This window comes from Megalopta genalis, chromosome 11 (assembly GCF_051020955.1).
Source record: "Megalopta genalis isolate 19385.01 chromosome 11, iyMegGena1_principal, whole genome shotgun sequence".
Classification (NCBI taxonomy): Eukaryota; Metazoa; Arthropoda; class Insecta; order Hymenoptera; family Halictidae; genus Megalopta; species Megalopta genalis.
This window is the reverse complement of record NC_135023.1, coordinates 14,733,647-14,977,439: the sequence shown is the minus strand read 5'-3', so window position 1 is coordinate 14,977,439 and position 243,793 is coordinate 14,733,647. Positions and strand designations below refer to the sequence as shown.

Sequence of the window (243,793 nt, the reverse complement as noted above, 5' to 3'; positions counted from 1 at the left end):
TGCCTGTTGCGTGCCGCCGTCGCTCCTGCGCTCGGACGGGCTTGCGCGCCTCATCCTGCACGGAAGAGAGGCCTCCTCGGCGAAGGAGAGCCGTCAGGATCCCGATCAGTTTACCGGCATCCCTCAGTCCGTGCGTGCGCGTCCGCCGTCACCCCGTCGTCGGCCCGTTCCCGTGGATCACGTGCGCGAGACACCGCAGAGAGGCCTAGCCAACCCCGGACACCGGAAGTTCATCCCTTGCCGGGATGTCCACGGAGTTTCCGGTACCACGGAGCACCGCTTCGGCCCGCGTCGCCAGCCCTTGAGATATGATCAACTTCTTCGGGGACAACGTCGCAGGTTTGCCATAAATCCTTTGTCGAAACATGCCGCGGCCAGCCGACCTCTCCTCGCCGCCTTCGCCTTCGCCGTCTTCGCCGTCTTCGCCGCCGCCGTCGACGACGCTTCCGGCTGGCTTTCTGGATTTTTGAATCTTCTCGCGCGACCGCGGCCGGCTTCTCATTGTCCACGGTGAAACGGTGCCGCTTTGTCCGAGCGTCCGGCCGAAACGCTCCGCCTCGCAAGTTTCTGTGAATCGACGCGCTCTGACGAAACCCGATGCGGCCGGGTATCTATCCAAGTTCCGGCGAGCTTCGCCCGGGAACTCCTCCGCGCCGCCGATAACTCGATTGTGGCCGTGTTAATGGAAGACTCGCCGAAAGTGTGAAAACCTCGAGAGCTTCCCCGTGAGTAAATTAACACCTATCGATAGAGAGAGGGTTGCCCTGCTCCGAAATTACTCGATGCTCTACGTGCTGAATATTCGAGACCGTTCGCCTGGAGACCGTTTCCCGATTTACTTTGCACCGGGGCCCTGCGCCGCTGTCTTCGCTCGGTGTGCATCCAGTGAGGTTCGTCCTTTGAATCGGTTCGGTCGCTCGGTGTGCCCGCCCGGACAGTTTTTTCTCTGTTCGGATCGTTCACGGTCGTCGCGACGCGTTGTCATTGATAAGACACCGTTCGGAGTATTTTCGGGAAATTGATCTTTTTCTTTTTTTTAGCTGTTCGCTGTTGAGAGATTCATGCTCGCTGATGTTTTATGTATCGCTTGTTGGGGGGGGGGCTTGTTTTTGTATAGGGACTCACTTGTTATTGATTTGTGGAACATCTTTGGCTACGCTTGAGAAAAATTCTGTGGCTACGCCGCAAGCCAGATATTTTCACTTCCGAGACATCGTTATTTGACACTAGATTTACGGAGCGTTGAAACTGCTGTTTTATACTACTGGGTTGTTGGAAAAGTAATTTCGGTATTTTTCTATGCTATGTGTTTGGAAAACCGACATTACTTTTGCGACAATACAATAGTTTATTGAAGTAACAATAAGATATTTATTCTGACTTTTGATACATGTCGAATAAATAATAATACGATATTTATTCTGACTTTTGACGTGTATTGAATAAATAACAATACGATATTTATTCTGATTTTTTACACATATTGAATTAATAATAATACAACATTTATTCTGAATTTTGACGTATATTGAATAAATAACTCATAAATATATCTTTACAATCTGAATGCAGTAAATTCTCCCCAATTTTGCTGGAAGTTTTAAGCAAAAATGGACAATTTGGGAAGCGGGGATATGACTATTCGAGCCTTGATTGTCAACAATTATAAAAACAGCGTGCAAAGTTCGAATAATCGTATCTCCTCTTTTCAAATTGCTTCCCAATTTTTGTTTACAGCCGAAGGCAAATTGGGAAGAATTTACTGTAATCGTAAGTTAAAAAATTAGTGACTCGTCGTTTCGACGGGTTTCGTAAATCATTAATGCTTCGTATCAGTAGTGTTCCAAGTTGCATAATTTTGTCGAGCCTATAGAATTTGTTTTCACGATGTTTTTCTGAAAAATACGCAGATCCAACATGCTACAGATCAATTAATTTTTTGAAATTATGACACGCGTCGTTCTTTCCTTGTAACCACAGGGTTGAGCGAAGAAATTTGCGGTTGGAAGCAAGAACGCTGCATGTCACATGCTTGGTCACGCATGAAATGCATACAGTTATGTAAAAATTATTTTAATTCTCGGACAGCGGACCATTTTCACAATGACGATGTTTATAATATATTCTAAACTTTATTCAGCAATTTTTCAAAACATATTTTTGTAGATATTTCTTGCAGCCTTTTTGTTGTTCCTAATATAACAGCAATTTATTTTATGTAATTACCGAAAATTGAGTAATTAAGGGAACGATTCAAATAGGCCAAAATTGACCTAGCCACCACTTTGCGAGGGTTAAATTAGAGTATGATAAATTTGTTTGGTTCCTAAAATTTGCTATTGGAGCGCGTAACGTTGATTATTCTATTACTCGTCAAATTTCTATTTATTTATTATTTTTATGGAAAAAGTAACAAAATCTTGGGTCAAGCTAACATCGAGTTCTGAGATTTTCGACTCTAGTCAGAAAAAGTATGCGATCAGTTCGGTTTCTCACACATAAAATCTGACCAGCAACGTACAGTGGTGTGAGTAATTATAGGCTCAAAGTAGCATTTACATTTTTTTGTTGATATTTAAACAAAGATTTAACAGAACATCGTATTTGTATATTTCAATATTACAATTAATGCAGAACGGAAATATACAGCTTTTCGTTTCGGTTTTTGTTTGAATGTCAGCAAAAATGTACAAGTTACTTTCAGTCTATAATATTGTATATGTGTCTCGATTAATAAAATATATTATTTTCGGAGCAGAGAACACGATTTTGCTTCGAACGATTACACGGGATGAACCTCGACAAATCCAACGAAAACAGTATCCCCTGGCAAAACGAATCCGGACAAACCGCGCGTTTGTTAACAGAATTGTTTTTACACTGGATGCAACGTTTTCATTCGCTGAAAAGTAAACGAAATGAACTCGCCGTCTTTACTTAAATCAACCGTTGTAATAGAAATGAATGGTTTTGTTCGCTTGCAAAATAGAGTATGAAAATATGCACAGATTTGAGGAGGCCTTTAACAACCCCTGGCCGTTATAGAAATTTCCTGTCAACGAATAATATTTTGTCGTGCTGCAAACATAGTTTCCTGGTTATTCGGCGAATAGAGGCATCGGGAAGGGAGAGAGAGATAGAGAGAGAGAGAGAGACAGAACGCATTAAACGCGACGAAATAAAATATTTTCGTTCGGTATAATAGCCTGGAATGTGGCTCGCACTTTCGATCTTGGAAAACCGTTTCGCAGCATCGCTCGAGTGGAATGGAGCATACAAAAATCCGCGAAAAGTTGTTCCACGGTGGAGATTCATATTTAATCAATAATTTCGAATGCATTATTCATTTTAAATTTAAATTACAATTCCGGCTTAATGAACTACCCGTTCTAGACTCCAAATGAACCGTCATAAGCGTGCAAGCTCATCGACGGATTCTTACCGACTCATTCTATTAATATCATTAGTAAAGGGTGGGCCATCTGTTGGTTTCTTTTTTCCAAATTCTCACCAAAAAATCGTTTAATGTTATTAAAAATTCTTCTGCTTTATTACACAGAGTAAACCTGCCGATTAATTATGAAAAATAATTTCATTTCAAATGGCTGCGCCACGACTGGCTTAACCTTCCGACCCAATTTTTCAATACACCTTCGATTATCTATGGCTTCATGGTGGCGAATATTTTATACGATTTTTATACGATTTTACACGATTACGTAAATTTTTTCTTACTTTTTCATATTTTTGTTTGCGTTGTTCTTTCACGTTTTTCTTTTCTTTCGACTTTTGCTCCTATTTTTCATTATTTCTTCTGCTTTCTTCTGTTTTATCCTTTTTGCTATTAATCTTATTTGCATTGCATTCGCTTTTATCGCTAACTCCGTTCTTTCCCTCGAGGTTATGTTTAGGTTACGCATCGTAATTCTGCATATTTTGCACGTTTAGCTAGTAAATGTAGCTATTCTAGTTACCGTGCGACTTTTACGTTTATTGTAAGACCAACATGCAATTCCACAGGTATTTCGCTGAAAGAATATTTTGCGGTGTAGAAAAAAATGGTCTTATTATTAATTCTATTTATCCACTAAAAACAATATGGTTACTAGTATAAGTTCTGTTGATCGTTACGAACTGCAGACAATTTCGAATAATATAATAATATTATCATATATCGTATATCATACAACAAAGTAAAATAAAATAGACAAAATAAAACAGGAGAATAATATAATATCAAAGAAAATAGAATAGAAACAATAAATTAAACTCAAATAAAATACGATAATTTATGCAACGAATTTAAAATTATACTATTATTAAACTATCGATACTAATCATAACAACTAATCGAATAAGAAAATATGATTAATAAAGATTTGACGCATTTATGATAATAATGACCAGAAAAAATACGAAAATAAATAAATAAATAAATCGGGACAATTTAAGAACATTGCTATTTTCTCTCCAATTTATTAAAATTATCAAAAGAAGAAATACATTTTTATTTAACATCCGTTCCTTGCAATCGAATCAAATAATTTTTATTTTGCATAATGTTCTGCAATCTAACGATTAATAATACAGATGCCAGAGATGGTGCAGTGGTCACAATCGATGCCCGACTCGACTCGACTCGACTCGACTCCCGAAGCAACAGACATCGAAGTTACGAGGGACGAGCGTTGACTAAAAATCGTAAAAAGACGGTAGAAATGATGTCGAGGGTTGAAGAGGTTGGTGTAACACACTGATAATTTCATGAACGAGGAAACTAATTTCCCATAGGAGGACATTCCACGCAGTTTCGCCAGCAGAGCCGCTACGGTTATCTGGTTCTACCTTCTTGGAACAACCGCGTCCCATCCGATCGGTGAAAGGCGACGGTTCTCGATCCGAAGATCTCGCTATTAATCCGTAAAGATAAACCGCGTTCGGCCATCGTGGCGTCACAAGTCTCGTTGACGCGAAATTAATTTAATTAAACGGGAACGCTTCGAGGCAACGGGTTCCGGCGCGGCGCCACGTAACGAAGTGGAAGCCGCGGCACGGCGCGTTGCGAAAACGGAAGTTTCCGGCATTCTTCAAATTTTTCCGTCGGACTCGAGTGGTTTCCACGTTGGTGGCGGACAACGGCCTGGCTCGATGCTCTCTCTCTCTCTCTCTCTCTCTTTCTCTCTATTTCGCTCTCTCTCTCTTTCTCTCTATTTCGCTCTCTCTCTCTTTCTCTCTATTTCGCTCTCTCTCTCTCTTTCTCTCTATTTCGCGCTCTCTCTCTCTCTCTCTCTCTCTCTTTCTCTCTATTTCGCGCTCTCTCTCTCTCTCTCCATCATTGCCATTGAAAGAGAGAGAGAGAGAGAGAGAGAGAGAGAGAGAGAGAGGGAGAGAGAGAAAAAGAAACGTACGGGAAAAATTGTTGACCGGTTTTTTCGAAGTGTGCATCGAGACGCGAGGAAAACAGCGCGCGCGTGCCGTCCTTAGGCACCGAAATAAATGGCGGAATGCTGGCGGGAATAATTGGATTGGTACTTCTGCCGTGGTGTCTTCGTTATCTTTTTTAATTGAGACACATTGTACACACCGAGGCACGCGCGCGCCAAGCCGTCCCTCTATAACACGCTCGTTCGAGCAAAATGTATCCGGCTGAACAATAACTTCGTTCGGAGTTCTTCTGGTTTCCTTTTTTTCCCCTTCCCTTTTTTATTAGGTTTTCTACTTCCGTCCTCCTTTTTAAGTAGAACGCCAAACCCCTCCGTTCTGTTTGCGCAAAATAGGTTCGGTCAATGGGCCGTGTACACGGTTTCTGTTTGACGACTTTTCTACTTCTACCGGAGCAAAGGGAACGCTTTCCTTCTTGACTCGTGTGTGTCATTTTAACGAAGACCAATATCCTCGGTATTTTATGCTGTCGGCTTCAATGTTGTCACGGTAGTCGCCGCGGCTCCTGTTATTTCGTGATGCGTTTAGTATTTTTGTGATAATTTCGGCCGGTACGTTTTTTTCTTTTATTTAGAGGCGGCTTTGTAGAAAACAAGGCAAGTGTCAAAAATCTCATTTTCTAGGAGGAAGAGAAAACACTAGTATCTTCAAACCATTGACTGCCGCGTCACCCGTGTGTGGGTTAATTTTAATAATAACTTTAATGTGGTTAATTTTATTAAGACTCGCAAGTGATAAGAATGGTAAAAAAGTAATTGATGTCGTATACAACTTTGCTTCGCAATTTTTATTTAATCGAATAAAGTACTTCGATTTCATGAAATAATTAAGATTCTTGATCGCGGTCTTATTTTTATCTTCATACGTAACCAAGATATTATATCTAAATGGTATACTACTGCATCTCCATTGGCACATAGAATATTTTAAGAAGAAGAAACAAAATTTTTTAATTTTGACACTTATTACTTTAACATTTGTCCATTGGACATAATCAAATTCTAATATTTTTGCTAAATTAAATATCGCGTAGACGATTTCCCCATTGAAAAAGTGTTGATATTTTTAGGCTCTAAGGGTCTATAAGAGCAGCTGGGTTCTTATTTGTAGTGTTTGTTAGTGGACTGTTGATACGTGGCTGGAAAATATTTTGCAGTTGTTTAATTGCAGGCGATTTAATTGCTATATCAACGATCTACGCAATCTACAAATAATCAAGACTAAAATTCAATTCTCTTTAAAACGCAATCGTACGAAGTGAACAGGAAATACAATAGACTCTTTTATCCGAAGGTTTATTTTTGCAATATTCTGATATGAAAACATTCTGTTGTCGAAAAATTTCATTGGAATTCTCTACCAGGTGATAATATATGTAAATAATATAATGATAATTATATAATATAATAATAAATAATATAATAATATAATAGAACGTTTGAATATCTCAGAATATTATAAAAATAAATATTCGTATAAGGGAGCCTACAGAAAAGCCACGATACAGAAATATAGAAATATAAAAATAAAACGATACGTATAGTAGTGCATGATGTACAAAAAAATCGCATGGTATCGTTAAATTGGTCTAATATAACGTAAAATAACAGAAAATAATTGTTAAGAAATTTGATATTTCATTGTTCATCGCGTTTATTCGTACACTGTTTTATTGCTTTAATAAAAACATGTCAGATTTTAGGTTATTTAAAAAATTCTGACAATGTAGTGGCCAGTGAATAGGGCAGTGGAACCGATGTTACTGTGGGATGATCAATTACTGTGACTTTGGTTGGGCATAATAAGCAACTTTATCGAATAAAACGTCAAATCAAAAAATCAACGTCGCAAAGCAAATTATCGCAACAAAATGCGATAATTAATAATAGAAATCATGCGAAGACGCATAAAATCGGTTACAATTGCACGTTCATTAGATTAATTAAATATTGACATGGTCCAATACTTTTTGACAGATTTTCCATCGACTAAACACTTGCTTCCAAGCATCGTTTTGTCCGACCATTATTTTTTCGCGTATAATAATGAACAAACGTCATAATTATTTTTCGTGTTTCGACTTTACATTAAACAAGTTTCACGATACGCTATTACGTACGATAAGGTGTTTCCAGTTAACTTTGTATAATTGCGTGTGGTCGAAAACTAATTGCCAGGGTGTAGATGAAATAAGTTCGGGCACGGTCGACTTTACACTAAAATACCAGCCGGTTGGTGTAACAGCTAATAATTGTTTTGATATCTCAGATGTTGTACAAATATTTGAAAACAGATTTGCATTTTACCGCGGAAACGAAGAATGCAACGTTCTGCTTTTAAACATCACAAAATCTTTAAGTCGAAACTCGCGCTGCAAACTGTATTCCATTAAACTGTTAAAATAACAGATAAAATACAACTTGCTGGTTTCAGGTGAGGCGAGCCGTTACGATAGAATCTGCCGTACGACTATGTTTCTGCGGAGACGCGAGTGAAACAGCCGAGCGTGCTTCAATTGTCTCGGTTAATATGACGGATCGGCGTTGATCGTAAATCGTTCGCTAATTTTTCCAGCGTTCCAATGGCAAATTAGATTTTCTAGGAGATCGATAACACGCCGGCGAAGAAGCAGAGAGACGTGAAATTTAAATTGCGCGGAGCCATCGTTGCACATGAAACGGTGGTTTCCCAAATTGATAGGTCTCGTTTAATTTTGACGAAATGACACTGTTCGATGCCGAATGTGATGCGATATGTTATTGTCTACACTCTGATGTTCCCGCAGCATGCAATATTAGTTGACAACTTTGCGTCAAATTGAAGTCGTAATGCCGACGATTTCAGGATTTATCACTGTAGCTCCAATTTGCATTGTTAATTCTAAATGAACGTTGACAGGAATGGTGCTTGTTAAATAAATTGTCCCTCGATCTAGATATGTATTATACTGTTAGATTTAATAACAAGAAAAATAATCTGGTTTATAACGATACTCCAACTGGTATTTAATTAATCACATTTAATCATGTTAAAGATCTCTGTATTACTTTCTCTTTTAACACTAGAACTACCAAACCGATTAAAATGACTGGTTTCTGACTTTTCCTTTTACGCTTCCCGACGTTTTAAAAATATTCCTATGATAAATTGTTAGATAATTTTCTCCATTCAAGCATATACTACAATAGAAATTATACGAAGTTTAAGTAAATTTAATCTTGTCATTATAAAAGAGAAGAATACATTAATCGTGTTTATGGCTCGGTACTTCCAGTGTTAACGTGTCTTTCAAAGTGGATCACGAAAAGATCGTCTGTGAAAAAATAGTCTCAACTCTCTGGGACTTGCTCATAGAGCTTCTAAATCCTCCAACAACACCGATAAACTTAGAATTCCCTAATTGACTCGCGCGACTGTGAAGACTCACTTGAAAATAGAAATCCTCAAACATTGCACGATAGAAGAAAAATGATCGATATTTTGTTTGCGAGTAATATAATCAGAGATCATATTTCATCTTCGGTTACTATTCAGTTGTTCTGTGCACCATTGAAATATTTAAGGAAACGCACATTATTTTATCCTATAAAGCATCGCGCGACATACGGATCTCAAAATTGTTTTAATAGAATGATTAATCATGCTAACTTCGTACAGATAGAAACAGATATAATTGTATATATAATATACAATACAATATATATAATACAATAATAATAATACAATACAATACAATATATATAATATAATATATATAATATAAAAACAGTCCCTAGGAAATATAAAACTATTTTCTTTTGTATTTTGGTTTTCTTTTTTTCCATATATTTTCTCTTGCATTAAAGGGCTTTTTCCGCGAATAAACGACTGAACGAAATGAACGAAATAACGATAAAAAGCGAAAGGTTATTTCTAAAGAAATAACGAAAGAAATTCGATTTATTTATTCGTACGAATTTCAATTGGGGCACAATGCCACGGAAGCAGTGCGAAATATTAATAAAGCGTTCGTTACAGGTACGGTTAACGAACGCATCGCGCAATGATTGCTTCAAAAATTTCGAGTAGGATATTTTAACTTCCAAAACGAACCGCGTGGTTGCCCGAAACAGATCGTCGATAATTATGAATGATACAAACTTATTCGAAATGGGAATAAAATCACTTGTGACTCGTTGACGCCTGTGTATAGAATGCGACGGAGGTTTTTAGTTTTATCAATAGAACTTCTCTACGACAGAGTTACGTTTGAATATTTATTAAGTTCATGCGCATGAAATGTCGGATTTTTAAATGAATGGTAAAAACATCGTATCGTTTTTTCAAACATGTTTATGTTATCAGCGCATGACCCGTTTACTTCGACATATTTTTCCAGACGAGCTTTCAACGTATAAATGCCGTTTTTAAAGAAAATCTGGCCTTTCGAATGAATAAACACGGCTTGTAAAAAAATTACGCGAAAATCAGCAGAATTCATGTTCACACAAAACTTCAAATAAATGACAAAAATACAGAATTTTGAAAGAATTCCTTTCAACAGAATATGACTCTGGCGCGATACACGATAAGACCACAAAAGAGTCTGTGCCATAAACAAGAACATAACGTAAACGGGAGGATGAACATTTTTACACGTAGCAAAAATCCGATATTTCGTATGCGCAAATCTAATGCTTATAAATCCGCCATTTCACGTGCAACAAGCTGATATTTTAACCGTAGGATGATTAAAGGTTTAGTAGTCGGACGAAAGCTGGAAGCCGGGTCATATTTCATCCAAAAGAAAATTTCTTTATTTGTGTATCAAAAGATCAAATTTACCGCCAGATTTATATCTAAATTTATTAGGTCGCGGTGTTTTCAGTAACTTTTTTTCTGGAGAAACGATATTATATTATAGTAAATGGGTAAAAAGAAAGCAGATACGCTATAATCTTGTTACAAAAATTTATTTATAAATAGAAAGTATATATTTTTCAACACAACTACTTCTTCTCTTTATGCGAAGCTTTCTAAAATGACTTTTCTCTTTGCTAATTCAGTAAACATTTACAATTTATGGCAACATAAAGCCAGCTTATTTGTACAGTAAATTCTCCCTAATTCACGCTCAGATTGCGCCCAAAAATGGACAATTTGCGAAGAGGAGATACGATTATTCGAGCCTTGCGGCTCGTTTTTATAATTACCGATTGCCAACAACTATGAAAGCGAGACGCAAGGCTCGAATAATCGTATCTCCTCTTCCGAAATTGTCCATTTTTGTGGCCATGTTTGCAATCTGAGCGTCAATTAGAGAGAATTTACTGCATTCACTGGAAAGTTCCCGGCGACTCGCACTTCCGCGGCCGAATGTAAAGAAATTAAAACGATATCTCTCCTCTCTGGACCGTTAACGCTTTAGATAAATTCGGAGTAAAATAAAACTCCATTAGAATCCGGCCGATCTTGCGTTTTCTAATTTCGAGCGAGTCTCTACGAACTTCCCCCGAAGACCACGAAGTTCCCGGGGTGTGCTAACAACCGATACAAGCCGGGAAGTTCCTTGAATCCACACGCAGCATTTAAGCAAATAGCCGGGGAAGTATCGTGACCAAGGACGACGACGACGGGGCGCCTTCGCGAAATTAAAATTCTGTCCGGTGAGCTACGTCTTTCTAACAGGCTCTCCCCGATCGGCCTTGTAATTTACGATAATAGAGCAATTAGTGCGGGCCCTCTAATCGCGAAGGACCGCCGGGCAAAATAACGCGGGAATTGATTTACACGGGCGTTACGCGTGGCTTGTTTCGACGCGTTTTATATTTCCTTGGAAAATGTTCTTCGTTTCCCCGGCGAGGCTCGCGCGGCGCGCGTTCCCTCTAGCCGCCGCTGCCAAGGAAATATACGCCAGACATAACAAAACGGTAAAATTTCCCAGTCCTCCGCCGCGTATTTATGCTTCGACGGCTTTGAAATATAATTCACGGGACGATGCATGTGTTTGCCGGCTCTAAATAATGATGGCATTCGGATCTTCCGTAATTTATGGTGAAGTTCGAATGCGCGGCATTCGAAACCGCTTTCTTCCACGGCTCACCTGACGGCACGGTAATGGGGTGAAATGATAATGTTCTGTTATAGTCAAAGAACTTTCGATAGAAATGAGATAAAGCTGTACCCCATTTTTTGTTACGTTAACATTAGAACCACTGAGGGGCGTCAAAGTTGACTTGTTTCGCATTTCTTGTAATCATTCATCATTTTCAGTATATTTTTGTTTGTTTAAATTTTGCGTGACTTCTTCCAAGGTACGTGAACAATTAATTACGTAAAGCAGTTTGTTTAAGCATTATCATTAAGCAATATTAATTATGCAAATTATGTGAAGCAATATGTAATTGTGTAAAGCATGTAATTTCTTCTTTCTTGTCGCTTTGTTGTATAATTTTATGTATAATAGTATATCTACATATGAGTGGATTTGAGTGATCGTGGCGTAAAGACAGAATTTCCTCACTGCGAGAAACAATGAGTAAGTAACACGTGTACACTGTTCATAAAATTGGAAAATATATAAAAGCGCATAAAACGTTGTCTTCTTTTAAATGACTTATAAATTAAAAAAGAATGTCATTTCGATCCTTCGGTAGATATAACGTAAATGATGTAGAACGAGAGAAAGATAAAAAGAACGTAGTACGAACATTTTTTAACCTTGAAAATTCACGTAAAAGTAGAAATATTCCAACAAAATTTTGATGTATCCAATATAACCACGCGCAGCTGGACTTTTATATATTTAATGACATGTTATACATCATTATCCGTGGACTTTGACACGCTGACTTCAAAACCGATCGCAGAATTTATCTACCGCTTCGGGATTTTCGAAAAAATATCCGCGGGTTGTCAAATCGTTTCAATGAAAAATAATCACGGTTTCATTTTTGTTTTTTACAAAATGCTGAAACAGTAGACGATGTTAATAAATCGCGCAGCCTTGGCTTCCAGCTTGGTCATTACTAATATTTCGATAATGCATTAACAATGGGGTCGCCGGTAAATGCGTTAATAATGGATAATGTACTATTTAACACATAATTCTAAGGTATAGAGTGTGATGTATAATATAATAGTATCAGCGTATAACAGAATGGATTATTCTGCTTGGTTTACGATTTCATTTACGGAATAAAGGACAAATACATCGCACGGTGAAATTTCATTTAACGTTTACGAAAATCATTAATATCGCCGTGAAATCCCGCGCAGCCGCTGGAATTTGCCTAAATGGGATCTCGAATAGAAAAATCGTGTTTCGCCGGAGTTCGTCGATCGATATTCCATCGCGCGCGAAGGCAATCGTCGAATTATTCAAATTATCTGTGCGTATAATGAGTGGGAATTAAATTGATACGAATTTTTGGAGAAGTTAATGTAACGCTCTGACATCTCGAAGCTTGTGTTTCTAGTGATATTTTTTTACAATTGACGACAACTATACGTTCCTAAGTTGCACCGGCAACATGGACCTATCGATTTTCTTTCTGTGAAATTTTGGTTTATCGACAGCATGACACATAGTCGTTAATAATAATTTCCATGTCCTGAATAGATTTGTAATTCAAATTCGAATGGTTCACATAAATTGGGACGTCTAATGTTTCATGTGTGTCAACATTCGCTAAATTTGAGGTGCCTATGTTGGTGATATGGGCGTCTAATTAATCGTATCAGGCGCATAGCGATGCAGCAATACAGCGATATTTTTATGAAACATTGATAGCAGAGATCACACACATTATTAAAATATGACAAGCAATTGTTCGTGCATGTCATTATCGCTTGCACATCCAATCGCATATGTCGCTACAATTCTATGAGATCCGCAGTTTATTCTGTTCAACTTTAATGAACGTTCAAAGTTTCATTGCAAAGATAGTATGCACTTTTCGAACTTTTTTGGAGTAATCTTAAATAATAAATTATTTTATTTCGTACCGTAATTGATCTGATTTTTATTATGGATTACTTTGCCAAGCAAACAGTGGAGAGAACGAATGACAAGAATTAAAAATCGTGTTGTTTGAAATATTGTTTGAAATATATTATCTGAAATTTAATAACATTGAACAAGTGCTAATACTTTATCATATGTTGTATTTTATATAAATGTCATTCTGAATTAATTCCATAGAATATTAAAAAGCATTTTGCGTAGTTGACTTCCAAACAATTGGAATCCATTTGATATTTTTTCTATTCGTTAAATCCTTAAATTTACCATATTTTCTTAAATTATTATCTTGCTGCTGTTTCTACACCAAATAAAAAGGATGCGCTTGCTTTCCTTTGTTTCTTTCTTCTACGTGTAACCGTGCTATATTTTGCAATAAAAAATGTGCAATACATGTTATAATTAATTTTCGCGTAAGAGATTAATATCGTATTCATCTTATAAACAATATATTTTGGCAAGAATCCGACAGACTCCGTGTCTGTATCGTTGTTAAAAGTTCGAGTGTCCGTACTTTTTAAATATAAAAAAAGTAAGAATCGAACAAGCGCTTCTTATAAAACTAAACAAAATCTTTCTTATTAACGCAATAACCCTTAATAATTTTCATTAACATAAAAAGAACTCAAAACATGAAAACAACTGATTTAGTTTATATAGTACAGCTGATACGTGAAAAGCATTCGCAGAAACGTTCGGAAAGAGAACGCCCCGTTTTCCGCAAATGGTTAATACCTGCAACAATTATTCAATTACCGACAGTTACCAAGCACTTTCCGAGTGCAGTGTCTGGATCCCGTCAGCGGGCTTTCCCGGCCGAGAAAAAAATCCGTAAGCCGAGGAGGATAAATCAGCCGCTTAACTGGCTTCCGTCTAACCGTTAATTCCATTAATTGTTAAAACTGTCGCGGCGCTTCGTATCTCCGCTTCCCAACCTCTTCGCTGTTCCTCGGCGGGAGTAGTTGTTGAACTAGCATCCGAAATGCGCGAAACACACGCAGGAAGGAATTAGCGTGGGGCGCGTTCCTGCGTCTTTCGCGAGTCGTTAGACCCGTTGTTCGCCGGTGTACAAAATCGACCTTATAAATCTCGATGCTGTTTCGTTCCGTTCCGTTCCGTTCCAGACCGAGCACCGGCGCCTCGCGAATTTCCAATGCAGTCCGCACGTTTTTTCGACATGTCGGAACATACATCAAGCGTGATCCACTTCTTCTGAGGCTCGGCTTTTTCCGCGGCCCGGCGAGAACTGCTGAAAGCGCGTTAAGGCGCCCCGGTCTGTTATCAAATTTTTCGTCTCGACGGACTTCCCGAGCTCTCCACCGTCCTCTCGATTGCATTTTACATGACGGTATAAATATATACCCTTCGATAGCCTGTGTTGATTTCCACGTCACGATACTGCTGGTCCAAGTCGTTTTCGCGTCCGCGAAACAGACTATTTCAAGTGGAAATTATTAGTTATAATTAGACTGTGGATTTCTGTGCAAAATAAAAATCGTCTTGTATTAATTACGAGACGCAGGAGCTGCGTAGATTATGATCTTGTTTCTTGAGAATTTTATTCAGTTGAAAATACTGCAACTGTATATTTAAATACTTTAAACGTTTTTACTGTTTCGTATCTGATTAACCCATTTTTGTCAGAAATGCATACAATCTGCAGTCCAGTTACAAGATGCATCGTAAATGTATCAACATTTAAATAATTTGTTGCAATTTTTAATGAAATAATTTAAACATTTGTGAATGTTAAACTGAATAGTTGTCGATTTATTAAAATTATTGAAACAGAAGATTCACTTTTATTGAATTCCCGTTTCTCACGATCGACTTCGAATATTTCTATATTGTATAATATAAAGTTTATTATATTGCATAAAATCTGCAGTATATGTCCGTAATTGTATTCTTAACAAAAATCGTTTTATTGTCATTGTAATGTATAGAAGCGAAAACATTTCTGTCGCCGTGAATCAGGTAACAAGTATGGGCTTACAACGAGGTGTTTTATCATATTTTAGTTCTTGTACATTTGTGTACGAACGTATTAATATTTCGCATTATTTGCATTCGATATCAGGTGAGCGGCCATTTCAAAGGCGGGATATGAAACCGAGGTATTGTCCCGCAGACACAATCAATTTTCATCGTCCTGATCTGCCGAATATAATTTCAAATGATCCATTAAAGTATCTTTAAACCGAATACCGTTTACTTTGCACGGAATAAATACCATGGGAATTTTTCGGCGTTCCTGAAATTTACCTCTTCCCAATTTCTATTAATGTTTGCTTTGGCAAATGAGATTCTGCCTCGGCCGGGTGTTTTGATCTCGGTGCTGGTTTTTCCTGTCTCTATGCGCGATTATCTTAAAATACGTCTGTTAATTCTACTTTTCGTAGCATTGGATTAACATACCTTTCGCATTTCGATCCATAATTTAATGGAATTGCAAACCTGATATTTTTATTACACTTTCTCGCGTAGAAATTAATGCACATGTGTACAAAAAATACGTAAGAGAGAAAAATGCATTCGGAGTATTGCACTATCGACGATTTTTGCGATCATACAAAAATGTTAAATTACTTGTAGCAATCACTGCGTTGGGGAAAAAATGTTGAAGAAAAACGATATAATTAAAAATAAAGAAATGGAAAAAAATGAATGAAACTGTACACATACAAATTTTCCACTTTCGAAACGATTTTTGTTTTCATTTCTGTTCCATTTTCGGAGAAGATCCGACCACCGTGCGGCGTGCCGCGGAAACCTAACTAGCTCTAAACCGTATCGCGAACTCAAAAAGGTTTGAATACCTTTGATTCGTGCACCCGTTTAAGCTAATACTGCGTCGCGCGCACTGCACGGAAAATCTTGACAAGATTAGCCGTTTAGTTTCCCGTCAGCTTTCACGTTAATTGCGAGCCGGGGGCAAAATTTTCGCACAGCCGGACACATTTTTCGAAAATTCCGCGCGGCGTGTCGTAGAGCAACGCACATTTCCACCGGAAGGATTACCATCGGGTCCGGTAAGAGATTACTCGAATGGACGCGGTGCACCGCGGCGTAAATGAAAAGGAGCAACAGTTCTCTGAATAGCGAGATTTTGGAAATCGTTGTAAGCTCTCGAAAGGAACGCGCGGCCGCAATACAGTCCGTAAAAACTTTCCCCGTGCTTATTTTCGGTTCACCGATAATGAGCAGTTAATTTCTTTTTCTCCGCGGGCGCATACACGTGTGCAGCGGTGCTGTTTCGGACCAAGTTAGATTGCGTTGCGGTTTACGGTTTTTCCGCTCGAGGGGCAAACATCGATAATCCGTATGTCTACGTGTTGCTTTGTGTTACTGCAAGCTCTCTCTCTCTCTCGCTCTCTCGCTCTTTCCCTCCACCCCTGCCGGACTCGCCCTCGGTTTCCTTCTTTTTCTTTCGCTATCCCGAAGGTCATTTGCATAAATGTTTCGGACCGGGTCAGGAAGTAGCAGGCGCCCGGCAGCAGCTTGAATATCGTTGTCAAGTTTTAATGATATGGAAATAATATTTTATTGTATAAAGGGAGCCCGGCCCGGGCAAAGTATTTCTCTTCCGTGCGTTAATCGTTTCAACGGTAATTGACCGACGATTAAAACGCGCAGCGAGGGAATTTATTTAATATCACAAATCGATACGCCGAACAATATTCCGAGCGTGAAATTCTATTCGTTGTTTCCTTCCCATTGTTTGCGTTTTATCGGCACCAGGGGCTAATTAATCATTGCGCTGAAAAGTGTTCTAAATATCGACTTGAGTGGATAACCTGAGGTTCGGGGTAGTTTCGGGGAAGATGTCTGACAAGGGAAGTTTCTCGGATGTCCAATTCGTTTTGGCAAACTGAAAATAACATAACTAATACATAACTAAGAAGTTATAGTATCCTATCGCCGATTAAATAACGTAGAAAAAGGAGGCCTGGGTTTCGATCAGACAGCGGATTTCATCGGGAAATACACGATATTAAAAATATTGAATTTAAGAATACTGTTATATTATTTTCAATCGATTGAAACTATTCGAAGAAGTACATTTTTATTTAGCTCTGGTCTCTTGCAATTGCTGAACAATTACTGAATTACTGAATAACGATGAATGTCTACTAGTGACAGACATTTTTTATCCGCTATCATTTTTTATCCCGAAGTTCGTTTTGCGTTTGGATATGGTATACTTACGAAGGTGTATGAATATATAATGTACGGACGAAAATATATTTATTTTCTTGTTTATTATACATTTTCGTTACACATTTTTATATTATACGCCTATCTGATGCAGGAAAACTAAATTAATAGGATAACTTTCATTTTTCAAATTTGATTTCAAATTTCTTCAATAACTTTCCTAACAAAACAACAATTTTATTAAGTCATCGTAAACGAGAAAAATATCTACAAACCACAGGTTATTTTAGCGATTATTCTGTGTCCATATTATTGTATATATATATATAAGAGAGATTTCTCTTATAATCGAGGTTTATTACTTAAATGAGATTTCTCAGGTGTACGTCACCAATGAATCGAATTATTGCCAGTTGTCCTTCGTTACTGTGAGCTTTCTTCAAGTCTGCTAGAATATGGAACTTTCTTCTTGCGTTTCTTAATGTTGAACAGTCTCGATGAATATGCTGAACAGTTATGTCGACGTTACAGTGATGACACTTGTTCGGAGTATCGCATCAGATGGCCATGGTTCATTCTCGTGTGACCTATTCTCAGACGGGTTGCAATTGTTTTGTCACGTCTATTGAATTTAGATAATAGAGTATTTTCATACATGTCGTTTCTTTGAAGATGCATGGGTTTTCGAGTAATCGTATCATCGTTCAATTATTTCTCTCGTTAGAAAACTTTCGAAGCCTTGCATAAAGTTGCACTATTATTATCATTGGACGAAGATATGTTTGAAGCGAATTAGGCCGTATTGTCTGCAATTTCGTTGCACATAAGATGGGATCCATGCTAATACTACTTCCTTATTATTTTTTTTACCGCAGTAATTTTTCTTATTGCACTCTTTTTTACTTGGTCTGTTCAATATTTCCTATATAATTGGTTCATTGGTCGTTTGAATTTGTAGATCTTCGATTGCACTTCCGAAGTTTGCGAGCATGACGTGTTCGGTTGAGTCGTCTGTCTCGATAATTCGGCGAGCGTTTAAATGGAAATTACGTAGGGATCACGTAGAAATGATCAGAGAATTCGGCAACGGAACGTTCGTACGAACGGCACGGTTGGTGGTTCGATTGAAAAGATATTCGAAATAAGAAATAATTGTTGGGACGGATTGTCGTATCGAAAACCTTGGGAATCAGCTGATTGTCCATGGAAATCACGGATCATATCCCCGCGAACGCATCGGCCACGCACCAATGCGACCGAGACAATGGGCCCGGGAAGAGTCTGGATATTCGAAAGTTCCCTTTCAATCCTGCAAATGCTTTGGAGCAAGACGCAATCCGATGCGAAATAGTTAATTGTACTCCTCTGAAAATTAGCCGGCAGCAGCCGGTTCGCCGAGGACGGGGGCGCAGATGACGGGGTAGAGGAGAAAAACGTCCCTTTCAAGTCCGACGAAAAAAGGCACCGTCCCACGCGTTTCAAAGAGGAATTTCTGGAACAGACTCACCACCCCGTATCACCGAATGGCCGCCGAACCAGGCGCGTCGGTATTCATCGCGGCGGAACCCGATTTCTTTGAACTCGTTATTCCTGGCGACCGCTATTTTACCAATTGCAGCCCCGCGATTTAACGCCGCGCGAATTAAATCGCCATTCGTGGGGAACGTGTGGCGCGGAAGTGCGCCGGCCGGAGAGGGTGCGAAACTGCGAAGTGACCGAACGGAAGAGGGATCTGGGAAGAGGGCTGAAGAAGGACACGATCGAGCATTTCCGTTTGTAATTTTCGAAAATGTCACCCCTCGCGCGATAATTTACCGGCCTTGTGAAAGCATTGTTTCGCTTTGGTTGCTCTGACGCGTCTGTGTTGGCACCCACGCTTCCCTGTACACACGCGCGCACCTACATCTCGACAGAAAGATGGCACGCATTAATATAATTTTGATTCACTTTCGCGGCGCCGTTGAAATCTAGTTCCACACGTACAATTATTTTAGAACGCGCTTCGTCCAACTGTTTAATTTTATTTAAGGAAGTGATGTTTTTGCTAATATTTAACTGAGCTTGGAACATTAATCAGCACTTGCATGATATTTTGCCACGAGAATCGAAGCGACGACGAGTCAAACACGGAGTAAGTGTCGCTGTAAAAATATTGAATCGAAAAGACGGTTTTATTTGATAAAACTAACAATTTTATTACCGATGTTTACTTATTCACTTCATATTAACGTATACTGCATACATAGTAAACGAAAAACGCAGGAAAAATCAAATACTTATAAAAGAGTTAAAAATTCAAATGTTCGAGCCTCGCGTCTCGTTTTTACTGTTCTTGACAATCGGTGACTATAAAAACGAGCCGCAACGAGACTAATCGCATCTTCTCTTCTCAAATTGTTCTTTTTTATGTACAATAAGTATTTTTATATACTACAAAACTATAAAAACGAGACGCAAAGCTCGAATAATCGTATCCCCTCTTCCCAAATTGTCCACTTTTGTGCGCAATCTGAGCGCAAATTAGGGAGAAATTACCGCATTCCGATTTTTAACGAGTGTTATTATAATATTGTATTGTCCACGCGAATATATCTTTACAATCCGGATAATCGTCAATTAAAAAATTCCGTTCCGTCATTTCGTAATCCGGCTTTGAAACAATCCCGACTGTAAAACTGCAGAAATTGAGAAACACGAGGTCCTCCGGTCGCCGCGGGCAGCGTTAACAAAATTTGAGAAATCTGGAAACTACCTCGGCGAGTCTAACGACAGCAAACGTTTGCCACCTTTTCCCGCGAGCGGTGTACATACGTTCGCGCCGAGTAGAAACCAGCGCGGCGCGGCCGTGAGCAGCAGAACTTCAGGATTTATTCATTACACCTGCGTTGTCGCCATCATACTCGCGTCACATACATTTCCGTGAGATACGGAGCCAGGGGCGGTTCTAGTTGCACGGGCGGGCGGGGGTGGACGCGGGCGCGGGCGGTGGCTGCAACTACTTCGGTGTCTGGGAAACATTTTTCTACTGCATTAAAGGCCAGGAATGCGGCTAGTATCAAGGAATCCTGACTCGTTTCTGGCTCGGTGTTTATCGGCGGAGAGAGAGAGAGTCGAAACGAGCCGGAGGGGCGGGAGAGAAAGGCTTCGGGCCGGCGGTGGCGGGGCGCTGAACATCCCGGTAGGGAATTGTAATTTCTGTTTATCATGAAAATAAAAACGTTAATGCGGCCTCGGAGCTCGTTTCACGAGGAAATGAATGACGATTGCAGATAGCGAATCGGTATCTCTCGATGTTCATTTACCGGGAAAGAGATCGTGCTTTCCGGAGCTGCAGCGCGGCGGCGGGGTGCCTGGTTTGCCTCTGGTCGAAGCTCCCGTTGCCCTCCTCCTCCCGCCCTCCCCCGCTCTGTTTCGCTCTCCCTTTTCCGCGGCTCTCCCTTGTCCCTCCGCTGTCTTCCTCTGTTCGAGGAAAAAAGAATGTTTGATAAACGAGAATCGTTTAATCGGATGCGTCCCGATCTCGCCGGTGATTTATTCCCGCGGTGGCCGCAGCTATTTCGCAGGCTCGCGAGCGAGCCGGAACCGTGAGCGTGATCGCGACAGCGTTCAGCGAGCCTGCGCGAGCACGGCCCAGCGACTCGATTAGCTGAACGTTGAATTATAATTGTGCTGCTTAGAGAGTTCATTGGAACGCAATTAAAGCCTTGACACAGAAAACGATGTAAACGGAGGTAAATGAAATTTCCCCGGCTGGTAATCGGAAAATGAGAAAACGCGCGCCGACGCCGGGCTATGAAAGCGTACCGAGCGAAAATATGGATTACTTTTCTTTGTCGGGCTTGAAATATCGTTAGTGTTTCGCCGGGAGAGGACTGCCATTGTTCCCGGATTTCTTAAGGCTCGAACCTTTATGCGAATTCATTAGACGCGTTTGTTACCGTCTCGATTCTATAAATTATTTATAAATTCGTGTTAGGCGGAGACCGTGTTTGCCGCGTCTTTGCCGTGGCTTTTCTTTGCGAATTAATTTCACTGTTACGTGCGCGAGCTTCTTTCATATCGTTGCGAACACGGTGAAGTCATTTTTCGCGTCCTACGTGTGCATACGGTTTTGCCCGTATGTTATTTCATGCGGTGGTTCACTGATTCGTCGCGGGTACGTCGTTCCCGTGTTGGAAATTCACGTGGTATGTAATTACCGAAGTTTGGATGTGTTTATGCGAAATAAACATCTTCGTCGACTGCAAGAACAGACAGGTAATTCTTTCTTTAAATAGTTTTAGTCGGTTGCAACTGATTTGTACGTATTTTATATTGGTACAATTTTATTGTTATTATTATTATTGTTGTTATTACTATTGTTGTAGGGGCTGCATCACAGCCCATTTACACAAGAAAAAATACAAGATGTATGGACAATGTAGTGAAGAGTGAAGTTAACATTAAAACTAAGACTAAAACTAAAATTAGAACTAGTATCTAGAACTGAATCTGTGGGATGAGTATGTGCACAAGCAAATTATATGGGGAATGACTAAAAGACATCATTAAACTGCGAATCTTTGTATAAAATAAAACTCAACTTCATCAGTTGCAGCAAAGATGAGACAAGTAATATTTTCTTTCTTCATTTAATAGTTTCAACGAATTGAAGATAACACATAGATGTCTTCAAATTGCTTTAATATTTTCATTGCTTTAAAAGAATGATCATCATTATGAAGGTTCAATTCATTTTAATAGTCGAATGTGAAGTTTTCTAAAATTTAAGATCCAAGTGACGAAGAGAATGAAGAACAAATTTTTACATTTCCATTGTCCACTGTCGTTCTTTTTATAAAAGTTTGCAAAATGTGAATGGACATCATATCTATCTTAGTCTCGGTGCACGATTACACAGAATAATGTTTCACGAAAAGAGCTCAATTTTTGTGGAGCAAAAGACCATCTACCAAAGCCAACTTAATACTTCGTCCGTTCTCTACGAAAAAATGCCGAATCTCTGCGAATTTTTTCGGAGCACATAAGAGTTACATTAATCTTCTGGGAATGATTTCAATGTAAGAAAAACACAGCACGATGCCAACCGACTTATTCAGATTAAGAAATAGTCCTGCCGGAAGTGAGAAATACTTCTTCCAAAATTAATTTAAGTTAACGTTGGAAGGAAGCAAAATTGGGTTGCGAAGATTAAAGTGGCACAGCGAAGACACGAATATATTCGACGATCAGGGGCGATTTTGTTTGTAATAAAAGTAAGGAATGTTTATAAATATAATCTTGGTGCACACGATTAGTGGAAAACGATAGGCAAAAAGAAGTTGTGACTTTTGACTTTTGTTCTATCGTATCTAGAAAATTATCGCGGAAAATCCTTTGCTGGAAACAACGAAGGGAGTTGTAATTTTCTCGCGCGGAAATACAGCTGAGAAAATACAGAAGTATTTCTTAATTTTCTATGTATCGACAGAAACCGAGCAACTTTTATCTCGGCTCCCTTTCGAATAAAAACCGCTACGCGAAATGAAAGAGATTCTGCAAATTGCTTTCCGCTTCATAAAAGCGATTCAATCCTTTACTGTTCTACAAAAAGCCTTATAAAATCTCACATGCTCGTATAAATTACCTAAATTCACCTTTCGACTGTAATATATACAGTGGTGTGCATAATTACGATTGCATAATAATGATGTCCGAAAGTAACCTTTACGTAAATCACTTTTTCCTTCAAGAAATCGGAAAACCAATTTGGCCAACTTTGACCTAACACCATTGCACCAATTATTTTTGTGAAAAATCGTGGCACCAGTTTCTGGTTGACTAGTTAACAAATGAATCGTGTGGATGCGGATTGTCTCAGTCTCTATAAGGAGGACAGGGAAATACATCGTCATGGAGTACACTCGTTTCGCTGGAATTGATAACATAAATATTGCGCCGGACTGTGGCCGAGATTTATGGACATTGTAATGACCCTTAATGTTCATGAGTAGTTTGGCTACAAAGCCCTCATAACTCTTACGCGAAGCAAACGTTGCTAATTTTCTTGCTCGTCCGGCGCTGCTTAGACTGTCTTGCGCCACCAACTTAACCCTCGCCCGGTAAAAACGTAAATTACCACCTCTCACAAAGGGGGCGGAGGGAGATCATTGTTCTCATTCTTATCCGGTGTTGCGATCCACCCCGACTACCGGCCGGGATTCATGCATGTCACCGACGTGCTCGTGTTTGACCGACGACTCGGTTGTTCGATGCTAATTCGAACAGTATCCATAGCATCACGAGCACGATGACGATCGCGATTAACGGCGGAACGCTAAATTTTAATTAGGGCACAATGCTTCTTTCTTATTTCGCGAAGCTGCCGTCAAAGGGACGCCAAGAGAACTTTTCTCGCCGGAACTTTTCCAAGTCGAAGCTACGCCGTCTTTTACGGCTGTTTTGCTGATCACTTCTGTTTGGAACTTTCAAATACATGCTTCAAGTGGAAACAACATTTTCTGCTCGATGGATCCCCCTATGTTTTAACGTAATTATCAAATCGAGAAATTAATTGGATGCGTTCTTGATTTTGCGATTTATTTGCGGGAAAGTTGAGCATCCTTTAATCAGTTAAGTGTTTTCGACGAGCATACTCGTTATGGCATGAAATATTGTTATTTCTTCGTGACGAGTATACTCGTCGAAGACACTTAACTGGTTAAAGGATGCTCAACTTTTCTGCAAATAGACACCGTAAGATCATGAACGTATCCAATTAATTTCTCGCTTTGATAATTCTTGGACGATGCTTAAGCCTTGTTTATAATTATTCTCATCTTGCCATAATTCGGGATCTTTTTTTAAACGTTCAGCGGTAATTAAAAATCCTTCGAGGTATTTTTTTCGAATTGTTCGTCAATGAAATATTTAATGTGCCTGTGAATAGAAATTTTTACATCCTGCCCGAGTAACTCGAAATCTTTTATGACGTTCGTCCGTTTCCATATTAATCGCCTCCGCTATTCGCGCAGTTCCCTGCTTTTTCTACACTTTTATATAAAAGAAAAACAACAAAAAATGCAAGTGCAGTCGCCTCAGAAGATAAATACGATGGATGGTTACAAAATTCTTTTATTGCTTTGCGGCTTAGTTTTTCGTCGCTATCGCGATGTGAGAGCTTTTTTAAAAAATCACGGTTTCGACTGGGTGTTTTCATTACATAAGTAATTACACGGAAAAAATATATATATATATTTCATTGCATAAATAATTACACGGAAAAAAATATATATATATTTCATTGCATAAATAATTATATTTATAATATTTAATAATAATAATAATATTTATAATGCATAATAATTATATTATATATATATTTTTTCCGTGTAATTATTTATGCAATGAAAACACCCAGTGGAAACTGTGATTTTTTGGAACATTTTTTGGAGCAGCTTCGAAATATATATATTCAAAGACCATATCGCGTTAAGTAACGAAAAAGAAAATGAAATCCGTGATATAGCTGTGGAAAGCATTCGCCATCCATCGAGCGTGGAAAATGATTACTAGCTCCAACAATTTTTTATAATTCCCTGCTAGTTGTTGCAAATTGTGAATTATTTTCATCATGTCATGTATGCGATGTCTGCACGGCAAATGTATATCTTTTTATTTAATCTTTGTTCAAGAAGAATGCGAACTGCCAGTATTACGAATGTCGTGTCCAAGCAAAGTGCTTGTAGTTAGTCGGATAATTCCCATTCTTCTAATATGTCGTAAACGGCAAAGGCTCGGACACATCCACTACTGGATGAAATCACAGGAATTCCCGGTAATTTTTCATCTCCTCCCGATGTAATTACTATTGGTAATCTTTCCACTTTTTCTGATCCGTTTCATGATAGTAATTGCTTTCCGTTCCAATGCCCTGTCATTGCATCAATCTATCTATTATGAAATATCTCGCGTAATATTTCAGCAAGTTCTGCACGAAATTTGCTCGGATGACAGCGAATATTAGGTACGGTTTATTTTTAAAGCACCTGAATCATGACAAAAAGCTTGAGCGGTTGTTGCAACGATACGAAAATGTTTAGATACTTTTGCTAAAGTATATGAACAAATGTCTGAAACGATATTCTATTGTTCGATGAGACAGACATAGTGTCAAAGAAACAATTATTTTTCGACGGTCAATTTCTAAGATTTCAAAAATAGCTCTAATATAACTCTAATATAAAAAAAACAACTAAAGTTACATGAAGAAATCAATAAATATACTTGTAGAAACAAATTGCGTATTTCAAGATATTTGTGAATGCGATTTAAATATGTAACATAAGGGGTTCTTAGCTTAAATAATGACCCTAGCTAACAATAATCCTGTTAGGGATTCCCAGCTTAAATAAAAAAAGAACTAAAGTTACATGGAGAAATAAATAAATATACTTGTAGAAACAAATTGCGTATTTCAAGATATTTGTGAATGCGATTTAAATATGTAACATAAGGGGTTATTAGCTTAAATAATGACCCTAGCTAACAATAACTCTGTTAGGGATTCCTAACTTAAATAAAAAAAGAACTAAAGTTACATGGAGAAATAAATAAATATACTTGTAGAAACAAATTGCGTATTTCAAGATATTTGTGAATGCGATTTAAAGATGTAACATAAGGAGTCTTAGCTTAAATAATAACTCTAGCTAACAATAACTCTGTTAGGGATTCCTAGCTTAAATAAAAAAAAACTAAAGTTACATGGAGAAATAAATAAATATACTTGTAGAAACAAATTGTGTATTTCAAGATATTTGTGAATGCGATTTAAATATGTAACATAAGGGGTTATTAGCTTAAATAATGACCCTAGCTAACAATAACCCTGTTAGGGATTCCCAGCTTAAATAAAAAAAGAACTAAAGTTACATGGAGAAATAAATAAATATACTTGTAGAAACAAATTGCGTATTTCAAGATATTTGTGAATGCGATTTAAATATGTAACATAAGGAGTCTTAGCTTAAATAATAACTCTAGCTAACAATAACTCTATTAGGGATTCCTAGCTTAAATAAAAAAAAGAACTAAAGTTACATGGAGAAATAAATAAATATACTTGTAGAAACAAATTGCGTATTTCAAGATATTTGTGAATGCGATTTAAATATGTAACATAAGGGGTTCTTAGCTTAAATAATAACTCTAGCTAACAATAACTCTGTTAGGGATTCCTAGCTTAAATAAAAAAAGAACTAAAGTTACATGGAGAAATAAATAAATATACTTGTAGAAACAAATTGCGTATTTCAAGATATTTGTGAATGCGATTTAAATATGTAACATAAGGAGTCTTAGCTTAAATAATAACTCTAGCTAACAATAACTCTATTAGGGATTCCTAGCTTAAATAAAAAAAAGAACTAAAGTTACATGGAGAAATAAATAAATAAAAAAAAACTAAAGTTACATGGAGAAATAAATAAATATACTTGTAGAAACAAATTGTGTATTTCAAGATATTTGTGAATGCGATTTAAAGATGTAGGGATAAGGGATTCTTAGCTTAAATTAAAGAAAAGAATGAAGTAAGTGAATTGGAGTACGAGACAAGACATTTCAGCTAAAACATAACAATCGAAATCGCGAGGTCGACGAAATCGCGAGTTATTCGACGTAGTTCAGGGAAGATGGTCGTTCGATTAGTTTCAGATGATGTGTACTTAATAATAAGATGCGCCTCCGGTTATCAGGACACACTGGCAACCATAACGCAACTGCTTTGCGTCGCGCACACGTTGTTTGCGCAAGCTGGATTAGAGTTTCCATGATACTATGTGTTCGGGATATGAATTTCTTGGAATGTAACTCTACCGAGATATGATTAGAAACGATTGTTGGAAACGTGGAAGTCTTGCCTATTATCGATTTAACCTTCGCTTTTGCGACAGGAAATACAATCTGCACTTAAATAGCTCGCGAAAACGATTCAACTTGATCTTTCACGCTGCGCCGTCACGCTTGCTATGCGATTGTCTCCTCTTATCATAGTAATTAGAGAAGTTAATGTTTTAATATTGTTATTAAGTTTAAACGTGTTTTGCTTGTGTCATTAATTTTTCAGATATCTTTATTCACAAATTTTTGTTAGTTCTTCTCAGTTTCTTTTCATTGAAAGGATTATTGTTTGTCGTAACTAGACTGCGGATCTTCATGCGAAATAAAAATTGTCTGCGCTAATTTCATGACGCAGGATGTACACAGACATTTATTTCGTTTCTTAATCATTTTAATTTAAGATAATAGCACAGTGTTTTCTAATTTTTCAAATGTCTCCAATGTTTTGAATTTTTGTCACAAGTGTATAAAATCCGCAGTCTAGACATGACGTACTAAAATGTTCATTATCTTGTCCTGTATGTATAAAAGTGTCTCGCTCATAACAGTGCTGCCCTAATTGTTCCTTCGTCTGTGACAACTTGAACGAAATGAATTTCAGTTTCGTCGTACAATTAATACGAAATCTGTTCATCTTTATCACGATGAAAGGTAAAGATTCGGCAACGCCTTCAACGTGGGAACATTATTGCAACAAGCAGCCTTGATTCTACAATAATTTCTCTCTAATTCGCGCTGAGATTGCGCACAAAAATGGACAATTGCGAAGAGGAGACACGATTATTCGAGCCTTTTGCCTCGTTTTTGTAGTTGTTGTAAAAACAAGGTTATTTCTTAGTTACATATATATCGTTTACCGACCAAATTTATTGTTGAGATAATTCAGATTTAAGTTAATTCATAGCAACTTTATATTTCACTTGTCTTTTTAATGCTAGATTTGCGGAACCCGTCAAAATGATGGGCCACTAATTTTTTAATTTAAGATTAAAGTAAATTCTCCCTAATTGACGCTCAGATTGTACACAAAACTGAACAAGTTGAGAAAAGAAGATGAGAATTAGAGAGAAATTACTGTACTTTCTCGTTTCAGTATCGCCTTAAGTATAATCGAAGGATCGACGTTCGTTTCCTCTTATTTTTTCTCGCGGTAATTTAATCGTATTTTCATCCGGATCGTAGTCGCAACGATAATGCTGTAATCACGGGATCGCAATTAACGGGGGCCCGTGAAACAGGCCTGTAAATGAAACTTATCGAAAGCGATAAATTGTCCTTGGTATCCTAAAAACGGAATAATATAGTTGTGGTTTTGCGAGGGCCTCGATATCACTTGTTAATTTCGACTATGAAACGGCGCCAAGAGCCGCTCACCCATTCATGATAGCGTTCGCTATCGATATATCGCCGCGATTCCTGACATTCGTAATATAATTTGCGGTATTTCTGTTATTCGCGCGTAACGGGGCGCCCGGTAAATTAGAACGCACGGATACGCGAAATTATTTCCGCGAATTTCCGTTCGCCGGTGTACAGTTTTTTCAGGTTTTACAGACTTTTCCGTATCGCGGTACAAGTATTGGGCATCGATCGATTAAAATTTTCATGTTGATTGAATTGATCGATGCAAACGATTAAAGCCATATTAGTCGCCGAATAGTCGACGATTTGAATTAATCGATTGACGAACGTAATCGTTAGCCGTTGGTTGGCCTTTTGTGCGAAACATTTCAGTTCGAATAATTCCGAATTATTTTGTTTATACGTTTATGAGCAGACCGTGAATTTTATGCAAAAAAAAATGAAATAGCTGAAATATAAAATTGTGAAGACATAGAAACAATTTAATAATATTGTTACACTATTTGCAAGTTATTCAAATTATTAGAAGAAACAATTTATTTGTATTTAACTTCTGTTTCGCGTAATCGTTATCGAAAATTTTTATTTTGCATAGAGATCCGCGGCGAAATTACGAGACATTATGGAGTGAGATTCATCTGAAAGATCGATATGCCATATTCGCCTCTCCATAAATCAGGAACTATGGGCAGCTAGTGTATTTTATGCCGTAGGAATCGCGTAGGCAGAGTAAATAATTTCGTTAGGGAATCATCTACTTCGTGATGAATTTCGGAAATTCATGGTGTGATCATATGTATAGCATATTCGTGTACAATGGAGGACTGTGTTAACGTGCATTGGAGCACCATGTCACTCCGTTGGTGGTTATCTCCACTTACGGTCAACGCTTATTAATATTGTTCACGGTATGATATCATTTGTTTCTCATACTAATGTGATGTTAATTGATTGTTACAAGATACAGAGATCAGTGGTTCACAGGCAATGGTGTCCTATTATCAATGTAGATTCAGGGAATAACGATCGAGCACAGGAACACATTAATTCGAGAGTTTCACGGTATATGATAGATTTTCAGTTTTCATTATTTTTGGTGTATAGAATTATAAATATATTCGATATATTTAAAAAATTCTAATTCTAAGTTCAGTTTCGTTTAGGAAAAATATTGATGACAAAAACGTTTCCACTTGTTTGATCACTAAACTATGGATTCTGCGCATTTATGTAAGAGAAACATTATTTTAATATACTATTATTTAAATATATTATTTAAATATATTATTTAACAAATTTCCATTTAACTTCCATTTTACAAAATTGAAGCGAAAAGTTTTTATTTTGCATAAAGAATTCACAGTGTATTAATTACAAACGTAAATGTTGTTGAATTACAATATATATTATTATATTACATATTATAATATATATTATTATATTGTGTATTATAATATATATTATTATATTGTGTATTACAATATATATTATTATATTATATATTATAATATATATTTAAGAATGAACAATATAAATTAGAGTTTAAAATACAATGTAAACGTAGAACCTGTTAGTTCAATATTCTTTCGAAACTCGATTACGTTGAAAATCTTCATAGAAATATCAAATTTTTCTTTTATTTATTTATTCATTTATTAACGCCATAAACCAGATGGTTTATTTAGGAAATACAGGATTCTTATATACGCTCTTAATGCTCTTCCTGTTTTGTATTTCTTCGACTTATTTTTACCATAAATGTATAAAATCTGAGGTCTAGAAATAAAACATTCGAGGAGCAAACCAGTCGATTTAAACATATTGCCTGTTCCGATAAGTAATTACATGGTTCCGATGAAACTTTGACACCGGACAGGTACACCATTTTCCAAGGGTCGTAAATTCTCGCGAATCAAGGGAAAAGATGTGAGAAAATGGCTTCCGTGCCAATGGTACGAGGAGTAATGTCCCGGCAGTGGATTCGCAAAGCAGTGGTAACGAGGACTGAGCGAAGGTTGAACCACTTATGTTCACATTTATGGTCGTTTCGTGAGACACATTGGCAAGCTATCACTGATCTTTTTTACGACGTCTTCTGTCGGCAATTCTTGCCCCATCGGATCAACGACGACGATTCCGGAACATGTGGCAGTGACGTTCCGAAGCCGCGCTAAACATCAAATTTTACTAAACAATCGATTTCACCAAATGAGGATTCAATGTGCAGTATAATCTCGATTATCCGGTTACTTGGTAGCAAAATTCACTATTGTTCAAGTATGTTTCACATGCAATCAGATGAATCGTACAAATCGATAAAGAAATAATATAGAACTATAGAAATACTATTTCTATATTTTTCCGCACATTTGAGAGACTCGAGTTTTATTATTTAAAATGTTAATATTTTTAATTGAATATTGTTGAAAGCAAGCTTTAATTTTTGAAAATACAATATTTCTTGTCGTTTATTTTACGGTAATAAAATATTTATGTAATTCATGCTTGGCTCTGCTTACAATACATATTATTAAACAATTTACAAACATTTCCAGTATTTTTATAATAAAATATAGAAAGTTAAAAAAAATATCGTATAAGTTTAAATAATTGAGATCGTTTATTATAAGTCTATTTTTTGTTCACTCTGAAACAAAGTCGTTTTTTAATCATTCGTTAACCTCACAAAACAACTTCATGAAATATTTTAAAGAACGAGAAAAAAAATTTACGATCATTCATTATGAATCAATTGTGGTTCCACGTTTATTTTTGAAAACGTTATCGAAAAGCGTTATTTAAAATTTTGTATGATTGGTTAATAACCCAGCGTGCAGACAGTAGAATTTCCCTTTAAATGTTGATTAAAAATTAATCCGTTATGAAAACAAAAATATCTGCAGCTTCATGATTTTACAGAATCAATATTTTAGCTTGCGGATTACATGATAAATGTAGTGGGTAAAATCAGAAATTTAAAGTTCAAATACATTTTAGAGAAAGTGTAAATATTTAATCCTACCAATTTATTTATTAATACAGTACTGTTGCATCTACATATATTTACTTATTTAAACATAGTTACTTACCGACAAAATTTAAGAAACATGTTATATTCATATTCTTAGGCGTAGTAAGCTTTCTTAACATAGGATAAAAATGTATATTGGGTCAACAAAAATATTAATTTTATTTTATCATAATTTTCTAATTTTGTAATTTTATTATCTTCGTAATTTTATTATTTCGTTGTAAAACAATCTAGCAATATAAACAATATGCTACATGTTTTACTGTAATATGTATCTTCAATTTAAAAAGACGTATATTTATTAAAATAACTTATTATTAATAATTATTAAAGTAACAAATTTCTAAATAGCAATACTTGGGAAAAAATTATAATTATAATCCAATCGAGTTATTTCCGATTCACGCGAAAATTTATATTTCACTGTGTTCTGAACGCACAAAATGAGCCAGAATTTATTGACGAGTCCCGGAAATAACGATTTGTCTTGTTTCGGGAACAATCAATATGGCGGCAAGTAGCGAACGTTAGAAAGTAGCCAAAGTGATTTATCAGGACAGGTCACTCTCGAAAATTTCTTTGCGACCACACTGTTTCTGAACATTCGCTTTACACCGAAGTCTAGAGACATAACTTTCAGGTTTTATATACCCCTTCTCATAAATCGTGGAGGAATTCTTTATCGTTCGCCGCACGGTGTACCGTCTATATATAAACGTAAACTTTTACATGTTTCAAACGCTAATGGAGACTCTCGCGTCGGAACAATTGGCGTTATTCCGAAATACGGAAACGGGAAATAAGTACATCCGTAAATAACTCAGCAACTGGGAACGTAGTTACGCTTTCTTGTAACGTGCGGCGCGGAATACTTGAAAAACACCGCTAAAAAATAATGCCAGTTTTTGGAACGAAACGACAGCTTAGCAAACTCGTGTTGAGAAAACGTAAAACATTCGTTAACAAGTCGTCGTACGGAGGGACTTTATTATCTTATTTTATTTTCTAACAATTGTTATAAGAAAGATTAACGAATACACTGCAATTGTTATGCATTTGTTACAAAATTGTCTACGTAAAATATTAAACATAGAAGAGATAAAAGAAACTTATGAATATCAATACGTCATTTTCAAGAAATCAATGGGAGGCTATTTTCTAGCAATACTTAAAACCTGTCATTCAATTGCAAAGGGCTAAGCAGTAATATCGATTCGTAACTTAAGTGCACCTCATTTCCGCAGGATGCAACGCGATACTGTTTATCCAACTCGTCGGTGTAAAGCGACGAGTTATTGTAAGTCGCAAACACCTCGACAAAAATAAATATCGCTATCACTTGCCGGCTCGTTAACATGTGGCATACGATATACAGAAGGGTGTCTCAAAATTATGGTATTTCCGAGAAATGATGGATTCCTGAGATCATTTGAAATAACTTTTTCCTTAGCGAAAACGCAATCCGCGGCTTTGTTTACGAGTTATTAACGAAAAACACTGACCAATGAGAGGCGAGCTTGGTTGGCGCGAGGCGGCCGTGCCAACGAGTGGACGACGCCCAGTTCCGCCTCGCACCAGCCGAGCTCGCTTCTCATTGGTCACCGTTTTCCGTGAATAACTCTTAAACAAAGCCGCGGATTGCATTTTCGCAAAGGAAAAAGTTACTTCAAATGATCTCAGGAATCACACATTTCCCAGAAATACCATAATTTTAGTACAATCTGTATACGATTGCTATCAGCTGTCTGTCAATATAGCCGTCTGTCAGAAGCTAGACGAACTTGTGCAACCGGAATAAATTCTTACCTGTACCCAAAACAGTTAAAGTAAATGCGAAACGAGCCCCGAGGGATCGACCTGCGCGAAAATAACAAACATCGGCGACGGCAAAGGTCGGAGGCAGAGTTCAATCTGCCGTCAGATTTTAAACTAAACGTCGAATCGGAATAAAACCATTTTTTTCCCGAAGCAGTTTATTCTGCGAGATCCAGCATAGCTTGGCGACTGCTGGAAAAAAGGACGACACTCGCCGACAGGATCCTCTTTTCCATTTTTACGAGCGGCGAAAGCGGCGCGCAACGTTGACGCGACTGTCAGCAGAAAGTTTTGGGGTGTGCGTGTTACAAAGAGCCTTCGGCCGAAGAAAAGGTGCCGGCGAAAAAGCCCTCGCCGCGTCGCGCCGCGCTGGCTAAGGATCCCGGTGACTGTCAAATTCCCTTTCTCGTCGAACTTCGTTCTGTGGAAACGCTCTCGAAATAATTTAACGGGATATTCCCGTGTGTGTAGACACACGGGAGCGGCCGGCCGACCCGACGGAACACGGTTTAACCTTCGCACCTACCATACCGCGTTGCTGTCAAGAGCGGAAACGGGGGCGGCCGGGCAACCAGAATGCTGGAGAGGAATTCTTCTTCAAATATTTACAGGGTAATGTGGACGTACCCCGACTTGGACCAACTTCGACATTAAGGGGAATATACAGGCGAGCCCCGGAAAAAGAGAAATCGCGGGAGAGCTTAAGAAGGATTGCGAGCGTGATTCGCCGAGCCAGCCGTTCCCGCTGATCAAATTTCGAACCGGAAAAATTGGCCGAATTAACAGGGATTAAATATCGCCCGGCAAATTGGAGCACTTCCCCCATATGTGCTCCGCCGAATTCACGGACATTCCGCGGCCGTGTTTGCCGTTGCACCGCGATCCGCGCGATTTAATCGCCTTTGTCGGTTTTCTTCCGTTTACACCGGCCCGATTTCCCTTGAACTTTCCTCTGTCATTCGTGATATCGTTGCAGCTATCTTTGGCACGTAGTGTTTACAATTGAGGTAACAGGTGCAAACGTACAGACGCCTCGGAAAATACGTTAGCGCGTTTTCCAGCGGAATCACTTTCTTCGAATTGGTTCAAAGGACTTGAATAGTTTTGAGATGTTATTTTCTATGATTTAAGATCGCATTCTATTATTTAGATTGCAATTGATTGGAGTGTTTAAACAAAAATTTAAGGAATAGTTTTTCAACTTTTCTATCTGGGTCCATAATGAAGATTTAAAAAATGCATTTTGCAGATTACGGTAACTTGTATGCATGTTGAAAATTTCATCGAAATCGATCGACGCATAGTTAAGCTACAGCCACTGAAAGTTGTAAAAATTACCTGTTTTTGCTTGAAATTCGTGAAATACTGCCATTTTCGCGATCTTTAATTGATCACAGCTCATGTCAAGATCAACCGATTTCGATGAAATTTTCAGCATGGATATAAGGCCAGTGATGCTAGTTACTGTGGAGTGACCAATTTCTTTGGTTTATTTTCTGGCATACGAAATTAATTTTATCGAAAATAAGACATATTACATTATATTATTTTTTAATCCTGTTTGTTTTTGAATCAAGAAACATGGTCGTTCGGATAATAAAATGGTTGTTTGGTTACAGTGATAGATGAAATTCTTGCTCACTTGTCAACCAGTTTATAATAATTTATAAATTTACCTAAATATTGCTTCTCTTATGAAATTTATTAAAAAATCATCGCAATAATATTTGTACAGTAAATTCTCCGCAATTTTCCTTCAGCTTGTAAACAGAAATGGATAATTTGGGAAGAGAAAATACGATTATTCGAGCTTTGCACCTCGTTAACCAACCGGCAACTATAAAAACGAGTCGCGAGGCTCGAATAATCGTGTCTCCTCTTCTAAATTGTTCATTTTTGTTTACAAGCTGAAAGAAAATTAGGGAGAATTTACTGTCGAAAATCTACAGCGTAGCGAGTAATTATAGACTCAAATTAACTTCTACATTTTTAGTGGTATTTAAACAAAAACTTAATGAAACGCCAAATTTGTATACCTGTATATTAGAAATAATAGAAAATAGGAATATACGAATATAATTTCTTTTGTTTTTATTTTTATTTGGACATGAGTAAAAATGTAAAAGTTACTTTGAGTTTGTAATTATTCACAGCATGGATGACCTCTTCTTTTTTAAACATAAAGGGTGTTTCAGCTAAACTTATCAAGATATCGTATTTGTATAATCCTATTTTCTATTATTGCTAATATAGAAATAGACAAATATGATATTTTGTTGTGTTTTCGTTTAGATATCATTAACAATGTAAAAGCTTCTTTGAGTCTATAGTTATGCACACCACTGTACGAATATCGAAACACGTGGAACGATTACTTTTGAACGTAGTAATAAAATAAGGTAACGCGATAATCAAATTCAATGGAACGAACCGTCACAGAAACCTTCCAATAAAACGGTCTCCGAAGAATCGAACGCGCACTAGTCAAAAATTGTATTTCGTTGTCGACCGATTTGGGATAAAAAAAATCGCTTCGCGCAGTACAGAACAATACACTTTACACCTATTTCAAAGTTTTCCTCTACGGTATAAATTGCTATGTGAACTAGAATTTTGGCGTATCGATTGTTTCGGCCGAAGAATTTTTGAGGATTTTAAAACAGTGCTGGACGCACGAATGCGTTCCGCCTATGAATCTCTGTAAACGAATCTCACGTATCATCGACACTTCTAAATTACTCGGGGCTTGCTGTGCGCACGTACGAGTTCTTGGCAAATTCAATTATTTTCTCGTCAATATTCGAATTGATTGTGTAAGTGTGCTGGGAACACTGAGGGTCGCGATAGTTAGATTAAAATCTCGATGCAGTACTCGGCGACTAATAATGCTCTCACGGTTGAAATATATTCGGTCGACACGTAACGGTACTTGTTACACGAACATTGCGGCTGCGTTCGTCAACTTTGTTCGTTGCGATTTGCTTTGTTAATAACTTTCTGTTTATTTATTTGCGCGGAGAGCGCAGTTGGTTCGCGGTGCTCCCTTTTTCTAACAGTACGAAACACGTTCCGCGCGCACGAAACTATTAATGTTTAGAATTTCTAGAAATTTGGTAGGTGTTGCCATTCAGCGTCGCAGTGGACGCGCGCGGAATACAGCAGATGTAGCTAAATATTCAAGCGCAGCAGACCACTTCTGGAGGGGCTGTTGCTTCTGCGAAAAAATGTTCCCCGCTATTGACACTGGCTCCATAAACCTTTTAATGCTGACGAGAGACGCTACTCCTAGTTAACTTTTGCAACACCCGCTGGAACATCTGTTCCCAAACACAAATTAGTCGCAGTTTTGCCATTCTAAGTTTTGAAATAAATTTGAGACTCGATCGAACAAACGACCGCATTGTACATTACTAATGTCCATTACGTTAACAGCTTTTTTCATTTCTCATTTTCAATTAGAAATTTCATTTTTAAATTTACCGTGATAAATAAAAAGTTTGTGCACCGAGAAAGCTGCGAATTGAATTCAGAATGAAATAAACTGTGCGCTATGGAAATATTTGTATTACCTTCCTCGCGTTGATCTTATCGTGTTTCTTCGTTAAAACGCGCACTGCGTGTATATTATATCGAATTCGTTTTATTATACAATTTATTATGCGGATCAAATTTTGACGATCGAATTATCACTAAAATTGGAATAACTCAAACGATAACAAAGTTTTTGGGCTGAAATTTTTATTGCAGTTTCTGTACATGATATTGAAGAGAACTGGATATCGACTCTTCACTACGATAATTTTTTCACAAAAAATCTTTTTATTATGCATCATTCAAAATTTTACGTGGAAAATTACTGATAGTTGATTTTCGTCTGAATGCGCCCCTCCCTTCCTCCTAGATCAGTACGCATTCTCACGATTTATATAAATTACGATTTATAAATGAGGATTTATAAATGAGGATTTATAAATAATGATTTATAACGGAGGATTTATAAATGAGGATTTATAAATAATGATTTATAACGGAGGATTTATAAATGAGGATTTATAAATAATGATTTATAACGGAGGATTTATAAATAATGATTTATAACGAAGGATTTATAAATAATGATTTATAACGGAGGATTTATAAATAACAATTTATAAATAACGATGCAGGAATGTACTTTTAAGCTAAAACCAGTAGCGTTTAAGCAAATAATTTAATTTCTCTAAACACAATTTTTACCGATATTTTTTATCGTACAATTTACCGAATTAATTTTGTGATAACTGTAGCAAAAATCTAGAAGCGATTACATAGAAATCATAGGACATGGCTAACGATTCTTAAAAATAATAAACAAAAATGATCAAAAACGAAATAATTATGAAAAATTATTAAAAGGTATCCTTCAGCCTCTTTTCCGAAAGTAGTGTTAAATAAAAATGATCAAAATGTGTCCCCGGACAGCTTCGGTAGAAGGAGTGTCGATCGCTTTCGCATTCGCGTGCAACGGACGAAAACGTGGAAAAATGAACTGTTTATCGGGCCGCCAAAGAAAAGCAGAGTCGTACAGTATTATTCTTCGTTACAGAGCGTATCATAAATTCGTCTTTGCCTCGTGGAAAGAGATTCCGCTGGAAATGATGGGAGAGGAGGGTCGATGAAGCGGAGCTCCGTCGCGAAATCAATTAGGATCGGCCGCGCGTTCCCCGCTTATTGTATCAAAAACACGGCCGCGTCAGATTGGACGCGCGCATCGGTGCTCTAGGAAAGGAATCCCGGGAAGATTTATGAACAGGAGGCGAGAGCCTGTGCTCTGACTTCGACGTGAGCCAAATCTATAGACGGCCAACGCGCTCGGCGCTCGGCGTCGGCGTCGGGGTCTGCGTCGGCGTCGGCGTCGTACGAACGAAGGCCAACGTGAACTTAAGGAGGGGAATATACCTGACGTGCCGGGATATATATCGCCCGGTACATCTCTCGCCCTGTACTCTGATTTATTTTACGCCGACGAGTAGGTACCGTCTACAATTTCGAAAAGTCAGCAGACTCAACGGCGCGCGCGGCGTGCTCGCGTACCTCGTGTACACAGGATTTTCGGAATTTTCGGGATCCTGCTGGCCCGGAGATAAACACCTCTTGTCGCGCCAACTTCCCCATTACGATGACAGCCCGGAAGAGTCTGTGCGCGCGCGAGCTTGTTCCGCGCGGAATCTTAAATTTCTCTCTGCGTGCACAGTTTCGCCCGACAGCCGGTTAAAAAATTTTCTTCGGGCCGCGCCATGTGTCCGAAGAAAAAAGAAGCGTTCCCGTACTTTCGCGTATTTGCGACCCCGAGAAATATTGGCAGACCGTTTCGCTGGCCTCTGGAACCCCGCCCCGTGGGTTCGCGTCGGTGCTACACGTGGACCAAATAGGTCCAGAAGTCTTTCGACCCTTCGTAGCACGAGGCTCGGGGTGATGATTAATAAGGATTGTTTGTTTCTCCGTCCTCGTCAACATCTACATCGTTATCTTTATCTTCGGTGTATTTGCCGCGTTCTTTGCGGTACAGGTGTTTGCAAAAGACACGCGAATTCAGAGCAATTTGTTTAACAATTGACAGAAATCGATGCGGGCAGTGCGCAGCACGTGCACGAGACGTGACTTAATTAAAGGAACTGATGCAAAATGACACGATTTATGTAATTAGAAAACGCAAGTGTGGGCGCATTGAACGCACGCAAAACCAAGACGCAACTAACGTTACAGATGTAGAATAAATTTTCTCTAATTCGCGCTTAAATTGCGCACAAAAATGGACAATTTGGGAAGAGATTTGATACGATTATTTGAGCCTTGCGGCTCGTTTTCATAGTCGTTGACAATCGGTAACTATAAAAACGCAAGGCTTGAATAATCCTCTTCCTAATTTGTCCATTTTTGTGCACAATCTGAGCGTTAGTTAGGGAGAATTTATTGTATACTACAGTGCATTATATTTATTTGTCATAGTTATAATCGTTGATTTTTTGTTAGGTAGCTTGTGATAATTTGTGCTGATTGAAGATGTACATTATTCTGTTTGTTATAAAAGTGATTTCTTTCGTAAAATAATTTCATAAATTAAACTACTTTCCGAGACAATTTTCTGAGCAATTTGGTGAATTATTTTCGTTTTACCGATAAACAAGTATGTTATTTATCAAATAAACTTTCAAGCATATTTTATGTAACTGCATTCTACGTTCGGAAATGCAATTGCAGATTGGCGAACTATTCAATTATTCTATTTCTCTGTAACTCAACTGTATCGAATTTCGTGGAAGCAGTGCAAGTGTTCTAATTAGATGAACGCAATTCAGTTGATAACGTTTGGTTCTTTTTGGTTGCAATGCGTATAACTTCTGCGTTTTACGAGTGATTCGATCTGAAGAAGAGAACTGCTTAAAAATGAAAGTGATAAATGATTACTAAAAATGCTCGGAATTTGATACTTGCTTAAAAAAATCAAAATTAGAAACTTTAATCCGTTTGTCAGTCCTTCATATTTCGAAGTTAACCCTTTGCACTCGCGACTCTGAGGCGCCACTAAAAGTTGCTATACTATTTTTCAAAATAATTGTGACAGTATCAGACTCGTTTATATCTAAAAGACTTCTAAAATTGCAAGTTTTCTACTTGCCAATAGGCTTTCATACGCATAAATCGCAATAAATCGTATAAAATAGAAACACTGTAGATCAGAAAATATGTTTAACATATAATTAAAATAGCTTCGAGTGCAAAGGGTTAATTTATCCCATGATGTCGATTATAATCAGAAAAAGCAATATAATATATAACAAGTATGAATAACTACATTTATACAGTCTTCCTTTGAAAATGAAGCAGATTGAGATAAGATTGTTAAAAAATAATGAACAGATATGTATGAGAAGCTTGTTTCAGAAGCTTTGTAAAATGTGTCGAATTGATACAAAGTGAAATAAATTGTGGACTCGTAACAATCTCCTGTTCGCTTTGATTAATATTAACTCTCAATTGTCTCTCATTTTTCCAACTGAATTTTTCCCTGATTATCAAACTGATACAATGATACAAAATGAATATGCTTGTTAGACGAATAATAAATGTTAACCAAAAGTTTTAGCTGCAATAAGTTTAGAACAAAGTTAATTTGCACCTTTTGGAATTAAAGAAACCTACAGTTCATCAATAAAGTATTCTGACAGTTTTTGAATTACGAATTAAAACAATAGTAATAATATAATAATAGAATATAATAAAATAATAATAGAGACAAAAAGTGAGTATTTGAAAGAAAACCATAAAAATGTATTTCACTTCTTCAATGTTCTGAACTGTAATTTAAAGAATTTTATTTCAATTACATTGCATTTCAATTACATTGCATTTCAAATACATTGCATTTCAATTACATTGCATTTCAATTATATTGCATTTCACACAATTGCATTGTATTTGCATTACACTCGCGATTCAAATAATTAGCAATTGAATTAACTGAAAGGTTCGAATTATGTAATTGAATCGTAGTTGAACTGATATATAATTGAAACCCAATGTAATTAAATTGCGAAATTGAATTCCAGTACAATTCCAATGTAATTAGATTAGCACAACTCTGATCCTAACCGGCTCATACGATGCATAAAGAGACATTTGTAGGTTTAAAATGAGCCCAGATCAACTGTTGCACGATTCTTTATTAAAAGGTTATATCAACGATTTTCCGAAACTACGTATTTATCCAGAATTTGGGAAAAATGTGTGAAATTGAAACGAGGATTACGAGACTACGTAGCTCCATGGTTTCGACGAAAACTACCCGGCCAGAACATGATTTTACTAATGCAGGGTAGAAAGCGTTGGAAAAACCGCGTTTCGAAGATAAACACGGATTACTCGGTGGTCCGTTGCGGTTTGCAGAACAATGTTTTCGCAATCTTTCTCTGAGTTCGTGTCGCTGATGATCAAACGTGGCCATCGCGGCGCGCAGCTTTTATACACGTACGTCCGAGTTTGTCGCGTGTGTTTCCCGTGGACTTACACCATGGGGAGCGGCGGCGGAATTGCCGGAGTTGCACGGGATACGTTCTCGAGGGCCTGAAATTTTAAATAAACTGCGGGGACGGGGATTTCACGTGTGCAATCTGTACCGGCACTTTCGCCAAGTAATTGTTGCGAGCAGGACGAGCACCGAGAAATGTTCTTCCGTACACGTGCCGTCCGATAACTTTGCGCGGCGCGCGATATAAATTGCTATCGCGAGATTACGTTATTCCGACAACGGAAATAAATTAAATTTAACGAAACGCGAACCTCTTTTCGCGAACCTCTTTTCGCGAAACGCCGACGACCGCGCCTGCGAATTTCGTTTCAGTTCATTAAACGGACCCCGCACCTTACCGGAAGAAACTGTGCTTTTGTTTGCACGCTGGTTCCGTTTTATCTGGCGAAGAAGAATTTAATTCAACGAATGATGATTTGCATTTATTTGTCATTTAATTTAATTTACTGTAATTCTATTTCATTTAACTTTATTTTAGTATCTTTGTCGAAAAAATTCCTTGCTCTTTGTTGAGAAAGATGCTACATTAAGTAATTAACAATAAAAGTAGCATATATGAAACAATATCATTTGTTACAATAAAGCCACGGAGCCGCATGACGGACAATAGACATAAAAAGAGAGTTTTGTCCAGTTAGTATCTCGAATCGCAACATTCTGTGCTACTGTTTCGTGTGCAACGCTCGTATAGTAAATCCACCCGCAGTTTACGTTGTAAAACCGCCTCATTTATTGAACTTGTTCCGTTCCCATTTTCTCTAGATTTGAGTCTCGGACGGTCTCCGTTTTATTAGGACAGTTTCGAAGCGAATATCTTTTCGCGCGATCGAGATCGTCCGATCGAAATGTTTATTCCACTGGAATTTATAAACCCGCGAGCATCGAAACTGCTAAGTAGCGCCGAAAGCTCTTATCGCCACAGCGATATCGAGCCACATGTAACTGACAAAACGATCGATGAGATTTATGCAAATGTGGTTCGACATTTTCGGTGAATCGAAGCTACGCTTTGTAGATAGCGTGCTCTTTGATTATTATGTAGCTCGTGAAATCCGACGCGAACGCACATATTTCACAATAATCTCGCGTTAATTACAGGGAATAATTGCGCATAGGAGATCATTCGAAGAGACGAAGCTGAGTATACGAAGAATGATGGAAGATTAAAAGATATTCGGACGCTAAGTAATAATAACGTTATAACGAGAGTATCTTGATAAATCATAAGAGGATTTAATTACAATCGTTCTGCATCGAAACGTTGTCTACTGTACTTCGTAAATATTTGTCGTTCGTTCGATGTTTGTGTGCCATACTTTAATACTCGACAGTGCAATATGAATTAATTGTATGTCCAGTAATTATTTCCGGAAAATACGTCTGGCTAACAAAAATTAATGCAATTATGAATTAAATGTCGTGTTAATATTTTTCAGGATAATAATTTCGTTTAGCCACGTATTTTAGGCGTTTCGATATATTTTCGATAACTTTCAGAAGACGCGAAGTCCTGATATGATGCCGTTATCTTTTTGTTGGTTTTCGGTTATTGTTAATTAGAGTTCTGTGAATTTGATCACAGAAAGTTCATCTCATAGCGAATTAACGAGAGTGAGACCGCGTGTGCAGGGTATTAGCGAAACTTTTAGACAATTCTGCTGCAGCAAATAATCTTGATCAATTCATGGTTTGTATTCGAAATAGAAATTTCTGTCTGTTTTAATAGTCAAAATTTCTTTCATATTTTTATATAATATATTTTATATAAATTATTTCATTCTATTACATGGAAGACAAAAATATTTATAGTTTATTTACCATTTTAAAAATCTATTCTTCCCCAGTCCCGAGTAGAATAAACACACAGTAAATTTACCCTAATTGACGCTCATATTGTGCACAAAAATGAACAATTTGGGAAGAGGGGATACGATTATTCGAGCCTTGTGGTTCGTTTTTATAGTTACCGATTGCCAAAAATGATAAAAACGAGCCGCAAATTGTACATTTTTGTGCACAGTCTGAGCGTCAATTAAAGAGAATTTACTGTATGTGCTGATTAATACGCCAATAAATAACGTTCCGTTAAACAGAGCACCGTTTGCCAGAAAATTTCAGTTTCAATCTCCAAATGTTGATCTCAATTCCGGTGCCATTCCCCCTTTTTTCTCAGTAACGAACCGTGTCATTGTTCAGACTCAAGCTCATTATCTCGGTGCCTGCTTGTCAGGAGCGGCATGTTATTTAGCAACGTAAATCAAATCCTTTCGCAAAATCCTAGTTCCGCATGAGCACCGCCCTAAGCGCGTCGCGAGTTTCCCAAATTATCTCCAGTCTTGGGACAACGACCGTGAGAAGCGAGAGAGGAAGAGACACGCGCAGAGAGATAGATAGATAGATAGAGACAGGGAGAGAGAGAGAGAGAGAGAGAGAGAGAGAGAGAGAGAGAGAGAGAGAGGGACTGGGAGAGACAGAAGAGAGAAAGATAGATAGGGAGAAAGAGAGAGACCGAGGTAGATAGGGAGAAAAAAGAGATAGGCAACAAAAAAAAAAGATAAAGAACTACTTTCCTCATTATTCTTACCGCTCGGGGAATGAACATCGAACGGCGGGGCCGCTGGCCCCCGGAAGAGACGGCATCTAAATTCTAAATTCCGGTTTGTCGGTGGCGCGAGACGCACCAACACGCGGCCACAAGTTTTCCGAAAACTCTGGGAAAATCGTAAAAATACACAGGGCGCAAGGTGTCGGGACCGGCTCGCCGCCGACTTTTTGGCCATACGGGGGAGACAAAGGGGAAAATCCGGGGAGCATGAGGGACGGGAAAAGTTCCGGAAAGTTTCACGGATCGAACATGACTTCCTCCTGAAGCGGCAGCCTCCGCTCTATTATGAGAATGCGATCCCTCCCGTGTTTGTTTTCTCGATCCCCCACTGTCCCTTTTATTTCCCGGCGGGAGACGGCCACCCATTTCCACCGTCCTGTGCCCGCTCGCTCTCGCGCGCGTTCGCTCGTGAAATTTAGGGTACCGTTATACTAGTGGACGCGTATTCGGACGACCATGGTCGGCATACGGACGTACAAATCGGAGACACCTTAGCTCTTCGATCGACGATCCGGCAAACCCGAAAGTTTCGTTAACACTTTATCGACCGCTAGCCTATTTATCGGCTTTTCGATTGCAAATGTTTATCGATCGCTAGCCTATTAATCGGCTTTTCGATTGCCAATGCTTATCGACCGATAGCTTATTAATCGACTTTTAGCTATCGACGGTTTTCGCTTTTTTACTGTTTTGTTAGTAGCTGACCTCCTGTATGCTGACCTCCCCATATCCTTATGAATTATAATTATAATAATTATTATTATTTATTATTATTTTTAAAGGAATAAGCACAACACAATGAATAGCGAAAATTTAGCCGGTACTGGGAGCAAATGCGCGCGCGACTAAGCCAGTCCTTACTGAGTGGCAGCCTCAACCACGACCGGACGATAAAGTGTTAACCATCCAACCGCGGCCGAGTTTTCGACTTTTCGGTATGAAATCGCGGGCTAGTTTTATATTTGCAGAGCTTGGGTTTAACTGTGATTTCATTCATTGTCGCGAATGCAAATTGTTTGGTACACTTTCTGTTACGGCCGAATCGCGGCCCGCGAGTCGACGTACGGTCGACTTTCGGCATTAGCGATTTCGCCGTTTTTGCAAAAACGGCGAAAGTCGGGACAAAACAGCGGTTGGCATCATCGACGTACGTTGACTCGACCGTCAAACGCTCGCCTCGGCTGACAAGGTAGACGCGGCGTTTTTTAATGCCAAGGCAACGGACGGCCTTCGACACCTGACGATGTTTCCCTTTGAACATCGGCCAGGTGTCTATATATTCTGCCGCACATTTCGATAACGCATGATTGTTAACGCTCCTCTGCGAGATTACAATTACAAGTCTTGTTTTGCGCCCTTGCATACATCCGAAGCCGTGCTTCAATTTTATACACTGGTCTACGTGGATTGCGGGAGTCTAAATAAATTATTATCAAGTAACAAACTCATTCCGCCTCAATCCAACTACCGGCTATTTGTTGTGCCGTGCGCAACACTTTTGATTTTTGAATTATTTATTTTTCCGTTTTTACTCTTGAACGACAATCCGGGGTTGCTGGCGGCACCATAAAATTGTTAATTTGTCTGCGAACGTGTTAATAAACACTGAAATATTGAGGTTATATATTATATATATAATTTATGATAATGATAATAAAAGTTAAGTGAGATAAGTGACTGTCCAGAACCAATTGAAAATTTTAACGGTTTCATTCGAGCCCTGATTTTCATCTTTTCATTTGTTTCAGAGTTGGGCAAAATGTTACTCGAATAGATATTCAATCGAATTAAAATTTATTTAGATGAAAATTTTTTTTTATTCGAACGAGAATTCATTAGAATCAGATTTTATTCGAAGAATTTATTCCTACAGGAATTCATATGGAAAATAATTGATTTGAAAAACACTTGTAAAATGTTTTTTTCATAGTTTATCGATTTATTTCTTCCATTATTACTTTTCCGAATGATTCAAATCAAGAATCATTCGAATAAAGAATTATTCGAATAAAGAATCATTCGAATAAAGAATCATTCGAATAAAGAATCATTCGAATAAATAATTATTTAAATAAAGAATCATATTCGAATAAAGAATTTTATTCAAATAAAGAATCATTCGAATAAAGAATTATTTAGATAACGAATCATTCGAATAAAGAATTGTTCGAATAAATAGATAGAATAATTAATGACGAATAATTAATTATTCGAATAAAATATTCGACTAACAATTATCTTAGATTTGCAATTAATACATTATTAACGTGATACCCCACGAAGCGAATCACGAACGTCTCCCTGAACGCGTTCAGATGGACAAATAATTATTCGCGAATTTTTTGCAGAGACGTAGCAGCTTTTATTTGTTCGGTCGCGGGTTCGACGAAACTTTAGGTCGGGATCCGAGGTAAAAAAAGCCCGACAAAAACTAAACGCCCAGTCACGTAATTGAAGCTGCATCAGTAAACAACTCCATTCCGCCATTAAATCTTGGCAACGGCCAAAAAAAGGATCGCGGGCGGGGCGATCGCGCGCGTCCAGTTTTTCGGAACGGTTTTGCGGTCGTACGAGAGTTTCCTCGTAAAAATAAGTCGCCGTGGAGAAGGAGGAAGTCGTCGCGAGGTCCGCAGGCCTCGTTGTCTTTGACGTTTTTGACTAATGACTCGCGGCCGGCACGTCGACCGCCAGGGAACGGCTATTCCGTGGCCGGCTAATGATCGATTGATTAATGTAGCCGGAAATTAGAGAAACTCGAGCTGGTCGTCCGTATACGGACGAAGCGGTCGTCCGAAATCAGCGCTTAACAGTGGCTGCGTATGCCGGTGAACAATTCGGGCTTCGTTCTATTTGCCGAGAGCAATTAATCGAGACGATTACGATAACATTATCTTACAACGAAACATCAAGAAAGTCTGCAACTTTGCAGGAATGTAGTTGAAGACATCGTAAAAATGAGACGATTTTCAAAGTCTGCGGAAAAACGGTTATTGAGATGAAAACTGGTGGAAAAAAGCAAAAAAGCAATACCGCGTATCCAGTTAAATAATGATATTATATTTTATCCAGAGTATGTACACGTGCTATTTAGTGTCCTTTAACCCTAGAAAGATAACCATATGACAACGTACGTAAAAGATAACCATACGCTTCAGAGGAGCATGCTTTTCTAAGGCGTCAATTTTATACTAACAATGGATATTTATTTAAGTTAATCTAGTCATTTTAAAGGTTTGGCATTATTGTAAAAATAAAATGCATTTATATTATATTTTTTTATATTTTAAGTAATTTTAAACTTAAATCACTAGACCTCTATGAAAAATTAACAAAAATCAACAATCTTCGCAGGCGACTCTGCGACGTAGGTTATCTTTCTCGGGTTAAATCCGTTTATATAATTGCGACAGACTGCCTAGAACGTGCTGTTTGACCCAAACAACTGAAACAAAAAACTCAACGTACACAAAATAACTGCCGAGGTGTGACGATGTCTCTGGGCGCCAAGGAGAACTATGATCGTTGAATGCCAACAAAAACAATACCTCGAAGATATTACGAATTTCATTATTATTCTCAATATTTCCGAAACGGTATAAGATATTAAAACATGATTAATATCGAAGTTTTCGGGTATTGGCTTTCCGAAATTTTATTATAAAAGTAGGTAAACTTGGTTTAACAGTCTGCCAACAGCTTTTTATAATATATATATTATTATACTAACAGTTCATATCGTGAAAAATGTTAAAATCGGCACCTGGTTTGAGAAAGCTTACTCCGGTAAAAATTTAAATCTCGCTAAAAAAACCTTCGTGCAAATGTGTTTTTTATTGTACAAACGGCCAATTAATAATCCTCGCAGAGAAGTTATCTGCAACAACTAACACTTCGACGTGTATTGTTATTTGAAATTTGCATTTGCAATTAACTAGCATGCGGAGTCTATTATTTAACCTAGAGTGCAATTGTTAGTTAACGATTATCAATAATGGCCAGAAATAACAAATCGTGTTTGTAATGAGCACCGATAAGTTATTCTATGTAATTCTAGCAATAATGATATTCTTTAAAGAAATGTTTAAGGCAAATATATTTTACATTACCTTCATTTTATTAAATTCATAGCGTAATTTTGTCTCACACTATATAGCAATTGTTAAAATTCGCAATTGCTGAAAGTCGCACAGCGATCGTTAAGCCAATCTATAAATTCATGGATCGCTATTATTTATTTATTATCTCATTATATGTGTCATTAACATAAATTATTTACTTATTATAATCACAGAATAATAATTGACTCGTTATATTACAACGCTGGGCAAATTAAAATTCATCATAGGCAATTTCATTCGCTTAATTTAATATAAACATCAATAGAATTCAACAAATAAAATGTTAATGCAGCTAAAACGACCGGAAACGAGCAAAATTTTTATTAATTTTTATAAATTCTAAGTAGATTGCGGATTTTGTATATTTATGAGACAGATAAGTGGTCACTAAATGGGACACAATATTATAAAAACGTTTGTGGAATTAAAAAATACTATTCTAAATAACTAGGATAAATATAATTCTAAATTCATTAAAACTTATAAGGAGAAAAGATACTGTCCTCGTGTCTCTTGTTTCTTGAGATTAATGCAGACACATTTTATTTTACCTAAAAATCTAAAATAAAAGTCATGTAATGAAATTTTTATATACTTGTGACATTGTCACTGTTTCCGCGATCTAATCATTAGCATTAAAAAGTAGGGTAGTGTAGCCGATCACTATGGCATGATCAATTGCTGTGTCTTCGGTTCTTTTCACTGCTTTTATTTTTTTATTATTTCTTAATACAAAAATTAATATGCCTTATTCGATTAATATAAAGTTAATTACGCTCTAAAACAAACTAAAGGCACAGCAATTGGTCATCCCATTGCCCTAAACGTCGCTAAATAACTTTTACCAAATCCATCGGTTCATTTACCTTGTGCAATTTATCTTTGCAACATTCCTAAGCGGACGGCAACTTTCCAGCGAAACAACGAAAATTACTCCATTTCGTACCATCATTTTTGTACATCACTTTTAATCGGGCGATACTGTGCGGCCGACTTTGACCGTGAGTCACTCTACATCGAAAATTGCATTTTGGCCAGGTTTTTCGGGAAAGCGATCAGCGCGCGCGTTGTTGGCCCGGAATATCGTTTCGCCAAACACTTTCGTTTTGAAAGGGAAGGGAAAAGCGTCGGGGCCGCATTCGCACACCGGCGCGGGCTTGTCTCGCGAATGAGAAAACACAGATGGGTCGCGGGGATCTGCTTTTATCAGCGTTATGAACATCCTCGACTAAGGCACTATCCGTTCGTAATATCGTGGATGATAGCCGTTATTCTTTTTATCGTGGACTTAACGTGGCGGGATCGAAACGGACCGGCAACGAGGAGACCCGCTGACAATAGCAAAGAGAACCGGAGCCGGCCTCGAGCATCTCGTGTCCGCCATTGAATTTCCATCCGTTCTTTTCGGCCCTCGGCTCGAAACCTTGACCACGTGCCGTCTGAAAATACACAACGGTGAAGTTAGTTAAATGAAACTCCGCTGTTATAACTCTCCTATCATACTCTTTTACGTTTGACGGCCTCGGTCTACTGTTTCAGACATTAATTGCCGGCATTACTATGAAGCGACGCGTTAATGAAACTGGCACGATTTTAGTGCTTTGTTATGTCGAACTTGTGAAAGGATCGTCGCTGACTATTAAACGCGGCTTGATACGTCCATTCGCGCGGTCAATTAGAAAACCACGCATACGCTTGCTTTTTAGAGTAATCGAAACGTTTCAAACATTTCAGGCTCGAACAAACGATGATTTCATGTTCTTCTGTTGAAAAGATGTAAACGCATTGGGAACCAGGAACGTACAAAAGTTTATAGAAAGTTGTCGTGGATATAATTGCGTAAATAATGTTCTTTGTTAGAATTTTCAGGCTATTTACAATAATTAGACTGCGGACCTTTACACACGACTAAAATTTTCTGCGTCGATTGTACAAGACGAAAATTAAATAAAAATGTGCTTCTTCTTTCAATAGTAAAATAAATATATTGGAATGACACTTAAATTCACATTTGTGACATAAACGCATTGTCGACGAGATATCGCCATTATTAATATTAATATTAATAATAATTTTAATAATAATATTAATAATAATGTTAATAATAATAATTTTAATAATAATATTAATATTAATAATAATAATAATAATAATATTAATAATAATATTAATAATAATAATAATAATAATATTAATATAAGTCTGTACAGTAATATTGTATATAACACGAGCAATCTTATTTTTATCGCGTTTATTTTTAGCAACGCGGTACAATTTCTCCGACTCCGATATGAAAACGAAATAAGTGATTGATTATTAATTAATGCGTCGGGGGTGTTTTATGATCTGAAATGAGATTGCAGCATCGTAACTCGAGAATTTTTTTAAGTTAATTGCTTCGTATTTCCTTAAATCTTTGCCTAGAGGAACAATGGATTTAATTGTCGTTACCTTTGTATTCGTTACGCAAATCTAAAAATAATTTCCGCAGAGCTGAACGTATTTGCAATTAAAATATAATATATAAACTGGAGAATGAAACGGAATTTCAAGGAAATAATGCATGATTGATTCCCACTGAGATATTAATTTACTGTTTCGGTATGTGAATTATTAATCGTTGGCGAATATAAATGAATAAATTAGCTACAAACCGTAAATAAAATGAGGAGCATGTTGTTGCTTGGTACGATATGCATCAAAGATGCACAATGCTCGCGAAAACATCGGAACGGTGGCAATTCGTTCCTCCGTGGAGCGTACTGCACCCAATGCGTTTCTCTATTTATAAATGGAACATTGTACGCAGAAGCAGAACTACATTTAAGCTGCTTGATTTACGGAATCTGGTCGTTTTGGGATTCTACCGCTATCTCTCTGCGAAAGCTAATTGAAATATTCCACGAGGAATGACCAATTATTTGTGCGGTGTTTTGATTTTATTTCGAGAATGAAAATTAGAAGTAATTGTAGTATATCATACCAATGAAGTATACTATAGATCAATGATCGATCCGAAATTTTACAAGGAATTTCTGGGAACGTTGCATTAATTTGCTATGTACCGTTATTAAAATCCTTTGGTTATGAATTATTCTTGGAATTCGATTAAAACGCGATCCGTGATATTAATAAGGAACGCGTGCATCTAGCGAGATTGTCTAAATTTACCAATTAATATTACAGTCCGTTCTCTTGCCAATTAAGGCTGCTCGACGAGGAGTGTATTAATTCCCAGCCAATATTCGCAGTCTCGTAGGACGACGTATCATTTGAACGCAGAAGTCAACGCACATATCAAAGACACGATTCTGTCAGTACGAAAGAGGACATTCATATTACTGAAATATAATGTAATGCGGGAACAAAATAATTCACCGATGCGTTTCATCGATAATTCATAACTTAATGGAAACTGCTATGAATATTGCCGTATACCGTTTGCATAATGTTTAGACATTCGTCATTTACGTATGATATTATCCGGCTCCTATTGTCTCAGGAATAAATATCAGATCTTTTCATTGCATCCAATATCACTGACAAGTCCACTCTGCTTCGCCGATTATTTTTCCTTTGAATATTTTCCATTGAATGTTTCGCTGTTTACGGATTTTAAAGAAATAGGTCAGTTTTTGCGGCGGTTTTCATAGTGAACCTACTACGAGAAAGAGACAAAACAGATTATTTCTTCTGTTGTCTGCATTATTTATTTCTTCGCGGAATAAAATGATGGGAAAAAAAACACGATGAACGTTTGTCTCTAGAAGTATACATACATAAAAATCTGGGCGAATATAATCATACTTAGCTTTATTTTTATTTGAGAGAGGTATTACAAGAATTTTTATTCTATAATAATTCCAGTCAATTATTGTAAAAGCCATGATAATTACTATCCATATATTCCGTCATAGCTTGAAGGTCTCGTTTTTTCTCAATACTTATTCTTGGAGTATACTTCCATAACAGAAGTTCATGTGGTATGTCCTACAAACCTAAGTCTTTTTGCAGTTCATTGCTTGTCCTCCACATGATGCATTGGTATTTGCATTGTTTTCTACGAAAGCGACGCTGGACATACAGACAATGCTATTTTAATTAGCATTATTATTTATTATTATTATTAGTTTACATATATTTATTTATTCATTCATTTTTAATTAGTTGTTATTTGTTATTAATATATTGCACTTAAATGCTATACGTAACACTTCCCAACAAATTCGATCTCTTTCTCGGCGTTCGTTAACTCTCGCAAGGCGGCGGCTAAGTCCATCTTGACCCAGTGCATTTAAATTGTTAATTAATAAATTTTCGGAAATTAAATAAGATAAATTGCTCTTACATTTGGAACAATAGAAAGGCTAATGAGTCTGCAAGTGAATATTTTCAAAAATATGTTTTGAAAAATGTAGTTAATAGTCCGAGGAGTAATCGCATCTTACCAATTCAAAAACGTATGAACATATCGTTGAGACCCGAACAGGTCGCTATCTTATTCAAGAGTCTACGACCGAATAAACGCACGAATTACCAAATCCCGCTGTCCCGTGTTTCCCGACGGATATATTCCACGGCGAAACGATCGAAAATTGCAAATTGCCCGCGGAGTTGGTCAACGCGGCGCGGTGTCCCGTCGCCCGTTTAAAGTCGGTGCCCGTAAAAATGGAGGAACGAAAAGTGGCTCCGGCCGGCTGCGGCGGTACAGTTTCATTCGCCTGTGCAAAACAAATCCTCGCCGCGTCGTTAAATAGAGGGCCTGGGCAAAACACCGGGGCCGCATAAAGAATCCGCCGCGCGTCTGTGCTGCTCGGCAAGAAACGTCCAATGAAAGCGGAAGAACAATTCCGCCGGACTTCTCCGCCGGTGATAATTCTAATTAAGCCACCGAAAAAGAATGTCGGCGTCGAGGCAAGCGGGGTTCGATCCTCGGGCCTGGACGGCGCGGCGTCGCGCCGCCGTTGTTTCAAACGGCGCGAAACGCGACCCGGTCGAATCAAAATCCGGCGAAACAAATACGCCACGGCCGGGAATTTATCTCACGGAACGGTCGGCATTAATTTCACCGCCTCTCTCTCACTCTTAAAATATTTTCAAACTTGGCCAAATTGTTCGCGACCGAGCGTCCTCGACCCCGCGCTTCCTCCTCGCCGCACAGTGGGGCTATTCGCCGGATTTAGCTGACCAAAATTAGTTTTTTCACTTTGCGTGTCTAAAACGAGGATACTATCTTGTTTCTAGCATGTTGCCGTAGAAAAAATAATTAGAAACGGATTAAAATAATTATAAACCATTCGAAAATAATTGTAAACAATTAAAAATTATTTGTGAATTATTGAAAATATTATTTTTATTGTTTCATCAATTCAGAACGTGCCTATTTATTTATTTATGGTAACATAGTTATAGTTATTATAGTAATATATATATATAATATAGTTATATTATATATATAGTTATATATAATATAATAAGTAATATATTATATAGTAATATATTATATATTACTATATAATATATTATATATAATTATTATATATATAATATAACTATATTATATATTACTATATAATATATATAATATTATAATAATGTTAAATATATATAAATATTAAATATTGTAGTAATATTAAGTACTAAATAATGCATATATAATAATATTAAATCTTAAAAAACAAATATTATTATTATTAATTGCATTACTATATCGTCTTCGTACCAGAATGTTAGATATCTCTTTGCGAGTCATTGTCTCAACTCCTGATGGTCCTACAAATCAAATTAAAGCTTTCGAATCCGATATAACTCGCACTAAAGAAGTGAAATCGTTAGACTGCGGATTATGGCAGCTAGCTTCAGCGCTCGTCGACAAATGGATTCCTTTCCTATTGTAATGGATTTCCTTTATTATTTTGGCATAAAAAATGCTAGAAACTGTTCACCTCATACTAGCTATTAAATACTAATTATTTAATATCGAGTCATCCGGAATATGTAATTTTGAATGATCAACCAGAGCTGCTTCAAACAATCCCACCTAAGAAGTTCATACTAGTTAAGACCTTTAATTTTCAATTGTTCAGTACACGTATTCTTTATTCCAGTGTCAATTTCTATATATTCTAGTCGGTCTAACAATATTAACCGGTACTGCTACTTCGACGCTCGCCAGCAGATGGATCCCTCTCTCGCTACTACCTGAACCGTCAACGATTCGTATATATACCGTCCCGAACTGTTCCTCCAGTACCCCCGCGTCTAAGGCAGGGTCCGCTAGAAAGCCTTATTGACGAGTCCTCTGGCGGATCCAGGACGAAACGCGTGTTGTGCACCCTTTTCTCTTTTCTCCATTCTTCCATTATCCACAACGACATCAAGGTTGTTGCTGATACCGACGACGAATGTGTGCAACTATCTGGAAGTCAGCAAGCAAAACAAGAAACAGCAATGGAGCAATGCAAGGAGAATGCGTGCAACTGCAGACTGAAGACACCGAGGCCATTCCGTGACTCACATAACTTCCTAGGTGTGATGGCCATTATCGTCGATCCGCTGGATGCGCATGGCACCCAGGAGCTTCAGATCCTGGACCTGCAAGTCGCGTCATCTGCAACAGAATCCAGCGGATGGACGAACAACACACAGAGGAGGATAAAACCCCCCGGCCGCTTTCGACATTGTGTCTCTACGGTTCTGAAGGAACAGTTGCGGCGTGTATATCCTATCGTTCTCCTGGAGTCTGGCGTCGATCATGGAACTTACACCTGTGACGAAGCCTTCTCCAACTTGTTGTCCCTCCCACACCTGCGCGTCTAAGGCAGGGCCTGTTAGGACAGCCTTACTGATGAGTCCTCTAGCAGGCCCGGGACGAAACGCCCCTCCTTCTTCTTTTTTTATTCTATCGTTTAGAATAATTGCCTTATTCGATTAATATAAAGTTAATTACGCTCTAAAACAAACTAAAGGCACAGCAATTGGTCATCCCATTGCCCTAAATGTCGCTAAATAATTTTTACCAAATTCATCGGTTCATTTATCTTGTTGCAATTTATCTTTGCAACATTCCTAAGCGGACGGCAACTTTCCAGCGAAACAACGAAAATTACTCTATTTCGTACATCATTTTTGTACATCACTTTTAATCGGGCGATACTGTGCGGCCGACTTTGACCGTGAGTCACTCTACATCGAAAATTGCATTTTGGCCAGGTTTTCGGGAAAGCGATCAGTGCGCGTTGTTGGCCCGGAATATCGTTTCGCCAAACGCTTTCGTTTTGAAAGGGAAGGGAAAAGGCCCGGGACGAAACGCCCTCCTTCTTTTTTTATTCTATTATTTAGAATAATTTTATAGATTAAAATTTCGTAATTCTTTTAATCTTTTTACTATCTTTAATTGCTACTACTCGATGTTACGTAAATGCATAAAATCCGTGGTCTAGTAATGAAACTTATTGGAAAATCGTGACAATTATAAGTTAAAGAACTTGTCATTTGAAAGGATTTTGGAATGTTCGCTAAACTGTGCATATCAGGCTACTTATTTATCGATTTTCTATTCTTCTAAGTTTCATTCTCCAAAATTGTGACACTCGGTGAAAAAAAAATAATGTGCGCAACATTTCGACGTTTTCCGAGTGCAAAGAGTTGTAGAAAACCAAGAAATGTGAAGAAGTATGCTTATAACAAGAAGAATAACTATGAATTCCTACAGACATACATGACACAAAATTAATAAGTATTTTAATGAGTATTTTCACTGTCAAGGCCGTCGAAAAATCCGATAAGTTGTATTTGAAGAAACGAGATGTTGGGATTACATATAATGCAATTATTATAATAAATGGAAATGGATAACAACAGTCACGCACTGCTCGAGATTACTTCATTGCGTGATTAGAGAGTTGTATTGCCCGCGTGAATGCCGAGAGTTATAAATTCTATACCGCGGATAACAGCTCTATTGTTTTGCGCGATGGATTAATGTTTTCTATGTGGCAGCTGAAAAGTTGTTGCTGCACGTTTTCTCGTTATGAACTTTGTTGGCTCCGGAACGTTAACAGCTTACAGCAATAGTTTAAGTCAATTGCTTTATTTCGAGGAGCTAGACTCAGCCACAGAAATAATTTCGGGTTAAGACCCTGGAAAGTCCCCGACGGCTTGTACGCACTTGGCGAACGCGTGCGTCTCCAGTGCCTTAACCCTCGAGTAATAAAGTAATCACTACAGAGAGCCATAAAGAGAGAGTCATCAGCCATACCTGGTCTCGTCCGTCTACGAGCCATTCTAACGGACCTTTCCACCGAGGAAAACCCCGTCTAGCTGCCATTTTCTAACCGTCTGGGGTCCGCCTGTAGTGGCCGGTCCTCTATCCCCATGAAATTTGTCGTGGACAATGGCCACCTTGCCAAAAAGGGGCACCGCCCAAATACAAGTTGCCTAATTGAACAAGTACGAGTCCACCCCATGTACAATTTTCCACATAAAAGCGCGACACTGGCCAAGAATAAATATGATTCACAATTCGATAGTTCTAGCGATACAGTCGTCGACGTTTGGAGAGTTCGGCAAGTTTTACTCGATCATAAGATTCCACAGATAAGAGTCCACTTTCGATAAGAACTACTCGCACAAGGTTAATTCGGCGTGTGAGAGTCGCGATAGACCGAAAGTCTATCTCGACTAATCGACGAGTAAATTCTCCTTAATTGACGCTCGGCTTGATAGCAAAAATGGACAATTTGGGAAGAAGAGGTACGATTAATCGAGCCTTGCGACTCGTTTTTATAGTTGTTGACAATCAGTAATCATGAAAACGAGCCGCAAGGCTCGAATAATCGTACCTCCTCTTCCTAAATTGTCCATTTTTATGCGCAATCTGGGCGCAAATTAGGGAGAAATTATTGTACCGATTGTCAACAACTATAAAAACGAGCCGCAAAGCTCGTATAATCGTATCTCCTCTTCTAAAATTGTTCATTTTTGTTCCCAAGCTGAGAGTTTCCAATTAGCGAGAATTTACTTTACCACTTATTAAAGATATTTAGGCAACACAATGGCTGCACGAAAGATCTGGATCATTTCCTTATCACAAATTTCGTTTCAAGTACTGAGAATAATAAAGATCTTTCATAATTTGTGCTTTTATGATTGACAAAAGGAATGGGAAAATTATATACATTATATATTATATGTATAATTATATATATTATATATTATATGTATAATTATATATATTATATATTATATGTATAATTATATATATTATAATTATACAATCATATTTTAGAACATTAATTAATTTAATTCCTAGTATTAAGAACTGTTTTGAAGATTCGCTTAATTTGATTTTTCACGATGATAATGCCAGCTGCCGTCGCAGTATTTACACTTCGGAACAGTCGATATTTTTAGTAAATTTCGTATTAACGCGTCTGATCGGAAACTTATTGCCAGAGATTAAATTTTAAACTGTTGACAAAATAATCAACGTGTCGTGTCTGCTATCGAACTCTTAATTGAAAAACGAAGTTTTAAAAGATGTTATCAGCGCTATTATTTTGTAACATCGAGGCATAAAAGGAATGCTAGAAACTGTTCACCTCATACATAGCCATTAAATACTAATTATTTAATATCGGATCATCCGGAATGTGTAATTTTGAATGATCAACCAGAGCTGCTTCAAACAATCCCACCTAAGAAGTTCATACCAGTTAAGACCTTTAATTTTCAATTGTTCAGTACACGTATTCTTTATTCCAGTGTCAATTTCTATATATTCTAGTCGGTCTAACAATATTAACCGGTACTGCTACTTCGACGCTCGCCAGCAGATGGATCCCTCTCTCGCTACTACCTGAACCGTCAACGATTCGTATATATACCGTCCCGAACTGTTCCTCCAGTACCCCCGCGTCTAAGGCAGGGTCCGCTAGAAAGCCTTACTGACGAGTCCTCTAGCGGATCCAGAACGAAACGCGCACCGTCTTTCCTTTGCTCCACCCTGCCATTATCCATATGACATCGTTAAAATTGGCGACACGAAGCGACACACAGAATATGGATGGAGAGACGGAACAAAACATCATAACAACACTATATATAGGAGCCGCCAAAACAACAGCACGGAGCGACGCAAGGAGAATGGATGCAACTGTTGTATACCGAAGGCCGAGGCCATACGCATGTAGAACTCCCTTCCTAGGTGTGATGGGTCTATCATCGTCGATCCGTTGGAGACGCATGGTATCCAGGAGCTCTCGGATCCTGAACCTGCAAGTCGTCTTCTGCAACAGAAATCGAGCGGATCGGCGAACAACATACAGAGGGAGGATAAAACCCGGCCGCTTTCGACATATGTCTACGGTTCTGAGGGAACAGTTGCGTGTATATCCTATCGTCCTCCTGGAGATTCGTGGCCTCACGTTAAATCAGCAAAGACGAAACGTGTTCTCCTGGAGACTGACGTCGATCATGGAACTTCACCTGCGACGAAAGCTCTCCTACTGTTGTCCCTCCCACACCTGCGCGTCTAAGGCAGGGCCTGCTAGGATAGCCTTACTGATGAGTTCTCTAGCAGGCCCAGGACGAAACGCTTTCCTTCCCTTTTCTTTTCCACGCCTTACATTTTTTTCTTCCGCCCTCAGAATCTTTATGCGAAATAAAAATTATCTTCGTCAACTGCAAGATGTAGGATTTACATAGACATGTGCACTCTTTTTCTTAATCCTTTCAGCGAGTTGACAGCGTGCAATAGTGTTTTGAAATCGTTCAAATGATGTTGCTATCTCGCATTTGATCTACTCATTTTTGTTACAAGTGCATAAAATCCGCAGCCTCGTGATCACTGATCGCAAGATGTTGTTTTATCTGCGAAATGTCAACACAGGATAAGCGTCCGAGGTTTTCGACGAACTGAGTAAAAATAAGCGCGATTTTGTTCACTGTGTTGAAATATACAAAGAACAGAAAATATTGAAGAAAATATACAAAACAGTTTCCGAGCGAGTTACTGTTTCGTAGCTCTTAAGAAGTTGCTACGAAAATTACAGGTCGAATTTGATTGAAAAAGATCAATATCTTCGGTTTAATAATGTTGCATTTAGATGCAAGCAACATGCTTGGAAGAGCACAGTGATCGGGGGATGGCACAGTAATTGAAACACGTACCCTTCGACGACTTCGACAAGATCGACTTTTGGCCAGTAAAATTGGACAAATGCTCTACTGTGCGCCGCGCAACGGCCAATCCCCTCCTCTCCTTTCTCCTTTCTCGTCTCTTCCTCCTTCTTTATCTATTTTTTTCCCCTTTAATCCCCCTCCGCCGTATTCAGCAGGACAATTCAGACGTCGAGGGATGACAGACGACGGGGACATCCGTAATCGTAATTTGTTTGCAAGCGCTTTCACCGCGCCGCTTAACGTCATAGACGGAGAAAAGAGGAAGAATGTGGACGGGGACAGGGTCTGGCAGAGGGTCCGCCGGTAGACGGGTCTCGGCTGCAGGGTACAGGACGCTGAGGCGTACATTGATACTCGAGAACTTTTGCACGAGAGTTTTCTCTTTTAATGAGAAAAGGCGTCCGACGTCTCCGTCGTCGCCGGCTTGTGCAAAGACAACCGCGTCCTCTCCGCCTCTGTAACGAACCTCTATTTTGGAACCCGCAAACCCTTCCACCGTCGACTCCGAATGAGATCAGCCGCGCTGGCTCCTAGCCCCCTTTAAACGGACGTGTGCCTGCACGTGTGTAACAGATTGCGGAACTTTATGCTAACATTCTTATTGACCGAATTTAGACCGACTACTCGAAGAAGTTTCGGCCGCGGCCGCGAATGGTTTCGAGCCATTCAAAATACCATATCCCGTGGAATTCATTAAACTTTCTGTTTTTATCATTCCTTTAACACGTTCGCGGACGCCAACGCTGTACCGTTTATTTTCATCGCGATGCAAAAATACGTGAACGCTGTAGCATTTATTGTCATGCAAAATTAGACGAATGTTGCGGCATTCAATTTTATTATGATGCAAAATGACATGAACGCTATTATCTATGTTATATAATTGGAAACTAAATGTTTACTATATTATCTTTAATTATGTATTACATTACATATTATATATATAATATAGTTAATATACAATAATATACAATATAGTTAATATATAAATAAATATAATATAGTTAATTAATACAGTATTATAATATATTTATAATATAGTATTAACTATAGTATAGTATAATATAATATATATAATAATAATAATAATATAGTATAGTATAATATATTATAATATAGTACTAACTATATTATATTTAACGTGGAATATAATTTCACTGCATTCATCTACCGCTTTTTTCCTTTCTCTGCATTTTTACGGTAAAATTATAATTGATCGCAGGATGCCAATAAAACAATTTATTCGATATTGCGAATAATTCGTTCTTATTCATTGTGAACGTATAATAGTCTCGCATTTCATATAGTTAATTTCGTTAAAAAGCGCGTTGTAAAAATGATTCAATTAACGACATTGGTTTTGTTACATTATATTAATGCACCATAAAAAGTATTTTCATCATGAAAATATTTTTCTTTCGTGTAGATAATAAACGATTATTAAATTTACCGAGCACACAAATATTATAAACGTAGAATCGATCGTCCCATGAAATTTTTATAACGTCATCTATTATTCGTGTGCGCGATCCTAAATGACTGTGTGTTTACGTTAATCGCTGGTTAATTAATAATTTGTCGACGGCTCAGTTCATGCTATCGCTAGCGATGTTTGCACCCTTTTGTCCTTTTAATCGAACTTTATAATTAATACGGTGATTAATGAATAAACGATACTCTAATTTCAGCGGCACGAACATCATTGTCACCATGTTCTCAATATAATTCCGACGATTGCCAGTTATTGCCGGGAAATACGATGTAGAATAAAATACGGAGAATGTCGTGTAACCGAACCCTGTTACCGTTGTCGTGAAACGTCACGCGATCGCGATGTTTTATTATACGAACATCTCTCTATTGCACATTATAAAAAGTCTACGCGCACGCGATCGTCTTCCTTTTTTAAAAAATTGTTCCGTGATTATTGGAAACGAGGCGAGAAAACGCAGTTGAAAATGGAGCCACAATGCGCGCCGGCTTCTGAATGGTGGTAAATCGATCGGCAATAAGAAAAACGTGCGATCATTTCACGCGGCTTCGACAATGAGTAGCATCGCCGGTAAATAAACCGCAAAGCCGTAGGAACGGAACTTCCGTTCTCGCGCGGGCCCGTGCTAAAAGTAATTAATTAACCGCTTTTTGTCCTGCGGGTCAATTCCGAACGAAGTCGACTTGTTTGTTCGCAGGAGGTACAGCCGGCTCGCGATTAATCTCATTACACATGGGTCACTAAACTTTTTGTCAAGTAATTGGGTTACTCCGTTAAGCGTTGCACGGCGTCGCATATTTAAGCAATCCGCGGAGCGCTCTTCGCCCGGGGCGCGAAAAAAGCTTTCCGTTTAAATAGCAATTTACGTAACCTGAGGCGTCTTATTCTGTTTTTGGAATTCTACGAAAATGTGTGCAGCCGCGAGTGCTTTCGCGTTCGTTTAAAGAAGAAACACGTTGCAGAAAAGATTCGTCTCCGTTTCGAACATGCTTTTGGAAAATATTTGTTATTTTCGTAGAAATTCGATGACGCCAGTAAATTCGATTTTAATCTGTTCGGACGAATGCAAAAGTATGCAGCGCGTTCGGAGATTTTAATGAAAAAAACAGGCGTTTCGATCGTTTGTCACCTTCGTTTAAAAATTTACGCAAGATTGGTTTGTTATTATTCGTAAAATGACGTTGCATAGTAACTGCGGAATTTCACGGAAAATAGAAATCGTCTAGCTGGATTGTAAGAAACGTAAGTCGTATGGAAATATTTTAATGAGTTCTACGTATTACAATAATATTCTCAAATTCTTCTGATATTTTTACAATCTGGTTATCGATGCAGTCATTCTCGTCGAAAATTTATAAAATCCGTCGTTTAATAGCAGTTGGAAAAATTAGATAAACATTGGATAATTATCGTGCATGTACGTTTGCAGTTCAAGTAACAATGTTATGGTCAAATATGGTCGCATATTATGTAAGAATTACATAATATTATGTAATAATGGTCTTGATATTACGATATCTTAAGTAACAAATGAAAATGAATCGGTACAACTGAAGCACGTATGTTTAAAATATTGTGTGCAGTTGTTTCAAATTAATATTTGATGAAATTAACGTCTGTAATTAATATTTGAGATCAATATTTGAGATTAATATTAATATATATTTGAAATTAATATTTGAAATTAATATTTGAAGCTAATATTTCAAATTGATATTTTGAATTAATATTTAAAATTAATATTTCGTGAATTAATATTTAAAATTAATACTTTAATAAATTACTTAACAAGAATCTCACAATCATTTCTATACGTCCATGTTGTTCAAATGTTCGTTAATGCGACGTGTAAAAAATGAATCCGTAATTACTTCAACCATTTCGACAGAATTGTTTGTCGCTCGTCTGTTCGCAACATACGAGTACGCTACAACCGGGCATGAAATTGTTAAATGTATCCGAAGAAGCTATTTCGTCCATGTAAAATGCAATCAGCGCGCTGTAAAAAAATTCGAACGGCTCGAAGCCCATTAAAATGAGAGCAGTCGTCCTTGAACCCGTAAGACCGCTCAATTTTTACTCGATATGAAAGTAATTACGCGTTTCCCGCATTTAATCGCAAACGTCGATACATCGACCGTTCATTGGACAAGCTAATTCGCCGTAATTATTTGAAACGAACGAACGGTCGCCCCATTCTTCATTCTCTACCAGGGAAACGCGGTATAAGTTTCACAAAAATGGGGAGGCCATCCGATACCAATTAACGTCGCTCCCAGGGAATTGACAGAGAGCTTTCCTCCTTTCTTCCCGGCATTTCATTCATTTTCTGACGTATTATTATACCATTCAGGGGTCCGCGGCCACATTATGATACGTTGGCACCTGGATCACGTCGCTTTACCGAAAACAATGATCGACCGAAAAAAGAAGACTGGCCGAGCGTACCCAAGGATCGTTCAAAAAGTCGGGAATAATTAGGATCCCGGTAATTATCAAACGATCGGACAGGACAGCGCGCGCGTCGTCGAATTAGTTTTTCTTTTCCGTTTAATAAACCACGAATATCTTCGTTGCCCGTCCGATAAAATAGCGTGTTTCGAAGGCCTGACGATGTCCCAGGCCGAATGTATTTTTTCTTGACTTCTCTCGTCCGCGGCTCTGATGAACAATTAATGAAAACCTTTGTAAAATTCCGAACGAATTCTTGATTTCATACATATTTCATATGATCGTAGCCACGGTTATATATGAAAATATCGACGAGAATCTTCCTCTTCATTTGGCGCCCCGATTTATTCCAGTCTTAGATGAAAATTACCGTCGGTTTATTATTATTACAAGTTTGTACAATTGAGTAATCGAATGATGCGAGAGAAGTGGGAGCGATTTATTGAGGGATCGAATGACGTATGAGAGGCGAGAGGCGAGTCGGAATCTAAATGTCTGACTATGCGGATCGAGACAAATTGTGTGGAGATTAGGGTAGACATTGTGTCGGTTTATTATATATTACGTTTAATAAATTAATAAAGTCCCATTATCAGTAATTGTGCATATTAAATTTATATTAAAATTATTATTATATTAAATTATTATTCAGTTCTTCTTATGTTTTCTTTCAGTTCTTCTCGCAATTTTATATTACAGTCACTCATTTTTGCCATAAATGCATGAAATCCACATTCTAATAATAAAAGATGATAATCGAGATCGTTGTTCTCGACAATGTTGCATGATTGAGATGTTGGATATTTATATATAATATATATATATATATATATAATATATATAATATAATATATATGATATACAATATATAATTATTTGAAAATAAACTATCTTGTTCTGAACTATGATACTTCGCTGATAATTTCTCTATGGATGAACGTTTCAGGAAATATTTTAAAGTGTCTGTTTATTATAACTGAATGTCCACAGTTTGTACAATATTGCATCAATTTATAGTTTTTAATTTTGTGGGAAAAATCTTCAATATCTAAGCTTATGTTACTTACACTTTTGGCTGTTAATAGAAGGTTTAATAATATTTCTTTATACATAAATTTCTTCGTAGTTTATAATTTTAAGATTTCTCATTTCAACGTTTGAATTTATCCTTAAATAGTTATGCTGCAAAGTTATGTTTTAAATAAAATTACGATATATATATATATATATATTCAATAACGACAAGTCACCCAAACTTATAACCTCAGGTACGGGATCAAACTGGAATTATTTCTGAACTGTCAGTGGAAAATACGATTTAATAAAATATTCTATAATTTGTGTTCCGATTTATTTGCATCCCGATTCAAGATGCTCGATACGTGTTTCTACATCAATTATTCAAGATATTCGGCAGGCATTCCAACATATCCGAAACTGGAGAGACCGTCGATACTTTCACTGTAGTAGATTATGAGATTCCTTAATTTCTCGTTGCAAACAAATATTGAACAAATTTTATAAATAAAAATAGGAAACAAAATTGTTTTCACCAGTAATGAATAGATTATCCAATCCAATAAGCATTTAGTCGTGCGAACAATTAGCCAAATAAGAACTTACTCCTGTAATTTAACCGGATCATGGTTTTTCTTTTTACGTGTGAATTTTAGTATAGATATGCTGCGCGAAGGAGTTAAAATATCTTTTTCGCAATAAGTGACATGGTGGTTTTATTTAGAATATAATAAGCTATCAGATATATATCATATATATCATATATATTATATATATAATATAATATAATATAATATAATATAATATAATATAATATAATATAATATAATATAATATAATATAATATAATATAATATAATATAATATAATATAATATAATATAATATAATATAATATAATATAATATAATATAATAATAATATAATATAATATAATATAATATAATATAATATAATATAATATAATATAATATAATAATAATATAATATAATATAATATATATATCATATATTTCATATTCATATAACATATATGTCGACTTTTATTTGAAACACATTTTGCAGCATCAATCGTTCGCAAGATATTTGACCGGATCGATTTAAATGTGTCACCCTGCACGAGTGTGGTACTACCAGAGTAGTGTCGGTACCGTGTACGCACAATGGAAGAGCACCTAGCAGACTCTATCAGAAGTAAACCTTTAAGATCACAGGAGTAGGGACGGAGTCGATTCTCTCTTTCTTGCCCCGTGGTCCCCATTGTAAACTGTAGGTCGGGATGGAAAGAATTGATAAAGCCGTGGAAACCATTCAAGGTGTCTTCACCATGACTCCATATTACAAAAGTATCAAAAGAATAACGAAAGCAATGGATGAAACATTCGCGAATAAACAAAATCCGGACGTTTCCCGCGCGCCAGCCGAAATAGTTCGCGAGCGGTAGTCGACGAATCGGATAAAACTATGAGGAAGCGTTTTCGAGGCGGTGTCCGCGTTTCCGTGCTGGATTTAAAGAAAGCAAACCGTTGGAGAACTGTTGGCCAGCGTATGAAATTAGCCGCGATAAAGAAGATTAACGAGCGAACGTGTAGCCCCGCCGCGGAACGAGACACTCCGATATTGTGGATTTTCGAATCGTAGCGCGCCGAGGCCGGCGAACGTCGCGTAATTTCGATACGCGCGGCCGAATAATATGAAATTAATATTATACGCGGATCGCGCGAGGGGCCGATTTCTGCTCGGGCTACTTGAAACAGCGGCCGCGTCCACTGGCACGGGAATATAAATTCCACTTTAACGACGACGTACCGAACGAAAATTCCTGTTCGTAAATCACTCTGTTTCGCGCGTCGAGTTATGCGACGCCGTGTCGGTTCCGGGGGCCGGAAGAAAGGAGTACGAAAAAGTGAAAAAGACAAAGAGAGCGGGGAGGGGGAGGGTGGACGGGGAGGGGGGGAAAAAAGAGAAGAAAGCAGTATTAACCGCGTCAGATTTCGGTCGGACGCGGCTCGCAGAATTTCCGGGCATGAATTTTCTTTCCAGACGCGTGACTGTTTGCGCGGTTTGATGAACGGGCGAACTTTATTTGAAAATTTCCTTAAATTAACGGATCGGCGGAATGCGTTTAAGGAGGTCAGCCCTGGCGGGAGGCTCATTCCGCATTCAACACAAATGAAATCTCGAATGTAAATTAGTTTCTTGCGCGACCGTGTTTCCGTTTTAAGGGACACCGAGGAAAAGTTGCCCGGGGTACGGGGAAGAGGAACGGCGAACGGCGGGAATTAAGAGCGGACCGACGCGACGCGGCTGCTTTGACAAATATTTGGACGTCTTGAGCACACAATGATGCCGCCCGCGTACGCGAATCCGCGTAACTTCTTAACAGCCGCGGATCATCCCGTGTCATTGTGGCCGTAAGCGATTCCGAATGATTGTTTTCATAGACAACATTACTGTTCCGGCGGAGATGCTCGGCAACGATAGCAATTTACGATGCAATTCGAAAGGCTTCCGCGTCGAATAACAAATCAAAGACACACGGAATAAAACGGCTCCGCAACTACCGCTAATTGGAAGTCTAAGTTATGGGTCCTCTCGCGCAGCGAAATATTTGATTTTCGTTTACGATGCAGTTCATTCCGGCGTTTTATTAGCAGACCGCGGATTTTTATGCATGCATGGCATGCGCAGATTTTTTAAATGCACGGAAACGTATAAATTAACAAGGTCTAATAGCATTTTTCTTTGTTGTTCATTTTATGTTTCCCGTTTCACTTCATTTCGGCGGAATGACGTGTGAAAATGAGAATCTGCATAAAGATTCACATTTTTATACTAAGTTTTTAGAGTTACGGAACGTAGACAGAAAGTTGTCCGCGGTGGATTTTAAAAATATAGTTCTTATTTCGCAGAATTTTTGTATCGCTTATCTTTCGCGTATAATGTAATTATAGTTAAGATATATAGTTATATTACTTGTATGTGTATTATGTAATGTCTAATATTTCGCAACAATTCTAGACGATTTTCGTTTTGCATAAAAATTCACAATCGAATAATTACGTTAGAAACAAATATATCACGCCGATGTTAAAAATTAATTAAAAATTCATTTAATTTGGGAAACGCAAAACAGCAGATTGCTGTGAAGAAAGGTTATATTTATTGCCAGATGTTTCATATAATAAATAGACTGCAGATTTTATGCATTTATAGCAAAAATGAGTAGATAAAATACAAATCTATAAAGTGTACTGTCACGTCATTTTTGAGATATTCATATGATTAAATGAAGAAACACATTTTTATTTAACTTCTGTTTAATACAGTTAATATAGAATAATAAATAATAACGATTTGCACCACGTGGAATAATTAAAGTGTTCACTACGTATTAAATAACGTTGTAGTAAATATATAATATTTTACTCTGACTAAGATCATTAAATTATTAGAAATTACAGTGTGAACTAAACACCAGATAGCTATCAGACGGTTATCAGACAATTATCAGAGAAACATCAGACATCGGGAAATCCGTTGCAATATCGCCGTAATTACAAGCAGCATGTAACGTGTATCGCAGATATTGCGATCTGTACGGATGATCGGCAACCGTAGATTTACGGCATTAATTACAATGAGACAAGAATAAAATGTTAAATCAAGTTGCGCCCTCGGATCGCGCAGATTCCGATTATTCCGATTTTAAAAATCTGCGTCACGTTTCATCGAGCAAATATCACTTTCATTCAACCCCCTCCCAACGTTCTGGACTACCACAGCCCCCTCCAACCCCACCCCCCCCCAAACATCGGCAAATTCGTCGGAATCCATGAATTGCATATTGAAATTCTTGCGAGACTGCTATTCGCTCTCTGATCAATTTTTCATTTCGCACTTGCCGGATAGCACGCCATTATGACCCGCAACGCGAACAACAATGCCCCGTGTATCGATTAGGCAGGTTCGTAATGATTAAGGAAGTTCACCGGTGCCAGGGTAAACTTGACGCCGGGTCTGCGTCTGACTAATCACTGACTTCGACTACTGACTCTATTCGGGGCCTTCCGTAACTCGTGACCGGTACGTCGCGCGATATTATATATCATTCTGTCACTTCGAACATTAATCGTCGGCATCGTCCTATCAAGCGAATTATCCGCGCGTTCAGCGTGCTAATGCGTAGGAAATTGCCTAACGAACGTGGAAATGCTCGCATTCGAAAAACATTCATTACAAAGAGATGTTGCTACGTTTCTCCGCGGAACTTTCAATGCTGATTCATCCCCAATCGGGACATTCAAAAAATTCCGAAACTTTGGAGACACGCAGAGCACACGTGGATACGTATTATGCAATATTTCTTTTTCTTGCGGAAATTCTCTCGAAGGGGTAGAAATTAACTCCCAAGTATTCGGTCATTTTTTTATTTTATTGCTGCAATTCGCGAACTGTACAAGATACAAAGTTTCTCAGAGCTTAAAGCTGAAGTAGAACATCGTGTTATTAGGATGTTTTCGATCTTGTTATCAATTACTTCGGTAACATGTTGCACCGAACGTTGATTAAATGTAATGTAATTGAATTCATTTATAATAATTTTCGAAATCCATATGCCGAAGACTTTAATTACCGCGAGACGCGCAGCTCAATGCATTGTAATCGGATACAGGAGAATTAAAAATGAATACCTTCTGAAACGATAAAATGCAATGTAAACAGATTATAGAAGAATTAAGCATAAATACTGTCTGAAATGATTAATTAATGTGACGACAAATTTAGGATAATTTTAATATTACATTAAATGAAGAATACAAAGTGGGTAAAATATGAAGAAAATAATTTTGACTCAATTTAATAAATGATTGTGTTCACATTAAGCGAAAGTGGCCCCATGATCGCAAAATATTACTCCTTTTAAATTTTATATTAAGTAAAGAATGCTGAACGATTGAATGATATGGAAGATCGACGTATGAAAATATGCGAGAACTTGTTTTCGAGATAATTGACAGCTCTTTATTCTTATTTGTAGTGAACTATGAATGTTGCTAATCTCGTAAAGTTCGTATTACGGCGATGAATTTATTTTACGACTGCAATAACACTCGGGTTCCGGTGCATTAATTTACGAATTGTTGGAAATGTCACATTTGTCGGAACACGTGAGATTGTAATCTGTGTGCCGGAGCGATGCGCGTTAATCTTGACACGTTTTAAAACCGCGATGAACAACCGTGCGAGTTACTTTTTCAGCCGCGGAAACATTTCAATATTTTTGCCATAAATATGAACAGATAAAACTGTATCGTGCGTGTACCGTGTACTACCGGTCCCCGTTGCCGTGGCTTCAGCGAATATTTACATTGCACTTGTAATATACTGGAAGGCTTCAAGCGTTCAAGGTAATGCGAAACGTATGATGCCCGTACGTTCGTAAATTGTTCGAATTAATTTGCATTAACATTTAAATTCCGACACGAAGACTGGTATTTTAAATCACTTTTTCTCCAAATCTTTTTCGAGAGAGACGCGGAACATTATAATACTTCAGTTACAGCAACATCGTTATTACAGATTTCGGCGATGTTTAATTATCGAGCTTCACATTTTATTCTTTTCCGGAAAAAAATGAATCAGCGAGAAAGAACTTCGATATGTCAGTTGCAATTTATTAAAATTATAAGATCGAAATGAAATTTCAGAAAACGTTTCATTTTGCGCAAGAATTTTCGCTGCACACAAACGTGCATAGAAATATCGTGCGGTAATTTTATAAACGATGTAATGATTCTATGGAGTTCTAATTACTAATAAGTGAATAAGGAAGATATGCGATTAATAACAATTCTCGTGACAATAATCATCGCGTTTAATAATTAAAAGATTCGTCGGAAGATTCAGTAAACAATTACGAATAGATGTTTGCAAAAAGCTTTTGTTAATAAAATGAAAATTGTTTATATCACTTAGGATCGTTGTTTTAAACGTATCATTATAGATCAGGCAATGAATTACTATTATCGATAGCACAAGCAATTTTATGTATTGATGCACTTTCAAATCATTTTCAACATTATTCACCATGCAGAACTATTACAATGTAAGTGGAAGCATTGGAAAGTTTAATGTAATCGTAAACTAATCATCGGAAAAGCGGTTTCATTCAAGTTATTATGCATTCTGCGAATCCATTCACAATGACCTTTTATATCAGCCGAATCCTCAGGGGGATGATCGATTCATTGCACAATAATCGACGTGTATATACGTAATTGCATCTGGGGTATTGTTTGCAGAGAACTGACTGTTCAGCAGACAGCAGCGTGTTGGCTTCTTGTTAGCTGAAATTCAAACCCAATGTTACTATTCCTTGTGTGATCAGTAAACGTTGCAAGTCGAATCGAATAATAGAATGAGAATCGAAAAACTGATTCAAAGAATTATCATCGCTGTCAAATCGTTCCACGAAATCTCGATAATATTTCTATTAATTTTCTATTAATTCTAGGTATTTTGTTTCGTCTTGTTTTATTTGTTGCTCGTTGTTGGCTGTCAGAAAATAATTTCGATTAAATAATCGTTTCCTTAAAATATCCGTCGCGAATGATTTAATCACGTATTTCCAACAATTGCATACATTTCAATAGATTTAACATTTGCTGATGTGTATTCAGTTGTTCTAAATTTTGTTATTCATTGATAGAAATTGATCGATTAAATGTATCGATAAAAATTAGATGATATTGCATTTGTCGATTTTGCGCCAGCAATTTTCTGCACTTTTTGAAATTGTTTCTATTAAAGATTTCGTTGAGATTAAATTTCCTTTTTATATCATAGCGTCAGTGCTTCAAAGATCTCGATTCTTTCTCAAAGATTCTTAAGATTCTTCAAAGATGTTGCTATGTCTGCGAAGTTTGCAACAGTCGATATCATCTAATGTCGAAAATAAATAATCCCGAAAACGGATTTTCGAAAAATAATCAGCGCGTTATCGATACGTTCGAACGAAAAAGTCATGATTTCTTTAGCTTTTCACTGAAATCGATATTTTTACAGAATATAATCGGGATTCCATTATTGTATTGCATTCTCCTTATTTTCACCTTTATTCTTCAACGTTTCCAGTCCCAACATAAAAGCGAAATATATCATCGGTTTATCTAATTTCTGTCGAAAGTTCTTTGATTTTGACAGAACTTCGTCGCTTCGGCCCACCGCGCGCCGTAAATATTTCCAATTTCGACACTCGTTGCTCCTGATGTCCTTCAAAAGCAGGCGTAATTACGTCCCGGATGTTCGGGATGGCGATAACGAAGGGAGCGTTGCTGTTCGCAGTGTCGAGAACTGATTCCCAAGTATTTCGGAAAGTTTCCCCGCGATTCGCAGTTTCTTGGCAAACACTCGGATCGCCGGCATTTAAGCGTTCACTAGCAACCGATTACCAAGAATCAAATCCTTACCCTGAGACACACTCGCGGCCACTTTTTCTATCTAAACTTGCATCTGGCGAGTTTCTTAGAGCAACGGTGTACCTCAGCCTCTTATCTGCCCGCGGTTCGGTTTCATTTAAACTTTTTAAACGACGTCCCTTTCTTCCTCCCTCTCGCGCGTGCTCTCTCTCTCCCTGTCGACTCCGTCTGCAGTTTCTTTTTTTTTATTATTCGCCATTTACGTAATTGTTGGAAGTGCCCGCGAGAAGATTCATGTTTCAACGACGCTTTCAAGCCTTCCCTTTCAAGGGGAGTTCGGTTGGTGGTCCCATGCCGCTGCTTCGTTTGCTTAAAACAAGCCCCTTTGTTTGAAGAAACGCGCGGCGACGTTGTAGCACGGCGTGTGGAAATCATTCCATTGAGCTGAGAAGGACCATTACGCGGCAGAAGACGTAACGAGTCGCGGGAAATGATGCAGCCGACTGTAGACACGCCGCGACAAGCGAAACGCTCGCAGCTCTCGCCAGAAAAATCGCGTAATCGCGGTCGACGGCGTTGAGCCCATGCCCGAGAAATATCCCGTGATTGTCGGTCGATGTGAAACACTGATACTCTGCTGGCAGTGTTCAAATTTTGGAGTAAATTCGTCTCGGTTCGAGTAAACTGCTGTCCTTGGTCAAAATGTCTTATCTGCTGGTTTGTCACTTTTCGGGACATTTGAAAATATTTGGAACACCGTCTTTTATCTTTTAAGCAAAGCTGGAATATTCTATACACTTCATTGAGTTACAAATGTAATTCCGTTTATTTGTTTGCACTTATTTGATTATGATTTTATTCGTTCGAAGCTTCGTTTTTTGGTTGCTCAGAAATGTTTGACTAACGGGGGCAGTAAAGTACTGACGTGACTACTCCGTTGTATTAGGTCTACCGGAAAGTTCTGTCCGATAATGTCATTTCAAGTTTCAATACGTGTGCACATGCTCGTTTCAGACATACATTTTCTAAAAATGGTATTTAAAAATTGCCATCACGGCGGAAGGAGGACATAAGCGACGACGACAATTATATTGTACAATAAATATTATTGAATGTATGAAAAATGTATTATTTTCATCTCACTTCGAAGACGGACAGAACTGAGTTCAATTTATTGTATTTTATTTAATCGTATTTTATTCTGCTCTATTTTACTTCATTCTCTTCTTTTATTTGATCTATTTTGTTTTATTGTATGGTATGGGAGGTTCACGGAAATGGACCGATTTCCGTAAGGAAATCAATAAAGTTCAATACTAACGTGTCCACTGTTATTATTTTTCGCTTGTTATTATTTATTTATTTAAAAAGAAGAAATGTCTATAACAGATTTCTTCAAAATAGACTTTTAGCAGTTAATAAAAGGCCTTATAATTACTTATAATTAGGGCTTATAATCGTTCTTATAATTATTATAATTATTCTTATATTTCATAGTATAATATTATTTTTATATTTCATAATATAAGAATAGAAAACGCGAGATTTGTTATAGCAATTACCTTAACTATCCTCTTGCACTTTGTACATTCTAAGAAACTTTGGTGTGTTCTCTATACTATAATTGAATTTCCAGTTTGATAAGAAAATTTTGTCACTCTTATATCACTGACGTGGCAGTGACAGTATTAATTTAATTAATACGGAATAATTAATAAAAAACGGAACGAGCTTCCCATTCAAAGCTTCATGAATCGCTCTATGCTATTAAAATTCGATATTTTAATATGATTGCTGTATAATTTAAACTGCAAAATCCAATGAAAAATACAAAGCACACACACACTATAGGAAACGATTTAGGAGAAAATCATGTTTGATTATTCCGTGGTTCCGATCGCGATGATACAAGAAGTGTCACCGTGTCACCGATCTGACGGATAGTGTATTTGCTCGAACTTCTTGATATTTGGATGATTGAAGGCTCCTAAATCAAAAGGTATAATCAATATCTCATCGATCAGCCGTTAAAGACCGTAGTTTCGCTATTCCCTTAAGTAACTAATGAAGAATAATAACCCAATGCCAGATCCTTTCGGAGTAATCCCCCCCAGCAGGTTGTGGCTTCGGTTCGGTTTAAAGTTACTTTCGGGTTACCGGCTCCATTCATTCGCATCGAATCACATTACTATTACCATAAAATTTTTCACTTTTAGCCGGACTCCTTTCACAGCGCCGACGAACACGAATCGAAATTAAATTCACGCAGCTTTCGGATTTTCAGCCAATATTTCGCAATTCAATCAGAATCCGGTCGGGCGACTAGCCCCGACCTTTGACTCTTACTGCAATTTATGTAGTAATTCCGTATTAATTAATTCATCAACAGTGGGTCGACGACGTGTCTACAAATTTTCGAACAGTTATACTCGAGAGTATAATTCGCGAACGCTTCGAGCATACGTTAATTAATTCGTTTCCATTTGCTCAATATTTTCGAGAGACCCCGAATTCGTTCAGTATGCAACGAAATTCTCGGCCGTGATCAAAGATCATGAACGTTTTTAATCAAAGCGCGATAACAATGGCGAATTTTAAATGCGCACGGTTAAGAATTTCATTCCGTCATAAAGAGTAAAGCAATTAATTAAATATGATACCTTTTGTTACCTGTCGCGTGTGTTTAATTGGATTCTCTCACGTTGTTCCAGGTGGATCGGCGACTGTGACAAAATGGTGGATCGACAAAAAACGCTTCTAGTGGTGTTGATAGCTCTCCTAATTTATCCGAACGACATTTTCGGTACGTTTTTGCTAATCACAGATATAATCAATAATTATGTAATTTAAGGCACGCTTACGATTATGTCATGATCATTCAGCAGAGATTATTGCATGATAAATATTACGTTCTCATCACTTTACAGGTAATTAAATATTTAATGGAACGACACAATCATTACAGATATATTTTTATCAACAATTATTATTCAATTAATTTGGTTTCATCGTTACCAATAATGTTTGCTCACCAGAACAGTGTAAAAATTACAATAGATTCTGATTGAAACATTCGCTGATCTACTTTTAGTACAGCGTTATTTAATATTTAAAGAACTATTAGCCCTTACACGTTCTTCGAGAGAAAACTCATACATTTTCGAGCTTAAATATTGTAATATGTGTAATATATAATATATAATATATAATATATAATATATAATATATAATATATAATATATAATATATATAATATAATATATAATATATAATATATAATATATAATATATAATATATAATATATAATATATAATATATAATATATAATATATAATATATAATATATAATATATAATATATAATATATAATATTGTAATTAATTCACGATTGGAGCGTCGTATTCAATAATTCTTTAAAATATGTAATTTTATATGAAACATGATAGATCGAATGGAAATATAAAATGAAAATGAGTGAGAGTTGAAGGAGAATTTTTTGCTTAATCCATTTTAAATAAAATCAGAAGATTGTGTAATGAATAAAGACCGTCTTGTAAAATCAACGACTGAGAAATCATTTTAGTTCCGAAATGATCTACGAAAACACGGGTTCGTAACTATAATTTGCTAACGGATGTTTTGACCACGATATTAATCCTTTACGAAATCTCTGGCAACATATGTATAATTTTGTGAAAAGTTTGTAGGAATTGCAAACAAACTCTATTTACAACTCCATCGAATGAAGCTTTTGGTTTCTGTCGAAGCCAAAGCACTTCAAAAGTTCATTTCATTAACGCCACACCGTATTTTTAATGCTATTGAAAGCATGGACGTTGTGTCAATTATTTAGCATTCAGTTATTTAGATACTAGATTATGATATCAGAAATGAAATGTGACATTACACTATAGTGTTATAATTAATGTAAGATTTATTCATTCAGAATGTATTAAATAAGAAAATTATTTATTCCTTTGCTCAGAATTTATTTAGAAGATGTCCCAAAAATGTAGTAACTTTTTCCTTAGCGAAAATGCAATGCTTTGCTTGCGAGTTATTAACGAAAAACACTGACCAATAAGAGGCGAGCTCAGCTAGCGCGTGGCGGCCATTGGTCACCGTTTTTCGTTAATAACACGTAAACAAAGCCGCGGATCGCATTTTCGCTAAGAAAAAAGTTACTTCAAATGACCTCGCGAACCCCCCATTTCCGGATAGCGAGACATTTTTGGGACACTTTATAAATAGGATCGTTACCCAGAACGCATTATTCTTCCACGAAGTGCTCAAACGTATCATTTCTTCGTTATGAATGAAAGGAAATGTTAAAATAAAGTACGATCGAAGCACGATACCGCAATAATCAGCGCGTTTACCCTATTTGAAACGCGTTCGTGCAAAAGCCACGGGTAGAGGGGTCGGATTAAAACAATTTCCAGTACGCGAATCCTCTCGGAGCGATGATAAAGTAACTGTAGAAAAATGTCGGTACAATTTGTAAATCGTGTTTGCCGGCTTTACGGGATCCACGTTAGTTAAGTGTATTTGCTTTAAACGCGGTTCCTCCGTTCTCCGCGGTCGGGAAAAACGACAAATCCGGATGACCAGGAAAACCGTCTCTATCCGCGCCCGACTATTCAGCAACCCGGTTTCGAAAGTGTCAGTTAACGTGAAAAGTTCTTGCCGGGAGAATTTTAAAAGCGACCGAGCCCGACGGATGCGCCGAGTTATGATGCATCGCGGGTCGCGCGACCAATTTCGCAACTAAGCCGTTCACTTCACGACCACCTGTAAATACAATACCGGAACTAATCCGCTTTTGAAACGCACGCTGTCACCGACGATACACCATGATATTGGCCTTACGAGCCTTCCCCTTTCGCGGTGAAATATTACTTTTTGCGAGTGCCACTGACTATGCCGATGGTCCCCCATTTCACCGAGCAAACCGGATGAATCGTCAAGTCTTCGAAAATGTCATCGGAAGAGGACCGTGTCAACCGAAAATTTATGCGACCAATCAGCTCGATCCACAGCGGGTCCCAGTCATCTGAGAATGGTTCCATATCTCGTGGGGGATTGAAATATGGAAACTTTGTTTGCGTGCAGTGCATCAAAAATGTGTCGACGCGCCTGGAGTTTTTCGTGCTTGGTTCTTTTCTTTTCAATTCAGCTTTTCCATAATTTATCAGCGAACCGTGAATCTTTAACCGAATGTATATTTTCATCGATAATTGCAAACAACATGATTTCATTCTCATACTTTCTGTCTTTATATATATAGCATTTTATTCCAATAATCGAATAAGAGAGTATAAAATCACTGCTTCTAAAAAACAAAGTGTAATCCAAGATCGTGTGTTACATTTTTTTTAAATTCAAAATGTTGTCGGTACGAGTCATTTAACTGTTTAACCTTAATTTTTGTTGTAAGCTACATGTTATAGAAACAGATGTTTCGAACAAAAGATTTTTTTTTAATATTACATTTATTTCCATCCTTATCAAATATACATTAATTTTTACAATTTAAGTTTACCAGTTTATTACCAAATTTATATATAATAACTCTATAACATAACTCTAGCGTACATACTGTGATCAACTATAATTTACATCAAATCGGTTTTTTCTTTTCTTTAGCCATTTACGACAGTACAATAAAATATATTCGATGCTTAACATTGTTCCGCAATGTTTGCATTCAGCCTAGTTTTGCTTATTTATAAGAGGTGCATACACGGTAGCAGTTAATTTTTTGCTACCACATTACTATATTTTCGCTATAGTTTCGAAAACAGACTTGCAATATAAACGAAGCAAGATTTCAAATAAAATACTGTTATCTTCAATTTACAATATTATATCGTTGTTCTTAGACAAACCCGACCAGATGAGGGGGCTTCGTATCCCAGGAGGTCATTAATTAGCGAGACCTCAACGGTTCGGGTCAATGTGAGCTTCGGTTCTCCGCCATTCTGAGTGGGCTTTCAAACCGCGTTGCCATTATAGAGAAATTGACACAAGCATACGAAGTATTAACAATTAATTACATCTAAGAATGACTGAAAACCTCACCTAACCTCGCCGCGTTACCATGAATATTTCTTCAAACGTAAATGAAATCCAATTGTATTTATTAGTTTTTGAAAATGCGGATTTTAATACATTCTGACGACAATAATTTTAAAGAAATACTAGAGAAACGGCATAAAATAAGACACTAGGGCATTTAATATTACACTTTTATCATTACATATACATTGCGAACAAAATACCGTCGAGAATTTAATTTATCTCTTTTTGATATTACAATTTATAAGGAGAAAATATTCCTAATTTATAAAATAACCAATAATTTATAAAAGAACCAATTCGATTTTGCTAATCACACAAATACAATAATCAATAATAATGTAATTTAAGGCACGCTTGCAATTATATCACCATCGTCCGACAGAGATTATCGCATGATAAATATTACGTTTTCATCACTTTACAAGTAGTTAAATATTTAATGGGAGCAGGCACGACACATTCGTGACAAATATTTTCATCAACAGTATTATACAATTAATTTAGTTTCATCGTTACCGAAAAGGTTTTCTTTATTATATCAATCTTAAAACGTTATGTTTTTAATATTTTTTCAAATCTTTGCACCGTCGCTGCTATCTTCTCTCCTAAACAAAAATCAGGAAACAGTCGAATCTCAACGTTTCGTCGTCCCCAAACGGCAAACAACGCAATCGTCATGAAATATGATTTGCCAATAGCGATTCGCTAACGAAACGATAACAATCGAGGACAGTTTTTATAGTTACCGATTGTCAACAACTATAAAAAACGAGCCGCAAAGTTTGAATAATCGTATCTCCTCCTCCCAAATTGTCCATTTTTGCGCACAATCTGAGCGTCGATTAGGGAGAATTTACTGTGCCACGCTTTCATAAATTACACTATTCGAAAGAACGATCTGCGGGTCTAATAACGTCGCGCTTAATGGGACGTTTATAATTTAAATTGACAACTATTTACCATCCAGTCATCCCTTCGTTTCCCGAAGCGAAGAATACCACTGAAAGAGTCGCAGTTCATTTGAAACCCGCCGCGTCCCCGATTTTGTTGACAAATGACAGCGAACGAAACACGACAATTGCCTTCCGAGTTGCTCGCTTTATTACATCAACTTCCGGGCGAGTATAGTTCTTATGAAAGCGTGTAATACGAGCGCGTATCGTGCCCTCCTTGAATTAAGCACACTCCCGAATGAATTGCTACTTTGCTTCAACTTTTCCTCCGCTGTATTATCTGCTAATTCTTCCGTGAAAGGTAAATGGATAATTGGAGCAAACGCAATAACCTTTGCAGGAGCGAACCGTGCCTTCGTACGCTGAATAGGGCGCCGCTTCCGCTTTGTATGAAATCAATTATTGTCGATACTTCGATGAACGTGCCGGCGAAACTTTCGATGATAAACAGCTGTCGAACTATTGTTCGCGAACGGGCCATCACACGGCAATAATGTTTGTTAGAGTGCGGCGCGTGAACTGTCGCTTCCTTTTAAAAATTTTCGGATGTGCAGCGAGTAGCGATAATAGGGTATATACTTCAGTTACTGTGGGGTAGCTCATTCACTGTGACTTCTGTTTATTTTCAAGCACTAATTCAAGCATTAATTTTATATCCAACACGTAAGACATATTATATTTTTGTATTTAAATTCATTTAATTATTTATTTGTGTCGAAATCAAACATATAGAAGACGGAAGTTCTTAAAATACCACAAAAATTGTTTCAATCTTTTGATACTGCGTTCGCGAAATTTTCTGTAAAGCTTTCGAGAAAGCTTAACAACATTGAGCTTAAGATGTTAGGTCTAGTTTACTAAATAACGAGGAATACAATTTTTGCCGAAATTGTAGTTGGTTAGTATGACGAAAAATTAAATAAATGATGTTTTTTTTTAAATTTAAATATTGCTATTTGTAGATCTTGACAACTTGTGTCGTGAAAAAATGTGGTTTTCGTCGTCTCGAAATGTTTGCGTCTGGAATCAGAATTTAATAGAAATACATTTTATGTAAGTTAGTAATATAAACATAAAACTAATTACGTAACGTAAAATAACGCAAATATATCAATTAATTTGAGAACGATCAAATGACCGTAATGACAGCTGGACGCGACTCACATCAAAGGGCTGATAATATCGTGTTTCCAATTAAAAAATACATGTCATACTGAAACGCTCGGATTCAAAATTATAATACGCTTGTCAACAAAATCATACCTTTCCTCTCTGCTTTCTCTTTCTCTCTCTCTCTCTCTCTCTCTGCAGTATTCAACATTTTTCATAAAATATATTGCTGTGTAGCTCTTTATATACAAGATACCCGAAAGTTCCATCTTTCATGAAAATGCTGCTATGAGATAAACATGCTCATAAGATCTAATTCAATTCAGTTATTTGCATACATTTATGCCTTAAATTGTTCGAGATATTTATTTCAAATGCACATGTTATTGGAGCAATCTGTAAATTATTTCTTAAAAATTAATTCTCATTTTTTTCTCGAAAAGATCTTTCCGCGTGCAATTTAATAAATCTCGACAATGTAAGCCGCGTCTTTGAAGTTTCGTAATTGCTTTTTGCTACTTCTTTGTGGAACGAATATGTCGTACTACTATGTTCAGTGGCATTTTCTCGCGTATCTTAAAAACTGTAATAAATAACAGAACTTACTGTGACGTAACGGTTTCTCGTGCTCTATAAAACTTGAAGATAGGATCTGTCGTGATTTAAAGGGAACAGACGTTGTCCTTTAGAGAGATTAAAAATTATATAGAATTACACCGGAATTACACAATATTACACAGAATTTCGTGGGAAACTCTCTCTTCGAAATAAATAAATAAATACATTTTTTCTAACCTGTTAGGAAATAATATATCGCTAAATTTATTCTGTCTGTTTGTAATTTCTTGTGGAAGTATGTGTGCACGCAATATGGAACGTGTCCAGACATTTAAATCTATTACTTATTATTAACTATGTTAATGAAATGGATTAAATATCGTAGCAGATGACGATGAGATCGACGGTACAGCATGATTATTTTGCGATAATAACTGGAAAAGTTCACTGACGTAGAATAATAAATTATTACAATAAATTCCAAAAAATAAAATGATCATTCGTTCCAGTTCCTTATATAAATATAAACTAAATAAATAATAAGATATCAGGTTAGTTAAGCAGATGCGTCCTAAGAATTAGGATAAAAAGGTTGCAACAAAAATATGGAGAACTCTTTTTAATTAAAAATTTAAGATTTTTCAAGTTTCTAAGATTGTTTTGGTCACTTTTGCTAAATTTCACGAAACATTTCGAACGCGAAAAATACACAAATAGTTCCACTTTTGGCAAGCTGTTGAAGCAGGTGTGCCGCACGCCCAACTTTCGCTCCGCGAACTTCGTTTTCGTGGTACGTGTGTTTCCTGGAAATCAATTTCAATCTGCTTTTCAATTCATTTCAAGTATAAGTGATTTACAGGCTGCGACGTATGCAAGCACCGGAGACACTGGGTAGATCCCGTTATTTGTATGCGCGAACCGCAGACATGAATTATTCTTTGACAATTTCTGGGGCGCTGCGTTTCCACGCAATTTACAAGTGCAGCGGTGTTTAAGGTCTCCTGGAGGATGCATAACGCCCCGAAAGTCGCGATTACATCGAATAGTTCGCGACGCCCGAACTCGTTCGAAACAAGCATCGGGGCTTTATTGTAAGCGCGGAACTACCGTTTCGCGATCGCGGTTATTCGGGGTAGTTCCACGGGGATGCATCCGCCCCAGCGCGACGTCTCGGCGGAAGGAAGAACAAGAAGAAGAAGAAGAAGAAGAAGAACAGAGATAACGTTGAACGCGGTGCACAAAGAATGACGTTGCGTCCTTGTATCGAGCACCAATTTCTATTGATTAGCCCGACACGGCGGAGGCAGAACCTAGCCGGTGCTGAATCTCGGGAACACTGAACTTTAATTAAAGACATTCCATAAATTGTTGGCCTTTAAACTGGCTTCTCCATTAGGCAACCATTTCTGCGGCTTTCATGTTAACCTCCTTACGCCAACGCTCTCAACTTTGTACAGCTTCGACTCATATCAATTATTCAAGGGGACGTTTCGATTTTTGAACGTACCGAGCATGTCCTTCGGCCATTTCATCCTAAAGCGAGATCAGTAGACCGCGAATTTTATGCATTTGTGACATTTTATGGTAGATGCCAACTTTTCTGTTCCATTCCGTTTCATGCCGTTAACACTATCTCTACCGAAGGTTATTTTAATATCTTTTAATAATTTAATATAATACACTTTAATAATATTTATACCCCTTTTAAAAATTTCTATTTAACTATATTTTTACCAAATGTATTAAAGGACGTCTTTTAATAATTTTTAATAGAAATTATTTCCTACATTCTATGGTTTAGCTAGAGTCTTTTGCTAATTAATTCGGTAAATTGTGTAATACAAAATATCGGTAAAAATACTGTTAATTTTGTGGTTGTTTATGAATATATTTTGATCGAATATACAGGGTGGCCATTGGAAAACTGAAAGGTTCGAAGCAGTCGTAACTTTTCATTTTCTTTTCCTGCAGAATATAAATAGACCGCGGATCCTCATGAAAAATAAAAATGTTGTACGCTAGTTGCAAGAAATTTTATCGTTACAAATAAATGTTCAACTTAGCCCCAAGGCTCGCAATGCCTCGGTCGCCTCTATAGAGAAAATGAGCTAACAGAGACTCGCGGACGAAACTCTAACTCGATTTTCATCGCCGGTCCAAGGATCCTTTCCTCAAAAAGAGCGCGTCGGCTGTTCCTATTTTTCTCGGTCTCCTAACGCTTCTTAAGAGCCCGGGGTGTCCCGATTTCACATTCGGTCATTCTACCGCGAAGCTCGCTCACGAATGTCACAGTTTACGTAGTCTTCGTCTTTGCGCAGTCAGCGCTTCTCCGGCAACAGATTTTCGCGAACTCTGCGCTTGGAGATGCACAACTCGCTCAGTCTCTTTCTTTCGGGCATCTCATCAGGACTGTCTCACCGTGACAGTCACTTTGAGATGTGATCTGTGTTTCTCTACTCTCTGTCAAGTTGTCCGTCTTCCTCGGGTGTCGTCGTCCCTTGCGGTTTGGCTCGGATTGTGAAATCCTGGATGAGCCACGAAAACTGGGCGTTTTAGGGAACAAGGGCCAGCTGACGAATCTCAAACCTGTTGTCGAGGGATTCGTTGTTCGAGGGGGAACCTTTGGCAATGGACAAGCAACATTCAAGGAGTCGTTGATTCTGTTTTTATTGATACAACTGTTTCTTCTCACGACAAAATTCTGGCTTTATTCTGGGATCGGTAAAAACAAAGAATCGATGACTAATAGACTGCAGGTCTTTATACAAAATAAAAAATTCCTTTATTCTGCATGAAGCAATGAAACGATCCAAAACATGCTACGTTATCTGAAGCAAACCAAACTGTACAATCAACTGTAATCCTGACTTTGAGTCGCTAATAACCCACTCAGTGGTTGATGCGACTTCAAACACTGGATATAAAAAGATTGATGATAAAATTGGAAATAATAATTAACTGTTGAAATAAATTTCTGACGTTTGCAAACTGCATCTTTGTAAGAAACAGTTTATAATAAACATTGGGTATCGTAGCTGAAGCAGGCAATTGTATTTCTTTTGATTGCTAAAATGTTTCAAAAACGTTTGTTGTGCAATTGTTCCGATCAATTGTTTTTTGCCCGGCCTGTTCAAGACCATCGAGTTTTTCTGCGTAAAAAACATGTATTTTTTAATCGCATCTTATCGCAGATGAAAAGCAAATAGACGACCTCGAAATGACTTCGATTTTTAGCAATGTTATTTCTCTCTATTTTCTTTCACGACTTCTGATTTTGCGCGATACCGATTTGTTGAGTTATATTCGACATTTTCATGAGCAGCACCTAACGAATGATTCTTTAGTGAAGTGTCGACTGCAACAATGCCGAAACGATCGCTTTTGCAATTTCAGTCTGAATCGCTGCTGACGCACAGTACCGTTTGCGACTGTTCTCATAATTAACGCCATCGAGAATTTTAGAGGAGAAAGGTCCTGATCGGATATAAAGGAGTTCTAGAAAGGGCCGAGTGCCAATAATCGACTTCCGAAGTTCCATGTCTGTGAAACACAGCTGAAGTTCCAAGAAGTTTCGTGTTCTTTTGACTTAAACAGCGTATCTTACAATCTTTGTTATTATTGCAAAGAAACTTATCTTGTTAAAGTGTTCAGGAATCAGGAAACTCTGCTTTGCGCTTTGTACCATCGCATTGCCGTACATCGGTCGATTATCCGAGCGATATACTTCAGGTAGACTCGAAGAACAGTGCGAGAAAAAGGTCGATCGTAATCGAAATTGTCATAATCAAAATCATACTCGCATAAAAGACATCAATGGATAGTTTAAAATTTTTGAGAAGTGCGATGTAGGTAGGAAGAATGACTTAATTTGTCAAAAATAATTATATTATAATTGTTATTATAACACATAATACATAATACATATAATATATAAGATATAATAGTACATAATTGTTATTATTGTATTAATAATTGTAATTGACACAGTCACCCTTTATTGAAGTTAATACAAATAAGTGTACGAATAACATGCCGCAAATAGAATTCAAGTACTATCAAAAACAAATGTCATAAATATATATATAAACACTATAATAAATATAATATTGTAATAAATGTAACTCCTTCATCTTGCGCGCATCGTACACTGCAATACAATGACTCCCATAACGTTATAACGTTCCATTAATTCTCAAGGCGAAAAAGTGAAAATGGCGTTTTGTTGCTCAATCAAACTCCATCGAGGCAAATTGATTTTCTGCGCGATCCTTTTAAGCGAAACGATCGGTTTACGTGCACACAATAAAACGCGAACGTTCAAAGCATAAACGCGGATTAAAGTATGAATTACTTATTGTTGTATTTTAACATAGACGAGATAAAACGGGGGAGCGCTATAAAGGAGTCGGCCCCGTTGCATTAAACGTCGAACGATGACGGCCGATATCGAAAGGATCAACTAAATTCATATCGCGGCAAATAATTATTCGTATTTAAAAATATCTCAACTTCGAGGTACGACGGCATTAATGAGACTCCTTCGGTAACGGAACCAAATCAGCTGGTAAAGGAATTATTATCACGGTGAATATTAAATAATCATTAGCCGAAGGTAATGAATAGATGAATAATAGAGTGATCGAATCGTGTAAACAGCCAAACAAATGCCAAAGGACGCGAAAATTATGCGCAATATCCGCGATCACTATTTCCCTAAATTCGGCGCTTCTCCGTTCGGTTGATTTCGAAACCATTTCGAATCGAAATATTTCCCTGCTGCATCGTTTTGAATGTTTTATCTATACTTTCGTGAAATGATTTCAGTAGAAATGATAGAATATGAAGTGTTTTTTCACGGTTTTGTCGATTTATTTCTTACATATTACTTTTTCGAATTATTCAAATATAGAGCTTTTCGAATTATTCGAATACGAAGTTGTTTGATTAAAGAATTATTCGAGTAATGAATCATTCGTATAAAGAATTATTCGAATAAAAAATTATTCGAATGATTCTTTATTCGAATAAAAAATTATATTCGAATAAAAGAATCATTCGAATAAAAAATTATATTCGAATAAAAGAATCATTCGAATAAAGTATTATTCAACTAAAGAAATATTCGAATAAAAGAATCATTCGAATAAAGTATTATTCAACTAAAGAAATATTCGAATAAAGAATCATTCGAATAAAGAATTATCCGAATAAATAGATAGAATAATTGATGACGAATAATGTATTATTCGAATAAAATATTCGACTGGAAAGAATTAATTCGGATAATTGTCTCAGATAAATAAATATTTATTCGAAACAATCCGAATAAAATGTCCAACTCCGATCTCCGAAGAATTGAACGATTTTTCACTAAACGTCGAATTAATTCCTGCATGCGAAACTAATTTACAAGTATGTATCATTTCTCTAACGATAATTCTGTACAAGTCGATCTTTACATTCCATTTCCAATGCACCCGCGCAAATACTTCTAGCCTGAAAATGCAAGCGTTTACGCAAACGAACGCGCGTGTATATCAATAAATACGGAAGTTCGTTGAAAATAAACGAGTCTTACTCTCAGAGGATCTCAAGTTCGAGAATCGCTTTCAATTTTATCTCGAAGGCAGTCCTCTGGCGAACATTAACGACTTATGGATCGCAGTTAAGTGCATTCATGGTAACATTTAATGCCGCGGGTTCAGACGAAGATCCCCGGGAGAATGGGGGAGGTTCGAAACGGCTGAATAAGGCGCATTGATAAATCGACTCGGGCGGAATGACATTTACCAGAAATGATAATTTCGTTGCGGGCAAAGAGAGAGAGAGGGAGAGAAGAGAGAGAGAGAGAGAGAGACTGCGAGAAGTGCGGGCGGAACGAGTAAGTGCGAAGGGTCGGGAGTTTTCGTTTGTATCGAATATCGACAATGAAAGGGATAAATAAGGTCCTGAAGGTACGTGCGAGCCGGTGAAAGGAGGCTTCCGGCCAATTGAGAAGTTCTGCTTATCGGCTGCTTAACGAACGACGGAGCGAAAGGAGAACCTATTCAGGCCAGTCAAACTCAAGAATAAATTAAGTTAAATCAATTCTAGACGCCACTTACGGACCCCTTTGACTGTCGCTCAATGTTACGTTCTGATGACGGCTCTTGAAAAATCAATGCTCTTGGCGGAGGAATACTTGAGCGTTTATGCAGATCACGATTTTTGTTAACTATTATTGCCTACGAAGAGTCAGTACGATGGAAATTTTCTTTTATTAAACCTGCGAACTCGGATATCTTCGAATTGTCGACGAGTATGGTATTTTTATAATTAACAATTCTTGTTTCATTAAAAAATGTTATCTAACACTGGATTTACATAGTTTTAAAACCAAGTGTTTTATATTAATTTATAAAAATAACAATAAGACATTTATTCTTACATTAACTATGTTATTGTATAATGATATAAACTTTACTAAATGAGATTAGAAAACGAGATTCGTATAAATAAATTGTATCAAGAAAAAGAAATTGCAAGACTGCAAGTCTTATTTTTATATTATTTTGGTATTCATTCTAGAAATAACGTGCATAAGATAGAATGTATAAAATTTGCAAATTCATTTCTTTAAAATACATCAAACATATTCTACATTCTCTTTTATCTGACAATATTTTGCAGTACCACAAATGCACATGCATCCGCAGTTTATTAATGACCCACGAAATCATATTTAATTCGCAGCTTCTTATTCGTTGACAGCGGAATTTAAACAATTTTGTATATTTTATTCCACTTTGTTACTCGCGGGATTTTGTCTCCCTATTGAAGATTTCATGGTTTCATGAATATTCGATTTTAGACTGCTAATGTGAAATATCATTTTCATTCATAATTCATCGTCAGCGGCTGGTGAGATCCGTTAAAATCGATTCCCATTATTTCATATCCGAGTTCGACGAAATATCTGTATTTGTTTGAAAGCAATTGTGAATTAAGTATACTCTAGACACGAGATGTTTCGAAAATAATCTTTATAAATTAAGTGTGTGCGTGCGTGTGCGTGTGCGTGCGTCTTCCCGAGAATCGATCGCTACGCTGACATTTTCAATGTACAGTTTCCGAATCTTCATAAATTGGCTAAAATTGTGCGGCTTTCACGCGAACGCCTTTTACGCGGAACAAATAAAAAAGAAAATCATGCGAACACGGTGAGTGCTGCAATGTTGCGATCGATTTGGAATTTAAAAACTCTAACACCCGGGTGGCTGAATGTGCGCGAGCGTTGTCGTGATGCAGAACCCGCGACGAAGCAATTTCAGGTATCCTTACTATTTTGACTTGCTTGCAGAATCTTGCCAATACTTGGAGGAAAGATTTCATTCTCGCGGCTTCATCACACACACACGTGGACGGTTTGTTCGTAGAATATCCATACATTTATTTGGCACGTAGACAATGAATTGGGCTTTTATAGAAAATAAGTAATTATAATCGAGCGCAGAAAAATATATTTTTGAATCAGTATTGTAAATACTTTTATCTTACAGATACAGATTGTAAATACTTTTATCTTCCCATGTAATACAGAATTTGGCAAGTCGACATTTTTTTGAAGAATATTATATTATATTTTATATATTATATTTATATTATATTTTTATATAATATATATTATAACTCCATAATATAATATAATATATAATATATAAAAAAATATATATATTATATTATATTTTTATATATTATATATTATATTATATTATGGAGTTAAATTGTACATATTTGGAATGCTATTTCCACATGTAACTGCTACTTTAAATACTACTACATTAAATACTACTGCATTAAAACTACTACATTAAATACTACTGCATTAAAACTACTACATTAAATACTACTACATTAAAACTACTACATTAAATACTACTATATTAAAACTACTACATTAAAACTACTACATTAAATACTACTACATCAAAACTGCTACTGGAAGAAAAAATGCTTTCTCTATCTTTCGTTTTGTACAATTGATGCAGATAATTATTATTTTGCACAAAGAGATACGCACACCGACGATTATAATTGTCCACTTTTTCGTGTAACAGTCTGTTTATCTCTGTGTCGAAATTAGCAGAATATCATCAGCTAGCGAAAATAATCTCTCAAAACAGCACTAAACACGATGATCGACGAGAAGCTACTACATTCGACATTGCACTCGGCACAAGTTTTTAATAAATTAAACAAGGAGACTAAAACTTCTGAATGCACCCAGAGTACATCGTATGACAAACACGCATTCAGACAAACATACACTCTTCCACCCGGCCACTTACAGATTTCATAAAAAAAAAACATACCAACAGAAAGCTTTCATTTCTCATTTGCACATCTCGCGCGCATCAGCCCAACATTTCATTTCCCCGCATACTTCCGGAAGAAAAATCAGCGTCGTCGCCCGGCACGATGCATAATCACAACGCTTGTGTCGCACACGGATCCAGCAGTTTAATTAATGAATGGATTACAGAGAGGCTACCGAAGAGAAAAAGTGTGCCGGGAATATAATTCTTCGAAAAAGGGCGAGCCCGGCCGGCAAATAGTGCCGCTAAAATAATGAAGATCGATACCGGCGAGTTCATTTCCATCTGTGCATAAAACAGCCGCGTTAAAAGTTTCGCGAACCGCGAAAAACTATTTTTCTCCCCGCTTCGCGCGGTTCCGTCCATCGCATCCTTCTCGTCTCCCGCAGCCGTTCGTTCGTTCGTGGCATTCCGCCGCGGCTCGAGCCCCGCGCCGATATTTACGTTTATGCAGCCGAATGCACTTACCGTGCAGCCGCCGATTGTTCGAGCGTTGATTTGAAATCGAACCTATGTTCGCCGCGTACCTGACCCGCGCTGATGCTTCGACTCGGCATCTCGTCGCGATAAGCAAACCGGAAAAGCAGGGAAGGTTCGGGCCGCCGCGAGGAACCGAGCAGAAATGTAAATAAAGAGGCTGCGGTAGGACCGAGAAAAGAAGCGACAGAAATGCAAATTAATCGAAAAGGACTCGTCTGTGTCTCAGGTGCGAGTGAGAGAGAGAGAGAGAAAGAGAGAAAGAGAGAAAGGGAGGAGAGAGAGAGAGAGAGAAAGAGGAGGGACAAAGGTGACTGTTCGAGGGGATAAAAGGGATGTAAATACCTGGAGAAAGAAGAACAGAAACAACGACACAGGAACAGACCGACGGGACGAAGGAAGTAATTAGGTTACGTAAGGGACATAATTAGGTAAAGGCAAGTGACGAAAAGGATCTGCTGAAACGACGCGACGTTGTGTAGCAGGAAATCGGGAAGGCCAGTGAGATACAGTGTCGAGTAGAAGTGTGTACACACACAGAGCTCGGAAAAATAGATTTTTGAAGTAGTAAATAGCCTATAATTATATTTACCCTCTCACGTGCTACGGAATTTGACAAATAAACATTTTTTGAGATAGCAGTTACATATGGAAATAGCATTGCAAATTTAGCTACGTAATATCCATGTGTTAACTACTATTTCGAAAGAAGTTTATTTGCCAAGTTCTGTATTACATGAGAAGATAAAAATATTTATAGTCTATTATAATATTTATATATATATATAGACTTTTTGTGTAATATAAGAATTGTATAAGACTAAAATAAATTAAATCTTTTTATTCTTTTCCATTATTCTCAACGATTGGTCACCCAACTAACCTGTGATCTTCATTTTAGAGTATAAATATATATACTCTATATATTTATATTCTAAAATTATAGTCTATTATAATATTTATAGTCTATATACATATATAGTCTATATAGACATATAGTCATATAGATTATATGAGACTATATTATAGTCTCTATGAGACTATAAACAGCAGTTTTAGTGTCTCTATGAGACTATATTATAGACTATATTATAGTCATATAGTCTATATAGACTATAAATATTATAATAGACTATAAATATTTTTATATATACTCTAGACTATAAATATTTTATTTATACTCTAAAATGAAGATCATGTTAGTTGGGTGACCAATCGCTGAGAATAATGGAAAAGAATAAAAAGATTTAATTTATTTCAGTCTTATACAATTCTTACATTACACAAAAATAAACAAAATAAAAGACTAAAAATATTTATTATCTCTTATACGATAAATATAAAGTTAATTAATGCAACGCAAACTAGAAGCATTATAAAAAGTAAGGGAAAATGGAGGAAACATTAATTTACGACTATAATTCGATAACAACGTTAAAGTGCAAAACTGTAAAACTTTGCGTGAAGCTCTTATCTCCGCGAAGTATTCCGAATATCCTAAACGAAAATAACATAAATAAAAATAAACTGTTACATATTGTTAGTTACATTCACCTTGCAATTAGAATCATCCGAAGCCGATCGATTTGTTAAAGAACTGTTAGCATGATCGTCGTTTTCTTGGGACACGAGGTGTAGGTATACAGAGTTCTGCTCGTCACGGTGTATGAAAAATAGCAGGGGGCCGGAGATAAACAACTCTGCGGGGGTGGGAACGGTATAGGGTGAAAAACGAAAACGCGGAATTTCGAGGAAAAAAGGGTCGATGAAGAGACGAGGAATAAGAGCAGAAAGTCGAAAATAGAAGTATAAAATGGAGTATGAAGTTGGGTGAGACAGCTGACAAAAAGGTCCATGGGAGAACTGAAAGTTGCAGAAAAGTGGAAATGTCGGAGCTAAGAACATATTGGATTCTACTATATAAAATGTTTTTCTTCCGCGAGTTCAAATAAAGACTCCCCTCCGTTTCCGTCTGTCCACACAGCTTTCTTAATCGAGTCTACTTGAAATTAATGTTCAGTGTTTCCCGTTCGATTCGCCGACTCGTTCACGTACATATGCAAGTAGAGATGTGTGACTATCGATTATCGATATTGTATCGACATCTTATTGATGCTTAATGGAGTACCGTTAAGTAAAATTATTTTAAAATGAAGAGACCGATCGTATAGTTTTCATCAGGGTGCATACTTTGTACATTATATAACATGTGAATGATAAACGAGTGATTAAAATAATTAACATGATATAACGTAAATAATTAAAATAACGAATTATTTATGTTTATCACAACTAACTCGGTCTAATTTTATTTTCAATAAAGATCTGTAGTCTAATTTACTTCGATCAGCTGTTCTTCGATGCTTCCGCTCAATTTAACGATGTTATCGATATATCCAACTATTGATAACATATCGATGTCGTCAATATTTATTGAGAACTGTGTGTATTTATTGTATTTGTTGTATTTCAGCAAATAGATACCACTAATATTATTATCGTAAACGAAGCCGCGGATTGCGTTTTCGCCAAGGAAAAAGTTATTTCAAATAACCTCAGGATTCACCCCTTTCCGGTTGTTAGCATAATTATGGGACACCCGGTATAGATTTCTCTATTAGAATATCTTGCGTATTCAATGTCAAGAAATATCTATTCTATACGACGTTGCTGTGACAGCGAGAATAATGATAACAATTATTATTATTATTTGTTCACCATCCACACAAAACGTTTTAGGATACATTAATTGCACATGAGTACACATTTGTTAACTTAGTCTACGACCTACTCTAACTTATACTAACTGATAGCAAGAATAATACTTTTTATGCATTTATCGTGTTTTGTATGCAGGACATTTTATATCATTTCTCTCCTCCACAAGGATTTTCAGACGTTACTTTGCTAAGCTTTAGCCTGTCGTTTAAGTGATCATGCGATCGATCAGTTACGATGAAATGAAGATTAAACGTTCAGTTGTTTTTTTGTGACAATAAGGCACGTAGGATTTTGCATGCTACTTTTATCAAGCATTGTACGTACAGAATGTATCCGGGTCAAGTGTCACTTCAAGTGAAACTACACCGGAAAGTTTCCGACTACTTAAAAATGTTGTAAAGATAAATTGCACAAGGCAAATGAATCGTTGAACTTGGTAAAAATGATTTAGCGACGGTTATGTTTTAATGTGCTGACGATTGGAATGCGGATTTTGTGCAGTTATGGCAAAAGTGAGCAGGTGGAGCACGAAAACAATGACAATATAGGGACCCAACAAAGTATTAAGTTCTTTCAAAGTTCACTGTAGTGCCACTTATGGCACGTAGCTTAATTTTTACTGGTTTGTTATAGATCATGTAACGTTCTGTTGTGGTTTTTTTTCGTTTGCATACAATAATAAGGGACATCCGAAAGAAAGTATTTGTCTTTGGATGAATTAGAAGTTAATCTGTATTTTGCACTTCATTTCACAGCTTAAACATTAAATAATTGTGGAAGGAAAATATCTTCGGAACATTTTGCAAAGCGTGAACGATTTCGCGTTTGAACGTTGAACGGCGTTATTTGTCTTTTCTGGGCAGATGATCTCTGCAATTCGAGGACATTATAAGAAGGTTTTAGAACAGAAGAAAGTATCATAAGACGGAAATGGACGGTGAGTATATTGCCTCTATAGGACATTGTGCTGTATTAAACTGTACTTTTGCGAGAAGAAAAAGGCAGTTGCCAGTTCGAAACTTACCGGCGGCTGTGTACATATGTACGTATACGTAGTATTGGTCACCTATGACTTTCGTGTAGTGAGTTATTGATGCTTCCGTGCAATCTTTCGAAAGTCTCATCTTCGACAGCGTTTTCTCAAGTCGTTACTGCTATTGGGTCAAGTAAATACGCGTTCTCATAATTATAACATTTTTAGTAGTTTCATTAAAAAGTCCGATGTTCGATTCGGTTACTGCACGATCGTTAGTTCCAATCGATGTAAATTAATTTACTCTACAGAAATTAATTAATTTTGTTAGCTCACTCTCACTCGCGATTAAAATTTACTCTAAAATAAACAAGAATTACGAACACGTAAGCAGCTATTTAATTACATAAATTGTTAAGATATTCTAGATTCAAAATTGCATTTCTGTTTAATACTTCGATATGGCTTGATAAAGTCACATGTAATCGTTGTATGATGCATGAGACTCGATTTGATATGCTAAAAACGCTCACTTAAAATGGATATATTGTAAGTCGGGAGAACCATTTTGGATTTAGGGGTTAAAATGGCTTCGAGTGCAAAGGTTTAACTGTGAATTATCTTAACGACAGTAATTTGATCAGTAACAATATGTTAGCAAATAATGAAACTCCTTGCTTCTCGCAATGAGATAAATGCGTCTTGCGCCGCTATGTTTCTAAGCCACTCGATTAAGCGGCTCTTTCGCGAAATATCTTGATTTTAATTTCGGTCGTAGGATGTGCTCCTACGGTTAATCATAAAAAATCTTCGCGTGTGTATATTAGTTCGGGAGGGGAGGAAGTATTAAGAATGATACCGAAGAGTTTTTCATAATAAAAACTCCGCGCGGTCCGTAAAGGGGAACTTCCTTCATTTGATGAATTTTCAGTAGACCCGCAAATTACACCGCAAGTTTTCAGTACGTCGTTCCTGTCGCTCTTCTCTCTTTTTTTTTTACGAGCGACAATAGGAGCGCGCTTCGACGCGCGGCCCTTCGTTCCAAGAAGTTAAAAAATTAAAAGCTAGTGACGCGCACGGAGAGTCGCCGTGCACCGAAAACGGCGTGCCGGCTACAAAATGCTCTCAAACTAATTTCGGACAGCTGTACACCGGCCGCGAAATGAAATCCCATTTCATTTAATTCTATGGAAATAATTTCACGCCAGTTCCGCGATACTTTACCATTATATCTGACTGTTCTAAAATTAATTACTTACATTTCGGAATCTTGATAACCGCACCACCGTATAATTTTTGACCGCGCGCGTTCGCATTTATAAATGCACACCCGGCCTCGTTATCTTCTGACGTCGTTCGAAGGTTTCGGTCATTTTTCTCCCGCTCCGCCGACACCGGTTTTTTCATATTTTTCGTTTCGCGAACACACGAAGATACACGTTACTCATGACCGTGCTTTATGCGAACGAAAATGATTGCTTCGCTCCATTTATTCTTGCCACTGGAAACGCGTGATTAATACTGCGACGATTCGCCGCGATCTGTTCAGACACCATAGAAATTTTTTCGGCACCGAATTTCGTCGTTTTGACATTTTTTTATACACCGGGCTGTTCGGAAATTAATTCCGCTTTTCTTATAATATACGATTTTCTTGGAGACATTAAAACACTCGATTAAGTGGCGATAATAATTTTGAGCAGCTGTAAAATTTTCGGAGATTTCGTCGTCTTCACTTTGCCAATTAGAGTTATGTTTTCATACGCCAGTCGATGCGGATCAACATTTTCTATAGAAAAAGTATATTGACCTATGCATATTGACCCGAAAAATGATTAGTTTAACAGACATTTGGTGTTATTCTTCCGATGAAACAACAATTACGAATTGTGAAAACGTTAATATCAAAATATAATAATAGTTATTATATACTTACTTATTTATTTGTTATTATTATAATTAAAGCTAAAATATTTTTGCAAAAATTTGTTCGATGATTGTGCAGTAAATTAGACGTTCGAACACTTCGAAAAAGGAATCAAGTCATTTGGTCCGATGTCTTAAAATTGACTCCGTGCTAAAAAGTGTGGCCGACTCTTCAGCAATTGGAACTAGATAGACAAGAATCGAGCCTGAAGAGAGTTAATGAGCACGCTCATGCGGGGAAACAGCAAAGACTATACACGACCGGAAAGTGGAAACGGCTGCCGTTCTATAAAATCAGAACACTCCTGCCTCGGCGCCTCGCATCGGTCCGTGCAGAGTGTATCGCCTTATCACCCTGATATTGCGTATCACAGATTTACGTTTCTTTCCGTAACGTATGCTTTTAATACTGTTTACGCTTACGGCGCCATGATGCACTTTCAATTGTAGATAATAACAAAGGGAAACCTTCCACCGTGCCCTCGTATTTTCCGGCACCGATGCTGCGGAAACAACGGAAGAGTTTCGAAAACGCAAACGGTGACAAAGGGAACGATCAGAGCGACAAGGATTTCGCGACGATTGCGAATCGAGTAGCGGCAAGAGAGAAACGACAAGCTCGCGTATGTATTGAACATTGTTTAACACTAAACGTACCATCGCAGGTCGAGTGACCGGTTTCACATTTTTTTTTACTTTATAATTGGTCAAATTATAAAGTCGCTTCCATTGGAAATTGTTGAATGTATTTCTTTATTCAGGCACACGTAATTACACAAATTGAGGGAAATTTAAATGAATTGAATTTGATAATTTGTTGAATGCCACGGTACGTTTAGTATTAAGTAATTACAGGGGACAAAGGAGTACTTGATTTAACGATTTCACGCACGCCGCCCTGAGGATTTGTTTAATTCATTAAACTTAATTAAAATAAAAGTTCGAACTAAATTAATTATTTTACCCATTTGCGGGCGAATCAGAACTGTCGAAAAGCTACGAAGTATGGTATATTTAACTTGAAATCGGATAGAACTGTTCACTAGACTGAATACAGTGTATTACATTCAGATCCCCTGATCAAAAGATTAGGGCAATATACAATTTTGCAAATTTTTCGTGATTTTTAGCGAAATTTATTTTGGCGAAATTTACTGTTATTAGAAAGAAATAGCCTCGTGTTAAAAATGTGATTTAACGTTCTTCGTTTCTTCTTTTTCGATTTCAGCGAACTCACCACAAAACGGAATCGATTTTCTGATATTTCATAAATTGCGATACCCAACAAATCATTGTTAATTCTCTGGAAACTTAATTTTACGCTGCGAGAAACCTTGAACGTTATTTCATTAATATCTTCATTACGTTCCAAAATAACCGAGCTTAAGTTAATTATGCCAGTCTGCTGGTGAACTTCTCAGATGTTTCTTCTAACTAAATCTTCTTTAAACTTCTCGGGATACTTCGCGAAAATTTTATCCTGATAGCCGATATAACCTTTCCTATTTCTTTATGCGATTACAACAATCTGTTGTTTCTAAATTGATGCGGGACAAATTGCAGTGCTCTGACTTGAAACAAAATGCAATTGCATTTCGCGACTGCATCGATGCATTTTTGCGAAGGATCGAATTGCTCGACGATAGAACCTGATAAACAATGTAAAATTGCTCTTTACAATGGAAACAGAGTTATAGCCAAGTGCATTTATTATTTGGTCTGTGCAAGAATAATAGCAAGAAGAATTTCTTAACACTTTATCCATCGGAAGCCTATTGACAGATATTTTCAGTGACTGCACTGTGTCCATAAGAAGCTCGATAATTATCTTTCGAAGATTACGAATGGGATTATATTAATTAATTAATTTTTGAACAATTTTTTAACAAGTTCTTAAGCGTTGACCTTCGATTTTAAAGGAACTGTTAGGCAACTACCGGTTGATATAGTGTTAAGCAAATTGTTACTTGCGTATGTCCTATGTTATTACTAAAGTTTATAATTATTATGATTGACGCTAATTACTACTGAAAACATATTCGTCGCAAACTGTTCCAGAAAAGAATAAAATAAATCTTACGAGTAATTTCTAATAAATCTGATTGAAATTGTAATTATTTTATAAAACAAACTTGAAAAATGAATTTCTAAAAACCTGCTCGAGAAACATTGTTGCAAAATTTCCGAAAAATGTTTCTTTTTATTTGTACATCTTCCTAATGCTGTCAAACACGATTATTCTAATTAGACTCGATATTAAAATCTTAAACAATAAATAACAGCTGAGAAGAATATCCTTTATTTCGATGCTATTTTCAATACTACTACTTTCCGTAATTGTCACGCTTAACAATAATTGATTCGAGAAGTAGAATCGTCGATTTTAATTTCTACTCAAATGTCACTTTGACTTTTGCACATCTGAGCCAGCTTTTCTCGCTATCGCGCGACGGCCCGACGGCGATGGTCAACCAAGAACAAAGAAAATGGTCGCCGATATTTTTTGGCCGAACGGAAAAGCCTGTTTCGGGGACGATATTTGCTAGACGAGAACAGGCCAGCCGGCACAGCTAAGAAAATACATAACGCGGAAGTAAAGCTTCCTACGTCACGATTAATAAAATTCCTTATTACGGAAGAGAGGAAGCCGTACGGTTACGTCCGTGATACTAATTCGACGCCGACGCGAACATTCCGTCGGAGTTAAGAATTTTACGATATTTAATATAGACAATAAGCTGCCCCGGAAAGTTCGATAATAAGCTGTTCCTGAAAAGTTCTGATGCCGGAAAGATCGTTGCTTGTTCGGCGATATATTGTTGAAGCTGACGGATGGGACCGATTTATGGGCAATGATCGAGCCGCCGGGTATTAAAATTAAAGACGAACTGTACCGCGGCCATTTAAATATTTATTGGTTCTATTTCCGGAGGATGTGCCTGCCTTTTGGGAACGCCGCCGCAGTGCCGGTGCATCGTGCATCGGAAATCCCGGTTCTGGCGTCGATGCTAGACAGCTTAAAATGTAAAGTTTTTAATAAAGTAGATTCCGCTACGTGCGCGGTCTGGGAAAATCTTGCTGATCTATCGGCCATTTGATCTCCCACAGATTTTTATTGCGCAGCACCAGGATAATGTTGTTTAACGCTGGGTTTACGGAACCCGCGAAACTGATGGATCACTAATTTGTTAATTCACGATTATGTAGATTGTTACGATACATTTACGAGTTATTTATTCAACATATGAGCCGTTTATTTTGAAAGTGGCATAAGTCACTTTGTTTTTAAGTCGATATATTTAATTGATGGACGCTAACTTTCGAGAATATCTACTTGTATTTGTTATCTCAGGATACTGATAATTTTCTGAGTATAAATAATTTCGTATAAACGTTAGAAAATCACCACTTTTCATTACGGTAAAGTGACTTATGCCACTTTCAAATTAAACGGCTCATATAGCTGCTCTAATTCATTAAGATATACCTAAATAATGAAGTCTAAAGAAAAATGCATTTAAGGTTTTATTTTCCCAATAATAATTTGGTTTTTGAAAATAATGAAATATTACATCCACTAAATTTTTATACCGATGTACATTAAAAAAAAAGAAAAAAAAGATATATATATCCTTTTTAAGCAATTGTTTTTTTTTTAATGTACATCGGTATAAAAATTTAGTGGATTTAATATTTCATTATTTTCGAAAACCAAATTATTATTGGGAATATATATATTCTTTTTAAGCAATTTTTTTTTTTAATGTACATCGGTATAAAAATTTAGTGGATTTAATATTTCATTATTTTTGAAAACCAAATTATTATTGGGAAAATAAAACCTTAAATGCATTTTTCATTTCATATATATATACTTTAATATTCTTTATTAACACGTAAACCGGCGTGTGACACGTGTGACGCTCACGATTTTGTATTTCACGTAAAAAGCATCGAATGAATTTTGTGAATATAATTATTTAAAATTGTAACACACAGCATGATATTTAGAGAATTTACAGCTTCTCTTTGACAACATTTTTATCATATTTTATAAGAGGATGCGATGTATTTAATACGATAAATAAAATAAATATAACAACTGTGTGCGCTAGTGACACGCGGACAGCGAACGTATTAAATTATATATTTTATAAAGGTGTTGTGTTTGAACAAAATATGGGTAAAATCAAACATGTACAATGGAATTGCAGTGACTCGTACATTTTCCAAAGTGATTGCAACTGCTAACTGGTTAAAAAATATACAACAAGATTAAATTGCAGATTCAATCGACTTCCCTTCAAGCATAATTTCGAATAATTTAATAAGTATAATAAATGGTTGAAAAGAGAAGCTTTTATCTCAACGTAGTTTTGTAGTTGAATATTAAACAACATGTAATGTTTGTCACTGTAAGCTGGTGAAGCTGGCGGTTTTAAAGTTAAAAATCATACGTAGAATTAGCGAAGATAACAAAGTGAAGATATTAAACAGAAATGTGGAGGAATCTTCGTATATGGTTACATTCCTTTGACGTTGCACTTCTGCTTCTTGATCTACGAAGATTGATATTAAAATGGAAGCAGTACAAGCAAACCATTAAAGCATAAATCAACAGTATAGCATTGGAATCGAGGAATAACCTCAGATTTTGTCTTTGCGAAATTCAAGGTAATATTCTGACGAACAAAGAAAAAAGAAAGGAAAAGGTTGTCCTTGGACCTATAAGAATCTGTAACTTTTACTGGATGTATACTTCTTCTCCGCAGTGAATGATAAGGCCGCGGCCAGACTGAAGCAAATTATAAATAAACAATCACTAACATATGTTTGAATTGTGAAATTTTGATATTCGAGAGATTTGTCATCGGTGCGCCGAATGCGTCGCGAAAACGTAAGAAAGGTTCCAATCGTCCAGCAATATTAGAAAAGAAAAGAGTTTGTTTTAATGCCCGAGCGTTCTGACATTTCACAGTATCGGTATCCGATAGAAATACAAAATCGATAAAGTACTCGGCCAAGGTGCACGAACACGCTTCTGGCATTTCAAATTTACCGTAGGAACTTCATTCTTTCACGTACGATCTCGCACTAACATTGCCTTTGAATTTAAACAATTCCGATTTAGGGTGGAAACTATTTTCTCCATTATCCGAAAATCTCAAGGATCGGCGCAAAGGGCTTACGGAAATCTGTCAACGAACCGTGAATTTAACAGTTCGAATACGAATTCGTCGTTTTAATCTCATTCAGCATCATCGGATTCGATTTATGCGGTACAAAACGATAAATTGCTGCGGAAAACGATTGTATCACAGAAATTAGCAGGTGCGAATTACGTGATCGGATTTACTAAATATTCAAGAAAATGTAATTGCGGTATGTTTGACATTCGGACAGCGAGGCCTGAGCGTATTTTGTTTCAGAACGTAAAAATCGTTATTTAAATACTTAGTTTATGACAATTAATAGGAACATTCTACATGCGTAGAAAAATGTTTAGACGAACCGTTAAGAATGTTTAGATGGAGCACCTCGAAAACAATGTTGCAAAATATTGCTGTATGGAAGTATAAAGGATTCTCTACTCATATTCAGTTACGTTGTTGTGAAGAAGGTCCGCTGTCCAAGCTTTAAACACGATACTGTTAATAAGCATTACTAACAAGGTGTAAAACTGACAACAGTCTCGATTATATCAAAAATATACATAAATATACCGAAAATATAATAAATACATAATATTATATATTTATGCATTTTTATGGCACGAATATGGAACAGTGAAGACATCAGATAGGAATTTCAGAATGCTGTTACATTATTTTCAGCGTACAGTCCCTGGCAAAAAGTATTCTATCACCATTTAAAACGCAATAACTATTTTCAAACTGGTCCAATTGACTTGAATCTTTTTTTATGTGTTAAAGTGTTAAGTGTTTAAGTATTCAATTTACGTGCAATGACTAGCATTCTTTTTGTTAATTCTGCACTCGTTTTTTTTAACTTTTTTATCTGAACTTGGAACGAAAATTTAAAAAATTCGTTCGGTACATCTCGATAATTCATATGCAAACTGAAAATTTCATTGAAATCGGTTGACCCATAGTCAAGCTGCAGCCACTCGAAGATAGAAAAATTACCTATTTTTGGTTGAAATTTGTAAACAATTGCGATTTTCACGATATTCAATTGCTTGTAGCTCATAAAAACGTGAACCAATTTCGATGATATTTTCAATATGCATATAATTTACCTAGGTCTACGAAACGTATTTTTTAAATTTTCGTTCCAGGTTCAAATAAAATAAGTTAAAGAACAAGCTTTCCTTATTTTTTTTTGTCTCATTCCAAGTAATAGTATAATTAGCGAGAGGTATTTTAGTCATTGCACAGCAAACTAGTACCTTTAACACTCAAAAGAAATTCAAGTCATTTAGTGGAGTTTTAAAGAAGCTATTGCATTTTAAAAGGTGGACGAATACTTTTTGCCAGAGGTTGTATTAGAACTGTTTAAAGGAGAAATGCTGAATGGAGAAAATGAATTCTTACGCAACTCCTGTTTTGTATATTGCATCACGAAGTTTCTATTTTGCACAGAGATCCGCAGTATACTTATTATACAAGGTTTCAATTAGACTATAGATTTTTATGGATAATAAAAGTTGTCTACGTTAATTGTAAAACACGGTAGCTACGTAGCAATTTATTTCCTCTCTTAAAAATTTGAATGAGTTGAAGGTAATGAAGCAGTATCTTTTGATTTCACAAATGTTTCTGTTGTATTGTATTCGGATTAATCATTTTCGGCGCAAATGCATAAAATCCGTGGTCTGGTTATAATTTACAAAAATGGAATCAGTCTTGCTTCTTTTAACACTAGAAGTAAATTGAGCCGTTTATTTTGAAAGTGGCATAAGTCACTTTACCGTAATGAAAAGTGGTGATTTTTTAATGTTTATACGAAATTATTTATACTGAGAAAAATATCAGTATCCTGAGATAACAAATACAAGTAAACCTTCTCGAAAGTTAGCATCCATATCTTTAAACGTGTTAAAACGCAAACCCTTAAATATATCGACTTAAAAACAAAGTGACTTATGCCACTTTCAAAATAAACGGCTCAATTAATGACGAGTCCTGAACGCGACCAATGCACATATACTGTTTCGTAACGATGACAATAAAGAATTTACTCCAACTTTGTACGATTTTTATTGCAATTACATACCTCAGTGAAGAAGTTCATAAGAAAAAATAGTCCCGTAGAAACGTTTCAATAATTTCGGTAACCGAGAAAGAACAAATCGGGAACCAGTGATTTTGACTGCTTTGGTGGTTCCAGTGTTAATTGAATTTCTACAGAAGAAAACAGATTTTCACGAAACAACGAAACACGATTTATTTAACACAGCGTCAGCAGCGAAATTTCATTAAAATCGTCGCGTCGCACGCAACCTCTGCGCTTAGAAGAATCAAGAAGATCGCTGTCAGCTTCCCTTAGCCGGCTGAAACCGCGTAACACGATAAGAAAAAGAAGACTCGGCCAGCACACCGAGGACAGAGCGGATCGGGAATTATTACGAGCTTTAAATTACAATACGAGATCTCTTCTGCCGCGGCTCGATACAGAAATTTCATTTTCCCCGGCTCGGTAGCGAGTGGACGTTTATTCCCCGCCTTTATTTCCACGTAATGCCGGCCCGCCATCAATTTACTTTGCTCTCGGCCACTCGGCAGACTGCTTGTCCCACGGCGATTGTCACTTCTACTTATAATACTTTCCGATCCTATTACCGTTGTTATGAGACAAATAGGTCAAGATTGTCTGTTTTAAGATCCCACGGCTTGACTCCCGGGCTTATCTTTCCCTTAGATTTCTCCATCCGCCATCCCTCTCTCTCCCTTTTACCTCCGCCGCTCTCTGTCTTCCTGTCACCGACCAGTTCTTCCGGCCGCACGGTGTTTCGATTAATACTAATTAAGCGGATAAAACTCATTGCTTAATCTTGTAAGGAATATTGCTCGTCATATACAATCAAAATGTTAACCCTTTGCACACGAGTGGCGGACTCTGGGGCGCTAATAAAAGTTGCTGGACTGTTTTTCAAGATAAATGTAAAGGTATCAGATTTATTTATATTTAATACTATTTAATACTATTTTAATACTATTTCTTCGTGTAAGATGAAAGCTGTCGTGCAAGAGACCTTTAAATAATTTCTATTTAATACTATTTTTTTCAAAGGGGTTTTTATATTATATTATATTGTATTATATTGTATTATATTATATTATATTATATTATATATTATATTATATTATATTATATTATATTATATTATATTATATTATATTATATTATATTATATTATATTATATTATATTATATTATATTATATTATATTATATTATATTATATTATATTATATTATATTATATTATATTATATTATATTATATTATATTATATTATATTATATTATATTATATTATATTATGTTATATTATATTATATTATATTATATTATATTATATTATATTATATTATATTATATTAAACTGCGTTACGTTATATTGTACTACACTGTGTTACATTATATTGTATTATGTCATGTTGTGTTATATTTTATTATATCATCGCCTACTAACTCAACGTGAAAGTCCATTTCCTGGCGTTACATGCTGAACTAAATAAATCAAACCAAATAATCGCTAAATCGAAAAGCGCATATAAAGTTTATTTAAATCACACTTCGTTTCATTAAATCTGACAAGTAATTTTGTCCCGCCTAGCAGCTGCAACCGAAACACGGTGGACCGCCCGTAACCACCCCTTTCGTCGCGATTGTCCGACGAATGCTACCCCGGGAGGTTCGAGCAAAAAGTGTCGCCTTCCTATTTCATTACTGCATCTTAGTTCGGCTCTTTTGAGTTTCGTTCCGCGCCGCTTGATATTCCCTTCCTTCGCGCCGCGCGCGCGGCGTCGCGACGCGACATCACGCGGAAAAGGGATTTAAAAGTCTCGAGGAAACTGCAGCCGAGCTAATTATTTCGATTTAATTCCTTTGCGATATCGTCTCCCGCGGCTAAGGAGACGACGACGAACAGAGATGGGAAACGGGCGGATAAGACGGGTGGAGGATCCTCCTAATTGGAGACGGTCTTTGTCCCGCGCTGCAGCTGTTTTTCGCGGGACAGTTTCGCGTGGATGAAATGCATCGATGCCTGCAGTTTCTCAGTTCTGCAGTTTCACGGTCGTGGGAACGATAATCCTGGCACTTTGACGTGCATGCTGTTTTTGCATGACACTGTCGCCGATCTAGTTGAATAGGAACCTGCCGCGGTGACTGTGTTAGCAGGTTGTCCGTCGAGTTTCGTTGTGCAAACGTGACGTTTGGTTGACGGTGGAAGTCTCGGATAATTCTCGAATTCTTTGGGATTCGCGTAATTTTATGTTCTCTGTGAACAATAATGTGGTACATTGTAATTGAGCTGGTAAGAATCATAGTAGAGCGAATGACATTTTTGAAAATGTGGACTCGTGTCTTAAAATGTAATATGCATGCCAAAATGTTCAAAAGACAAGTGAAATTAATTATAAAGATGCTGTAAATTCACTTATGTCTTAAAATGTGATTTACATATTATGCACGCCAAAGTGTTAAAAAGACAAGTGAAATGAATGATAATGTTACTACAAAGTTACTTAGCTCTAAATTATCTTAACAATAAATGTGGTCAGTAAACAATACTACTATTGTTGATATTCATTTACGAAAAATTGAGCAATTAAGGTACACAGAAATGAAGATGTCAGAATTTAACGCCAAATTAATTTTTTTTAGTACGTTTATTTATTTTAGCATAGTCGCATTAAACGCGAAGTCATTGGCGACCACATAGATCATAATTAACATGTGACCTATATTGTAGAATATAATTATCATTCGTATTCGCATAAGTATATATAATATAACAGAAAAGTATAACGAGTTACATAGTCCCGATGTTTTTATCGTTTCGGTTTGACTTTTAGTTTCAAAATTGTAGAAATTATGAAGTTTCTGTCGTAGAAAATGATAATAAATTTTAAATAAATTTTCTTAATCCCTGCATACGTTGGCGGTATACAGCATAAAAAATACATCGAATCTCAAACATAGTAACTTTCGACAAAATTTCTGCCTTACGATAGATGCTCGTATCGTGCAAACGATAGTAAATAAGCTAATTAAAAGTATGTTGCAAGGATTTGGTAGCAATTATAAATTGTAAAATGTAACAATTTGTTTTACGGTTAATTTGTAGGAGTTGAAAATACCAAGCAATTTTATTCGGTCCGGAACAAAATTAAAATCTTATTCCATTACTACGTTAAAATTTTCATCATTCTGAATTTTAGACAATCGTGCTTATTACGAATCCATGGAATTCGCAGACCATTTACAGAACATTTTTATCATTTCGCGAGTTTTAGTGTAGACGATGAGGTACACGCAGTTATAAAATTGCTGTTACCAGTGCGCTAAAGAGTATCATCAATTTTCATGAAGCCCTTATAGGATTCTCTTTAATCCGCAATTTTCATTTATTCATCAAAATCGATATTTACGCGACCGCTTCTAGTTTGATCATTACCAGTCTGCAGATTGTTATGCAAAATAAGAATTGTTTGCATTGATCGTAAGATGGAAAAGCTAAATAGAACGTTCTTTCTCTCTTTAGTAATTCTAACAGATTAGCAATAATTCATTGACATTTTCAAGTTCTTTTAATATTTTTATTATTTCAAATGATGAAACTTCTCAATTTTGCCATAATTGTGTAAAATCCACGATCTAATTATTAATAACGATGGAATCTACGAAAATCTAGAATTCGTTACAAACTGTTGCATCTTTTAAGCACCGCAAGATCTTCGTAATAATAATTAATACCGGGCTTAGGATCAAGACTTGGTGTACGCTAGATGGCTCGAAAGAGTTTGCTTTATAATTATAATTATTTTATGAGTAGCGTCGCGGCCAAGTAATTTCGAATTTCTACGAAAATGTATGGGCGAGACAACTGAATTTTAAATATAAATTCATCAAGAGTTCTTAGGCAATACGAAATTTTGGTGCATTGCCGCTATAATCATTTTTGTTCCTTTGTAACTAACCCTTTGTACACGGATGTCTCCTTTTATAATATACGACCATAACACGACTGCTGTTAATTATGGTACTGAAAAGGTACAACATTTCTTTTCGCACAATTTTTACCAGTACACTTTTGCAGCAAATTCTACTTGAAGTGAGTAATCATTTTTAATGTCATTCCGTCTTATATTCGATTTGATCGATGTTCACGAATAAATCTCGGAATAAATCTCAGAAACTTCACCGACTGCAAAGGGTTAAATGATTTTGATCTCGACAATCGACCACGTAGAAGATGACCGAAAACGTGGATAATGAGATTATTATAGGCGAACTCTCTCTCTCTCTCTCTCTCTCTCTCTCTCTCTCACTCTCTCTCTGGAAAGCACGCCTACATTAAATAGAACGCGCATTACAGTAACAGATGTTCAATGAAATATTACAAATTAACAAGCTGATTTGATGAATTAAATGTTCTAAACGCGTAAACAATTAAATAACGCCTACGAAATAATCGTTTGTTGAATGGAAATTGCAAACACGCTGATCGATAGTAATGCGAAACGGAGATAGGGGGAAGCAATAAAATAATTTGAAAATGCGGGAGCACGGACGAGCCCTAAGAATCTGAAACGGTACGTCCACTTTCTTTAGAAATTGTTTCAGCTTTTGAGCGGCAAATGTTTTCTCATTAATAATCCCGTAGTATAAATGTGCTATACAAACATGATAAACTATGCACCGACATCTTTTATAATTAACTTGGGTAGTTACAGCTAGACGGCGGTAAATAAATTAACTCCCAACTCGTAATTTCTCAAAGTCATTTACAAGAGATGGCCGTTACTTTGCTCTTAAAATGTATTAAAGAATTTAAGATTACAGACTCCCGAGGCGTCGGGAGCAAGCTTCAGCAAGTTTTCCCTTTGAAATTTTATTCACTGCTGATAATCGCAATGCGAATCGGTTGCTCTTACAGTTTCAATTGGCAAACCACAAAATTTCTCTGGTCTACATGTACGATTCTATTATTAAAATGCAACTGGATGAATAATAATATTTAATTTATTTATAGCATTGACAGGTAGACGGAAAATATCAAATCTTATTTAACAATATATTTAACAATATATTTAATAATATATATTTATACAATATATTATACTTTTTAATACATTTGTATTAAATGCGTTATATTTAATAAAATACATTCTATATAAATACAATTAATAATACAATTCATATTAAATATATATTTTATTTAAGAATACAATTCGTATTAAATATATATTATATTTATTGATACATTCGTATTAAATATATGTTATATTTAATGATACATTTGTATTAAATATGTTGTATTTTACATTATTAATGACTGGTAAATTTATTATTATAATAAATTTACCAGAATCTATATTCTGATCAATCTCTAGCCCGTTATTCATACTATTGTTACGCGAACGGATATTACAGAATGAATTAAATATAATAACATGTATTATATAACGTATATAAACGAATACGTGTATATTTTTATTTGGTGCAACTATCTGTCCAAACTTGACTTGAAGAGTAAAATTGCAGCAGAAACAAGACTCTTGCGTGTAACAAGTAATCTCAGTTTAATTTAAGAACAGTCTTATATGTATTTCGAACAATCTCGAACGTCGAAGCTTTCCGCTATTATAGGAAATGTTCTCTAACAAATGTTTCGATGAACGCTCGGAAAATGGATTCCCGACTATCCAATGCGAACGGTTTATTTTGTTGGTACGCATTTAACGTTCGAGCAACACGTTGTCATGAAACATTGCTTCAAACTCGGCTTATCCGGAACCAAAACCCTCTCGAAGTGGTACAAAAGGCGCATCGAAGTGAAGTATTAAACAGGTCAAACGTTAATAATCGCAGTTCCGTCACAGAATGAAGACTGACGAAGATGACGAGAGAAACGGACGCCCCGGCATAACTGCGAGATAGACGTACCTGCATATAGCTATTGTTGTTAAATACTAACAGCGGCATACCGAACAGAGGTGTAGTATTGATTACGGCGTCCGCTAAAAAAACTGTTCTCTAACGAAAATATTTATCGTTTCCCTCGAATATTAAACAGAAAGAAGCTTTTAATCATTTCCTTTCAATTAATGATCGCGAACGATATTAAATCATGCCGAGAGGAACAACTTGTTGGTTTACTGTAATTGCGACCGAGGGGCTCATAAATAATTTATTAAGAAATACATAGCTGCTAACCCGGATAAGCTTAGCGTCCTTTCAGGATTTAACGCTCGAACGCGACGGACCTTTTTGAGAAAAATATAACTGGATACGATTAGGATCTTTTATCGATATTTTATTTATCGATTTTTCACAACATGTTTCAAAATTCGTTAGAAATTTTAAATACAATTTTAAGCTATTATAAATTCGTTTAATTTTAAATTGATTTTCTCTCTCGCTCTCTTTCTCTCTCTCTCTCTCTCTCTCTCTCTCAACGGAGCCCGGTAGATCAACAACTTTAATTGATCTGTCGCGTAAGATCAATTAAATAACTTAAAATTACTATATTCAATAACTAAAATTAAGATAATAGCAATGTTTTTGTAACTTTAGGAATTAGAATGAGGAATTTTGTCGTTTTTTATCTCAGTCAAATAAAATGACATCGCATTTTCGAAAATCATATAATTTGATAACGTTTGCATTAATCAAGAAGTTTGACGAAACTGTTAAAAATTGTCTGATACATAATATGTTGAATATTACATTTTTTATCTATACTTATTCTACTATTAATACTGATAAGAAAATTCTTACGCAACTTTGATTTAATAAAATAATATTAACTTATCGTTTGACAGAAGTTAAGAATATTTTATTTTGTCAGTGATATTTTATAGTTTTGCTAATTAAAAATTCTCCTACCTTTAGTTTTATTAATTTCAGTTTTCATTTGTCAGACATATTGCAGACCCATATGAACATATTATTTAATAACTTTTGTAAAATAATAATGACTACAGACTTTTTAATGGAATTATTATTTTTAATATAATTACGATATAATTATAATAATTAAAATCATAAACGAATCACGCATTTCGAATAATACAACGTTATAATTACTTTTATTATCTTATCGTAGGTTCGTGGTAAAACTTTGAAACCATATTTTCTCAGACGGGAATATTATTCTTTCTGCTATCAACTTTTTGGTTTACTATTTTCCAGTGGTCGATTTCTCATCTGTGAATGCGACGTTACAATAAACATGAAATATCTCATTTTCCACCAAATTATTAAAAAACATAAGGCGACTCTGCTGAAAGTAGCAGCGAGAGGAGCTGTAACAGAAGTTAATGGGTTTTTAGCTATTAATGGGTTTCTGATAGGCAAAGTATTAAGGCAATGTAAATCATGAAAGTTCAGGATAAAATATTTATAGTGATATATCTATCCTACAATTAGGCTCTGCATAAATTCAAGTCCATTATCATACATTAATTCATTGAATAACATTTATTGCTTGTTTATTAGTTAATTATATGTTTATTACTGAATTATATTGAATGGATGGAGAAGCAATGTCATCATGATATTAACATTTATCATGATCACATTTCATTCTTGATTATTCATGAAAAGTTAAAAAGTTTATCGAAAAATTCAATTGTGTTATTACAAAAATATTATATTAGATTATATTGATTTTTCCACACAACACTGAAGTCACTTTTACATCAATCCAACGTTTTTGACACATTACCTATTTCCTTAATGGATTTAAAAAATCTGTGCTATTTAATCGAGGAATCCTAAATTTTTCTTAATAGCAACGACAATTACAGCCTCAATAAGACAAATATTACTTTCTTTCATTATAAAAAAAGAAAATATTTAAACTGCTTTCTGATGAAATGTATCCATTGAACATTATATTATCATTTATATTAACAACCAAATATGTAAGTAACTCCTACATTTATAGCATTTTCATGTAAATTATTTTCTATTTATTTTTCAGTGAGACACCTTTTATATTATTCTGTCAATATTCTGGTATCCAAACGTTCTTTTATTTAATCAGCGTATTATTTAGATAGTTCAGAACATGAATAAAATTTTTACATAATACAATGTTTTGGTATCAGGATATTGCAAAAATCAATCTTCATACAATGTGCTTAACCCTAGAAAGATAACCATATGACAACGTACGTAAAAGATAACCATACGCTTCAGAGGCGCATGCTTTTCTAAGGCGTCAATTTTATACTAACAATGGATATTTATTTAAGTTAATCTAGTCATTTTAAAGGTTTGGCATTATTGTAAAAATAAAATGCATTTATATTATATTTTTTTATATTTTAAGTAATTTTAAACTTAAATCACTAGACCTCTATGAAAAATTAACAAAAATCAACAGTCTTCGCAGGCGCCTCTGCGACGTAGGTTATCTTTCTCGGGTTAAATATATGTTTCTGTCCATTATGGCCTTCACAGGGACTGAGAAATAAGTGCGCCCCCAAACAACCCCAAAACAGTGGTTAGAATGGATCGAGTTGCTCGGAGAAAGTCACACGTAACCAAAGCATATAGAAAACAGGAAATTCGATTAAAAACGAAAGAATTTGTTTCGACAAATAGCACATGGTTAAATGAGGTCATATTTAGCGATGAAAGCAAATCGGATATTTTTGGGTCGGATGGACGAAGAATGGTACGGCGGAAATAGGATGAAGTGTTTAAATTTAAAAGTACGAAATACACACTGTAAAGCACCGAGGTAGAAACGTGATTGTGCGGCGTTGTATCGCAACATTTGGAACGGACGAATCAATTTTTATTAACAGCATAACGGACAAAAGGAGGCTAGCATAAAATCCGTCGCCGGAAAAGTATCAGTTTGCGTGGCCGAACAAAAGACCATCGACAGAAATAGTTTTATCCTCGGTTCCATTGGCATTAACCGAATTGATATTTCCTTTGACGCATACGTCGCCTTGTCCCGCTATTTGCAATGTACTCTAACCTTTGGTCGACTACGGGCTCCGTTGACAAGAAGCTCGTTGCCAGCTAAAAACCATATCTGCCGCGGCGTCGGTGCTCGCTGGCTAAATGGCGGAGGCACTCGTGAAAACGTTTCATTACGGGCAGTTCAAGCATTCCGGTTCTACAGCAGGGAAAACGTTTCGAGTGAAGTCGGTTCGCGTGTCTCTTATGCATCGCCGATTGTTACGATAGGTCGCCGGTAAATCGTCGACGAGCGATTTTTAGCTTTTTTCGCGGACCTGTTGTGTTACGCGTATTATCGGGATTTCGACGGACGGGGCCGGCCGAGCGATGCTCGCGACCGTTTTCGACTCGACCGTATTAGATTATTGTTGATGCACGTCGCCGACGCGAAACGACGCGATTGATCAATGAATTCGATACAATTAATCTGTCGCGCCGCCGGGACACCGACGGTGCGCTTCATTCCGCGAGGAAAGCGATTAACACTAGAATTATCGGCGATTGACGTACACCTATTTCTATCGGAGCGATTAAAGTGACTTGTTTTTTTAAATTATCGAGTCATTTAAGAGAAAACATTGCATCTTATGCGTTCTTTTGTACTTTACTATTTTATGAGCGAAAATTGATTATAAACTGAATAATAAGCAGTGGACTCTTTTTCTTTTTCTATGCGAACGTCCAAATCTTTTATTGTCACTATCACAGTGTCGGATGACTCGCTTGTACTTACGTTGCATGATTTATCGTAGTCGGTTGCAGAACAATTTTTTTCCAAATGATTTATTTCTTCCTATTTTTGATTGCATTACCGTATCAAGAAGGATAGGGAAGCGAGCTCACTTTTGTTTTACTAACAAAAAACTTCAGATATCAGTAAAGTAAAGTAAATTTATAACGGTAAATAATAATATAATATTATAACAGTAAAGTAAAGTAAATTTACTGTAAATACACATGTGTCACAGTAGTGTTGAAAACAGTATATAAAAGTACTTGAACTATTATAGTATATGAAGTACAGTTCACAGTATTAGTCGTAATACAGTATTGAAAATAGTGCGTCAAGGTAAACTCTAAAATTCATAGTATTTGTCAAAGTACAATACTGAAAAAAGTATAGTCAGGTAAAGTAGAATTCACAGTATTTGTCACACTGCCATAATTAAAAAGGTATAGTCATAGTCAGTGAAATACTACTCATAGTATTCGTCACAATAAAATACAGAAAATGGTGTAGCAAAGTAAAGTAAAGTTCACAGTGTTCATCAGAGTAAAATACCCGTCAGTGAAATACTACTCATAGTATTCGTCACAATAAAATACAGAAAATGGTATAGCAAAGTAAAGTAAAGTTCACAGTGTTCATCAGCGTAAAATACTAAAAATAACATAGCAAAATATATATATAATATATATAAAGTAAAGTTCACAGTGTTTTCATCAGAGTAAAATACTAAAAATAACATAGCAAAATATATATATAATATATATAAAGTAAAGTTCACAGTGTTTTCATCAGAGTAAAATACTAAAAATAACATAGCAAAATATATATATAATATATATAAAGTAAAGTTCACAGTGTTTTCATCAGAGTAAAATACTAAAAATAACATAGCAAAATATATATATAATATATACATATAAAGTAAAGTTCACAGTGTTTTCATCAGAGTAAAATACTAAAAATAACATAGCAAGCTAAAGTAAAGCACACGGCATTCGTCACAGTAAAATATCGAAAATATTATAATATCGAGCATAGAATCGTAAACGTTTTTAATCCGAATTATTATTCGAATACATTATCCTATCAAATAGTATTACCGTATACAGAGTCATGCAGAGTATATATCGCGGGTTCTAAAGACGTGACAACATATAAAATCGTGGGGAACGTGAAATTTCATCCATGCAGATTATAATGAAGAACGGTTAGAACTAATGGAGTACTATTTAATTTGTATGAAAGGAAAGGCGTTTGATATTACAGACATTATAGGGACTCGTCTCGTTTATTACTCAAGTATTAAATTACCTCTGCAGGCTGTGTGCCTTGGGAACGAAACATGAAGTTCGATGTACAATGTATAGATGAATCACATATGTTATGTTCTGTTAAGTTTTCCTATGTACGTGTGTTGTACTACTCGTTCTTGTGAAAGTGTATACTTTCTTCGATAAGGTTGAATAATAATAATAACGTAAGCTAGTTCTTACAGTGATAACAATAGAGCCTTGTCTATTATAACATAATAAGAAGACTGCGAATTTTCATACAAAATGAAATTTGTCTAAGTTACTTGCAGAAAACTTAAGTCAAAATGCCTCTCTTCTCTTAGTCATTTAAACCAATTTATTCTAATTGTCTTCACAATTTTGTATCTAACCTAGTTATTTTAGTCAAAAATGAATAACATCCGCTGCTAATAATAAAGTATAAAGCTTAGCATTCCGGCGGCTGGTCTCGGATCCATTTAGACCTAGAATATAAATATCGGTTTGTATATTATAATTATACAGTATAGTATAATATATTAAATCGGTTTGTATAATATTGTTGGTTTGTAAATTATCGTACGCTTCGTTAAGAACTATGAAAAACTAACCTGTCTAGGATAAATTATATTTTCTCATAATTCAAACATTTAATGGAATCATATTTGCAAATAGTACAATACTTCATTTATTACATTAAATGATATAATGTTTCCAACTAGCATATATTTATTCAAATATTTCAAACGTTCATTTTTATATCAATATATAAATTGATATTTTAAAACAGATACTTTAAAAATTCGATAGTTTATATGAAATTATTTCGAATTTTCCCCAAAAGCCAGGTCGATCTACTTATACTATCAGTATAAGTAAGAATTTTAAAGCTCGGGCAAGTTTCTAGCAATTTTTCAGGTTCACTTTGTATCCCATAGGTGTCCTAAAAATTATGGACGGCAGCGCACTTACACTACTTACTTTAAATCGTCGTTGTCACTAATGCGCACGTACACATAGAATAAATATAGATGATGCGACGTTAATACACCGCTGTCCAAAAATATTTCGTTCCCCGTTCGACGATCAATAAACCCGTATTTTTTTCGTAAAAGATGCACCGGGTGCATCTGACGAAAAAAAGATATTTAAAAACTCGAAATCGGAAAACTCCTTGTCGGATGAAGGACGAAAATTCTGACAAAAGTGAACAGCGAAATTAATGCTTTCAAAATTCCAAAGTTGCGATGGGTACTGATGGAAAATAATCGACGGCACGTGTATGCGTATTGCATGTATTATATGTATGACGTAAAGAGAGTGTTCCGAATGTTTGTCGTTAGTTGTCGTTCACATCTGATGAAGTTCTTTTTGCTTATCGATTTTCTGTCTGTACTCTTACGAGCGACGTTACATTAAATTCATTTATAAGGACTCTGCATTTATCCGAAAAACCTTATTGCTAGACCGCGGATCCTGTGCAAATCCTCATTTTCATAAGTAATTTTACAGTAATTTTACAGTAATTTTACAGTAATTTTACAGTAATTTTACAGTAATTTTACAGTAATTTTACTCGCGGTAAAAATCGAATAAAAGTGCTATGAAACCTTGTCAATATAACCTTATCTAATTAACCATCTAGACATGTCATAAAGCATAAAAATCCGCGGCCTACTTAAGTCTTAAATCTTAATTATGAGTTTAGTTTTCGTTTAGTCTTTTGTTTTGCGTGTCTTAGTACATACGTCATACACTCGACAGCAAAATTAATGTATCACCCATTTCTCTGAACAGCTATAACTCCGTTAAAAGCTACCATAAAAGCAAGACGGGTTTTTTTTTAGATTAAAGCTTGAAATCTCTACTTTACGATACCGTATTCTAATTTTTAATATCACGCATCCCCGTGACTGTAATATAGTATATCTGAGGGCATGTTCGTGATACCGATAAAGTGCAACATTTAACGCCCTCTATGGACTGGGACAATTTTTTTCGAGCATAATGCTCTCAACATCGTAAAGTTCGGACTTTCGCATTTACGTTTAGAACCGAATTAAGTCGCTGCGATTTTTTTTTTTTGCAAAGTTACAACACTTTAAACGATAAATGTGCGGTCGGCATTAGAATAACCAACGGTACACCACGTGGAGTTGTCATACGTCATATGTACGTGCGTTGTGTGCGTTTAGCGTGTATTTAGTGTATTTTTAGCGTAAACTGAGTGTAACATGAGTGTATTTTCTAAGCACGTTTTATCTAAATGTAATAAACAATACATTTAAGCTTTGCCCTCTTACGGTATCACGAACATGCCCTCAGATATACTATATTACAGTCACGGGAACGCTTGATATTAAAAACTAGAATAGGATATCGTAAAGTAGAGATTTCAAGCTTCAAGTTAAGAGAAAAGTCACAATTTTACGATTGCTTTTAACGGAGTTATGATTTTTCAAAGATCGACCATTTTTCGGCCACGAATTATTGATGCTTCAATTCCGCTGCCGAGCGAATTCGCTTCGGCTACGAATTATTGTTTAATCGCGTCTATTAACACGCCAAAGTCGTTTTTTTCTCGGTTGCGCCGAATGTAGATTCGTCATCGAAATCGCGCGCCGCATTGTGCAAACCACACGGTATTGTGCGGCCGGTGTACGGTCACCATGAGTTCGACATTTCCCATTGCGGCTCCCTCCTTCCGACGGATTCCGCCCGAAAAGAAACTTATACATATTTTAAGCCGGGACGACCGATGCGAACAACAGGGTCGCGATCACAAAAATTATTCAGCGCATTCCAGAGGGGAAGGTAAAGCTAATGTATCCGGACGAATAAATGCGCGCCGCTCGCTGCCGGCGAGGGGGGACGGCAGAGTCATCGTTTCTGCATGAAAAATATTTGAAACGTCTGGCGGCCTTTGTACCAGACCCGTAAAAGAAAAACGAAAGGGCAGATGGAAAATAGTAGGCACTAGATCGCGGCAAGTATCGAAATAATTCGGCGGTGGCACGTACAACGAAATATAATACGCTCGTTCGAATGTTATTCTAGCTGTGAGCAACGCCGGCGAAGTATCGATCCTCAAGTATTATATTTCCAGCGTCTATTTTGCGTATCGTGTGTAACGGAGCTCTCCGGTTACAAAGAAATTGAAAACACAGCCTCTAACAGGGAAACGCACCTCGAGCGAGCCCTGTAATTTCGATTAATTAATAGGACCGGAAAAACATGACGATTTATTGAACTACCGTTTACCCGCACACCGTGTCACGGTTCAGGGTTCGTTAACTGGTAATTAACGGGATCTCGATGATCCTCAGAACCCTCCGCACTTCGTTTTATTCAACTGTTGAAATTTTCACGATGTGTGTTCTCTTTTTTTCACGTTGGAGTTTTTATGATCCTGCAAAATTTTCATTTAACGGATACCGAACGTTTAATAACGTGATAATCGTTTCGCTAACGTAATGGAACATTTATTTTCTCGTGCATTGTGATCATTGAAATCCCTTGACGTACTTTGACGAGTCCGACTTGTGGAAGTTTCTAGTAATAATTTATCGAGTGTAGATGTGTGTGTGTGTTATTCTGCCCTTTAAAATTGGAATAACATTCTGATCTCTTGTCATCAATATTTAAGCATTCAAGTAAATTTAAGCGTATATATATATATATATATACGATATGCATCAATTTTCTTTCCCTTCTAAGAAATTATTGCAATCGAAAATTTTTCAATCGCAGTAACTGCGAAGAAAATAATATGCCAAGGGGTTAAAGTGTAATAAATAAGGTATGATTTAAATAAATATAGTATTGCAACTTTTATTGCAATTTCAATTTTTTGTTAAATATTAGATTGTCCGAAAAGTCATTTTTACATTAACAAAGTTGTGTGTGTTAAGAAAAACTGCTAAAAGCAAAAGTATTTCGTAAAATACACTAAGTCATATATGCGTGAATATATTCTCTCACCATGTTTGCAATCTGTAGCTGAATGAACCTGCAAGGGTTTGATATGCTCAATAAAAAAAGTGCGTTTTTCGCGACATTTAATTGTTTGTAACTAGTAAAAACGTCAACCGATTTTTATCAAATTTTCAGCATGCATATAAGATATCGAGATCAACAAAATGTATTTTCTAAATTTTCGATACAGGCTCAGATAAAGAAGTTAAAAAACGTGAATTTTTATCTTTTTTCGTCATTCCAAGCAATAGAAAAATTAAGAAAAGCATTACAGTCGTTGTCTAGTAGACTAGTTCGAAAACAAAGAGTTCAAGACATTTAATCCAGTTATAGAAAAGTTATACCGTTTTAAACGATGTCCGCAAATGCTTGCTCCACACTGTAATTTCCATTTTCAAAGCTGAAGAGTATCGTTTCGCAGCACTTATTGCAGTGCCGATAATAACGGCAGCATTTATGGAACGATAAAATGTCCGTAAATAGCGGAGTCCACATAATCGGTTTTCCAACTGTCTGGTCCGCAACTGATCGTCGTTATCCCCAAAAATGACAAAGCCCTTTTCCATCCCCCGCGTGCCCGACTCCAGCCGGCCACCCTGTATCAAGTGCGTCCCGTTTAGTAAATGAATGTCATGTCGCGAAATTGCTGCGAGCAAGATATGCAGATCGGAGGAGTTTTTCACGTGCATGGGTGTATGTATCTGTTTCAGGCGGCGCTTTCCCACCCGAATTCTCCGGCCCTATCACGAATCTAACGGTGGCGCTCGGAAGGGACGCAACCTTTACGTGTCTGGTCAAACATTTGGGGGGTTACAGGGTAAGTTTCCCCCTATGAAAATTCATCGACCGCTGACGTAACAAATTCTTCCCGCATGGATGCATGGGACAGTTTTGGCAACCCTCTCGCTCGTTCGACAGTTTGTTTTTCGTTTACTGCGGAAATGGATCGTGTTACAGTCAACCAGAGTTCGGCATTATTCGAATTCTTTCGAATAAATATTTGACTGTTCATTTGAATAGTTCTTTATTGGAATAAATTATTTATCTTTTATTTATTTATTTATTGCGTTTATTTATTTATTTTTTATTACGCAATATTATTTATTCCTATAGAAATTGTGAAATTATTTATTCGAATAATCCTTTACTCGAATAGTGATTGTAAAACTATTTACTCGAATAATTCTTTACTCGAATAGAGATCGTAAAATTATTTATTCGTATATAATATTCGAACGACTCTTTATTCGAATAAATTATTCCTATAGAAATTGTGAAATTATTTATTCGTATATAATATTCGAACGACTCTTTATTCGAATAAATTATTCCGATAGAAATTGTGAAATTATTTATTCGAATAATCCTTTACTCGAATAGAGATTGCAAAACTATTTACTCGAATAATTCTTTACTCGAATAGAGATCGTAAAATTATTTATTCGTATATAATATTCGAACGACTCTTTATTCGAATAAATTATTCCGATAGAAATTGTGAAATTATTTATTCGAATAATCCTTTACTCGAATAGAGATTGTAAAACTATTTACTCGAATAATTCTTTACTCGAATAGAGATCGTAAAATTTTTATTCGTATATAATATTCGAATAAATTATTCCGATAGAAATTGTGAAACTATTTATTCGAATAATCCTTTACTCGAATAGAGATTGTAAAACTATTTACACGAATAATTCTTTATTCGAATAGAGATCGATTAAAATTATTTATTCGAACATATTATTCGAACAACTCTTTATTCGAATAAATTATTCTGATAAAGAATTGTAAAATTATTCATGAAAATATTTCTTTATCCCAGCAGAGATAGTAAAATTATTTATTCAAATAACTGTTTATTCGAATATATTATTCGAGTAATTCTTCATTCGAATAATATTCGTACACTTCTTTCTTCGAATAAATTACCCGAATAAATATTGTAAAATTGTTCATTCGAATAATTCCTTATTACTATCTTCAACACAGAATAAATAATTTCGAGTATCTCTTCACATCTCTCTGGCTTCCTGAAAATTACTAGATACTGAATGTATTAAAAAAAAAAAGAAAAATGGCGCTGCACTCATTCATCCCACGGTCGTTCATCGTAATATTTTATTTCGCAGCGTACGAATTTAGTGGAATCTCGCGGTTATAAATTTCGTGTGTGAAAACACCATTATACTGTTGCGTTCAATATCGGCATTATGCTGCATTTTATGCAAAAAAGAGCCGCTCGGTATTTCACGAAAAGATCGTTACTCGTTTGTCCCCACCGCTTCGGTCTGATATTGCATTATTCCACGGCAATTGTACGAAACGTCAGGCTGAGTATAACAACGCGAAAACGTGTTACGATTCACAATGCGCCAAAAAAAAGTGGCGGGAGCCATTACAATTTTGTGGCGGTGCACGGTCACGTTTTAAATTGGAGGGAAAACAAAAGTGATTCGGAGGGAAAAGGAATTGACGGAACCGGGGAACGTTTAATTTCGCGACGAGGAGAGGGCAAGATCTTGGCCGCAATAAATAACTCTTCCATCTTTTGCTGATACGTTCAATTAACACTTTATCGACGGGTAATTATTAATCGTCTTCCTTTGCTGTGATTGATTCGAAATTAATTTTCACTCCATTATCGAAGAACTTCGAAGTATAGCCTGCTTTCAATTTGATTCATGTAACGAATACAAAGCCGTGCTAAGTAGACTGCGATTTTTATGACAAAAATTAATTTCATGACAAATGTGAATTTTAGGATATTGTTACACTATTTCCAAGTAATTGCAATTGTTACAAGAGAACAGACATTTTCATCTAAATTATATTTCTTACAATTAACTTAGATCATTTTTATTTTGCATAAACATCCGCAATCTAGTGATAAGTATACAATACAAATAACGATTTTTGTAAAATCATGGAACGTACACGTGATAATTCTTTCAAGAATATGAAATGTTTGTACAATGATTCTTTGTAGAAAATATTTGTTATATATAGATATATAACATTTTACGATAGATATACATAATTCGCGAATCCATAGGATTGCTTATTAATTAATAGTGTCTATTTTAATCTGCCCAGAATTATTAATAGCTCATCTATACTTCGATGTTGATTATAAATTTGCAACATTTTTATGTTATAGTTATAATTAAGATGTAATACGTCAAATTACAGTATCAATTAATGTTCAACCGCGAAACTGATTTTTATTGCAATAAATAATTGTTGGTCATCAAGTTTTATTATTTCCATGAGAAAATATTTCATCTCCATCTTTTACCATGCATTTTAAATTCATACTTTATTCGGATATTAATAAAAAAGAACGTAAGAAAAAGACAAAGATAACGAAAAGTTTTCAGAGAGAACTCACGTTTTATATTTTCGCTTAAAAAGTAGTTGCTTCCTCGATAAGAGCGATTCCTCGAACAGCCTACTCCACTAAATTCACATACACTCTTCCTGATTTGATATTCTTCCTCGCTGCTCATCCTCGTGTTTGGCTAGAAAAATAGAACCGTTCCCCTTGTCGTATTAGATTTCATATCCGCGTTTACGCGACAGAATTTCCTTACACCACGTCACTGTGCGCGCCCAGGCGCGCAAGCAAAGCTGGACGAAAGTTATGGCTGCGACGAATAACAATTCTCTCGTTACTAGACTGCGGATCTTCGTGCGAAATAAAAGTTGCCCGCTTTGATTGCAAAATGCTGGAACTTAAAGCACATTTATTTTCCTTCGTTAATAATAATTTCACCGTTTTGAATTTCATCTGAATGAAATCAAGTCGTGAATGCATAAAATCCGCAGCGGAGTCATTACAATTTTGTCTCGTTTCCAACGCGGCGAAAAATTATCATGATTCTTCTATAATATAATTCTACGATCTCTTTTAATCTGTCCCTGATACAAGTGGCACGCTTTCCATCTGGAGTACAATAAAACCGAGACAAAATATCGTAGAGGTAAAGAACTTTCGAGAGGTATAGAGGGGGATTTCCCTTTGTAAGAGGACAAGTAATAACGAATGTGGAAAAAGATTGTTTAAACTTCGTGAAATTATGGGGATTTGTAAGATTTTAAACGAGAAAAAGTAACTTTACTCGTTCGTTCCGTTTTGCAATTACGCTGCAGAGCTCTTTATGGAAATACAAATTTTAAAGAGCTTATATGATTATTTATATTCTACAGATATATTGATTGTTGATATATTATTGATATACATATATATCGCTATAGAATAAGAAATCGAAGAAGGTTTCATCATCTTATTGGAAACTTTTGTCATTGTTTGAACACGATAAATGCTCGAAATCAAATTCATTTTATTACATTCATTCTTTACAAATTAACACGAGACAGTAAAGTTATTATTAATCTTGTTATTATTATTCTTGATCTTGTCGCATTTATGACAAAAATGTCACTGTACAGTGACAATATTAAAAGAATTTGACAATTTGTTTGTATTACTTATAACTCGTTAGAATTAATCAAAAGAGGAATAAATAGCTATGCAGTTCTTGTTTGTTGCAATCGATGTAAAACATTTTTATTTCGCATAAAGATACTCAGTCTAGTTATCATCAATTATTTATTTATTTACTTATTAATACTTAAACCAGATAGTTTATTTAACAAGTTATTATCAATTATTATTTTTCCACTTGTCACGTGTTAATCCAATCTTACGTGTTAATACGTAAGCCAACATGGTCATCAACGATCTCAATGTTAATGTTTATAATGCATTTGTTTATAAAAGTAACAATAAGACATTTATTCTGATTATGAACGAGTGTTATTGTAACATTTGCCACAAGTAACGCGCGTAGTGAATAAATAACTCATAAATGTATCTTTACAATCTGAATAATGATAAATTACAAAATTCGTAAATCTAGTTTGAACATCGCGTCTACAAATAAATAATAAGCAAAATATTATCATTTCCGAGCATGAACATTTTTCCTAATCGTAGCTTCACCGAAGTCGCGTTACCTAACTCTCGCGGCTCCATGCCATAGCGTTGTGCTCTTTCATTATGACGTAACCGGTTGCTTCCAATCTGCGAAAGCTTATTTGCTTTGACCCGAGTTAAAACTTAGCTTAGGTCAGGTATATCCGCTATCCTTTCGATATCGAACGCAGCCCAGGCCACGAATGGGGGATGCAGCGTGCTTCAGGATTGTGCCGGAGAACTTAACGGTGTGTTAACACTCCAGGCAGCAAACTCTTATTGCGAACGGTCGAGATTAGGGAATTCCCTATCCAAATAGAGTTCTTCATTTAAATAGAAAAAGGTTTACCACACGAAGTAAAAGTACCGAGCCAGCTATTCCCAATTTTCATTAAATAAATAGGGGATGTTCGATTAACCCTGCCGCATTCTTCGGGCTTTTTCTGATCCGTTTACGCTTCGATTTTCTCGAATCTATTGCGGTTACATCGTGCTTTTTTTCACATAGTTCGCATTTTGCGAGAGATCGCCGATATTTGCTGTTACACTGAGAACAACCACGTGACTAATAGGTCTTTTTAAGAGGTGTTTTGAAAAATATATATAGAATTGGGTGAACAGAGTAGCGGAGTCGGTTACTGTGGGGTGATCAATTGCTGTGCCTTTGCTTTGTTTCCAGGCATAATTACGTTTATATTTATCGAATATGACATGTGAAATTTTTGTATTAAGAAATGAATAAAATAAATCAATAGAAGTTTATAAATAACATAAAATAAAGCAAAACAAAAAATTAAGGAATAAAATAAAATAAAATAAAAATTCTGTTTTATTGGATGAATATCAAATTAATTATGCCCTAAAAAAACTGAAGGCACAGCAATAGGTCCCTCCACAGTAACCGGCTCCACAATCCTAAATATGGGAATAATAATTGGCCGGTTGTCAACAATTATAAAAATAAGGTGCAAGCCTCGAATGATCGTATCTCCTCTTCCCAAACCGTCCATTTTTGTTTACAAGCTCAAGGAAAATTAGGAGAATTTACTGTGGTTAAATCACGGTTAAATCACAGACGAAATGGACAAACAAGAACTAAACTTAGCCGAATGAACTGAAACGAGCTCTTTAAAAAATGATCGTACGAAAAGGTGCCGCACGAATTCAACGCAGCAGCTATTTTTAAGGGCAACGATCGATATTTATTTCAGAGACGATTACATTAATCCACCCGCAACTGTTCATTCGAATATCAATATTTGCGCAGCTAACAGCGAGCTGCACGGGGAACCGCGCAGACTAATATCGTTAACGAACAAGATCATAACACATAACGATATTAGCAAACCGTGTGTTTAGGGAATGTACGTGTACTAATTTTTTCCGACTGGTTTACTGCAGTTAGCCAGCGAACCTTTGCCGAAGGTGGAGGGAAGCTGCCTGATGAAACCTTATAAGGTTCGCGAGAGTGTAACTTAGTGGGTCCATTCGCTGTTATTAAAACGCATAGTTATCAGCCGAAACGCGGCTTATTATCTTCAATAACATGAACATCTGATATCGTTGTTTTCGCATTGAAATGGTAACGGCTGAACAAATGAATTCTCGTTGGGGAGAGGGGGGGAGAGGCGGAGAGACAAGTTTTATCCGGTAATCTTCGCGTTGCTTACGGCGGTGTTCTGTAAATGCGCGTCGAGCACGTGTTTCAATTTCATCGTGGCCGGGGAAAAAGAGGTGACGGAAAAAAGGAGTGGCGCGACCATGAAAATTCAAAAGCGAAACGCCCGTCCTCCCCTACGTCCTACCGTTCGTCCCGGAAAACAGGGAGAAGAGTTGTGTTGTAATAAGCCCGCTTGCTCTCGTTAAGATCGCTTTGGCACGGCTATAAAGAGATAAATAATCCGGTTACGAGCGTCTAATGACATTGCGCGAGAGTAAAGTGGTAACGAGCGACTGTTGCTAATTTTTCATTTAAAGTTTAACGCCGAGACAGCGAATCTTCGGGGGTTGCTGGCGGCGGACGCAAATGAAGCGCGCACTCGCAATCTCAATCGGATTATTTCGTAATTCAATAGCTCCTGTCCGACCAATCTCGAACCATTCTGCCGGCCAATTATGTTATTTACAGCCGCGTCGTATCGTTGCGAAACGTCGTTATCATTGTCCGACGCATTAACGGCTTCCACCGGCGACGACGGAAAAGAAAAGTTCGAGCGTGACATTGCTGGAGGGGGAGGGAGGGCGGCTGCGAAGTTCCCGCGAACTATTCTCCGCCGGCTTCGTATAATTTCCATTCAATAATTAATCTTCTGTTGGCCGCGGTGTAAGAACGCGTAATTGGCTATGGGACAGAGTGTTCCACCTAATTCGATCACCTTCAATCACTTATTATTATGTACTTTGTGGTTGATGCATTTGTGACGGATATTAGTAGATCGATCTTCAAACAGCGAAAACATTTAGCGAATTTGAAAACGTTATAGCGTTATTTGCAATTTTGCAACTTTGAAACTTTGCAACTTTGAAACTTTGCAACTTATTAAAATTACTAGGAAAAGGAGTAAATGTTTCTGCAGATTCTGTGTCTTGCAATTAATGCAAACAATTTTCATTTCGCAATAAAATCTGCTGTTTCTTTACAGATGAGGAACTTTTTATCTTCTTTGATTTTGATCATTCTTTAACGTTCTCATATTCTTAGTTCGAAAATATTTTCAATCACATTCTTTCACCAATGATGTTTCGTAAAATTATCCAGTTTCATTTGGATCATTAACTGTTTCTTACATCAACCGTGTCTCTTACAAATTTTCGATTAATTTATTTTATAAACTATTGATGTGTTCAAATCGTAATTATATTTTACTTAGGTCTCTTTTTTTTAATTTTTTTGTATTAAGGGTTATATAAAAATTGTAGTGTCCTTGGATAAAATTTCGTGTTCACTATAGTGTGTGCTATTCTGAACCTAATTATGTATTCGCATGATAATTTTACATTAACGCTTAACATTATCTTCTTTTTGCGAAAGACTGTACGTTTTATACAATATCCTGAATTCGATTAAGCACGAGGATCAATAAAATGATATTTCTACGTTATATACATTTGTATTACTAATTTCTTTGATATTTATATATTAAGAGCGTAATCGCAGAGTTTGAAAGTAGTGTAAGTTTCTCTTGCATAACGATGTTTACGGTTTCACGTTCTGAGGCTACGAACTTGAGAAAACTTACAATGAATACAAGAAGAACAGTTAAACAAACTGCACGCTGATATTACTTACCTCTGTGCATTAGAATGGAACAGTGATACAAATATTGTTTCGCAAAGAAAAGGTTTTATTAAATAATGATGCATTTAAGTAGTTGAAGAATCAGATAAAATATTAATTATCGTAGCGTGTATTCGAACGTTGATTAATTTCAGCAGACTATAATCTTGATTAATCGTTACATAAACGAAGCACAATAACACGAAAATTGTTTGAATGATCCTGAGCATGTATGCAATTCGAAGAATGTGATTTCTCTATTCAAAGCTTTATTTTTGATTTGATATTCATTTTCTTTTATTTATTAATACTTTAAACCAGATGATTTCTTTAAGAAATACAGGATTGTTATATGTACATATGTTCGATACTGTTTATTATTAGTTCCTAAATTCTTACTGAGGATTGTTTAAGAAAATTGTAAATTATTCATTTTTATTTCAATATTTAAAATCCAAAGTCTATCCATAAATATTCGTAAAAATTCGAAGTCACGTTATATTATACTTCGAGAATATCAGTTCTGGATTTGCATGATCCTCGTTCGGTAGGAAATTCAACTTCGGATTACGTTCATTGTTTCTTATAATACCAATCTAAAGTGGTTTAATTAAATCGCTAAAGCAGTAGATTGGATGGCATTACTGCAATCTGGTATCTTAATAACTTCTTAATTTTAATGATGATAGAGCAATTGTCCCTTTAGCTTCCAAGGCTTCTTAAAGAAGATAGTTATGCATAATACCGAAACATCCGCTTCTGATCTTCAAATTATTTAAAATTTATTCATAGAAGAATATCATTTTTTAAATTGTATCGTCTATCACCGGTGACCGACATAGAACTTAACCTGTTAAGGGGGAGATATCATCCTAACGATTAAAAAAACAATATCCTTTTCTTGATTTGATTCAATTTGAAGTGTGCAGAAATCAGTTTTTTTACGATTTTTTTATATGTCAATTATTTAATGTCTTATAATGATTTGTAGTTAATTTTTTAATATAAAAACAGCTGGTTCTTCTTCTGACTGCAGCCATTTCTACAACTAAATTGACAAATCTTATATCAGAAATTAAACAAATTAATTTTCGTATCTTGTAGATCTTAAGAAGTTAAAAAAATTGCAGATCAAATTTTATTCAAAAAATTCAATATCGTTAATTGAATAATACTGTTTTCAAATGTAATTCAAATAATTGTAAGGGCACAGTAACCAGGGGTGGCACAGCAATTGACACGCGTACCCTAATCAATGCAGAACCTACAAGGGAACAGGATCGAGCCTTCACGAATAAAGAAAATCGATCGCCTGATTATCACAATTTAGCAATAAAAGTTCAGCGCGGCATAAAATCAAGCGAATCGTTTCTACACGGCCGACGACACGGCCACGATCGATCAGACCACGTACGGATAAATTTCAATTACACCTTTCCGAATGCAAGAGCCACTCCGCGAAAACAATTCCGAACACCATTACAGCAACCGGCGAGCGTACCCGATAACCCCTTTCCTATTAATACAAGCGTTTCTGGGGCTCCAGCGATGGTGCCGCTTCTGTGACTTCACGAGATTTGGAATATTCGAAGGAAAATGCAAATATCGCGCGGCGAAGTTTTGGCCAAGGAGATAGAAGACGCGTACGCGCTCCGCCTACACGTGCCATTCTCCACCCTCCCGCACCCCAGGCATCCGGCTTGTTTGTATTCCGTATTCGAGCTGTCTATAGGGAAATTGCGGTGGCTCCCCGGCCTCGAAATCTATGAACACGTCTCTGACCTGTGATCGTTCTCGTTCCCTCCTTGCACCGTGCTGTCTCATTAGCCGCCTCGGTCTGACCGAAGGACCCTGCGCTTTCGCCAGCTAACAGGCTCAGCCTGCGCGCGCGCGCGGTTTTCCACTAAATTGCACGCTAAATTGAACCTGTCCCGTTGAAAATGTTCTACCGATTAAGGCAAAAGTACCTACCACTATGGAACGCTTTTCACGTGCTATGGAATCGTCATCTCATTTCTATTGAATCTGAAAAGTGTTATTGCTGAATATTTATGCTACCGTTCGACAGAGTCGTTTGCATTATCGTGCATAAATATTTGGACACTTGCACATTATCGTAAAGACGCGAGTTACAATACTAGTACAGCCCGCAATTACGAATTTTTATAAACAATAGTACTAATGAAATAGTAAAGTACAATCGTGTACCTATTATGGAACACGGTTGTGTTGTCCCCGTGTTTCATAAAACGGGACATTGAAGAAATTGAAGTACACAATATGGAACACTATGTTCTTGCTTAAAGATGCCTGTATTCGAATAAACGTTTTTGTTTACAGCTGATTGTTACATAATAGGGTTTTGCAGTAATAATAATGAAAAACAGAATTACGTGTCGCTTCGTAATTATTACTGTATAATATATTCTTGCGGTTAGATAACATAACGTGTTCTACATTAACTATATCGTGAATGTAGAATATGATTGGCTTTTAATTATTGAAAGCGTTTGGAGCAATTGTTTAAGTATTCAAAGGATTTAAATGATTAAATTATGGATTGATATTATTAAATATCGTTCGATTAAACAATAATTAATAATATCAATTTATAGTGTAGATTCACAGAAAATTCCTATTTTCTACATACAATTAAATGGTATTTTTTAGTAAAAGCATCGTTTTTATAATTTTTTTTAACACTTCTGTATTCTGTACTTCGGTTGGAATTCTTTTGCAGGACAATTTTAATTTTATATTATATGCATACAAATTTGTTTATGTTTTTTCATTGATAATGTTCTAAACGATTTAATTGACAATGATACCGAATGAATGTAATATAAAAATATATTATAAAAGAAACCGTTGTAGTATATTAATTGTCTGTTAATATTGTTCATAGTATGCTTGATTTTTGGGAAATGTAATTCAATTAATTCTTAAATAGAAGAATTATTATATGAGAAGAGGAAAGAGAAAATAAACTATTTTATCGGATTTACGTCTGACTTGTAAAGGGTTAAGCGTCGTTATATTGTGTGTACGAGGCGAAATTATAACAGTATAATAGTTTTATTATTTAAATTTACTGATTAAAGTTCCACAGCATCATCGTTGTAATTAATTTACTATGTGTCCGTGTTTCTTTACTGTTATTACAATTTTTGTTACAAAATTTAAAAAAAAATGTTAAATTATAATAATTTATATTTCAATAATTTTTAACTTTGATTGTAACTTTTCTGCACATTTTTGAACTTTATTTTTGTTACAGAAACATACCAATGGATTACCCATATTTTGTGAATATTTTATAGTAATTAGATGTTACCAGAGTATTGTTTACTTTCCAATAAATCGTAACATTATTGCGCAGGAAGATACACAAATAAAACAGCGTCGCATGAATGGAACACCGTGATTAAACAAATGTTTCGTTCGCTGCAAGCATTTTTCTAGCCGTTTCGGGGCTCAGCAAGTGAAATACGATTGAATAAATTCAAAAAGCGGAGGGAACCCTCTTTACAAAATAGTAAAAGGCTGATATGGAAATGTTCTTGCGACAAAATTATGATTCCGGGACCCATTTCCTCGCTGTTATTTCGTTGGAATGAAATACCACAATCCACTTTGTTTTCACATTGCTCGTCTGCTTTGCTGGTTATTGTTGCGAGCTTCAAGACGAATTTCTCTGAACGTGGTGCAATTTTTCTAACGGGTATGTCCTTGACAGGTCGGCTGGGTGAAAGCGGACACTAAGGCAATCCAGGCGATCCACGAGCACGTAATAACTCATAACAAGAGGATCTCAGTGTCCCATAGTGATCATACGATGTGGAATCTCCACATAAAGGGTGTGCAACAGGAGGACGAAGGCGTCTATATGTGCCAGATTAACACGAATCCCATGAAATGGCAAGTAAGTCGATCATGCGAGTTTTCACAAATCGTAGAGCACGTTCACGTCACATACAAAAATCGCAATTTTGAACTGTTTACAAAGTTTTCTTATTTATAACAAAGAAGAGAGAATGCTCGAATTTCAAGTAGGCAAGTTTTTAGTAAATTTCGTTTCCTTTCCTTCTATTCTGGAAGTAAATTCTTCAGAATCTATTTTTCATATTTTGAAAGTAAACAAACACGAAAATGTTTAGTAATATGATAGAACTTTAATAATATTTAATAATTCTGCCTTATCACATATATGCATGCAATTCTTTAGTATCGAAGTTACGAATCAAATAGAATTTTGATGCTTGCACACTATAAATACAAACATACATTAAATGTATGAGTCGCTTAAAGTAAAAGTGTTGTAAGATCAATTTTTCGCTAGATTAATTTAATATTATTTAATCACATCTAGCTTAATATTTGCTTCAAATTTCTTTTTACTACCTTAAGTTAAAGCTTGAAAGTGGCTTATATAAAAGAGTCGTAAGAATTTTTTATGTTATTACATTTTACAGAACCTTAAATTCGTCCTTCATTATCCACGAATTAACCTTTTCGACTTACACCATTTGTGTATGTACGAAAATCATAGTTTGCGGAATGAAGAAGTAATTCTTTACCATTCAAACTCGGTATCAGATAATTACACCATATCGTCGATCAAATTGTAGCCCGAATTTTTTACGAAAATATTACACGTCGAGAGAGCCGTGGCTGGTTCGATGATAAAACCTCCGTGAATTTCCGCAAGAACGTAAAAAATAATGCATTGGAGCATGGAAAATCTCTTTCGTACACTAATTTATAGGTATTATAACTCGAAGAGAAATAACTTCGTTTCAATAAGGTTTTATGAAGTTTAAAATAAATTTATAGCCGGATTAAATTTTACACTGAAGACCTCTGCGAATCGTAGATCGCAGGTCCAGAGCCCGAACAAACGTATAAAAATCTGCTAACCACTGATAACATAGGATCGAGCGCATTTATTACACCGTTCCTCCTTTTCCTCTGTAACGTATTGTCGAGAAATAAAGTGTCTCGTTTGCGACGTGCTTAAAGTTGCAGGAAATAGATTACATCAAAAAGGCAGCGAATCGGGAATCGATCTAACGCGAGTTTTTATGCATCAATAACGGCCGCGCAAAAATTCCGTCGAGTGAAATCTGGAAGTTTATATCCGGAGTTACTTCTCTGATCCGTCGTTCAAGTTATTTTCGCGTTTTTTTTTAGCATTCGACTCTTCTCTTTCAAAACTAAAGGATTCCGTACGGTGCCAAGGCGTTGAGAACTTCAGAATTTGTTATTTTCGTTAATTTATTTTTATAGCATTCGTACGCCGGATCTGGAATTATGTAGAAATTGATTTTTCCACTTTCATGTTTTTATTTAAAAAAAGTTATTCTGTCGCGGAAAAATCATCGGTTCGATAAATCCAAATTCTTCAATACCATGGACACAGATCACAACAAACATTTTCTTGGACACTCCATTTTTGTTCGAGTTACTTTAATTATAACTTTAATTGTTCACACTGTAATTTTACTGTGATTTGTGCACCCGATATTGAAGAAAATTGTGTATGAATTTTTCAGTCCGATAATTTGTTCACAGAAAATAATATTTTTGCAGAGAAACAATTTTGTTCAATAAAAAAATGAAGATTGGAAAATTAATTGCTACAGAATACAATCTAGCGTAAAAAATGCTATAAAAATTTATATCTTCAAAAACGTATTTGAAAGAGTACGACCGATTGGTTTCCAAACGTGTAACTTTTTGCATAAAAGATTTACAAACATTGGATTGCTTATAAAATTCGACAAAATCAAAAAGAATCTCGATTTTCTGTATTCCAGGTATAGAAACAGAGTAACACCGTTTCAGAGATAACGTTTCATATTACTTTCCAGAGGATGTTTGAGTTCGCACAATACGCATAAATACATAATTTTACGGCCACGTCGGCTGATACGAAAATATGTTCCTTTCAAATGCAACTCCATACGGTGCAAACAATGTTTTGCAATCAGCGATATATTACAACTAAGTCCGGGAGATAAAAACTCTGCATCAAGATAATTAAAAAATATTTGTTAACGGTAAATTTAATTCGTACGTAAACTTTCTACTTCGTGCATTAATATTCATGTCAGGACATTCTTTAGCTGCTTTTTATTTCACAACGCCAGTTATCCTCATTTTTTTCACGAGACCTCTGACACATTTAGTTTACGGACTTTTCGGGGCTACCTCAGTTTACGTTTAAATATAATACAACGTGGAATCTAACGAGAGTGCTATGTAGCAGACCGCAATTTTTTAAACAGTTATGAACGTATTAAGCAGCATAACAATCATTTAAATACATGGATTTAAATATTCCAACGAATGGGATGCAAGAATAATTAAAACGTTATCTCGAAATATTTAATTTTTATATTTTTAAATTATCTCGTCGAAATGCTATCTCCTCGTCACATGTAAATATGGCATTCGATGAAATTATACAAAGATCTTTTAATCATATAATCATAATCTTTAAACAAAATAAAACTTTTCTACGTGACGAATTATTTGAATGAATGGATAGAACAATTTATGACGAGTAATGAACTATTATTCGAATAAATATTCGACTCGAAGAAATTCATTCGGATGATTCTTGGACGAATATTTATTCGAAACAATAGGAATAGTGCCCAACTTTGCTCTCATCAAAAGTCCGGGGATCACGCGTCGAAATTTCCAAAACACTCGTTTGGAAATCACGTTTTTTGGAAGCGAATTTACGAATTCGTTTACAGGATACATCCGTGAGTCCACGCGGCAAAGAGGATTTAACTTAGGTTTCGATGGGGGGCGAAAAAGGCAATTTACTTAGGCACAGCTGGCTATCGGACATGTTTAGCCGCTTGCTGTTTCGAGCGTTTTCAGTAACTAAGCGGTCGGAATCAGAGCTTTCTGCGAACAGTTTAGCTGGTAGAACGAATCGCGGTAAGCCGAGAAACTCGGTGAAATAACTAATTGGAAACGGTACCGCCGACACTATTTAGATCGATAAAGTTCCGGGATGCACGTCGTTTGTGGAACCCATCAATTCCAATTAGGTGACTCTCTGCGCGTTGCTTCGGCACGATCTTTCACGCGATATCAAATTCCTTCATCGCGATTGGCTGGATCTGCATACTTTAATCCGCCGGCTGCTACCTAACTTAGGCGAGCCTGCGGCGACTGTCTGCGAGACAGAAGATTAGGCGAGACGATATTCGAAAGGTTCGAAAGTGATTCATGTTTCATGAGTTCTGGAAGTCCCATGGGAATACGTCGATCTTTCTATCCGTTCTTTCTTCTATGGCACGAAGGAATCGCTTTTAAACTCTCGCCGTTCCATTATTTTCATAGCTCCAGTGATTAGAACTTTCTCGATTGCAATAATTTTTTGGGAGAAGGAGAGGGCTTATATTTGCTGTGTGCTCAATTTACTCGAATAATTAAACAGCGAAGACCAATCACTGTTAATCATTTTCAAATTCCTCGAGAATCGTGGTATACAGGATGTCCCAAAAATGTCTCGCAATTCGGAAACGAGGGGTTCTTGACGTCATTTGAAGCAACTTTTTCCTTAGCGAAAATGCAATCCGCGGCTTTGTTTACGAGTTATTAACGGAAAACACTGACCAATAAGAGGCGAGCTCGGCTGGTGCGTGGCGGTCCAGCCAACGAGCGCATGAAGCCTAGTTCCTCTCATTGGCTCGGCAGTCTCGCGCTAGCTGAGCTCGCTACTCATTGGTCACTGTTTTTCGTTAACAACTCGTAAACAAAGCCGCAGAATGCATTTTCGGTAAGGAAAAAGTTACTTCAAATAACCTCAGGAACCCCTTATTTCCGGATTGCGAGACATTTTTGGGACATCCTGTGTATCCTTGTGTATCCAAAAAGTTAAATAATAACGTTGTATATTGCTAATAATCCTGCAGGCGGTTTCATAACTTAATTAATTTAAAAAAGTGATGAAAACAAGGGCACAGTCTAAAAAGTTTCATAAAATTGAAATATTCTATTCAAACAAATTAAAATTGAAGAGTCAAATCGTGTCATATCGATTACTTTTTTAACATTCTTACGTTTCGTCGATCCTAATCGAATTACGAAGATATAATAAATTAGACAATCATACTTCATTGTTCATTATTAAAAATCTCTATCATGAATTACTGTTTAAAGTTCAGCAAAAGGTTGATTGAAAGAAATACTTTTGTACAATTTTTGTTGTTGTAGGAACTGTTAAACATTTGTAACTTCAAATGGAGGAAGTTTCGAATCCTGCTATTTATATTAATCATCTCATGAATTCTTCATTTTAGTTGAATATTTAATTCGTAATTGGAATATCGTTTCTGTGTTCTACATGGCTAATAGAGAGGAAAAATTTAAGTAAACATAAATTTTGCTATTTATTTATTCATTAATGCTTTGAACAGGATGGTTTCTTCAACAAATACGGAATTGTCACATGGGCATACGTTCGATATTAAATGCATATATGTATAATTATAAATCATTCTAAGTTCTTCTATATATTTTTAGTTCGTGTATGTTTCAATACAAAAATTTAATACGTCTTGTTCTATTCTCTTTAGAGGGTAGAATATTAGAGCTGAAGTAATTACAGTGAGTGAATCTTGTAATTTATTTCGTCATTTATTTTGTTATTTATTTTGTAATTTACTTTGTTATTTATTTTTATATTTATTATATATGAATATTATATATTCATATGTATATTATATATATGAATTATATTTATTATATATGAACAAGTTGAAAACAGTGACTTGTTATTTTATTATTGTTTCAAATATCGTCAACCCGATATTGTCACAAATGCCGAAAATCCGCGGTCTATCGATAAATTTTCGGAAAATATACAAGTCGGTTAACGCACCATCGATGAAGTCTGAATCTACAAACACCGTGCCCGAGTTCCCATGTGTATTGCCAGAAGAGAAACGCCTTTGATTGAACATTTTCTTCCGCGTCGTTATTTTTCACACGTGTTTCCGACGGAATAGAATTTTCGCGCGCAACTTTGTGCTGCGTTAACGCGACGTAAATGTAAAAATGATCGCCCAGTGGTAATAATATACGTTGAATATTTATCCCGGTGTCGCGCTTGTATGCGATGTCTCGTCACAATCAGCGCGCACTATCTGGCTGATGTCCCCTGTGAGTATTAGCTACCTTCGACGTAACAATCCCTGCAAGTATCGAAGGTATTTCTCTGGAGATGCTGGAGCACAGCATTCCGGGGAACTTAACAAGCCGTCTCCTCTAGTTCTGGTATGTCGGCTCTCGTTTATGAACACCTTCGAAATAATGCTTAGATTTCACCCTGTTTCATTCCCAGCGAAAGCTGCTACTGTTGTATACGTAGAACCGCTTATATTATGCATGCTCGCTGCCGTTTATACGAAGCATAAAGGTGTACTACCGAATAAGTCCTAAAATTACTACTAGGACCGAATGGATCGCATATTCTCGGACTTAATAATATTTCTTGCAGAACAAGGAAATAATACCGTTGGGCATTAGAGCCGGTTTCTACGGGGTGACCAATTGCTAAGCCCCGCCTTTTGTTTTCGGGCACAATTAACTTTACATTTATCGGACAAGACGTATTAAATTGTTGTACCAAAAAAATAAACAAAATGAAAGGATGTAGAAGGACTTAGAATGATTTATAATTTCCTTGAACAATGTTCAGTATGAATTCAGAAATTAATAATAATAATGTGCATTTAATATCGAACGCGTATGTACGTGTCACATTTCGTATTTGTTAAAGAAATTATCCTGTTTAAAGCATTGATAAATGAATATAGAAAAATAACAAAATTTATGTTTCAACCAAAGGCACAGCAATTGGTCACACTAAAATAACTGGTTGCGGTACTTTATCCAAAATAAGCTCCATATTCTGTTATTTTCCAGAGCGCGAGTGTCGACTTTGCAGAATTTAATTTGTGCTTCGTAATCAGCAGTTTTATTCCGAAGAAATTTCAAGCGGCGGATTACGGCAAATTTATTTAAAAGCGGAAATATTGTTCCGAAAGAAAACATTCGAAAAAATGTTCGCGAATTTATTGATTTCGATTTTCCTCGTTTCAGTACGTTCTCTCTCTAATACGAGTACATATAGCACCATTATAATTATTAATACGGTAGCTCGTGAAACACATTATGAATGTCTCCACAACGACGTCAACGGAGCGTAGAGCGTTAGCATGGTCTACTGATTTCGGATTTTATGCACTTGCGACAAAAACGAAAGCGTGCGATGTAAAACAGTAATATTTTCAGAAAAATTTTGGAATTACGTTGCATAATATTTTAGCTTGCTACAATTACCGTCGTAAGAAACTGCTGTTCAATGCTCGCATCGCGTTAAAATTCACAATTTTAATCATTTTTAATTTTAAACGTCTAAAATAACCTTTAATAATTTTGAACGTTGCATGAAATTCTGGCATGGACATATTTTATCTGATTCGTTATTTCCATTTTGGAAGTAGCGTAGAGAACATAATTTTATTTCATATAACATTCAAATATACCAGGTCTCATGCTCTTCTCTCCTTTAAGTCCACAAATCTACATGACTCGTTATAGTTTTCTGCTATAGTTATTCACGTCGATATCAATTTCGTTTATAATCCAGAACACAAGTCTTCGCGTATAGTTAATTACAAACCATGCGGTCGCTAATGATGTCGCAGTTAATGCGACTACGTTGAAATAAGCAAACGTAACACTAATAATAAATTTGCTCAGTAAACAAAGCACGTGTTAGCAAACCATAACGCTCCGTTTCTCACAAGAAGGAAAATGTGACTATGATCCTAAACCGTTCATATTATTCGAGGAAAGCCAGACGATCGAACGGCATTGAATCGTTATAAAACGTATATAATCGTTATAAAAAATAATGAAATGGAATGAAATAATTCGGTTTCTCCAAAACAAAAAAACGTAATGGCGAACGCTCATTTCCGAAGAAACGTTGAACTGCATCATGGCGGGCAGAGCCCGGGTCGATCTGAACGCGAACGTAAAATTTTTATTTTAACATGCCAGCCTTTCTGCCTTTCAGACGCGCAGAGAGAGAGAGAGAGAGAGAGAGAGAGAGAGAGAGAAAGAGAGAGAGAATAACCTTGCATAAAATTGACGAGCAGCGAGACGAGCCATTCCCGTCCCACGCTAAAAATTTCAACGCATCTGCGAACCGTGTGGTCTTCAAGATGAGGACTGATGCTCTTAGCATCAAGAAGAGAGAGCGAGAGAGCAAGAGAGAGAGAGAGAGAGAAAGAGAGAGAGCGAGAGAGCAAGAGAGAGCGAGGTAGATAGAGATAGAGAGAGAGAGAGAGAGCGAGAGAGCAAGAGAGAGCGAGGTAGATAGAGAGAGAGAGAGAGTGAGAGGAGAGAGGAGAGAGAGACTACGGCAATCTGGACGCCGATAAAGTCTCCGGGAGCCGCTCCAGCCCCGATAGTTTCTTCATTAGACCGAATCAAATTGCCAAACAGCCGTGTCCGCCTCGTCCGGCCGACTTTTCCTTCCATTTCCGGCGAGGGAAGTCTCGCGCCGCGTGGATACCACCCTTGCCGAGAAGAATCCAGCGGGAGGAAGGGACGTCTTTAACAAGCTACTTTCTCTAACGCGGGAACGTCACCTTCCATTCACTCGACTTTCGACCAAACCTCCGACCGTCCGCTGCTCCAACAGGGCACACTCTGCAAAGTATCCAGCCCCGCAACCCCCCCGGGTCGACGAGCCGGCTCGCCCCGGCGGAGTGTGATATGGTACGAGATAGAGTCGAGACTTTCCTTTGAGATCTAATTTTCCGACATTTCAGATTGAATCCGAGCTCGCCGACTTCCCCGTACCTGTCCAGGCTTCTCCCTCTTCCGCTTGCACCCCTCCCTCACGCGGAAGAAACGGTAATCTTAAATAGTGCAGCAGCCGCCGCCGCCGCCGCCGCGCAGTTACGATGGTTTCCAAGTTAGCGGGTCCCTCTGCCCCTGCCGCCGTCGACGACGGCTACGCCAGCTCGAACCCCCCTGCCCCCTCCGCAAGGTTTCTAAGTAATGAACGCGAGAAACACTAGCGAAAATGCATCAGTCAATCGGTGGGAAACCCTTCCGCCGGGCTGAATGCCGGCTTCTTCTGTCCCTTTTTGGTTCCCCGGGCTGGGCCGAGCCCGCGAATTCGTCGTCGCTCGGTTCTCCACCGAGTGGTAAAACTCGACGCCACCCTCTCCTAAAGGGGAATTCCATGAGCAGTTTCGTTTCGGCTAACTGTATTTCTCCGCTCGTTTCCGCGCGATCCCAACGAGGCGGCCCCTTTCGAGCACACTTATCGTTTCGACTCCGCGCGGGCTAACAAACTGCAGTTCGGGATGTTTATGGGAGAGACGAAGGGAGATCCGCGCCCTTGCTCCACCTTTCGGCTCGCATGCATTGTAACGGTTAACAGAAGCCATTGTCTGTTTTAATGCAGACCGGCTGCCTGCCTGCTTGCTTGCTTGCCTGCCGTTCCTTCTCTGCATTAGCGGAGACAGGTCTCGCGTCTTGATACGCCGGTTTTTTGAACAATCGGCTTCGAGGTCCTGGCCCTTTCTCTGCGGCGCATGGCGGGGATGTGTGACCGAGTTTGTGGGAAAGTCGTAGAGCTTTTGACGAAGATCCCATAGAGAGAGAGAGAGAGAGAGAGAGAGAGAGAGAGAGAGAGAGAGAGAGAGAGAGAATAACCTTGCATAAAATTGACGAGCAGCGAGACGAGCCATTCCCGTCCCACGCTAAAAATTTCAACGCATCTGCGAACCGTGTGGTCTTCAAGATGAGGACTGATGCTCTTAGCATCAAGAAGAGAGAGCGAGAGAGCAAGAGAGAGAGAGAAAGAGAGAGAGAGAGAGAGAGAGAGAGAGATGACGTTTTTTAAGACGTTCGCTATCGGCATCACTAGCGCGGATAGTTATATTTATTTATCAATTTTTTTTATCAAATTAAATGCATCGGATCCTCTTATTAACTGTGATAAAAATGTTGTCAATGAAAAGCGATAAATTCTCTGAATGTCACGCTATCTGGTACAACTTTAAATAATTGTATTCACAAAATTAATTTGATGTTCTAAATGGTAGCGAACGTGTCGAATTAAGCTTAAAATGTTCTGGAATAAGGGAAAATTATAGGGAATGTTGCACGAACAATTTTCGACATTGAACATCCACGTCAAATATGATATTTCTCGATAAAATTTTGGTTTATCCATTATAAAATGATTGAATCTTTCTCTTGACTTGTTATACATTGTTTCCTACAGAATCTGACACCCCGAATTTAAATCTCACGGCAAAATTTGTACAACACTTTCAGAATTGAAGAAAGAAAACGATCTAATTAATTTTTCTCTTCTAAATAGTTTTTTTATCGGACTATACTCTTTACTTGAAGATTAAATATTTTCTCAAAATTTAGTTTTTTAAATATCTAGAATAATAATAGAACATTTAAGAGAATCGTGTTTGAATCATTAAACTAAATAAAAATTAAGAATTACTACCTACGAAATTATGAATTTTTAAAAATAGTTATCGGTTGGCGAGCACTGTAAATCTGGACTTAAAGTTAAGGTTATAAATATTGCCCTGACAGAAAAATAGCATTTTGTTACGACGAGAATGAGAGAATAGTCTATCTATCTAACTACCTCTAAATTATGAATTTTTTAAAATAGTTATCAGTTGGCAAGCACTGTAAATCTAGACTTAGAGTTAAGGTTAAATATTGCCCTGACAGAAAAATAGCATTTTGTTACGACGAGAATGAGAGAATAGTCTATCTATCTAACTACCTCTAAATTATGAATTTTTTAAAATAGTTATCAGTTGGCAAGCACTGTAAATCTAGACTTAAAGTTAAGGTTAAATATTGCACTGACAGAAAAATAGCATTTTGTTACGACGAGAATGAGAGAATAGTCTATCTATCTAACTACCTCTAAATTATGAATTTTTAAAAATAGTTATCGGTTGGCAAGCACTGTAAATCTAGACTTAAAGTTAAGGTTAAATATTGCACTGACGGAAAAATAGCATTTTGTTACGACGAGAATGAGAGAATAGTCTATCTATCTATCTCTAAATTATGAATTTTTAAAAATAGTTATCGGTTGGCAAGCACTGTAAATCTAGACTTAGAGTTAAGGTTAAATATTGCCCTGACAGAAAAATAGCATTTTATTACGACGAGAATGAGAGAATAGTCTATCTATCTAACTACCTCTAAATTATGAATTTTTAAAAATAGTTATCGGTTGGCAAGCACTGTAAATCTAGACTTAGAGTTAAGGTTAAATATTGCCCTGACAGAAAAATAGCATTTTGTTACGACGAGAATGAGAGAATAGTCTATGCCGTGTGAATTAACAGATCGGCAACGAAATGAAATATTATGAATCGATCGTTTTTCGATGTACACATGGCCCACACTTCCGGGTCGTTAAATATTTTACGTAGATTTTTATGAAGGTCCGCAGTTTTATAGACGAATTTATGAATGACCGATGTTACCCGTATTTTTACTACCTGCATTTCAATTTAAAGAGAATAAAATGGCAACACTGTTAAACATTACCTCATCTGCACATTGAATTGCGCCATAAGTGTATATAAAACTTACATGATACGAGTGTATTCGCAGCTTTATGCGAACTTCCAAGTTTTGGAGTTTATTGCACGTGAAATTAGAGGATCGAATAGTAATTTAAAGATCATTGTTAGTTCGAAATCTAAACAAAGTTTTGTTGTTTCATTGCGTGAATCACAATCACGCGTGTTTCTCGCGCACGTTGCTGAATTTAATTTAATATGAATTTCAGAAACAGTTCAGCACTTGTCGCTTTAACGATTCTTACGTAAAACCTTTCGTTTTACGGAAATATAAATAAAAGATCGTAACAGACGTCGAAAACACTTGTGGAAGAATGACGGCGCGACGGTAAATTAGGAGAAAGTTCGAAAGGATACAGAGAAGAAGATGGAATAATAAGAAATCTCCGAATAGTCTGGTTCTCGTTAATTGTATTTCCTGCTAGTTTCCGTGCCATCGGGGCGTTTGCCGATCTTTTTCACTGCAGAAGAAAGTTCAACGGATTCGCTATTTTCGATGGATCAATAATGCAAATTTAGAGTGTCGCAGAAATAAGTATCACGTGATTTTTAGTAACAATCACTTTAATTTATCACCACGAGTTTAACTAAATTTATTTGTAATGCAGTTAAATTCGTCGTATTTCAGTTCTGCAAGGATAAAGTAACCATCGAATTAAGTAAAATTTTAAGGAAATTATAAGAAATAATTTTAATTAATTTTTATTTCAATAATTTTTAAATGTAATTTTTCGATCTCAATTCGTATCCACAGATTCTCCTCGCATTTACAGAAAAGGTTTTTTACTTTTTTTCACGTCAAATGAATTTGAAGATAATATTCGATATAACGTGTTCAGGTAGTTGTTGCATCAATAGTTTATAACATAAATTAAATGAAACTTACCTTTGGATTGAAGAACGAATTTATCTGAAACTCGATTATTCCGGATCATTGATTATTGCTGACATTTAAATTGTTGATATCGTCGCTAAGCATTTTTGTAATAAATAGTACGAATAGTGGTATAATCGATAATATTTTTAACTTTTTCGATAGGTACTTTACGTTTAAAATATTATTAAAAGTAGCAGCAAGAATCTAGTCTTTCATAAATATGCAAAGATGCTTAAGAATTCTTGACGGGTTCAGATTAAAATAATTCCCATGTCGATCAGAATAATCCCCATGACGTTGTCACATTGCATTCAAGTATCACGAGACCCTCCCGGATTTTCTAGAAGCAGGAGTTTACAGTATCACGTAGAAAATGATTGAAAGTCGCCTGGGAAACTATTAAAACAGTATCGATCTCAATTTTTTCATACGCACTTACACCGCAGATTTGTATGCAAATTCGCAATTTCATAGATTGACCTACTAAAACAGAGTATAAATAAAATGTCTTCCTCTGAAACGTTTTTCCTTTGAAGAACTTCGGTCGAACCGACGAGATTGAGAGAACTTTCGCAATGATTTCGCGTTTCATGTTTTAATTGCATACGCCTGCTAAATATATTTTCAATTTAAGTAATTACTACTCGATCACCTGCTATTTTAAAATTTGTTCACGTTTTCTTCGCGAACGTGACATTCATCTTCCAATAAAGTTAGTTGTCCTCATTTTGTGCCGGGATAAATTTAATGTAATCTACCGATTCATCATCTTCCTCTTTGTACGTTATTAATATTTGACCATCTCGCCGTAAGGTTATGATATCAAAATGGAATCGCTTCTCTTGAAATAATAGAACAGAACGTTCTTAAAATGACGAACGGTTGAATGTAAATAGAACAGCCCGAATTACCAACATCTTTTGCTCGATTGATTTAATATTATCTAATCATATTAATTATATCATAATCATTATATCGATAAATATAAAGTTAATAATTTAATATTTTATTCGAGTTTAATCTGCCTGATTCGAGACAAATATAAAGTTAATAATTGTGCCAAAAAACAAACCAAAGGGACGGAAAATTCTGTCGTCCTTAGTTAAAATAACAGATCTAATAATTTGCCACTTTTCAAGATATTTTAAAATATTTGAAACATCACGCGTCGTTTACCTTCTAAATTCTACGCAAAGCTACGGGGTGTCCCAGAATTATGTTACTTTCAGGAAATGAGGGGCACTTGTGTGTTCATGGAAGTGCAAACTTACGCGAAAAAAGCTTAAATAACCTAACATTTCAACGACTGTTTTTAGTTCACCGACGAGTAATGCTATTAGCTAATTAAAAAATGCTCGGGAACCTAACTGCAGGTAGGCTGTATCTACCGAAATACATCGAATTTCGCTCGGACACTTTACAGGCGTACTTCCGACGTGCGTCGCCATCAATTTATGCAGAAAGAGAAAATCGAAAATCTCAAGTTTGTAAAGCAAGTTCCGCCCCGTTACGGCGGATATTTATCGGTAGCCTCGATTGAGTCTTTCCCGAGCAGGCAATAATTAATTTATGGAATGAAGCAGAGTTTCATAATTCAGTGCCGCGACACCGTCAAGTTTACGTGCTCGGGCACGTGTCTGCCTGTCACCGAACTGTCACGGGAAGGATGAGAGACAGTGAAGCCTAAGACCTAAGAGCGAGGGCTATACGGGTGTGGGACGATCCAGCATCGCGTAGCGCCGCGCGCCGCGTCTTCTTCGTCGTCGTCGACGTCGACGTCGACGTCGTCGTCTCGTTGCTCCTTGTTTCGGCTGAACGTATTCGTTGAGACTGTTTTAAGCAGTTCGGTGACTTGCGAGACGAGTCGGTTATAACGATTGAAGTTTTGTCGTAGCGTGGATTACATCCTCGTAATTACGTGCACACCTCGCCTGCTGCGAGGGCGCAGTGCAGGTGGTTCCAGCTTCTGTCGACTGTTGCCTGGTTCCCTTAACCCGCAAGTGGAGTGGAAAGATATTAAGGGCGAAGGGGTGCTGCGTTCGGGGTAGAGGGCGAGGTCCTTCTGACTCCGGCGACGTTTCGTGGTTTGACGTACGGCCACCTGGAAAAGTCCTGACGCAGACCGAACTTCCCTTCAACCGTCAACCCCCACGAACCACCCCCGCCCGCGCCGTTTTCGTTCCGCCCCTCGTTCGGGAATTACGACGGTACACTAGTCACAGCTTGTTTGCTGATAAGCGATGCTCGCAATGTCTCGGAAGATCACGACTGTTAGCTGTGCTCGCGTATGGACCCGCGACGTGGGTTGTTAACGACTCCTGGCAACTTGATGACGATCGTTACCATTCCGCGTTCTGCGGCGTTCACGTTTCGGTTCTTTCGGCTATCATCTCGTATTCTGATTGCAGCCTCGATGTGTAGGCACTTTTGCCGCGGCTCCTCGTCTCTCAATCGGTTTGTTAGCGAAACGGAGCGCTTCTTTTTCGTGCGTTTAAATTCGCATCAACGGCCCACTTTCTCCGCGACTGTTCCGTGTTTAGAGCATTGCGAGATTGATTAACTTAGGTTTGTTATTTAAACGAGACCTCTGAGCTGTCAATGAATCGAATTATCGCCGGTAGGTGACCCGGGACAATTCTGCGAGTGCAGAAAGTTCATTAAATCGCCGTGAAAATTCAGTTTTATGGTTGAACAAATAATTCCGTCATTCGATTGCGGGCGACAAGGCAGTCAGTGTGTTGATGCATTTTAACTGCATTTTAACTTATAGATTATACAGATGCAACGTTTGAAAAAAATACGTCTGAAAGTAATAATTAAGAAATTAATTGATAAACTATCATTGATGGAAACTGTTTATATTCCAACACTTTTACTGAAATCAATTATTTTCCATATTTGACTGAGTTCTTATGCGAACAAAATTTTGTTTGAATGACTTCTTATTCGAATAAAATCTTATTTGAATGACTTCTTATTCCAATAAAATCTTATTTGAATGACTTCTTATTCGAATAAAATCTTATTTGAATGACTTCTTATTCGGATACATTTTTATCTATATAAATTTGTATTCGATTGGAGATTCAATCGATAGCGTCGAATAAAATTTTATTCCTTGGTTCTTATCGATCATCCGTTTCGATGAAAATTTTCGTATTGTTCCGACATTTTGGAATGACTTTAGAAGAGCATGCCGAAGAAGCTGCGCACAGTGCGATCGATAAAATATGTACAAAGTTGATAATAGGTGTACAGAGGTAAGAGGTTAACAAGAGAAGTTAGGCAAGTCGAAAATTGAGAGAAGTTTGAAATTTTGCAAAAATACAATTCTGCTGCTCCTTCGGAGAACGATGCCAGGAGTGGAAAAACTTCTTGAGACGAAATTTCGTCCGACTATTATGGATATCTCCAGTATAATATCTCCACTATCCTATCGACCCGTAAAAAAATATTGGGAAAACAAAGAAATTTCCATTGATCCGTCGCAATCGATGCGCGCAATTAACCGATTAGCCCACGACGTTCCGCGGCTCGGCCACGTGCAACGTCGCCGAGCGTAAACTCGTCGCGTCGAAAGGCGTCATCAGCCTCGACCGTTCGAAACACAATCGACGTTTACGTCTCCATCCGGTAAGATTCATAAAACCGTTCAGCCAGGGACGCCGAGCCGAGGCGAGGCGAGGCGAAACGATCGCCAGCAGCGAAATATTTATCGACAAATAAAACAACCCTGCAATCACCGACAAAGAGGTCGAACGCACAATTCAGACGCTGAAGAAGCACAGGGAAAAGACACTTTTTCAATCCCCGTGGACCGGCCCCGCCTCTTAAGGGAATATCTCGCAGCCGATGAAAGTCAACTACTCAAATCTCCCTTAGTCGGAAGAGAAATCGCGCTGCAAATACGTAATGAACAAGCAGTTTCGCGGCCGATTCAACGTTAGCCCCGGGAGAGAAGAAAGGAGAATCCGTTCCGACGTTTCGTACTTTACCATCCCCACCGCGCGACCTGCACCCTCCACCCCGAACCACCCCTCCCGTTTCACCCTTCTTCTCTTTCTCTTTCCGGCGACGCGGAGTGGACCATTTGCCGGGTTCAGCCGGCCAAAAGTCGATTTTGTCAAACTCGTCCTAGGTGGAAATGAGTTCTTACCTGGAACAGATAAGTAACCGGGGAACAGTGAACCGCACATTTTCTTTCCGTTTCTCCATTCCATGCAGAGATATGGCCATTTACATTCGGGCCATCTGCCTTCCGGCTCAATGAGAATCGCAATAAAAAGGGACACACGTCGCGCAACATCGGGAAAAATTCGCTGTACAAGCCTGCGAATTATTGAACGAGACAAAACCAAAGTACAAGATTGTTTTCTACAATTTTTAATTATTTTCAGCTTCTTTTCATATTCTCGATAACTTTTTATAACTTGCAACAGATTTTAATATTTTTTTAGTAGTTTCTACTTATTTATTATTATTTTTGTTCGTTCAGAATTATTTTTACTCGTTCGTAATTATTTTTATTTCTCTAAGATTATTATTTCTAGGGTAACAGACTGTATAAATAAGTCAGCTGGTATTTTCGATGGGTTAAGTAAAGAAAGTTAATTTTGACCGGCTAAATCCGGCGAACAGCCCACTGTTCGCTCGCACCCTCTGGTCCGCGTTAACGGCGATTGCTTCGACGTAGTGAAAAATTCCACGGCGGATTGTTAGGCAACAGTGGAATCGGTCGCGAACGGGAACTGCGTCGACCGTGTTACTTATTATATCGCAGCGCGGCTTGTCGTTAATTAATGAAAAGCCGCGGCGGCGCTCATTGGCAGCGGCCCGCACCGGCAACCCCCGGAGTCGACCACCTCCCGTCTCCTCGTGTCGCTTACAACCCCCGTGATATGTTGCTCCTGCTTCCCCCGTGGGTGTGGGTGGGAGGCTAAGGGAGTCGGAAGCGAAATACAGCCAGGATTTAGGGGCTCCCGCTTGTTATTCAGTCCCGCTCCCGCGAATAGAGTAATGTGCACGGATATAATTTAGAGATTCGGTAAGAAAGGAAATTTACTTGATGCATTGTGCAGCCGTTAAGCGTATCATTAACATTAAATTCTGGCCCGTACCGGTGCGTACCGGAAAATATATACCGGGGCCGACGAGTTTTGGCGCAAGGGATGAAACGTTGCGCAGGATGCTAGCAGCTATTCTACGCCTGGTTTCGCACTGCGAAACTACTTCGTCGCGGCGACGTTGCGGAAGCGTTCAGTGGCTCGCGGAGATGTTCGAACGCCTTTTTAACCCGTTCACCGGGTATGTTTCGCTGTACCAGGAAGACAACCCCAAAATAGGCACGACTACTTTTTCCGTCGCGGGAATTTTTTGAAGTAATATGTGAAGCGTATTACATTTCACGACGTCCTTACCTAGCGTGACCGTATCGTAACGCTCTGAAATTGCACGGTCTAGTTTCAAACGCCACTAGGGCGGGTGTCCCAATTTCTGTGCCTTCGGTTTAAGAACGTACATAAAAAGAAACGTTTTATATATAAATTGACGATTTATATGTAAAATATAATTTTCGATTCTCTATCGTAGAATTATTAAAACTTTATAATTTTGAGATCGTAGAAAATTATTCATCGAATCTCCTTATTGCAGCATATTTTTCAAATTAAAATTGCGCGATGTCTAAATAACTGCAATCTAATATTGTGAGAAAAATTAAGCATTTTTAGTGCTTGATATCATGGAAATTAGACAGTGAATAATTATATTAAAATATATTAAATATATATTAAAATATAAATATAATATAAATAATTATATTATTTATAATTGGAAATAATTAGTTTGTTTAAATACAGCTTGCTGTAGAATTACGGTTTTTACAAAATTAATAGTAAATTATGAAATTATAAACTTGTAGAATCATAAAATTATAAAATTAGAGTACCACAATTTTCAGAATTCTCTCTTGACCAAGTATTATACGCCCAACACGTAAATCAATACAGATTTAGTGTAGCACTATGTCCTCTTAATTACATCGGATAATCGAAGTTCCATTGTGTGTCGATACAGATTTTATGAGGCATAAAATTTTAATCTTGAAAATACGTTAAGTAGCCAGCGCGGATCTCCGCGCAAACTAAAAGAAAATGAAAAATTCGATATTTCGATTGCAACGAACAGGAGTTGCATCATTCATTTTCATTCTCAACATTTTCAATCGGTTGAAAATAATCGAACCGAAACTTACCCGTTTTTATCATAAATGCATAAAATTCGTAGCCTAACGATAACAACAGCAAGCACTCTTGTTGCGTCTCTTATAAGACTTCGTTGAATTTTGCTCGAGCAATTTACTATTTCTACGTATGCACTACAATTCTCATAGGTTGCCGCTCTAAAAGCAGCATACATTTTCGTAAGGTTTCCTTGGGAGACGCGGCGTTCGTGCTCTCGCAAGTTTTCGATGATCGCAAAGGAAATGATGAAATGTTAATGACTTGCACCTGGTTCGCGATGTAGGTCACGGAATTTTTGAAGATTTATGGTTACTCTGCGAGATTTATGTAACGTAGATGAAATTTTGTGCTTGCGCGTGTGTACAGTAAATTTTTCCTAATTGGCGCTCAGAAATGGTACACAAAAGTGGATAATTTTTAAAGAACAGATACGATTATTCGAGCCTTGCGGCCCATTTTTATAATTGCCGATTGTCAACGATCATTCAATAGATTGCGGATTTTTATGCAAAACAAAATTTTGCCAAATCGATTCTAAGAAATCGAAAATAAATTTTTCCTCTCAATAATTCTGATAATTCGAAAACAGTGTAACAGTATTAATAAATTCTACTTAACTACTCATTTTTGCCATAAATGCATAAAAATCGCGCTCTGATCTTCAACATTGTTTATTGATAATTTCGTTGCAACGAAGCCTCCACTTATTTTCGAGAAGAAATTCATCGCTCACTTGTAACACGACAACATATTAATTGAGATTAAAATATATAAATATTATATATATCATATATCAATAATATATAATATATTATATATTATTAATATATAATAATATAATAATTAATAATAATTATTATATTATTGATATATAATATATAATATATTATTGATATATGATATATATTATATTATTGATATATGATATATATTATATTTATATATTCTAATCTCAATTAATATGTGTTGTCGTATAATATAATATATTATATATTTATAATATATTATATATTAATAATATATAATATAATATGTAATACATACATATAATAGAATATATAAAACTAGTCCAATTCAACTACTTCTCTCGGCAAATATAAATTAAGCTATAGAGTTACGGACTTTATACGTAATATTAGTACCAGTTTCCCAATCTATTTTTTATTAAATATCGTTTCAAGAAGTATATTCTTTCAGACAGGTGTGCTGTCAATCGTTGTGCCACCTGATTTCATTCCTGAGGAGACGTCGGGCGATGTCATGGTGCGCGAAGGAGGACAGGTGAGTAATTGATTGACTACGAAATTAATATTTCGTATTAATGTAAGATCATTGTAAATTAATAACAATTTGTGCTCTGTTTGTATCTTCCAATGGATACTTTAATGAATCAATTGCTACTATAAATTTAAATCAATTCTACACACAAATATAATATGTATAATATTTGTATATAATGCGCATTCATACGTATATATTATCTATGTAAAACTTAAATGCAACAATTTCATGAATATCGTAACAAGGTTTAAATGAAACGATACTTAAGTAGATGTGAATGAAACGTTTACACGATGGAGTGTTCCTTGAAAACAAAAAATTCTTCCTCGCGATTCTCTTTCCAAATAATGATTTTTAACGGTTGGTCAGCAAATCTGGGTATAAACGAATCGTAAATAAATCAACGAAAATTGAAACGACTCGTTGACGAAAGCTTATCGAAGTAATTATACTGTGTATGAAATTAGTAGCGAAATATGTAATTAATGTATCCCTGTTTTTATTCGTTCAAAAAGTGAACACTTTATATCAAAACAAAACGTTAATAAAATAAAATTACTTCCAAATAACTCGCACAATCGTTCCTTTTGATTTCATTACTCATCTATTTTTACTTTTTTATTTCAGCAAACGATAACGTTCATTTTTGTTATCTGTCTCTGTGAAATTCAAAAGACGCTTATTGCTACACTTTCTGAACGAATTAAACCACGGATACATTAATATCACGTGTACCTGTGATACATGAAATATGCATTACATGGTTAATGATCTAATACATCCGATAAGCATAATTCATTTAAAATCAAACGTATTTATAATACACGACATAAATTTATTGAACTAAAAATAATGATAAAACTTATACTTTAAATGAGAACCTTGAAAAATATTTACGTACATTACGAATGCCTCTTTGTTCGTCCACGTCAAGTCATTATTGCTAATGATTTAAACCGTTTGAAACAATCCTCTAGACTCCAGCCACGCAGCTCGCGGATGAAATCGCATAAAAAGCATGGATTCTATTTGCCTTGTGTCGCGAAATTTGAATTACCTTTTCATGAAATATCGGCGCACAGTTGCCTCGACATTTAAATCGAGAAATCTCATAGATTTCAATCAAACGTCACGGAAAGGAATATTCCGTGAATATTGTTAAAGCGTCTCAATAACCTGTTGCGCGTGTGCGTATCCCGGGATCGCGGTGCTTCCGAGACATGTGTGTAGCGTAATGTGTAAATATTTCTCGTTTCCTGGTTTTCTTATCAAAGCTGATGCCACGACCCGCCCGGAGAATATTACGTTTCCCGAGGAACGAACGTTAAAGTGCTTTGAAAACTCGCTGTGCCCGCGGATTCCCTTCCCCGCGATATTCTTCAATCGCGACAGATGGATCGCGTCGTCCTCGCCGCCGAGGCGCCCCGCTTCCGCAGCCGGGATTCAGTTCCCGTGAATTCCAGTAATTAAAACTACTTCGCCCACTAAATTTCGCGGGGTGCACAATTAAAAAGCCACGGAGAAATGACGACGTAACTCACCGTAATATACCGTACGTTTAAGGACGGAATATTTATGCGAGCCACGGGGGAGAGGAAAAAAAAAGGAACTCGCACTCACTTATGCACACCGCTGCTCAAACATATTTAATCAGCCGCGATATTTACGATCCGCGGAAAATGAGGAAGCGAAAGACAAAGGCCGGCCACTGATTTGCGACCGCTGTTTATCATTTTCATCGAGTTCCCGCCGGCTGCCTTCAAACCTAGGACTTAACGCAATACGGACCGGGCCGTGTTCCCGCGAAAACTTTTGCGATTAGGGATTCTTAAAAAGTGGGGTTCTTATTTCCCAACAAAAGATATTAGTTCCAACTATTAAGTTTTGTCTATCTTTAGTCACGAAATAACTAGAAGAAGAAAGACACGCGTTCGTCGACAACAAATATTTGAATGAGCTGCAAAAATAGACAGATGATTTATCCGAAAACTAATTGTGATATATATAATTTTATTAGATATATAATAGATAAAATTATATATATCACAATTAGTTTTCGGATAAATCATCTGTCTATTTTTGCAGCTCATTCAAATATTTGTTATCGACGAACGCGTGTCTTTCTTCTTCTAGTTATTTCGTGACTAAAGATAGCCAAAACTTAATAGTTGGAACTAATATCTTTTGTTGGGAAATAAGAACCCCACTTTTTAAGAATTTTTATAATTTTATTAGATATATAATAGATAAAATTATATATATCACAATTAGTTTTCGGATGAATCACCTGTCTATTAGATATATAATAGACTTATGATGAACAGATATATAACAGATATACAATTTTTATTAGCCACATTTTATCTGAGTGTTCAGATAACGTTTCAATAATTATATTCAGACTGCGGATTTTTATGCGAAATAAACATTTTACGCATTAGTTGCAAGAGACAGGAACTGCATAAACATTTATTCCGTTCTTGAATAATTTTAGAGACAAAAAATACGTTTAGATGAATTACGAAAAGAGAAAATAAAGAATACGATCAAATTGTTAAATTTATGTAAAAAATGTATGAAATCTCCTTTGTAATATTGTCCTGAAACAATTTTTCTTCTTTACTAACATAATCATCATGAACTCTCGTCCGTCCCTCATTTCTACAGCATAATCTGGTCTTTGATATCAAATTGACACGATGCTAAGAAATGAATGAGATGGAACAATAAATAATTAATTTCGTAAATTCCTTATGTAAGAACGGAAATCTAAGATGAGGTGGGACAAGATTCAACGTTGATTATTCACGTGGTTCAGAACTAATAAGACGATCAATAGAACAGATTATTTATTTCTTCGGTATCTGTGAAAACTGTGCGAAATTACCACGGGGAACGGATGTGGGTTAGTTATCACGATATAATCTTTTAATCTGATTATTCTTAATTGATATCGTGCTCTCATATAAAGATTATGTTGACGGGTTAATGCCTTGGATTAAATAATGTTTCGATCTGATAGATTAGAAATGGTTTTACAATAATTTGGGAAAAGATAAGAATATAATATTAATTATTTATAATCGGTTGTTGATCGACTTAATAAAACAACATGTCGTTAAATTTCTCAAATTTTAAACACGATTTTTCCCTCATTAATCCTGTGCTTCTCTCTAAGCTAACTTACACCCAATGGTTCTTTTTTTTTAATTGTATAGAATATTTGTCATGAGAAATATTATATTCAATGAATGAAAAATATTTTTCTCATACAAGGCAATAAATAATTAGTTACAAACATTCTTGACGAGCGAAACAAGATATTTTTAACGTTCTTGTAACTGGCAGTAGAAAGATCCGCCTCTCAGTTCTTCTACCGTTAATGATAATAGAATGATGAGTACGCTATTACGGTGAAGCTGCCTTTAAAACACTGTTATAGTAAATACACGGCTCAAGACGTGATTAAAAATCTTTCCATTATCGTATAACATTTTTGTCGGAATCCCTAAAAATCCGAAAAATTGATGTATTCTGCATGGAAATTCCATGCAGAATATTCCATTAACAATTTCGGACACTGCGAAATCTGACAACTATAGCATTTCATACGTGGACAGTGTTAGGCATTAATCGATTAAAATTTTTAATTCGATTGAATGATTGATGAAAACGATTAAAGGCATTAGTCGTTGAAAAGTTGACGATTGGGTGAATCGATTGATAAAATTAATCGTGAATCATCGATTGAGAGATACAATTAAAAATCGTTGAATTTTTAATAGAATTGGAAGGATATTTTTGTGTAAATCCGTTAAGAATTGTCTTCATCGTGTTCATTACTTTATTATATTTTTCTAAATTGCTACTAAATTAAATTTCTACTTTAGTTATTAATCGCGACTAACAATTGCAACAATTTTAATGTTTTACCGTAATATATAAATTCTTAATTGTGATTAATGATTAAAACAGTAATGTTTCGATTGTTAATTGCGATTATTGATTAAAACAGTAATATTTCAGTTCTTCATTGCGATGAATGACTAAAACAGTAATATTTAAGTTGTCAATTGCGATTAATGATCAAAACAGAAGAATTAACGATTAACAGTAATAATTCAATCGTTAATCGTCGATTATAATTCGTTACCCATTTCTGTATATAAATAATTCTATTACCAATCTATTACCAATCTCTGTATAATAAATACGGGACAGCAATGATTTGCATAGGAAGGTTGCCTAAATATTCGGAATTTTTCTGGAGAATCGTACGGGTTCCCCAAAAAAGGAATATTGGTTCTGGTTCCCCGTTGTCATAATGGCCCCCCTGTTGCGGACCGCGCGAGCCTCCGGCAGGCTCATCAAAAATGAAAATTCCAATTCGAATCGGAGAACTCGTGAATTAATCGGTCGGTTAACGGGTTCGCGTTGCAAACGTTGAAACGAGCGAACGATAGTTTTTCATTCGGCCGATAAATATTGCTATTAATGGCACGTCGGTCGGCGTTCGGAGCGTTTCGGTTTTTCCATCGAGTGCTCTCGAAGTGTTTATAAAAATCTCGTCGCGCGCGACGGGATTTTCCGGCGGGCCGCGCGATACGTTTCGTACTTTATCTGAATTTCAATGAGCCGGGACTAGAACTTTCAAACTCGTTTTCTGTATCATCCCAGATTTAGGATATCGGTTCCGCGACCTACCTGTGTCCTTAATTTGAAATTGATAAGGTCGTTCGCGGGAAGCTCCGCGCGGCAAGGGAAATAGAGGAAACGATCGTCTCAAGGTGAGACCGCTGAGAAAATCCGTTCCAGCTCAATGTATTCCATTGGAAATGATAAAATCGTGCGGCTAATTACTCCTCGAAATCCCGAGTGTCTCGCGATACGTCTCTCGCGTATTCGAACGCGCCGCCTACAAAGTTAGAGATAAAATGAAAGGGATTTTTAAACTCTTCTCGTTCGAAATAAAATAACAGTGTCGCGAGACTCGTGCGATTTACGAAATTACACGATTTCTTCACGACACGCGACGCGACGCGACGATGCCGTCTTATTATTCTTATATTATATTATTTATATTATATTATATTTTCTTATCATTATACGTATTATTAAAGAAATAAAATATTTTATAAAATATTAATTTTTTGGAACATGACATACTCCACCAATTTTTATATTATCAATCTGCTTTAAGCAAAATGACAATAATAATTATTACTAATTATTATTAATTATTATAAATATTATTATTAAATAATATTTTTACAACGTTATTGACGAATGTATTATTCGAGTTAAACGTTTCCTTATTAACGTTATCTTTTTCTGGGTAAAACAAATGAATAAAATAACATTTTCTACGTAAAACGAAAGTACGAAACATCACTTGAAAATATCAACAATTAGAATACGCTACTTTACAATATTAAAAAAATCGCTAGATCGATAAATTGTGGATCTTCGAGATCCTGTAACGTCGTGGGAAAAAAAATCTTACAGCATTCTTCTTCCCGTGCTCGTTTGAAAGGGTGAAGTTTCTACTTTCATGTCCTTAAACTTGGTCTTCCGAAAGGCCCTTCTTTTTTTATTAATAAAACGGAGCGAGAGCGTAAAGTTGCTTTTCTTCATTTGAAATTTTCCACATTCGTTTCAATGTGGCGTGATGCCGGTGGCACGGTGTTCATTTCAAGTACAATAAAACCGAGAAGAAAATCGTACATCAACTTTTGAGGAGGTCATTCTAAAAGGTAGACTTCCTTTCGTAAGGTCGTGTTAAAATGAGTATGGAAAAAAATTGTTTGAACAAATTGTTAGAGTCGCGCGAGTTTGTGCAATTTCGAAATGGTAAAAGAAACTTTAGTTGCTCGGAATGCTTTTGCTCATTTTCATTCGGAATTGCTAGAACGTGTTGCACAAAAGAATACCCGGGAAATATCAAACGTGCGATAACTGATTCTTTTCTCCTGTACAAGGTTTTCAATCGAATATTTTTGTACGTTCATTGGCGTACGCAGTGTTTACATTATCTGAATTTGTCATGGAAATGTCGGAGGAAGCGTGAACGATACGAAATCGATTATTACCGAATTCTCGATACGACAATTTCTGTCGATCGTTCCTCGTCGATTTCTTGTTCCTATTTTCCCGTAGAACAACTTCCAGCGTTAAATCCTAAACTCGCTGTTGTTTAACGATAAACTGAGCGAGATTTGATCAGCGGAATCCGATATTCTTTAACCGAATAAAGGCAACTTCATCGTGTTTTGTCGAGCGACACAATTAAATTGCCGAAGTACTTCGATTATTCCGACCTCCTAATATTTTATTTGCGCAGCGCATTGTTCGTTTAAAACAACGCGCATTTTATGTATGTTCATTGTTCGTTTAAAACAACATGCACTTTATGCCTATTCGAATAGTATAATATTTTAGTATGATATTTACACATTCTTTTGACTTCTCTCTTTTTATCTTTTCTCTTTCTCTTTTTGGATTTTATACATTTATGATAAAAATGAGTAAATAAAATTCAAAATAACACAAACATTTAAGGATTCTGATAATTGTTGTATTACTATGGACAAATTAAAACGATTAAAGAATGAAATGAATGTCTATGTAGATCCTGCATCTTGCAATTAATAATGACAATTTTTATTATGCATAAAGATCCGCAGATTACAAAATAAACAATGTTAAAGAAGAATTTAAATAATTCGTAAATCTTGTTCACGATAATTTGAATTACGTTAAGAATTTTTCTTCTTCATGCCATCGTAAGTTACAAAGGACATTTGTTTATTTTTATTTAGTGCTAGCATTACTTTATTAATCCGTTCTGTATCGAATGAAATAGTGTCCACATTTCTATGAATCTATTAAATAAAAACGGAAATATTTTAGCTTTAATTTGATTGATAACACCTCGCATAGTGTTGCGCTCGATTAAATTGTCTGCACACGAAATAACAAAGTTAAGTCACCGTTTTTATTTTCTGTATTCAAATTAACGTATACCGGCGTGATGGCTTTTTTGCCGACTGCCCCGGGTTTCTATAAAAACGAGCCGCGAGTCCCGAAGAATCGCGACTCAGTATTCTCAGATTTGCCGGTTTCAATTCCAACCTCCGAATATTTCTGGGAGAAATTACTGCTCACAGGACCCGATCAGCGGCGACCGTCGAATAAAATGACAGACGGGGCCCAAGGATCTCGCTACCGCGTCGCCTTCTGTATTTCTGTTCCTCTCAATTGAAAAATGTTCAGGGAACGAGTGTATTCATACGTAAAGAGTATGTTCGTCACTTACTTGGCGCCAGGGGACAGTCGGAGTGCCCGAGCCGAGCTGGTCCGCAGGCAGCGGCTCTCGACTCCTTGCCCTCCCGACGTGTTTTCTCACTGCACACACTTTAATACTCTTAACCCGGAAACCGCGTACTACAAACTTCGTTCGGCGAAGTACCGGGACACCGTCTCTCCTCGAGACACTGGCACTCGCTTCCTCCGGGTACGCCCTTTGGTTCAATGTCAGCGACCGGATGGTTCTTGGAATTGAAAAACATTGTTGACCCTGCGAGGCCACGTGGAAGACCGCTAGAAAATACAGGATCGTTACAAAACGGCACGGACGGATCGACGCGTGGACTGCGGATTTTGTGCATTTTTTAGTGAAATAACGTGGTTAGATAGAAAACTGCGAAGAGGTTGGAAGAATTGATGAATGTGCTTCGAATGTGTGCAACTTATTAAGACGATTGAAGGAGGAAAGACATTTTCATCAGACTCAACACGTTTGTGGACAGCAAAAATTTGAATGAGCTGCAAAAGCTGAGCTCGGCATAATTTTATTCGGATGACGGAAAGATAAAAATTAACACGAATCAAATTTCATTCGAGTAAGAATTCATTCCAGTGAGATTTTATGCGAACAAGAATTTATTCTGACAGAAATTTTCGTACGGTAAATAATTGATTTGAAACTATTTTTTCGAACTATTCGAATAAAGAATTTTTCGAATTACATATTCGAATAAAGAATTATTTGAATAAAGAATTTTTCGAATAAAGAATTATTTAAATTATTCGAAATAAAGAATTATCTGAATTATTCGAATAAAGAATTATCTTAATAAAGAATTTTTCGAACTATTCGAATAAAGAATTATCTAAATAAGAATTTTTCGAACTATTCGAATAAAGAATTACTTGAATTATTCGAATAAATATCTGAATAAAGAATTTTCCGAATTATTCGAAATAAAGAATTACTTGAATTATTCGAATAAATATCTGAATAAAGAATTTTCCGAATTATTCGAAATAAAGAATTATCTGAATTATTCGAATAAAGAATTATCTGAATAAAGAATTTTTCGAATTATTCGAATAAAGAATTTTTCGAACTATTCGAATATAGAATTATCTGAATACAGAATTTTTCGAATTATTCGAATAAAGAATTTTTCGAACTATTCGAATATAGAATTATCTGAATAAAGAATTTTTCGAATTATTCGAATAAAGAATTATCTGAATAAGAATTTTTCGAATTATTCGAATAAAGAATTATCTGAATAAAGAATTTTTCGAACTATTCGAATAAAGAATTATCTAAATAAGAATTTTTCGAAATATTCGAATAAAGAATCATTTGAATGAATAGATAGAATAATTTATTACGAGTAATGAATTTGACTGACTGGTCCATACAATGGAACATTATTTCTGTGAAATAGTTCGCAGCGCATCTCGCTGTCTTTAATCGCTCCTCCTTTCTGCGGAAAGTTGAAATTGTATGTTCCTTTAGTAACAGTCCTGCAGGACTCGACCATGGTCGAAGAATGCGTGCGAAAAATTGCCCGTGGAACCTCCAGGACCGTCGCAGGACAACCTTGTTTATGGTTTTCGAAGCAGACGTTGACCCTGGTAATCTCCGTCTTTATATCCGTTGGCTCTTGTTCTGTTAGTCTCCCGGGATCGTTATCTTACACTGGAAGATGAATCGGGTTTTCAGGACAGGTTCTTTTCAAGTCCGTTTGTGAATTATCCGTTGGAATGCTAAAACTGGAATTTCTAGTTATCTAGGGTCTCCGAGGATCCCTTTTTATTAAAATAGTGAGCGCCGCGTCGGAGTTGCTGTGTATATTAGTTCTCGAATCAAGCTTTGATTTATGGACGAATCGTTTTAATGAAGTTTTAATCGTGTTTTAATGATGATTTCTCACTGCTTAGCGTCGTTTCGTTAAATCCGTTATTTTGTTCTAAGGGAACTACTTTTTGCGGACGCGTTATACAAAAGCACAAAACCAATTATGGTAACATTGATTCAGTCAGATTTTTATTAATTATATAAAATTATAAACATTCAGATTTTTATTAATTCTATAAAATGGATCTTCAAACTTCGAAATGTTGTCACATTATCGCAAAAAAGAATTGTACAGAAATTAGCCTCGTTTTGATGAAAAAGGAAAATGGTAAAGAATCGATCGTTGTTCTTCTTTATTTCAAACATCTTTTGTCCGAGACATTTTTTCATGCAACATGTAGTTTACAAGAAAAATTTATGTGAAAGTGAAACGATTCATCCTGTATACAACCACGTGATCGCTGACGAAGTGATTACATGTTTCCATGCGGTAATGTGCACAGCATACAAGGGTTGTAAATCATAAGTGCTTTATCGCAGAGCCTTAGTGTCGTAAATTGCTTTCGCTAGTGCTGATATTTATATTAGTAGCGCTCTTACAACACGGGTGAATTAATAAAGTGTCTCAAGTAGTTTTGTGTGAGTAATGTGAAATTTATGTGCACGAATTAAATAAATTAACGGAGCGATGGACGGACACGGAAGCTCAGACTTAGATGAACGTCGGAAGAAGCTTGGCCGGAAACGACGTGAAATAGCGAGCATAGAACGAATTAGTTCTAATCGTGTTTATTTTTAAAAATCTCCAAATTCCCGGCAGCTTATTTAATGTATTTGAATTTGGTCGGATGAAATTTTGTCAGCATTTATAGGAAATGCCACTTTTAGTTTGATTAATGCAATTTCCGGTATTTTAAGAGGAGAAATATCTACTCTACCTCTGCTGACGGTAGATAGGCGCTGAAGATATTTTCGGCATGGCAAGAAAGCCCAAAATTTGCTTCGAAAGCATACTTTGACAGAAAGTCAATGTTTTGGAGTAGAGGTGACCGTTAGAGTCATTTTTAAATAGCTATCCCTGGGGAGAACTGGTATTAATAATTACAAGTAAAAGTTAAAATACATTCGGAATTCATTCTGCGTGACATTTACACGGGTGACACGTGGGATAATCAGCCCCAATCGGCGATCTGTCAATTACATTTCCATTTTAGAGAAATCAGAATCATATTTCAATCATGAATTTTGAATAGACTGCGAATCTATGTACAAAATAAAAATTGTCAATGTTGTTTCTAAGAAACGTAAGTGTAATAAAAATGTCTCCCCTCTTTGAGTGTAATAAAAATGTCTCCCCTCTTTGAGTGTAATAAAAATGTCTCCCCTCCTTCAACTTTGTGACAAGTTGAAAATAACGTAACAATATCCATAAATTCTACTAATGTATTTATAGCTTTGTGTTCGTTGCATTCCTTTTCGTCATAAATGCATAAAATCCGCAGTCCAATAATGAATTACTTGAAATGGTACACTTTAAAAAATAACATTTGTTCAAAGTTTAAAAAGTGGCATTTCTTTTTCATTACTTTTTGACATATTGTATGGTAATCGTGCGAAATACATAAATAAAAATACAAAATCTTTTATTTATTAATTCCTATAAAATTTCACGGGAATATCATGACTGCTTATACTATTTCAATTCGACATTTTATAAAAAAATCACAATTTTTGCAAAATTTTCGACTGCTGCAAAAAATCACAATTTTTGCAAATCTTTCGACTGTTAAGGTTCAACTACGTCTCAAGAAATATCTGCGAGAACTTGGTCCTGCGCGGGTCAGATTTGCCACGAAATTCCGCGAAACGTTTCGTCGCAGATTATTAATTCAAACAGCTCGTGCGTTTCATTCGGACGTGTATTTTTTAAACGAGACGTTTGTGATTTTATCGAGATAAATGGGAAGAGAGGAGTGCCGAGGACGACTAACGGAGCGAAATTATGGATTAAAATAGCGCGGATTAGAGCAACAAATGCGAAATACGAGTTCGTACGAATTACGGTGAACATGTTTGAAATACGAAAGGTTGCTTCAGCGGCATCGGTGTGTAGAGAGCGTGCCTCAAACGTATCCTAAGTTGGTGGAGAAGCTAGAAGAAAGTCCAACAGTAATTAACAATCGTGGCCACAAAGTCTCACAGAATGGTTTCATAAATTTTAATTTCGTAAAAGCTCGTTGCGGAACCTCTAGACTTTGAGTAAACAGCTGCGCGCAATTTTGTAAGTGACATAAGTAATTTGCGTCCGTCATGATTACGAACGAATTCCGGCGCAATCGTTTCAATTTTAATTAATTCGCAGTCTCTGATGGTAACTGATACAAATCGAAACGATCGACGAAGCAATTGGACGATTTCGTTTTGCAGTGAAAGTAAACTTTGCTGTTTAAATATCGTATTGGAAGACAATTCTCTGCTGGTAAGGTTCGAAATTTGTTAACTGGCATTCTGCAAGCACGAATGATTGTTAAACGATGACTATAAATTTCGAATTAATGTACGTATTTATATTCGCGCGTTTTCGCGTATAAATCTTGCTTGCTTGACAAAGAGAGGATATAAATTTTAATAAAATAGAAAGTTAAATGTTAGACTGCGGATTTTTGTACGAGATACAAATTCTCTGTGTAATTTTCACGGAACAGGAGGCAAATAAAAATGTCTACTATCATTTTGATTAAATTATTCACTGTTTTATTAAAATTCATATTGCAACGTTTTCTTCATTTTTCCGCTGTTATTCATTTTACTTGCTCGGTTCAGTCGCAAACGCATAAAAATCCGTACTCTATCGGTAAATATTACTTGTGGAGGAGTACGTAAGCGATTATTTCTCATTTTCTCCGTTATTTGCCTTGATCCTTTAAAGTGTGGATAAAAGTTCAAATACCGTTGAGCGATAGTCGGTGCAGCATTATATACATTTTCGTATTCTGAAAGAGATTACAGTAAATCCCAACATTGAAAAGACTCCTGCACGTAGATCCTTTAAAGCAGCATGTTTCCGAATTATACTGTTTAAACTTTGTACGCTGGTCTTAAACGTATACATTCGGTGCATCTTACTGCATTTTTCAATGGAAAGCAGACTGCGGATATTTTTCATTTCTTTAGAATTGCAAAAAACAGAAAATAAATAGCAGGTTCATTCCTTCTTAAGTAATTTTAATGGATTAGAAATGATACGTTGATATTTTAAAATTCTTTTAAACTTTTTATCGTTTCAACTTGCAACTACTGCATAAACAAATGCACAGAATTTGGAGTCTAGAGATAACGTGATTTTCTCATGTAACTTGATTTTATTATCACGACAAAGACTGATTTAACGTTAAACGTACGACCGCTGGTCGAATCAAGTGATGGTCAAATAAACTGTGAAAAATTGAAATAAATTCAATCTTGTAATTTTTATGAAGCAATACATGTCAGTCACTTTTAGATCTCGGTACATTTAGTGTTAAGAAAACACAAGAATCAATCGTAGTGATAGCTATCAATTTAGTTGAAATTAATTGTAATACTTGAATCGTAACGATGATTAAAACGAATGATTACAAAAATCTGCGAAAAATATAAAATCCTCGAAGAACTTAACAGAATCTACAAAACGGAACAAAACGGATATAACCTCGTGAAGTTTCTAAAAAAATGTACACTTTGTGCAAAATCAAAATTGTCCTCATCAATTGCAAGACATACAGCACAAGTTTATTCCTCCGTTTAATCACTTCCTCAAATCCTCAGTTTAAATTAGTAAATTAACGTTCTTAGTTTCTTTCAAACTTCTCGTCGTTTCAATTTATTTCTACCCATTGTTGCCATAAATGCATAAAACCTACGGTCCAGTAATAGTTAAAAATATATTGTAAGCAAGACCACGCGATTGCGTTGTATTACGATGTAACCGTGAACGGTGGAAGACAACGTGTACTAAACATTCGGACTATTGACAGCAGAAAGTTTCGTGGAGAAGAAAGGCAATCGTAATATTCTACGGTGCTGTGTCGTATCTCGTCGAATCGAGACGACCTCCAGAAATAAAAATCCCTTGCTGCCTGAAATTGCGAGATTCTCGAACATATGTTAGAAAGTGTTCCTGGTTCGGTATAAGCTCTGCATAATGGAATCGCAGTCTCCATCATATCAAGGGACCTTCGTTCTCCTCCTACCGCGCTCGTCACTTCTTTGTCCCTGCGACGACAGTATCGGGTTCGCCAAGCAACGAAACAAATGCAAAATTGCATCCAGTGCTCCCTGGGACCGCGTTACGTGAACCGAGAGATGCGATTATAGCGTGCAGATTCTCCGGCGTACAATGCGCTCTGTCTATAAACACGCTTTGTCACGCCGCCGCCTTGGAGATGACGCACGGCGAGGTGCTATGGCAAGTGTCGGGGCCGTATGGTATCGTACAATCACAGGCTAATGTGTACAAATAAATGAACATTCTGTTGTTCCGCGGGCACTGATACACGTGTGCCGTGTCACTTGTCACGCCGCGCCGTGTCCCAGCGTGCATCTTCCTTTAGAACGCTGCATCCACTGTTACAGGAAAAGATAAGGTAAAAGTACCTACGGCAGTGGAGCCAATTACTGCGGCACATCCATTTACTGTTCCGTTTGTTTATTTCAAGGCATAATTAATTTTACATTTGTCGGAGAAGACGTGTCAAAATCTTTTTATTTAAATTCATTTGTTTATGTACGTGATCACTGGACTGCGGATCTTTATGCAAAATACGAATTTTCTTTATCGATTGCAGTGAACGAGAGCCAATTAGGAGTTCCTTTCTTTAATCTTTTTAGTACATTAAAAATGATGCGCGAACAGTGCTAAATTTTTAAAATTTGTCCGACGTTCTGAATTCCATCTGGAAATTTTTACAATAAATTTATTATTGTATAATATATATAATATATATTGTATAATATATTATAATATATTATAATATAATATAATATGTATAATATATTAATATATATTATTGTATAATATATATATATATATATATATATATATATATATATATATATATATATATATATAATATATTATACAGAGAGTTGCACCTTCTGGAATAAGATGTACTGTACAGTTGAAACGCGACATTCGTCCTTAAAGCGCTAGCCAATTCGAATCCGAACTTCACTCTTCGCACGACACAACTTCGACATTATCTTATGAATTCTTTATTCATTACTACGTATTGCCTTCACGACCGAATTCTCACCGTCACGGTCGTTATTTACCGTAAATAAACAGAATGGATTAAACCGTGCCGAATGGAGCCGGTCGAGGGAAGTTTAATATTGCATTTCGCGCGCACAGAGCGCACTAGAAAATTTCACAAAACACGTTCGGCGCGGCCGAATACATACATACGTTCCGGCGGCCCGTCGCGTTTCGAAAGCGTGAAAACGAAGCTCCGCGAGTGGCTGCAACGGAATTCGAGCCATTCGGATTCACGAGGATTCCCCTCTATCCCCTGAATCATTCGTTTATTGCTCATAATATCGGGGCAGTTTTCAAGGAACGACTCCATCGTATAAGTCCGGTATAATCGCGGGCGGTTAGGAACAGTTTTCCGCGCGAATACGTTTCGCGGCGCGGCACCCGCGGCTCGAACTTTTTTCCGAAGATATTTTATACGGACGGGGGGGAGAGGGGGGGTTACCGCCGGCAATAACGAAGACGATTCTCTTTATAATTCTGGTTTCATAACACGTACAGGTGAGGTTAACGTGCCGTGCGAGAGGCGTGCCGCCGCCCCGAGTATCCTGGCGCCGAGAAGACGGCGAGAGTATTATAATTCGTCAGCCATTTGCTGCAGGCAGCCAGAACCAGAAGACTCACGGTAAGATTCAGCTGCCGCTATCACGACTGCCGCACAGTGCGACGCGTCGCGATCTAGATGAACGAAACTCGGGATGAGCGATTTTGCTGCATTCATCGGTCGGCGTTGCGTTTCGTAGAGCATTTGAAAGCCAGACAACTATCTGGTTCGTGTTTCACCGCTCGCAACGTAGGGAGGTCTCACCCCCGTTACGGAGATCTCGGGACATGATATATTAAACGACGTTATTCGCTTCTTTGAAAGTGCAAAGGGTTAATATCGTCGCTGGTCCAAAGTTGCACTCCGATAGAACAGTTGGATGGCTGGCGTGAGTATAAGTGGGTTAGACTAATACGACTAATACTAATACTAATACTAATTTTAACTGTTCCTTGTAATGTTGTCTACACATGTCAGAACGCCAAGAAGATACAGTGACCCACAAAAGTGTTCGTGCACCTTTTAGAGCGCAATAACTTTTTTGAAACTGGACTAAGTGACTCGAATTTTTTTTAGATGATAAAGGGACTACTCTACTAGATGATAATTAAAATGCTTTTCTAAAATTTTGCTATTACTTGGAATGACAAAAAAATACTCTCGTTTTTTATCCTTTTTATAGAAGCCTATAATGAAAATGAAAAGAATATGCTTTTCCTAGATCACAGTGACTTGTATCGTACTGGAAATTTGATCGAAATCGGTTAACCGAGAGTCGAGCGTCGAAAGATTTAAAAAAGTGCAGATGTTTTTTTACAGTTTTTAGTCAAAATTGGAACAAAACTGCGATTTTTACCATTAATTTTTAATTTGTTGTAACTCGTAACACCGTCAATCAATTTTTAAAAATTTTCGTTATAGACTAAGGTAAAAAAGTTCAAATGGAGAGTTTATTTTGTTTCTGACATTCCAAGTAATAACAGAAGATGCATTTTGGTCATTGTGTAGTATGAAATAGTGTAAAAATAGTATAGTATAAAAATTCAAGTCACTTAGTCCAGTTTTAAAAAAGTTATTGCGTTTTAAAAGGTGTATGAACAATCTTGTAGGCCACTGTAAGTGGAATAAATTATAAAGTTAAAACTCGTTCACCTGATCTTTTATTATATTTATAGGGAATCGCAAGATATATCGTACCTGTGTGTCTCCAAATCTTTGGCGAACCTAACTGCAGTGCATGCGAGACGGTATATACCACAAAGCCTCAATAGGAGAAACTCTATATCTTTCGTTACATACCCTCCTAACTGGCATTCAACCGTTTCCAAAGCACTGTTTACTGAAGTTGTTCAATGAATATCGAATGAAGTTGTTCAGCTTCGAAGAGAACATTCGTCTGAAACATTTCTTTGCATTTCCAATACATGGAAAAACAATCGCTTGGATGCATTTAAACCAGACACACGGTACATGTTCATCCAATTTTGTAGTCGTGATTTAAGACGTGATTCCACTGAGGCAAGATTTAGGCAACGTGTAGTGTGTGACCAGACTCGAATAGAAATATTTATTTTATCTCCCTTTACGTCAAATTTATTTATGTCAAATTTTTAATTGATACAAGACTTTCTTAGGATACACTGTAAATAATTATAATAATTATTTGTGATAGCATTTCATGCGTCGAAATTTTTGTTAATTATTTGAAATTCTATTTCTTTCGATTACGATTTATGAGAGAAAATAAGCTTATAGAATAAGTACAAACACGCTTTGTTTCGAAAAATAAGCTCTTTCTTATATTTCTCTTGATTAATGAACAATATCGAAACATTTAACACCTGTTTTTAGCAATGTACTCGAATAATAAATGTCTCAAATGCAAACACGAATGTCAAAACATACTCGCGGTTGCTTCGCAGGCTACAATTTCATGGAAATAATATTCAAATGTTTCATTGCAAGCATAATATTTATTTATTATTATTAAAGAAAATATTTATTGTTAAAGTGTTTTTAGGTTGATATTGTGAAATACATATTTTAAATGTTTCATTTAATACAGAAATAAAATATTATATTTCAAATGAAGCATACCTAACACAGTTAAGGGAAACAGTATTTGCAAATATTTGTATCTTTTACTAAAAATATTTTCACGTAGGTCCATTACTTTTCTCATATATTATATTATATTTTGTATATGTTTAATTACTCGCCTATAGGTGATATAACATATTTCTATATAAACGATTTATAGATCTAGACGACTAAAGTTATATTTCCTTCCAATAAATCGAAATATTGCCTCAGTGGAATCACGTTTTTACAATAAAAATTCGATGATCCTGCGACGATCATCGAAACTGATCATCGCCTTTTGCCCAGCCGGATTGGCGATCTGTCTCACACTATCCCGTCTACAGACCCTCGGAATACACGATTATGTTTACCCCGAGGTTTCCACTCGGGCTGGATTAACTCGGTATTTTAATTTCCTTATTTTTACCCTCGACCATCCCTCTCTCCTCGCCCTGCCGCACCCACCCACACCCCATCGACGGCGCCGTTCGAGCGTCTCTGCCGGCAGAGACGGCAGAGACTTGCTTCGAACTGCCTGCGGGCGACGTAACTTTTCAGAAATTGTTAAGTAACACTTCGTAAACGTGCGAAGAATCGATAGAACTCCCTGTTTTTATGGGTCACGTTCCCAGTGCTTTCCTGAAAAATTTTCCTCTTACCTGCCCGCTTGAACTCGCACTTTATTATCCGTCGTTCTGTTGAAAATTTTTGCGGGCCGGCCGCGGCGCGCGGCGTTCGAGCGTTCTCTTAGCGCGAAACGATTTTCACTGTGCGCTTCTGCTCGGCCCGTGTATCGTTTCATCGTTTAATCGTTTATTTGTCGTTCCCCTCGGATGCAGACTATAAAAATTGTTAGTCGAGTTTATAGTTTTATACACACGATTCATTTAAAATTAATTTAATTTAGTCATCCTTGCATATAAACGTTCAATCCATGCGAAACAAGTGAGCCTTCTACTCAACTCAAATTGTGCATCATTTAACCCTTTTAAGTTCTTGAAACAGCTCAAGTTACGCAGCAAGCTAATACTTCTAAACAACGTAATTCCTACAACAAATTAACCTTTTCAAGTTCTTGAAACAGCTCAAAATATGCAGCAAGCTAATACCTCTAAACAACGTAATTCGTACAACAAATCAACCCTTTTAAGTTCCCGAAACAGCTCAAAGTATGCAGCAAACTCATGCTTCTAAACAACGTAATTCGTACAACAAATGAACCCTTTTAAGTTCTCGAAACAGCTCAAAGTATGCAGCAAACTCATGCTTCTAAACAACGTAATTCGTACAACAAATGAACCCTTTTAAGTTCTCGAAACAGCTCAAAATTATGCATCAAGCTAAACAGTCGAGGTTGTTGAAAGAACGCAAGTTGTGGAGCAAGCTAATGCTGGTAAACAGCCCAGCAAGTCAGTCGGTAAAGTAATCTTCCTAAGTGCTAGAAACAACTCAAGTCCGGAGCAATTTCAAAAAAGCTGCCTTGCTTCGGAAGCTTCGCGACGAGTTTTGTGACTGTAATGGTGCGCGAGGAGTTTCGTCACTGGCGAGGCGGTACGAATAGTATATCGCGACTGTAAAGATGGCCGAGAAGTTTTGTGACTGGCAACGGGCGCGAACAACAGTTTTGTGACTGGCACAGGTGCACGAGCAGCTTTGTGACGGCAAGTTCCGCGATGGTAATTTGAAAACGTAAGATAACTGTTTACGCGGATCCCCGCGCGGCACCGCGCGATCGATCGAAAGAGCTCGCACAGAGCCAGCCGCGTCGCCTTTTCGCCGTTTCCCACTGAAACGAGCAGTTTCTCAACATGTGATCGCGAAAGGTAGAAAAAGGGGACTAGATACTCGGCCGGCGCAGCTCATTCTTCAACAATATTAGGAGCTATTCATGCGGCCCCATTGCACTCTTGAAACGCCGCGCGCAATAAACCTCCGCGGGGCGTGCTGCACCGTAGCTGCATACATGCGTACGCGCTGCATATAAGCACGCGCACACGCGTAAAACGAAATTGTTAAACACGGTGTCGCGTCGGTGAAAACGAACGGCGGGCACGGTGACCATAAAATCGCGGAGCACTTGATAGGCCGAAACGGACAGTCGCCACTCGCCTTTCCTCGGTGTTTCGGGACGAACGACGTACTTAGTATTCGCTTCTGCACTGTGCTAGTAATCGCAGTCAAAGGAGGCTGCTAATAGTAGGATTTAAGAGTAGGAGATGCAAAATTATTTATCCGACGAGCAATGGGGAAGTTGTTGAGAATTAACTTTAAGATATTGTCGTGTGTAACGTTCGTTAGTGGTTCGATATTTTCTTTTCTGTAAGGTCATTCATCAGTAGAATGATCGTTGTAAATAATGGGAGCTAAATTTTTCGTACTCCGGTGTGAAGTATATTATAAGTGCAATTTTGAGCAATTCTTTGGGAGTAATTTTGAATCGGTTCACTGAAACATGGTATTGTTCGATATTAAAATATTTAGAAATATGATTGAGTCTGTCAGCTTGGAAATTCATTTCAATGATCGATTTATACAGGTCGAGTCCGAGTTTCGAGTAATTAAAGAGTTAAAGAAATCGCGTAGTCGAAACATGGATCAAGGAAATCATTTTTTATAGAAGAAAATATAAATAAGAATTTATTCAATGCTAACATGTTTCACGTTTTTATATTTTTCATGTGCGAATATAATTTGCCCTATTTAAATTCTGACTTTATTTTAATAAATACTTAGACAATACGCAATAGGTAAAAAAATTAGTTTACTTTGCAGATTAGTTTACAATTAGTCGGTTAGTTAGATTTTGTGAACGTGCAATTGGAAAAACGACGTGCTTCTTATTATTCAATAATAATATGATGTTATATTTTATACTATACACTTTTTCTGATCTTAGCAAACTGATAGAAAATTTAAATAAATAAATTGTAAATCAATTGTAAGCATTGCTATTTCTCAGTAATTTAATTTACACATTACTGAATTATTTCATTAAAATTATGACATTAATTGAGTAGTATATATAGCAATAAGAAGTATAGAAATTTCTTGTACACGAAGGATGTGATTTATTTCTCAATAATTTGAACAAATGCGGATGTTTGTTAAGAAATACTACGACGTAATATTGTTAGACAATGTCAGTTCTCAGACGATCCCGCCCTTCGATCTATCATTCAGTCTTCAAACGCAAAACATATTTTACCTATACTCCTCTAATTACCGGTGTTGCTTTCGAATCTGCGAGGTAATGCAACCCCGCCGAGAATTCAAGCGTAACTCGATGATTTATGATTTACAAACTCATTAATTAGCGATTTCCGTTGGAACAGTTAGCAAATAGTGCAGCGAAAGTTCATTTTCGACCTGCAATTTTCTACGGAATTTGTATGCGAGTTGCTCGAAGGGACTGCTGATATCGTTAAACGGTGCAAATCGTTCGATATTGATGTGATTTCTCTTATTTATGATAGACGTCGCTTCTCCGGTACTAATTAATATTGACACGGTGTTTCCTGTTGCTTTGCTTGTAGATTCAGACCTGTTGAATCATCGATAATGCATTTTGTGATTTGGCAATTGGTATCTAATCTATGTAATATAGCGTTAGAAAATTAAGTAAGTACGTAACGTGAGAAATTTGTATTCAAATGTTTGACATTACAAGTTACATTTTATATCAATCAATAAGTCCATGATCGAACTCGAGGATGAGCACTTGGTTATATTTCAACTTTTATTAATATTCTATTAGCAAGAAAAATGTTAAAATATAACCGATATGTAATCAATTTGATACAGCGTTAAAAACTTAAATAAGTACATAAATTCGAAAATTGCATAAAAATATTTGATGTTATATCGCTCGCAAATTACAAGTTACATTTTATATTAATTATTACGTCCATAATTGAACTTTCGGATGAGCACTTGGCAGTATTTCTACCATCCATATATAGAACTAATTAATGAAGAATTTCAATGTCGAAGAATTTCAAAAATTTCAACTTTATCATAGAATGCAACTTTTATTAACACATCATTAATAAGAGATAAATGATGATATATAATAGAAGAACGTTACGTGTATAAAATACCTTCTGTTTGCTCGAAACTAATAATTTCTCAAACGCTTTCCATTTGGAAAGTTGCGTTCTCCGTTAATTATTTCCGTCGTAACTGAATAAGAAATACGCCAAGATAGAGAGAAGTGAGCAACTTTCTCAATTCCATTAACCGCATAAATAATAATACTTTTTCTGCCGTCTCGTGGTTTGATAGCGTCGCGGCTGGAAGCTCCTCGGGATGTTATTTTGCAATTCGTTAACAAAATTAGTAGCACTTGGACCGCGGGACCAAATTGTCACGTCGTTCGGTTTCGCCGAATAATGGGTTACGGATGATTAGTTTCTATTATTAGCAGAGATCGCCGCAAGTGACTGCTTGAGTTCGCAACTTCCGGAAAATCGATAGTTTTTCTCAAGTTTATAGCCGGCCGCGCTAACATAAGAACAAGATTAGAAACGTGATGATAGTCGGCGCAAATAGCGAGCAGCTGCAATAAAAATAGCGCCGAAGGGCTGCGTTTATTTGCGGGAAGTTTTTCTTATCATTCCTCCAGCCCGAACGTTTTCAAGAGTGCAATGACCTCAAGTTAAGCAATTAAAAAGTAACGGAATGCCGGGGTATTGAGGTGTATGAACCTTGTCTCTGGACAAAGCTAATCCAAAGAATAATGGCTGCCATTAAAACAGTTTGGTATTTGGAGTTTTAAAACTCGATAAATTATTCTCTAGTTGGAAAACTTATTTATGACCTGGGAACCACAAGAGCGCTTCTATTTTCGTGAGTTTCTCGACATCGGTGCACAATTTTAAACCTAATTATTCGTACAAGAAGAAACACGATTACGTGAAATTAATCTCTGAATAACATTTACTCGCCTTCTCCTTAATTCCGTTCCAAAGTCATTCATAACTGATATTGCACTTTTCATTATCGTTCAATATTCATAATTAATATAATTAATATTACTGTCTGCGATAGATGGCTTTCGTTCATTTATCAACCGCGCCATTTCATCTTATTTCTAAGGTTCCATCAACCAGAGGATCCTTAGCAACCATATGTTAGCTCCTTAATGCACAGTAATTTGATACTATATTTGTTGAAATATGCCAATAGACGCAAGAAATTCTGATAGTTTATTGCATAAGTTGATATCGTTCAAGTGTTGTCTGCTAGATGGAGACATCTTTTCTTTTTTAAATATTCGACAGGATGTAATAATGTGGTCGATGGAATTTCTCGAGTTACACAGATTACACGTTGCAGGGTTATCTTTTTTAATTAAATAATAGTGCGCGAGGTTGGTATGTCCGATTCTGAATCTGCTTAAGATGACCCATTTCCTTCTTTCAACCGATGCAGCTGTAATGTTCTCATTTGAAAACTTAGAAAATAATTTATGCGATCCCCGCATAGTGATTAACTTGAGAATGTAGCAAAGACGTCGACTACATTATTTGTTACTGACATCGATTAGACCGTTCCCATTTTAATAAACCCGAGAACTTTTAATAAACCTAAGAATATTACTTTCAGGTAGGTTCAGCAATATTGAAATATTTCTCGGAATCGATATTCTGTAATTCTTTAATTACTCGATCAAGAACCGTGTAAGAATGATATCTCAGTGATCAGAATTTCATAGTCAGATCTACGACGAGCTAGTATTAAAATTTTGATAATATCATTATTAGATAACTGAAAACGAAACGAAAGGAAATCATGCTTTGTCTAAAATAGGAATTTAAACGCATTGGAAAAGGTCTTCTAAAAAATAGGAGTTGCTTGATCATTCATCTTGCGATCATTCATCTTTTCTGATTTGTCACTCTGAATAGTGATCGTTTTAGGTCGATCTATTCACAACGTGTTCAGATAATAAAGGACTTAAATATGAGCCGTTTATTTTGAAAGTGGCCTAAGTTCAATTTTTCAAAAACACCGAGCTAGCTATTTTAATGTTCACATTTCTACGTTATACATATAATTTCATGTCAGCAAAGTTGAAAGAACGCAGTGACCCTTAGGAACACAAAAACATTATACCACCATGTTATCAATTTTAGCAGTATTTTTAGATTTATTAAAACGTAAAAACCTTAAATATCTGGATTTTCAAATAAATGGACTTAGGCCACTTTCAAAATAAACGACTCATATCGTAGGTTCTATCTGGACTCAGATGATGCGCTACATCGTTATTCGAACGTCTAGTTTTTGACAATTAATTGAAATTTTCACACATGTTCCACTACGTGACTACTTCGAAAAATATACCGAAAATAAATTGACAATTAAAATGTTGAATGATCCTGGTCATACCAATCGAGTGTTAATGTACAAGTGTTGACCACTGTTTCAATATCACTAGTAGCGACGCGACGTCGACTGTATATTTTTTTATGCAAACGAATCGTGCATTTCAAGATCAATTTATTGACCTATGACCCTTTGGTCTTCGAAAATCCGCCAAGGTAATGCTGTTTAAAATTAAAAAGTATTTGTCTAGTAGATTATTCCCTCTATCATAAAAAAGAAATTCAAGTCATTTGGTCCAGTTTTAAAAAAAAGTCATACCGTTTTTCAAGTGTCCTTAAGTATAGGACGCTACTATATTCTTAGGAGTCGATTTACGTCACCGCTATTAATCCGGTTCTACGAGCTCGAACACGAAGCTTGACCAGTTATCATTCTGTTTAGTGACCTCCGTGTCCGAGCACCAAGGCGAAGACCTGAAGCTGACGAAGATCTCGCGGCACGAGATAGGCGTGTACCTCTGCATCGCCAGCAACGGTGTTCCGCCGGCAGTCAGCAAACGTATTTCTATCAACGTTCATTGTGAGTAATAGTGATTGCGCTGGTCCGATCGTTTACCGAACTCCTTCGCCTAGAACGAAGGGGAACGGCTACAGCGGGGCTCGGCCACAATCTGTATCTCTGATTCTGTGTCACAGTTCCGCCGGTAATTCATGTACCTAATCAACTGGTCGGTGCTCCTCTGGGCACGGACGTGGCCCTGGAATGTTTTGTCGAGGCTTCGCCGAAGTCGATTAATTATTGGGAGAAGGATAACGGTGAGATCTCTGTTGGCCGCTTGATCTCTGGCTTGTAGCCCGCCGACTCTGGCATGTACCATCGGGCCAAGCAAATCCTGTCAGAGCGCTCCACCTTTCATGTTTCTTTGCTTTACACCCTATGCTCGAACTTCCGTCAAACAATCGACCGATCGATTCTGTTTCGGATCGTGCCGTTTTTGCTCGATTAGGCAGTCTTGTCCGAAACCTCTGCTGGCACCCGAAATCGTTTCTGTCTTTAAGGCGGTATTCTGGTTTAGAGCTTTTAAAAAATCGATTTCTGTTCCAATCCGATTTTTGTTTCTTAAAGTATGTGCCGACGAAAATGTGTCTGCAACAGGATTCGCTCGAATTCGTAACACGTACGAAGTTACAGCTGTTTGAAGACCACCAATCTGCAAGCATACACATATCTCCACGTAACCGATAAACGCGTTTTTCTCGGAACCTCATTTTTTGAACCGGTGCGCGCGATATCTCGAGTTACACTTCAACGATCGACTTCGAAGTCGCACGGAATCTTCGGCAGACGTGCCGCTATCGCAAGAATCACCGTTTTTTTTTAAAAAAAAAGAGTATTTCGTGTATATTTTTTGGGAAATCTTTGAAATTCTCGAATGAAACGTTCGCCTGAGAAGAACTCATTCCGATGATTATCTTAGATAAAAAAACTCTGGTCTACTCGCGATTTGTCCACCATTTGTCCACCATTTGTCCAACGTCTGCACGTTTTCTGCCAATAGCAATCGCCGCGGATATTAAACGGAACACGGTATCGTTTCCGGAAACGTTTGCCATGTAGGTACACAAACACGTTGAAAAACATTGTCGCTAACAAACTCTCCGAATAATGAAAAAAAAAGCTACGCAGAACACGTCGCACCTCGGACAAGTTTGCCGCGCGCACACGTTACGGACGCGTTGCGCTAAAGTATCCTGGTATTTTAATAGTGTCCGGGAACGCGAGGAGAAACGTTACGGTGTGCCAACAGCTGTATAATAAACGAACCTAATCCGGCACAATACGGGCCGAAGTAACGTCATAGAGCCGCAGAACGGGATATTCAATTTTCGAGGAGGACCTTTTCGATGCGGATTTACATTAACGGCGGCGGTCTCTGACACGATTAAAGCGAACTGCACGCTCGTGTCTCGCCACCGTTTGCCAAGGTTGCGAGCACGGCTTTTCTTTAACAGGTTTCATATTTCCGCGCGGGAATTCGCGAAAAAAAGTTGCAGACAAATGCGAGAGTGAATTACTCCCGGCCGTTCGCAAATATATTCTCGTAGCAGTTTGTAGCCTGTGCGAGTAGACACGCTTTCGCTTTAGCGCAACTTCTCCGGAGTACTTCGTCCCAATGCATTCGTATGTAATTTTCACCTCGCACAGAAAATCCTGCGCCCCTTTTTCTCTACCGTATATACGTATATACGTATGCATACATGTATACATGTATTTAGGTGTGTATATATGTATAGACAGAGACAGAGAGAGAGAGAGAGAGAGAGAGAGAGAGAGAGAGACAGGTGTACACCGGGTACATGCGCGCACGAACACACACGCACACGCGAAACCGTTTCGGAGCATAATAAGGAGACCCAGCGGGCGTTTAAGAAGTGAATTTTCGCATACTTTTATACATCGTTGCATATTCTCTGGCTCGTTTTCAATATTCTCAACGATCCCGTATATGCGAGCATATTAAATTTTATTTGAAACTCTTTATGCATTAGATACGATGCGCCTTCATTTTTGGCGGGATGAGAATTATTTTGGGATTCGTGGTACTGACGTTTCACATAGAAATACGGTCGCCGATGAAAATGATCGAACAGCAATTTTGTGTTGACGATGATCACTCAATTTCAGGACAATGAATGCCACGATATAGTACTCGTGTATGCATATAATTAAGGGAAATTAATGTGTCGTGTAAACTTATCATTTTCGCGAAGCGGAAGGTGTTGATCTATTGTGAAATGCTTTTCAAAAATCTGATTCGTTTTTTAGAGTATTTCGTGTATTATCGATTGCTGATAGTTAAATTGAAACCATAATTATAGTTTCTATATTTATCATTTTTACAAGGCATATTTTAGCAATTTAATTCAAAGTAAAAATGTGACACGAAAAGGATGACATTTTACTCAAACCACTTTAACAAGATTTCTAGGAATCGTCCGCAGCAACATTGTTCGGGTTGTAACTGAGAACGAGTTGGTTTTACAGGGAAAAATAAATGTAAAATGGTGAATGGAACTTTTTTTCATACGGTGTTTCATTGTTGGGAAAACTGGATTTCAATATTTCTCTCGTACCAGCGCAACGGACCCATTGTTTGATCATCACTTGCCGTTTCTAATTGTAGCGAATATACGTGGTGCTAGAGTTTCGCTTGTTTATAGATAATTCCGCACTAACAAGTCATATTATTTTATAATATTGAAATAGTTCTAATCCTGCCATACGTTGCTTTATTTAAAATAATCTTCGTCTATTGAACATTTCTAATCAATGTAACTGAATGTTGACTTTCTCGTTGGAATTCAATTAATCGTGTCTTATGTTTATAGCATTTATAGTATTTGTAGTATTTGTAGTATTTGTAGTATTTATAGTATTTATAGTATTTATAGTATTTGTAGTATTTGTAGTATTTATAGTGTTTGTAGTATTTATAGTATTTGTAGTATTTGTAGTATTTGTAGTATTTGTATTTATAGTATTTATAGTATTTGTAGTATTTGTAGTATTTGTAGTATTTGTAGTATTTATAGTATTTGTAGAATTTGTATTTGTAGTATTTATAGTATTTGTAGTATTTGTAGTATTTGTAGTATTTATAGTATTTGTAGAATTTGTATTTGTAGTATTTATAGTATTTGTAGTATTTGTAGTATTTGTAGTATCTGTAGTATCTGTAGTGTTTGTAGTATTTGTAGTATTTGTAGTATTTATAGTATTTATAATATTTATGGTACTTATGATACTTATGGAATTTATAGAATTTATAAAATTTATAGAATTTATTGAATTTATTGAATTTATTGAATTTATTGAATTTATTGAATTTATTGAATTTATTGAATTTATTGAATTTATTGAATTTATAGAATTTATAGAATTTATAGAATTTATAGAATAATGTCTGATCATAATCGATGAATTCTATCGTGTTTACACAAACCTCTTAAAAATTGTGGCTGATTACCTGTTATTTAAAAAGAAAATTCTACTATGTAGAAACCAATATTTTTTCTTCAATGATATTATTCAATTAATTTTAAATGAAAGTCATTAAATCCGAGCGAAGAGTATTTGTTACATAATATATATGTATGGATGTGAAAATGGATATTTATAAATAGTATTTTTCTGTTCCCATAGTAATGATAATAGCGAGCCAGCAGTACGGTGTACAGGCGATCCCGAAATCCCAGTTCGAAGTCAGGATGGTGCTGACTATTCGAAATCTGCAGAAACGCGACGTGGGAACCTATCAGTGCGTGGCCAAAAATTCTCTAGGCGCCTCCGAGAGCAGTATTCGGTTATATCGTGAGTGTATATGCCACTGAAATATTTCGAAAGCGACCTCGCGTGTCTGTACTTTCCGCCAATATATTTTATTTACATGTTGCGGCTGTGTATCTTTTGCTTTCCAGTCGCATTTTCTATAATTTATTATTCACCTCGTGCAGCTCGCATGCTTTCACGTGTGCGCGCGTAACGAGATTATTAGACGCAGACATTAATTCGCTACCTTTTTAACACGAATTTGATGTTTTCTTATATACACAGACAACAATGATGAATGTTTCAGGCGTGCTTCAGGCAATCGATGAATCTATTCATAAAAATAGGCTTCATTTAATGTATTTCTTGAAGTAACATAGTGTTTCATAAGTTTCGAAACAATAAACAATCCAAATATTTGATCGATCTATCAACGTTTCTTTTTTTCAATTTGCAATTACGTGCTAAAAGAAGCAAATTTTAATATACATGAAAAAGGAAATTTTTAAGAAGAAACAGCGTCTTTATTTTTTCTTGTTCTATTAAAGTTACAAAAATGTGAAGAAAAATAAGCTACTGAATTACTTTGCGTATTCCAACAATTATGACACATGACTTTTCCAGTATTGATATTTTACCATATTTTTTAAGTACAGAAATTATTCAGTTAATATATATTTTATAGCCTTTTTGAACTGCAACGCATTCAATTAATGTACAAGCTAAAACAACTCGTCCAAAAATGCAGTTTTCAAACTGATACATTTACTGTGGTTTGTGCAGAAATAAATTACGAAGAAAATCGTGTATGGAGATTTTTCAAACCGTCAAATTTTCTCACAAATATATATTGCTGCCGTAATTCGATTCAGTGTAAACAATCCTACAAAAAAAAAGATACATGTATTTCCAACATTTCATCGGAAATATTACTAGTACACCCAATTCTGTTTTTACACGGCTTCGATTTAACAAGGTGTAGAAAAATAAATTCAATTTCCTTTTTTACACGATTTCATTCGATTTAGCTCGGTTGAAAACAGTCTTTTCATAAAGACCTTTTGTAAATATCTTTTTTTTCCGCGCGGTATTTTGTTTACACGTTTTTGATTTAACAAGGTGTGTAAAAGGAGAAAAGAAAACAAGAATTGAATTTCCTTTTCACACGATATCATTGTGCCGCGATTAAAAAGAATTCTTTTCACAAAGACCCACGATAACGGAGATATTGCTTTGCGACGGCTTTAGCGTATCACCGTGTACATTCGCAGTTGTCGAATGTGGTCGAACAAAAGCGATCCGGAACGTGTAAGTAGCTCGCTAGACGTTTCTCCTTTAGCGTGGCCGCGATGTCGGCGGGTAGGGGATAGGGTTGGCAGGCGATTGTAACAGTCGCGGGGTAACGAAAGAGTGAACAATTCAGCGGCATTCGAAAGGCTTCGCGATAACGAGGCGAGGCAGGCGCGGAACTAACATAAGCGTGCGAGAGCGGAGCCGGGTTGATAGCTGTTGCGCTTAGCGCCGGAAATCCGTCTCGGGTTGGTGTTATTTCACGGCTGATACGTAACGAGCCGGCAGGTTAACGAGTCTTTGCGGAAGCCCCGCGTGGAAATTGTTGGCCCGGCCTGGTCCCGCGCGGCCCGGCCGCGTCGCGGCTAAGACCGGAGTCCTCCGCGAAGACTGATCGTCCTATCATAGAAACAAGGAGCCCTGCTCCACGGAGCAAACACGGCCGCGCGTTTACAAGCATCCTCACTTTGCCGGCGGAAGTCCCCGAGGATTTCGCGACGACATCAGAGCAGTCGTACCGCCTTCTTTCGGTCAATCCTCATCTATTCGCATACGATCCCCGGGATCTTTCAATCAGGTCAGAGCACTCCAGGGAGAGACAGCCGGGTACCCAAAGCACTTCGCCTGAAGGATCTCGCACGCGGCTCGCTCCTCGGTAAATCGTCACGAGCGGCGCCGACAAGCTCAGACCCGATTACGTCTTGGGAATCAATGCCGTTTCGTGATACCGAGATTTACTTATTTCCTACGATGCAGCCTCCTCCTCCTTCTCCTCCTCCTCCTCCTCCTCGTCCTTTTCCTCCTTCTTCTTCTTCTTCTTCTCCACCCGTCTTCTTCCTCTTCTTCTCTTGCTCATCCCGCGCCCGCTGCTCCCGGCACAGCACTCGCCCTCGGTTCGTATATTCTCGTTTATCGTGAAAGCGTTGACGATGATTTCGCGACGCGTCGTCGAGGAATGAACGAGCTCCACTTTGATCTCCGCCGGCTGGCTTGCGAAGTGGACCGAGAGAAATTGGTAGTGAGGCACTGCACTGTCACAGCAACAACGATTCCTTCGTTTCTCTTTCGGATGGGGGGACTGCGGAACCCGATGCACTGGGTGCGCCGTACGGGGTGCATCGGGCGCAGCACGAAATTCGAGAGATCAACTTTCTATTTCGGGACAGTTAATTGTGAAATTCAGTTTACGATATCAGAGGTGGAGTTATGAACGTCGCCGCGAAACGAACAAGTTTCGCTCATAATGAGGATACGTGGACAAATTCAGACTCTTTTGGGCAACGAAATTCAGTTTCTGTTTTTTATTGAATTGAGAGCAAAGTATTTATTGAAATAGTGACATTATTTCGTAGCGAAAGTATTGTTTCGATTAATTTTTGTATTTATCGATAACTATGTATTTTAGAATGAGTGAACAGAATAATAGTATTAGAACAATGTTTTTCCAATTACAATAGAACTTCGACTCGGTTTCTGTTTTTTTACTGAATTGAAAGCAAAGTATTTATTGAAATAGTGACATTATTTCGTAGCGAAAGTATTGTTTCGATTAATTTTTGTATTTATCGATAACTATGTATTTTAGAATGAGTGAACAGAATAATAGTATTAGAACAATGTTTTTCCAATTACAATCGAACTTCGACTCGGTTTCTGTTTTTTTACTGAATTGAAAGCAAAGTATTTATTGAAATAGTGACATTATTTCGTAGCGAAAGTATTGTTTCGATTAATTTTTGTATTTATCGATAACTATGTATTTTAGAATGAGTGAACAGAATAATAGTATTAGAACAATGTTTTTCCAATTACAATCGAACTTCGACTCGGTTTCTGTTTTTTTACTGAATTGAAAGCAAAGTATTTATTGAAATAGTGATATTATTTCCGCAGTGAGAGTATTGTTTCGATTAATTATTGATCAATAACTATTTTCGAATGGATATTCAGTACAACAGTATACGTAAAAGCTGTTTCAATTATAACCGAACATCAATTACGTTTGTTTATTCAATAATGGACAATACATGAATGATTTATTGAGTCGCACAATTTCAGGAATTTATGCATACAGCTCTAAGAATCGTAGTAAAAAACACTTGAAGCTCGAATTAAATCGCAAGCTTATTTTAATTCGAAAATCGTTCTTGATTACATTATAATCATAGAGAGTAATTCGGTGTTACCGGTTTACCACGTTAACTTGACGTAAATTGATAATTAGGGGACGGTAAGATTGGTGGGAAACGGATAATAGCGTGCTGTGTACAATGTAGATAGATATATTAATCTATGGTCAAACACATCAGCCACCTGTACTCAAAAGCATGTGTGCTCGACGAGAGATTAAATATCATTTTCTCGATAACAATGCTCTACACGCGAACACAATCTATTTTATATATTTTCATCATTTTTAATTGCGAAACTATTGTTCTCCGACTATCGATTCTGCGCCAAAATTAAAGTAAGAAACATCGAATAATTTTATTTTATAGGCAAATTCGTTTTCAGAAAATAATGCTTATCGTTAGTGACTCTGGTGACCCTATCATCGAGTGTCTGACCATGGTTTGCCGATTCTACTTATGTCAATAATCCCAAAGCAAAATCGCGATAGTGCATTCACAGTTGAGTGTGCGAGTAATTTCAATAATGCACAATCAAATTCGGAGATTATTTTCAATTAAACAAAATGAATTCCTTTGCTGTTTCACCTTCATTCTTCTTCTTTCATTTCTTTTTAACGTATCGCACGATGTTTCAAATCGATTTAAAGTGGTTACATTTTAATTGAAATGAAAAAGTAAAATGAAACACGAGAAGAAATTTTTACCATCTCGATTGCGAAACTACTTTCGAAGCACATTGTATTCATAATTTTATTCGCAAATTATCGACCATGAAAAATGAATATACTGTACAATAAAATTAAATTCAACCAGAAGATGAAATTTTTCAACGTGTCTGCGTATTTTGCATGAAAGCGACTATTTCGATGAATCGCGCAGCAATTTACCCATGAATATTCCCTTGACTTTTAGTCACGGTCTTGTAATCATTACGAATAATTTTCTCGTTGGAAATTTCTTCGCCAACTGGATATTCTGTTTCGATTGACAGAAAGCGTTCGCCCGAATAAATGATGTGGGACAGTGATGAACACTTGCCCGGAAAGACGATAAAACTTCCGCAACGGTGTTCGTAACCTGTCGCATTGTTGGAATGCTAAGAAGACGGGTGAGCGAAGCAAAAGTTTATCTCAAACAGGAAACTAAATCTATCAAGTTGCAAATGAATGACGGCGAATCACTGCCGGAACTGTTTTTCATTTTTATTCTGCATGCTCCTTTATTTGTTATTGTTTCATTTATATTGTTTCGTAAGAGTTTGTAACGACTCGGTTAAAAAAACTCTTACCGATTTCGTTGTACTAACCACCAAATAACCACAGTTGGTATGTTTTCTTAATCACTCTATGTTCACGGTATGCAATGAGTCTTCCTACATCTAAAATTCCTCGCGGGATTCCACGAATTTTGCTGGAAACCCAAACATATTACATCTGCTATTGCACAGTATACTCTACTGCTTAGTAACGTTTGCATAAAATTCGTTTTTCTGCATCTTTTACCAGTCATATTCGTAATGTTATTCTTTTGTGCAAAAACAGTTAATTTTTAAATAGTCACCTATTTTAAGGAAATGACTCAATTTTATTAAATATATACAGGGTGTTCCACGATTATTTTAACAGCCGACAATGAGGGGTAGCTGAGGTCGTTTCAAGTAACTTTTTACTTTGCGAAAATGCAATCTGCAGCTTTGTTTACGAGTTATTAACGAAAAACACTGACATAAACTTCACATAACCTTGGTATGTCAAGGTTACGTCAAGGTTATTGATAATATTCATCATATTTGTCTAACAAATATGTATACAAAATTTGGCTACTACAAAATTAACAATTAAACACTTGATTTAATAAAATTAAATTAAATTTATGATTGTGAACAACAGAGACATTTGTCACTGAACATATTCTTTAGTAAATTGCTGACAAATTAATATTAATAAAAACATACAGATTGAGTAGCTTCTGTAAATATATTTTGTTCAAACTGTTTTCTGACAGTGCAACAAAAACAAGAGAAACTAAAAATTTAGAAATAAATTCGATTTTCAATTAAAATACAGTATTACTGACTTTTAGATATAAATAGAATTTATTCATATTTCTTTCTCACAAAAAAAAATCCCACGAGGATACTTTCATTATTAATCCTAATAAATTTGGTTAACATTTGTTAGAAACGCCCGAAAACAAGGTCGGTCTTCTTAAAGTGCAATAGCCAGTAAGTACACCGCGAATGTATATGCAAATTCGCATTTCCATAGACTAATTCATAAAAGCTCGAATTAAATAGAAATTTACTTCTTCCGCGAGTTTCGGTATGCTAAAAGCAAAACAGAAGCTTCGCGCCACTATACCAAAGTTTTTTCTTTCTTGCGTTTTAATAATTCAGTGATGCTAAATCTGCCTTCTAGTTTCCATAAACAGCGTGTTACAAAGGAAATATTGAAATAATTGTTTAAAAATCAGCTTTAACTTATACATGAATTCGATCGGTCGAAATTCTTAATTGTTCGATTTCGAGCTAACAGAATATCTCGAAACTATTTTGCAAGAACAAAATTGTTATTCGAGGGATAAATTATTTTAAACGTTTACAACATATTCAGCGATACGTTCCAACTTATAAAACGATGTACATTTTTAATTGGAAAACATGTTATATCGAATTTCTATAATAATACCACGCTATTCACACGTCATTCAATACATCCAGATTAAATGTTTTATCAATTTGCAGATTCGTATGCAATTCATATTTACATGTGTAAGTAAACAAAAAAGTAAAAAAAGTAAAAAAATCGTATGAGGATGGTCTACATGCAAAAATTATGCTAATAATTATGCTAAATATACAATGATTATTATAATACATACATTCGTTTTAATTTAATTTTATATTCCAGATCATATCGAAATATTTTCATTGATTGCCTGCAAGCTGTGAAATGATTACTTCATTTTTGCAGCAAATTGATAATCTATTATCCAGTTTTAATAATTCTCCAATAACAGAATCCTACATTTGGGTATCTAATGGGTACCTGATCGTTGACATAAGTGTTAACCCCTTGTCTTACGATTTCTTTTGTAACTGTATTGATTGAAACGCGTTTTTGTCTTTAATAATTTCGTACCAGAAAAGATAATTTATTATTATTTATAATTTATTGTGCGAATAACAAAAAGAATAGAATTATATTTCACACTATTTAAGAGAAAGAGACAACATTTATATATAATATCAAACCTTCACAATGATTAGTAAACTTAATTAGAAATGCTCGTAATGAGTCTGACACAATATTATAGGACAAGGGGTTAAGTTATTAGGAAACGGAAAGAGGTCGTGAGGATTTTTACGTTTATTGCAAAGAAAATCCACAGTTCCACGCGTTCCTTATTAAGAAGAATTTATCTTCGATGATTCCACGTATCCACTAAAAACAATATATTCATTAGCTTGAAGTTAACTGTAGCTAGAGGTGTGCATATTTTATTCGAATACCGAATAACGAATAATATTTTATTCGAAGAATTTATTCGACAGATTATCCGAATAAAATTTTATTCGAAGAATTTATTCGACATATTATCCGAGTAACAAATTTTATTCAAAGAATTTATCCGAAAACTGCTCGACGCTGACTGTAGTCAACTTCAACCCAGAAAATATGAATAACAACTAGTCCGCGGATCCAAATGCAAAATCTAATTTTTATAAACTGTTTTATAAAAATCTGAACAAGGAAACGATCCCTTATATCAATTAGAAAATTGTTTTCATAGTGAACGTCGAATAACAATGCAATTAGATATTCGTTAATATGCACATTTAATTGTCCTTCAAAAACTTGCATAAAAATCCGCAATCCAACAACAATAATACAGATGTCCGGAAACGGTGCACCGGCCATAACCGGTAAATCTACGATCGATTTCTGAGCGATGCTAACGTAAAAACCGCACGAACTTCTTCCGGTACCTAACAGAAAAACCAGAGGAACGAATGAGATTTGCTGGCCACTAAAACAGAACATCCCATTGGCATGCTTCGCAGAGATTTCAGGGCCGGCGAGAACGCAAACAGCAGCCCGGCCGTCGTTTTACGACGAGGAGGACGAAACCGTTTACGGCTCGGCGGAGATGGACAAAATGGAGAACAGGCCTCTGTCGGTGGACAACGCGATCAATGGCCATCTGGGATACCCATCAGTGGCGACTCCGGTGCCGACTATGAGGATCGGCAAAAAGAGGCCAACGATCGGCGCGGCCTCGAACGCGGATCATCGGTCGGCTTCTAGTCTGCTGATCATCGTTCTGACGCTGATCGCCGTCTACCAGCGATGCCAATGAACCAGCCGACCAGAGGTTTGAGAAATCTGTTAAAATCACGATCGATACGAGGCCGGTCCGGCAGATGGTACGCTTTGTTTCTCGGTTAATTCGGCGCCGACGAAGTATCGTCTTCCCTGAGTGGCTTATTCTTAAATCGTAGCTTTAATAACGGAACAACGGAGAACGGATCGCGGCGCGGCGCGCGGCGGTTCCCGGTTGAAACGATCATGGTTGGGCACTATGCGGGACACGTACCGCGATGTCGGCATGCGGAACGGGCAAGAATATGTTTAACAAGGGAATGACGACCGATTTAAGCTAGAATTTTCTGTCGCCCCTGCTTAATTGCTCGGTTTGCAACGCTGAGACTTGAGTGATTTCAGCGATACTTTTCCGAACCAACTACGAAGAGGTTCTTGTTGAAATTTTTGTGATGATCGAGCTCACGTTTGAGAAATTCGCATTAATTTTGTTCACAGAAAATACGAGCGATTCAAATCGTAATTTCTTGATTCTCCTATTTGACAGCCCGATTTAGGCGCTGAAAGTATAGTGCTCTTTGCGATTATTTTCTGAACTGATTATAAAGAAGTTCTTCTCGAAACTTTTGCGATAATTGAGCCGATGTTTCGGGAATATGTAACAATTTTGTTGGAGAAGAGGCGACCGATTGCAACGCTGAGACTTGAGCGATTTCTGCGATTTTTTTCGGAATCAACTATGTAGAGGTTCTTTTTGAAAACGTGTTTGAGGAAGGTTTGCTGATTTTTTCGTGGAGACACGCGCGATAGAAACTGATTTGTCTAAATATTTATATAGAGCTACATAACTGGTGAAACTGGTGAGCATTCCATAATTTCCAATTTAATTGGATGGTTGAACTCAATGGAGCCAAATGTGGAAAAACGACTAACTGATCGTATACAAATAAATTCCATAAATTTTAGCAATTCTTGTTCTTTGTATTCGCTTGTTTTCTCATTAGACTCCGCGTTATTTTATGTTTTATTTTATTTTATTATTTTTATTTTATGTTCAAACGTCATTTATCATTTAATCTACCAACAATTTTCTAATAGCTGTTCTTAAAATTGATGTTTAACATATAAGAATTTCTTAAAAAATCGTTTAGAAACTACAACAATGGCATCCACATGGCATCTATGGCAATCAAATTATTTAGATTAGTATAATGCAACAAATCCCTTCGAAATAGTTCCCTCGAAGTAGCTTCTCTTAGACACGATTCACTATGAATAAGCTTCCTGTAAATAAAGAGTGAAAACGAAATAACATTCTTAACATCGGACCAAATGACCTGAATTTTTTCGTAACGTCAAAAACATTAGTCTACTTTAGATAATGTGTAAACAAATTTTTGTAGAGATCGCAGTTGGTTGGAATTACAGAGAAAAATAAAAAAAAATCATTTTAGATGAAGGCAAAATCGCATCAAACAATTATCAAAAATGTCATAAGTTAGTTCCCACATTTCGAAGATCTTAAGAAGTTAAAGTTTTGATTCGGTTATGAAAATTACATATCGAATTTTATCTAAAAGGATTAACGTTGTTTTTAAATACAAGTAAAATTACTATGAGTGATCAAGGGGAGCAGGGTAATCGAGACACTCACGCAATTCGTAAAAATTAGAATAAACGGTTCCCGTGGAAATACCAAAGTTCGAAAACCGGTGTCCGTATAACATAAATCCTGGCATCGCAAAAATGTTCACGCCCGAGGAACGCAAAAAATCTGGGGAGCTTCCGACGCCTGGAATGACGGTTCTATAGCGTTTAACGTTTTTGTTAATGTGATCGCCAGCGATACGAGGGGGGCCGAATTAGCTCGTACGACTCATAAATTATATAGTCGCGACGATGGAGGAAATGAAACGCGCGAGCCGCGTACGTCGGAACTTTATTTTCCGCCGGCGAAAAGGAGAACGTTGAAATATTAACAAGTGTATCCCGGACATGTGCGAACTCGGTGTTTGCATTGATCCGGCACTGCGCGATTGCTTCTATCCAGTTCTATCTGTTAGCTAATAAAAAATAACGCTTCGAAACTTCGAAATGTCGGACGACGAACGATTCTATCGGGAAAATTCCGACGGAATTATTAGATCCCGTAGAATTGCATTCTATTCATTGGCCCCTCTATTTACATTTGCGAAAACAAAGAATCCTTTATTCGCTGCTTGCCCATTATTGATTCCTCGAGCGCGGCTCGTTGATCACGAAACTATTCGCCGATTGCTATTTAACAGCGATTTCGTTCTAACGTTTCACACTTTCGCTGTCCCATCGTTCGCGCATCGTTCTGGGGAATCCATTTTTGTGGACAGCTCCGTTAATTGGTCTTTTGTTATACTAGATTCAGACTCCTTCAATTAACGTTATTCTTTTTATAGATAACATAATCCTTTTTAGAATCGTTTAAAAGGATTATTCGAAAACAATAGAAGCAACGTTTCATTTTAACACTTTGACTGCCGCGTCACCCGTATGCGGATGATGAAATTATTTAAAATTTAATTTCCATGCTAATCCATAAAAATTTCTTCATTTTATTAAGATTCACAATTGGTAAGAATGTTGAAATAGTTATCGATGTTATATAATCATCCTTTGCAAGTTTAATTTAATTGATTAAAATACTTGAATTCTATGAAATTTTGAGATGCTTTCGGCGCGGTCGTCAATGTGTTAATATAGATTATCGTCAGCAAAATTTTATTAGGACAATTAGAAGAAAGTTCGAAGAGTAATTGGACGTATCGGTTTCTATTTTATTAAATTGTTAAGATTCAAACAATCAAACGACACGATTTTGACGTGCATGTTTATTATTTCTGCAAGTAAAGTACAAAGAAAAGAACAAATGAAGCCAACAAAATTTTTTGATCGGCACTTCTAGTGAAACCGAATTAATTTTATGTATTTGCACGAATGAAAAGTAATTAATTCATAGGAACGACGCAAATAAAGCGACATGTACTGTTTCGCCGAAATGTGAAAATCGTAGTGCAATCCTGGACACCGCTTAAAAAATCGACTACATAAAAAAGTCTCGATTATATCAAATTCGGTTTATTACAGTACTATAAACACGTAAATTTCTGTAAATTTCGAAATATCGTCGGATACACATGATACATCGAATAAATCTTGAAATTCTCATTTTCCAAACGCAACATGATCAACAAATTTCAACAACGTAAATTCCCGGCAAAAAATTGACAATGAAACGTTGCGTTTATGCAGTGTATATTATTTAATCTTTAATGAATTAAATAACGGCTTCGGTCATCTTTCAAATCGTTTTCTATCTACCTTTAAATGTCGAATGAAATAACGGTACGTGCAGAACATAAAATGCATGAAAAAATATGCAGGAGAAATTCATTTCGTTCTAAGCGCGAGCAATAATTCTGAAATTTTTTATAAAAATGAAACGAGAAATGTTAACATGTTACAATCGACCTGTACAGCGAGCAATAATTCTGAACTTTTTTATGAAAATGAAACGAGAAATGCTAACACGTTATAATCGACCTATATTATAATATGCGACAATGATTGCTACTTCAAAAGTGAAGTGATCGCTGCAAGAAGAATGAAATAGCGATATAGGTCGCAATTGAGCCTGTATTGTTTTTTTTTCTGTTACGCTACACCGATTACTATTTCGATTGTGAAATGATTTAAAACAGTTTTGAAATATAACTTCAATATGTTCCGTAAACTTCAAATTTTTCAGCTGTCGCTGCTTCTATGCTCGCGAAAAATGTTATTGGTTTCGTGTCACACATAATACCACATACTATGCGTATACAACGATATCTATTTATAACTATTCCTGTATATTCCGGATCATTTGACTGCGAATTTCGTGTGCATCCCTGCCAGAAAGGGATAGCTGAAATTTTTAAGCAAAACGAGGGAATTTTTGTTTTGCCGTTGTTCTATGCAATTCGTGCAGAAAAATTTTTATTTTGCAAACCGTAGTCTGTTTACCGTAAATTGTATATTTTTGTTCCTGCGAAATGAATTTCGCAAAAAATTTCGTAAAATCTCTTTCAAACGCAGCCCTTTCATTCATATGTATGTGTATTGTTCTATTGTAATGAAAAATCTGCGCTCTTCCATCGATCGGAATGATAATCGTCATGTTCTTTTTTTATCACTAATGTTATACCGGATGTCCCAGCTAAAGATCTCTGTTATTTTTGGAGATATTGATAAACCGATGTCGAGCTGTATAAATGATATGTATACAAGAATATACGATTATAATTAAAAAATTCTCTAGCTGCAAAAATATTATTACCGCGATATTATAGGTCTCACTGAACTGAACAACTGCCATTAATAACGTTTTCCAATATCTCCAAAAATAACAGAAATATTGAAATGGCCTCCTTCAACTGGGATGCCTTGTTCAACACCAACAATAGAAATTATTATTGTGACAATTATTATTATTGTACAATTATTATTGTACATTATCAGAATTTTATTTAAAAAATCAGGGACGACAGAAGTTGAATATCGTGTACACATAAATGAAACAGGATTTTGTTTAAAAAAATGAGGGACGAAAATACAATAGAGGCAGAGTATCAATTTCGGGAATGCACTCGAAATGCCTTTACTATTATTTCCAATACAGATAGAATATATGAAGAAGTTCGACAATCACTAATTCGACGAGTAAAACCCTGCATTCCTGCAGTGGGAGGAATTTTCAATCGTTTCTTAATAAAGCATATTCAGACGTAAGTTTATATAAACCTTTTTCATCTATTTGGCCTCAGTAATATATAGTATAAGTTTGGTCCAAACCTTTCCGTATACCCTATATAATAGCAGAAATCGCTCTCGTCTCGCATTCACCATTGTTCACGCGGAAGGTCTTCAAAAGTCCGCACCGGTCTGTCCACCGCACTTATTTTCAGTGTCCACTTCCCGGCGACATCCGGGCCATATTTTCCTAAAATCCAGAGGACACTTTGCCCGGAAATTTCACTTTCGCGACACGACGCCCGATGACGGTCCGCTCCGTGCGAACGGTGATCTTTCAAAATTCAACCGGCATACGTGCCCCACCGCGATCAATCTCTTATTGCCCCATGCCCAATGAAAATCATTCAGCGTGGATCGCGCGTGATGAAAACTAAAAATCGACACCGGGGTTTCGATTTCCGCGATCAAACGAAACTTTAGGTTCGGACGAATGCACTAGGGGCTCTCGCTAAAGGAGATCCGACAGAACGAAGACAGGAGGATGAACCGTTTACAATTATTTGAACGACAATGATCCCACATTTCATCTCGATTCTCGAACGACGCGAGAACACCGCGTCGTTGATGCTCAAGAGGAATTTTTAAGGAATGACTAACGTTGCAATTACTGTGCCATGATTGTACCCTGGCTCGAACGTGTTAATTCGTTGTAGACAGCTGATGCTTCGACGAGCGGAAACGTGTTGAAGAATTTACAGCGAAACATCGATACCGAATGAATTTGTATATTTCTATCGTATATGAAGATCTGCGTTCGTGTTTAAGTGACCTGAACAGTGCGTACAAGTGAAATCTCTTCTCAGTAACATCCTAGTGCTAAAAGATCAAATTAAGATCACCCACTTTGGCTTCACGCTTTTAATTAAGAAATTCAGTTACACCTGTAATTTCACGCGAATACATATCGTATCATTATCGATACATATCGTATCGTTCGGAGATAAATGTTACAATAGAAACCGAAAGGAATCAAACATATCAGAGCAGCCAAAATCACAAAATCTATGAATCTTGAGTGAGCGTAACTAGACTGCGGTTTTTTATGCAGAATAAAAATTGTCTGCATCAGTTACAAGAAGTAGAAACTAAGTAGTCAGTTCTTTCTTTTTATAATAATTTTTGTACATTAGAAACAATGCATTGACATTTTTAAATTCGTTTAGTCTTCTCGCTATTTGCAATTCCAACTACCCAGTTTTGCTGTAAATGCATGAAATCCGCAGTCTGAGCATAACAATTGATAACGTGTTATTGTTAATTTTATTATACATAATTTTGTTACACGTAAGACGACAATATTCCGAGCACTCTTCAGATCACGCACAATATGGAGTCTATGCCTGCATTATACATTCAAATCACCACAGGAATCGCCCCTTCCCAGGTGTAACGGGAGTTCCCGGACACCCGGTATACGTTGTTCCGATTATTTCCCATCAACGGTGCAACTGGTAACGCAATATTATTGTCTGGCGTGCAAATGAAACCGAACCTATGAAACCAGCTTGACACCATGCTTCTAATAAGGACGCCAGAGAAAAGACAGAAAACAGAAACACAAGTAGCAACGCTAATAAAATGAATTCTCAGTGGCAGAAAAAGTATCTGTTGCGATGAAAAGAGCAAAGATTGGGTACAGTGGTGCAGCCTGGTTAAGGGAGAACCGGGAAATCATTGTTTATAACCGAGGAGCATAGTAGTCTAACGAGTAGGGGTGGGATCAAGTTCCTCGTAAACAGGTTCGAACTTCGACTGCTTGAATTCGAACTCTTTGTAAAGTACTTTGAAAAATGGAAACGGTACTCCTAAGTATACTCGATAGTTTTTGACACAGATAGCTTCGAATCTTTCACGAGTACTTTAGTTAAACGAACGTAATACTTGCGAGTACGCTCGAATCATGGTCGAATAGACTCCATACTTTTATGAATGTGATGACCAGAAATTCAACAATTATTTATTTCGCTTAGAAGCTCCTATGAATTTCGGATTTCCAAGATTCGAGTACTATTCGCGAAAGATTCGATTCCTTTCGACAGCGAATGTACTTATAAGTATGTTTTCGAAACTTGTGTGTGTGCTTAATTTTTTTACGTAGAAAGAATTTATGCGAATGCGTAGCCCACCAAGTACTGATGAAATTTCGTTTGACGTATGTTTTGATTGCACCGCCGTGAATGACTGAAGAACGATGACAAAACTTGACGGGTACACCATGTATAGTCATTGAAGCGCTATTGCTTTTGGGCAGTAATGGAAACCCATGAAATGGAACTTGGATATTGAAAATGATTCGGGCTCGTGAGTATTATATTGAACTTGATCTCATCCCTTGAAGAGTTGGGCATTACTCGGTTTGCTTCGAATAAATATTTATCTGAGATAATTATCCGAATGAATCGACGTTATGAATAATTCGAGTTATAATTATACTCGTCAGAAATTATTCTATTTAGTCGAATAATTATTCTATTTATTCGAATAATTATTATATTCATTCGAATAATTATTATATTCATTCGAATGATTCTTTATATATATTCGAATAAAATTATTATATTCATTCGAATGATTCTTTATTCGAATAATTATATTCATTCTAATTCGAATAATTATTATATTCATTCGAATGATTCTTTTTTCGAATAATTATTATATTCATTTGAATAATTCTTTATTCGAATAATTCGAAATATTCTTTGTCCGAATAATTCGAAATAGTAATAAGGAAGAAATAGGTCGATAAGCTATGAAAAAACACTATGATCCATCATTTTTATTCAAATCACGAGTAAATTCTTATTCGATGAAAATTGTGCTCCGACAAATTTTTATCTAGATAAATTTTTATTCGATAATGTCGAATAAAATTGCACTCTTATTTATCTTTTATTCGCCATCCGAATAAAGTCTTGCCCAACTCTGATCCCCACTAACGAGGTTCATAATCTCGCGACGCGACGTAATTTTATATTCCAGCTGTATTCTCTGGATTCTCTGTTTTGAGCATTAAACGTCGTTCGGATAATTTTCAGCGGCGGGGACGCGCATAGACCGAGCAGCCTGGTGCGTTCCTCTCTCGGTTTCGGTGGCAATAAAATCCGCGTGGTGTACATACACGGTTGTACACGTATCTATGTATCATACACACACGCAGGGCTTGCACGTGTACATGTGTGTGCATATTGACACGTCAGGGTAACTAAGGATATCTGTATAAGTAGACCTCGTAAGCGGCAAAGCGTAATAGGGTATATCGCGTTTTCAATGACTGTCGGCAGCTTTTTATGTGTGGAGCAAAAGACACCTCGGGTTCGCCGGGCTGTCCCAGCGGATTCCTTCGATCGGACCAAGCGATTTTAACGAGCGCGACGACACACTTGCACGCCATGGATCGAACAAAGCTTTGACCGGGGACCTGCGATCTAGGTCCGGTTCCTGTCTATGGTTTTTGTGAGCGCTATGCAGAAACGGACGGGGCTAGTATAATCGCCAGGAAATACATTCTTTCACGCCAGGAAGTTACCCCATTGCCGAATTAGGATAGTGGAGCCAATTATTGTGGGGTAACCAATTACTGTGTATTTTGTACATTTTAAAGCACAATGAATTTTATATTTATTGTTATTGTTCTTATATCTTATTATTAATTCTTAAAATTAACCATGTTAGAAGTGCTTAAAATAACGCACAAATTATTTCAAATTAAGATTGTGGAATAACAAAAGAGTGATTATTTATTCGAATTTTTGTTTTCAGTTTCAATTGTCAATAGTTCATTTACTGTGCACAATAAGTGGATCTATTTTTGACTCGATGTCTCAGTTACCATGCTGCTTACCACGAGATAGGCCAACATAACCTCAAATCTCAAATCATCTCTGTCATATTTTTGAAGTCGAGAAATGTGAATATGAAATTTTGTCAAAGCAGTCATCTCTAATGTGACCTCCTCAATGACTTATTATTATTATTTTATAGAACAAAAAGATTATGAAAGTATATTAAGTAATGAATTTTTATCGTACACAGTATAACTGAAGCATAGTAGTCAAGAAGAGAGCAGAATAACTGAGGCACCGTAACTGACTCTGGAACTTTTCTTTTCTTTTTTCTAATATTCAAAGAGGATCTGATACTTGTGTCATGGGAAAATTTATGTCGACAGAAGAAACTTTGAAATTTACCTTTAAGTCCTTAAGAAATGTCATTTAAATTGCTAAAGTTGCGTTTAGTAGCGGAAACACCTAAAGGCACCTAACAGGGAACAGTAATTGGCTCCTCTAGCCTATAGATTCGTGATAACGATTTCAAAGAAGGTTTACGAAGTATCAATATTTCTTCTTCTTTTTATTTATTTCTTGACTGTTTGCTTAATAACAATTAACGACCACTTGTGGGATTACAATCTGTAGGGTTACGCGTGAATGTAATATATACAATAGTTTCTACATTAAAATTTCTACACTGAGATTATCTATACTAGACATTCTGGCTTCAACAATATCGCTTTAATCAATGTTCCTTAAGTTACTATATAATTTCGCTAAGCAATTTGGTTTCTTCTAAATAGGACAATTTTTGCTGTATGTTTGCAGTTGTCCAAGCTTTTTTTGATGGTAGTGGCCATTCGTACTTTTTTCCCTATCGTTGTACAATGACAATCTATTGAAGGGTGTTTAACCCTTAATTATTATTGCCGGACTATGAAACCGCTACTAATTACTAGACTGCGGATTTTATGCATTTATGATCGAAATGACTAGGTGAAATTCCAAGCAGCGAAGGCTTTAAGGCAATAATTTAAGGACATTCCTACATTCTCCTACAATTCTTCAAATCGTCGCAAGAAGAAATTGATTTTTATTCCAATTCCGTTCCTTGTGATCGACTCGGGCACCTTCTATTTCCCATAAAGATCCGCAGTCTGCTAATTACTTATTCATCTGTAGTGATAATATAATTATAAGGAAAACTATAAAAAGGGGAATGTTTTTAATACTCTTACTCCTATTTAATCGAACTGTCCAAGTTGATTTTTAAAAATTGATTTTTATTCCAATTCTGTTCCTTGTGATCGACTCGGGCACCTTCTATTTCCCATAAAGATCCGCAGTCTGCTAATTACTTATTCATCTGTAGTGATAATATAATTATAAGGAAAACTATAAAAAGGGGAATGTTTTTAATACTCTTGCTCCTATTTAATCGAACTGTCCAAGTTGATTTTTAAAAATTGATTTTTATTCCAATTCTGTTCCTTGTGATCGACTCGGGCAACTTCTATTTCCCATAAAGATCCGCAGTCTGCTAATTACTTATTCATCTGTAGTGATAATATAATTATAAGGAAAACTGTAAAAGGGGGAATGTTTTTAATACTCTTGCTCCTATTTAATCGAACTGTCCAAGTTGATTTTTAAAAATTGATTTTTATTCCAATTCTGTTCCTTGTGATCGACTCGGGCAACTTTTATTTCCCATAAAAATCCGCAGTCTGCTAATTACTTATTCATCTGTAGTGATAATATAATTATAAGGAAAACTGTAAAAGGGGGAATGTTTTTAATACTCTTGCTCCTATTTAATCGAACTGTCCAAGTTGGACCCCTTCGTTATCGACGTGCAAAGTAAAAGCAATTGATTTTGATTTTTCATTTACCACTTTTATGTTAATATTAACGCAATAAACATTGGCGGTGAGCCGTCTTCTCTTCTCACTACAGTAATTTCACCCTGATTGCGCACAAAAATGGACAATTTGAGAAGAGTGGATACGATTATTCGAGAGGTGCCGCTCGTTTTTATAGTTACCGATTGTCAACAACTATAAAAACGAGACGCAAGCTGAATCGTATCTCCTCTTCCCAAATTGTTCATTTTTGTGCGCGATCTGAGCACGAATTAGAGAGAAATTACTGTATTCCGTACGAATGTTATCAAAATCATGATGCATAAGAAGCAATTTTGATAGCGAAGCTAGCTCCAATCTAACCCTAACCGAACTCCTGGAACACGTCGTGTCGGTCATTGAATCTCATCGGACCAATAATTAATTCTGTGAATTCGAATTCCTACGATCGCACGACCTGCGTCAAAGCACAATTACACTTCTGTTCGCATCCGTAGTGCAAGGAGCATCGCGAGCGCATTCGGTAGACAAGTGAGTCCCTTTTCCTAGAACATTTTAGTTGAATAGGATCGATCGACACGGAGAATGAGCGTGAAGAAAATGAGGTACTAATCCATATTTTTGTATTTCTGATTATTGATAGCGCGATTCAGTTCTCCCGATGAACGTTTATTTGTTGATGGGGAAAGTTCGGTTTAATCCTTCTGTGTCAACTCCAGAGAAAAGGGAAAGAGAGATTTCGAGGGAACGAGTGAAACGTATAGGATGGCAGGAAGAGAAAGAGAGAAAGAGAGAGAGAGAGGGAGAGAAGAAGGGACGAGAAGTTTTACAGTTAGCCGAGAATCGCAGGATTGCGGATTAATCCGTGACAAGTTTAGCGTTCGATTACGACGTTGACAGACGCTTATGCCGGCGTCCAGACGCCGTTGTGTATTCAACGCTAAATAAACGAATCTCTCTGTACCCGTTTCGGTTCCCCGAGTAGAGGGTAACTAAACGTGACTGGCGCTATCAATGGATTTCCTTTATTTTTTCATTTTCTGCCTACCATCGAGAGCCCATCAAGCCGATCCGCTCTGGGCGATTTCTCTTAGTGATGGAATTTACTTTCTAGAAGAAGTTTCCGGGATTTTTCTCCACGCCGAATATCGATATTAGTGAGTCAGGGTAACGAAGATGATTCGAGGAAACGGCGGTAGGGCGGAGGGTTCGGATCGTTCATGGCGACGCCGGAATATTCGTAGGATTGGTAGAACCTTTGTGACCATTTCTCGAGACATCTCGAAGAGAATTGCAAATTAATGCCGACGCTGCTGTCGAATAAATTGATGTATTTAATTCTTTGTTGAAATGGGAATTCACTGGGTTTGCCTGACTTCCGTAAGTAAACAGGACATTTTTATTGTACAGTTTTCTGTTAACACAATCTATGCTAAGCTGTTTTTACTCGATTCTTCGCACTGGTCATTTGATATTATATGTAATATTATTCGTATATAATATATATAATATATATAATATATATATAATATATTATATATTATATTATATTATTATTATATATGATATATTATATATTATATTATATTATTATTATATATGATATAATTATTATAAGTAATTATTAATTATCGTATATATAGACAAACTTATTATGACCCATTCGCCTGGTGGAAATTAATTTTTCAATTCTAAATTTGTTATAAACTATTTTTTTTAAAGTAGTCAGTAAACGTGTAGCATGTAACAATTTCACACAGATTTATTTGTTTCGTATACAGGTAAGTGGTGAATGATTTCTGTTATTTTCGATTCGATATTTTTGATGACAAGGAGTGGAACATTTTGTTTATTAACGTCAAGTATATTATTTTAGTCTAGTGTAGAAGAAAGACTTGTTTTAATTGATAGAGGTATAGTGTCAGACGATCTTATATTTTTTTTACATGTACAGTATAATTGCAAGACAATACAAAATAGATGGGAATTTCACTGATAAAAAAGTATATTATTTGAAAGTTTTTGAAAATGTACACTTACTGAAATCTTAGAAGATCGTGTCATAATTGATATATACTCATTTTTAGAGAAGATTTCTGTCACATGTTCCGCGTAAACGATTTATCTAATTACTTAATATACCTATGACGTGATTGGAGAATTTTATAATCTCAGAAATAGTACCAATGTAAACTGTGATTTAACCAATTTTTAGTAAAATGTCGAACGAAGTACGGTACTTTGCAGAGTCTAGTGATAAATATCAAGGTTGAAATAATAAACATAAAAAAGTTCAGTACGTTAAAAATTCGCGTGAAACGAGAATGAAACAAAATTCTATTACAGTTTAATCGATTATTGTTTATCGAATGCTTCGTAAAATTAATATGCAATATAGACACGTCAAAATCCACAGTTCGACAACATTTTCCATGGGTCCGAATTGACCCGACATGGAGCTTCTTCGTTCCTACCTTATGCAATCCGATAATTGTAATCCGCTCTTTATCGTTTTGAATTTTTAAGCTAAAAGAGGACAGAAACATACATTAATAAAACATACTAATAAGTGTAAAAAACCATAAAGAATTCGAAGAACAGAATAAATTTGGACACTGAACGTTTGCAGACGAAAAAGGGAAATTTTGCACAGAGTGAACAGGGTGTATAGAATACATTTATGGAGAATTTAATCGGTAAAGTTGTCTCTTCGAATATATGTTACAAAAATCGCTAAAAATTTTCAACGAACCCAGTGTTTGTTATTTTTATTCGCGTGATGTAAAATCGTTAAGTTTCCAGCGCTCCGAAAACCTATTTTTGAGAACACGTTTCCAGCGAATCGAGTAGAACTACGGCTGAAAGCTAAGGAAGTGTCGAGAACGAATTCCCACGGATCTTTTGTTTATCGGGTTTATGTAGGGAATGCCGGTTAAACTAGTCGTAAACGCAATCTGCGTGCAACGGACGAGCGGAAAGAATTCGGCGATCGTTAGAAATTATATAAGCGGGATCCGGCTTTAAGGACTACGCGAAGAAGATCTTAGTTCCTTCATAAATAAACACAACTGCCCGAACAGCTGGCACGGACGTAATTCATCGCGAATTAATTTAAGGGCCGAGCCCCCTCTGTCTTCTCCCTCCCCGTCTCCCCAGCCGGCATTCCCCGTGTCTTACCTTCTTATCCGGCGCGGGGTACTTTCATTAAAGGTCTGCCGGCGCCATTTGGTGGCTCGCTTTATGCTGATTTTATTTCCTTTCTTTCGAGAACTTCAGATCCACGGTAATTGTGCGGTATTATTACCCTCGCGGCGGCGTAATGGTCGTGTGAAATATGGCCCATCGAACCTGGCCGTGCTGCACCTCGTGAAGAGGATTTCACGGTTCGCTGGGAGTCATCGTCTTCGTCCTCTCGTCCTCGTCAGCCACCGACCGTGGACTTCATCGGTCCTCGGCCCGGCTTTCTTCGAGTCGTTCCGCTCGCGAGAATCCCGACAACTTTTGACGGCAGTTGCGTTTCGCCCTGCAGCCGAATAATGCGCGCCACGGTTCAGAAATTCGGACTACGAAGACACCCGATGCAGACCCGGTCCTTGTCCTGGTGTCAGCTAGTTTAGCCCTCGGCACTCGGAAGATTTTTCGGATACAGCGGAGAATCACTTTAGTTTTCATGACATCGAAGGACACAGATGCAACATTGTTGATGTACGATAATACTTTTGTTAACATACTGTTACACTGACCCTATTAACGATAAAACTACCGAGCCCTAAATGTGGCTGATGTACATTGTTTTGTAACGACGACAAGATTGGAATTATTTAAATTTTCTACGATTTTTATTTTAATATGTGCTTCAATGAAGAAGTCCACATAAAAATTTCTAATAGAAACATTTTTATGGTATCAGGAGTAGTGAAGAAAAAATGAGAAACCAGTCATTCTGACTGATTTGGTAATTCTGGTGTCAGAGAAGATGTTCAAGCTTGTATATCTGTGTCCCTCGATATCATCAAAACTAAAGCTCTTCCACAAAGATAAGAGATTGTTAATTAATAGTAGTTTCGTTAGTGTGCCATTTGTTTATAAAATGTGATTACACAAAATCTAAGTCTATGAATTAGATTTTTATTTACTGTACCTACCAGCAACACGAAGAAAATTGTCCAGAAATTATGATTTTGCTGTACAAAGTCGAATTGAAATGAAAAATCATTATACTGATGTAACATTTTATAGGAATTAATAAATACAAGGTTTTGTGTTTTTATTTATGTATTCTATGTAATTATCTTGCAGTATGAGAAAAAAAGTAATAATTAAAAAGAAATGCCACTTTGACATGAATATTATAGCGTCGCCGTATCGGCGACATCCGACGTGCAAAGGGTTAAAACAACTGCACAGCATAGAACGCGATTAGACGCGGTATAAACAGCTGCTTATCTTCCACTGCTGCTAAATTCGTTAATTTAGTGAACGTCCTTTGAATCATTTATGAACTGCTCTCTCCGATACAGCAAGCTTGTTTCTTCGCTTCGAAATCAAGATATTTTTTCGTCCGTTTCGGATGATAATCGAACTGTGGATATTTGTACTTTAATTGTTATTAATGGTACTGGAAAGATTTATTTAAGGATTTCGTTGAAATTGTTAGCTTGTCTGTTACGTAGTATTTACCTATCTATCGTGCCTTTGTTTCGAGATTAATATTTAAATTGCGAATATTTTTGTTGCTCTTCGATAAGTGACAGAATAATAAAAAAATCAGGATAAATCAATTATTTAGGTAATTTTTTTCTGTGCTTCAAATTTACATTTTGCAAGACGAATTTTTGTCCTTTTATGGTGCTAGTAAACAAAAATTTTCTTCAGGCACTAAATATTATTTGAATTATTAGTTAGTCAGATTTCGGCATAGCGAACTTGTTTTTTGTTTTGATAATATATCATGGATCATGAATCTTTATTTATTTATGGTATGTACCCACTTCTGACTGTTTAGATTTTTCATCCATCTCGTATGACCAACATAAATTGTAAATTATGCATTTCTGACATTTGGCAATTTAGGAAATATAAGATCACGAGCACTGTTTTATTTCTACTATATTTTTAAGATAAAGAACATTTTAATTGGGAATATTATTAAGAGTAATCATGGAATCTATTTCGGCTGAAAAGACCGTGCAACATTCATGTATTCGTTCACAATAATTGTTGCCATGAATACATCAACAAATTCCAATTAATTACGTACAATTCTTATAATCAACAAACACTTTAAAATCGAAAACTATTCCCCAAGCGCTTGCAAATAATCACCAAAAATACCCGATGCAAGAAATGGCTGGTAACTGCGTTAAATCTGAAATTACCTTTGCCACGAAAACCTTAAGTCACTTATACGTGCACAAATAACCAGACGCTTCAAAATAGGAATTATCGGCTCGTTCTGTGTCCCGCGGACATTACTTTCGCTCATTAAGCATCGAGTATTCGATTTCAATTACTGAAATGGGTTCGGTGGAAAGCAATCGATAGCCTTCATTTAAAAATGAAGCTGAAAATAAAACGAAACGAAACTGTACGAGCAAAATAGAAAAACTGCTGCTCCTGCAGCGGTATTACGTTTCGCGTGTAATAGTTTCGAAATTCCGAGCCGTCGCGAACGATCCGGAGAGGCACGGCGACAAATTAATTACGAAAAGACAACCTTTCGAAGTTGAAACTGCCCCTCGAAAGTGCAGCCCACGCGTTCGCGCGTGTGCCCGCGCGTATCCGATTAATTAGGAGGAGCGTAGCGTGTATTTACTTTGGTATCATTTCTCTAAGCAGAGGTTCGACATATCACGACTCACAGCATATCAATGTCAACCGAGCATCGGATTGGTTCCGATGTCTGACTATTCACGCTCTGTCTCTACTTTAAAGATCTCGCGCGATTAAAAAGAGACAATATCGGTACATAATGTAAATCTCATCCGACAAACGGTAACTGTTCGTAAAACGATAGCAATTAATTAATCACATTCGTGTCGCGTGTGCGAAAGCATTCGTTATCGTATACTCTATGTACAATCTGTATGACTATAGTTGCTTTGCGATTTCTATGCAATCGACGATGACGTATATGTTACATGCAAAACGATACGTCGGTAAACCGGCAGACTGAAGGATAGTCGGAAGAATGATGGTTAATTGAACGAAGTTCAATCGGAAGGTGAAACTGGATTCAAACGACGATGAAGAATAATCAAGTTGAACAAACTGTTACACTCTCGATTTGTACTATCGATTGAAAGTTAACGATGCTAGTCTTTTATCGTTAGAGATTATTACAGTGCACGTGCTCGTTCACACGTGTGATTTTATCGCATTTGTTGATAGATGTTCTATTTTTTATTAACGATGAACAATGTATTCGATATTTTATATTTTATATTTGTTATCATGACAGTGATTTTGTTGTTCCTTCGATAATTGTATTCTACGATAACACATTATAACGGTGGTACATTTCTCAACTGAAATTACGCACAGTCGCTGTATAAATTAACGAAAAAAAATATTCCATAACGATATTATCATCTTTCTTTAGCAGAACAAGGCGAGCAAGACAATTGTATTGTCAGCCAATGGCATCGTTGGCCACTACCATCGATTCACGCTAGATTTACGGAGCACTAAAATCAGCTGTTTCATATTAGTTCATAAAAGTAACGATAAGACATTTACTCTCATTTTTGAAATGAGTGAGATATCGTAATATTTGCCGCAACTAACACGTGTATTGAATAAACGACTCATAAATGCGTCTTTACAATCTGAATAATCGTAAACGAAAAAAAGTCAGTGAATTTTATTGAGTTCTGTAAACCTAGTGTCGAAAGAAATTCGGAGTTCACAAGTGTTCGTCGAAAAGTGAAACAAATCATCGATTAACATGAAACCTTTCGCTATCGCGCGTAACCCTACCCAAACCCGACCCAATTTCTCGTTATCACTTTTCACAACACCGTTAATCTTCCTCCCATTATCACTGTCCTATTATCCGTGCCGCCATTAGTCTACATTCCCACATATTGTTCCAATATTAAAATCACCATTGTTAACAGCACACCAAAACGAAACCTGCTGCTTCCGTCGGATCATGAAACTTCCAAACCCGGTCCAGTCCGAAACCAACTAATTACTGTTACCTTTCATAACACGGCCATAATTAACCTGTTCTCGTTCTATTGTGCTCTTTCTATTTCTATCCTTGTCTATTTCTATCCTTTCTATTCTATATTATCCTTGTTATCCACGTTACTCTATATTTTCCTGTATTATTCCGATACAAAAAAATCTTTCGTTCAGCGGTATTGACCATTTAGCCGTTTCTAACGAGTACACCCGTTGCAACATAAAAATGTTGCAATTTATTTGTTAATTTTTCGACGAAATCGGCTAACTGGTTAAGAAGGACGTACACCTTAACGTTCTTTATTAAATTATGTGTTTTACAAAAGCGTTTACTTAATCCTCCGCTGTCACACTTCCTGCGCGAATGCCGTACAATTTTCGAACTGGCGATGCTATTCGGACTTGAGACTGTAATTCGAACATTCTAGAACATCGTTTCCCTTATTAGAAAACTCGATATCACACTTTCAAGTATATCGAATTCATTGTTAAGCCTTCGCACTCGAGAGTGACGACTCGGAGGCGATGCTGAAAAATGCTAAAAATTCTTTTGAAAATAGTGTAGCAATTTTTAGCATCGTCTCAGAGTCGTCACTCGAGTGCATGGTGTTAACAATGAATTCGACGTAATTGGAAGTGACATATCGAATTCATTGTTACCTGTGCACTCGTGTGGCGATTCTGAGGCGACGCGAAAAATTGCTACACTATTTTCAAAAGAATTTTCATTACATTATTCACAACATTTTCACAACATTATTCAATCTATCTGCATTCGATAAATTATCAGGTAATAGAAGTCTTCTATAAGCATACGCGTTCAATTTCATATGCACCAAATGAAAACAAAACATAACAAATGGAAATCACTGTGTGTTGAAACGAACGTCTTCGTATTGGAATTAAAATAGTCTCGAGTGCGAAGGATTAACATTCACTGTTCTAAGGAAAATGTGATTTTGACTCGGTGCGACAGCGAAGGATGGAAGGAAACACAAAGAAAATCAAACGTACACAGTAGAATCCCACAGTAACTTCTCAAAGCGATTGCAACAGCTGGTTAATCGAGAGCGGATTTCTCTCAAGGATTACCATACTCGAGCAATTTTCTGCACTCATTGCCAGTGCCAAATTCCCGAGAGCCATCGCGAGATCCCAAGGTTTGCCTGTAACATATATACGAATCTCGGACGTCTCCGAATCGCTTTTCGAGTCTCGGCGTCCGACCGGGCTATCCAAGCGAGGATCTTCTGACAGGTGTACATCACGGCCAATTCGACGACCATCGACACACACGCACGCACACATACACACACAAACACACATACGCGCACACACGCGCGCACACACATACTCACTCATGCTTCCAAACGCTTCTCCAATTGTAACAACAGACAATACGAAAGAACTGATTTCTAATCGAGCGAAGAAACGAAACTAAACGTGAAACAATTGTACAGAGTAGGCTCCTTTTAGGACCGTCGTTGTACATTATATCGCAGTCGATATCCGAGAATTCTTCCCCGCGTTTCACCTTCTACGTTTTGCGTTGATCCAAGTGTGTAATCTCGGCGAGCGATCGCGGTTCGTTTCGAGCTAGACGGCAGAAGATTGTACAGTTAGTTTCACTAGACCGCTGTTAAGACATTGACAGCCGTTCGTCATCTGATTTAGCCCCCATTAACACGTTCCGTGCCGAGCTTTTTTTACTCGAATCTTCACACTTTGATATTTTACTAAAACTTGATGTATTACGTGCAATTATTAATTCTCGTACACATAACAACGTAACAAAAACTTATCAACGCCCATTCTTGCGGTGGAAATTGATTCTTCGGTTCTAAATTTCTTGTAAACAATTTGTTCAGTTCACTAAGTAAACATGCAAGCGTGTACCATCGATGGTACACGTGGCACGGAACGTGTTAAAGGGGGGACCGCGGCCGAATCCAGTTATTTTTCGACGCCTCGAACGAATTTTTCTGTGACTAGGAGTGTACAGTAGCCTGTAAAGTACCGTTGACACACACCGTAGACTCTTCGGTCGATCTACACACAAAACCCCGAATACCGTTGGCGGAAAATAGAAACACAGAAGACGGCATGTTGTATCGACCCACGGCTTCCACGTATGAACATTTGTGTGTTTAATGGATGTAACGATGCCGGCGAACGAGCCGATCCGCGGAACGAGAAATTACGGCGGTCTTCGACCGGCAGGCAGCTTCGATGTTTGTTCGTTCTCTGCGAGGATCCTGCGCATACCGGGATTTCGTTGATCCTGATTTTTATGCGGAGCATTCGACGGAAGTCGAAAGGAAAGTCTTCTCGCGATTTTTACCGAACACGTTAAGACGGGGCTTGGTTCGTTCGATTCGGGTTTGTTAAGTTTTCGCGGTGAAACGGCTGTTCGAAAGATGCGAATTGTCGTTCGGGAGGGCGAGAAGACTTTTCGGTCGACACGAAACGTTTGGTTATTTTCGTTTTCGTGTTGAATGAATTGTACGAGTACGATCGCAGAATGAACATTTGCTTGAAGGGGAAAGTTCTGTTAATTGTTTCGTCGTAAGTTACATCGATTTTTGAAATTCGTGGGTTGTCATCGAATATTTGTTCTCAGATTTCGTTCCGAAACGCAAAATTGGCAGAACGATATTTCTGATTCGAATACAAATTACGATCGAGTGATTCGAGAATGTTTTAGACAAGATTTAATATTAAAGTTATTTTAATTTTCATATGGAAATATTTTAATATGTGGTAATGTTTTAGTTTCAGTATGAAAATATTTTAGTTTTAGCATAAAGATATTTTAATTTCAACGTGAAAATATTATAATTTTAACGTGAAAATATTTTAATTTCAATATTAAAATATTTTAATCCTAGTATTTTATTACATTTTATTACTAATATTTTATTCGATCGCATTATTTCAACTTAATTATATTGAAAGGAAACTATGCATTTGAGTAAATTACACGGGCGATGGACGCAGCAGATACCGCAATCATGACTCGATAATTAGTGAAGCTGGTTGTGTAATCAAGTAATTAAATATTGTCCAAGAATTTAGCCAACATTATTTGCGCACGTATCTGCTTGTTTCATTGTCCAAATACTGTACCGATTCAAATATTATTGTAATCATTTACACATTGTTCAAACATGTCAATAGATATTTAACGAATCATTATGCGATTACATTATAACAAATTATGAAACGAGGTACAGTTTAATTTGAGTTAATCGATTTGACACACGAATTCTTAAAACTTTGTGTAAGCGAAGCGTTTATTGCATAGGATGACCAAAATGCAGTTAAAAGTGCCAAAAAGTTTATTATTCAATGATCAAGTGTGTGCCGTTAAACATTTTATCTCGTCGATCTTCACACTGCCACTGTAAGTCGCATCTGATTCTTTAATCAACTTTATCATTGAATAACGAATATTTGATATTTGCTCGTTTATTTTCTAATCGTCCTATGCATAGGAAACGTCGATCGTGCGAATTTTGATTAAGCGTTAACGTTGACAGCGTAATGCGTGTATTATGCGTGCCGATGATTTTGTAAACCTGCCTGTGTCGTGATCGGTGGAATCAACGCGCGCGGGTTTCACGAGAATTATTGAAAAATGCAAAACTGTATAAAGGTGCAAATGGAAATCCTGTAAATATCTGTGAACATATTGTAGTCAGTATCACGACGAAATAAAGATAGAGCTTCGTGTGATATATGAAGCTGTACGATAAACATTAATTCTCGTCACTCTTTTTCCGTCACTTATCGTTTTACAGTTGAGTTCGTCCAGGCTGGAATCGGTAGAAGGTGTCAATAGACGCCGGCCAAATAAATTCAACGGGAGGCAGAACACCAGCAAAATTAATATCGCCTATTAATATTTCTGTTGCGGATATTTTTGTGTTCCGAAAGATTTATTTCCGTCGATTATTTAGAAACTTGTTTACGTTGATCCGACGTTCCAACGCGACGAACCTTAAATAAAGCTTCAGTTATTCACGTTATATACGTTCCATAGGATCGATTAATGTTAACCCCTTGTCGTACTTTGACGAGTCCGACTCGTTATGAAAATTTCTATTAACAACTTATTGAGTGCGGATGATATTCTGTCCACTAAAGTTGGAATAAAATTCTAATCTCTTGTCGTAACTATTTAAACATTCAAGGAAAATTAGGCACATAATAAGCATCGATCTTGTTTCTCTTCCAAGAAATTATTGCAATCGAAGAGTTTCGAATCGCGGTAACTGCGAAGAAAATGGTATGTCAAGGGGTTAAGGTATAGTATATTTGATTAAAGCCAGCAGGACTGCAGTAACATGCATTTTTAATGTGCAAATCATAACGTCGGTCACTTGGACCCAATTTCTGCGGATTTATTGGTCGTTGAACTTTAATAGATGCACGAGTAAATAGAAACTTTGCTCGAGCTTTCGTTCACCGTTAAATTCCTCGGGCAATTAAGGTAAGTTTAAGGAAACAAAAGGTGGTGGTGCGAAATAATACGAGAGTGTTCGGTCTTTGTATTAGAATAATTATATGAAGCCAATAATGATGCATTTATTTCAGGTATATAAAGTAATCAGATACCGATTGAAACGGTGCGTCCATTGGGAGCTGCTTCCAGAGAGCATATTGTATCACTATAATTAATATTCTATCATTATCAATGAAACTGCTTCCTTGTTTAAAACGAATATGAAAATTCATCAGAATAATTCTCCATATTGTTCTCTTAGTGTTTGACAAAAAGGTAAGTAGCAATTATACCAATTATAAAAATTATATTTGTTTCGTGATGGACGGAATATTTTTGTGAAAATACACCAAACAGATATTTTGTTAACAAAGAATTCTGAAATTGCGAAGTTTCAAAACTCGGTGCAAACGAAATACTTAAATCAAAATCTTTGCAAAATCCTCCAGTCGAGGAAAATATTTAATCCTAGAACGATACCCTTCTATTTTTTGGCATAAGTTACATTGTGGTTGCGTTAATATTATTAAATATTATTATCATATATTATCATATATTATTATATATTATTACACATTATTATATATTGTTATATATTATTAATATTATTAAAATGTATATTATTTTATTAATATTTTACTATTTATTTTCACATTCGCAAACAAATTACAAATTTTACGACGGCAATCCAACGTTCTAGGGTTAAATTCGTTCCAATTGTTCCAACGAACGAGCAATTTTCAACAATAATCTTGCATTCCAAAAAGATATCCTTCATTCGATGGAACATTAGCTGGTACGTTCGTTTCGAGTTTCCTTAAAATATTACGATCCGCGTCGTTTCCAAAATCGCTTCTAAAATCTCGTTTTCCATAATTTCTCGCCGACGGAGGGTATCGGGTAAGTAATACTTCCAGTTTAATATTAATCAGAGACTTTCGTGCATCTCCCCGATTTTGCATTCCCTTTGGCGCGCGAGCATTGATAGGTCGATATAGTTCGGCAATTCGGTATGGGATACGCATGTCAAATACGTGCTCGTAAAGCAAAGCAAGAAAGCGGGGCACGATTCTTCGGAAGGGGATCCCGGATTTTCCGCGGATGTTCCGCCGAGGCGGAAAAAATTTCACGGATACAGACACCTTCGCAAAAGTGAAACTTTCGGATGAAGTGAAATTAATCCCGCGGAAATGCTTCGTTCTAACTCCGACCCAGTTTCGAACGAAGGAGTTTATCGGCTACCGATGAATCTTAGTGTAAAACATCTGGAACTAATTTGCAATCTGCTTTTTTCCCCCTCGTTGTGTCCGGGGGTTGCGCGTCCCCGTTATAATTAAACCGCGGCTCTTTCTGAAAATATTCACCTCGCCGGAAACTAGTTTACGAGCGCTCGAGATCGAGGACAATTTATTTCGTCGATCAAGATGCATCGCGACTGGATATTTCAATGAGAACTTCGCCTGGTTTCTCGTGGATGATGAAATGACGCGGTTGAGGCTGACAACATGAATATGATGCATTGGGTGCAAAAACATCTGAATTCGAATTATACCGTTTTTGCTGAATCCATCATAATCGTATTCTTCGATCTTCTATGTGTGAATAGATGAAATCCTAGAATATCACGATTTCCTCGATAATTTTCAACGTTTGCTTTTAGGGTATCGACAAAAAATTCGTGTTTTAAAATAGTCGCAAAAAGTTTCCTTCGAATTTGTAATTGACAAGACACCCGACATTTTATACAACACAACCTAATAATGCATCGCTTTAATTCGATATTTTCTGATTTCGATTGACATAATCTTTTATTCTCACTGAATGTTGCTGCATCATTTTTCAACAGGATTCTCGCGTTATTAAATTGTCGGTTATGTACACCTTTATATATGAATTATATATTCTAATTTTGTTTAAACCTGCAATACTAAAAGTTGCTGCATCATTTTTCAACAGCATTCATGCGTTATTAAATTGTCAATTATATACATATTCATGTGTACGTTATATATTCTAATTTCGTTTAAATCTGCAACACGCGAGAATGTTGGAAAAGTAATTGCTACGATACAACATAAATATCAATTTCAATTTAACTAAATAAAATACAGAGTGTTAAAAGAAAAAGTTGCTGCAGAGTTTCGAAGAAGCATCTTTTTTCGCTTCGAAATCTAAACCGGGTCAAGTTCTTGCAACTACTGCATCATACGATTAAAACTATTCAAGTGAATGCAATTCGAGCCAATAAAACGAATGTAATTCCAGCTGATGAAATGTAATTCCAGCGTATGAATCGAGCTAATAAAATGATTACGATGCGACCACAGCTTATGAAATATTACCGGCATAAATGGTTACCAGATATCACGATCTTGTGCGGAGGGAAGGAAAATTGTCAGCGATATTTATTGTCCTCCTGCCGAGAACTGTTTGACTAAGCAAGTGTGTGTTCAAAAGAAAAAGAAATTTTTCAATACCATCGGAGCCAATCTGAATGGGATGGAGGACGTGGCTTCAGGCAGAAATATAATACTTCATACCACACATTTGGAATACGAAAGAGGTAGCAGAACTTTTAACAATTTTCTATTCGAAACGGGTTCCAGGAATTTTAAAACGTGCGAACGATTTTCCCTTGTTATAGTTAATTTGTATTTCGAATGGCACACACCTTATTGGCTTCGCGTGAGGAACGAATAGATGTGTTTAAAGAGAACACAAACTTATTATCTCGGCATAAAGAGAAACATTTAACGGATTTACATTTAACAATTTACGTTTAATATATGGAGAAGCTTTAAATAGATTTAAATTAACCAGATTGAAAAAAAAATTTCGAAATCGTAATTGTGGAGACTTCGTAGAAAACAATATAAAAATGTAATTTTCTTGGAGAAAGAAAATACATTCCGATCTTCAAACTATTATATTAATAAAACTTGATTTATCTTTATCTTTACACGTAATTAAACCACAATAATTTTAAAACGTAACAAAGTTTCGAAGATCATAATTTACATTGTTTTCTTCAAAACTGGCATACAGGCAATGTCATCTATTAACATTATTTATAACTGTTTATAAAAAAGAAGATATTGTACTTAAATAGTACGTAGAATATTTTAAGATGAAACAACAAAATATTTGAATTTTGGAGATTACATTATTTTCTATAAACACTCCTCAATTGCGTGTCTTTATTTGGATGTTCCAAGTATTTAGCTTGAAATTTATATAAATTTAAACTTTTACAGACATATCTCAAAATTAAATGCATCATATTACAATATAATATGATTTCATGAAGTTTCAAGATTGATCAATGAACATGTAGATTTCGTGTTATTAATTAAACATATAATCTCAACAAAGGCTAATTTGCACATCGAAATACGAATTTATTTTGGTTTAAATGACGCGTGTAATTGCACTGATCTGAATTTCTAACGAAAACAAAAGCATTTCTCTTCAACAAATCACAGCCGGCCTTCGCGAATCAAATTTTCATTCACCATCGAACTGCTTCTTACTTTTTATTTAATGTTCGTACATCTAATCAACGAAAAACGATCTCTAATAGGTCGAACTTACATTTCTTTGACACCCCTGCAATTAGATTGATATTAACCCGCTCACAAAGCCCTCGAGAATCGGATTTCCGTTTGTTAAACCGCGACGCCCGAAAACTTTGACACGGTGAAACTTCCGCGACTACGAAAATTTCCGGTTTTCCTTTGAAATTCGACTTGCCGAGCTTCGGTCCCATTAAAAATGAATTCGCGCGTAACTCCGGTCGTCTGAAATCTGTTTATAAAAGCGCGAATTTGCATGGATTTGCATAAAAATGTCACCGGTAACTTAACGTTTTATGTGCGCGTTTCGCGTGGCCGAAAGACACACGCGCGCGGAGTTAACGCGACCCGACGCGCGTCCGCCGGAGCGGAAAGAAGCACAGCCGCGCGATTAAAGGCGTGTTTTCGGATGAAGCGGATTCGGACAAGGGAGAAGAATGCCGGTAGTTTGATATTCAAAGTCCCGCGAATCGAATGAGCGTCAGCTAACGACGGGATTCGCGGAAAAGGCGCGCGCGCGCGGCCGCAGATTACACGCGGCGGGGAGCCGCGAGGAAATCCGCGAGGAAATCCGCGAGGAGCCGAGCGTCGCCGGAAGGAAAAATTCGTTCAATATTATTTTAAACTTCTCGGGAACACAGACGAAGGATATGCCGGGTCTCTCACGCACGTGCACCGCGGGGTAACAGTCAAACACTTGGCACCAGCCGGCGCCGGGTATGTGACATGAATATTTGTTTCTAATAAGATATGCCGAGCCGACAGCGCCATTTGACGTACCTTCCGGTGTGCTTGCGTTACACCTATTAACTAAAAACTAGGAAGAGTGTGAACGAAATTCCGAACGGAATTTCACCGACTTCTACAGCAGTTGAGATTTTTTACTTGTCTACCACAGTTGCCCCAGAAAATTTCCGTACGCTAAATTACCGATTTTCGAGGTATATTGTTGATATTTTAATTGCTATAATTTCGTAAAAAAGTAGGCTAAAATTTCCGTACGCTAAATTACCGATTTTCGAGATATATTGTTAATATTTTAATTGCTATAATTTCGTAAAAAAGAAGTCCAAAATTTCCGTACGCTAAATTACCGATTTTCGAGATATATTGTCGATATTTTAATTGCTATAATTTCGTAAAAAAGAAGGCTAACATTTCCGTACGCTAAATTACCGATTTTCGAGATATATTGTTGATATTTTAATTGCTATAATTTCGTAAAAAGAAGGCTAAAATTTCCGTACGCTAAATTACCGATTTTCGAGATATATTGTCGATATTTTAATTGCTATAATTTCGTAAAAAAGAAGGCTAACATTTCCGTACGCTAAATTACCGATTTTCGAGATATATTGTTGATATTTTAATTGCTATAATTTCGTAAAAAGAAGGCTAAAATTTCCGTACGCTAAATTACCGATTTTCGAGGTATATTGTTGATATTTTAATTGCTATAATTTCGTAAAAAAGAAGGCTAAAATTTCCGTACGCTAAATTACCGATTTTCGAGATATATTGTTGATATTTTAATTGCTATAATTTCGTAAAAAAGAAGGCTAAAATTTCCGTACGCTAAACTACCGATTTTCGAGATATATTGTTGATATTTTAATTGCTATAATTTCGTAAAAAAGAAGGCTAAAATTTCCGTACGCTAAATTACCGATTTTCGAGATATATTGTTGATATTTTAATTGCTATAATTTCGTAAAAAAGAAGGCTAAAATTTCCGTACGCTAAATTACCGATTTTCGAGATATATTGTTGATATTTTAATTGTTATAATTTCGTAAAAAAGAAGGCTAGTGTCACAAAACGATTCCAACTTGAAGCTTGAAGCTTCTACTTTTGCTGTGTATTGCAGATGCACCTATTACTGCGAGTTTACGCTTTACTGCGGCATCTTTTCCCAGTGAATGTAATAGCAAATATCAAAGTATAGCAATCAAAATATAATACATGTAGTCAGCAGTGGCATTTCTCCTGAAAACGGATAAAATTCACAAGCTTGTAATTATTATTATATTTAAAGGTGACGATGTATCTCGTGTAATTAACGATCAGAGGTGCATATGCACAAGAGCAATTAGCTTAACAAATTAAAAACACATGCATAAATCACCAACAATTGCTTATATGTATGTGAATAATGAATGGGGAACAACATGGTAATTAATCTTTCAATTATCACGTATTACAATCCTTGCAATCGCAGTTAAATAGATTTAATTTTCAGAAGTGCACGACAGCATAGGTTGCTGGATGTTCAGGAAGATGGAATTTATTGGATCTGTGTTTCAAGGAACGAACGTCAAAGAGCTTAGAAAATCACTGCACTGTTCCGCAAAAATTCTGCATAGACAGTGCGAATTAACATAAGCTGAGGAATATTATTTCACTATTCTATCACAACTAATCGGATACACACCAAAATCAATATACACACATACGTAAAAATCAATATTCGAAAGTTCTAAACATATTCGTCCCTACTTCATCGATGAAATTTTCTGCAATTAATAAAATTAATTGCAAACATATCAATTTGGCGTGGCACTAATAACACGATATTCGTTATAATCTGAAAGTGATCAAAGATCCGAAAATCACTGGTAATTTAGATGGTTACGGAAATTAATGATGTACATTTTATATGATGCAAGCTTCTACTGGAATATGCAATAGACTTCATTAATTTAATTCCGTAATTAAACATGCAATATTGAATACGTTAATTTATATTCATTTAGTTGGATTGGCTGATCTGGTCGAAGTACATATGTTATAAAAGTCAATAATTCGGATAATTACATCAGACTGGTTTCTAATACCGCAGCGCAGCCATTTTATGCGAGAATGGCATTAAAACAATATCGTTGGGGAAAATGGGGACTATTTCTCTCGCGAAAACTTTTGTTCAGCATTTTGGAAACGTGGTATCACAGGAAGGGATTAGATGGTTGCTGGTATGATAAAGATTTACATATCACGCTCGCCGTAAAAAGCTTACGGTATTTAACAGCAGGAGGATATACGATGCTTTTTTTAAAAAGAGAAAGCAGTATCCCATATTACATTTTATTTTTCCTACTTGATGCATTTTTAAAATGTAGAATAATTAATGGTTTTTGGAGGCGAGTGTGTTGTTATCGTTTCCAGAAAAGCGATACTCGCAAACTTACAATAGTTAATCACTGTCAGAGATGCATTGTGACCGTGCACTTGAAATTATTTACAACGTATTCATCTGTATATTTTATATTTATTAGTTTACAAAAAATAATTTCTTTCTCGTTCAAAATGATAAAGTAAATGATCATACAAATAATCACTAACACGTTCACTTTTCATTTATTTTGCGTTTTTAGTATTCGAAGATGATACGATATGTATTATGAAAAAACTTTTACGAATGAATTAACATACAAGAGGATTTATTATCACGAGATAAATGTTTTCAGTTGTTCAATAAAGCATATTTTCGCTGCGTTACAAAATCACTGCTTCATCTCATTTTGGCGTAATATAAGCACGAACGCTATTAAAACAATAGCAGTACAAGAAACTGACCTGCAGGATTCTACTGAATCAAAATTATGCAACGACGCAGACTTCGTTGAATCCAAACATAATGTACGATTTCTATACGATCTATAAAATTGTATAAATTTTATATTTACACTTAAATACTATATTTATTTGCTGGATACATGCCAGGAGAGTTATTAATACGAAAATCGATCGAATATCACCTTCTCTTATTGTAAAACCAGGTGTTCTTCTACTAGTCTTTTGCTCACGTTCCCACATAAATATCGATGAGACGTCGTTGATCCCCAATTTCCTTCGAAACGAATACTAATATGGCAGAAGGTAAATAAGCTACTTCAGAAAAATTATTGTTCTGCACAAAGTGTTCCATAGGCTTCCACAAACTTTTCCAGCGTAGTTCACATCCCAAAATAAAGTAAAAATTGCTTGAAACAAGATGTCTGTCTGCAAGCTATCGGAAAAATAATATTTTCTTCGAATTTCAAACAATTGAGCTTCAAGAAGACGAGATAAGAATTTATTTATAATTTCGAATATCACGACATTTCTAAATATTATTGCTAGTTAGTAAGTTACTGAAAACTATTACTAATGACTGAATGAATAAAAACTATTATTAATTACTGAATTACTAAAATTACTACATTACTAATGACTAAATTAGTAAAATCTATTACTAATTGCTGATTAATTAACATTACTAAATTAATAATGACTAAATTAGTAAAAACTATTACTAAACTACTAATAACTAAATAACTAAAGCTATTATTAATTATGAAATTACTAAAAATTATTGGTAAGTACTAAATTGTTAGAAACTGTAACTAATTACTAAATTACCAAAGGCTATTACTAATTACTAAATTATTAAAATCTATTACTAATTATAAAATTACTAAAAGTTATTAGTAATTACTAAATTACTAAAAACTGTTACTAATTACTGAATTACCAAAGGCTATTACTAATTACCAAATTACCAAAAACTATTACTAACTATTGAATTACTAAAAACGGTTACTAAGCATTAAATTACTAAAAACTAATTTGTATTATATAATATTGAACATACGTGGCAAAAATGTATAATTGCAGATGGAGATGATTTCTCCATAAATACGCCATTCACTTTTTTCTCAAATAAATAATAAAGCTTGCAGGAAAAGACTGAGAACTAATTCTAACACATAACATGATCACCATTGACTAATTTGCTGAGGAATCCCAAACTATTCGGATTTTCAAGGAAACAACGGCAACGGACAAAGTGTTAACTAGAATGTTTGACGATCGGTACTCTGGAACAAAGTTCCAGCGGATATCCAGTGTCGAAGTTGGATCACGAACCGCTCATAGGGAAGTCCGTTCAGCATTAGCGCCGAAAAGGATCACGTCCTTCAGCGCTCGTAAAGTAATGCGTGCCGGACTTTGTTTAGCAGCTCGTGAAAGCGCACGTAAGTCGCTCTTCGCCACCTTTTCCACCGCCCATGCTTTCCCCATGGTGTATTTTTTTACGTTCGCCCCTTTACGGTACGTCTGAACGGTCAACAACAGGAGTGACGGTCATGGTTGACGCGGCAAATTGCATCACGGCCGTCTCCATGCACGTCCACCTCTCGCCGTGCTGCTCTCCCACGGACATGATACTCCCTTCAACCTTCAACCTCCGACGACACGTACAGACATCCTTTTCTCGTTCTCCGGGCTTGATTAAGCCGTCATTCAACGGCCAGATTCAAGGGGCTATTCGATAATTGTCGGAGTCGCGGGAGCTATTCTTTTCCGGAAACCGGGTTCACGTGAACCCGACGAACGACCCGTGCTGGAGGAAGGACCCTTCCGATTACAAACATCTGGCAGTTTTCCTTCCCCACTGTGCCAACGAACCTAACAAGGAACGCTGTTCGATCGGCGAGAGAGTCGTTGAGAAATCTCTGCGTCGATCGAAAGGTACAGGGCTACGGAATATGTACAGTTAACCTTTGCACTCGAAGCTGTTTGAACTTGACGCTAAATCAATCAACACTGGTCAAATGGCCGGTTTAACAATTTTCATTTCATAATTGTTGAAGTCGTAAAGCTGCCTCCATTAGGAATTGTTCAATATATGTAAATTGTATGTAAATATTATATAAATATATTATAATAATTTATATAATAATATATTATATAAATTGTTCAATTGTTTATTCAGGCACACGATTTTATAAAAATTGTGAGAAATTCAAATAAATTCTGTCTTGTAATTCTTATAAGGCAACACTTGTTAGTCGCTTTTAAATCTTGATAACTATAGTGCTCAAAGTTAGGGTAAATATACCCGTTGTGGCCACGTTTATTTATTATATGAATTTCAACGAAAAGATTCTTAAAGTTTTGTATATTTATAAAGTTATTAAAAAAATACTTCTGTTATTAAAGAGATATTGAAGTGGCAAATTCTTACTTGACTATTCTATTTATAAAAATGATCGATGGATATGAAAATATTTTATATGCCTAACAAACTGAGAACATTATTTTTGAAGATATTTTGCATCTTTTGGGAAAATATTATTGTTTTAAATACCATCCGGGAACCTGTACCTTCGAAAATGTGCACTTTCGAAGCAGTTTATTTAAACCGTGACATTTTGCATTAAAATGAAATTCTTAACTTGCTGTTATTCTTGTAAAGTCGACTCTATTTTACAGAGAAATAATCATTAGCGTTCGTAAAATGTAGTCTGTAAAGAACGATAAATAATAATTGCTTTTTTCACATTTCTGATGCAAGGAAAAAACATGCATGCTGCTACATACGTGTATCCATAATTGTTAACATCTATTATTTTCATTAACGTTCTCCTGTAATCATTCTATAATGCACTCAGTCGTTTAACATTCTCTCAGACGCAAGAAACTTTTGACGATGCATTAAAATCGATTACAGCATTCGCTTCATCCTATTTGAATTTATAACAATTTGTAACATATATTCAGTATCGCACATACATACACATTCAACGAAACATATTTTGAATACAGAGGAAACCCACAATTACATTAATTTCCCGCGGAGAACGAGCACCAACGATGAAATAAATAAAAGCGTGACAGCAAATCGCTTCAAACGTACGGCATACGGTGACGTTAAATTAAACTTTATATCAAAGTGCGTCAAAATAGATTATGCATCACGGCAAAGAAATAATTCGTATTGGAACATTGAAATTTTAAATGAGATTTATAATTAAACTTTCACGAAGCTTGATCTAAAACCGTGTTACGTTATGAAAATCACACGTTCGTATTTGTAAATTGCTTTCCACGACGGCGATCAGAAAAATCCTCGAGTAGTTCTAACGTCATTTCTTTTCTTCCGATTAGAATAGATTATCTGCCATCGTCGCGACTTTAATACCGGCGATAACAGTAGGAAGATAATGCAATCGGGTCTCTATCTCTTTTATGCGTCCCTTAATTCTCTTCCGACGTAAAATCGGTTTATTCATGTGTTACGTGAGCGACATGTACCTACGTGACCCTTGTCTCGTGTTCTAACTTTGATTAACCCGTCAGGACCTTACATCTATTTCGAAGATATCTTGACGATAATTTGAAAGGAGATTGGCTTCACGTGGTATTATTAATTTACATCATCGAAGAAAATTCGACGGGATCAATAGGTATTAGCTGTCTCATCTTTCGGTTAATATTGTACTTAATTGTTCATGTTATACTTACCGTACCGAACGGGACATAATTAATGGTAGATGTTCTCAATAATAGTATACGTTATCTTCGTTGTTAATGTTAAATAAATATATAATGTTATATATAATATATAATATAATATATATTAATATACATTAATTTTATAATGTTATATGAATTTTTACAGGTCCTCACACAAGTCTACATTAATTTGTAATTTTCACGATAAAATATACTGTGGCATATAGACTTCCAAAGTTTTGAAAACTATGCAAAAATGTCTGTGGCATTGTGGAACAATTTTTCCAGATCACCTCTAACAATGTTGAAAGTTTGACCCATCCGAAAGCATTCTTGCCAACCATTCTAACATTCTATAATAGATTTTTCTAAATAATATTAATAACGTTACAAATATGTATTATTAACTTGAGCAAAGAAAATTTTATTTGCAAATGTTTTTAAAACGTTTCAACAAAGTTAAAATAAAGGACGAATAAAACGAAGAAGGTATTTAATTATTTAAACAATAAAAGGACTTATTATAGCAGAACATGCTATTTCAGACTACAAGAGGTTTCTAACGTAAATATGAATTTTCATTTTTTAAATGGATAGCGATTTCTATAATTAGCAAAATGAAAACGATGTTGGAGGTAACAACAATTTCAGTTAATTAATTAACTCATTTTTAGTAAGATATAATATTCGTGTAGAGAAAGTCCATCAAACTTTTTAACTCGTCCAATAATTGGTTCCTGTTTTTCCCGCATAAAATTCATTCCATCCCGCTTCACCATTGTTTCATTCTTGTGCACGTGGCCAGAAAATTTTAACAAAGAACCCGCGACCATTTTAGGCTATTTGCTCATTACTTGACACTTGGGAAAATCCTTTGTCCATTTTCGGAATTTCATTAGTTCCGAGGATGCGGGCAATGCGCGCTACTTTCCCCGAAAACTGACATCGCAGAATTTTCCGTGCGGAAGGATTTCATTAAACGATTCATTTTCAACTTTCATCGATTTCAGAAAATATTTTTTGACGCTCAAACCAAACTCGAACTGGACAACGGAGCGCGTTGCACGCAGCAAATGACGGCGCATGTAGGCGGCGCGTAATTTTTCGAGTTGAAACGAATGCAAATTCTGCAGAAAGTTGCAAATGACATGTCACCGATGCGAACCTAGATTTTCTGTATCGCCGTCGTCTCGTTGCATCGAATAGAACTTTGTGCTCATCGGAACAGCTAAGGCATAAGGTAATTAAGCAGGGCTGACATATAACATTTCTTTTCTCTTTTTAATGAAATTGTAATTTAACCGTTTTGTAAATGTAACTGTCAAAGAATCTTGCATGAATGAAAATATTCAAACGAATCAAAATGATTAAAGGAAATACAAAACTATAGAATTTACGTTTATGAAAATGGTAGTCGCAAAAATACAAAATTGTTTTTCTTGCATTAACGTATTCTATGTGAAAGCATAAAGATTAAAAAATACATTCGACGCTTTTTTTCATAAAGTCAACCGTTCACCAGTTATTTCAAACGACACTTATTAGCTCTTTGCAGTTAGACTGGTTAAAAACTGTCCCACCTTTTGCTTAGCTTTTTATATATGAGCTGTTCATTTTGAAAGTGGCATAAGTCACTTTGTTTTTAAGTCGATATATTTAAGGGTTTGCGTTTTAACACGTTTAAAAATATGGATCCTAACTTTCGAGAAGATTTACTTGTATTTGTTATCTCAGGATACTGATATTTTTCTCAGTATAAATAATTTCGTATAAACATTAAAAAATCACCACTTTTCATTACGGTAAAGTAACTTATGCCACTTTCAAAATAAACGGCTCATATGGAGGAATATATTTTAACTTACCTCAAAGAATTGAAGTTACTCGTAGCACTACAGTTTAATATCTTATTCAAAGTCTTCCATTCAGTTGGAAACGCTACGCACAAATTGCATAAATAAGTGAAAACAAAAATTTACAGAAGTCAAAACACATTAGTATGTTTTTTATACTGTTGCGATTATGGTTGGCGAATTTGGTGGTGCAGCGAATTTTTGTCTTTCACAACGGTATATTCTGTGCAACTTGGGTTTTTATTTTCTTTAAAACCGTTCGCCTTAAAGTGTTAATAGGCATTTTGCATAAATCATCGAAATCTATAAAATGTATTCTTTAAATTTGCGTTATAGGCTCAGAGATAACGAAGTCGAAAGACTATCGCTTTTTAATCTTTTTATTATTCCAATATAACAATAAAAATCAAGCCATTCCGATCAATTGTAAAAATGCTATTCGATTTGGAAAAGTGTTAACATACTTTCCGATGCATGTAATCTTGTTTGCCCGATTTATTTCGTGTAGCGCGCGTATCGAGTGAGAGAGAGATGCTGACCATGAATGTACACACACTCAACAGGCACAATTTGGACAATCGATAGAGCAAACAAATCGGCCATCATCAATAATAGAAGCGAAAGTACCTGTTGATTGACGGTTCTTCACATTTCTCGGCGACCGGCGCGGCGCGGCGATACGTGGCTAATTAAGTTTGGTTGCGCCGGGGGCTCGATCAATCTTCAGATTTACTTCGAACTATGCGGCATTTGTTCAACGTCGTGACAAATGTCGTTCGATTGGCTGTCACGAACGACAGAGTAAATTGCATCTCGACCCTCTTTTTTCGCGTTTTCCCGGTACGATCACCGGCACGCGTTCCATGACGCGAGACCACTATCTCACCTATCACGCGGGTTTGATTGGTCCATTAAGCATACGGAGAATAAAAGGCTCGCATATTAATACCCTGTCTCAAGGTACCACTCCATATTGAAAAATTCAATTCGACGAGGATCGCGCGTCTGCGTCGTCCCAGGCTTCTCGCGAATTCTTTTCCGCAGAGCAAAATTACCCTTGCCTGAAAAGACTCGCAACAAAAAAAAAAAAAAAAGAAAAAAAAAAGAACTCTTCCGTCATAAAAACTAGGGGAGAAGGTATAAATTCGAGATACCCATTTTAGTTTTTGATGCGGAGAGTCTCAGCACCATAAAGAGAGTCATAAATAGTCTGCGGATTTTATGCGTTTATATATGCTCGTATCATATGTATACTGACTAAGTTAGACAAAAATTGGACGCTGGAATTTCGAACAGTAACGATATTAACCCGCGCGCTAGTGTGGTATAAAAATGTGACGCGGTAAGTGTAGTAGTATAGTACATACCTCAATAAATTTCTTTAATGAAATGCTTATAAGATAATATTAATAAGGAAATTTTCAATTAAAATCAATCATATTATGTCGATGATATTATGAAAAACACAAGGATATTCGGTATGAATTATTATTACTATTATTTTGTTTAAAGCAAATTGATAATTTAAAAATTACTGGGTACGTCATGTCTTACTACAGAGACACCGAGTTAAGCAAATTTAAGAATACCTGGACCCTATTTTATTAAAATCGTTAAAGAATGAATTTTGACAGATTTTTAATCAGCTAATGTCTTTTGTTTAACCAAACTGCTGTAATACTTGATGTACTATCGTTATCACGACTTATGATATTGTGAACAGCTTAAGACATGGTGCCTCACATGTTTGTACTATCTTTTTTATCTTAAAAATATTAAAAAATGTGTATCAAATTTACGTACATGTGACTGCATTTTTATTTGACAATAGGAACAGAATTTTCAGAGAAACTTTTATTCGATACCTTTTGAGAAGTTATTTCAGCTAATCTAATTTTGAAATATTATATTATTACCGTTTCCTTTATGAATAAAATAGATCCACAGTTCAAGTATAACTGTTCATACAATATATATTTTTAATTGCTGTTTCGATAAATCAATCTAATAGTACATATTTTAGTAAATTAATCTTAAACACGCTTGTAGCATGCATAATCTATTAAATATATATTTAATTACATTCTCTTAAAGGTAATAGTAGAACAAATACGAAGAAGCGTTTATTATAATATGAAGGAACGATTAATATGTATATTAAAAACAGTCAATAAGAACTTCATTATTATTTATCGGTACTATTTTTATTTTCAAACGACGGTACTGCAAATTAGCGGTCTGAAATAAATTATTTCGAACAGTTATTTCTTATTTTTATTTCACATAAAATTTACCATAAATTTGCCATACAATTTCAGATAAAATTAATACATATATTCAATGAACGCTGATTTTAATAGTGACTTTAATACTATAAATTTCTGAACACAATTTCGTTCTCGTCTAAGACGACAGTCGAAAATCTTTCCGTATTCGATCCAGATTACAAATTTACGAAAGTGGGCGAGCTATGCTTTATTCGCGGATCTTATAAAAAATTTCATGCATAATATTGAAATTACCGGCCGCGAATAATGTGGGATATAGGCCATACGAGTGACAAGTGTTTATGGCAGCGCGGAAGCGCTCGAGCCACCATTCCAGACTGATGATTGATTTCGAGCGTGCAGCGCGATCGAATGCTTCCGCGAAGTGCACGCTGAAATTTAAACGCAAAGAAACGTGATAAGATCGTGATGATTGAAAGGCACCGCGCCGCGCCGAGAGTCAAGATGTCGAAATGAAGCGGAAAGTGTCTCTTACCTTTCTTGCTGTCTTTTGAGCATCCATGCATTCGACAAGATACGCAGGAAGCGGTAATGCGATCGAACGGACCGGATAAATCTTCCTTTCCGTGAATGCTGCTTTGCTAAAATCAATCTAAGGCAGTGGAGTGGCCGGCGCACGCAATATTAACGGTTTACTGAAAATTGGAGCGTGAAACTGATAATGTAGCAGAACGTAATTCGGAGGGTGAACGTTTTTGACGCACCGAGAGCATTATCTAAATGCACGTGCAATGTAATACAAAACATGTGATTTATTGTCTGGGTTTTATTGTACTTTATGACTGCCTTTGTGTGCAATTTGTTAGCAAACGTATAACTTATTTTCTATTAAAAGTATTATCTATTCTTATGTAACATATAGTTGAATCATAAAATAGTTCCTTAAAATTACGGATATATATATATATATTATTTTTATTATATATATTTATATAATATTATATATATATATATTATATATTATATATATTTATATAATATTATATATATATTATATATTATATATATTTATATTTTATATATATATATATTATATATATTTATATTTTATATATATATTTATATTTTTTTTTTATTATATATATATTATTGTATTATTACGAAGTCATTGCATTTATTAAGAAAAGAAACAAATGTTTACGTAATTTCTGCATCTTGCAATTAATGAAGACAATTTGTATTGTATTTTGCATAAAGATTCGCGGTCTAGTTATAACAAATCTAAATGATTGAAGAAAAGCATGAAATTATATTACAATAAATTATCTCTGAAATTAATCTTTCTTCTTCAGGATTCATGTTTGCAACACATGTATGCTTACAAAATTGCGCAAAATAAAGCAGTCGACAATTATTCATATTATTATTCGAATAATTTGACAATTTCTGTTCAAACAATTTATTTGAGTAAGAAACGAAGAATTATTCGAATAAATAGATAAAAGAATGGATAATTCTTGTTCGAGAATAAAATATTCGACTGAGAGGAATTCATTCGAATAATTATTTTAGATCGTCAAGCGATGATAAATCATAAAAACATTCTTCCAACTGGTAATATAAACAGGTAAACGAGGAATTAATATTAATGAAGCATATTCCAAATACGAAACTGCAAACATTCTTGCACGTTTCATAATTAATTGAAAAAGTGCGGGACGAAGCCTTTAATCTTCGTACCGACGAGCGCGTAAGCCATCTCTCCGGCAGTTTACTCGTTCGCTGATTTCGTTTCGGCGATCCGCATTTTCGGGGGAAATTCCGTAAGACCGTGTCGGAAGAGAAACCGCGAAACACTTTCCCGCGTGGAATTCGAGCGCGGCGCGTATTTCACGGAAACGCAATAAAAGATCTGTTGACAATGGTGTCGTGTCATCGAACAGGACACGCCAGGGATAAAAAATCCAGGCGAGCTTTAGTTATCCGGTCGATACAGTTCGAATGCGAAATAAGAGAGGGATGAGCGCGTTTCACCGCGTCCTTCGAGTTCGAAAAGAGTCTGCGATTCGTAATAACCAATTACTGTGCCTTTTATTAATTTTCCAGCATAGTTGACTTCATATTTATCCTACGAGACATATCAAATTTTTCTATTTAAATTCAATTAATTCTTTGTTAAAATTAGACTTATAAAAGACGGGAGTTCTCAAAATAACAGAAAATTTATTTCAATTTTTTGATACTGAATTCGCGAGATTTTCCATGAAGCTTACGAAAATTGTTAACAAAATCTTGAACGAATGGAGATCGATATTCAGTAAAATAAACCGTTCTAGTTAAAATGTCACAATGTCATTTGTGTTGGTAAAACGTATTAATTCCGTTTAACGACTAAAGTACGAGTTTAATCGTTAATTGCGAATAGCGATTAACAGTAATAATTAAATCTTGAATCGCGATTAATGATTGACGATAATACATATTAAACTGTATACATGTCAAGTATAGCAAAGTATTAAATATTTATTACATTATTTATTACATGTTACATCGAAACGTCCTTTCAATTCCATTCGGAAATCAACAACGATTGATTGTCGATTTTTGACGATTTCCATCGTTTCGATGCTAATGTGCCGGACGCGAAACGCAGTCGCTCGCGTCCGACGCGCGTAAGAAAATCCCATCTTTACGCCCCTCCTGAAAATGTTGTGTTTATTATTTGAAGCAGATTCGCGTGATTTCCGTGGCATCGTCGCTTCCGAGAGCGCAGGAACGGGCTCCGTCGTAAACTTATGTATGTGTATCGCGACAATTTCGAAGGAGTCGTAGCGAATTTATTTCATTGTCTGATATTGTATTTTATGGGAGCGCGCGTGTTTGACTGGCAGAGCGGGCCGTGACGGGGTCCCCGGCATATCCGTTTCAATTTTCGTCCCGAGCTCCGACCGGTTAATTTTAAAAGCTGAAAAAAAGAGACCGCCCGGGTGTAATAAAATCTGAATGTGTACGGTATGTGACACAGTGTCGAGTCCGGGTTAGAGGAGTACAGCGAGTTTCACGCTTAACCCGTGCCTTTCCCGGCGACTTTTAACCGATGCCAGTTAAAAGGGACTTCTCGTCGCTTGAGAATCGCGCGGAGTAGGCTTACTTCTCGCCGGCTCTTCGACAAATAAACCCGTTTTAATCCGCTCTCATCTTCATTGCAGATCGAGTGGAATATCATTTTGTTCTTTTTCGTCTGTCGTAGAAAATTGATCGCACGGAGGAGAGATTTTTGCTAGCGTTCAGTTACGTGTTCACCTTTAATTTGAGAATATAACTTTTATGGTTCTAGCGTACTTTCATTATATTAGGGGGGCTGGAAAGTTATGTCGTTTGTGTTTACATTAAATTCAAACAGATAAATTTTTATTTAGTTTTTATTTTCAATCAATGATGTAATCACCCTCATTATCAACAACCTTTTTTCATTTGGTATGCAAATTTTTAGTATGCAAAAATTAGTATGCAAATAAAAGGAATACCGACATGCGCAGAAACGACATTACTTTCCGGTCCCCCTAATATTTCAGTAATCAAATAGGGAATATCATTTTATTTTCGAATGTCGGTCTTCGAAAATTAGTCGAGTAAACATCGTTATGGTTTTACGCTTCATTTGAAAGCAGTTTTACAATTCTGACGTATGAATTCTTTTTAGTATTTATGAAAATTCTTACTCAATGTACATGTATACTTGTTTATAATTTTTGGACCATGGAACGGTAAGAGACAAAATCTTTTATCGTGCATTCTGTGATAAAGGCGAAGCTACGATCTTTAAATGTGTGATAGATTTCGTTATGAATAAAATTTTACAATGATTTTAACGACGTTTCAGTCGTGATCATTTTCTTTTGAATAATTCTGATTGATTTTTATGTTATTATATATATTATATATAATAATAAGAAGAATTATTAGAAGAAAGAATTATTATATATAATAATTCTACGTGATTTTTACAGAACGATTTTACAGCGTCGACATGTGATATAAAGTAGACCGCTAATCTTTATGCAAAATAAATCTTCGTCAATTGCGACGAATATCAGTGAGATAAAAATTTCTATCTTTCTTTAATCATTGTTATAACTTGAAAATAACACACAGACGCCCTTAGATTCTTTTAATACTTTCACCTTTCGAAATTTCCCCTATCCATTTCTATCACAAATGCGTAAAATCCGCAGTCTAGATACGAGCAATTTTTAAGAAGAAATGCGTACATAAATTTATTAACGTATTAAGTGTTCACAAACGTTCCGGTCCGATAAATAACAGCATCGAGTCCGCGCGCGGATCCTAAACAACCGGCCCAGCTATTCTAATTAGATGTTTGTTTTTTACGACACAGGCAGGTGTCCCAAAATTTTTGAACAGCGCGCACAATTTATTAGCGCGACGACCAGCTGCGATGGCGCAAAAACAGTTTCAGTTTATCAGGGCAGTGCTTATTCCAATGATAAAATCGCGCGGATGTGCGAGTTTCCCGGCGGGACTGTTCCGCGAGACAAAAACCCTGGCTCATTTTCGAAACGATGGACATTAACTAACAAAAAGATGGAGAAAATAGAGCACCGGCGTTTCGCGAGGATAAATTAGTTGCGTGTAAACAAGGTTGCGGCAAACGAGAGAAAGGAGATTTTTCAGGACACGTTGAACTCGGCTGGACGTATTACGGCGATAACAAAAGGTGCACGAAGTCGATGAAAATGATTAAAAATGAATACGCGCGTTGTGTAAATTTCTAGAAATGTGCGCTACTTCGGCGTCGCGTTAGGAATTTTTGTTTTCTTACGGTCGCCGATCGTGCTCGGTGTACTTTTCTTTGATAACTGAACAAGAGAACAGTAATAAACCTGTGCCATTTTCTCAAGAAAATGTAGCACGTTTCTACTTGTACTTGTTCAATCGTAGAATGGCGGAGACAATTACTGTGCGGTGGCCAATTCCTGTGCCTTTGGTTTTCTTTGGCTATAATTAACTTTATGTTTATCGAACAGGACATGTTAAACCTTCTTATTCAAAAATAATTTAATAATAATATTAATAATATTCGAAATAAAAGAACAGATAATTTGATATGTCTTATTCGATAAATATAACGTTAATTATGCCTGGAAATAAACCAAATGTAACCAATTCCTTGTGCATTTGGTTCTCTTTGGGTATAATTAACTTTATATTTATCGAATAAGACGTACTAAATTTTTTCATTACAAAATGAACAAAATAAATGAACAAATCATTTAATACACCGTACAGTAAACGATTCCACTACCCTACACTTTCTACAAAAGTGGCGAGCGTTCACAGTTCCAATAACATAAGAGCAATGTGCTTCAAGTATTACAGCAAAATTAACCCTTTCGCTACGGCGGGCCTCGCCGAGGAGTCCCTCGTGTAGAACGGAGCACCCTGCCGAAAGCAGGAACATTAACCCTAGAAAGATAACCATATGACAACGTACGTAAAAGATAACCATACGCTTCAGAGGCGCATGCTTTTCTAAGGCGTCAATTTTATACTAACAATGGATATTTATTTAAGTTAATCTAGCCATTTTAAAGGTTTGGCATTATTGTAAAAATAAAATGCATTTATATTATATTTTTTTATATTTTAAGTAATTTTAAACTTAAATCACTAGACCTCTATGAAAAATTAACAAAAATCAACAGTCTTCGCAGGCGCCTCTGCGACGTAGGTTATCTTTCTCGGGTTAAGCGCGCGCAGTCTTCAGCATTCGGGACCAAGTCTTTTGCTTCAAAAACGTTGGATTAATATGACCAGATTTATTACAATTGATCGTAGTTTTTGGTAGATGATAGCGTCTGCGAACAGATGAAAGCGAGGCGATAGCCCTTGTTTTAACTTTTGGCTCCATTGTTGTGACCGGTGACTATAGTCACCCGTCGTGTATAGGTGGCATCTTGTGGCGGGTGACTATAGTCACCCGTAGTAGCGAAAGGGTTAAAAGAAGTATTTTATTCATTGCTCGGTGAACTAATCGCTCTAGCATGTCCACAAAATTCAAATCGCTCGGTCCAGTTTCAGAAAAGTCACGGAATTTTCAAAGATATCCCAATTCCTTGTTTCACTCACGACAGTTCGCCGTTCGTGACGTCGCCAGTCGTTGCATCCCCGGGTGATTCGCCTGACCTTCGCGCGATGGTCTCCGAGATGGAATAAGAACTAGTTGGATATCCGTGCGAAAATTCGCCCATGGCAGACAAACAGCGAAGCAATCTTGCCGGCCGAGACGCGGCGCGATGCGATGCAGCGTAAAAAGCAGCTCGGCGAAGTCCGCGTTTATTATTCCGCGGAGGAAGCGATAATATCCCGCGTGAAATTTCCGCGCTGGCTGGCGACGTAAACCGAGGAGGCCCCGGCGCTACCGGGTACGATTGTAAAATGCGCATCGTCCTTGCGAAACGCTCGGCGGCGCATCCCCTTTCCGCCGCGTGTACCGAAAGTAATGCCGTGTAAATACAGGACGATATTAAAACTGGCGCGAATACCGGTGGAGAAGGACGTGTACCCGCTTCCCTGCTGGAGGATCTTTTACCGGGACGAGGAGAGGAGGGTGCGCGCACCCTCCCGCGCCAGCGTGGGCGAGCGCGAGCGAGCTCCGGCTGGCGCGCGTCTCGATGAGAAGTCAAGACAAATATTTGCCACGTACTGGACAATCTTTCGTATTTGCATGCGCACGGGACAAGCGCGCCGGCGAAGATATATTGGTTTACCTACTGAAGTATTCGATCGTCAGCCAGTGTAAATCTCATTCATAATAATAACGGCTCGCACGATTCGTACTTCTATCCGGACGGCAGTCTCCCGAACGCCAAACCCCGCGATCTTCGTTCCAGCGTAGTCGGCATTTTTCCTTGCCTCTGATCCCTCTGCTTATTCCTCTCAGACCGGCGCTCGCGTACTCGTCCTCTCGACAATCCGACGCAGTTTATGCTCCGCTATTTATTTCGTGACTTACCCGCGCCCGTCCCGAGCTGATTGCGCAAACGCGACCGACGCACCGCGGGGCAAGAGTCACCCGAAAGCGGTAAAAAGTCCCGTTTCGCAAGAGCCCTCGAAGGAGACCGTATGGATACAGTCGGGGTCCCCAAGTATTCGTACCCTCCTTGAAATCGAGTGATGCGTTTGAGATTGCGCAATAAATTGTTCGACACATGTATGAGAAGCTTACTTATAATACTAAGTATAAATATTATACTAAATTATACTAAATTATATACTAAACCATATTAAACTATAATAAATTGTATACTAAATTTACTAAATTATACTAAATTTACTAAATTATACTAAATTTACTAAATTATACTAAATTTACTAAATTATACTAAATTTACTAAATTATACTAAATTTACTAAATTATACTAAATTATACTAAATTATACTAAATTATACTAAATTATACTAAATTATACTAAATTATACTAAATTATACTAAATTATACTAAATTATACTAAATTATACTAAATTTACTAAATTATACTAAATTATTATCTAAATTTCAACGAAATTGAATAATGAATAAAGAAAATATTTAAATTCGAATCTTGCAACAGCATATATATATATATATATATATATATATATATATATATCAAGATAGAAATTTCATTCTGTGTTTAATACTTTTAATGAGCACTTGTATCAACCAATTTTTATCATAAATGCATATAAATCCGCTGTCTAGTTAAAACACCAAGATGTTCAAATACCATGCGATGAAATATAGAAAAGCAAAATTGTTTCAAGATTATGTTGCATTTTGATCACTTATATATTTTTTTATTAGAAAATGAGACGTGTAAGATTAAATTTTTGAGATGGCCAGTAATAGTACATATTTTACTATTTGTGTACTGCAATCATCGTTTAATCATTTTTACCGTATAGCAAGATAGATATCAAAACTGAAGGTATTAAATAATCTTTTAAAACTTGCACATTTTTAATGCTATATAAGACTCACAGATATTTATATAACATTCACAATTACAAATATAGCAAAATAGATATCAAAACTGAAGGTATTAAATAATCTATTAAAACTTGCATATTTTTAATGTTATATAAGACTCACAGATATTTATATAACATTCACAATTACAAAGCTCAAGCTTTAAAATAAGTTTAGATTTGTTGAAAAAAGGTAGTATACTCCGTAATTCCAAATTTTTCTACAACCTCAAACAGAATCTTCTAAACACGTTATTCATGTCCATTAAATCTACATGGTACGTCTTTTATTAACACTCGAGCAACAAATAAAATCTAGAAAGACGTTCTAACGATTTCAGCTGCGCAATAAATAATACAACAAGATTATTTAAAGAGTCTTTGAACATCGATGTGGGACAATACTATTATGAGCCTCGCAGACCAAGTGCCATAAAAATATAGAGACAGCCATTCACAGAAATATTAATACCTTTCAAGTAACCTGTACCATCTCTCGCTTATGCTTGTTTCCTCTTCTTCTCACGATCAGTCTTCCTTGCCCGACTTCTCGACAATTCGTCGTCGTTTATGCTCTCCTATTTATTTCATGATTTAGCCATCGCTTCGAGAGCTGATTGTGCCTTCGTGAAACGTTCCCGATGAGCCGATGAATGGGAAATGGTTAGACTCGTTCCGAAACCATCGCTGAGTGGATCTTTCGGGGCGAATGTTAATGGCTTCGCGCTGGGTCAAGGCTTTCCTTCGGATTCCATGTTTAGCTTACCACGGGCGGCTTCGTTCAGTTGTTAATGAATCGACGGTTCGCGCGCTTCGTTCCGGCGTTTTTGTTTATTTATTTAGTGCCCGGAAATTCGTGAACCGTTGCGGATGCTCTTTCAATATGGTCAACAAGCTGGCTGGTTGATGAGGTCCACGGAAGTTCCCGGAAAGCGGTCAGCATTTGCGAAAGTACAATGTCAATATTTGCGCGATTGTCGGATCTGCATTTGTGTTTTTCAGCCTCTTAGCTTCTGCAATTGAATGATTAATTTTCTGCAAAAATATGCAAATATTTTGTCGCTCTCGTATCGAGTGCAATTTTTATCGTCGACTGTACCATATTAATCGTAAATGCATCATTGTAACCGCTGTTACGTTCTGCATTGATGTTTTCCAACCTCTCAGCTGTGCAATTGAATTTGCAATTTTTACGAAAATTTGCAAATATTTTGTCGGTCGCATCGTGCGTAATTTTTGCTGCAAAACTGTACGATATTAACTGTAAAGTATTCAAAGTGTTTCTGTAACAGAAAAAGATGACTAAATTCGAACGAAACTGAAGAACTTTTAAATTGAAATGGAATTATGATATATCGATTAATTGCAGCTTGATCGTGCGAGAATTTCAAGCGGAATTTAAGAAATAAAAGCTATGAAAATAATAATTAGACTGATGAATTTATAGGAGAAATGGGCAAGTGAAATTACAGAACAGTGAAGACATCAGAAGACTGTAAGAACCTCGTTGCACTAAATTTATCGAGAGACTATTGAAAGTAGAATCACATTTCTATTTAATTCTTATTTTTGACTCTGGTATTATGTGTACCTTTTACAAAGAATGTTTTTTCAAATCCTTAAAAATATGTGAACGATGGACAATTTCTCTTTTTACGAGAATACATTCTCATTGAATCGTACAAATTGATTGAGAGCGAAAAATTTATTTTTTTACGTATTTTAATCTCATTGGGAGAAAATATCGAAGTAAAGCGTACACTCGCGGTAATTGGTGCATTTACCCTGTATTGCTGTTTGCGTTTAACGAGTCACGTGATAACTAATTTGTTAAATATTTGTTGCTCCGCAAGAAAATGTTTTCGCTGTCCTAAATCCAACAAGTCGTTCGATAGACGCTGAGACACCGATGGTATTTTATTCACGGCCGATGCTTTGCACGTTTTATAATGCTGCAGGTTTTATGCATAGCAGATCTATAGAGCATGTTTGTTTCCCATATAAATTTTAGTATCCGTTCTTATGCGATTCTAACGTTTAAAACTGAAACGTCGAGTACTTCATTCGCAGGCGTTATCATTCCATGGCTGCATTGAATGTGCGGAGGACCGCTCGTTCCTGAAACATGTTTCGCAGTGAAGAAATACCGCATAACTTAGGATTACTTTCCTCGACACAAGCGGAAGAGGAATCGTCTTATCAGCGGGAGTCTGTTCACTTTTTCGCGTGGGAAAGACGCTGAGTTTTAGCTGCCACGATCAAATTTACAACACTTTGTCACCGCGGCCCTCCTTTTCGCTTTTTCGACTCCGATGAAATATTCATTTATTTCGGAGAATCGACTTGGACTGGTGGTCGTCGAAGAGATTAATGTAAACCGCGATGACTTCAAGCAGAAGCTTAGATAAATTATTTCACGGTTAATATGTAAATATATTGTGGTACGTATTAACATTAAACCTACGTAGCATTATAACTAAACTGCGGATTTTATGCGTTTATGGAAATAAATGAGTAGCTTACATATAAAATTCTGAAGTTATAACAAGAATTTAATAATATCGTTGCACCATTTTCGAGTCATCAAAATTATTTAATAAAACAACTCATTTTTATTTCATTTATGTTTCATAGAATCGTTTTGTAAAATTTCTATTTTGCATAAAGAACCGCAGTATAATTATGACACCGTGTGAAAGTTCTTGTTATGCAGATGCCTTCTAAGAATTAGATTCGAAAGGTATAAAGATAGTAACCGGAAAGAGAAACTAATTCTTGAAAAATAAAAAATTAGAGAAGTTTTAAATTCAGTTCTCTTTTCACTAAATTTTACAAAATGTAACTAATTGGTTTCGACTATATCAAGAAAAATATAGTTGAACGTGACTGACCTGTGCGGCTTTATAAGAATGATAAAACGGAATTTATTTAAAACTTCCACCATGTTTCTTACGATCTCCGCTTGAATTAAGAAACATGTTCAGTCATTCCCGAAGGGAAAGTCATTACAACTCCAACAATCTTAAAATAAAAGATGTGGAAACCCGTCATTTCGATCGGCACGATTGATTTAAAGCGTAATACGCAGTTGTTATTCTTCGGCTTTATCGAATTTTATCGAGTTTCTGTAGAAATTCGCGTGTTTGCAGATTAATTCATGAATAAGAGGAACTAAATGGAAGCTCTTTACTTCAATAAACTTTCTTACCGGATAAAGAAGTATATTAAATCCGTGCTCCACTTTGTTACAGGCTTTATATTCTGGGATTTGGTTGTGGAGATAATAAATAGACTACGGATTGTGTGCATTAATGGAAAAATTGAGCAGCTGAAATATAATACCGCGAATTTAATAATATCGTTACACCATTATCAACTTATCGAACTTATTAAAAGAAATAATTTATCATTATTTAATTTCTATACATTACAATCGTCTTGGAAAATTGTTATTTTGCATAAATATCCGCAGTCTAATAAAAGATTACAAAAGATGTTACAAAAAATGACAATTTGAAAAAGGTAATTTTGAAAAAGTTAGATATGTTCATCGATTTTTCGATGACACAGATAATGAAGAACTATCGTCACTGTTGAGCTTTCGTATTTATTTCTCGAGAATTGTCACATTTTGTATAAAACGAGTGCTGTAATTCCGTAGGGCATGATATTTCTGGAAGCAAGTTTCTTTTACGTGGAGGTACAGCATAAAACCTACAAATATCTCGCGGAGGTGTCTCGCTTCTTTTTTTATGGGTCGCACAAAACTCGACATGCCTGTGTTTGAAATTATTTCTTACCAAGCAAGGAATTGTTTCAAGTGTGTGTACGTATATGCTTCTGTTTCTCGAGGTAATACACTGTGACCCTCAAAGCTGAAATTTCTTTGTGATATTTCGTGACATTCCAAAAATACTAGCAAAAGGGAAGATTTTCGAAAATACAATATAATATTATGAGCCATAATAATATGACTGGCTGAATAAGTGATTTAATAAGAGATTAAATAAGTGATTTATAATAAGAGATTAAATAAGTAACTAAGCAAGTGATTAAATAAGTAACTAAGTAAGTGATTAAATAAGTGATTAAATAAGTAACTAAGAAAGTGATTAAATAAGTGATTAAATAAGTAACTAAGTAAGTGATTAAATAAGTGATTAAATAAGTAACCAAGTAAGTGATTAAATAAGTGATTAAATAAGTAACTAAGTAAGTGATTAAATAAGTGATTAAATAAGTAACCAAGTAAGTGATTAAATAAGTGATTAAATAAGTAACTAAGTAAGTGACTAAATAAGTGATTAAATAAGTAACTAAGTAAGTGATTAAATAAGTGATTAAATAAGTAACTAAGTAAGTGATTAAATAAGTGATTAAATAAGTAACTAAGTAAGTGACTAAATGATTAACTGAGTGACTAAATTGACAACCAAAATTAATACACTAGATAGGAATGATGTTAAATATTGCAACGCATAAGGAGGAATGCTCTATTAATACTTCAATTATCATGAGTTCAGAATTCATTAATACTTCAATATTATCAGAAATTATAATGAGATAAAAATGTGCCACATTGAAATCCCATTTGAGGATGCTCAGAAGTTTTTAACAACAAATATTTGGCATAAGTGGAACCAAAAATGGATACATTCAAACCCCTTTCTCCTACACGAACTCAGAGAAAGTATATTCTCTACCAACCCCGCAGTAAATTGAACAAGGAGGAAGCAAATTCTACTATCTCGACTAAGAATTGGGCATGCTAAAATAACACATCATTACACACTCTCAGGAAAACCAATTTGTAGCAATTGTAACACTGAGCTTACAGTTAAGCACATCCTAATAGAATGTCCAGTGTACAACAATATCAGAAAAAAAGCAAAAACGCCCAATACCATCAAAGAATGTTTGGACAACTACAGACAAACAGCAAAAGTTACGACATACTTAGAAGAAACCAAATTGTTCAGCAATATGATATAGTAATTTAAGAAATCTAGATTAAGAAAATAATCTAAAAAAATCTAATGCAAAACTATTCTATATATTACACTACATGTAACCCTACAAATGTTATCCCACAAGTGATCGCTAATTGCTATTAAATTAAATAAAAATTAAGTTAAATTAAAGTAAATAAAAAAAAAAGATATTATCATAGATCTTTCTGTGCCGTAAAAATAGAACTGTTGAGAGAAGTAAAAATTGGTCGTTGTTAGTAGTGCGTCGGCACGAGAGGGTTAACAGAGCACGCCAATACAATTTTCTTGTCCGTCTATAAGTACAGAATGGAACGAGGAGTCGCCATATTTGTTTCCCTGCAGAGAGCGAGTAGGTACGTAATATCCCATGTTCCACAGAATGGGAACCGACAAGGCCGGCTCCTTAAAGGGTCCCCCCCGTTAATCAGCATAGAGTCCTGATCTCTGCTGGACGTTGGGATCCTTCGCGTAGGTACATCGCAGGCCGAACCCTCGGCATGTGTTACTCAGGTTATGCAGCGTTATCTCCCCTGGCTGGCATACTACACAGCATTATGGTGGTCGCGCAGCTCGTCGTACATAGGGGTCGTTTACATGCAGACATACTCTATGTACAGCTACTCGCAGCGGTAGGTGTCAGATTGCGATAAACGGTCCACTTACAGATGGCGTCGGGTTTATGGGACGATAAAAAAACACACGCACACGCGCGCGCGCACACGCGTCGGGCGGGCACGCACACCCGCGGAAGGAAATAAAACACCTGACCGGTGAATGAAGCGATACTTCCATAAACGTGCCGACGAGTGGGCGAGCCTGACGAGTGAAGAGGGTCAGGACAGATAACATCGCGACGCTTCGCGTATTCCCCTCGACAGTCAATGGTAATTGCTGTATTTATTAACCCTCCGCCGCCGGGGCGACCGTAATTAAAATTGTTCACGTTGTTGATTCACGATGCAATGTCCCATTGAGTCGGCCGATAATTGCTAATTTTAATTCCGCGGCGAACAAACTGCTCGTCTTCGCGCGATCGCGTGCTTACGGCGTGTGACAGCCAACTCGGTTTTTCCTTTACACAGCGAGGTATTCTTCTTATCTTTAATTCAGTTTTTAACGTCGCGCGGTGTTCGTTACGCTGGACGAAAGCCAGAAACTCGGTGTGCAGGAGCTAAGAAGTCTAGCATCGCGAAATGTTAACGGCGAGAAATATATACTTCGTGGAAGTACGCACAGTTTTACGAAATATGTATACCGATCTGACGTGGAAATTTCGCAGTTTTACCCGAAACATCGATGTTCCTTCGATTCCCAAATTCGAACCCAAATTCCTTCGATCACGAGCTATTGACTGGTTGAATTCATTACTATTGAACGTTCAAAACGAGTAAATAATTTTATGAGCATAAAAATACCGTTTTAAAACTATTTATCGGCTAATAACAACAAAATATTTATGTTATAAAATATTTATCAACTTTAGAAACTACTTGTAAAAATAAGAACAGGCACTAAATGGAAAATATTTTGTTTCTTTAATCATAATTGATAATATATATATATATATATTATAATATATATATATATTATAATATATATATATATTATAATATATATATATATGTTGAAATAATATGATATCTTTAAATTGATTTAATCTTGTTGGTGCTTTAAATTTTACCTTTTCAATTTTTATCACAAATCCGCGTCTCTAATTATTATCAATAATATGTACCAATAAATAAATTAGCTCATTGTTATGCCCTACGCCTCGGTAGTAACCAAGACCATGTAATGATATGTAACAAAACGTCTGTCTAATCTACAAAAGCTGTAATAAACCTGAGAAAAGATTTCACAAGCTTAATAAAACAAGAATATGATTATGAAGAAATAATAATCGATACGTCAATAGTAAGAAATATAAGGAAATACGAACAGAGTGTACAAAGCTCACCTACAAGAAATTATTATAACACAACTTTTGATCATACGTATGATTCTTGGTCCGTAAATTGCATTAGTTGCCACGTCAATTATATTTGTACGTTATAATCACCTCGGCGCGAATTAGAGCGATCTTCTCATCAGACTTGAATGAAACCGCGGATGTAATTGCGCAAAAGTTTATATCTGAGAGTTGCAGAAGATCGGCTATGTTCGGAATTGAAATTGCGTAGAATGCTTGTTACGTGCCTCCGGAGAATTCTTGTTCGCTCGTGTTCTATGATATTTCTCGAATATAAAATGATATATAGGAACCCCGATAACGTACACCTTGGTTCGGTGGAACTCGCTGAATATAGTACCGGTTTATACACTTTTACATTGTAAGTGCTTTGCGCGACAGTACACGCAGTTTCTATCATACGATCCTGCTCCAAACTATTCAATCAATTAACAGTGATTTCCTCCAATTAGACGAATTTCCTCGGAGTATTTGAATACCCGATCTATTCGCATTTCATTCGCTAATGCATTCCAGGCGATTGTTTGTCTTTATGATCCCATATTTTTCAGCATGAAGGTATTTCTGTACGCGGAAAGATTTAATTATTTCCTGCAAAGGACAATGTCCAGCATAGTTGATATACTTTTTGATAAAAATGAAAATTACAAAATACTATAAATTGTCCCCAATTTTCCTTCAGCGTATAATAAAAAATGGACAATTTGGGAAGGGGTAAATACGATTTTTTTCTATAAATTCGATAAATACGAAATTCTATTTTTTTCTATAAATATGATAAATACAATTATTCGAGCCTCGCAGCTCATTTTTATAGTTGCCGATTGTCAACAATTATAAAGAGAAGGCTCGAATAATCGTATCTCCTTTTCTCAAATCGTTCATTTCTGTTTGCAAGCTGAAGAAAAATTAGGAAGAATTTACTGTATATACAAAATTCAATAATATTTTCTTATAATATAATTCCAGTATCTTTTTTCTAATATAATTCTAACTATACTGCTTGTTGAATTCTTTGTTTCTGAGATGAATGTCTCGATAATTCCTTGAACATTAATTTATTTGTTCTTCTATTACTTCGCCACCTCACACATGGTTTTTAACTTATCTTTAACTTGCATATGAAACATTGTCGAATAATACAATACATTACTTTTCATGTCTATAAATTATAAGGTTCACGAACTAGCGCAATTAACGTGTATAAATGTCGCTTGGCTGCCCAGCATCTCGCTTGAAATAAGAGCAATCGTGAACGTAATTATTTTCAGTGTTACATCTATGTAACTCACCGGCATACTGTGTTTATTACAGTCAACGCAAAGCGAATGGGAAAGTGAAAAGATTAACGACTCATTGTTGGCCGTCGAACAAACAAGCCTCGTTCTCCGACGGATTCTTTGGTTCCGTTTTTTCGCGGCAGCAACAATCGCGTTGCCGACTTTCATGCAAGTTCGGTCGTTAATTATTTCCGTGCATACACTCGATTATACGTCGGCAGAGCTGGCAGACAGGTCGATATTTTCGACAGCGACGCCACACTGAGTTACCTTGAATAATTCAGAATTGCTATGACGCCGCGAGAATTATTTAAAAATCACTTTCCCGCTCGCCGACGCGAACGCGAAGCACACATACTACTAGCTGGTGAACGGACGAGCAACGATGGCCCCAGGTGGATCGTAGTATTCTCCTGTCAGCCAGCGTCCTATTAATTTTGTCTTACTAATCTCCAATCTGTGTCTCCTTGGGTCGCAAAGTATTACGAGGAATCCGTAATTGCGTAATTGCGACAGGTGATACTTGTTATAATAAATCGCTCCGCGCTGTAAAGGGACGCCCGCCGCCCGATGTCGTTGCTTCGTAAAATGAACATTCTCAAATTACGATACTGTACCCCGCAAATTAGAGAATGCCGCGTGCTGCGATGGCGAATTTTCAGGAGACGAATAATTTAGTTTTATTCGGGAAACGGAATTGAGAAAGTGGAGTACACGATCATTCGTTCGTCACTACGTTCTTCTTACTGACCAGTTGTTTGACTTATTCTAAGTTGTTAATATTTCAAATTAGTATTTCAAATTAATATTTCGAAGTTACTAATATTTTAAAGTTATTAATATTTCAAAGTTATTAATATTTCAAAGTTATTAATATTTCAAAGTTATTAATATTTCAAAATTATTAATATTTTGAAGTTTCTAATATTTCGAAGTTATTAATATATCGCAGTTACAGTAGAACAATACTTATCCGAACTCCATTTGTTCGAACGAAATTTTGGGCGATGCCCGATGTAGTGAACTTCCGCTGAACTCCTATTATCTGAACAACCGTAGATCGTAACTCCAAATTACGTGAACATCTAGGCATCGCGAACGTAAACGAATGTAAACTCGGCACGTTTTTTTTCCTTTGCTTGGTTAAATCCCTTTACCCGAACGCGAATAAAGAATGATGCGAATAATTTATCCCAATAAATACATGGAATAATTTATGACGAACAAAAATATGGAATAATTTATGACGAACAAAAATATGGAATAATTCATGACTAATAAAAACATGGAATAATTTACAACGAAGAGAAACGCAGTCAACAATCATTCGCATTGTTATTCGTATAATTCTTACAATCTTTGTCCGCATAACTTAGTCGAATTAAGAATTATGCGAATAATATGTTCGAATAAATACATCAATAATTGTTATTCGAATAAAATATTCGACTAAAAAGAATTCATTCGCACAATTATCTTAGATAAATAATTATTCGAAACAATTCTAAAACGATTCTAAAAACGATAACAGTCGTTTTGCTTAAATGTACCTATAAAAATTCGCATGAACATACGCAGTCCACGAAATCGCGTAATCACTTACCGATCTATTTTTACCTGGCTGAAATCGGATAGATTATGAATTAATGCAACAGTGCTTGTGTACGGTGCATCGTATGAATAATTTACAGTCGCTTTTCAAAGTAAACAGGCTAATGCAAATTGTATCTATATTACGTCCACAAACTATCCCCCGCGCGAGTTTGCACATGGAAAGATTCTATTTGGTTTCGCCGAACTACTCAGCAATTAGGTTTATTAACTGATAACTGTTCTCTTCGCTTTGTATTCATTGGTTCCAGTATGATTCTGTTGACCGATAACGTTTACTTAGTCCGTATCCATTAACAGGTTATAGACTACTGGACTCCGCGAACTATGTACAGCAAACATTGAAACATTGATTCGGTTAGAAATTTCTCGCGGTGTGTTATCAACTTTTAACATAGTTCGCGACACTGTTCACATTTTCCGTTTGCATTTTGAACACCGTGTTTCGAGCGTTACGAATAATTATTCTACGATACAAAGGGGAATGGAGCACGATCCAGCGAGCATTTCTTGCACGAAACTTGTATAATATAGGAGATAACGTAATGTAAATAAATTTCGGTGCAGCGAACATTTTCCCCCTATCATTGTTTCAAACGAGGGCAATGAAAGTAGGTAAGTATTAAACGTCTAAATTTATCGAATTGATTCTGCTTTTGAATTCTTGAAATTATGGTTTTTATAAGAATTACATTAGGTCTTTAGTAATTTAGCTATGAAAAGAGTAGTTCTTTGTTCTGTGTGCATATTTTAAAAAGCTTTATGCTCTTGAAAGTTTTATACGATGGGGTAGACATGGTCAAAATAATTATTATTATTTATTATAAATCAAAATAATTATAATTATTATTATTACAACTTGGTATATTTTAATGGACATTGCAATTTTGGTAATATTACAAATTTATTGTCGTCGTCCAGTAATTTACTAAATATCACAGTGTTTACATCTAGGTTCAGATTGATCGTAGAGACATATTGTACCAGAAAACGCAATGAAATTTATTACTGAAAAAAAATCGCTCTCTTGCTAATTATGAAATTTGCTGTTAGCAGTTTAATAAGAGTAATAAGAGTTTAATTGAAGTTCTTGAGTACATCAATATTATTGAATATATCGAAAAATTGATAACGAAATGTCTGTATGGCAAAAATCAAAACGTATCGTTTTCAAACCACCATTCAAAATCATATTTCACTGAATTCGACAGTCGTAGATCATTAATGCCGATCTGCGGTGGTTGGTTTTACCGATGGCCGCTTTTCCATTGGATATTTCGTACGTATGGAAATTTTGTACGTGTTGCTGAAGTGAACAGATATCGTTAAAATTGTTTCGAATTCTTTTTTGGTTGCCAAGTTATTTGACCGATAATAATAACTGAGAGTGATCATCTAATGAACAAGCAAAATTGTACAAATTATTTTAACAAAATTAGATTCCGCACTATTTTCGTAGAAAGTAACGTCAGGTCCGCGGGAGATATCAAATGAAAGACCAGACAGACGGGAGGAAATGTAATTATCTGCGGAAATTCTAATAAATGAAGACAAATTAATCAATGACGTCTTTTTACTTAGTTTCTCAATTTTATACTTTAAATCCGTGATTTTAAAATAGGTACTTTACAGCATCGCGAATAGAATAATTATGAAACAGCGATCCTTAAAATAATTCACACTATCAGCTCCTGAAAAGCCTCTAAATTATTCGTCACTAAAATCGATGATATTGATCCCACAAATGCAATTAATTCATTGGGCTGAGAATTCTCAAACTACCATGTAAGAATAAATGACCCACTTGTAGAAAATCACGTACCATACGTTTTAACAAATGCAATCTCGTTATTCCTCATAAATTATTCTATCTGTTCTATCGAATGTAATTCCAAAAATTATTATTCGAATAATTCGTATAAGTAATATGGGAGAAACAAATCGACGAACTATGAAAAAACACTTTATACTCTACCATTTTCATTGAAATTAATTATTTTCTGTACGAATTCCTGCACGAATAAATTCTTATTAGAATAAAATCTTATTCGAATGAAATCTTATTCGAATAAAATCCTATTCGGATAAAATCTTATTCGGATAAGTTTTTATCTAGATAAATGTTTATTCGATTGAATATACATTCGACAGTGGCGAATAAAATTTCATTCGTTAAGTCTTTATCTTTTATTCATCTACTCTCATTAGACGAAACAAATTAAAGAAAGCAAGAAATTCCAAAACGGCTCCAATTCCTCGAATGCAGATCACTTCGATTTCGCAGAAATATCCGTAGCCTAATTATTGCTAACATCGATTCGAGCTCTGGAACAAAGTTTACGCCTGTGCTGGAAAACTGGAACGCAGCCTGCTTGTCGAGGGCAGCGAGAACGCGTGGAAATTGAATTCCGGGTTACGCTTGACCCTGGGATCGGTGCGAGCAGATCGAGCTCTGCCGCAAGAACGAAGGAGACTGGAAGGAACCGCGAAGAAGACGCTCGACGAAGAGGGTAGATAAGACTGATTCTTGTCAAACGGCGGAGATCCGTAGGCATCCGGGGTGACCGTGGGACCGCGGTGGCCCGGGCGGGCCATTGTTTTTCACCCTTAAACCGTGAAATTTTCGCTTTACAAACTCCGCGGGTAGTTTATTGAATTATTCACTAGATAACAGGCCGCCGCGGCTCGTACCGCTAAGAGGGAGGACAATTACCAGGAAACAGCTCGAGATAACAACAACAACCGACATCCCAGTCCTGATGCTGTCGCAGGACTTCGTCGTCGGATATGGCGCCGCGACTACTCGAACAACAAGCGCTGCGTAGCTGCCGCCCATTTAGCCACGAAGGAAGCACCCCCGTTGCACTGACGTACACTGTTATCTTTATAGTCGGCCACCTATATCGCGATCGGGAGCGACTGTTAATTAACGCGCTTCTTTCATTAAACGCGGGCCCGCCGAGAGCCGCCGCCGCACCACTTCCTTCAGGATCTACCCTCTCTAGGCGACGATTGTATGGGTGCGTTGGCGTATTCCCCTCGGACCCCCTCCTGTCCCGGCCATTGTAGAATTCGTTTTGCTCCAGCGCGGTGGATCTTGGATCTTTTATCCCGTCCTTCAGGCCCCCGCATTCAAACTGTCGTCGCGGAGGCCGACCGGGCCACGTAGTTAGGACCTTTGACCCCGTCTTGCGATGGTAATTTGTGCGTGAAACGATCGCATTCAACCGCGGCGAACAGCTCCGTTCGATTTTGACGAAAATCTTCACCGCCATGTAAGGACGATCACATTTTTTCCCTTTTTTTTGGCGATGTCTTGAAAATGGATAGGGTGAAGATGTCCATCATAAGACCCATTCTTTCTTCATAATTTCATAAATTTGTAATTATATTTGCGATTTTATAAAGTTCGTTATTTTTTTTTATTAAAATCTGAAGTCCTACTGCATTTTATTAAATTTTAGTTACGACGTTTTGTTGAAACTTGGCGCACTTATAGAAACTAAAGTATGTATTTTTTATAATATGCTTCTTCGTAATTAAGGGAAAATTAAAAGTATGCGAATTCACAGATTTGATAAAAGTATCCGTGATATTAGTTCTAGTTTAGTTTTGAATGTCATTGTTAGTTTTTTAGCCCCCTTTCACGCATTGGGAATGTAAAGTTTATTTCTTCGGCATCGTAGTCTGCGTGGACCTGTGCAGGACATACATTCTGCGTCGTAGTATTCTTCATAATCACATTCGTCGATTTTCTAATCGATTATATTTCTTCTCTATCATCTGTTGAACTGTTACTTTCAATACATTTTTTCCCAGCGGTTTTATGGAAATTGTCTTTCTTCGTTTTGGACTGTAATAAAAGCTACCAAAGTTCTCATATTTGGGACCAATAACATGTCAGATATTAAGGAACTTTGTAACAACTAGTAAATCTTAAACTTTATTGAATACGCTGTACGATAGTATTTATGAAAGTATTTATACACTCACCATTTTTAAAGATATTTCTAAATAAAATCGAGTTCCTTCAAAAATCTCCAAATTATTCTGTAATTTCAACTTAAAATCGTTGTTGGCTCCAGCGCGTGTGTAAAAGAGTCGAATCAGAACGGCTTAATTAACAATCGTTCCTTCCTTTTGAAGCGAAGCACCTCTGCATCCTCATCGAGTGCACGATCGCGGTCCGAAATTTCGCGAGCGTTGGCCCGAGCCTCGAATGCATTTTTGCCGGCACAGAGAACTGCATTCCCCTCGCGAAAGGGAAATTGTACAGACGGTAGAGAAGAGTTTAAGGTCTGTCTACGGATAGATACGTCGTCCCCTTGGAACGAGGTCCGGCCACGGAATACTTTGAGGTTTGATTAAGCCTTGTGTGGCCAGCCAGGACCCACCTAAGTGATGCTAATTAGTTTCTCCTTGCAAAGAGGGAACCGTCGAGAAAAAGGGACCGAGAGAGAAAGAGAGGGAGAGAGAGAGAGAGAGAGAGAGAGAGAGGGAGAGAGAGAGAGAGAGAGAGAGAGGGAGAGAGAGAGAGAGAGAGAGAGAGAAAAGTCGGTGTGTCGTGCAATTTACGCGGGGCCACGTGCGTGTTATTCTTACACACCTCCTCGACGGGAACACGCTTAAGAGGAAGATAAATCCATTAGTTTCGGTCCTCTG

At 36.5% G+C, this 243,793-nt stretch overlaps 1 protein-coding gene across 2 annotated transcripts; it reads left to right on the top strand.

Annotated features, from left to right (window-relative positions):
* Positions 1 to 253: 253 nt before the first annotated feature.
* On the top strand, positions 254 to 185,799 carry LOC117219143 (lachesin). Of its 2 annotated transcripts, none has more exons than XM_033468061.2 (10): positions 254 to 725; positions 74,759 to 74,850; positions 118,061 to 118,167; positions 129,345 to 129,530; positions 148,612 to 148,695; positions 163,644 to 163,767; positions 172,537 to 172,674; positions 172,791 to 172,910; positions 176,299 to 176,466; positions 183,910 to 185,799. In XM_033468061.2, exons 2-10 carry the CDS (start codon positions 74,781 to 74,783, stop codon positions 184,203 to 184,205), a joined length of 1,293 nt encoding a protein of 430 aa, XP_033323952.1. In that variant the 5' UTR covers positions 254 to 725; positions 74,759 to 74,780; the 3' UTR covers positions 184,206 to 185,799. The 2 variants fall into 2 exon arrangements, with proteins under 2 accessions (XP_033323952.1, XP_033323953.1); XM_033468062.2 differs by having other exon boundaries at positions 259 to 339.
* The last annotated feature ends 57,994 nt before the right edge of the window (positions 185,800 to 243,793 follow it).

What these genes read in the sequence shown, in the direction of transcription:
- LOC117219143 (XM_033468061.2), top strand. Translation starts at nt 74,781, where the DNA reads ATGGTGGATCGACAAAAAACGCTTCTAGTGGTGTTGATAGCTCTCCTA. An exon ending in TTATTGGGAGAAGGATAACG is followed by an intron (nt 172,911 to 176,298) that starts GTGAGATCTCTG and finishes CTGTTCCCATAG; the next exon opens with TAATGATAATAGCGAGCCAG. An exon ending in GAGCAGTATTCGGTTATATC is followed by an intron (nt 176,467 to 183,909) that starts GTGAGTGTATAT and finishes CATGCTTCGCAG; the next exon opens with AGATTTCAGGGCCGGCGAGA.